Source organism: Parasteatoda tepidariorum, chromosome 6 (genome assembly GCF_982258835.1).
Source record: "Parasteatoda tepidariorum strain Cologne lab strain chromosome 6, Ptep-v5.0, whole genome shotgun sequence".
Lineage (NCBI taxonomy): Eukaryota > Metazoa > Arthropoda > Arachnida > Araneae > Theridiidae > Parasteatoda > Parasteatoda tepidariorum.
In genome coordinates, this window is record NC_141760.1 from 60,254,988 (window position 1) to 60,499,013 (window position 244,026).

At 29.0% G+C, this 244,026-nt stretch overlaps 3 protein-coding genes across 13 annotated transcripts; 1 reads left to right on the top strand and 2 right to left on the bottom strand.

Annotated features, from left to right (window-relative positions):
- Window positions 1–6,851: 6,851 nt before the first annotated feature.
- On the bottom strand, window positions 6,852–29,214 carry Adar (Adenosine deaminase acting on RNA). Of its 8 annotated transcripts, none has more exons than XM_087165934.1 (5): window positions 29,035–29,214; window positions 17,525–17,668; window positions 14,350–14,469; window positions 11,468–11,606; window positions 6,852–9,071 (listed from the first exon to the last, which is right to left on the bottom strand). In XM_087165934.1, exons 4-5 carry the CDS (start codon window positions 11,520–11,522, stop codon window positions 7,165–7,167), a joined length of 1,962 nt encoding a protein of 653 aa, XP_087022060.1. In that variant the 5' UTR covers window positions 11,523–11,606; window positions 14,350–14,469; window positions 17,525–17,668; window positions 29,035–29,214; the 3' UTR covers window positions 6,852–7,164. The 8 variants fall into 8 exon arrangements, with proteins under 8 accessions (XP_087022060.1, XP_087022061.1, XP_015909012.3 ...); XM_087165935.1 differs by having other exon boundaries at window positions 29,031–29,140; XM_016053526.5 differs by lacking the exon at window positions 29,035–29,214 and adding an exon at window positions 25,597–25,780.
- Window positions 29,215–30,824: 1,610 nt separating this feature from the next.
- Window positions 30,825–100,735, top strand: LOC107440564 (uncharacterized). Of its 2 annotated transcripts, XM_043050413.3 has the most exons (15): window positions 31,086–31,504; window positions 53,008–53,088; window positions 56,252–56,330; window positions 78,407–78,546; window positions 79,219–80,133; window positions 82,029–82,226; window positions 84,808–84,921; window positions 87,430–87,555; window positions 89,262–89,431; window positions 91,236–91,278; window positions 91,730–91,830; window positions 93,236–93,400; window positions 94,827–96,693; window positions 97,232–97,275; window positions 98,745–100,735. In XM_043050413.3, the coding sequence occupies exons 2-15, from the start codon at window positions 53,026–53,028 to the stop codon at window positions 98,848–98,850; spliced, it is 4,131 nt and encodes a 1,376-aa protein (XP_042906347.2). In that variant the 5' UTR covers window positions 31,086–31,504; window positions 53,008–53,025; the 3' UTR covers window positions 98,851–100,735. The 2 variants fall into 2 exon arrangements, with proteins under 2 accessions (XP_042906349.2, XP_042906347.2); XM_043050415.3 differs by lacking the exon at window positions 78,407–78,546 and having other exon boundaries at window positions 30,825–31,504.
- A 2,408-nt stretch (window positions 100,736–103,143) lies between these two features.
- Window positions 103,144–202,540, bottom strand: Wdr37 (WD repeat domain 37). Of its 3 annotated transcripts, none has more exons than XM_071178611.2 (13): window positions 202,213–202,540; window positions 200,440–200,526; window positions 192,059–192,219; window positions 157,064–157,134; window positions 119,402–119,533; window positions 118,788–118,976; window positions 116,990–117,168; window positions 115,583–115,637; window positions 113,494–113,676; window positions 112,344–112,482; window positions 105,119–105,253; window positions 104,455–104,566; window positions 103,144–103,515 (listed from the first exon to the last, which is right to left on the bottom strand). In XM_071178611.2, exons 3-13 carry the CDS (start codon window positions 192,199–192,201, stop codon window positions 103,363–103,365), a joined length of 1,491 nt encoding a protein of 496 aa, XP_071034712.1. In that variant the 5' UTR covers window positions 192,202–192,219; window positions 200,440–200,526; window positions 202,213–202,540; the 3' UTR covers window positions 103,144–103,362. The 3 variants fall into 3 exon arrangements, with proteins under 3 accessions (XP_071034712.1, XP_071034713.1, XP_071034714.1); XM_071178612.2 differs by having other exon boundaries at window positions 200,448–200,526; window positions 202,213–202,426; XM_071178613.2 differs by having other exon boundaries at window positions 200,444–200,526; window positions 202,213–202,351.
- Window positions 202,541–244,026: the final 41,486 nt, after the last annotated feature.

Here is a 244,026-nt window from a genome sequence, read left to right on the forward strand (position 1 = left end):
TCAGTTATCACACTCGATTTGCACTGATATTAAAATCCCTTTATCTTCATACTCAAAACTTTAATTTTCTTTTTGTGACAGGACGATTAGTTTCTTCAGATTATTTTTTTTCCACAATTCTTTCTGAATTCATGATTTTATCCTTATGTTACAACAGCACGAGAAATTTGAATTGTGCACAATTCACTTAATTTGTGCTGAATTCATGGCTTTTTCAGCAATTGTTGATTTTTTTAAGTCCTATATTTAGAAACGTGCATTTGATTAACCACTTTCTGATGTGTCTAACAATAAGCTTGATTTGTGTTCTGATCTTTTTTTTTGTAGTTATTACTGAGAGTTTCAGAATTTTGGAAAATAGTTTCTTTTAAGAAAATGATAATTGGAATACACATTATGTTTTCCTTCTTACATTCGGAAATATTGCTAGTGTTGATAGAATATATGTTCTTGTACAAGTTGCTGAGAAAAACATTTTTCAGATAAATATTTTTATTTTTTCCCTTTAAATTTTATTATATAAATGTTACTTAGATGTATGGAAATGTTAATCTATTTTTTGTCTTCTATATACAAAAAATGGTTATTAAAAAGAAACCAAATATTGAGAAAACATTTATGCATCTGAAAGTGAAATTATCTATTTATAAAGTTTCAAAAAAATTTTCAGATAATTTCTTCCAGCAATCACATGTCTGCAAAAAATTTAGGAATATCAGCAATTAACTATATTGTTTTTCATCAACATAAATAAATTTTTATTGTTTGTTAGTTGACTCGATGCATCATTTGTTTTTCTTTGTGTAACTTGTTAATTTTTAGGCAGCAAAATTTTTAAACCTAACCAAAAACAAAATTTTTATTTCTACACCACATTGCAAAACGAAGCCCTAGGACAGCGGTGGCGAACCTTTATACACCAACGTGCCATTTTTTTTCTAAAACATTGTTTAATGAGGTCATAGACGTGCCGTCAAATATTTTTGACTTCGTGATTATTGGAAAAATAATAATACTAAATACTATCAAATCAAAACTCTTTAATTACATTGAAAAAAAAAATACATTTTGCCATGTCTTAAAACAACTTAAAGTAACATCAGTGTGACTTCTGTTGTTGCAGATTAGATGACAAATAACTTATATTAGGTTGGAAGATGTTAGTTTAAGCAGGACTGTTAATTTTTGTTGCTAGATATTTATTGTTAGCTTGCTTTTTATGGTTATTAATTGTTTTTTCAGCATGAATTGTTAATTTTTTTATTAATAATTGTTTATTATTTTGTTTGTTTTTGTGAATTTTAATTTAATTGTTTCATATGCTTCATAGTGTAATAATATTTGTGATTGGTGGCGTGCCCAAAATAGTGTGTATCGTGCCATAAATGGCACGCGTGCCATTGGTTCGCCATCCCTCCTCTAGGATATTTGGTGCCGGTTATATTATACACCTATTTATTTCTATGATTATTTATCTTCAATGAATTAGATGAAATTAATTTTAATTTGAAAGGCTTGCATAAATTTTCTTTCTTATTATTTATTACACCTTTGACTAGTTTAGCATTTATCTTTAATTGTGCAACATTTATTTTAAATTAAATAGGTAGGAACCCTTTACCACCTCTCCTAACCCTTAAGAGATGACACAATATCTTGAAGAATCTACTATTAATAGATTTTTTTTTCCTTTATAGATGGAATGTAATTTTAGTGGTCGATAGGTTGCTTGGGACTTGAGGTTCTCAGATCTAACTTTAGTTAGAGAGTTTTACTGATAAACCAGTAATAATGTGGAAAGGACAACATTCGCTTTAAATTAAATCCATTCAACCGTGTTTTATAAAATAGATAATTCAATACTTATCATAAAGAATATAGCATGAATAAAAATATTTACTGATTAGTTTTTCAAATTGCATAGAATTCCTTGATCTGATCGATTCGAAACAAGTCGTGACACAAAAGATCACTGGTAAAGTTTAAAAAAACTCTGGAGCTTGTTTCCAGATGTAAAATTTACATTCAATGGAATTCCCAGCATCTGAGAGGTTGGGGGAAAAAACTGAAATATGTTAAAACGCATTTCATCACTTTAACGCATGCATATAAAACATATTTCATCACTTAACGGAGATGTAATTAATGCAGCAGACTTATTTTGGAGATGTGATTAAAAACTTGGATTCCTCAAAGTATAAATGATTTCTTGTTTAGAATGCCTCAGTTTTGTCCATCAATAAATGGAAAAGTTATAAATTCACATAATAATGGACAGACAAAGATGTAGAGAATGTTTGCGCAATTACACAGATCATTATTTTAGTATCTGCCACTCAAGATTGCTGAAATCACGTGGTTGTGTATGAACAAGATTGCATGTGTCAGGAAATTGCCAATAGGTTTGGGTCTAGACTAACAGAATCACCAATAACTTATTTAAAATTTTGATTTAGTGCAATTGGAAATAGACAATTAAAAAAATATATTTATTTATTAAACCACACTAATTACATCTAAAAACAGCTTACAATCTCATCAAAACAGACGCCAGTCTCATTCCGCTTTAAAAATTTCATCAAACTGAAAATAATTTATTAACCCACACTAGTTACAATTTCTTTAATAAAAAATTATACTTCATTAATAAAAGGGAGATAGAAATTTGGAGGAGATGAAGCATTGTGATTCATTACTGCTCTGGGGACCCACATGAAAGTTCATGGAATTATGGTACTGATCTATAAATATAAGAGCATGAGAAGGCCATTAGCTTGCCAGTGACAAAGATGATGGTTCACCAACGATTTGATTGATTAACCAACGATGAAATAAATTTTTCTCTTGTTTTTAGAGGGGGAAATTTGGCAATGTTTAGTTGGTCCCCATGATCAGCAAAATTTCACAATATTTTTGGGTTCGATTTCCTGAAATTGGGAATCTATTGCGAAATGCAGCAGAGTTGCATGCGAGAGTGCAATAATTCTTAGCCACCGAATCTAGCTCAGTATACGCACATGTGGACTAACAAATATTTCATCAAACATGTAAAATGGTCAGTAGTGCTTTCATAGCCGCCAACTTGTTAAAAACAAAAATAAGAATACAAAACATGATAAGCCCAATCAGGAAAAATTGTGACAGAAGAAAAACTCTGAACATCTTTTGAGCAAAAAATCGATAACAATTCATAAACCATACATGTTTCATATTCAACATAATTTTTTGAACTACACTGGTTATCATAAATTAAGGAAAATTCACAAAAATCGCGATAACTCAAGAAATTACACATGGAATTTTATGAAACTTACCTACAATATACAACACATAGAAAGGTATTAAACAACATAAAAAGAAATTATCAGACATTAATAGTAGTATAGAAATTAGCACATGTATAAAATAAACAAATTGGAAGTATCGGTTTGCAATAGAAAAAGTACCTTTAATATGGAATATGATTGCCTCTAGAAGCACTACAGCACAAACAGCGATGTGTGATGCTTTCAATTATGCGGTCTATCAGTTCAATAGGAAGTGAGAGCCATTGCTCTTGTAAAGCAGTTGCAAGCGTGGCAAGGGTCTGAGGGGGCGGATTGATGGCAGATACACGCCTCCCTAGAGCATCCCAAACGTGCTCGATAGGATTCAAGTCCGGGGATCGAGCTGGCCACTCCATGCGAGTAATTGTTTCCTGTTGAAGATAATCATCAACAATGCGAGCTCTGTGTGGTCTTGCATTATCGTCCTGTAACAGGAAGCAATCACCAATTGCCCCGGCATATGGGCGCACATAAGCATCAAGGATGTTGTCTCGATAAACCTGAGCATTCACGGTTCCCCTTGGAAAGACATGGAGGTATGTGCGCCCTCCTAAGGATATGCCTCCCCGAACACAGACACTGCCTCTTCCGTATGCATCTCTTTCACGGATGTTTGATGGATGATAACGGGTCCCAGGTTCTCTCCATATCAAATAACGTCTACTGTCACTTTCTAGACTAAACCTGGACTCATCCGTAAAGAGAACAGGCCTCCATTGATCTGACGTCCAGTGGACATGTTGTCGGGCCCACTGCAAACGGTCTCTCCTATGGCGTGATGTGAGCGGCACGCAAATGGCTGGTCGTCTCGCATACAGACCACCTTCGTGGAGCCTTCTGCGCACAGTTGACGTTGACACCAACCTTCCGGTGGCTGCAGCAAGAGAGGATCTAAGATGTGTCGGAGTAGCGGTTCTATTCCTGCGTGCACTTAATGTCAAATATCGGTCATCGGCACTGGTCGTAACAGTTGGCCGTCCTTGACTGAACCTCCTAGATGCCGAATCTGTGGTTTGAAATTGCCTCCAAAGTCTATGAACCACAGATGGACTCACATTTAGCCGTCTGGCCACTTCTGATTGACTCTGCCCTGCCTCTAGTCTCCCGATGGCTCTCCATCGTAGTTCTTCAGGCAAATGATGCCTAGAGGTCATTATTACGAATTGGCTATCTCAGATTTTCAATGTCGCAATCACAGTAAAATTTGTGTGCTTTCTCTCAAACTTGGACTTTTATGCTCCAGGCAGATGACGTAAGCCGAGTGCAGCGCCACTAATTTGCATATTGCAATTTTACTCAGCTACTCTTAGTGGACAACATATGCAAATTTTGCACGGTTTGGCTTACTTTTGAAAGAGTTATCGCTATTTTTGTGATTTTTCCTTAATTTATGATAACCAGTGTACATTAGTAATTTAATTAAAAATATAAGTATATCACACCTCTATAGTAACTGATTCAAGAAAAAACTTACTTCTTACAAGAATCACTATATTGGATTTTGAAATTACATGAATATGAATTGCAATATTGGATATTAAAAACATGAAAATACAAATTGCGATATTGAATTTTTAAATCGCCTAAATACGAATCATGATGCTTAATTCATGCGAATACCAGTCGCAATGTGTAGTTTTTAATTCATGCATAAACATAAAAATCGATGTTTGATATTACAACCACGTGAATACGAAATGCAATTTTGGATTTACAAATGGCGATATTTGATTTTAAATTGCTCGAATAGGAATTACAATATACAATTTTTATATCTAGTTGATACGAATCGCAATATGTAACTTTAAAATCATGTAAATACAAAAATTGATGATTAATAATAAAATGTCATGATTAAGAAACGATATATCAGCTGATTCAGTTCTAAATACTTAAAATGGCGAAAATCCGCTAAACCAAAAGAATTAAATTGGCGAAAGAATGATATGTATGTAAACGTCTCATTAACGGGATTTTACAAAAGTTCATTGGATTGTTAAATTTTGATTCGCGGAAATCTGCGATATTTCCGGAAAAAATCACATGCCCTGTTTGTAGACCCACCCTAGGTTGAAAGAAAATCTGTATAAGTGAAAAGGTGCTAGAATACCGAGAAAACAATATTTTGACCTAAAATCATATTTTCGGAACAATGCTGAAAAATCGGAACAAATGCGATTACTATGCGCTTTTATACACTACAGGCAGACGATGGATACACCGAAATGGATTGTGTAGAATGAATTGTGAAAACGTTAAATTGAATAATGTGAGACCAGGCCTTTTGCATAATTAGGGGTAAAAATCAACACAATAAAGAAAAAATATCTCATGTTGGAAAAGGGAAAATAACATTTTAAAAATGCAATAGGTATATTGGCCACTATTGGTGAAGAGGTTTGCTCAGTCTCTTCTAAAAATTTTCCTGAACATAAGTCTTAAGGGAAGATTCTGTGCCTGCCAAGAGGCCGCTACATAGAGGTAGTTAAGTCCTTCCTGGAGATTTCACTGTACTACAATTCAGCAATTAATCAAGTTCGACATTCTCGTGACAAGGCTTGTAGGTACTAAATTCCTTGTTTTTCATCTTGAGGAATTTTTCGCTCACTTTTATGTTTTAATTATTAAAACATCATTCAAAGAGAGAGTTTATTTCATTTTACACAGAATTTTGTGAATTCTGAAATTTTATAATGTTTTTCAGTTTTTATTAGTTTATCCATCATTAAGTAAATTTATTTAAAAAAGATTTTACTTTGAAAATTTATCTATTTTAAAAAGCTAAACACATTGAAATAAAGAATATTTTTAATGTTACAGATATAAATCAGATTTTAATATTTTTCAATTTGTTATTAAATGTTGTAAAAAAAAATCAAAGAAAATTTCTAATAAAATAACTTTTCTTTAAATATTGAAACAGCTGCTGAAATCAAAATTTTCATCACAAAATCAGTTGTAACTTACTAATAGTATAATGCATAAGAAATAAATCACAAATAAAATTTTTATTACATAAACATTTTCATACTTTAGTCATATGCGCTTGTTAGTTAGCAATTAAATAAAACTTGCATACCTTTATAGTTTTAATAAGAAAACAACCCTTTTATACTGTTTATCTAAAACTTCCTTTATATTATTTTCTAATTTTTAGAAGTGTTATTTTAAGTGATTAAATCAGAATTAGCATATATATATGAGTGTGTGTTCATAGATATGAAAAAGATTGTTTCTTAACCAACTTTGGAAAAGATCACAAAATTTAAAATTTTATAGTTTTTGAAATGTTAAGGTAATTTTAGTTTTAATTCTTTGGAAAATTATTATTACTAAATCAAAAATAAATTGATAACCGCATAAGTTTTTTTCTTTCCGAATCATAAAATATGTACTTTTACGTAAATATTTTGAAAAGTAATTCATATTGCATCAATTCATACCCAGTCAATGATGACAAGGAATGATGACTGAATATTCAAAACAATAAAAAGTAAACCTATAAAAAAGGATAATACAGTGATGTAAAATTTATTTATGTTTTATTATGTATACACTAAAGCTTTAATGTACCCAATATTAACATACATTTTTTTTTTACATTCAATGAGAATAAAATGTAAAAAGAAAAAAAAAAAGCTAATTCACTGCTTCCCAAATATGTATCAACTCATAACAATGATAATAAAGAATAAATACATAGTTATAACATAACTATTTACAAAAAAAATCAATGAGTTTATAACTGTGCTGGATGCATTGATCTGGTTTTATAATAAATTTTATTTAAAATTGTCTGATTTTTATATTACTTAGAATGAAAATTACACAAAATTTACTAAAATACGAGTTCAAAGTCATTCTGTTCAGGAGGTTTTTTCACCCACTGTCCCAAACCAGCTTCTAAGAAAGCTTTGGTCAAAGCAATTTTTGCTAATTGATAACTGTCAACAACACTTTTGAACGATGAGTATACAGCAATTTGAGGCGGCCGACAAGGATTCACGTGCGACAGTCGATCGTGTATATTCATGAAACGTTGGAAAAAGGCTCTTTTGGATATTCGAGATACGTGGCCATTCTCAGTTTTGCCTGTTATAGCATTAACAACTTCTGCTCTTCCAAGACCAGTTGTCCAGTTGACACTAAAATTCGGCGATTTCACCAAGTGCCTTTGTTCCGGACTGGTAATAGCACACATCCTAGGCTTGTTTAACCTGTAATTAGGTGGCAATTCTTTAAGTACTGGCTCTATGCGCCCAAACAGTGCACGGCTTAAATGGTTAGGATGAAATAAACCACCTAATATGACACTATCGAGATATATTGGTTCCACAAAATGACTCAATAAAGCTCCTTGTAATCCAAGAACATTCCAAGCACAGATTTTATCAGAACAAGACATAGTCAATAAGCGTTCTTGTCCCGGTAATATTCCATCCCACGTTTGAACACCTTGCCCAGATTTTATTGGTATAGTACCTTCCCCAGATTCAATTTTTGTGCGCAACACACCTCTGGAATTACGATTTGGGTGCCTATCGACAGCTTCGATCATTCCTTCTTCGTGCGGGCAAAAGATCCTAGCATCACCACAAGGTGCAGTGCTGATATACAAATGAAATTTAATAAAGGGCTTCAAACGAAATCCACCACCATCTCTCTTCATGAATATTGATTGGTCTCCTTCCCCTTCAAGATAGAGTTCTAGATTTGTGTACAAAAAGTCTTTCAAACACCTGCGAGAGATAATTTCTGCATGACAATCATTCAAATTGGCTCCAACCATGCTAATATGCTCACCATTTATACATTTAGTACCAGTCCCTAAACTGATGATCTGAATATCTTGCATATTTTCATCTCTAGTTAGAGCTATACCAGCAATAACTTTCCACTTAGCATACTCTGGGTTGCTAACCATTACATCGCTAAATGTTGAATTCATCATTTTTGCTATTTTATCAGCTATGGCTTGGGGGAAATTAAATAGCTTTGCTTCTGGAGAATCGGGTGGAACTGAAGCAGTGATTAAACTGTTATAACTTACATTATACATGTTTGATAGTACTGCGCGAGCCGCAGATGCTTTAGCTTGTTTTTTGTTTTGACCAGTGCCTTCATAGATTTCCCCATTAATTTCAACTGTCATGCGAAAACGCTGGCTTGGTTGGCCTGCATTTTCTTCAATAAGTTTATATGTCAAGCCTGGGTGTATCTCATTTAATAACATAACAGGATTTTTCTTATCAGCTTCAGATAAAAGTTTAAAATTTTTCTTTAGAGCTTGATTTCCCGAAGATATCATTATCTCACTTCCATTGCCATTATTCTTCACTTCAAACTTGTTAAAATTATAACCTTCATTCTCAACATTGTCCATAGTAAAATCTGATGTTGCAGGTGACTGACTTAATGCTAGCATTGCTTCTGGCATGTTTCGAAATTGAACAAATGATGAGAGAGCAGCTAATGCAGCAGAATGTTTAGCTGTCTGTTTTGAATTTCCCCGGCCTACATATTTTTGCATATCTACTTCAACTGAAACAACAAATTCTGGCATATGAGAAGGACCAGAAACAGATTCAACAACATATTTTAGCCCTGGTTTTAATTCATTTAGCTGCATCAAAGCATTCTTAGTTTGGAAAGTTGATAATTTCATTTTTTTCTTAGGAGAGTCAAGTGCTTTAGACTTCCTTTTCCTAGGTTTGGTTTCCTGAGGATCCTCATTTTCAATGGGTTCTAAATAAGTAAAGAAAGTCATGTGAATAGAATGCATTTTTTTTTCATTAAGGAAAGAAATATAAACTGACCTAGGCATTATGCATGGGCAAACAAATATTTAAGTGATTTTAAAATAGGTACAAAAACAGTGTGTGTATTAAATAAATAAACAGCATTTAGTAAAAAAATTAGTTTAACAGCTAAACTATCAAGATAGAATAATTTAAAATCTCTAGGTAACAGTATTAAGAAATTTTCCACAACTAAAATTGCTTAAAAAAAGGAAACAAAAACCATAATTAGACATGTGCCTACCTTTATAGTTCAAATGTCTAGGCAATAACATGAAGATAGCAAGTTATCTTTAAAAGAAAGTTTTAAAAAGAATTTTGCGTCTAGTGAACTAGCAAAGATAAAATAATAAGCTGTATATAGAAAAACAAATATTATCAGCAACATAAGTTAAATAACATTAACAATAACATTTACATTATAATAACATTAACATTTTAATAATAACACTAAATTTGCTGAACACTTTTGCAGAATGAAAACATCCTCATTAAAGTCCAGTTTTCAATTTCAAACCAATAGGTAACGGAGTTGGGAGTAGTCCCAGACTGAGATAGACTTTATTGATGAGGACTTTTACCTAGTTCTCAGCAAACTTGCTTTGGTTGAGGATAAACTGGAATACCCTAGCAAAGATAACAGAATAGACGGAGATTCTAATAGTTTGTCAAACAAAGGGCTATCCGGTAAAGAAAGGGGGTGAAAATGAAAATAAACCAGCAGTACGATAATTTCAGGTTACAAATTTTTTTTTAAAAATTTAACAACAATATGGTATTATTCAATTAATAGTGACACTATACCAAGTTAAGTACAAAGGAATATTTGATAACAAATCCCACAACTGTAAATGATTGCACCAACATTAATAACCTAAATAGAGCAAATCTTACACGCACTATTTTACCCAGAGGATAAGAAACAAAATTAGTTAAATTTTAAAAAGCCATTAAATTTTTCCAATTTCTTCAAATGTTAAAATTAATAAATTTGTTGGTACACTATATTATTAAATTTTAAAATAGTGTAGACAAACGAAGTAATCAATAGGCTTAAACCAGACTATGTTTAGTCATTTCCCTTACAAATATGCCAAAAAGCACAGACAGGTGCATACATAAATATATGATGCATCCTGTGGAACTTGTAATTTTCTACAACAAAAAAAATTAAGAAAGAATTAGGTCGACCATTTACCCTATTTCTAATGGTGGTTCCTCTTTATTATCAGCAGATGGCAGCACAATAAAAGGCATTTATAACTTCCATTGGATGGTACAAATGCATTGATTTTCACTAATTTAAGCTCTGAATTTATTTAAAGTTTTAAAAAAATTTCCAATAAATGATTTAAGATATGGATATGTTATAAAGGAAAAAAAATTGATCAAACAATGCGAATGAAGACAAGAATGAGAGTAATGCTAACTTAAACTGCTAGATTGTTGTTAAAGAAAACAAAAGTATTTCTTAATAAACTTCAGTAACATTTTTATCATTACATGAGCACGGATATGTCAGGGCAAATTTACTACTGTTCAACGATACATTCTCAAATTCAACTTAAGGAAAATGGTAGTTTCAAAATTTTTTTTAAAAAAAAAAAACAAGTTCAAAGATTCTTCCCCTTTTCGCTTCTTAGTTTTGTTGTTGTATCCCAGTAAAAACGATAAACCCCATTTTAACACGCATTTCGATTTGCAATGGAACTTTTCCCGTGGATTGCTATAATGATGTAGTAGAAAAATTTGCTCCCCCCACTAAAGTGCTTTTCCTCCCCATGCATGACTGAAAGCATACCGGGATCCCGAAATGCCATGGGAAAAAAGGAGTGTCAGCTACTCCATTCCTTAGTTGAAGTGGAAGAAAAGGTGCTAGTTCCATGCAAACCCCCTGACTATGAATATCTAATGAAACCGACAGGAATTGGGAAGGTGTAAGTAAAATGAAACATAAATTAAATGAACAACCATTAATAAAAACACAGAAATTTTCAAAATACCGTTGTCAAAGAAACTACTGCTAAGCATAAGCTAAGCTAATTCATTTTCAATGAATATCAGCCAGAGATAAAAGCTGTTGAAGAAATTCATGAACTACAGAGAGAGCAGAATATTTTTTCCTGAAAAATTAAAATGGAATGGGCTTGGATTTCTTTATCGTGGACAGCTGAATCTGAGGGAAATGAAATGCAAAAAATAAATTAATTAATTAAGCCTTACTTTTAATCAAAGAATTATTGGCATTTTTTATGAATTGTTACCAAATTATCAAAAACTTAATATGATTAAGATATAATTGTTACCTTGCAATTATCGGATATATCAAAATTAACATTATACCTTCATCTGCAAGTGTTTTATCCTCTCCGTCAAGATCAGTTAAGCTTTTCAACATCTTGAATATTTTCTTTCTATACTCTTTAATTGAAGTAATTTCGTTGTTTACCAGCAACAATGATTGTAAATTCTTGAGTTTATTCTAAAAAAATTAAAAAATAGACTATAATAAATTCAACAGTGTACATGGATTCAAGGTGATTCTTATGTCTCGAATATATTCCATTTTTCAAGCTATTTTGGGAAAGTTATTATTTTAAAAACAACATAAAGAGATTGATTTATCAACAACTTATTAGATATAATAGAAACATGATTTTAGAATATCGAGAAGAAAAAATCGAGAATCAAGGTCTTTTTATAAAAAAATATTAAGTAAATAGTTGAACACTTGACTCATTAAATTTTAAATAATCAAACAGACAAATAATAATCCAACTTTTGAATTCGTTTCTGCACAAAATCATACAAATCAGAAATTGTTCTTGCAGATACAAACAAGATTTGGCACTTAAAGGGCATAGGTGCACTCAAGTGCGTAATAGCATTATATATGAAAAATACCTGAATTTGAAAAATAATGTCTAAACAATTGAAAAAAATGAGTAATAACTTCAGAAAAAACTATGAATGAACCATGTGAAATTGGAAATTTAAAAAACTATGTTAAAGGAGCCGAAAAAAAATTATATAAAACTGCTGATAAACTATCAACTAACGACGTAATATCATGATGGAATCGTCACAAATCAAACACTTTGAAAACAGCCAGGGCTCAAATTCGACATTCTCATGTCGTAACACCCTACTAAATATATAGGAAGCAATTTAAAAAATTATACAGAAGCGGCTGAAAAACGATCAGAAAAACATTGTATAAGAATATCGTAGTGAAAATACAGAATTTACAAAATCAAGTACAAAATCATAGTAATAACTGCCTTTAATAAAACTAAAACAATTTATTTAGATTTATGATGAAATTGGCAAAAATGAAGCATGTCAAAAAGTAATAAATTAAATACATGATTTATAACTAACAAGTCTGAATATTGCATTAAATGTATTGGGATTTTAAAAACCACATGGAAATTGGTAGTTATAAATGCCAAAAAAAAAATAACTAGAAACATCACTTGGATTTATAATAAAATGGGCACAAACAATGCAGCCAAAAAGTTATTTCCCAAATTTAAAACTTGCGCATTGTAATACGGCATTAAAAATATCGTTCTTAAAAAAAAAAATTTAAAAAACATACAGAATTCCATAGCAATGAACATTGAAAAAGTGATTGAGGAACAATATAGATTTACAATAGAATCTGTGAAAATTGAAAGCATCAAAAAGTCATGACTTAAATTTGCGATAATAAAGTTATATTAAAAATAATAATAAATTTAAAAAAATAATAAATTGAATCAAAAAGCTCCTGCAGGATCCAGTTTGTGCACCCCTATGTAAAACATAATGTTGTACAATAAGGATTTTACAGAAGACAGCAATATAATAAAAAAATTTAACTTGAAATAATAATAAAAACAAAAAACATAAATACAGCAAGAATTACAGAAAAAAATATATCATATTTTAATTTAGGGATACAAAAATATTTAAGAGATTAGCTGTTGTTGTTGTTAATTTACGTCGCACTAGAGCTGCACAATGGGCTATTGGCGACGGTCTGGGAAACATCCCGGAGGTTGATCCGAAGACATGCCATCACAATTTTGATCCTCTGAGGAGGGGATGGTACCCCCGTTTCGGTAGCTCGACGACCTGCGCGCGAAGTCGAGCACTTTACGGTAGCACAGTTTAACGAGCACCAATACTGCACACCCTACGCTGACTGATCCAAGTGGTCACCCACCAGCAGACTGACCGCAGCCAGTGATGCTTGACTTCGGTGATCTGCTGGAAACCGTGTCTTAACGATCAGTCCACTGTGGGACATTAAGAGATTAGCAGTGTCATTATAACTTTTATGCTGATAATTACCGAAGAAATCTAGAAATTTATGCGGCAAAACTGGATCATAGCTTGTGATTCTCTTACTACTAAAAATGTGCTCACAACAATTGAAAACTGTTTTAATTCATAATGTTTTTATAGTATATTGAGAAATAAAAAAAATGAGTAAAAATTTGGGAGAAGGAAAATATTCACAGTAGAAAAGTATCATTTCCTACGTATATGCAAAAATTTTCTGAACTGTAGAAAAACTTTTAAAAACTCAAACTATTCTGTAGATATAAAGCTAAATATGCATAATATCTGATTTTCTAACATTCACATTAATGAACTAAAATCTTTGGTTATTTGCTTACAAGTGGTATGGAAACTTCCCTTTTTTAAAATAAAAAAAAATTTCTTGCGCTTAATTGTTATGCATCATATTTATTTAAATATTTTTTATGGGCATGTTGTATTAAGCCTAACTCTTACAAAAACAGCCTATGTTTTACAGTTTTGGAATTTCATTCAACTTTGAATTGATAAAGATTGTGCTGCAGATTAAAATCCATAACCAAGATTGAGGCTTGATCTCATGCTATGCTTCAACTAGATAATGAAATCAAAAAGTGTAAATTTCTAGATAAGAGCTTATTTCTGAATAAAAAGTTAGAAGCATTAAACTTTAAATAAGAATTTGTTTATATAATTTAAGTAAGGTCTATATAAATCAGAAACATTTAAAAAAATATTTTTGGAAAATTTTATTTTCAGATATTATTTAAATAAAATTAAGAATTGTGTATTGCGTATTTCTAAAATATTTATGCAGAATTATGTTAGTTTTAAATAACAAAATCCTTGTTCTAAAAATTTTGAATCTCTACATGTGACTATATATTTTAAACAGAATTTTTTAAATTTATACTTACTAAAGGTTTTAACACATACAAATCTTTTATCTTATTGTTGCTCAAATTCAAATGAGTTATATTGTAACATCCATGGAGAAGAAAGAATGTAGTTGCTATATTATTTGAACTCAATTCCAACTAAAAGTTTAAAAAAATAAAAAAAATTAAAAATAAATTTTAAAATTCGAATTATACAAGAGTGTAAACAACAATGTTTATGCTCTACTATTAGCTCATATTTAAGAAATTATTAGCTGACAAATATAAACCACTAAAGACAAATTCATAGAGCTATTATTATAAATTTTATGCATAATTATTTTTCATTGAAAATTAATATAATGTATCTTCTTCTCATTGGCACAACAGCCCAGGGTGGGCCTTGGCCTTCTAGACAAGCCTATGCCAAGACATTCTTCCCTTAGCCAAAGTTCTGCAGTTTATTATCTTACATAATAAACTTGAAAATATAATGTATGCAAAGATAAAAATAAAAAATTAGATTCAGTAACACATTTTAATTGACCTTGCTCAGAAATTTAGCAAAGGTTCAAATACTTTACGCAGATCAAAAGGGAGAAAAATAAGAATTAGAAAAGAATGATAAAACAAACACAAGTTACTCTTTCTTTATTTAAAATATAAATAAATAAAGCAGTTGATAACCTTAATATACTTCACATCACAACAAATATTACTTAATTTTCGTCAATTTTTAATATGCTTAGATGACAGAAATTTTTAGAGAAAGGCTGCAAGGCCAATTATTTAGATATTAATGAGACACATTTATGGTTATTTTATGAAGGCACTAAATCCTTTTTGACAGTAATATTAAATACTTTATAATGAAATTAAATACTTTTAAAACTGAAAGAACTTTTAAAACTGCAAAAAGCAAAACTGATATTTTTTTTTTAATACTTTTCAGTCTTAACACATACAGATTTATCAAAATAAATATAAATATTGGGGAAAAAATCATGTTTTTTTTTATCACACCATATAAAACAAAAATTATTTTTAAAAAAATTCTAACACTTTTAAATGTTCAATGAATAAAAAAATTTAAATATTAAATATTTTATTAAGAAATATAAATGCAAATTAAATACCATCTAATTAAAAAGAACTTACAGGGCTTAAAATGATTATGATTAAAATAAAAACAAAACCATTATGGCACAAAATAAGATTCAACATTTAATTGAGACTATACTTGAAGGGAGTTAAGAATATACAGTAGAGAACCGATTATCCGGAGCGATCGGGACCATCGCTATTCCGGATAACTGATTTTTCCGGTTTTCTGAATCGCTACAAAAAGCCGTTTTTTTATTGTTAAACCCAACTAAAAAAAATTTTTTTTTTTGGAAATAATCTTAAAAGGAAGAAAAAACGATGGAGTAATACACTAATGATTATTTCCAAAATGATGGTAAGGTAAACATCTTTCAAAAAAGAAAGAAAAATTCTAAAATCTTATGAGGAAAAAAAATTTTTTTTTTTTTTTCAAATGGGGGGAAAATTTATCGAATTTCGTTCCGGTTTTTTGGTTTTCCGGTTTTCTGATTTCCGGATAACGGGTTCTGTACTGTACTTTTTACCTCTAGTAAAATAGAAGAGGTTTTATGAATGATAAATATGAAAGTTTTTTTTTAAAGCACTTTTAATATTGTATCGTACTAATGTTGAATTTTAATAATGGAGACTTTAAATACAATTTGGAAAAGCAGTGCACTGTCCTCAAAACTTGAATTTTTGACGATACAAATAAAGTATATTAAAAGGGAATTATATAAAACGTATTTCAAAAACCACATGTCATAATTATATGGTATTAACACATTGTTGGCCAGTGAAGATTTAGCTTGTCTCTTCATGGCCAAATGTTGTTGACCTATGATGGCTTAACTTGGTAATGCACTTGCATTCTCTATTTCAATTTATGAAACACAGGATGATATAGGCTATTGCAAAAGCTTTAGACATTATGTCCTAAATAAGTTTAATTTTATTTAATTCAGCACAAATAAAATTTACCAAAATTTATTTAGAATGTTACTGCCATATTTAATTACATAAAGGACTAAAAAAAAAGCATGATATAGTTTCTGAGCAAAATTGCTGGTCAACAACACAGGTAATAAATAAAAGGGTAATCAAGTACTTCAGAAAGTATTTACTCATACTCTAAATTTGTGCATCATAATATTGTATCAAAAATATTAAAATTTTCAAACCATATAGACATTTGTATCAATAACTGTAAAAATAAAAAAAAAAGATATAAAATAAATAGAATTTGCTTAGTTAAGGAAATCAAAAAATGAAAACTAGATAGCGAAATTTAAAATTTTTATTATTTTTTTTTTAACATAATGTAATATTTCTGTAATATTCAGGCACTGCCATGGGCTTACGTCAACTGTTCGCGGGATGCAGGTTGTGCACTCCTAATAAAGTTTCATGGTAACTGATGTTACATTTTGATAGATTTTCTTATTGTTAAACTTTTTCATTGATAAATATGATTGATATCTGATAAATGATATATTGATGATTCAATAGCCTAATATTAAGCAAATAAGATTAAAATTATAGATGTTTTATTTAGAATGAAAACATAACATGTAACTGATGTTACATTAGACAGAACACTGGGTAAAATATATTTTTATTTCGAAATTCTTTTTTTAAAAGCAATAATGTGGTTGTTATTTTTAAAAAAAAAAAAACATTAAAAGTACACATGAAATGACAAATAGAGAAAAAGCGCTTGTGACTGATGTTACAAAAAACATTTTTATATAAATATCATTACAAAATACTCAAAAACTACATTTTCTAACTTAGTATATCTAAAATAGTTGAATAAAAAGACAGAAATTTATTAATGGAAGATAAATGTTTCCAAGACTATAAGCATTAACTTTTAATAAGGGGACAAAATTAGATTTTATTTATTTTCAATTGAAACTTTAGTACGTTTTCCCCAGAACACAAAGGTGTTAGAAGTTCGAGAAAAATTTACTCTACACAATGAAAGCCAATTCCTAATCTTTTATAATAAAACACTTTTGTTCAATATGAAATATTTTACAAGCAAATAAATAAAAAACCTATTGTTAAGAAGACATGAAATAGATTTTAGTTATTATAATATTGCATAAAATAAATGAGTTTTTTTTACTTTTTTCAATGATGGTAATTTTGGAAATCCCTTTAAGTTTGTAAGAGAACAATTATTTAAACTGAGAGATTCTAGATTAGAAAATTGCTGCACAAGTTGCAACTTTGGAGGACCTTCGCATCCATCGAGTTGCAATTCTGTTACCTACAACAAAAAAAAGTAAGTTCAACCAAAAACAAATAGATTTAAGAAATACATATAATATTAATTCACAGAGAAAAATAAAATGAATCTATTTAATGAACAAGTTTATACTTACTAAAATGATAAATAGTACTTTATGTTGCAATATTTTATGGAAAATAAATGACAATAAACATAAAGTGGGCAATATATGTAACAAAAAGTAATATATAACTATTATTCACTCCGCACAAAGTAACAACTGGTAAAAAGTCTATTCTCAGAGTGGAACGGTGCTAAAGGTTTAAACAAAATTAAAAAATGTCGAAATCAGACAAAAACCTAAGAATTTCTTTAGAAGTCAAGCTACATGACTATTTAAATCAAGCCCAATATTTGTACAGTACAGAACCAGATATCCGGAAATCAGAAAACCAAAAAACCGGAATGAAATTCGATAAATTTTCCCGCAATTTTTTAAAAAAAAATTTTTTTTTCCTTATAAGACTTTAGGATTTTTCTTTCTTTTTTGAAAGATGTTCACCTTACCATCATTTTGGAAATAATCATTAGTGTATTACTTCATCGTTTTTTCTTCTATTTAAGATTATTTCCGAATTTTTTTTTTTTTTTTTTTTGAGTTTAATAAAAAGACTGCTTTTTATAGCTATTCAGAAAACCGGAAAAAATCAGTTATCCCGAATAGTGATGGTCACGATCATTCCGAATAATCGGTTCTCTACTGTATTTGAATTATTATAATTATGATTCATATTATATAATCATGATAAAAAATTATAGCCAAAATAATTGAAACTATTAACTGCTTTTTTCAAAATATGTGGTTTAATTTATACTTAAAGATCAATAATATTTGATATTATAGAAAATAACTACAGATTGGTAATTTTTATTAATCTAAATATTGATTTTAATTAATTTATATCATGATTACTTCAGATTTTTAAGAATAAAATTATTTATAAATTTTCAGGCAATTATATCAGGATATAATTAATTTCTATCTTGTCTTACAACAACGATGGAAATAAATTTAATATTTCTGAGGGGAGATTTCTGTATCATGATCTGTGGCAGAACAATAGGCAACTTTTGGGCAGCCAGCGAGAAACTAAAAAAAATATCACACAATGGGATCAACTCGAAAGGTATAACTTCTAACCACCCCCAGGCAAACATCTGCTTGTTCTTTTTCTTTTAACAAAAATTTGCAAGTTTAAAATCTAATTTGGCACCTCAGCAATTGTAGTTGGCGTGACAGATCACAAAACGGAAATATAACCATTTCTGCTGTCTACTATGCTGGAATGTCCTGAACGTATACTAAAGATTGTTTGTGTATGTGATTGCAGGAAATTTTTTTTATATAATTACTTAAATTAAGAAAATTTCACAATATCATGCATATCCCTTGAAAATAGTTAATAACCCTAGTATTTCAGCACTGGTGAAGCCAAGGACAATCAAGGTTGGCAAGTTTCTGCTGAGGTGGTCAAAACCACTGGTAGGAACCGGTTAAAACTGGCATGGTAGAAACCCTTATCTGCGTCATTTGTGGCAGAAATTCAGATAATGACAAAAGTAAGAACTGAGATTGACATACAATGGATAATTCATAGAAAAAACAATTAAATGTTAAACAAAGTAAAATTTACTTACAAAATTATCACCATTCAAAATCAATAATTACATTGTTTGCACTCTGTAGTAATCTATAACAAAAGAGAAGTTTTGATGCAGTTTCTAAACCTAAACAATTTTTAAATTTGCTATACACGAACAAGAAATTTGAGAAGATTCTCTCAAGTCCAACAGAACTAGCAGGCATTGCCATCAAGGAACAAGCAAGATTTGTGAAACTTTCATCTATTGCATATTTTTTAAAACAGGACCATAATGTAGCAGCTGGGGTAGTTGTCAAAACTTGACTGGAAAAATAAGTTTCAGGAAATAGTGTCAATTAGTTTTGCAAAGCTATGACATAAGGTACAAAATCTGGGTTAAAATTGGAGAGTAAAATTCTGGCACTTTCTTCTTCAGCACGTGATAATTTCAATCCCAAATACGTTGGATGCAGCATATAAGCTAGCAAATGATAATCAGTAACTGCCTGTTTAAATCTGTATGTCACTATGTATCAGCAACTGTGTTTAAATCTGCATGCCATGCAAATTATGTCTTGAAAATAAAAAAATTATTTGAAAATAGCTCTATTCAGTTACGTTAAGTGTTACATGAAAATAATTACTGAATTTCGGAGTTTAATATAATAAACTAAAATCTAGTATTAATACTTATTATTACATTACTTTATTCTCTATTTTATATAAATATTTGATATGCTGCACTCTTTATATTTAATATAAACAAAATAATATATATTTACAAACAATGAATTAAAAAATTTGTTACAGTTACATGGAGTTAAATTTTTCAGTTCACTTAAACAAAATGTCATTAAGCAATTACTAGAACTAATATAGAAGTTTTTTTAGTTTCTGCCAGTTTTTACCGATTATTACCAGTTTCTGCCACTGGCATGGCAAAAATCAATTTCTGACGGCAAAAAGCCAACCCTGTGGGCAACAGCCAATTAATTTATAGATAATGTCCCTACAACATATAAGCATTAACAACAAAATCCAAAAGTATTTCACAAGTTATTATCAGACAATTATATATATTTTTTTAGCTTCTTGAGGGTTGTTGCAAGGAAGTTGCCAAGACATGGCAATTATTCTGCCACAGATCACAGTATGGAAATCTCCCCCAGCAGCCCCCCCCCTCCCAGAGAAAATAAAAACTAAAAAAAACATCACAGAAAAGGACCAACTCTAAAGGTGAAACTCGTAGCCACCCTTCAGTAAACATGTTTGTTTTGTTTTTTAAATTTGTGAGTTTAAAATCTATTTGGCACCTTGGCAACTGAAGTTCCCACAATCGATCCCCAAGAGGCGAATCCAATTGTAAATATTTACCATATTGATATAAGATGTAACTATTAAAATCAATATGACAATAATACATTATTACAGATAGGTTATTAAATGGGCAAGCAAAGCAATAGAATAAGGTAAAGTATAGAGTAACACGTTGTTTATAAATTAATAAAAAATCACTATACAATATATTAAATTTGAATAAGCCTAGCACTCGAATTATATAAATATATATGTATAGATATAATTATATCATGCGTAAATTACATGGAAAAAATACAAGAATTTGAGTTCAGTTTTTGAGGTTACTAGAAAATTACAGATAATTTTCCAACTCATACAATTGTTCCTTAGACTGATCATCCATCTTTTTGACAACAGGGTAAGAAAAGTGATCAATTAACAAAACCCTTCCAAAAAAATTTTATAACATGAATGGAGAACAGTTAAATTACTTATCCGAACGCATACAAAGTAGTTTCAGGCAATAACAAGAAATAAAACATTAACATTTTACAAACAGCTGATGAATTTAAAAGTTTCGGTAACACCAATGGACGCCATAATGAACAGTTAATAGCAGAAGATATTACTTAGGATGACAGAAATTAATTAAATCAAAACAATTGTAATAATAAATAGGAAAGTAACTGAATAAGAATTTTACATTTTCAGGGGTTTTTCCCGCGACGATTAATTTAATTTTTTCTTCCATAATCAGACCGGCATTTATAAACTTTCGCATAAACAGATCTGATATTTTAGCAGAAAGTAGAAGTTGCAGTGAATTTATCAATAAAAAATAACTAAAACAAACATCATCTTTGGTAGTATTCAACTCAAACAGTAAAGGGGCATTTCCGACTCGTTCAATGCGAAGTTCGCAGAGGCTCTTCTTTTCTTGATTGGTGCTATGACAGAATTTCCCTCGACCAATCCAGATCATGAACGATGAACAAATCGAGCTAGCACTAGGCTGCTCAATCGGTATAACATCTAAAGTCAGCTGAATAGTGCTGTCGTATAAAGCCGGGGCATAGGTCTGATATAACCACTGGTAACTATATTCCATGACACTTCAAATAAAAATTCTTGGGAGATTGGTTACAGTAACGGAGAAATATATTAAAAATTTTATTAGTAATTTATGCTCTTGAATCTGGTTCATTAACATAATTGGCGAAAAATTCCAAATATGTTCCTAATCGTCCTTGATTTTTTAAACTCCTGAAAGTTTATCAGAGCAATAAAGTCATATTTTTTATTTGTTTCTATGAAAATATTTCAGTAGGTTGTTGTCGTTGTAGTTCATTTACGTCGCACTAGAGCTTTACAATGGGCTATTGGCGACGGTCTGGGAAACATCTCTGAGGATGATCCGAAGATATGCCATCACAATTTTGATCCTCTGCAGAGGGGATGGCACCCCCGCTTCGGTAGCCCGGCGACTTGCTCGCGAAGTCGAGCACTTTACGGTAGAACAGTTTAACGAGGACCAATACCGCACACCCTCGGTACCTACGCAGATTGATCCAAGTGGTCACCCACCAGCACACTGACAGCAGCCACTGATGCTTGACTTCGGTGATCTGCTGGGAACCGTGTCTTATAGATCTGCGGGACATATTTCAGTAGGAAAAAAATGAATCTTTTTTCATCATTTCCATGCATTCCCAATTTTATTTCTATATATACACCCAGTTTTTGCATACTTCCATATAATAACAAATTTTTACTAAAAAAATAAAACTTTTTTTGTGTTTGCTATTGGTGTAGAGTTGGGAAACATTCCTGAGGATGATCCGAAGACATGTCAACACAATTTCGATCCTCTGCAGAGGGGATGGATCTTCTCTTCGGTAGCTTGACGACCTGCACGTGAAGTCGAGCATTTAATGGTTGAAAAGTTTAATTGGGATAGATACCGCACACCTTTGGTTCCTCTACAGGTTGATCAAAGTAATGACCCATCCACACACTGATCGTTGCCAGTGATGCTTGACTTCGGTGTTATACTGGGAACAATGTCTTTAAGTTCACTCTAGTGCGAGATAATCTAATGATCGGATATTTACGTTCTAGAACTCATTCTTAAGGGTTCGATGGACCTCTAATGTGTTAATGCAAACGATATTTTAAGTTATGAAATTAGAGAAATATTAAACGTACTTTCTGTGAAAAACATCCTTTTTCGACGGATGCACATTTCTGACCCACAAAATATAGGGGGTAGCCGCAATCTAGGAAATATGGTCTCAATAATAGTTTGGTCAAAAGAGCCGCCTAACGGGTATTCGCAATCTGAGATAAATCGTCCCAATAGTGTGGTCTGAGTTCAAAGCTTAGACCCTTTAAAGTTAATTTTACTTTTTGCGTATTTCACCATGTCTTGAGAGCTTTTTAACACTAGGTTGCCTACAGGAAGTCATTTTGACTGCTTTTCAACTGCTTTTTCATTTGCAAAAAATGTGCAAATAAAAATGCATAAATTAATATTTTCTTTCCAACTGAAGTAAATTTTTTTATTGTTAATATTTACTAATAACTTGTTATATAACTGTAAATAATATAAAAATATTAAACATTAATTAAACAAATTTGAAAAAAGTAGTCATTTTGACTGCTTTTGGGCAACATAGGTATATACTAAGTTTCAGTCTTTCTAGTGTTAAATGAATTAAAATAATTTTGCATACAAATATAAAATTTGTTTATCTAAAGATAATTCTTTGCAAAATATAACTTTCGACAAATATTTAATTTTTTATTTTATTTTATAATAGCTGAAAATTTTTTGAATGGTAAAGTATACAATTTTTTATAACATTTTAAAGAGGGAAATTTAAATGGCAAAATACAACAATTGAGTAAAATGGATCGAATAGTTCCTGAAAAATCGAATTTTGAAAAAGTCGCATTTTTAAGAGCTATTCGATTGATTTCGTTCAAATTTTGCGCTTTTCTATTTAAAATTGTTAACTTAAATTCAAAATTTTTTAGACTATCATTTACTAAAGTAATAAAAAATAATTATTTTGACTAAAAGTTATATTTTGCATGGAATTAGCTTTGGACAAACGAATTTTCTAATTCAGTGCAAAAAAATTTTCAATTCGCTTTAAGAAATTCTCAAGATGTGGTCTCATACCTAAAAGTAATACATAACATTAAGGGGTACAAACTATGAAACGCTCTTCTGACCATAAATATTTTTTTCCCAGATTGCTGCCACTCCTATAATTTGAGAGTCAAAAACCCAAGAAACACCATAAAAAAGGCATGTTTGTTCAGAGAAAATATGTTTTTCTGTCTGATTTCGTAACTTAAAATATGTGCACTAATTAATTAGCATGTATGTCATCCTTTCGAACCTTTAAGATGCGAAATATGGTATCAACAGTTTATGAAGAAGAGCGGTAGAAAGGTTAAATCTTAAATGTTAAAATTTCTTTCTGCGAATTTCGCCTTGTAAAACTTCTTATGCAAATCAAAAATTTAAAATTTGAATAAAATCAATCGAAGTGTTCTTCAGAAACCGAATTTTACATAAATAACTTTTTTTAGAATTGGACTACCTAAAAACTATTAGTCCGATTTCATTCAAATTTCTTATTTTGCCTTTAAAATTACTTTCTTAAAAATTATGTAAAAAAATTCTATATTTTGCAATGCAAAGTGTTTTCGACAATTAGTAAATAAAATAAAAAATAATTATTTCAAGTTTTTTTTGCATAGAATTATCTTTGGATAAACGAATCTTGTGCAAAAACTTCATGATTCGCTTAAAAAAGTTCAAAAGTTCTTCAAATGTAGCAAAATACTGTAAAAGCTTTATTAACATTAAGAGATCCAAACATTCATGTTCAAATAAGTTAAAATTTTTACACAAATTATAAAATTTATTTAACCAAAGATAATTCTGTCAAAAAAAAAAAAAAAAATTTCCACATTATTTCAATTAATAATGGTCAAAAAATTTCTGAATTTGTAGTTATACAATTCTAGTGCCCATTTAATAAGCGCAATTAATTTAAGGGATGGTGTATATGCACCCGATTAAGACGTTTATTCTGAAATCGCGCACACTAGCTAGTCGGGAAGGGGTTTACATTTAGATTTATGATAATTTCCTATTAGCCAATAATCTGGTAATAAATTCTGCTTATAGTGGACAGGAAGTGGTTAAAACATGTATTGGCATATAGCACAGACTTCCAATTTTAATTTGAACATTCCCAGCTACTAAGAAAAAAGTCAAATCTTCGATAGAAGATTATTCCTATAAGCTATCAATTCTACTTATGGTGATTAGAAAATGAATAAAACATGTATTATCCTGTCCCGAAATTAAAGTGCTAAAGCTTATCGTAAAGTTACCGAAATTTAAAGTACAATCTTCTAGCCATAAGATACACACGAAAGTGGGTTAAGAAAATATTATAAATGCTACGTTTGGCGAAACTTAGATTCAAATTATAGTAATACACAGTTTCTATTTTTAAATCCTGATAAGTAGTCTGGAGCCTCATAAAACTCCAATCTCCAATTCCTGAAATATTTTTATTTGTTGAGCTATATTTTGATATTAATCCAAATCTAATTAGCGTTAGAGCTAATTTCTATTTTTAATAATTATGTTAAATGTACTTTTTGCTTTTTTTTGACATGTCTCTGGAACTATTTACTTGAATCTATAGGCAACTCATACACCCAAAAGAAAAATTTAAGGTAAAATAGTAATAACAATAATAAATTAAAGTATTGATAATTAAATTTAAATTATAGTTTCAGTGTTTACTTGAAACTTATTGAAATTAAGAAGGGAGCATAATAAGCATTCAATGTCCTTTGGGTAAGGCCGTCCCAAGCATAAATTTAAGTTTTAAATTCTTAAGCTAATATTAATTGATAATCTTAAAAAAACAAATAGCAACGCGTAAATTAAATACTCAATAAGGTAAATGAAATGCAATCAAACCGAGTACCTACTTTTTGTATCCAAGAAAAGGAAATATCTTTAAGCTTGAAACAATAAAACAAAATATCATTAATAAACATCAATTTTAAACTTCAACCAAGCAAGTAAATTCCAAGAGTATAAATGATCACCAGCAGTAATATAAGTGCAAAGTTGCGCATGACGTGAGCAGCAGTTTTTAAGACAGTATTTTGAGAGGGAGGAGAATCAGGTTTACAATAATTTTCAAAAGATAAATTTAGCGAGATTCGCCGGTCAGGTGGTCGAGCGGGTAGCGCGCCTGACTGCGAAGCCAATGGCTGCGGGTTCGAATCCCGCTCTGGGCATGGATGTTTCTCTCTTTTGTGTTGTCCTCTGTTGTGTGTGATGTGTGAATGTGGCCCACCCTATAAACGGGTTTGTGGCCGTGTGGCGTGGATAATGTTGCTCGCCTCCGTGACCTTGGTTCACAGGTGCCCACTGGGTAACGTGAAATGAGTAACAATTTCGGCATCTTCTTAGGCGAAGAATAATGTTCAGTGCCTGCCATTTGAAGAAAAAAAAATTAGTGAGATTATTTATAATTTTTTTTTCTCTCCTTTTATTTTTATTATTATTTTTTAATTGAATGAGAATGTTGAAGTTTGAACATTAAGCATTGCCTCAATGTTTCAGTACAATTAATAAGGCTAATAGAAATTCTTCTAGTTTTTAAAAGAACTTCGTTTAAAATTTTATTTATTGCTTTTCTATTTTAATTTTATGTATTTTAGACATAGCTGTTAGATAATTCAAATAAGACGTCCAAAAAAAAGAGGGGGAACAGATTTAAAATACTATCTTCCGATTTTTTTTTGAACGACTTAAGGAAAATTTAACTAAGAAGATTTTTAGCCTTTAGAAAAGCTTGTTTTTCTTTATATTAGTTCCTTTTACATTTTTTTTTATTTTAAATTTTTATTTTCAACAGTGTTTTGTCGATAATGTATAGAAAAAATTCTTGACACGAAAAAACTGCTGCAAAATTCCAGGAATGGTTGAACGTTTACATACATGCTAACTCATAAACTTTTTCGAGAAAATCTTTTACAGCAGTGACAAATTGTTTAATTGTCAGTTTGACAAATTTATTTTAAAATTATTTTTATAACCTCTACGTATAAATATCATATCTAGAAGTCCTGATTGTAATTGAATAATACCAAAACTAAAGATACAAATAATTTTTACTAACATAAATTATATAAAATACAGTTCTTCATGACCGAGACCCTTTCAATTTTGATCCCAATCTAGGAAACAACGGAATGCGTGGGTCAAGTATCAAGACTATCTTGTTTTTATGAAAAATTGTTTGGATAAAATTTCACCAAATCTGCGTTCATGGAATCTCTCACTGTTAACCCGACGTCAAAGGGATCTCTCACACCATGATTAGTTGGCCGCTTGCGTGATTTTTTGTCGCGGCTGGTAGTCGGGGCAGACCATCAGTTATATACATATCAACAAGTCACCGTTTAGAATTAGGTGTTAATTACAATTGTTATTCATTCTAAATAATGATTAAACAAGAATAAATTACTAATAATCGTAAACGATTTAAAGCATTGATTACATCAGAAAAAGGATAATACAATTTAATTAGTATAATAGTAATCGAAGAAACTGCAACCCATATTACTGAAATTATATACAGTGAGCAAATAAATAAATGCACCACCTTGAAGAATTTTTGATCTAATGATCAGATTTTCACCTTCTAGGATTCAATTGTAATGTCCCGAGGGGGTAACCTCAAATATGCTAATTACTTAGTGCAGACGATATTTTAAGTCTCGAAATCAGACACAAAAACGTACTTTCTCTGAACAAACAAACTTTTTTTTCAACAGATTCGAATTTCTGACACCTAAAATATTGAGGGTAGCCGCAATCTGGGAAATGTAGTTTCAATAGTTTGTCCAGGAGAGCGGTCCAATGCTTAAAATCCCGTAATGGTAATTTTACTTTTTGTGCATGGCAACATATCTCAAGAAATTTTTAAGTGAATTGAGAAATATTTGCCCTCAATTACGAAATTCGTTTATCCAAAGATTACATCATACAAAAAATATATTTTAGTAAATATTTATAATTTTAAGTGATAGTCGAAAAAAATTTAAATTGCGAGGTATAAAATGTTTACATCCTTTTAAAATATGTAATTTCGCATAACAAAATGCAAAGTTAGAGCAAAATCGGTCGAATAGTTTCAGAGAAATTGAATTTTAAATATACGTAGGAACAATTCGATAGATTTAGCTCAATTTTGTATTTTGCCGTGTAAAATTACATACTACTAAATTGTATAAAAAGTTGTATGCCTTAAAATTCAGAAATTTTCCAGCTATTATTTAATAACGTAATTAGAAATAAAAAATATTCACTGAAGTTTATTTTATGCATGCAATTTTCTTTGAATAAACGAATTTTAAAATTATGTTCAAAATTTTTTTTAACTCGCTTAAAAAGGTCTCTATATATAGCGAAATATGCAAAATATAAAATTAAGATTAAGGCATCCAAACTTTGGATCGCTCTCCTGATCAAACTATAGGGACCATATTCCCCAGATTGTGGCTACCCCTATATTTTGGGAGAATTCGTCGGAAAAAAGGTATGTTTATTCAGAGAAAGCACATTTTTGTGTTTGATTTCGTAACTTAAAATACCGCCTGCACTAATTAATTAGCATATTTGAGATCAAACCTTCGAACCTTTAAGGTTGAGTTATAAAACGTGAAAATCCGATTATTAGATCAAAATTTATTCAGGGTGGTCTGTTTTTTTATTTTGCACACTGTACATCGAGTTCTGTGAACAAAATGTTTTTAAATTCACACCAAAGATATGATGAAAAAAAACTATGGATCTAGTCTAGGTTTTGAATCCATTCAGCTTTAGAGCGGGTACCAGCTTGTCAGGGAAATAAAGGCGGTAGGTGCGCAATGCTGATTTTATTTTCACCATCACTCCAAGATAGTCATAAATCGTAGAGTCTTAATATCGATGACGTAGAGTCTTAATATCAGAGTCTATTGCGAGCTAAATATATCGATGATCAAATTGAGCCCCGCATGTTGCTTCATAAACTTCACTAGCATTTAGGATTGTCTGTAATTTTCAATTCAGCGTCTAGCAACAATTTTTTATTTATGTGCAATGGGTTTAATTAACTTGTCATGACTGTTTCAAACAGGCTAATCTTTATCAAAGTCATTGCAAGCTTTAGAGAATTATCTTTGATATTGTGTTCGAACTTAAACTACGAATATAAACAATGACAAATAGGTGATAAACACATAACAAATATAAAGGAAATGAAATATTTGCTCAAATGATGCTTCTCAGATAAATTATTATAGTAAATTATTTATTAATCACATTAAACTTAAAAATTCTTGAACTTAGCAGTATAATAACTTACTTACGCATAAAAACACTGAAGTTTTTAGAACACCACAAATAATTGTTAACTACATTGCATTACACTACATTAAACATAGTTCTAAAAGAAAGCGTCATGGAAATTTAAAAAGAATATTTTTGACAACCAACGAGTAGATCACGATAAACTCGCAAAATCCAGTAGAGTTGCCAGCTATGCATCTAGTATTTTGTATTTATTTTATTGAAATTACATACATTTGCTGACTTGTGTGCTCAATATAGGCTTATAAGTCATTGTCAAGTAGAAAATACAGATAGAACAATTCAGAGAAGGACATCACAAAGAATACATCCAGGGTTATGGCGGGATTCGAGCCCGCTACCTCCACGCTTAACAGAGCGTTTGGACCGGCGATACCGCTCGGCCAGGGAGGCCCCTAGTATTTTGTAGCACAACTTTGGAAGTAACATGCTAACAGATATGATTAAAATAAATAAAGAAAAAAAGAATAGATATTACAATAAATATGTAGAAGAGTAATACCAGATCTTACAGTATATACATGATTTCACTGTGGCAGAATTTTTCGAGTTATTTGCGATAAATGCAAAAAATATTAAGATAGGGAAAAATATCGGAGGGGAAGGGTCAAAGGGATGGAACCAGTCTCCTCCTCAGATGGCGTATTAGAGCGTTGCGATCGCCTATTGGTGATTGTCTGAGAAACATACCTTCCTCAATTTAGACGTCGATCTGAAGGGGAAGAAAATTTTCTCCAGATCTCTCTACCCATGGTACTTTTTAACGACAGACTACAGATCTTTCGATTCACATGCATGTATGTCACATACTCTCAGGTCCTGCAGTGGACTGATCGTTAAGACACGGTTTCCAGCATATCACCGAAGTCAAGCATCACTGGTTGCGGTCAGTGTGCGGGTGGATGACCACTTGGATCAGTCTGCGTAGGGACCGAGGGTGTGCGGTATTGGCCCTCGTTTAACTGTGCTACCGTAAAGTGCTCGACTTCGCGCGCAGGTCGTCGGGCTACCGAAGCGGGGGTGTCATACCCTCCGCAGAGGATCAAAATTGTGATGGCAAGTCTTCGGATCATCCTCCGGGATGTTTCTCAGACCGTCGCCAATAGCCCATTGGGCAAGCTCTAGTGCGACGTAAATTAACAGCAATGGATGGTGTTTTCAATAGGAATGTAAACAATAACAATCTTGAGCTCGGCGCCTACTCTAGTTCCGGTTAAAAAGTTTGCAGCTGTTTACTACATGTTATTCTGATAGGCGATGTTTTCAGACGGATAATTTTGTTTTCAATAAAAGAAATAAATTAGATAATTTCTGGGCTCAAATCTGCCATATTTCATAAGATATTAATGTTATTATTTAATTCTGGTGAGTTTGGAGTGAAAATTTGTTTTAGTTATTTTGTTATTTATTATTAAAAAAGGTGACATGGTTGCTAGATTTTGAATATCTCGCTTTTTTGGCAGTCTTGATTTGGCCTCTTTCCATTTGTTTATTACTGTTTGTTCGTGTTGCAAGCTGTGCACCATCTTACGTTGGTGTTAACACTTTTAGTATTGCAAACACAAGTATTGTTAGCATTGTAAACATGAGTAATCAAATACATTGTTTGCAAGAATCTCAAAACACAATGATGCCAAATGCCTTTAAAATACAACTGAAACAGTAACCCGGAAATTTAGGCAGTCCCGAACTTGCAGCGTTTCCTAGTGTAGAAAACACCATCCATAACAATAACAACATGCTCTCAGTGGGTCTTGAGGAATCGAGGATCGAACCCCGGCTCCTCTTTAGCGGAGTTTGATTCTGTAATCACTGGAATAATGTTGTGTTGCAGTAACTTTTCAAACATTAAAAAATTAGATCTTAAATTTCTTTCATTTTCACAAAACTGTAGCTTTTTTCCATATTGACATTTTATGCTATTTTTATAAAAAGCGGTGAGAATAAAAATCGTTGCCATATTTTTTAAATAGTTCATTTCCCGTGTATATTTGTGTTCTCTTTCATGTCTTCTTCATATCGATACGAAAATATCGATTAATCATGCAATATACAATCGATTCGACAAGTTTATTGATTGAATTCAATTTCTCCATAAATTTTGTTGAAGCTGATCGTTTTGTTTTGTTGAAACGCTTTATGTGTTGATTTTCTGTATCGGATTAATTAGCCTAGTGTGTGTAAAAATTAACAAACGTTTGCAAACAAAACCGATTTCTTATTTTTGCTAACTTTTATAAAGTTGAGTGAAGACATAGCTATGGATAAATCGAAATTATAAAGTTTGACAGCCTGTCACAATTGTTTATTTCCACGTTGTAATGGGAATGCTTAGCATTCCAGCCGGTTAAACTGAATATTTTTTGTTTGTTACCGTTATGTTGTTTGTGATTCGATGGGAAACTTTTGCTTTGTGATTCAACTTGATACTTCTAAGACATGAGCGGACCTTATAAATGAAGTTAAAAGGTATGCAATTAACATTTTATCGCAGTTTATTTATTTTCGTTAATTACAATATCGTCATAGAACTTTTTTCAAGTTTTTTTTTTCTTTTTCTTTCTATTTTCTGCGAATTATTTTCTTATTTTGAGAAAATAACTTTCATGACCAGTTATCCGTTTTTAACTTTGTAATTAATGTACAAGACGTTAATGTTTGTTTTCAAGAATTCCTTTGCAAATAGAATTCCTTCTTCGTTAATAATATGGATGTTATTTGTCACTCAAATGTTTAAAAATACCCCATATTTTTGTTTATCTGTAAAATCAATATGATTAATATCTATTTAGAAATTTTCCCTTTTGTTGATTTTTATGCATTTAGAATATAAAATTTATATATTTATATTTCGCGTTTTAACAATTAAAATTTTTTAACTATTAAAATTTGTTCTTTCTTTATCTCTTTTTATTTTGCAGAAAAATACTGTTTTAGTCTAAGTAAACAAAATCAAAAACGTTTTTCTTAATTTTATCATAAGAAAATTAATTATTAAAAAATAATATTTAGAATTGTTACATTATTCTATAAGAATATACTTATTGAAGATAATATTTAATACCCTTAACTGTTTATATTCAAATTTTTTGTTACCTTTGAATTCATCAGGCTTATGAAGTTTTATGATGTAACTATGTTGTTTTTCAATTGTTAAGATATACTTAAAGAAAAACCTTTTAGTTCAAGGTTGTGCTCAGTAATTTTTTATTTCATTAGTTGGATATTAGTGTACTTAGATTGTTTTTTTCCCCCTCCTTCTCAAATGTATTGAATTTTAGAGACTTATTTATATTAGGTATGAAAGATATTTTGAGCTACTTTTTTATGCATATTATTCATGTTAATATCTAAAATATGAAATAAAACATTAAACTTCAGGTATTTTAAATATGTATCCATTCCCCCCCCCCCTTATTTCTATAGTCATTTGTGTTCTTTTTTGAAAAAAGTGTTTATATATTGCAATTTTGAGTTTCAATGTTTCCTAAATAGGTGAAGCTTATATGAGTAGGTTTTTGGACAGCTTTGAAGGCAATATTTTTTATGATTTGAAATTAACTAAGAGGAATACTACGACGAAAGTTTTTATTAAAAAAGATTACAAGGATAATGATGAATAATGGATAAAAATTGCTGGATTTTAGAATCTCTTATTTTTTTCTTTTTTCATAGCAACTAGTGATGTAACGAATAGTGATGGGGCCGAATACCGAATATTCGGCCAAATTTTAGGCCGAATACCGAATATTCGGTGGCCGAATACTTACTTTTTAAAAAAAATTTCTCTTTTGATTGTAATTAAAGTAATTTTCAAATTTTAAATTAAAAATTAAATAAATATTAACAAAATTGCTTTTTTAATCTTTGTATATTTAAAAGAATTTTAACAACTTGATTTATTTTTTGTAATAATTTAAATATCTTGATGCCATTAACAAGGCAATATGGCTTTTATAAATCTAAATACTTAATAATAGCATATTTTAGTTATAGTTATACTTGTAATTTATATGCTACTTTATTTAAGATAACTCATTACTTACTACTGTTAAATGTATTCTTAACTTTCTCTTTTGTCAGAAAAATTATTAAAACTCAGAAAATTAAGAACTTTTTAAAAAGTTTCGCTTTTGAAATTTTAATTTTGTAATTAAATAATTTTCAAATTTTAAATTAAAAATGAAATAAATATTAACAAATTTTCTTTTTTAAACTTTCTATATTTAAAAAAAAATTTAACAACTTGTTTTTTTTTTGTAATATTTTAATTATCTTGATGCCAACAATAAGGCTTTCACAAATCTAAATAATTAATAATAGCAGCATAATTAATAATAACATATACTTCATTATACGGCTAGGCCGAATATTTGGCAAAAGGGCCGAATACCTAATAGTGGCCGAATATTCGTTACATCCCTAATAGCAACATTGAAAAATTCCTCAAGCGTATTATAGTATTCAAATTCACAAATTATCTTGGAATTTAGGAATGTTAGTATAGTAACATAAAGCTTTATTTAAATAAGATTTAATTACTATGCAAAACTGTAACAACTAAAAGAGAGTTAGCAAAACCGACCACAGACAGCTCAGATTAATTGATGAAATTTATATTTTTTAAATATTGTATTATATATTATATTATTATGATTGATATTTATTTCCAACTTTAATAAAATTAATGAAGGATCTCTACCAATACTAATAGGCCACATAGAACATTTAAACTAGCCAGGCAGCCCTGTGGCAGAATTTTTTTGGGCTTTCTGCGGCAAACCTCTCTAGCACAAATATCTTTCTGCGAGATGCTTCTAATAATAATAAATATACATGCTACTAACTAAATTTAAATTATCAAAAACGTGTTTACAAAAATCCTATTTGTATAAAATAGAATTGTATATAATTTTTAAATGAATATGTAATATTTGTTTAATTCTAATATCATGGGCCAGATTCTCACATTTTACTAAACAAGAAAATACACTTATTATTTCCTTTTTCGTAAAACATCACATAAAAAAATCGTGGAATCCGTAGCAGTGTCTACTGAAAAATAGATTGACGGCAAAATCCTCGCGGATTAACAAGAATATCGGTGCAAAATGACTGTGTCAAATAATGATTTATTGAATCCGAATTTCGCTTGCTGTAATAATATTGGTATATTTCAAAAATTCATGAGAATATAAATAATAACTGAACAATGAAAGATGTCAGGATTTCGAAAAAAACAAAGCAAAAATTTGTAGCATTAACTGTTTTAAAGAACTATTGAAATACCTCATGAATTAATGAGAATATCTGCTCAAAATGAGCGTGTCAAAGAATGATTTTTTGAGGGAAAAAAAATCTTTCAACATTTCTGCAGAAAAGAAATTTTTACTTCATTATTCTATATTTTTCATTCTTCTCAAATAAGAATAAAAAAATCATGAACATTTCTTTCCCCTCTGATGTGCGAAAAAGGCATCTTTTAGTTATAATTTTAGAGATAAAAATTTCCGCAAAAAGCCGAAATTCTTTACAACTTCTGAAAATCCAAATTCTTTCTGCAAAATCTCTGCAATATTTTGCGACAATTTTGACGTGTCACCGCAATTCTGCTACAGAGCCAGGCAGTACTTGATCTCAATCTATAATGGGTAAATTAAGTTAATCAGAATAAAAATTGTTTAACTTCAGTTTAAGTAAGTATCTGCATCAGGGTTGACAAGTTTTTGACACATGATTTTTACCATGGTTTTTTTTCCCTTACTTTAAAAACCTTTTTAGTCAAAATAATTTGATGACCCGAACTTTGGTGACATTGTATTTTTATCTCAACTAATTAAAGTTTAAATAAAAAGTGTATCTTAAGACATTAAATTTTTAAAAAAAATGTGAAAGATATTGGACATAAAATGACTTAAGATTATTGATAAAAATTATGATAATGTATTTTTATGCCTGGTTAATAAAAAGTGTTCAAAACAAAGCACTACTATAGCATGCTTCGATACAATGATCTTATACTTATTTATGTGATTTTTTAAGTAAATAAAAGGTATAAAATTAGATAAAATAGCAATGGCTCTTCAATTAGTTTTTTTTTTAGTTTAAAATTTTGAATAAGAATATCAAGATTATATGCAGGTATTGTAAAAAATTAGATGCTTAATGGATATCAATAGCAAAATGAAATCTATATGTCCTACACTATTTTTAACATAGTCTTAATATTTTACGAAGTTCAAAATTTTGATACTTAGTTTCTTCACAAATTTAGAATTAAACATATGTGTACAATTTTAACAATTTATGTTAGAAAGTATTTTAAAAACAATTATGTATATATTTATTGACACAATATCAAAATAACTTAATAAAATTTTCAATAACTTAACAATAACTTAAAAAAATTTACAATAACTTAATAAAATTTTCAATAACACTTTTAAAGAAAATTTTATTAAGTTATTGTTTGCTGTACCAAAACAAAGAAAAAAGTAGGTTTTCGCCACTGAAACGTCAAAATCCAGTTTTTGACATCAAAACCAAATGCTAATTTCCCCATATAAGAAAACAAAAATTGCTTCCAATTTGTGAAACTAATTTGAGATTTGTTAATCTTAGCCTTCAGGGATTGTTCATAAATGCCATACTTTGCGAGAACAGGGGTTGTACCTTGACAGCAAACATTTTGGTTAAAATTAAAGTGTTTAAAATAACAGCCGATTTAATATTTATATATAATTAAATTTTTGAAATTGTTCATTAAAAGAAATACGCATCTAACATAAATTTCATTAAAACACATGATTAAAGATAGATTAAGATAAAAACAGCAAAAAATAAATCTTATGAATTCTTAAGAAATGAAAACACTCTTGTAGTTTCTCTTAATGTTTTACAGAAAGGAGTGTGGTGGAACATAATTTTATAATTATATTAAGAGCTTTTGAGATATTACCATAAAATATATTATGTAATACCACAAATCACATAATGTATTCATAATTTCAAATAGCACACTAGTAATTCTTTCAAGCAACTGCCGTTAAGCATGGATACAAAAAACAATTTCGTAAGTTTTCAATTATAAATGTTATAGAATAGTATTTTTTTGTCACATTTTGATAGCCACTGATAATATTATAAATTTAGGCAGAAAAGTTCTCTTTATTTCATTGGTAAGAAATTATTAAAAAAATTACAAAAAAAAAAAATAATTACCTAAACTTTGCTGAAAAATACAGTGACCTAAAAAATTCGTAATTCAAATTTATCTAGTTGATGAAAATTTTACGAAGAAATAATTTTTTAATTGATATTTTACTAACAAGAGAAATACACATCTCAAAAATTCATAGTAATACAAAGTTAAGCTTAAATTAAGGAGCATGTTTTAAGACCTGGTAGGATACATATTAGCCAACTTTCTGCCCCTAGGGTTAAATATGCACCATTGAAGTTTCTGTTCATTTACTTTTAACTAACAAAAATCTCCCAACATATGTGTATTTGTTTAACAGTTAGGCTGTCCACCTTTGGAGGTCAAATCCAAGCTGGCACAGTTGAATTTTATCTCTATTTTTTTTTCTAAAAAAGGTTAACTCTTTATCTTTAATTCAATTTATATCATTCATTCAATTTATAAATTATTATTTTTTAATTTAAATTAATTTTTTAAAAAAAAATAAAATTTTTAAATTCAAAAAAATTAGATTTTTAAAATAAATTAAATATGAATTATCAAAAAAAAAATTTTTAGTTTGAATTTTTTATTTAAAATTTGCATTTGTTTCATTTAAAATATTAGATATCTGTTAATTTGTTTTTAGAAATTTAAATTCTATAAAAAATTAATTTAAATTTAAAAATAATTTATGAACTGAATAAAAAATATTAAATAGTTATTAAACTTTGTTAGAAAAGAAAATTAGAAATAAAATTCAACCATCCCGGCTGGAATTTGATTTTGGTACCTCTTTGGTAGAAGGCCGACAGCCAAACTGTTGCACCACGATTACTCATAAGTTGTGCTGTTTTTTGTTAGTTTAAAAGTAAATTAATTGAATATTTAATGGGGCATATTTTAACCCAGGGGCAGATTAAGCAGCTAATATGTACCCTATCTAATATTTTCAAACATGCTCTTTAATATTAGCTTAACTTTGTTTTAATAGGAATTTTCAAGATGCTTACCTCCCTTGTAAGTAATAGTTGAGAATATTATAAGTACATATAAGTTTTACTAGTTATAAGTGTATATATTTATTTTGATATGAGTGAACTTATTTATTTAGAAAATTAAGGATAAAATAAATCAAAATTCTCTATAAAATCATAATAAATAGTATGAAAACAGTTATTTTTTAATAAAATTATAAATAAAAAAAACATTTTGACTTTTATTTTAACTCTATATTAAATTTTATCTGTATTAAATTTGAATTATTAATTTAATAGTTATTGTTTATCTTTTTGTTTTGACAGTAACCCCATTTTGTTTCGACACCAATTGTCAAAACAAAAAGGGGGATTGGATTTATTGTCAAAATCAAAATAATTAAAAAACGTAGTAGAATGATCACTTGTAATTTTATATATGTACATACTTTTATTTATATTTACTTCATATTTATAATAGTTATTAATTATTTTTGCTCTAAAGTCAAAAGTCATGTCAAAAAGGAGGTTCTGATATGACTGTTAAAACCGAATATAACTATCGTGTCAAAAACTTACTGACCATAGCACTGACCAGGTTTATTTGATATTCAGCCTAACTAAATTTATACAATAAGTTAAAAATTTATCAAAGCATCCAGGTTCATCCCTCCTACGAAAACCATTTATTTTTAGCTAAACTATCTTATGTAATATATTAAATTTTAATTTGAATTAAATTAATCGTAGTATAAAAACTATTTTTTTTCTCACACTACAGTTAGGAATTAAATTTTTTTTAAAATGACTAATTCTTCATGAGCTGTCAAAAATACATTTGAAGAATTGGTACATACAGCAATATAATACAAATTATATTGATTGTTATTCTCTTAATTAGGGTATTCTTACTTTGGTTTTTCAATTGATAAATGTACGTTCGCTGAGGTGCACTCTCTTCCAACTCTCCCAAATACATTTGAATTCTCGTTCATTTATCCTCTCTCTATATTAAAATTCAACAACTGCACCATTTTGCATTCCACATTACCACATTACTCCCTAAAATTAACTTAATACTAAAATTTTTAAGATTTGTTAAAATATATTGGTATGTCGAATAAAACTTGATATTACACATAACTTGATATTACACTTAATAACAACTTATTGATAAAATAAAATTGTAAAGCATCCTAAAGTTTAAACCGTGATCATGACGAAAAGACACTAATGTTGATAATGGTTTGCATCTCTTTGGAAAATTTGTGTAACTAAGGTTTGCATGTTTTAATTTAAAACATGATTTCAAGTTCTCGTCAAAAAGACGACTTCTCAATTTATTCTTGATAAGGTTCGTGCTTGAAAGTGATTGTTTGCATGGCTATGTAGACCAGAATAAGGAAAGAACAACAAATGCTAGTTTTTTCAGCTAAGTTAGGAATAAGTTAGGCATGTTCTTTCTTTTCCAGGTCTTATAAAGCTGACCACTTCTGCCGTAAGCAAAGCTCCCAATGTTTGTGGCCATATCAGAGCTAAGAAATTCTATTTTCGAGCCACAATAATTCTTTGTTTTTTAAATCCAGCAAGTAGGGTTCAAAGTTACCAATGTCAATATTAAAGAGAGAAAGATTTAATTCTGATACAGTAGTATTGAGAGGGTTTTTTCTTGATTTATTATTTAAGGGTTATTTATTAATTTCTGAAACTTGCTAAGAAAAACTTTTGTCATTCAAATCTGCTGTTTTGAAATAGCAAATGTCAATATCAGAATTATTTTCATCACAATGTTTCAACAGACTTGAAAAGTGAATCTAAGTTTCCCTTTCAGTATCTTTAGCTAAAAGAGAGAATTTGTTATCAAAGAAAATAAATTCTTCTAACTTTGAACACGGATATCAGTATTATTCTTGTCAGTGCAGTTGTACTGGAATCAGTACAATTGCCCATTGAAGTACATCAGTAAAATTTTTTTTAGAATTAGTAAAATGGCAATTTTGACTTGATACACTAACGAAAAATCAAAATTTCGTGTCAAAATGGTAGGGTTTCTTGTTTTTAGACATTTTGTATTTGCTATTTTGTGAGAGGGCCACACTTAGGAGCCAAAGAGCAGCTATATTTGGCTCTCGAGCCACGGTTTGCCCCTCACTGTCCAAGGCGAATTAATACCTTTTATGGATTAATTAAGCTTTTTAGAAAAAAGACTTTTTTTATTACAAATTGTACCTATTACCGAAATTAAAAAGGCATCATTGGCTTCAAAAATAGTATTAAAATTTTTCGCTGTTCTCATATCCGTATCTACGTAACTTATGTTCATTTTGATAGACAAAAGGATTTGTTATGACGGATGAGAATACCTTTTTCCATGTATTTAGCTTTTTAATACAAAATATTTTTTCTCTCCAATTTTTACCTTTTACAAAAATTAATAAAATTTTTTTCTTGAAAATAATTTGTAGCGACGCTTATATTTTTTCAATCATTTTTAGCGAACTAATATCCGTACTGATTTTGAAGGCTGTAAAAAATCTCTATTATTGACCTCCAGTAGTGCTTAATTGAAAGTGGTAGTTAAAACTACTGATAATGCCATGAGAACCTATTTTAGCCTATTTTATGATAGCCAATTTAAGCTCCTAATAATGATACTGTTGATTCGGTTTTTTTCTGTCTCCGAAACAGATTAAGTACCCTATTATAACCATACTACAAAGTCTTGGCACCTAATAAACAACCTTTCTTTCTTTTTTTAATTTCTTGTACAGTGCGCAAAATAAAAAACGGACCACCCCGAATAACTTTTTATCTAATTATCTCATCTTCATGTTCTAGATCTTGATGATTCGAGGGATGACTTCAAATATGCTATTTAATTAGTGCTGACGCCATTTCAAGTTACGAAATCAGACACAAAAACGTACTTTCTCTGACTAAACTTTTTTTCGACGGATTCTGATTTCTGACCCTCAAAATATAGGGGGTAGCCGCAATCTGGGAAATATGGTCCCAATAGTTTGATCAGGAGAGCGGTCCAATGTTTGGAGTTCTTAATGTTCATTTGACTTAATACATATTTCATTACATCTCATCTCGAGGACTTAGTAAGCGAGTTGAAACATTTTTGCACACAGGTATTGAATTTGTTTATCTGAAGATAATTCCATGCCAAATATACTTTTAGTAATTATTTAAATTATTTTTTTATTATTTTATTTAATAGTAATCGAAAAACTTTTGATTTGCGAGGTATGAAATTTTGAATCACTTTAACGATTAAAATTTTCCGTGGCAAAATAATTTTTTTTTGTTAAATAGTAACTGAGAAATCGAATTTTAAAAGTACGACTTGAAATTTAATTTCTCAGGAAATATTGACAGATTTTGTGCAAATTTTATATTTCGCAATGTAGAATTGCATTCCTTGAAATAATATGAAAAACTATAAGCTTTACAATTCAAAATTTTTTCGACTATTATTAAATAAAATGAGGAAAAGTAATAAAAAATTACTGAAAGCTATTTTTTGCATTGAATTAACTTAGAATAAATTAATTTTATAATTGTGTGCAAAATTCTTTTAAAAAGTTTTTGCGATATAGCATTATACGTAAAAAGTAAAATTAACATTATGGGTTCATGTTTCCTGAATTGCAGCGACCCCCTAAATTTTTGGGGTTAAAAATCCGAATCCGTTGAAAAAATGTATGTTTGTCCTTGAAAAATACGTTTTTGTATCGGATTTCGCAACTTAAATTACCGTTTGCACTAATTAATTAGCATATTTTAGGTTACCCTCTCGGACCATTGAGATAGTGTCCTAAAATGTGAAGATCCAATAATCAAAAGAGTGGTGCGTTTTTTATTTTGCTCACTGTATGGTCCAGTGTTATATAATTTACCATAATATAGATTAGAAAGCAAACTCACCAAAATCAAGATTAGCAATACATATAGTATCATTTAACTAGTGACAGTTATAATTTGCCTCAATCTTCGCACGGCTTAAAAGATCGTTTTTTTTTTTTTTTTTTTAAATTTGTTCTTTATCAATTACCCTTATTTGAATTTATAGAGGTCCGCTTCGAAAACGTAAGTTTAAACGTCAATTTAAAAAACACGTTATTCCATATACCTTTTAAAATACGAGTTCGATGACATCATCACCATATTTTGTGAAGTTATTAGCATTGATTTTATTATTGATAATCTAACATAAGAAACCAATTCTAAATAATTCATAAAAACATGAGATAAAGCTAATTTGTGATTAATTAGCAGGGGTCTGTTTAGAAGAAATTTGGGTCCGTTAACGGACCCTTCACAAAATATCTTTTCATAAAAACGGATTCTTCACAAAATATTTTAGCTTAAAAACGGACCCTTCACAAAATGATTTTTTTTTAATGGGACCCTTCCTAAATTTGTTTATCTTCATTATTGTTTTGTTAATTGAATAAACCCTTCCCAGGGCAAAAAACAAGAAATATGGATGTAAACGAATTAAGTTTTGTCTCCGGCAGACGATTTTTCCTTTATTCGTCCGAAATGAATATTCTGCGTTCAGCAGTATAGGCTAAATACCAAATGTTTGTATGTTGCATCTCGAATTTAAAAGCAGCAATTGCTGTTTATTTTTGAAAATTTAATTTTCTTTATTATAATTTTACAGTGCCGAGCATAATCTTGTATCTATTTACAATTTAAAAACTCCTTGAAAAACTTTTTTGCAATAACCGGACCCTATTTGCACAAATTCATAAAAGCGGACCCTGGTCGAAAGAATGTGAGTAATTTTTTCACAATTTCACGAAAACCGGACCTTTCACAAAATGTCTGGACAGACCCCTGATTAGAGTTGAGAACTAGCGAATCACTTATAAAATATTTAAACCTATGGGAAACTCTCTTTGGGATGTAGCTCGCACACTTATAAACATTCTGCATTATTTATAGATTGAAATTTTAACTTTCCTCTCCATAAAATAACTTTTAAATACATTGTTAATAATGAATTTAATGTTTTAAAATAGTATAATAGTCTAATAGTATAATAGTATTTTGTTTTAAACACTTCTAGTTAAAATTTTTAAATTTTTTTTTTATTTTATAAATTTTGCATACTTTGCGATATTTATAACTACTTTGCATACTTAATTTATTGCAAAACTTGCAAAACTTATAACTATTTTGCATGCTTTGCATAATTTAGACATGCGTAACATATAATATTTTACAGCCATTTCATTATCTACTAATTGGGGACACTGTGTATTTTATTTATTCATTTAATATTTTTTTCTTCAAGAAGAATTATTACTTAAATTTTTATTTCCTAGAACTCGAGCGAACCATGGTTGTTTTGGTCAAAACTTTATTTTAAGAATATCAGTAGATAAAGGCTTTATTTACTTTTCAGAAATCCTGCGTGGATCTCAATTAAAGTAATTGATTTGAATTTATTTGAAGATTTGAACGCACCACTCTCTAAAGTATAATTATGTATCAATTGGTGGTGAAAATAGCATCCTTAGGAAGAAAAAAATAAACAATTCTTGCATGTAATTTTAATGTTTACATTTGCTGCATATTTTTCTTGTACAGTGCTGCGAAAAACAAACAAAAAACTAATGCATAATTTTAAAATTGAGCCAGTAAAGCCTTATTAATTAGTATATGTATCTATTTTCAAATGCAGGAAATTCTACATTGCAGGGGGGAAAAAATGACTAATTGGCGAATAACTTATGATTTAATGATCGGATTTTCACGCAATCGGACGCTACCTTCATGGTTTGAGAAGGATCTTAAGTATGATAATAAAATAAGTTAGAAATATTTCAAGTTACGATTTAGTCGCCAGAAATACCAACTTTTTTTGAATGTACGTACCTTTTGTAATGGATTCTGATTCTTGATATGTTAGAACGTAATTACCTTACATTCTAACATATCAAGAATCAGAATCCATTACAAGGAACAGAAATTTTTGCTTAATGAATTTAAGCAAAGTAATTTTAAATTAAAAAATTTAAATTAAATAGTTTGAATAGTTTCTTGGTGGTAACATTTCTAATTCTTCTTTTTAATAAAATCTTCTTTAGTTCATCCTAGGCAATTTTTTTCTCAAAAAAATAGTTACGATAAATTATCTATTTCACTTTTAGTGAGTGTTTAATCAAGATTTTAAAAATTTTTGAATTTTCAAATAATATTAACTTATTTACTTTTATTAAATTTTAATACTTAAACCTTCAAACATTACCAACCAGGATTTATTTGTATCCTTTACAGTTTATCTATACCGCATACAAATAAAACATTTAAGTGACTGAATTTTTTGTGACATCGCCCCTCTGTCTGTCCACAGAATTTAATAAGAGTAATTTTTTAGGATAAGTTGATTATCTCCCCATGCTTTAGTTAATTATTTTATTTTTAAAGGAAAATGTATTCACAATTTAAGGCAATGACATTAAAACTTATAGTATAAGTTAATTTTTGAAGTTAAGTATAAACTTTAAAATTTCAAGTTTTACCTAAGATTAATATTTTTAAATAAAATAATTATTATTTATATAAATTCTCCAAAAATAACTGGCAAAATGTCTTGGGATGAGTTGTTTCCTAACTCCGACTTGAAGGGAAAGAAAACTAAATAATTAAGTATAATTAATTGGAACTCTTAAACATAATTTAGATTTATTATTCTACTAAGCACCAGATTCCCCGTTCAAGAAAAACGGTAACTATAAAAAAAAAATAAAGTTAAAAAATCTTATGCCATTTTTATGTAAATTAGAATAGGCTATTAATAATTCCTTATGGAATATGATATGGTTTTTCTTTTTCGTATTTATGGCATAAATTATTCCGGACAAAAAAAATAAAATGAAATTTTCATTTCGAAGATTACACAAATGGATTTCAAATGGATGTTGCGGAAAGAAAGACGGTTAAATCGGTTTTCTGTGTTGCAAGCCGCTATTCCTGTTGTGTATGGGCCCTCAAGGTAGACAAGTGCTAGTGGTATGCGAAGCACGTGGATTCGCGCGCCCTCTTGAATTCAGCTGTATTCCTTCCCCGTTTTGGAATTTTACTTTTCCCCGTTATTAAGGGAGGGGACAACTACAAATATTTTGCACTTTAGTTTATGTTTATGGGGATGAAATAAAGGTGGCAAGAATTAACGTCGTTATTATTGATCACAATGAAACGTAAAACATTGAAGCTCCCATTTAAGGAAGGAAAAAAAAAAGGTAATCTTTGAATAATATAAAAATAGGTAAATAGAGCTTTAACCGAATATTTTTTTTTGGACATCAGTTGAAAGATCCCCTCCCCCCTCCTTACTAAGAAGTTTGAACACTAATTGTTTTTACTAATTAAATTATAGATTCGTAAATATGCCGACTATACTATTCAGGGGTCTGTTTAGAAGAAATTTGGGTCCGTTAACGGACCCTTCACAAAATATTTTAACTTAAAAACGGACCCTTCACAAAATATTTTAACTTAAAAACGGACCCTTCACAAAATGATTTTTCTTTTAATCGGACCCTTCACAAATTTTTTTTATCTTCATTATTATTTTATTAATCAAATAAATCCTTTCCAGGGCAGAAAACAAGAAAGATGGATGTAAACGAATTTAGCTTTGTCTTCGGCAGACGATTCTTCCATTATTCGTTCGAAATGAATATTCTGCGTTCAGCAGTATAGGCTAAATACTAAATATTTGTATGTTGCATCTCTAATTTAGAGGCAGCAATTGTTGTTTATTTTTTAAAATTTAATTTTTTTAATTATAATTTTACAGTGATGAGCATAATCTTGTATGTCTTTACAATTTAAAAACTCCTTGAAAAAGTTTTTTTTTGCAATAACGGACTCTATTTGCACAAATTCATAAAAGCGGACCCTGGTTGAAAGAATGTGAGTAATTTTTTCACAATTTCACGAAAAACGGACCTTTCACAAAATGTCTAGACAGACCCCTGCTATTAATAAACTTATAATAGATATACTATTAATAAACTTATAGTTATTAATATACTGTTCATGAACTTATAATAATTTGTCTCTTAGACAAATCCATCCTATTGTTACATTTTGTATTTAAAATGTAGCAGGGCAAGAAACTTCGATATTTTACTAATTACTTAATTGTAATTATTACTTACTTTACTTTATTGTTAAAACTGAACGGATTCATGAGGTTTTTTTATTCATAATTTTAAAACTACCCCTCCTTGAAATACTTTCTTAAAAATTGTATTTATTTGGGAATACGGGGTTTTATTTTTCCCCATTTGCTAAATCATAGGAACCTGGCAAAAAAAAGAAAGAAAAAAAAAAAGAAATCCAATTCTACGATAATTTTAGATTTACGAAACTATAAAAAGATTTGTAACAATCTCTCAAAACAGAGCCGCGATGGCTTAGGGGATAGAGCGTTTGCCTTCCAATGAGGTGAATCGGGTTCGATCCCAGAGATGGCTGGTCGATACGGATTCCGCATCCGGCTTCCATCGTAAAATATCCTCAGTGGTTGACGGATCATGGGTTTGAGTCCGCTTGCCGGCAGGTTATTCCGTGGGAGGTTCTCGTGGTCTTTTTCTCCATGTAACGTAAATGCGGGTTAGTTCCATCTGAAAGTCCTCCACGAAGGCAAATTTCTCCCAATACTTGATTCAGGAGTTTCCTTGTTTTTTGGATTGGATTCAAAATTGCAAGACTGCGGAGTTGAACCTTAGTAGTCGTAAACCCAAAACGGCCGCTCAATCGACTGTTATAAAATAATATAAAATCTCTCAAAACAGGGTCTTTTACAATGAGACTGAAATAATCTTTCAGCTAATCGTTCATTTCACCTCGTTAATCCGCAGCGGATAATGGATGAGTGGCAAGAAATCAAGATATGAGAGAATGAATTGATAATTCAGTTCCTTACTTGCTGATTTAAATTAGTAAATTGAAAATCCTTGATTATTAAGCTGCTAACGTGAGTTGACATTTATGTATTAATTATTCTTATGTATATAATAGACCATAAAATTGGCCAGTAATTTGCTTTAAAATGTGAAGGAGGGATAAAAAAATATCTGAGTTAATTTTAGCCAATTTTGAACTCTCTCGTTTAGAAATGTGTATTTGCTAAAGACGCAAGGCCACATTGACTAGGAGCTTTTTGTGAAAACTGGGTGGACAAGGGTCTGTTTAGAAGAAATTTGGGTCCCTTAACGGACCCTTCACAAAATATATTTTCATAAAAACGTATCCTTCACAGAATATTTTAGCTTAAAAACGGACTCTTCACAAAATAATTTATCTTTTAATCGAACCCTTCACAAATTTGTTTATCCTCATTATTGTTTTGTTAATCGAATAAACCCTTCCCAGGAAGGTGGGGGAAAGAAAGACCAATATAAATGAACTAAGTTTTGTCTTCGGCAGATCCTTCTTCCTTTATTCGTCCGAAATGAGTATTCTGTGTACAGCAGTATAGGCTAAATACCAAATATTTGTATATTGCATCTCTAATTTAGTAGCAGCAATAGCTGTTTATTTTTTAAAATTTATTTTTTTTATTATAATTTTGCAGTGTTGAGCATAATCTTGTATCTATTTACAATTTAAAAACTCCTTGAAATTTTTTTTTTGCAATAACAGGACCCTGTTTGCACAAATTCACAAATGCCGGACCCTGGTTGAAAGAATGTGACTTAACGTTTATTTTAAATTCGCAAATCACGAGTAATTTTTTCACAATTTTACAAAAACGGACCTTTCACAAAATGTTTGGGCGGACCCTTGGTGGAGGAAAAGTTAAAAATCTTTATATTAATTTACATACACATTACTATCGACTCCTTTAATTAAGCAAAAAAATTTTTTTTGATGGAGAAAACCGTAAAATCACTCCCCCATCAAAAAAAAAAAAGAAAAACACCGAAAAGAAAATTTTTATTCGTTGTTAACCTTTCGAGATTATTGTAATAAAATCCATAAAAAAAATTGCTGACAAACAATATATCAACACATAAGTAATAATAACTAAACAATTTATGAACTTCAAATATAATTAGAAATTCTAATAAGAGGGGAAGTATTATATGTAAGAGGACGTTGCAGCCAAAAATCGCGATTCAACCAATTGGATAATTTTTGAGTTGTCAAATTTTAAAAATGTCGTATATTTAAAATTTGATTTCACGAGAACTATTCAACCAATTAAATCCAAATTTTGTATTCTGAAAAAAAAAATTACCTTCTTTAAAATAATTTCAAGTTTTTTTCGATAATCATTAAACTAAATGAAGAAAAATAATATAAATTATTTATTGCAAAATACGCAAAAAGTAAAATTATCATCAAGGGGTCTGACTGAACTTCAACCGCTTTTCTGACCAAACAATTAAGACCATATTTCCCAGATTGCCACTACCCTTCAATATTGAGAGTCAGGAATCCAGATCCGTCAAAAATTAGATATGTTTGTTTAGCGAAAAATCATTTTTGTTCCTGATTAAAATATCGTCTACACTAATTTAGAATTTTTAAGTTTAGTTTCTCGAACCATTAATACGTGAAGATCGGGTCATATCGCTGGTTCAAAACTAAATTAGTTTTGAACCAGCGATATGATCTAATATGATATTCAGTGTTCCTCCCCCTCTTCCTTTTGCTGTTGTTGTTGTTCATTTACGTCGCACTAGAGCTGCACAATGGGCTATTGGCGACGGTCTGGGAAACATCCCTGAGGATGATCCGAAGACATTCCATCACAATTATGATCCTCTGCGGAGGGGATGACTCTCCCGCTTCGGTAGCCCGACGGCCTGAGCACGAAGTCGAGCACTTTACGGTAGAACAGTTTAACGAGGACCAATACCGCACACCCTCGGTCCCTACGCAGACTGATCCAAGTGATCACCCACCCGCACACTGACAGCAGCCACCGATGCTTGACTTCGGTGATCTGCTGGATCGGTGATCTCTTCCTTTTGCATTGAATATAAAATAGTAATAGCAAGGGTGCATTTTTTACGAAAGAAATTTTATTTCTTATCATTAGATTCAAATTTAAATGATTAATGAATGTTTTTAGTTTGTTTGAATCATGAGTAATAGCATTGTTTTGTAATTTTAACTAAAAACTTAGTAATATATGTTATTTTATTTTATGTCCGTTGTTGAACAGCCGACCCAGTGTTGCGTTTACGACTACTAATTCCGTAGCCTTGTAATTTTAAACCAATCCAAAAGACAAGGAAACTCCTGGATCAGTACCCTCATAGGTATGATTTGTTATGGAAACATGGAGGACTTTGCGACTCGACAGATTTAACGTGCATCAGTCACCATTTACTACACGGAGAGTCTGCGGCCGGTGGGGTCCGAACCCACGAACTTTTGGACTTGTGCCTAGTGCTCTACCAACTAGGCTATCCCGGCCTCTTAGTTATATGTTATGGCCGGGATGCATAACCTTTTTTAATAGCGGCCCGCAAAAACTTTAAAAAAAAAAAAAAGACATGTTGGTGCCAACTGAGTAAAATAAAATTAATTTAAAGATATAATTACTTATGCAGTAACTTGTAAAATTAGTAAGAAATTATGTTTTCCTGCAAGTATTGTTTTCAGAATCACGAATGTAACTTGAATAAATAAAATGATTACAATTTAGTTTAGGATAAGTCAGACCAGTAAAAATAATAATATTAATTATCTAATACAGCGGTGTTTTTTTTCCACTTTTTATATTTTACATTAGTATTCCTCTTATGTACATATTTTTAATGATATTTAAAACTCTTCTAAGGGGATTTATCAAGTTTGGGGGCCAATATTGGCCAGTTGGCCATTAGACCCTTGTATAAAGGATGCCTCCTTTTGTATTCGCTCATTAATTTATTACATTTTGTTTATGCTTATTCTTTTGTAGTTTAAAATGATACATCCAATATAAATAAATTTCTTTCCTTTGTCTTGGCAATAGGACATAATTAAATATTACCTCTACCCTATAACAGTTAATATGCGATTATAAATATTCTTAATATTATAAATATTTATTTCTGGTGTTAATGCAAAAAAAAAAAAAAAGAATTCTTTAGCTGCTTATTCACATTTTTAAATAAATTCGTTTAATTCCTTATGATTATTTAGAAATATAATACCATTTTGGTGATATTCAACCAGCCCAATGTCTTAATTATCCAACAACATTGAAAACAGTTCGAAAATTTAATGTATTTCTAAACCAAATAATATTGTTTTGTGGGTATAAAAAATTAACCTGTGAGTATAATAATCATAAAAAATACACGAAAAATACCGAATAATAAATAATTTTAAATTCCATCCACAAAAAATTTAAATAATCGATTTTAATTTACATTCTTCTGTTCCTCCTTGATTTTTTAAGATGCGATAAATTTCAGATTCTAGGTAACAAATTAGCTTCTGTCCAACCTATAAAATATTAACACTATGATAATTAACTTAACGGTTACATAATCTTGTCACCTGAAATGGAATGGATCTATGATATTGCGCATTAATTTTTTCGACTGGTCCCTTGTGTCTCTCTATGGGGAGAGGCGCATGATGACACTTTGCTGGCTCAAGGATTTGAAATCGCAGTTGCTTTGTAGCTCGGGAATTTCGTGGAGGAGGGGACGATGCTATTCGTGCATAAAGCAATGCCCTGTTCCCCCCCATCTCTCCTCCTCTGTGTTTTGCCAATTCTATTCCCCCTCAACGTTTGCCGCGCTGCTCAAGAAAGTATGCGCTTTGATTATTGCTTTTTTTTCTCTTCTTAATATGTGTATGTATGCTACTTGCATACCGTGGAATGATGGCACGCGTTTTCTCGAAATTATTCTCCCAAGAGAAGTTGACCTTGAAAAGCTTTCTTGCATAATAGAGGCTACTCCCAATATTATGTTATGTCTATTTTCCTAGAACTCACTTGGATTTCCTTGTGTTGCACTCTTATTATTTTTTTAAGAGTTTATTTTGTTTCAAGAAATTTTTTTTTCAAATAAAAATAATTTAAGTGAATAATTTGGTTTGTAATCCGAAGTATAATGTTTTATTTTTATTTCGTGTTGATATGAGATAATCTGGATTTAAGCAACCTCTTTTTTTTTTTTTTTTTTTTGTTTTTGTTTGAATGTATTGGAATAAATCGTATGCCAGAATTTAATGTTCTTGCTTTTAAAAGTGTTTTAATAAATCCTATTTGAAAGTTACAAATTAAACTAGAATTAATCTTATGAATGCATACGATATAAATAAAAAAATTAATTTCAATGCTAATCGGTTTAGATTAGGAGTATGTCTTTCTATAAGAAGGGTCGCCGAAAAAAAAAATAAAACTATCATTCGGGGTCCGCTGTGAATGCAGTTTTTATTCCAATTAATTATTTCTTAGTGTAAAAAGAAAAATATTTGTTTTGAAAATTTATAGTCAAAGTATGACATTATCTTTCAAAGTAATGAAATAAAATGTTTAAAATAATATAATATTTTAAAGTGGATGTGTAGTATTTTCGAAGTATTAAAAAAAAGCAATTAAAAAAAAAGCGGAATTAAGCAAGTGTTTTTTTTTTTTTTTTTTAAATAAAACTAAAATATATTTCAGATTTTTAACTTTCCGTATGGGTGATTCTACAATATTTTTAGCATAAGTTGTAAAAAATAAATAAGAAAAATTTTAGAAAATCATTAAAATTCTTCAATTTGTTAGTAGATACAATAGTGTTTTGTCAGCAGGGCTTAAAAGTCTATTTTTTTTAAAACTCTTATTTGATAGCAAAAAGTTTATTAACTCGATTCTAAGCATAGTTTTAAAGCAAAAAAAATTTTTTTTAACACTCTTACTGTATCAATCTTCATATCTGGATATTTTTATAATACTGATAATAAAATTAACACCATTCCAATCTATATTCATTTGGCCCGTAAATTATAAACGAGTAAATACACGTAAGGGAAAAGGGCTGGTGGATGACAATTCAGAATTAGTGTTCTCAACAAGCAATATCACTAAATATATGTATAGCTTTGTTTGCTGTCGGGATTTGTTGGATTTGTAAGGGTTATCACTATGCTTAGTTAAATGCAATTATATTTTACATTCTTGTTTTTAAAAAACAATGTTGGTGACGAGTTAAGACTTTTAAGGAAGCAAATCTTACAAAGTAATCATTAAATCTTTCAAGAAAAGTAAAGTACAATTTCAATCAGAACAATAAGTTACTAAGCTTGTGTTGTAACAGTGTTGCCATTTTTGAAATTTTTTATCGATTTAAAAAAGCATATTGTACTTTTTAGCCATGTGGATGATATTATTCTATGTTCATGTGGCATTATTAGTATTGGTTAGTTTGTTTCAATATGCTGTAAACCGTGTGCATGATAATTTCAGAAAATATGTCTTTAAAAATTTAAATCTCAATTTTTTTTTCAATTAGAGAGAATTGTATAATTTATGCCCAAAAACTTTTCGCTTACATGTGTCCAATTAGATCTGATTTAATTCAGATGGCTAGGCATAATCACCTTTAGAGTTGCAAGTACCCAATTGTTAATCGCTTGAAAGTCGCTCAACGTCGAGTTCATGAGAGAGAACCAAGCAATTAGTCAGAGTTACGCTGCCGAAGACAATAATGTCAAAGTGGAGCCGCGAAACAGTGGGTTTCTGAAGGCCCGCCGAACATCCATTGAACCGAATGCAGCAACACAGCGAACCCGAAAACTAGTTCCATCTTTCCGTCTTGCAATATTTGTCATTGTTTAAGACCTTCCTTTGTGTTGTTTTATTTCAAATTAAGTACGTAATCCACTGTATGAGCTTAATTAATGAAACCACGAAGTGACGAGTCTGTGTATGAGAAGAAAACATTCATATAGCAATGCTGTTTATTGCAGCTAGATCAATGTGGTGCTTTGAATCAGTAAGTTCATGAGGGGGCGAGCTGGTTACCAAAGACGTCTAGTACCTATATGTAAACATTAGTTGAATATCGATTATACGAATTCCAATTATCAATTGACTTTCGAATATGAATACATAGATTAAAAATATCAAGGTTACGCGATTTTCCTAATCACCACACTTTTCCCCTTTCTGTTACCATAGTTACGAAAAACTTTGTTTTTCTTACTGCTGTGCATTTCAATTTGAAGTGGAAATATACTGGCGTGTGAAAAAAAGCATACCACGTGGATGTCACGGGAGCGGGAGGGAAAAGTTCGGAGAGTGGGGAAATCATGTAACCTTGAGACTCCTACTCTATGAACAAAGAGTATAGTACTGCATAATAACCATATTATTTTTATTTATTTTTTTAGTCACAGAGTTTTCAAGTCTAACGAGTATTTTTTTTTCTATCTTGCTAATTTGTGATTCTCTGTGTTAGGACAATCGAGATAAGCTGGCGGTGTTCTAGCTGTAAAATAAAATAGCAATTACTTGAATGAGCGTGGAAGTAAAGATGAAGTTGACGTCCTACAATTCAAATAAGGCCTTCTTGAAACACTGTTTCCGAAAATATCTCTTAACTGCGCACTGTGCTTCAGTAATAAAGAGTGTAACAAGAATCAAACCATTTTTTAATTTACACTAAACACCTTTGCTTTTGTCTTTAAGTTATCTTAAGATTTTGTCTTTAAGTTATTTTGTTTATCATAGGTTGTTTTTACAAAGTACATTGTAATACATAGTTCTAGCTCTGAATTTCTGTACATATTTTAATTGGAAGATAATATGGTATACATTTTTTGTTTTATTTTTATATTAGGTGCAGCTGAGTCGTGTCATGGCTCGTAATGAAAGGCTGGGAAATTGCTGGTCCCAGCCCCCTCGGCCATCAACAGTTAAGGTAAGAATAGAAATCAGATTATTATTATTATTATTATTTTTTTACCAATATTCTTCCTTTCTATTGAAACGTTAAGGTTGTTAAATAAAATGTTTTATTATTGTTAAAGAAATTTTTTTCTTTCATTTTTTAAAATATCTCTTATTCAAAATTAGAATTAGTAACATATCAGTAATAATTATTTCGTATCGTATAGTGTAAGCAGTTATTTCACTATTTTAAGTCCCCTAAATTATTTGACTTTTTTAATGGATGTGCTAGAAGATACACTTATAACATTTCTAACTTTCAAACGAATTTATTTATTAATACTGGAAATTTCTGCGTTAAAGTATCAGTGCAAAACGATCCTGATTGTGTTCTGGACAAATAATGTCTATGCATTGATTAGTGACAGTTCAATTATCTTGCCAAATGCTTAAAAAAAAAGAGCGGGCTTCATTCATAAATTTTGCTATATTTTCTTTTGGTGCATAATATTAAAGAATAAGTAAATGAATTACAATCAATAAAAAAAAATTGATTGCTTCCTGGAATAGATCGGCAGAAAATATGGGACAAAGTGAATGACCTAGTTCAGGAACGGCGAACTTTTTTCGATCTGTGTGCCTGTTGAATTATGGTTTATTATTTTCAAATGATGAACAGTGTTTTTTTTTTTTTGTTAAAAAAATGTTTGTAAGGCACTGCTTTTGTTTCAAAATACAGAATTACATTGTGTTATTATATTTGTTGTTTCGTTTTCAACTTGTTTTAAATTTGAAACAAGGCGATTTCTTGTAAAATTCATTGATGAGCACATCTGCTCACCACATAGTCAGGGGTCTGTCTAGGTTTTTCTGAAAGGTACCTATTTTGTGAAAATTTAGACGTAATTTGTGAAAATTAAAAATTATATTAAAAAATCAACGCAAAAATATGGATTTTTCATTTCTTATGGGATACAAAAATAAAATTTTAAGAAAAAGTATTTTGTGAAACTACCGTTTTTCCTAAATTTGAATTTGTGAAAGTACCGCTAAACGGTAGTAAATTTGGCCTGGACAGATCCCTGATAGTCCAAATTTACTAGATTGCAATTTTTTTCATAATTTTTAATTTATCACCGTACTGTTCATTGCAGTCATGTGCTTACTCAGAAGAAGCCTACGACGTAGACTTCCATAGCATGGTCTAGTAATCTTTGCGTTCTGGAAAATGTCATAATGGCGCCCTCAAACATGCTAGTTTCTGAATTCACCTTTGATAATAATCGCTTGTAATGAGGATTTTTTTACCACGTTTATATTAACTTGCCTTCGTGTATGTCTGTCCGGGTGGAATTTTGTAATCGATTTTAAACTTCCCGACTAGCTACAAACTTCAAATTTGGCACATAGTTCAGAACTGGATAACTAAGTATGAAAATGAAGAGAAAGAAGACAAAGTAAAATAAAATTAAAATTTAAAAAAAATTATTATTTTCGCGATTGTCTTTTGTATTCGATTCCATTATTTCAAATTAGTATTACATGTCAGGTGAAAAGATTTTTATTGTCGGAGTATTTTTATTGGCTGAAAAATCACGTGGTAGGATCCAGCTTTTCCTCATTCATTTCCAGATTGTTTTGGTTGTCATCATAAAACTAATGAAAGTCGTAAAGGTATTGTTTTTCTATAAAGATTTTTGTATCCCTAATTTAAAATTAAAGTTCTATTAATACATGAGAGTAATGTTATATTAATGTGTGTTTGTGTGCTCATGTGAATATGTGTATGTATATCTGTAATTGTAATTGTATCTGAATGTGTATGTGGCTGTGTATGAGTAAGAAAATGTGTACATGTATGTGTATATGAACTATTATGTTATGTATTTCATGCGCCCCACGTTTTTCGTTTAAATCTTACAAGTAAGACTTGAATAGCTTTGCAGCGATGTAGTTTCCTCTCGACTAATTTGCCGAATTGCTTTGTCTACACACCTTCGTTTACATTTGCTGGTCCCGTCTTTGAGGTATACTTTGTGACATAATGTACAATAGCTTCATTTCATTCGCATGATTATATGTCTATATTGGCATTCCAGAACTCAAGAATTTTCTGATTATAATTACAGACCTATTTTTCAAAGCTATTAAAAGTTCAGATTCACCAATTTTAATGACAATCTCTAAGATCATAGGAATATGTATGAAGTTGAAAAACATTATTTTATATTTTTTAGTCCTTTTTTTTTTAAATTATAATTTTTTTAATTTTTCATTTATTATTTTATATTTTTTTAAATTATAATTTTTAAATTTTTATTTTTCAATTATTATTCTTCACTACAAAAAACTTTTTAAAATTATATATTTTTTTATTTAGATTATTTTAAAATGTTGTCTTTGGGAAATGTAGTTGAATTAAAGTAATTTGATATACATTTCTTGCGTTAACTTTATTCATGTTGCGTAATTTAATATAAACCACCGAAAAATATATCACGTGTCACACAGTGGCACGTGTGCCATGGATTCGTCATCTCTGACCTAGTTCTTTTCTCTTAAATTTATGTTTACAGAATAAAGTTGATGCCGTAATTTAATAATGAATTTTTTTTTTAAAAATTTATTGACTATGAACAATGTGTTATTCCGAATAAGCATATGACATGGACTTCCATAGCATGACCACCCGGTCACAAGTTACCCTATCTTCCTAGAAAATGTCATAATATTGCCCGCAGTCGTGCTTCCATAAAGTTCTCCACGAAGGCAAAATTTCACTTGATCCTGGAGTTCCTTTGTCTTCTGGATTAAGTTCAAAATTACAAGGCTGCGGAGTTGAACATAAGTAGTCGTAATCCCAAAAATTGGGTCGGCTGTTCAATGACAGTTATAAAATGTGAAATAAAATAAAATAAAGTGCCTGTCTTCAGTGAATGTAGTTGAATAAAAGTGATTTAAAATTTCTTGCGTGTCACCAAAATATATATATCACGAGCCACAGGTTCGCCATCTCTGACCTAGTCCTCTTAAATTTCCATTTAAATTAGATCCAATCATTTAATTTAACAATGAATCTTTTTGAAAATTCACTGACTATGCGCTGATGTTTTTTTTAATAAATCTTATGTACTTGCATAAAAATTTGGATTAAGCAATTTCTGATATTTTGTTTCTTAAATTTTTCATTTTAGAATAGAACTAATTGCAGCAGGGGGCTGGGATCTACAGATCTGGATGAAGTGGGAGACATCGTTAATGCCTTTTCATCTCGTAAGTTGGACTCTGTTTTTACTTTTTATTCTACTAAAAAATGCACATATTCTAATAACAAATGGCACAAAGATTGTTTTTATAGAGGTATTATTTGTTTGCTGTAAATTAAGCGTTTTCTGACAGAGCGGCACAATTAGATGGGCTAGAGTTGATAGTGAAATATACTTTTTCAAGCAGTGTAGGTTAGTTCTAGTATTTTAATCACTGTATAAATTAAATTCAATTTTACTTCCCTGAAATTCTTTATGAAAATATCCTATCCGACAAAAGTAATGTGACGTTTTTCAAAACGTAACTGTGTGTTGTATTCGAAAATTGACTGACGATTTCAAAAATCAATCAAAGTAAAACGCAGGGATATAGAAATTTACGGTTTGTTGCATCTGCTGAGGAAACCAACGATTTTTCTCATTAATTTTAAATTTAATTATTAAGTTCGTCAATAGGTGGCCCTGCTAGCTGTTACCATTACCATTCTCTGCTGCATGTCTGACCAATTTGACTAAAATATTTACACGATCGGCTGTTAGCTTTGTTCTCTGTACCACGTTGTTGATGCATATAGTAGTCATTTTGGTAAAGTGTTTCGATAGTCAGCAGCGTCATTTTTGGTGAACTTAGAGATTAATTTTAAACCTTAATAATTTAGTTTCTTGAGCAGAACGTATCAAACCGTGCTCTTCCCCTTTTTGTTATTTGATTTTTCAAATCTCCTGTCATTTTTGGTACACCCATTATCACCACAAACTTAAATTCAATAGAATTAAAGAAGATCATATTTTTCTTTTCCTATGCAAGAAGAGTTAATTAATTTTAATAATTAATGAGTGCCAAAACAGAAAATAAAGAAATAAAAGTTTCTAAACATAAATTCATAAGAGGATGATGATGGTGGACATCACAACTAAATTCTTGAATATGGAATACATCAACATTGCAACAACTTGATGAAGTCTTTAAAAGATGTAATTAAGTTATGTATGTTTTAAATAATTCGGCCTTAGTACGCTGCCGCTTATATTTCGCACAAAACTCATTGTAGGGTGAGTATGCTTATAATTTAAGTTTACAGTATGCAGAAGAGTTTTTTCTGCTTTGTTAATACAGAAGTTATGTTAGTTATTAATATTAAATTGGAAATTAGTCATCATACCTTCTGAAACAAGTTAACATTTACAGAAGTATTGGAATTAGTGACAATCTAGCTTTTTATGACTTAATTATTTGTGTAACAGGTGTCCTATTTTCGAGGGGCATGAAATTAAAATTGACTGTCATAATATCGAGTTGTTTGATAATTAATGTCGTTTTTTTCATGTTTTTCAATGTGAATTTTTTTGTATTAACAACAAATATTAATCAATGATATATTGACCATTCTGTTGGATGACCTTTTGCCACCTTTCGGTAAGTTGAAAAATTCCACATTCGAGGAAGCTTTGGTTTTTAGAAACGAAGAACTGGTCCAACTCATTTTTAATAACCTGATCGGAATCGAAAATTTTAACTATTCAAATGGTTTTGAAGGGATCGAAACAAATGGTAATCCGATGGTTCTAAGTCAGGGCTATCGGGTGGATGTGGCATCAGTTCCCAATTCAGCTCCATTAATTTTTGACGGGTTATCCAAGATGTGTGGGGTTTAGCGTTATCATGATGAAATATAACTCTTTTGTGATTGGCCAGTGCAGGGCATTTTTTCTTGATTTCTTCGTTCAATTTCGATAGTTGACGACAGTAGACATTTGAATCAATAGTTTGATTCCTTGGACGACCAGTATGTGGTGCATCTTGCACATATTTCCAGCACGAAAGCGAGCAAACCAACGCTGACACTGGCGTTCAGTAAGGCAGTCCTCACCATAAACTTCACACAATTTCTTCCTAGCTTGCACCGCATTTTTGCCCTTTCGGAAGTAAAACAATAAAATATGACGATAATGCTCTTTTTGAGTGTCCATTTTCAACTAAATTTTTAGCCAACTTGTTGTTTACTAATGACGCTCTGGTTTTGACTAAAGAAAGTCTAAAGTCTAATCTTCAAAATAGTATACAATAATATAAGCCACGCAATCACTACTACATTAAATATGCAATTCAAGTCATCTATGAGAAAAAAACGACATAAATTATCGAACAACCCTATAATTTTCTAAATTTAACACATAAGAAAGAAAAAAATCCTTTCCTGCAAAAAGATTATTTTTTCTCTTGTTTTTAACTTTGAATTTAAACTAATGATAGTGTTGAAATTATTGTCTTGTCTTACGCTATTTTGAAAGGGATATGTACAGTCGGCAAAAAAAAAAAGATATCACCCTGAATAACTTTTGTTCTAATGATCGGATTTTCACGATTTAAGTGTCAATCTTAATGGTTCCTGGGGGTGACCTCAAATATGCTAATTAATTAGTGCTAACTATTAATTAAGTAACGAAATCAGACACAAAAACGTACTTTCTCTGAATAAACATGCATTTTTTTTTACATATTTGGAATCCTGACCCTTAAAATAGGGGGGGTAGACAAAATTTCGAAAAAAATGGGTTGTAAATTAGGTCGCAATAAGGATTTATATATCTGGCGATGGTTTAAAAATATGCCAAATTACCTCGCCATAGAAGGGGAAATAATTTATAACAACCATAAAGAAACTGAATGAATGACAAGATGGGAAAAGATAGTGCTTCTCGTTGCTAAGCAACCAAAAGAATTTTTCGCGTTGCTTTCTGGGCTTTTTTTTTTTTTTTAAATCTCCTTTAAAAAGGAAATTTAAATAAATTAATAAATTATTTTTGATTCTCCAAGATTATAGAATCTTTGACTTTTTATCTGACATTATTTATTTTTTTAAAGCTGTTTTAATGTAATTTGTAGGACAGTTTCGAATTAAAACCAATTTTCATAAGTTATCATAAATTTATGAAGAGTTGTAGGGTTAAATGCTTTTGCCCCTCACTTCGAGTTTCTTAGGAAAGGAAAAAAAAGTGATCAAGCAAAGGTGGACCTGAAAAAAGATAGCTATTCTGATGCATAATCGCAAAATTTTATAGAAATCACGGTATTTATTTTCGATAAAATTGTAAAACTTAATAAAGTTTATATGGCATTTTAAAAGCATTTTGATATATATATATATATATATATATATATATATATATATATATATATATATATATATATATATATATATATATATATATATATATATATATATATATATATATATATATATATATATATATATATATATATATATATATATATATATATATAATATATATATATATATATATATATATCAATATTATAATAAAAAAAACAAAAAAAAAACACGAAGAAAATTACGAGTTGATGTTATTTACACACTCCTTTCGTTAGTTCTTTAAAAAACATGATTAAAAGAAAATTAGGTTTATAATACCCTTAATTAAACAAGAGTAACAATTGTTACAGTTTTTACAATACTTTTTCAACTCTGACACTCTTTTCATGAGATAACTTCTTTTGCCAACGATTTTGTCCCTTTTTTTTGTTAATTGAAACCAGCTTACGCATTCTTGTAATTTTTACATTTTATCTTTGAAATTTCAATCTCGAAAGACATGCATGAAGTGACGCCTAGTCCAAAGAATCTAAGTTAAATAGTTGTAAGGCCGATTATTACGAAAACAATTAACTACTCTGGTTCAATGAAACAATTACAGTAAAACTTGTGTAAGTTGATCACTTCATGTGCATTGTTTTAGTGGCCAACGTAGACAAGTGGTCAACTTATAGAAGGGGTGGGACATTGTTTACTTTTTCGTTTCCTACATGTTGCTATACATTTAAATTTTTTTTTTACTTGACTTAAAAATTTGATTTAGCAAATGGCCAAATGAATATCTCAAGAAATGTGTTTAAACCTAAACGAACTTCAATTTGTTACACAGATATAATTTTAATATTAAACTAACTTTTTAAAAAAAATTATTTTGTTAGTTATGCATGTGAAGTGTTTAATAAAAATAATTTCTTAAAATATCAGAACACGAAAACATTGAAAACTTTAACAAAACAAAATTATTTTAACACTTCAAAATTTATTCTGTTATTACTACACATATAAGCCTATTTGCTCACTATTGCAACTGGAAGAGCAACTTTTCAACTAACACACCTGTTTTCAATGAATGGTCAAAAGCTGAGTCCCTACAGTTTCCCCAGATGGTCAACTCACAAAAGGGTTTAGATTAGCTTTTTACACTATTTCACCAAACAAGTGAAATATTAACATACATTGCAAAATGACAGAAACTTTGCTGAATTTTTTTTTCTGGTCAACTTATGAGGGTTTTAGAATAGAATTTCATAATACTCCTAGACAAAATTAACTTATTTCAGTGGTCAACATACAAGATAGACAGGTGGTCAAGTTACAAAGGTTTTGCTTCTTTATTATGTAGGAAAATTTCCGTTCTTGATAATTGAGGTCAACTTATTCAGATGTAAAACTTACAAGTGTGGTCAACTTGGCAGGTTTCACTGTATAAATAAATCATTAATATTCTTGTTTTTTTATTACGAAATATTAGGAATTTGTTTACATAATTTCTTCAAAACGTGTGTTAAAACTATGATTATAAGTTATTTAAGAAGAAGAAAGTCAAATGGAGTAAAAGAACAATTTGAGATGATGATTCTAAAAATAGCACGTTTTTCTAATCTTTTTACAATTTTTTATTTTAGTAGTTGTTTAACAAAACAAGGCATATCAAACATTTTCCTGATATAGCAATATTTTTTTGAACTGTGCAAAAGTTGAGAAATCATACAAACAACTTTTAAAGCAAATATTTTCAACTTTTTAAGACAAAAGGGTTAGCGCACAAGATTTTCTTTGAATGTTGAATTAAAATTGGATGCCCATAGTTTTTTTGTTCATTTAAAAAACAAAACAATCTGTTAAATTTTTCCCCTGTGCGCACATACGCATTTACTTTTCATTACTCGAATAAATAAGAAGCAATAAAAAAAATAAAATTAATAATTTATCTTCATTTTTCGTAAACAATAGTATTTTTAGTAAATAGTCAGCTGTTCTGCTTCGAATGATATTGTGTGTGATCAGTAGAATATTTTTAATTTCTTAACAAGATTTAATTCTCAGATAGCTGGCAATAATTCTAAGTTTTCTTTCAATAAGAACTTAGCAATAATTTAAAAAGTAATTTTATTTTAAAGAAAAACATAAATTAAAGTACTTAAACGATTGATTAATATATTATTGGACAAAAATATACATAATAGAATTTTAAAAAAATTGCATTAAAATTCAATAAAAAAGTTAGAAAAATAATTCTGCGAAACACGCACAGACAGGTAATTTACAAATTTATTTTAAGATTAAGGCGATATATAAGATGTAAAGAAGTTTTAAAAACCTCTACTCTAAACTCAGCTGCACGACAGCCCATGGAGGGCCAAGGCCTACTGTGCCCATCTCAGTTTTCTGGACCTAGGGCTCTGGGGTGCAGGAGCAGATGTTCCGTTCAGGTGGTCAGCCGAACGCGGAACCCCCAGTGTTTAGTTCCCAATCATGCTTGGTACTTATTTATCGACCCACTGAAGGGATGAAAGGCTGAGTCAGCCTTGCCCGGCCCGAGGAACGACAGCGCGAAGCGCTACCGCTCAGCCACCGGGCGAAGTTTTAAGATGATTAAAAATGTTGACTACGCATTCGTATTAATAATTATAAAATATATATTCAAGAAATTGATAAATATATTATTCCAAATCTATGCATACGTATGTATATTATTGAAATTGTATCAGTTATTGAAAAAGAAAATCAAAAATTAAAAAATAATCACATTAAGTAAGCACAATCTGGTGCATAATCATATTCTATCAGAAGCACGCCTTTATAAAACTAGACATTCGTTGAATAAAGTGTTTTTTATTCAAAATGCTTTATTTATAATTTCTTTACTAAATTACAAATAAATTATTAAATGACTAAAAAGAAACATCGTATTTTATAGTTTGAAAGAAATAAAAATAAAAGGATTAGCAAACGATTATTAGCGAAAAAAATATGAATGAAATTTTACACTACGCGCGAGAAGTCAAGTTCCTCGCAAGTTTATCACATTTTAATATTAATCGCCCCATTTAATCATTTTTTTATTGTCGCCAAATTATTTTTTCAAAAATAATTCATTTTAATTTTTTTCAGCTTGTAATAAATAAAAACAGTTGAAACTTTAGATTTTTGTATTGAAAAATATGTAGATTATTATGGTATAAAAAAAATCTTACCTTATAATTCAAAATTTTTTCATCCTCAATTTAATTAAATAATAAAAAATAATTAATAATTACTAAAAATTATTTTTTTCATGAAATTATCTTTGGGTAAATGAGTTTTATGAGTGGGCGCAATTTTCTTCAAATTGCTTCATTAGTTTTGAAAATATGACTAAAAACGTAAAAAGTGAAATTAACATTAACGGGTACGAACTTTGGATCGCTCTCCTGACCAAACTATGGGGACCATATTTCCCAGATTGCGGCTACCCCCTATATTTTGAAGCTTAGAAATCCAAATATGTTAAAAAAAATACATGTTTATTCAGAGAAAGTACGTTTTTGTGTCTAATTTCGTAACTTAATTAATAGTTAGCACTAATTAATTAGCATATTTGAGGTCACCCCCGGGAACCATTAAGATCGACGCTTAGATCGTGAAAATCCGATCATTAGAACAAAAGTTATTCAGGGTGATATCTTTTTTTTTTTGCGGACTGTACCGGAGAAATTTACTTGATTGCGGTAAATTTTGACTATGAGTTGGCCGCGAGCAATATTATCACGCCAAGTGATGCTAGCCACAATTCTGATGGGATCCGTGTTTTGAATCAACAAAATCCGTGTTTTGCTTAATATAACAACGTAAAGCTACCGGGAAGAAAAACTAATTATAAATAAATAAAAACGAATTGATTTTAGTGACATTTTCAGAGAGACTATAATCAGGGTAAGAGGGAAAAAAAGAAAAAAAAAGGTGGTCTACGGACTATTTTATTGCCGATTTATTAGAAGGCGGAATTAATAGTTATTCATCTTATTTTATTTACTACTACTTAATTTGTAAATAAAAATAATGCTTATGATGCAAAATAATGCAAGTGAAAGCAAAAACAATTTTGTTACATAAAATATACATATATTGATGCCACCACTGCATGCTATTTTTACTGATTCATAAATACCCTTAAAATGTCTCTTACTTGGTTCTTCCAGTAAACTCTACAATTATGTCGTTATATGCCGGCCAGTTTTGTTCTTGATTTCGTAATTTTGTTCAGTACTGATTATTTTTTTTATCACCCCATGCGAAGAACGGGTATTCAGCTAGTATATTCATAATTTTAATTATCTGGAAGGCGGGTAGAAGGGACTTTGATGATATTAATACTAATGATGTTAATCTTTGCACATATTCTTAAAACATGGTTAGTTATAAAGGATTTCTAAAAAAAAAAAAAAGAATTATGAAGTTTGACATCTAGTGACAAACTAACTTTTTATAAGTAATGGACTTCTTAAAATTCTTGTCCATCTCCTTCTAAAATATATATAATTTGAATTGCGGTACCTCTAGCCTTTATTAAACGGATTGTACTTTGCACATTACTAGATCAAGTGCGAACTTTTTTAACTTTCAGATAATACGTCATAAAGGGAATAAGCTAACGTGAGAAAAATTAAAATTAGACTTTTAGCTCAAAATTTTCTAAATATTTGAAGAACTTTCTTAGGCGTCAATCTTTCTTTCTCAGTTCTCTTCTAACCATAGGTGTCTGATAATTGGTGCTTTACTGTAAAGCGATGTTATTGATAGTGGCCTGCCTGCTTATGCACATATCAGAATCGAATCAGGAATTCCTTCAAAGGTTTAAAATTTGCTTGCGCAAGTTCTACCAAAAACTGTTTCCAAAATTATGCATTACTTTTTGCCGGTTGTTAGTATTTGAAAGTTATTCGATTACCTGCAGATTGACCTTAGTTGGAATTCAAAAGAAAATTTATTTTAGTTCATCTTGGTGAAAAATGGAATTGGTGCTATTCAACCTGTTGTGCAAGAGTTGTAACTTCAGCAAATAAGAGATATAAAAAAAAAAAATAACCCGACTTGAATTGCAGGTAAAGGAAGGTGTCTTGCAAATAACGTGAGCATCTTCAAACGTGACGTTCAAATGCTTGGCTCTGCTCACGATCTCACCTGAACTTCTCTTATTATCCTCCTCATTATCTGATAATGGCATTGCGTTTTCTACTTGCATTTTTCACATTTTCCGCCGATATCGTGTTTTATCTGTAGGCCTCAAAATTTGCCGTTGTATTCGTCGGGCATTATCTCTGGAATGTATCTAATCCACATATATCATTTTGTTCCGCAAAAGTAAGACTTTTTTCCCCTTTGTGTGGAGTGTCATTATACGTTACAGTTAAAAAATTACTTGCGTTATTTATTTAGTAATTTTTTTATCCTTAAATATTTCGCTGTGTAAAGCCAGTCTTTTGCATACCATGGTCCAATTTCTTGAACGAGTTCAGAAATTGGCATACACCATATAACTCAAACAATTTCAATTTTTATGTAAGCTTTTTGAATATAGGTTTAGGAGATTTTCAAAGCGTCATGCTTAAGTTACGGTTGCCTCTAACTCCTACGTTTACGTTATTTGAGCTTCACATTAGATGCGTAAGAATCAGGGCCGGATTTACGTATAAGCTAAATAAGCTATAGCTTGGGGCCCCGAGATGTCAAGGGCCCCCAGAACTAACTTTTTCCTTCTTTTTTTAAAGTTTTATTCGGAGCTGGAGCCCTCTGAAGCCTAAAATAATATTTTTTTCTTTACATTGGCGAACGCTTTTTAAAATCTAATAGAAGTGTTTACAAACATAAAATAATTGTTACTCTTCACTTTTTTAACCAAAAGAGCAATAAAAAGGCCTTTTGACTGATGAAACAATCCTGTAGCTTTCGTAGCTACCAGTGATGGGAGTAGTCCATGAATCCTAAAAAGCGGTACTCCATGGAGTAGTCAAATAGCCACCTCAATTTACACTGTGGGAAATGTTTTCAGCTTCTTTAAATTGCTGTGGGCTCATTTGTCCACAGAAACACCCTTTTGTCTGATTTCTGGGCAAAAAATTTCTAGGGCTGTGGGAGAATCTTGTTTAGGGTCACTCTGTTTCGGGATTTCTGTTGTGTCTCATTGTCGTTAAAGAGCTTCTCGTTTAATTTTAACTTTTCTTTTTTGCAAAAATATATTTTTTCCAATTTATTACAAAAGCTTTTTTTCCTTTTAATTATCCTAAATGTTTTAACTAGCTTAATTGTTTAATTTACTTAATTATTGTAATTGATTTTAATTTGTTATTTTCCAAATTAATCGTACATGAATCCGTGAACTCCTTTCTTTATTTATTTAAATGGTGGGCCACTATTCAATTCCCTCTTTGACAGGCCTACCCGCCAAAATTCCTGATTTGGTTTATTTTGGATGAAATTGAGATAACAGATGTGGTTTTACTTTAATTTTACTTACTGCTAATAGACAGAAGCAACATGTGATATTGCTTGATAGAGCATTGAAATCAAGTGATCATCAGCTAAACAAATGTTTAAATATATATGTAAAAAATATTGTTCGAACCTCCTGTCTGACCAAATTTTCCATGTATCCCCGAAATATGAATTATGTTTAATTTGTAAAATATGATACTTCGTACACAAAATTCATTTATTTAGATAGCTTATGATTTTATTGTTTATTGATCATACTTGTTTCTATTTTTAACTCCCTGATTTTTGTTGTTATTATGTGTTTAAAGTTAATATGGCATCTAAATTTTTTAATTTATAAGAATTTCAAATTTTTAAAGCAAAGTACAAATAACTTCTTAAAATTGTAAATTGAAACTATTTATTAAATTTTGGCAGATTTGTTTTTATTTTAAATCTGGTGCATTTAATTTAATAAAATAAAAACAAATAAAAAATAAGTTTAAAAAATATAAATAAATGACTAGATAAAATATAAAACTGTGTTGTCAATGAAAAGGAACATATCTTTTAAACAATTTCAGCATTAATAAATTATTTAAAAATAAACAAGGTAAATTTTGTCCCATCATTTGATCAAGAGACTATTTAATATCTGTTTCTAAAAAACAGTAGGTCGCGTGTGGTTGTGTGGATGATGTAAGTAAAAGAGGCATACAAAAAAAGCCAATTTAACTTCAGTTAATGCCGTCGATATTATAATTTTAATTTCCTCGCAAAAATGTAGTAAAAAAGTTATACAAATTAATTGTCGCAAACAAATTAATATCAGGTAAGAACGAATCAAAAATGATATCGAAATATGCTGAATCACTAATGAGACAGGCGGGATGAAAGACATCGAAACCAATTTGATTAAATAGTAAAACTAGAAAGTGTTTCAAAAATCCGGACATGTATCAGGCTTCAATTTTTTTCACTGCCACAAAATTTATCAGGGACAATTCGTTAGATTTCAATACGGGTTATGTTTTTTCTTTAATTAAATATTATTAAACATTAACTAATATTTGTCTTTCAAAGCTTTTCATTCTGTAATAACGAATGTCAAGCATTTAAAGTAAGCAGTTCAAGAATGTCAAGTATCCAAATAACTTCATTTATTAAATTTAAAAAAAATAATAATAATAAATAAATATCCGCAAGGCAGGTGTGTATATTTGGGGCTGATGATTATGAAATCTAACACAAAACTGTGAGATCGCGGGTTCTATTCCAGCTGATGACAGTTTTTAATTATTATTTCTTAATGCTGAAAAATGTATTTCTTATTTTTTTTAAAGTATGCATGTTAAAAACTAATAATTTAGCAAGTATTTAAAAAACTAGAAAGCTACACCCCCTGTTCATTTTGCACACTAACTCTCATGGTTGCTTCTGATTAATCATTGCAGATTAAGAGGAAAAACGGTTTATTTCCATCTTTTTATTCTACAAAAATTACGATTGAATTTCTATTTACATTTTGAAGATGACTAAAATTTGGCAAATCAATAAAATTGGTACCTCCTGAAGACTTATTACCCAGTGAAGATGGACTCAAGGGCACTGAGTTCGAATCCCAGTGTTGACTGGTCGATACGAATTCTACACCCGGCTTACACCAGCCGCTGTGCCGAAGTAAAATATCCTCAGTGGTAGACGGATCATAGGTTAGAGTCCCCTTGTTGTCAGACTGACAGTGGAAAGCTTTTGTGGTTTTCCTCATCATGTAACTTAAATGCTGGTCAGTTCTATCATAACGTCCCCCTCCAAGACAAAAATTTCTTCCAATACTTGATCCTGGAGTTCCCTTGTGTTCTGAATTGAGTTAAAAATTAGAAGTCTAATAAGTTGAACATTAGTAGTCGTAAACTCGAAATTGGGTTGGCTGTTCAATGACTATTATAAAATAAACTAATAATTTGGCCGGGCTAGCCTGGTTGGTAGGGCGTTGAACTCGTGTGTGAGAATGGGATTTCGAATCCAGCCGGCCGAAGAATACCCATGTATTAAACGGTGACTGGTGCATGTTAAATCTGCCGTGGTCACAAAGTCTCTTCTTCTCACAAAAAATCAATACCTCTGGGTACTGATCCAATTCTCTTGTCTTCTGGATTGAGTTCAAAATTATAAGGTGATTATTCAATATTATACGGAGTTAAACATTTGTAGTCGTAAACTCAAAATTAAGTTGGTTGTTCAACGGCGGTTATAAAAAAAATAAAACTAATAATCAAATTGTATTTTCTTATGTTCTTTCTAACACCTTGCTCATTTTTGACACACCTTCATAATTTCATGTTTCTAAGTCATAGAGCAGCAAAGCGAAATGTAGCGCTAAAAAAAAAAAAAAAAAAAAAAAAAAAAAATTTAGAAAAAAAAAATTCGCAAAAAAAATATATCATTTAAAATTTCAAATAACATATATTCAGAATTTCAAGAAAAAAAACTCTGTTAAACATATAATGGTTCCTCTAACATGCCAAATCTTTACTCTGTGCTTATGATGTTCTTAAAAAGAGTTTCTGTTTTTTTCCTCGTTCAAAAAATATGTGCAATAATAGGAAGGCTTTACATTATAGTCCCATCACATTCAATATATTTAACAATCAAGCAATATTATCAAATTTTTAATAATATAATGTTAATATTCAGCAATAAAAAATACGACAGTTTACTTTAGGTGTACAGAAATAGAATTGAACTTAAAAGGGCCCCATCATTTTCAGTAGCTTAGGGCCCCGCCAAGCTTAAATCCGGCCCTGGTAAGAATTTCGCAGCAAATTACAGTATCGCTAAGTGGTAGAAAATATTGTTATCGTTGTGGTTAACATAAGATAAACTTAATGCGAAATCTCTCTTAATTATGAAAGAGCAGTTGCTACCCTTAATATCGGAACAAACTGAAGCGCCTTCTGTTATCAACCGAAGCTCCACGGTTACCTAAATAATTGTCATTAGTTAAATGCAAGTTGACCAGCCGTTCTTAAATCTGGAGAACAGTTCTCGAATTTCTGTCCTCAATAACTTTCAAACTCATTGTGGGCTGAAAATGTTTTCCAAATTTTATATATCTCTACAAATGTTCTCGAATTGTCAGAAAACATCTCGTCGTTTTTTATATGCAGTAATATATATATATATATATATATATATATATATATATATATATAAAATCAGAATCGCACGTGTTTTATTAAACAAAATTATTTTATCATACGGAGAATACGATCGAAAAACAAAAAAGTGCCATGATAAAGCTAACTTGCGCAAATACCCCGATCTAAGTAGTCCCACAGATTCTCGATTGGATTTAAATTCGAGGAATCTGGTGGCCAGGTAAGTACGATAAATGATTTTTGGTGCTCTTCGAACCACGCACGTACACTGCAAGTAGTTACACTGCGAGTAGTTTTACACGTCACATTGTCCTGCATCATCCTGAAGAAAAACAATTCGCGTGTAGGGGTAGACATGGTTCGTAAGGACAGATACGTGCATGTGTCGATCCATCGTGCATTTCACAATGATGAGTGCACTCAGAAAATGTCATGAAAACATTCCCCAGACCATAATGCTACCTATTCCAGCTTAGATCCTCCCGGCAATTAAGACATTTCACTTCGTATAGGCCAACGTCCATTTGTCCAATGAAGCATATAGTTTTGGAAGTCAAATTCCAACAATTGTCACCGATGATCAACATTCAGCATCTGTGCATTAACCAAGTGTCTGCTGCGGATGCCTACCAGCAACGTTTGCTGAACCATCATTAAGGAGACACAGTTGGTAGCTCAACGGTTGCACGTCTATTTGCTCGAATGCATCTCCGCTGTCGTCGTTCACCTCGGTCTTCTAGGACTCGTGGTGCATCACACTTGATTTTGAATAATGCCACTTTAATAATGTCATTCTCGGTATACTTTTGCCCCGGCGTTTCTCAAACGATTTCCAAAATTAGCCTTTATGGAAATAGTGCCCTTGGTTCCAAAGCCAATGATCGTTCCCTTTCGGACGTCGATAAATCGCTTTGCTGGATAAATTTCAGATACCTGTAATATTCTGAAGAGGCTTTAATTAATTTATGTATTCTCTCACGCAGTTTAAGAAAATGCAAATATATGTTTACGTTAAAAAAATAATTAAACACGTTACAACTCAGCAAAAATTCCTGACTATGATTTTGCTACCTTTCTTATATTGTTCATGCCTACATTTGTTGGAGGGATAGAATGGTTTACTTAAAAACAAAGTGATTTTGTTACTAGTTTTCATCGTAGTGCGACTAGTTTTGATCACAAAATCGTATATCTGGTATGGTTTATGTATTAGGTGATACTGAGATAGATTTTTGTAATCGGAACATTAGATTGAAAGTTATTAAGAGAAGGATAGCGCGCACTTTTTTTCATGCAGGCTTTATGATTTTGCAATTTATTTTTTCCTTTAAATAATTTATTAAAGTTCGTGTCTAATGCTCAAATTGAGTGCTTTTTTTTTAAAATTTTAAATTAAAAAACAGCAGCACATGTTTTTGCACTCCATGGTGAAATCATGGCATCGTTCAAATTTTCAATGGTATTACCATAATATGGTGCCAAGTTGAATCATGTTATAGTGTCAATTAAACCATTTTTAACTTTATATCAAATGCCATATGAATTGCCCATGTGCAACGTTATTGTGGCTCACCATTGAACTGATTTTTTTGAAAGTGTGCGTTCAGGGTGGCCACTCTGTTTGTAAAAAGGAACTTTCTTTGTTCTCAGGAAAATTCAGTTTATTCTAAAAAGTTTTGGGAGTGTGTGCAATTATAATTAAAAACAATTTAACTCCTAGTGTGTTTCAATGTTCATTAGAATTTTCAGAACATTAAGATAATTATTTTTTATAATCAATTCATATCTTTCGAATTTTCAATAAAATTAATACCGAATTTATTAAAAGGAAATTTGAATTTGTAATTTTGTTTCTTTTTTAATATTATGAAATTTTTGTGTTTTACCAGCAATATATTTAATTGAATATTTTTCTTCATTTAGGTCAATTTGTAATTAATATGTGCTTATTTTTCTTAAAACTACAATTAAGATCACTCTAACTTATACAGATTGCAAACATCAGTAATATAATTAGAAATGTTATTCTAGAAATATCATGGAATTTGATTTTGTCTAAAGAGTGACTTTCCTTCCTTATTGCACGTTCTTTGCATTTAAATTCATTTAAGTATTAAATGTATGGCGTTAGGTAATATTGTCTTTAAATTGCTAAATTTTTTTTATAACATTTAAATAACCTTTTTCGCAAATTTTTATATGTTTGCTATTGTTGTTAAGAGCCTATGAACATCATTTATCAGCAATCTCTTTTAACTTGCCGACATCGTGCATGTCTTTTATGTTTCGCAATTTATGAAACATGAATGATTCTTAATAACATATGGCATTTGATAAAAGTTTCCTATTTTATAGATAAATTTAGACGTAACAAGGCTGAAAGCAGATTCACTAGTTCTCCTTGCCTCTAAAATACCTAAATAATAATGTTGAACAGGCCGAACGTATTCTAATTGCTGCCCACGTGCCCTTCGCATTCCTTTGTTTGAGACCCAGACCATATCGTACATTCTGCGGGTGAAAGTTCAGCTATACATATTCCTAGAAGTGATCGGAGACTTCGTGTATTCTTAATGGTGTGTTTTGAGTGTTGCATTTACTACTTCTCGAGTGTTGCCACCTTTCAATTGTATGTTATAAAATCTTACTCTTTCGGTGGAATAGAACATAATTCTTTCTAAGAGCCGTTGAAAATGTTCATCTCTGATAAATATGTTTTATCAGTCAAGTAAGTTCTATGCACGTTTTTGTGCCATTTTTTCTGAGGGCATGAAGCTTATGGTTTTCTTTTAATCTATTAACTTCATATCGAAAAATATTGATTACAAGGGGAAAAGAAGTCTAGGTTTGCTTAGAATTGTATATTTTTCAGACAACATATAGCAATATAATTGTCGCCTTTGTGAAATTATTTTTGAAAATTTCTCTTAAAACTCATGTCATTACTTATATTTCAATTTCGGTGATGAAAGAATTCTATGTGGGAAATAAAGTTAATGAAAACATTCAAAGGAGTTTCACTTACTACGAAATTTTTAGAATTTCTTAGGATTTCAATTCCGACTACGAAATTATGAAAAGCTTTTAAAAATCATAGTTCTGGTTATTTGTTGGTTAAATTAAATCATTTAAATAAGTGTTTCAATCGGTAAACTGTCCAAATTTTAGTAACCGTATTAAAATTGGTAGTCAGAAATTAATTTTTCAAATACTACACAAGCTTAAACAATTTTTGAATCTTATTTCATTGTTTTGCAAAAAATGTAACGTTTTGATTTTCATTAAGATAAATGTTTGTTCTGTAAGAATGGAGGAAAACCTACTTCTCTGAATGTATTGTGCTGATCATGTAGTGAAATTATTGATTATAGTTAAGTAATAATTCGTGTTATTTCTGTTTAATTTGTCTTTAAATTGGCTTTAAATATACTGGGTGATTAAGATTATGGGTTGTAATGCATTTTTTAAAAGATCGTCATGGTTACCCTGATATGCAGATTTATTACATAATTGAACAGCAATTAAAGGCAGAGTGTTAAATTCAATCCGCAAATATTCAATCTTTAGGATTACTTAAAATATACTGATTAACTTGAAAACTTTTCTTAATTTATAGCTTGTGATGATTAAAAATAACTTTTAAAAGATGTGATTTATTTGTTTATCTGTATACGTGTTAGGTGAAAGTGACCAGCTATTTCGGACGACTGTTCGGATTGGCTATTTCGGAATGACCATATTGGTAAAGTAGCCGCTTTATATTTTTCATTTTAAACTAACGCAACCAGTTTAAAATGAAGTGTGTAGAAAGAAAACATTTACAATACTAATTTGTTAACTTTAATAGTCCTTACTTATTTTATCGGTCTATGACAGGGTCTAGAAATTTCTACTCGGCAACCTAATATTTAAGGCTGGCAAGTAAGTAGGAATTAGACTGCCAGACTTAGAGTGACAGAAATTGATTCTAGTGTAACAGAATTAAAAAATTTGTCACGAAGGATTTCAATTGACAGGTGGTATTAATTGCCGAAAAACAAAGACAGCGGTATAGAAACATGGGGAACATTTCTGATATTTTAATTGTGATATTTTTCTTATTTTAATAAATTTTAATGATATGTGGATAATAGTAAAATCATTGAAACTTATAACAACCCTATTTTAAGTTATTATTATTATTACTTAAGAAAATATGTTTCAGTCAATGGTTTTAGGTTATGGTTCAATTGTTATGGTCTTGGTCACCAAAAAGTTCTTCTTACTACATCTGTTAACATTTTGAAAATTATTCATATTGTTCTTACAAATAGTGGCGAACAGAAAGTTTTGTCAGGCTAGTTACTTAAGAATTGAAATGTCGTGCCTTGTCCTGTGATATTAAAATAAATAATAAACAAAATATGATAATTAGTATGATTTCAATAGCCAATCTGAATTTTGATTGAAAAGAATTGATTTGTTGGTAGAAGCTCAACCATAACTTTGAGTGGTCTCTTTGGCCAGCCTGCTTTGATATAATTACTCCATATACAATTATTTTCTAACAGTGGTTGTGCATGAGATTTGAAAACTAAACGATTTTTACATTTTATTTAGTTAACTATCAATTACTGATTTAAAATTTTCGTTAAAATATCAAGATATTATTTATCGATTCCAGCCATCTCTTAAGCAAGTCCTTATTATTAAGATATCTGTTTTTCGCCATCATTTTGCGAGAGGATGACGAGAACTATAAATCCTGCCGTCGAACATTAATGTCAGCTTTTGTATCGACACAATTTTAACTTAAGTCTTATCATTTCAATTGTCACACAAGTTTTTACAATTTTCCAATCATATCGCGAATAGGTTGACTTTCTGTGGACGAAAGGTCTTCTGGATTTGATCTAGCTAAGGACACTAGATCATGTGTAATTAAAAACATGATTTTTAAATCAGTCAGTTCATGCAATAGCTTAAAAAAGTTCTCCAGTAGAATTGTTGAGTTTTGAATAATTTCGCTTACGTGTTTAATCTTCTTCCGAGAAAAGAAAAGGCCTCAGCACGGGTTACCATAAATAAGAAATTTGATGCCTTAGTTGGCCAAACGTATCAACATCTTTCTTATTTTACATCCACTGCTCAGTTTATGTTCCTTATATTGGACTACTAAATTGATCAGTGCTGAGGCCTTTCATCTAGGAGGTGTTGGTTTAATACTAACTACGCTTACACGTCTGCGGTGCGTATAATACGTTAAAGATATAGACTAGTGTTCGCCAAACCGTCGATAATGTAGCTTGGGGGTTTATTTTTGGTAGATCAGCAAACCAACCTTGATTGGTTTCACGGTTGGTTTGCTAACAAAAAGATAAAAATTAATGAATATTTCTTTTAAAAAAAAGTTAATAGCTCTTTTGGTTGGCATTCATTTTAGGATTTAAAAACGGTACAGTTGCTCAGAATTTTCTGGCGGCCAATGTCGTAAACGGACGGGGGAAGCAGAATTAGCATATTTGGTTGGTGCAGGTGTTTAATTAGTTGTAATTAAAAGCTTTGATTGATTTTTCATTTTGGAGACTTGAAACTTCTCTTTTCCGATGTCTGTTTTATTTTAATTTTACATTTTAATTTTTAAAACATCTTTTAAACATGTGAGTTCATTTTCTGGCGAAGAATTTTAAATTATAAAAATTTAGAATGCTTTAATCTTAATTTAGTTTTTCGGCTTACCCACTAATTCATTAAATTTTTAAAAATTTATTTTATTTTCCCTTCATTTTAAAAAGCAAAATGGGAATCAAAAATATTTTTTATGTAATTTATTAATTCTTTCATTTTTATTATTATTTCTCTTTTGTTTTGTGTTAGATTTTTTTCTGAGCAATATTTTTTCATAAATAAATTTTATTCGATTCTATATACATTATGCTGACTTAAAAGTTAATGAAGGTAAAAAATGAAAGAAATTTTCTATTAAAATTATTGATGTTATGAAAATTTTCACTTAAAATGTGACTGATGAAACAATTACTACAATCATGATTTTAATTTTCATTACAAAATCTGTTGCAACTTACTGGTATTATTTTTTTTATCTATACATCTTATACATAATAATAAAAGCGGCTGTGTGTGTGTGTGTGTGTGTGTGTGTGTGTCTGTAATCACAATATATCGCCCCAGAAGCCTCGCCCAGGCACGAAACTCGGCACATAATTGTGTTTTGACATAATGAAGAAGTATTTTTTTTCTTTTTTAAAAATTTGGATTAGTTATTTAGTTATCAGTCATTTTGTAAGTCTATGCTTTTCGTCTTCAAAGAGCCATATTCAAAAAACTATTAAAAAATGCATATACTTTTCCCCACTCTTATAAATGTATGCTAATGCGAACCTTACAATTGAAATATTAATTTTCGACAACTTAAACCAATGATATACGAAGGAATTAATAATTTAATTGTAAAGTTCGCATTAGTTTACATTTATTAAAGTGGAGAAAAGTTTAACTTTTGTATTAAAAATGTGGCAACATATTCGATACGTAAATAGAACGCTTCGCTTTGATATATTTGTCGCTGTTCATAATTGTTATAATAAGTTTTTCTTCTTCTTTCCACGCTCTATTTTTTTTCTTAAGCGAAGACGATAATTTTTGTAGCGATATTGTAGTACTTTGTACAACTAAAAATTCTTTTCACAACACTTTAAAAATATTTACTTTATTTTCTTTATATATACAGAGAACAGTCGGCAAAGAATTCGATTAGGTTGAAAAACATTTTGCTAAAAAGGAACGAATTCCAAAAGAAAAAATAAGCAACTTAAAGAATAAAAATGCTGATGCCAGCCAATTTTTTGAAAGTTAACTTAGAAATAACAAACCAAACGATGTTAAATAACAAACCAAACGATGTTAACAAAATGACGTAGAAAGCGCAACTAGATCAAAATTATACAAGCACAACTAGATCAAATTATAATACCTGAGTGCTTGACGTAACAGATATAGAAATAGAATTTGATACCATAAAAAATTATATAGAAATAGAAATTGATACCATAAAACATTTATTCGTTTTCGTGTTCTTTTCATGTATTTAGCATTTTAGTTTTTTTTTTCTTAAGCGTTGTAGCTATATAATTTCAAACATCCTCAAGAGCTATAACACATCTGCAGCAGAACTGGATATGAAGACAAAATTGCAGGACAGGAACACTTTAATTGTCCACTAATCTTCAGATTTCCTGCTACGTTTTAAAAAACTTTATTTGTGAAAACTTTCAGCGTGGCGGACAGCTGGCCGCCTTAGGCGGCTAGTAAGAAATAAATCATAACTAGAATCTTGTGTAAAAATTTCTTATTTTAGTGATATGTGCTTGTTAGCAATGAATTAAAATTCTGCTTAAACTTCATAATGTTATTTGCTCATTTTTTTAAACTGCTTCACTTACTACAAGTAACATAATACTATTCAGTGTTCAATGATAATTATTTTATTCTACCCTTAGCTAAGCCTTATTTTTAAATGAACAAATTAGCATTGCATGTATTTTCATATGAAAATTAATGTAGTGTCTCATTATGAAATAATCTCCCTTGAAGCAAGGTATTCATATTAAATTACAAAAAGGGGCCAACCCTTTTTTTAATTCATATGTTAGAGTTTTAGTTCAGTCATGCTTTTTCACCTGACTGGTTCAATTTCATTCAACTGTTTAACTTGACAGTTGTAGTGGTGAACTAAGCAATTCTATAGTGCATAAAAAGCATGTGCAATATTTTTCAGAAATACATTTTCTCATTGATAAAGAATTGAAAATCATCAGTTTCTTCACACCAGTCCAAAGTGAAAATAAATTTTTGGTACTTTTCAGCTTGCCAGGCTCAAGGAAATTCAACAATTTTCTAATTCTTTTTTTTTTTAATTTTAAATAATTTTTTGTGAATGTTAATTTTGCTTAGTGTTTAAAGAAAATGAATACAATAATAAAATAAAAAAGTTGTCAGAAGTCTACATTTTTTGTTTGGCGACTTTTCGCTTGGCTTGCCAAATACAATTTTTTTTTATTATTTACTTTGAAAGTATAAATTTTTCATTCTGTGGCATAATTTTTTCGGCCTTTTTGCGACAAACTTCCCTAGTACTAATATTTTGATTTAAGATACTTTAAATTATAGCAATTACTAATTTAAAGTTACAGAAACGTTGTATTTACAGAAGAAAGCATAGAATAAAAATGCATAAATTTTTTTTATTGTAAAAGTAATATTTTGATAATTCTTGTATTATATGCGATTTTCTCACATTTTGTAGGCGGAAAAATGCTCTAATTAGAATTTTGTGAATCAGTACACAAATTAAAAATCTTAAAATCATAATTTGGCAGCAACTGCCAAAATAAAGATCTTGAATCACGTGAATAGGACTCTTTATAAAAGAGATTCTCAAATAAGTGTATGTAAAATATGAAGTTCTTTAAAGGGAAAAAAATGAAAGAAAGAACATCATTTCTAGAGAGAACGATCTTTTAAACCCTGGCGATTTCTGAATTTTTTATTTTCGATTATTATTTTGAATTTCTAGCAGAAGCCAGTCATTAGATTTTTTTTTTAAAAAATCTCAAATAAGCATAGAAAAATCATGATTATTTCTTTCCTCTCTGATGCTCAAGCAAGACATCTTTAAAAAAAATTTTGCAGAAAAAAAACTTTTTTCAAGAAATTATGCAGAATTGAGGAAAAATTTTGGGGAAAACCAAAAATTTTCCCTTCCCTAACAAAAAATCTTTCTGCAAAAACTCTAATGTTCTGCGACAATGTCGCCGTAATTCTGCCTCGGGGATTTTTCAAAGGGTGAAATTTAAGCTCGCCTTATAAGTATCAAGTATAAAATTTGATAATTTAAAATTAGTTTATGTTACAATGGTATATCTAAAGGGTGACGAAACTAGGAAAAATTTTGGGGATCCCTGTTGTACCCTGAATTGAGATTCACTTATTCACATTGCCTCAAAATATATAAATACTAATGGTTTGGATTTACGAAGATTAAGAAATTGGATTAATGGTTTGATTTAGATTAAGAAATTGGATTTAAGAAGTAAGAAAAAAAAGCCTTAACAGCCTTTAACTGCTTAAACAGCTTCTTAACCAGGTAAATTATTCGTACTGCTGTAATTATAACCTCTTTGTTAAATCAGTAGACTCTGAAATGGCGGAAGCCTCTTTTACTGCCCTTATATGAATGTTAATTGCTTTAGGTGGTTAATTAGTGAAAATATTCAAAACTTGTATTTCTATAAGTTATTTTGATGTCATAAAAACGTTTCTAAGTTCTTTTCTTTGTTATTTTTATTTTGAAGGTGAAAGAGGAGTACACAAATATGATAATTGGAAAAAGAATCGCAGCAATCTGAGTTGTGGAAATTTCCCCCCTTCTGATTGTTGTTTGAAAAATGGTCTAGTTAGATGTCAATGCTTATGGCCTCAAAATAATTTTCCTGTAAGTAGTGCATATTACATGCATATGACTTATATAAAACTTTAGCATAAAGTTAGCTTATTAGAAGTATCAATTTTTATATTAATGCTGATTATGACTTTTTTTTGTATACCAATTGAATAATACGCAGGGATGATTGTGCTCTGGAAAAAATCTGGATTTCCGGATTTTCCGCTATCCTAAAATCCAAGGTCCAGAAGTTTCAAGAAATCATCGATTTCATTTATGTATAAAAATTCTGGTACATTTTATTTAAAAATAATAGAACTAGAGTAAGTAATGCGATTCGAAATAACAGTAAACTTATACATAATTATTAATTTAAATTATGCTGCATATAATTTATTTAGAAATTCATATGAAAATATCAATGATTTAAATCATTGATCATTATAATGATTTAATTCAAGTAATTTTCAGGAATTTTGAGTTGGGCTCAGAATCATTAAAGTAATGAATAAATAAATTAGTTATGTAAGTAAATATTTTTGTGGAAACCTTGCTCTTAATTTCTAATTACTTGTTGTTTTTCTTTTAACTAATTAAAATTTCATAGAATATTATTAACATTTCTTGAAACATTAACTTTATGATCTTCCTGGCATTTTTAATAAATTATTACTCTATATGAATAACTCCTTTTATTGTCTAAATACTCATTTTGTTTTTTAGGATCGTCATCAAAGGAACATTGGCATATCTAAGCCATTTAACTGTGGAACTTTACCCTATGATAAAAAGAAATCATCTGCTCCAGAAAGTGTTCCAAAAAATTGTCCACAAAGTAGCAAACTTCCGGAAGAATTTATATTAGATGACAATGAACTGTGTCTTTTAAATTATTATGATATTCCCATTAATCTTTCTAAAAGACGTCCGGTACGTAGCACTGGCAAAGTAAAAACTGTTTCAATAATCGACACACTTAGTGAACTAGCTTCTGGAGCTACTGATAGAGAAGATGAAGGAGGATTTTCATCTGCTGTTAGTGAATCAGCTGTTTTAGATCATTATCTTCACAAACCTAAAGCTAGACACGCTCGTCCAGTTGCAGCCAAACAAAACTATGGTGTTAGATCTTCATATGCTCCTATTGTAAAGCCCTCTGCATTTTCATCAGCGAAGAATGTTAGCACTGTTAGGAAGCCTCTAGTAAATCAAGCTAGATATCAAAGTGACTCCTTTAATAGTTTACTCACTCAAAACCTTGATGATAATAATTTCTCTTGTAATTCTTTAAAAAGAACTTTAAAGTATTTAAGGAAGGCTGTTGTAAATAATGTTCCTCATGAAGAGAATCAAATCCGAAGGAATGTTCCTGAAAAATTTGAGGCTGAAGATGCTTTCCGCCTTTGTTTTTCAGATAGTGAAGTTAAAGATACTCCACAGCAATGGACTCATGTGCGGCACAAAAGTACTGATATTGATCCTCTTTCAAAATCAAAAAGTTTATTAACTGTTGCTGATCCCTTTTTTAAACGTCATGCCAAACCAATGTCATTATACAATAGCAAAACAAAATCATCTACCCCAGAATGGATTCAAGAAGTTTTTTCTGCTGCCAGAAAAGGTGACATTGATAAAATGGTAAGTCAGATAAATTAAAGGGTTGAAATTAAGAATTGTGAGTAGGAAGTATCTTATGAAGAAATCAATTCAAAACTTGTAAGACCAATTCTGGTAAAGAAATTGCAATTAGTGATAACTATTATAAACTGACCAATTATCATAGCACTTACAACTTTATTTTGCTTACGATGTATAAACTAACTATTTACAGAAAAAAATAGCACTTGCAGTCTCTTTTAATTCCTCTCTTATTTTCTGATTGATAAAATTGTAATTAAATGAATAGTTTAATTACAATTACATAGTTAAGTAAGTAGAGTAAAATCGAAAAGTGCTGAACACAGTTTTCAAGGTAACAATTCAGTAAGTGTAGTTAAAATAATAACTATGAAAAACTAGAGACTTGAAAATAATTGTACATCAAACAATTTTTATGCCTTGTGTTAAAAAAGACTTCACAGTATACTCCGAATTATGCATGCCATAGATCAGAATTCATATTTGGATTAAAAAATTAAAAAAAAAAATTCATCTGATTTATTTGTTTTAAATTAGATTTTTTTAATCCAATTTTTTTTAAATCAAATTTTTTTAATTTACTTTATTGAAATATATTTCAAGAACTTAAGTTAACATTACAATTACTTACATTTTATAAATATGATTATAATGGAAATATTTTTAAAAATAAATCATACTATATTTGAAACTATATTACTGCTTAAAAATTTGTTTTATAGTTCAAATATATTTAAAATGGAATAGAGTGTATTACCACAAAGAAATGAGTCCAAAATAAACAAATCACAAAATTAGTCCCACACTTATCTTCTTTCTATTTATTTGTTTTAAAAAAACTTTTTAAATCGCAAAAGAATTGTGCTTCATAGTACATTACCTTAACTGCAAATCAATAAGCATTTCTATTTTAAAAGACTAAATTTATCAAAAAACAAAAACAAAAATTGCTTTAAAAAACTTATACAAAAGAAAAAAAAAAAATTCTGAATTTATCTTAAAGTAGCTTTTTTATGCCATATAATGATAAATTTTTTATTTGATACCCATTGTAGGTACTTTCAGATTCCTGATAAATTTGAAATAATCAAATAGGTTACTGAAAAAATTTTTTTTAAAATCAGGAATTGGTTGGAATTTTACTACCTTCATGCTTTTTTTTTTTGTCCTCAAAATTGATACTTGATAACGAATTTTTATTGCTGTATCAGTAAATTATGAAGTACATTAAATAAAAAAACTCAAGAAATTAGTAAAGTTTTGGATTTTGTTTTAGTGTTGGTTGTTATGCACGAGAAAGAGGGAGTTGAAAATTAGAACAACTTTTTTCTCTACTTCGTGTAGCATTACATGTGTTAACAAATTTAGCAACTATATTTTTGATATTTTAAAACTTATAAGATAATTTCAAACTTCTTTAATTTTATGTTTTGATAAAACTTATAAAGAGTAATAGAAACCTAGTCCTGAATTTAAAAATCTAGAATTTTCACAATAATCAAATTGAGAAAGTACAATTCTAAGAATATAAATATTGGCACAAATAAATAGAAGAAACTGAAGTATTTATTTATTGTATCAATAGTATTGAAAAGTTTTTATTTATTTATTTTTAATGTTGCAATTTTATAATCATTTCCAGTTGCACATTGTTAAATTTTTAAAACTTATCATTATAGTTATAGTAGCCATACAAATATCTGTACGAAATTCATTAAATACACTACAACTTTTAAGTCAAGTATTTTCATGTCATATTATAATGTCTTAATAAATTATTTTAGTGAAATTGTTTAACTTATTTTTATCTGAAATAGTTTGCTTGTTTATGTATTACATATTTTAAATTGTTTGTTTTCCATTTCCATTCCTTTAATAATTTATTGATTTTTTAGAAAAATAATTTGAAAGGCATTGATCCTGCATTGGTTCGAAATTTATCAGATGACCATGGAAATAATTTATGGCATATTTGTGCTGTACACAATAATTTTGAATGTTTAAACTGGCTATGTACTCATAATCAACATCATGCTGAAGCTCTGAAAGATGAAAACAAAAACGGATTTTCTCCAGTTGCTCTAGCAGTTAAAGTAGGTTTTATTTGTGTTATAATTGATTATTTTTCAAATTTCTTGTATGCTTGAAAAAGAAATGAAATTTAGGCTATTGTATTTCTAAGAATAGAGTTTCCTTTGGACACTTTTTAATATACAAATGCAGCTTCATATATGCAAGGTCTCTATATATCTTTTAGTCATAAAATCTCTTGATGATTAAACTTTAAAAGCACAGCACATTTTGATTAAACATTTTAGTCAAGCTGCACATTATCAACGGAGACTATATATTTTGCATTTTAAGTAAAGTAATAAGATACACTTGAGTTTTACGTTGTTTAAAAAATAGTGGTTGCTAAACAAGGGTCGATGTTTAGGAAGACATTTTCCATTTTTAGTGCTTTGTAATATTTTTTTGAATTAATCTAACCAGACTAAATATTTTGCACAGGAATATGTTTTAAATGTGGAGGAACATAATTTTAAATGTGGGATGGCCAAAAATTATTAAAAGAAGTAAAATTGGTGGCACTTGATCCTGGAGTTCCCTTGTCATCTGGATTGGATTCAAATTACAAGGCTACGGAAGTGAACATAAGTAGTCGTAAACCCAAATTGGGTCGGCTGTTATGAATTAAAATAAAATCATTCAAACTAGAGCTGTGGTGGCTGGGGGGATAGATCGCTTGCTTTCCAATAAGGTGAACCAAGTTTGAATCCCATCAATAGCTGAGTTATTCGAATTCCACACCGGGCTCGCCCCAACCACAGTGTTGACGTAAAATGTCTTCTGTGGTAGACGGATCATGGGTTAGAGTCCCCTTACCGCCAGGCTAACCGTGAAAGGTTTTCGTGGTTTTCCTTTTCATGTAATGCAAATGCGGGTTAGATTCATCAAAAAGTCCTCCATGAAGACAAATTTCTCCATGAAGATTCATCAAAAAGTCCTCCATGAAGACAAATTTCTCCCAATACTTGAAACAGGAGTTTCCTTGTCTTATGGTTTGGGTTCAAAATTACGAGGATACTTATCCTTGAATTTTGAATATTGGTAGTCGTAAACTGAAAATTCGGTGGGCTGTTCAACATGGTTATAAAATAAAATAAAATCATTCAAACTAAAAATGCAATCTTTTATATGTATTAGTGCATATTAAACCTTAAAATGTTTTATACCTTGTGTTTATATGATTGTTTATTTGAGTGTTTTAGGCAGGGTTGGCAGGTTTTTGACATGTGACAGTTTTTGACAGTTTAAACCATGGTTTAAACCGTCACGTCAAAAACCTCACTGTCAAAAATGTCGAAAATGTCAAAAACCTATATTCATATGTGAAATTTAATTAATACATAAAATTTATATATTTTTTAAAGGATAGTGTTTCTAAATATGTTCTAGAAAAAGTAAATTTAAAATTTTGAAGAAACACTTATATTTTGAATAGTAACCAAAATCTTGTACTTTTGAAAACTCACATCTTTTGTAATATTATGTATTCATTTTCATGTGTTATTGAAAATCTGCAGTGATATTATTAAGAAATTTATTTATAACCAAATTTAGTGTATAGTATAGATTATACTAAAAATTTGACATTTTTAAAGATAAACATTAGCAGTTTTGTACATTAGACATCTTCTTTTAAAGAAATTTTTTTTTAATATTCTTTTAAATCTTCTTAATAATCTTTTTAACATAAGACAATACAAATTTAAGTGCTTTCTGTTAAATACACAGAGTAGTTAGTGTCGATTTACAGTATATTCAGCCTATTCCTTTACTATGCTGAAAATTTAGTTTATCCAAATACTTGTGAATTTCATTTTGCTGAATACGATATAGTTTTGTTGAATATCTAAATATTCAGCTGTTGAATAATTACTTCTTGCTTTCAAGATATGCATTATTTGTATTCTTAATACAAGTGGAGAAAAAAAAATTAAGAGATAAAAATTGTTTTAAAATGATAAGTGTAATAATTATAAATAAATATAATAAACAATATGAATTATATTTATCATTATTCATAAATATAACTACTTTTAAATTCAAATTAACATATTGGATAATAAAGATACTCGGTATAACATTAAAAAATTTTTTTTTATACACTTGTATCTTGTATCAAGTTCGTATTTATACAACATAACTTGTAAGTTCCTTATAAATATTAGTTATATGTCAAAAATGCATAGTAATATACTTTTAATTTTCTTAAGTATCAAAAAGAAAAAAAAAATTTTTAAATATAAATATTTAAACAATTTTTGTGCAAAATTTTTCTGCACATGCATTTGAATATAAATTTCTGAGATTTTAAATCTGTTATTTTACCTTAATTTTAATTAAAAAATATTTTAAAACCTGCTGATTACCTATAGTATAATTAAATTTCAATATAATGCATGGCAACTGTTGGTAGTTTTGAAGTTTATATATTTTCTTGGCAAACTTCAGTTTTTGACATTTTTGACGGTTTAAACCAGTATTATACTCTTGTCATGTCAAAAACCACTTTTTGATGTCAAAAACCACTTTTTGACGTCAAAAACCCAACCCTGGTTTTAGGTATATATATAATATAATAATTTATTTTTATTTTTAATTTTTTAGCATGGTAGTCTATTGGCTGTTCAATGGCTGATCCACAACACTGCAAGCAAGTCTCAGTTGTTGCCACAAGCAAATTCCAGATCACTTTTGCATATTGCTGCTAGATATGGTCAGGTAAGTAAAGCATATATAAAATTAATTCTATTATTTATAATTATATATAAATGTTAGTAAGTTTTTAATGACTTGCGTTGCTTTTAATTATTTGAAAAGTGCTAAATTATTTTAATAAACCAGAATTTCATGAAATTTATTTCCTTTTATATGGTTCTGACTCAGAATTAAATAGTTTATGAGAAATAAAAATTCTTTTTAGTTTTAAGCTGGTAAAAAGGAAAGTTTTAGTACAGTACAGAACCCGTTATCCGGAAATCAGAAAACCGGAAAACCAAAAAACCGGAACGAAATTCGATAAATTTTCCCGCTATTTTTTAAAAAAAATTTTTTTTTTCCTCGTAAGATTTTAGGATTTTTCTTTCTTTTTTGAAAGATGTTTACCCTAGCATCATTTTGTAAATAATTATTAGTGTATTACTTCGTTTTTTCAAGATTATTTCCAAATATTTTTTTTTTTAAGTTGGGTTTAACTATAAAAAAAACGACTTTTTGTAGCGATTCAGAAAACCGGAAAAATCAGTTATCCGGAATAGCGATGGTCCCGATCGTTCCGGATAATCGGTTTCCTACTGTACATAGTCATATTTTCTAAATTTTAATTCAACTCAATTGCTGCAATTTCTTTCAAATTCTCCTTTTGTTGTTCAAAATCATTACATTATTTAAAAATATATTGAAGTTTATTTTTTTAGACATTTTTTAAATATTATTGAATGAAATATAAATAAATAACAAATATTTATTGGAAATTATCTTAGGTATCATTAAAAGTCAATGGATGTGTAAGTTTTCCAAAATACACGAAAACAGAAAAATATCTTGAAGTACAGTAAAGCGCCGATTATCTGAACCCTTATTATCCGAATGTCCAATTATCCAAACAATGTCTAAATTCTTTTTTTTTTTTTTTTTTTTTTTTTTTTTTTAAAGTTTAGAATACTTTTTAACCTCTTGATAATTTTTCTAAATTAAGAAGAATAAATAATATCCCCTACATCCGAAGACCATATTTAATTTACAACCTTTTTAGCAGTTTTTTTTATAGCAGCCATACATACATGTATGGTGATACAACTGAAAATTATCTTCCGAGAATGCGAGCTTCATTTTGATAGTCTACAATGGTTGGAATGCAGAAGGAGTTTATGAATAGATAAGTGCTGAAGTTTTATAATTGGGGAATGGGTAGTTGTCACTTATGTTTAATGATTAGTGATTACAGTGCTTGGAATAATAAATCTTGGATCAAAATTCGTAACAGAAAAACTGAAGTTTCTGAACCAGTAGATCTTTCGGATGAAAATGATGAAATTGTTGCTGAAATTTTGAATGAAAATTGGAACTCCACAGACGAAGAGGAAGAAGTAAGTGATCAAGTTCAAGATAGTGGAGCTTCTCATATAGAAGCATGCAATTCATTAGATATTGCAATGAATTGGCTAGAACTTCAAAATGATGTTGATCCAGTTCAGTTGATTTATTTAAAAAGAATAAGGATATATGGCTGCTGAAAAAACGCTTCTTCTTTGAAACGAAATCTTTGCTGGATTTCTTTTGCAATGGAAAATAACGAAACATGTGGTAAAATCAGTAATTGACAAAAAAAATTATAAAAAACTGAAATATGATAAAAATAATTCAAAATGAAAAAAAGTTAATTAAAAATATTTAAAAATTGAAGAAAAAAAAACTTTTAAGCACTCCAAAGCTATTTTAGATAGTACTACCAGTCCTAAGCCTTCAAAAGGTGCAAAGGGAAGTTAGTGCATAAATAATAATCATGTACACTAGATTTTAAACAGCTTTCCTATTATCCGAACTTCTCATTATCTGAACCATGTTCGGTCCTGAGCAGTTCGGATAATCGGCTCTCTTCTGTATAAACAAATCAGATTGAAAATCTGAAAATACTGGTATGAATTATTCATTATGAAATATGCATTCAGTGACAAAACTTGGCCCATGGAGCTGGGATAACTCCTGGAGTTGGTGCCTTGTTTGGGGAGAGGGTTGAGTTTCGTGTCATTAAGATATTAAACAAGTCTCCTTTTTATTTTTTTCCAAGCTGACATGTATTTTTTCTAGGTTCTATTTTAAATAATTTTCATACTTATATTCATTTTGTAATTACACAGAGTCACCTTTGAACTAAAAATACTTAAACTTTTTTTTCAAATTAGGATACTTTTTTCTGGAAAATGTAAAGCTGTGATAAAAAAATGGACTTCTATTTAAGATTTTGAAGTTGTCAGCCTCTCTCAAAGGGGTGTGGTGAGGTTTGGCGTTGTCAAGTTTGGTATCATTGAATGTATCTTTTGAAAATATTTCATACCTGCATTTTTAGAATTAAATTATAGTTTTGTTATATTAATTAGTTTTGATTTACTGCAATACTTAATACTTAATGGAGCAGGGATGTTTAGAATTAAATTATAGTTTTATTACATTAATAAGTTTGGATTTACTGCAATACTTTATACTTAATGGAGCAAATTTTTTTTTTAGTATGCTATTGTTGAGTGGCTTCTCAATTATATGACTTCACAAGATCTTGATGCTAGCATTGTTGACTCGGAAGGAAATACAGCTTTACATTTAGCTTCAAAATATGGACACATAAATTGTGCTAAGGTAAAAACTGTGCTTTGAGAATTTGTAGTAGTGTTAAATTGGTGGTATGGTTTATGGTTAAGTTTTGAAGTAAAAAAGATAAGAATTTTTAATACTTCATTTAATTAAAAAATTTATGTTGTTGTTTCTTATAATTTCAGCCCTTACCAGAAACCTAATAATTCATGATTTTAAAATACTTGTCTTTACTTCATGAATTAAAATATAGTATTTGTTATTTAATAATAACACTAATTGTAAATTTTGATTGGAATGACTTAAGTAGTAATTTCTAAATTAACTAGTTTTATGTGTAAATTTATCATGAAATCATTTTTCATTATCATTTTAGTTTTTGAAAACACATTTTTAGTAATTTTCTTTTTCAGTATTTTATTTCCCAAAACCTTATTTTCTTTTGCATAATTTGGATTAACACTTGATAAATATTTTAAACGTTGGGAATTTATTATTTTTTTTTAGTAAATTCATGGTTTTAAATACATTTTTATTGTGTTTACATTGGACCAACATAAGGAACTATATAGAGTTTTATTAATTTGTTATTGTAAAAGTAACATATTTGTTACATTATTTTAAAACTGAATTTCAATGTAGAAATTTTGTCAATTTTTATCTTTCAAATTATGTCTTGCACTTTAACTGTCCAGAATTTGTATTAAGATTCAACCATTGCAAAACAGTGTTAAGTTGCTGTCAATCCATTTTCATTCAAGAGTATGATACTTACATTTAACATGACAAGTTGTTTGTGGCTTCACAAATGATTTTAAATTTTAGATGAGAGAGTTTTTGTCCTTAGTAATCAAATTATTATTCTCACTGTAACATTTGAGCACTTTTCTATGCACTTTGTCAATACAATCGCTATAATGCGTTCTCAAAGTGACACCCAACTAATAAGAATAAATGGTGGTTCGATCGCTAATATGTGATTCAGACCACTATAAAATTTAAATCTTACCCCCCGGTTGAAAATTTCTTTCTTTTTTTCATATTTCAAGTAATATAAGAATAAATTATTAAAATAAATAAATAAATAAAAAGTCAATATTAAGTTAATAGTATACATATAAAATTAAAATTTATCATTCATGATTTTATATTTAAAGTACTATGCAATAAATATGAAAAACCTCTATTATTGTACTTGGTTTGTAACTAAATATTGTTACAAACCATGAAATTCATCCAATACTTTGTACGAAAACCGCTAAACATGAAAAACATTTTATTTAATACCTGACTGATATGAAAATTACATTTGATTTAAAGTGATTTTCAAAGCACTGACTTTGCTTTCTTGTTGATAAATATATTAAGCAAATTTAAAAAAAGAATTACACATTATTTGTACTACATTTTGATTCAACAATCTTTAATATTGAGTTTGACTTAGACTTTTACACGCTAGTGTATGTAACTTAGGTTTGATGTTAAATGATTTTTTAAAATTCAATTGTTAGCAAAAACCAATCATTTACACATCATACCTAATTTACTAATTATACCAACTAAAGTTTTTTATTTAATTTCTTCTACCTTCTAATCTCACTTTCACATTAAGACTTTCAGTTACTGAATTCAATCTCTAAATCTTTTATTTTATTTCATTAAGTAATGTAAATATCTTTAATTTATAATTTTTAATTATTTATCTTTTTGATTCTTGAATTTTTTAAAATACAATATGTTTTACTTTGTAGTCATTGATACTGCAAGTTGGTGGCCTGAAGACTAAAAATGAATGTGGATTGAAACCTTTAGATTTAGCAGTGAAACACTGTAGAATTGAGTGTGCCGATTTTCTGACTGCAATGGAGTCTTCTTTTAACTTAGCCTCCTTAAATATACGTCAAAATATTGACATTCAGCAGTAAGTCTATTCAATACTTCATTGTAATTTTAGTGACAGATAAACCATTGTTCATAAAAGAAATGTTTTGTTTTTTTAATTACAAGTGCTATAAGATTAACCAAAAGATCTTTCATTTAAAGGATTATTCTGGATTTATTTTAGGGAAGAGCTAAGAACTCAAAAACTTGTAACTGACAAAAAGAAAAATAAATAATTGTATCTTATTTTGTCCATGCCTATTTTTTCACTTGTTAATAAATAAGGAAATAAAAAAGTACATAACTTGTATGTTTTTACACTTTTAAAGAATAATATTTTTTATTCTAGAAATAGATCTGTCATTTTGTCAAGATAATTGCATATCGTAATTTAACCCAATTTTGTGCAGTGTTTTCAAATGTATTAATTTTCAAAGTTACTGTAGTTGTGAGTGCCACCCTACTAGTTATTACTCTTTTACTCAGTGTTCATTTTATAAGCTATCTTCAGACAAAAATATCTGTTAAGAATTCAGAAAAAAAATATCTATTATAGAAAGTTTAAGTCAATTAAGTTTTGATCCAATGGGTTTTTATTTTTGCTAGTCTTAATAGTCTATTTAGCATAAAAATAAATATTTCAAATAAAAAAAATAAATTTTTAAAGCAAAATTAAAAGGTAAAAAAACATTTTTTTTTGTTACTGCACTTGAAACATTAGGCAATTTTTGGATGCTGTTGAATAACTGATACCCTACTTGTCTCATGTAAATACAATATTTTATAAAGTTATCAGGACATTTAGGTTAGCCAAGCACAAGCAAAAAGTAACCAAGTATTTAAAATTTGTGCTAAAATAAAATTACCAAAATTCACTTATCATTTAATTATTGTATATATATATATATATATATATATATATATATATATATATATATATATATATATATATATATATATATATATATATATATATATATATATATATATATTATGTTGATGAATGTTATTTTATATTCTCCATGTTTAGTGACAGCTAGAAATGTCTCTTGAGACTAGTAAAAAGTCCAGAATCATTAAAGGATATCTTTTTAAGTCATTATGGATGAGTTGCAAGCAGTCCAAAATATGGTCTGTGGAAACATCTTCAGATGTTTATTTACTGCAAACAGGGAAAACCTTGTGTCCCTTGCAAAAGAAAATATACATTGATGAATGTTTTTGTTTTGGGTGATGGCTATCTTGTTTTGGTGACTTACGTTGCCAAAAAAAAAAAAAAAAAGTAAATAAATAAAAGGTTTTTGATAATTGTGCTTGGCAATCAAAAAGTATCAAACGGCCTAACATTGCAATTGCAACAACTTTTTATGTTGAAAATGAAAATAAAAAAAAATTCCAAGAAGATTCTCACTTTTGATTTTATTCTAAAATTGGATGATTGATTAAGCTGTATGAAATTATATTTTAAACTTCATAGCTTAGATATACTAAAATTTGCTGTTTAGCTTGATCATATTTATTAAAAATACTAGAAAAATTGCACTCAATTTTGCTAAATTAACTTCAGAAAAAAATAACTAAATTTTAATAATGAATAAATAAGTAAATAAAAAAATGAGAATTTCGCCTATGTTGCAGTACTTTATTTTCTACATTTGTTGCAGCTAAATTGTATAACTTTTAATAATGTGCTGTATTTTTTATTTGCTAAATGTGGTATATTTTTCCGAATTTAAATCTATTTTTTTGCTGCAGTAGTTATCAAAAGTTAGTTTTGTTAGATTTTTTTCCTTTTTTCTGTTACTTAGTTTATTTGTATTAATTATTTTCAAATATTTTTTCAGCCTTCAAAAAGAAAATGCTGAAATAAAGAACTACTTCAAAGAGGTGATTATATTACAATATTTCATTACCTATACTGACTTTTATGTATGGTATTTTTAAAAGAGGGAGTTATTTTTTCTTCTTAATACTTCCTGGTTCCTTCTTAGTACTATTTGTTCTTTAGTGTTGCTATATTTGGCAATTTATGCATTGTCAAATCAAGAATGTCAAAACAAGAATTTCTATGCAAATGATGCATTCAAAATTTATTGATCATTACAAATTAAAGTTAATACACTTTGATAAAATAAAAATAAATATTAAACTAACGGTGACTTTCAAACAGAAATTCACTTGAATGAGTTTCCAATATTTCTTTGTGCTTACTTTTATATTGAAAACACTATTCTTAATGAAATGTTTATTTTTACTTTGTTTTTTATTACCTTACTTTATTTTTTACTTTCTTCTATATTGTTCTTTCAGCTTTAAAATTTCTATCTTTAACTTTCAGCTCCTTACTTTTACAAAGCATTTGCAACATAGGCAAAAGGAACTGGTACAGTTATTTAAGAATGTTGGCAATTCTCAGATTGATCCTGGGAGTAATGAGAGGTAAAAAGAAATTTTTTTAATTAATTTTTTTAGTAATTACTGGTTTTAGGACCCAGAAAAATGCCCCAATTATCTTGCCTCATTTCTTCTTTTTATGGTAGCAGTTTGTATCAGTGTACAATTCATTTTCTGGAGTATATAATGTACCATGGCTCTCAAAATTTTAAGTAAATTACACTAAAAAAGAATTTTGAAAGGCAGTTAATCTTCCCAGGTTTGAGTCAAATTTTTTTTAAAGACTTGAAATAGACCACAACCATCATGGTTGTCAGTTCACATTAGATAAACAAATTTTACAATGACTGGTATGATTCATTATACTAAAAATTTTAGAATATTATAAAATTTCAGAAATTTATAAAATTTCGAAATATATAGAATTTCAGATATATAGAATTTCAGAATTTATAATGACTGGAATTAACTGTAATTATGTGAAAACGTTACTAAATTTCTGAATTGACATTTTTAAATTGTCAAAGCAGGGAAATATGAAATATAATACTAAAATGATAATGAACATCATTAACAAATTTTTTTATCACCCTAAACAATGTATTAATTAGGAAAATAGGAAAAATTTAAAAAGTTTTAGATGGATTTACTTATGTAAGAATTGCATTAGTGTGCTAAACGCAAAATTCAATTCACACTTATATTTGACGTCATGTTTGAAAGGTTAGACAAGTTGTAAAAATCAGCATAAGTTGTTTTGTAGTTTTATAAGTTGTTAAAAAGATAAAGATAGATTGTAGAATTATTTTGGATTTCGATAATCGTGTTACTAAACTAGTAGAAGATAACCAAAACTTGGTAAATACTTAATTAAACATAAAATAAAATCGGTATTTTTTTAAAAAAAGAAAAAGAATTTATTTATTCCAGTGAATGAAAAAGTTATTTTCCAAGCATTTAACACATTGATAGTGTTGCCCTCTATCTAGCAAGAATCAGACTCATCTTCACAACTGTAAAAAAAAAAAAATTAAATTCTTGAAAGACATATTCTAAAAGGAGCTAAAGTACAAAACACTACTTTAAAAAATAAATAAATAAATAAAAGTTAACATACGATACAGGTAAAAAGAACTGAACAATAAAATGTAAAACAAAATTTGATTTATCAAGTAAAAAATAAAAACGCAACACAATAAATTTTGATTTATAACTGAAATGAGGTTTGCAATTTTTCAGTACAGCCACTTCTAGCTAATAAATAGATAGAATTAATAAATAGATAGAAGATAATGTTATTACAGGCTGAGTTATTAACTAATCTTGATCATGTTATTTCTTTAGTTTATTCACTTGTATTTTATTTTCAAAGAGCAAAATAACATGAAAATTTTTTCTGTATTCTTTTTTTTTCTTTATGATCCAAACTTTAAATACTATTGTTTTGAAGGTTGAATAATGCTGGGGTAAAATACCTAGAAGATTACTCTCAGTTATTAATATCAGTTATGGCAAATGAAGAAAATAGATTACTGATGGTTGAGAAGAGTTGGAAGAAAACAAGGAAGCAGATAAAATTATCTGATGGTAGAAAGAAACCTTTAGATATATTAAGGTAAGGTTAATTTTTTCTATTTGTTTATGTTTTCTTTGATTGTTTTGCAACTTATGCTCTAAATGTTTTTTAAAATTTTAGTAAACTATATGTGAAGCATTCACATTTATTTAAAAAGGAGATTATGTTTATGTATCTTAACATGACTTAAAATCCCTACAGCTTTATTAGATTCTTTCTTTGCTTTTAATTTGTACGAAATCATTAATTTCTTTGATGATATTTGGCCATTTGCTGTAATTTGGTGAAGTCATGGCAAAGATCTAGATGATTTATAAATTGTGGCTGAGCTGCCTTTTTTTAACATGTTAAATATATATCTATACACACACGGCAAAACCTCTTGGAAGAGACCACTCTCTGTTTCACAGTAAAATGGTCGTTGATGGAGGTTGATCGGGTCATTCTTAGGGGTTACCTCCATTGACTTCAAAATCTTATGAAAGGTGCTTGATTTTTTGCAAACAATTTAAATTTTAGTCAGTGTTGTTAAAAATGGTTTGACAATCAGTCAGATCTTCTTGTCTTAAGCATTTTCCTCACTCACCATTATGTAGAATTTAAGTTCAAGGTTGTTACTTTTCTATAGGAGTAAAAATAAAAATACAAGCAAAATGAAAACTAAAGATACGCATGTCAGCAAAATCGACATTTTGTCAGAAGACACACCGCCCTGCCAACATGCTGGAGCCTTTCTGCTGTCGGTGGTAAAATCAAAAACTGACAGTGCCCCGAGGCTCATAATGGAAAGTAGAATAAGACAATACTGCAATACCACAAAAATTGAAATAAAAAATGAAAACCTTCTGAAACTCATAACTACACTAAGACCAACAGGTCTACATATGAGAAACACAAAGAGGAAGTTACAGTTAGAAAAACCAAAATAATGTAAATTGTCAGATTCTCAAAACATTAAATTGAAATTAAATAATAACAGTGAACTGTTTACAAAATTAGCCATTTTGGAAATGCGTCCACCTATAGCTTGAAAGCTAACAATTATGCCCTTTTGTACATCAGGTAAATCACACTGTTTCTGCATTATGTCAGCATTGCAATGTTTCCAATTCCACCAGACACTCTTTATTAACGATCCATTGCGATGTGCTGCCACTTGCCTTTTGTGATTGGTTATCTCATGTTGACATTAAAAGTAGGTCATGGTCACATAGTTAGGTGGTGACTGGACTGTGTATGATCATTATATATTAGGTTTTTTTTATTTCCAAAAAATAATTGTCTTTTTAGCTATGTATTATACAATTTGACAGAAATTTTAGTATTCCTTCATGCATCTAAGGTAAATTTAAATTATTAACTTTATTTGTCGATAATATGCCATAAAATTGTTCGCAAAGCTCATGAAAAATATTAAAGGCTTTATCATTCTATTCTTATTTGATTTTATTTCTGTTTCAACTAGATCACAATTTAGTCATGTGTTGGATAAATCAAACTGTCACAGTCCTCCAATTCCATCCACACCAGAAACTTCTGAAGATAGCTCAAACAGTGATAATGATGAAGATGCACAGAATCCATTATCTGATTTTTCTGCTCCCGATGTTGTGAATTCACTTTTTTCCCAACAAGAACCTGTACCTTTTTTAGATTCTAGACAGAACTGTCTAAGGAGTTCTGATCTAAAAAATTCCTCTGCCAAAGGCAAAGAATCAGCTGATGATTTTAAATCCCAGTCTCAGGTTAATGCAATGAAAATCAGCAGTTTATCCGGTGCTTCTAAATCCGTAATGAGTAACAGGGATGTTAATTTACGCATGTTTTTCAAGCAAAATCCCAATTTAAGGCAAAGTGGAGAAACATGTTCTGTTTTAGAAGTACTTGAACCTTCAAGCAGTGACAGTGAAGAATGCATTAGTCCTAATTTACCAGCAACTTATGCTTCAGATAAGGAAATAGAACAGAGTTCATCAAGCTCAGCAGTTGACACACTTAGTCCAGCAGGTCCTTCTTCCTCTGATTCAAAAGCTGGGAGTCGAAGTAGTAGTAATGGAAGTAGGAAGAATTCCTTTTTTCACCTTTCTGAAAATGTACAAAGTGATTCAAAATGTAATTCATCTGAAAAAAGTAAGCCAGATAAAGATTCTAGAAATGATTCTAATTCTGTTAATAATAAAACCTCCACACAAATGTGCAAAATCAACCTAATTTCTAATGAGCCTGATCTAATAAAAGGCACCCAAAAAAAGAAAATGCAATCACCTTTTCAAACTATGGATAGAGACAAGAAGTTTTCCAAAGATAATCCGTCAGATTTTTCTGCTGAAACTCCTAACATAAGCACAGACAGTGAAAGTCTAGAAGCTGATAGAAGCTTTTCTAGTATGGTAGAAACACCAGATTTAAATTCTTCGCCTCCCGATATATCAACCCCAAATACAGCCATTAAGAAGAAAAGTTTTCTCTTTAAATTTGCTTTGAGGGGTAAATGGCAATCAAAACCTTCTCCTCGTTCTCCAAAAAACGAAATTTCAGCAGAAGAATTTCGGGAAACTTACTCTAGATCTGTTTCTGTAGATAATATTCCTCCTACTAGTCAGGTTGTAGAAACTTCTGATTGTTCTCCCATAAAGAACTCTCCTTCAAAAAATGACTCTGATACTTTCCTCACTGATTTATTTAGTAAAGAAATACCCAGTGAGAGACCTAATGATTTTTCTATGTCACCATTATCTGATTTAACTCAAAGTAATCTAAATAGAAAGGGTTTGTTGCCACCCCGTAGAGATCCACCACCTGCTCCACCCATTGGCATTAGAGATGATGAACAATCTCAAGACCACTCTGATGATGATGTAAGCATACACATACAAAAATCGTCGGTATCTTCATGCATTGAGGGCTGCATCACACCATCTGAATCTCCACGAAATTCTTACATGGCTTCGAGAGCTTCAGATATCTGGAATTCTTCAGATTCAAAGACTCATTTCCGACCAGCTTCATCTGCATCACGTATAGACTCTCCTTCCAGAGGAGTAGAAAGCTATTCTCTTAACAAATCCTGTTCTGCATCTACTGAAATGCTCTCAGTATTAGATTCCTCAACAGCTGGTAGGCAGTCGCCAGCACCCAGTGAAGTTTCTAAGACAGAGAGTGCTTTATCACCTCCTAGTGATGTGTCTAAGACTGAAAGTGCTCGTTACCTCAGTCAACTGTGCAAAATTGAAGAGACTGGGCATTTAGCTGCAATGAAAGGGGCAAGTCTTCAGCGAAGTGATGAGCAAAATATCAAAGAAAATGCTGAAAGTGAGAGTGTTGATTTAAAGGTAATTATGACTATATTTTTAATTGTTATTAAGAGTGAAAGGTGCTTTCTTATTAATTCTTTCAAAATAATATTAATCATTTCATTATAACAGTTTTTTTAATTCCTTAAAAATTTATAGAAAATATTTAATATCAGCTAGCTCTACTGGATTAGTGCAAAAATGTAATACAAAATATTCCTTAAATTTTATTTTCTCGATATTGTCATTATTTGTTGTCAATGCTTTTGTTTTATAATATAAGTAGTCAAAATGAAAAGTGAATCAGCGTGGTAGTGTCTGAAATACAGCAGCAACACCATTTAGGGTTTGAAGCTGTATCAAGAAATTAACAATTTTCAAATAATGAATGATGTTGCGTAAAATAATCTTTGAACAAATGGTCAATCCCGCTTAATTAATTTCTCATTAAAAATGTATCTACGTTTTGTATTTGAGAAACAAAAAGATATCTTTCTTGAGACAGAATTAATCTCCTTTAGTGAAGAAAATGTTGAATTGATATATTTTATTATTACTAATTAATCTTTTCTTTCAGCCTAAAAAGAAATCTTCAAAGAGAATGAATTCCTCTAAGCCATGGTAAGTAGTTAATAATCAATAATTTCAAAAATTATTAATGAAAGATTATTAATAATAGATAATGAAATAACTGTAATTAAAAATATTTTCAAAATCTCATTTAATATTAGTGGATTTTTTGCTGAGGGAAAAATGAATAGATTTTTGTATTTAATTTACATGTTATTGCATTTGAATAGAGTCTGTAAAGTTCTGGAGTACTTTTGATGGTTGACTTGTCAAAAGTGCCCCATGACTTCCAAACACACTGTATTTTGTCTTAAATAATTATTCTAAGCTTTTAAATTACGATTACAGTGTTAAAGTTGTTTTGCTATAATTTAATTTAGTTTGCCTTTCTGTTATTTGAAATAGACTTAAACTTGTTACTTTGAAATTCTCATATGTTACAAACAGAATTTATTATTTCAAAAATAAAATAAAATAAATAAATAAATTTAAAAAAATAAATAATTAAAAAAAAAGGGAAGTGTAACTAAGTAATAAACTTTTTAATTGTCTTTACTAATCTAAAGGAAACTATTAGAATTGTGCTCAGAATTAAACTTACCATAATAACTATAATCTGTCAAGTCTATCTCTAGCCTTCTGTTAATTATATTTATATATTATTTATTTTATCTAACACCAATATTAATGTAGTTGTTGACATTTTCTGGAGTTTTCCTAAAATTTGAACACAGAATATTATGCATTACAAATGTTAATATTTTATAAAAGTATAAGATTGAGATAGTTTTCAGTTTCTAAAACTACATATTAATCAAAAATAGATAATTTTTTTACTCGTTTGTATTCAGAGGGTAATATTAGCTTCACATTAGAAGTTCTTCCTGATTAAATGTAAATTATTGTTTTTAACAAATATTCTATTTTCCTAATAACTGATAATGTTTGTATTATTAACTTTATTAAATAAAACTTTTTTAACTTATTGATCTTAATTTAATGGTAATTCAGTGAAATGAAGTAATTGCTTTCTGTTTAAGTATTAAAAGGATAGAAAAAATATTAGTCTCCATGGGTTGTTAGAAATATGAATTTTTGAAAGAATCTTATTGTTGTTCTAAGTATGTACTTTCTCTTTATTTGTTTAAAATTAAAATAATAACGAGATGCCTTTTTTGTACCAACCAGTTGATTGCTCTAAAGTATAATGTGTCAGACTTAAATATCTATCACTTACCTTATCGCCCTATCACTTACTTTATCATCTACCTTATTATTCATTACTAAACAAAATTTATTGTTTTTGTTTTGTTACCTTAAAATGGCCACATATTTTTGATGTGCTTGAAACATGTTGACTGTCCTTTCAATTTTTGAAGCGTATGAAGTTTTCTATCAGTTGATAATATCTTACCGCTTTAGTTTCTTGGGATTATTTATTTAATTATATCTATCACATAGTTATACATATTAATAGCTACGTTGCTTTTCAATACAAAAAAATTCTTTACTCTTTGTAGGTATGAATTTTCTGATGAAGAAGATGTAATTGTTCCTCAGCGTTATCAAGCAGTATCTGTTATTATGCGCAGTAGTTCTGAAGATGAAGAAGCTGTGACGGGATAATGTATGTTGAAATTGGGACAATCGATGGGAAAATTGATGAATCTTATAACTGAAAGTGAAGTAGTTGAACAAGCTTTTTCTGAAAACTACATTGTAAGCTAAATAAGTTATATTGTATTTTAATATTAATGAAACTATTATTTAGTTTTAAAAATTTTTTTCTATTAGAAATTCTTTAGATGCTTCTCCTCTAAAAATTTTTTACTCAATTTTCTTTTGGGCAGATTTATTTCATTATCAGTTTCTTCTTATAGTAATCAATAAGAAATAGAAAGTGATGAATTCTATGATTGAAAGTGATTTATAAAATTGGGAGGATTGATAAGAAAATTTGTTAGGATTAATTCAGTTATAGTGAAGAATTGTGATTCGATCCCCAAAGGTGGCTTGAAACCCACCTAGCTTCAGATTGATGGGGATCAGCTTGTTTAGGAGGTAAGGGTGGTAGCCTGTGCACAATGCTGATCACATTGCTATGATCATGACAATTGTCAAGGAATTATGGAGCCTTATCTGCCATGACCCTTAAGCAAACAGTGAGCTGTTGTGGTAATGCTTTTTTAGAGATCAACAAGTTTGTAAAATATCTCATGAGTTTGCTTTTTTTTTATTATTAAAGAAATTAATTTTAAACAGTCATTAAATTATTTGTATGAAGCATTGCAATTTAATATTGTTGAAAAACATGTTATGATTTTTTGAAAACTATATCAGAACATCAGCAAGCTGTTTCCTAAAAGTTTTCCTATGGAAAACTGCCTTTGTTTAAAGATTTGGTAGAATGAATTATTTTTTATTTTTCCATACTTACAGCTGGCCAAAACTGTGGTATGTTCTTTTAAAGTACAATTTCAAATGATATGTTTTATATAAACCTAAAAATTTAAGTTTTTAAAAATGATTCATGACTAAAAGAAAAAAACAGGTTCGTAGTTAGTTATTTTTTAGAAAAATGAGAATGAGGTTTATGATTTTTGTTCAGTTGAGTGCTTGTCAACTATTTTACTTAAGTTACTCAGGGAATATTCAATTGCTGTTGAATTTACTGCATTATTGTTATCCAGCAAATTTTTTCTACAGTTTGATGAAAAAAAAAGTTGCATTTAAGGTTTTAAATATTGTTGTAAAAGTACTTTATTTATCCCACCTAATCTGAAGACGGGTATTTTTTTACTGATCAATAACCTTTTGTAAATTATTTTATGTACAACATTTGTGTTTCTGTATAAATAAGTCATTTATGTATTTGATTTTATTGAAAAACAATGTTTTTCTTCAGTGCTTGAAACAAGAAATTTTATGTGTTTAATTTTTTTCCTCTTAAATATCGCAGAATTTCTTCACGATAGTTATTTCTTTAAAAAAAAATCATGAAAAACTTTCTTTATCAATAATTACCTATAACATGTATTAATTTAGCTTAGGTTCTATTTAAAACTTAATCTAAAAAGTTTACATTGTTATGTTAAAGTTTACATTACATATGGACATGCATATTTATAAATATCTGCACTTGGCATTCTTTTTTATAGTTACTTTTGCATTAGAATCCTGAAAAATTAATTACTTATGACTTGTTACCTTTTATTTAAAATAAGGATTTTTGTACAATTAAAAATTTTTATTTTTGAGATACATTAAATTAAAGATTCTTTTAACAGTGATTTTGCTGGATTTAGGAAAGTACAGGAAAATGTGACATGCTTTAGTGTGATCACTGTTTTAACTTCGTCAATAAATAAATGCTGTTTTAAATTTTTTCACATAAAGCTTTGCAGTAAATATCTAAAATATTTTGCTGCAAAATTTTTTTCTTCAAAGAAAGAGCATTTCATGTAATTGTAACATTTATTTATTATGAAGTTCACTATTTATAAATTTTGTTGATAAAATATTTAAACCAAATTTCATATATTTGTCATATACATCTTAATTTTTTGGAATTGATTCTACATTTACTTATATTGCTATATAAGTAAACTTTTACATGTGCATGAATGTCGTCAAAGTTCACATTATTTTTTGAAAAAGTTCTTACTTCCAAATGATTAAATAATTTCTTAAGTTTTTCTGAAGCTAAAAGATAGAATAAAATCAGTGCCAAAAATGAACATTTATATAGTTTTAGCTTGTTATAGAAATCCTAACTTATTCTCTGTTCACCAAAATTTGAGAGCAAAGCAACCTAACATTTGGCTGCTTTATACCAAGGTACAAACAGTACTAATTTGACTTGTGGTCAAAAAAAGAAAAAAAGGCTGAATTTGTAAGGAACCAGAAAAAATAGAAATAAGTAATGTTGTTGTTAAACCTCATACCTTTAAAGCATTTATGTGTACTTTTGCTCTGCTACAAGCTTAGTGTTGACATAGCTTAGTGTTTTGTTTATTTTCATACCCCTATTCATTTTTGATTTACACATATATCAGATGTTGAAATTATTATGTATGGGAAAAAAAGGTAACCAAATCAATAATATTGGAAAAAATCCATACACTGCAAAATCACAACTGTGTGAACAGCAGTTACATAATTTTTTTTATAATACATTTCTATTTAATAAAAAAAAACTCTAAAAATTATAATGGTTTGTCAGAAGTGCCTTTTATAAAATAACAATAACAAATAGAAATATTATATAAAACATTTTGGATTATTCATCTAACAAATGTACTTTGTTTTAACAACTTTCTCTGTTTTGAATACTGTTACAATATGTATTTATAATGTAAAATATTTTCTTATACTTCAAAAATTTATTTTTTAAAACATGTAAGCCTGTTTATTAAAAATTGGTATTATGTGTTGTAAGAAATGGGGTTTGTGCATTTATATATTGGTATGCAATTTTATATATATGGCAAAATTGTATTTTTTTTAAAAAGAGTAAGCTACGGAAAAAAATGCAATGATACAATCAAAAATTTGTTTCTGTGAATAAAAAATATTTTTTAACATTGACAATGAGCAGAATATTTTCTTATTTATGTTGTATATATTTGCGTTAATATTATTATACATCGCTTATATTTCTTTTAATGTTTTACTATTACATCTTTGTGAAATGTATAGCTTGACAATCTATGTAATTCTGAAAAAAAAACATGACATTAAATTATTAATTTCTTCGTTATTATCTTCAATTATTTTCGCAGTCTGTTCTACCTGTAAATCATTTATATTTCTTATATCATTTTAATCACTTTGCAATATTTATGTGTCTTTCAAAATTTTTTCCCTCGCGAAACAATTATGCAGGGTATCCGCACATCTAGAAAGTCATGGATTTAGGTTGCTGAAAAATCAAATTTTTAAAATGGAATTTAAAAATACCTCCATCCCATTTCATGGTGTTCTGAATATCTGAATTTGTAACAAAACCCCCACTCACAGTTATATTTTATTAAAATATAAAATGTTTTTTAAAAGTTATGGTGTTCTTTCAAAAAATGAAAGAAAAAACATCATTTCTAGAGCAAATTATCTTTTAAACTTCTGTGATTTCAGAATTTTTGTTATTTATTATCAATTTAAAATTCTAGCTGAAGCAAGCCAGTCTAGTTTTTTTAAATTCCGAAATGAGAACAGAAAAATCGGGAGTATTTCTTTTCTTTTGGATGAACAAGAAAAGTATCTTTAGAATATAATTCTGCAGAAAAAATTATTTGCTTTTGTATTTTTTCAGCTTTTCTATTGTTTAACTCTTTTTTTATTAAATTAAAAATCTTTAAATATGACGATGCAGAGTATAACAGTTTTGGTTATACCTATCATTTCAATTTATGTTATTATAATGCTTTTTTAAATTTCTTGTTGTGTTTTTGTCGGAGAAAATAGTAACTTCAATAAGTCATGAAAAATTCTTGGAATTAGTCATGAAATTGAAAATCTAAAATGTAGGAGATACCCTGGTTATATTTTTTCCCAATCTGGTATAGTGGTATACCATTATTTTAGAGCAGTGCGAATACAGACCTATTCATTTTCTATTATTTTCTTCATAAATTAAAAAGAAATCTATAATTAGACTGAGAGGCTTAATTTTTCTTTATGATAAAGGAGCAATAATCACATTCACAATAATATTTTGATGTGATTGTCAAGTGAAGTTATAATTGAAAAAATTTTAGTGAAATCTTTTCTTTGTTAAAAGCAAGCTTTATTTAACAGGAGTACACAGAAAAATTAATATACAATGGAGAAGAGTTTCTGTTATCTATTGAAATAAGTAATTTGAGGTACTTACAATATGAATCTAATCCCCCAAGTCTAAGAAAATTAAAAAGAAAAGAATTATTTCAAAAAACACTTTATTGCATAATATTTACAACTAATAATCTTACCATGTACATATTACAACAATCTCTAGAAGAAATGCATATCTATTAACAATAAATCTCCTAAAGAAATCAAATATAATGCTGATCAATGTTATGGACAAAACCTTTTAATTTAACAATTATTTCAAAACTGAGAATCACAGCGAAAACGCATAATAAATATAATTTAATTTCACTCTTTACTTGTCTTGGTAACGCTTAGTTTTGTATCATCTTTGGTTGGGACTATTATTCGCCAGCCGAAAACAAGTCTGTCGAATCCACAAGTAAATAAGTTACGACCATCATCAGACCAGGCAACAGAACATACCATACGACGATGGCCCTAAAATATAAAATTATTTTGAAGCAATAATAAGAAAAATGTCTGAGAAAGAGCAATTGCGGGTAAGAAAATGAGTGTTTTGATTTTGTAAATTCTGCCAGCATTGATTTTTGAATTGTTTTTTTAAACAGACCTTTTAAATTGCTCAAAGAGCTAAAAAACATGCAATATTTCTAGATGGTGGATTTTGAGAGACATGGTAAAAAACTGAGTACTTTTGGAGATCATCTCAAAATATAATGTACAAGACTAGCTAGCTCTATTTATGAATCAAGTTTAATTTATAAATAAAAATAAGTCCCAATAATTCTTTTGTAAGAAATGGAAAAATAATGCATTTATATTGCAGATTGATAGCACTAGGTTACAATGAAATAGCTCAATATGGATAGCATGCTGAGAAAAATTGCGTTGCCTCGTTGCCGAGGTAATGTTTTATGAATTATTAACATGCTCTAATATAATGTTAATATAGTATATATATAGTAAAAGAGTGAAAGTCTGATTGGAGGCTCACTAATAACTCAAAAACGGGAGCACCAATTTGGAATTTTTTTTATTACAGTTAGTATATTTTAAGGGGTGATTTCTAAATAATCACCACTTTCCGACCGTGTATTTCAGGGGCAATACCCTAAACATGAAATTCCATTGTTGAAAACCATTGTAATAGATTAATCTTTTTTTAATATCTTTTTAATGGCTTCACCACGGCATAGTGTTTTTTTGTTAAAGGTTGCTAATAATTTCTTATATTATTTTGCGTATTTCCCTCTATAGTGAATATGCAAAATAATCTATTTTATTGAATGCGAAGTGCATTTGCCTCTTAGAAAAATCTGTTAAGAATAATTATAACATGGATGAATAAATAAAAACCCAAAAGTACTGATCAATTAGATTGATTAAAACATAGAGCACTTAATTTAAAATAATTACCTGTCTATTACTTCTGGGTAATCTTGCAAGACGCACTCCATTCAGATCAAAGAAACGAACATGTCTGTTATCATGTGGAATAGCAATTATGTGCTGATTAGACACATCTAATCTGTGAAAATAAATAATATTTAAAATGGTGGCCAAGAGAAATAAGTAATTATGAATGAAATACTAAAACCATGCTATCAAACAGTTTAAATTTAAAGCTTTAAATATTTTATAAAAAATTTCATTAAATCTTATTTTGATCACAGGCTTAACAACCATACGAAGATATTAACCTTCATCCAGTCAGATGGCTTGATGACTCAGAAAAGATTTAAATTGAACTATTTGGAAAAACCAAGCATATGACAGACTGTTGGAAGAAACTAGTTGGGACAACCCAGGCCTGCTGTGGGTTGTGGTGCCAAGAAGAAGGATTCATTGCATCATCAAATAGGATTTATGAGTATTTAACATTAGTCAGTGAAGAAGAAAAAAAAAATAGAAAGAAAACGTATGTTTAGTTAAGTTTTTTTTTAAAAATTCTTTAAGCATTGAACCTTTGGAGAAAATTGCTCTGTTACACACTACTTTCTCATTATGGTCAAAGGTCTAACAAGTCAACTAAAACCTTAAATATTACTTAACTAAATCTACTTAAAATGTATAAAATTACCTGTTAACCGGCGAGTCTAGCCTAATAGTTGTGAGAGGTGACCTCATATTTTTAAGATCCCAAACTTTAACTGTTCTGTCATCACTACCAGAAACAACCTTGTCACCACTAGCAAATGTAGCTGAAGTTACAGGGCTAAAGAATGGAATAGAAACATACATGATTTACATTGTTGGTTTGACCAATACTGTCTTTAATGAAAATTGCTTATTTAATTACAGGGATGAGAGTAGTCAGAAAGTAAAAAAGAGGAAATCCAAGAATGAATATATATATATATATAACGTCGTTGCCGAGTGGAAGGATTAAAACAGGTCATAGGTCGGGAAGGAGGGTACAAAATTTATTTATTAATTATTAGACAAGAGCAGTCATGAGAATGAGTAAAAGTGCACACGAAAAGTTGCGCTCCTTGGTTATATGTTAGGGAAAATCTTGCAAAGTAAAATGCAATGTCTTAATTTAGGGAAAGAGGGAAATCTTAGTAGTTGCTATTGGTTTATGAGATAGATCGAACGTTTCCCACACAAGAGCAAAGGGAAAAATGTCCTGCTCTTAATTAAATGCATACTTGAGCCAAAAATAGATTTAAGAACAGGATGTGGCTTTTAAAAGTGTGAGAAAGTATTTCAAATAGAATAATTAATTAGGAAGAAGTTTTATAGCAGAGAAACTAACATAAAAAGATTAATTGAAGCTTTTTATGTTACATCCCCCCTCGCCAAAATTGTTTAGTTAGAATCACAAAATTTTGAAATTATCCATTTGCAAAATCTTCCCTATGGTAGAAGTACAAATAAAATAACCAAATTTGTAATGGTAACAATATATAAATTATAAAACATTTACATATGTTATCATTGTAAAAATTTTAACACAATCAAAAATCTGTAGTAGCATTATCAGCAAATTTAAAATTTTCAACAGGTTTTTTTTTTTTTTGACTTAGCAGTTTTTTTAATTTCAAAAGTATTTTGTTTAAAGATCACATTACAGTTTTTTCACTATAAAAAGTATTCTTCATAATAACACAATCTAAGTTAACTCTTCAATCATGATAAAAATTTATAAACATTTGTTAGAAATGTATAATTTAAAATGTAAAACACAAAATACAAAAAACATTTTTCCTGGAAAAATTTCAATCTGAAATTAGATTTGAGTATTGTTTACCTTGTTTGAAAACAAAATAAATAAAAAAAATGACAGTGGTTGTTACTCTGAAGTCCAAGACTTCAGTATTTACTTCATTTCACTTTATTTATTATTTACCTTACATTTTTTGTCACTTTAATAGCTAATTATCCGAAAAAAATTTCTTTTTTTTTTTTCTTTATGTCCAAAATATGCCTTCTGTAAAATTTTTTCTTTTCTTTTTCTTTCTTATTTTCCTTTCTACTTTCTTTATATTTATTTATTTATACTTTTCTTTCTTGGTATTTTTATTGCAATTATTAACCCGGATTTCAGGAAATATGTAAAGACAAATTGCTTTTATAATCAGAAAAGGTGATCAGTCTTCTCAGATTTTGCATTACAACCTGTTTAACACAATTTATCGCTAATTGAAATCCAAAACAAAGCTTTCAAATTTAATATGGTATTAAGGTAAATCAGTTTTCAATTTTTGACTGATCTAGCTATTTTCCTTATTTTAATCTGAAGTGCAAGTTTGGTTTATTTACAAATTACCTTTTTTTTTTTTTTCATTTATACCTTTCTTTTTGGACATAATTTTTTTTTTCAAGAATTTTAGTTCGGATATTTTCTTAAAGTAATTTTTGTGCAGAGATCTTAATTGATAATTTAATTTGTCACAATTGTTAGGGAATTCAAATATTTTCATTTCTATTTTAAACGTGTTTTTGAAGTTCATTTGGTTACTAAATTTTTCAATTTGTGTTAGATCATTTTTCTATCTGTATAATAAAGAAACGATTTGTTTATTTATGGAAATATCTGAGCTAGAACTGAGCTATGAACTAATTACCAACGTTGGACTAAAGCATTAATGTCTGGTTGTACTTCAATTTAAATTCTAACAACAAGTATTTTATTCATTTTTCCAAACTATTTGTATTAGTTTCAACATTTCTTGATTTAATTTTTGCAACACCGTAATTGCATTCACATATCTAAATTGAATCTCAATAATTATTGCAGTTGCATTACGAAGAGAAAAAAAAATTTAAATGGCATTTTCATTTAAATCCTAATCACTGTAAAACAAAAATATAACTTCTACTACTCAAAAAATCATAGAAGCTGTAACACATAAAACAATATGAAAATAATTTCTCGAAACACTTTTCAATCAAATAAATCAATTAACTGAAAATAAAAATTTAAAGAAATAAAAATTTCAACAGTAAATACTATCAATATATAAAAAGTAGTTTCACTTTGAAACATCAAATATGGGAGAAAATTAAAATCATAATCATTTAAGAAATTGATTTATGAGAAATGTAAAAAACTTTAATTCAAAGGATACCTGAAAAAGTTCGAATTAGTCCGAGATATTTTGAAAACCACAACAGACATGGGAATGCGTTGAAATTCCGTAAACACAATTCCAAAACCAAAGACGTGAGCTGCTAGGGAAAAAATTTGTTTCTTCGTTAAGATGAATCGTAAATTAACACCAATAGTGACGGAGAAATTGAAGCTTATTTTTCTTTTGAATGTCGAATATTTAAGTAGACCATCGTGGGTGTGAGAACAATTATTCATCGACGATAAGATCCAGCTCAGCACTTAAGAGTGGCAAAATCAACGCTTTCTCAAAGGGATAGTTTCAATAAAACATTTTAATTAACAGGAATTCGATGCAGTTTTTCTTTTTAGTCCAAGGAAGGAATTGAAGCTCAGCTTTCTAGTATTCTCAGGAACGTAGACAAAATATGCAGCATAGACATGGAAAACGGATGATCGTTTAGTTCCACTGTGCGTAGGTATAATTTATAATAAACTAAACGTTTGATGATTGAAGAGATTATTTTTTTTGATGAAGATACAGGATGAATTAATTATTGTCATAAGTTGAAGAAAAATTTGACTGCTTATTTACCAAATGTCCATTTGAATAAATGATTTGAAGTTATTCCATATTTTTGAAGTACCCTCTTCCGAAGTTGATTTATTTAATTTTAAATGAGAGATATTCCATATCGTTGATGTACCGTACCCCGTTCCCGACCGTTTAATCCTGTCGACTTATAACGTCGTTGCCGAGTGGAAGGATTAAAACAGGTCATAGGTCGGGAAGGAGGGTACAAAATTTATTTATTAATTATTAGACAAGAGCAGTCATGAGAATGAGTAAAAGTGCACACGAAAAGTTGCGCTCCTTGGTTATATGTTAGGGAAAATCTTGCAAAGTAAAATGCAATGTCTTAATTTAGGGAAAGAGGGAAATCTTAGTAGTTGCTATTGGTTTATGAGATAGATCGAACGTTTCCCACACAAGAGCAAAGGGAAAAATGTCCTGCTCTTAATTAAATGCATACTTGAGCCAAAAATAGATTTAAGAACAGGATGTGGCTTTTAAAAGTGTGAGAAAGTATTTCAAATAGAATAATTAATTAGGAAGAAGTTTTATAGCAGAGAAACTAACATAAAAAGATTAATTGAAGCTTTTTATGTTACATATATATATATATATATACAAAAAATTGACAAAAAGAGTGAGATCCTTAAACTTGTAAACCATGTGATTATAAATCCTGATGATTAATTTTAAAATTGCATGAATATATAAATATTAATCACATGCTTTATTTTTAAATTGAGACAATATGAATCCCGATATGAGGCTTTTAAATCACGTGAATATGAAACTCTATATAGAATTTTAAAGTATGCAGAAATACAAATCATGATGCGTAATTTTTAGAGCACGTCACGATGCATAATTTTCAAACCGCATAAACACAAATCACAATGTCCAATTTTTAAGGCACGTTTAAGTACGAAAATCGATGTTTGATTTTACAAACGCAAAAACGTATCACGACATAGAATTTTAAGCTCGCATGAATACCAATCGCTACATAGGGTTTTAAAAAGCGTAAATACAAATTACTTTATTGGATTGGATTTCGTATAAATACGAAAATCGATGTTTGATATTACAACCGCAAAAACGAGTCACGACATAGGATTTTAAGCTCGCGTGAATACATACATAGGGTTTTAAAAGCGCGTAAATACAAATCGCTATATTGGATTTTTAAATCTCGTAAATAAGAATCGCAATGTACGATATTTAAATCGCCTGAATAAGACTCGCAACGTTCAACTTTTAAATCAGGCAAATACGAAAATCGATGTTTGATAATATAATAGCGATTTTAAAAATGCATAAATGCAAAACGCGATATTGGATTTTTAAATCTCGTAACTAAGAATCCTAATGTGCGATGTTTGAATAGCGTAAATAAGAATCGCATAGCGCAACTTTTAAATCAGGTAAATACGAAATCGATGATAGATAGACTGGATAGATCGAGAGACTGGACTTGTGATTTCTAAAAGGCTTGTTTGTATTGTTTTTGTTTAGACATAATAAATAAAAATTTACAAGATTAAGTGCATGAGCAAATAAATATTTTCACCCCAAATCCACCTCTATTATTTTATTTATTCATTTTTTTTCTCGTTTGCTTTCACGCCAGACAACAGGGTCATGACGTCTGAATTGCAAAAATACGAGCTATCTGGCGGACGAATAAAAATACGGAAAATCTTATTTTCTGTGAAGAGAAAATAGCTAAAATAAGTAAAAATACGGAAGGGTTAGCAGCTAGGATGCAGTTTGAATTTTTTGTTTATCTTTGAAAATCGTAAATAAATATGATTATTTTATTTCAACGATTGAATTTTTTTTAAAAAAAAAAAAAAAAAAAGCGGGATATTTATTTAAAGAAAAAACGAAACTTTTAGAGAATCCGAGTTTTTGATAAAAAGGCTGAAATTCGAAAGGCAAAAGCGAAAAAATCTCATCTCTGTATCATCTCTGTGTAAGGTCAACCAGTTTTATCCCAAGGAAATGATTTTTTGAGAAACTTCAGAGGGAGGAATGTGGACTTCAATGCTTTCGCTCCGCGGAAAATTAAAATCCTCATAAAATATTTTAACTTGTTCAAAAAAATTTCCGCGGAAATTAGCGGGAAAAATGGAAAAATCTAAAAAAAACGCGGAAATCCGCGGAAGAATCTCATCCCTGTAATTATAACCTGTGGCCTGTGGGCTAAAAGTGGTTCCCAAACTGTCTAAAATATTTTTCTTTAAAAAACAAGTTACAGAAATATGCTAGAGAATGTCGTGCTAGAAGATGTCTGTCCCGCATGCCTTATAATGGTGACTAGACAACTAACACATATCTCTCTCATTCCTAAACAGGGAATACTATACAACATCTTCGCTATAACACCAACAACAAATATTTTGTGTCTCGATCATTGTCAAGTTTCTAACTATACTGAAATGACAACTTAACTCATCACCATAAGCAGATTCTCAGTAACGTGATTGAGGAGTAAGATTTGCTTCCAGGAGGGGGTTATGGTGGAAACTAAAATTTTATAAGTCCTCCTAGAAAAAGGTGTACATCCTTATTAGGAACAAGATTGATGACACAATACTTTGATGATTGAAACCACACATTGACCTTTATAAAGATATAGTTTTTCTGTTAGCTGCATCATCTGTTGATAAACTTTGTAACTAATTTTAAAAGTGGGTAAGAATTAATTTTGTTCCTTAAGCAGAATACTGCAAACTATACGTTTTGATCATGACACATTTTTGTTAAATCAATTTTTGAAATTGCTGTAAATTTTTTTGGACACGCACATGTATGGCTTAAATAAAAATAGTAAAAAATGACTAGCATTTAGAGAAATTTAAACATATATAGGGGTCCATAATATTGTTGAAAACTAGGGATATAACGAATATTTGACCACTATTCGGTATTGGGCCCTTTTGCCAAATATTCGGAAAATTATTTTTCGACAAAGTTTTTTTTGGGGGGAAATTTTAATAGAATTTGATAAAGAATAATCAAAAAGCATACTTTTTACTATACATTATTAGAAATAGTTTCTACGCAGATTTGTTAAGTTCTAAAACTTGTTAATTTATATTCAAAAAGACACATGGAAAAGTGAAATTTGAAGAATTGAAACCAGACTACATCCCTAAACCATCAGTTTGGTAATGCTGATTTTCGCTTTTTTAAATTATATTCAGGCAAGTCAATTCATCATTTTATATTTTAAAAAGTGAGAAATTTTTTGTGTTTCATTTTTGCTTGTGTTTCTGTTTTAACTAATGCAAAGCATGTTAACAGAGTGTTCCTAATAGACTTTATTCTTTTATTGTCACTTTTTTTGAAGGGTAAGACAGATAACATAGAATACTATAATTCTAAACGTTAAAGTTGCATTTCAGAACCAAGAACAATATTTTTTCCTGTTTCTCTTTTGAATTTTTAACTAACTTTTCTTTTTATCAGCATTTTTATTATCACAGCAATCTTAAAGAGCATTTTTAATGAACATTATTCTTTTATGGTCACTTTTTCCTAAAAATTACGAACGATTTTCATTTTGGTTTCTGTTTAGCTTTTTTTTATTCAAAAAACTTTATCGACGTTTTTATTATGACACGTCAATTAAAAGAGTTTCTATTAGTCTTCACTTTTTTCATGAAAATACAGTAATTAGAAAACTGAAATGTTTATCTTTAAAATTTTTCTTTCAAGAATTTAAATCTATTTTTATTTTTTCTGTTTTGCTTTTGTATATAATATTTGTCAGCGTTTCTGATAGGCATTATTTCTTTTAATGTCTTATGGATATTTTTTTTTTTGGAAAATATTTATTTTTAGCATTAAAGTTTTGTTCTAATAATTAAGAGGATATTTTGTTCTATTTCTTTTTTTTCTTCCAACTTTATAACTTCAGTTTTTATTTTTTTAAACTAGCTGTTAATCAGTTTTCCTTTATCTATAATTATCTTAATAACTAATGTCTCTTAAACATTCATATTTCAGTTTTTTAAACTTATTTCTATATAAAAAATAATAATTATTAATTAATTTTTTTTAAATGTTGCTTATCGGCCAAATTCTATTCGACACATCCTTACCAGAAACAGAAGATAAATATTTTTCTCAAAGCTTTAAGAAGACTTAAATTATAGAAGCTAGAGTAATTACTTGGTATGTCCTTGAAATACACTGACAGAATGAATCGCATCTCGAAAATCCCACAGACGGAATGTAGTATCTTTTGAGGATGTCACAACAAGTCGTTGGGTTGGATGTGTACAAGTGTTGGTGAGCTCTTGATCATGACCTATTAAATAAAATAGTAAGAAAATTTTAATATGATAAAAATAGAATTAAAAATGTGAAGTCATAAAGATGAAAGAATTTAAATAAAAACTTTATTTTAAAGAAATTCTTTGATATTTTTTACGTATTTAGTTTAAGAAAAAGTAGACATACTATTGAAGTATAATTTATAAATCAACAGAAAGATGACAAATATTTTTTAACATATTCCTAAGTTAACGTTTCTGAATTCAGATATAAATGCAGTAATCCAGTTATGCTAGTTGACTCAGTTTTAGAAAAAATTAGCCGTCTTTGGCGACCGGTTTGGTCGCCTCTTAAAATTATCTAGTACAACACATCAACTTTAACAGTAAACAAGCCAAAGGCACAGCACAGCTGTATTTAAATATACAGTTCAGATTTAATATTGATTACAGGGGGTTGGCTTTATTTTTGGCCATGTTATCTTTCGCTAAATCGTCAACAATGGATCTCTTTCCATGATCCTAACAGTCCTTTGGGAACAATTCTTTTTACTTTAACATCGAATTATTGGTGATCAGTCTGGGGGCTTCGCCCTGTCTTTTCCAACTGATGAATTGATATCTTCACAGAAATTCTTGATGAGAGAACAAGAATGATTCTCTTGATGAGACTTTCTTTTCTTTATTTTTTAATTTTGGATTGTGGTCATGTTCATTATAAGATTTATATAATAAATCAGAAAATATTACAAATAAATACTTGTAAAGGTATAACTAACTATTCAACACTACCTAAATTATTACTAAAGACAATCTAACAAAATGAATCTAAATAAATATTTAATACATAACTATTTTTTTACACTATTAACAAAACAACATTAAAAATCTCTTTGCTATGAATTATTTCTTTTTTAAAAAAAGAAATAATTCCTTCCTTGTAAAAGGGAGAGAAAAATTAATTAATGGACATAAAAATTGTTATTGAAAATTCATTTTCAGATTAAAAAAATAGAATAAAATAGAAAGGGAAAAAAGTGATTTACCAACTAATTGTGTGACAAGTTCCCCAGTTTGAACATCATATACATTTGCTGTACGATCCCAAGAAGCTGTTATGACTTGATCACCACCAGCTAACCAATCAGCAGCTATTACGACTCCTATATGACCTTGTAGTTCAATTTTTGAATTCTTTAAGACTGTCATATTATGTGATGATTCGACATCTATGAAAAGTTTGTAGAAAATTAGAAGTTCATGGTAAAATAATTTAAATTTAAAAAAAATAAATGCCAAGGGAATACCAATTAGTAAACCTTAGCTAACAGTATTACTTAACACATTTAATTTATCAGAATACTTTTTGTCAGAAAACTACAACCTATTAATTGCTTTAAAATAATTATAGATTACTGATTTCCTTATTGCCATTTTACTTAGGGATTGTATTTCATTATCTTACACCTAAGTGGAAGAACATGTTGTAAGCCATTTAATTTTTAAATTACTATTCCATGTTTTAAAATTAATAAATAAATTTACAAAAATATATTTTGGCAATATTTTTAAATTAGCTACATGTTTCTACACATTTTAAAGTCAAATTAGCTTACATCACAATTATAAATTTAAATTAATAAGGTAAAGCATTCACGTAACAGAATGTTGTGGGTCAGGAAGTTTGTGGAGGTTAAGGCTCCACAATTTCGTGACCAATAACATCATTGAGGCTACGTGGTCATCACTGCACACAGACACCATTGCGCATTTACTTCCCAGACAAGCCGGTACTCGGTGATCTGAAGTTGGGTCGGCTTCAAGCCGACACTGGGGATCGAACCCCAGTTCATCACAATGGCAGTTCAGTGTCTTAATCACTGCGCTATTGCAGTTCTAATTTTATTATTGCAATTTCTAAAACAATATACTTTTAGCATCAGAACTAATGTAATTTAATTATTATTTTTAATCTTTGTTTAGTTTTCATGTAAATTCAGAAATTTTTAGATGCCAAGAAGAGTTATACATAATTGATTCTACAAATGTTTGCAACAATAAGATGTAATTATGAAAATTTTGAAAGGAGGTGTCTCTTGAAAATCAAAAAATTTAATTTCATAATGCATACCATTTTATACGTATTATTAAGCACTTGTTGTGTTGTGTCCAATCCTTCAGGATCTAGCGACAGCTAGATCAAATCCGTGAACTTTACCAATGAGACCGTGAACTTTAGCAAAATCAAGCACCAGAAGCACATAAATTCGAAAATTAAGCAGAAAATTAAGCACTTAAATTCGGCATTCAAATAAAACAAATATTAGTAATTTTTGACGCTATTTTGATATATTATATTGAATAATCTAATGAAAGTGATTAAATTTTATTTTATTTTATAAAAACAATTATTTTGATTATTAACTTTTGCAGTAAAATTATTCAAAAAGAAATGCCTCAGAATATATAAATTTGTTACATTAATTGATAGCATAACTTATATCTTAGATTGTGAGGCATAAACTTTTCCCTCACTAAAACATATTTGATTAAATGCCACAGTAAAAAATTATACAATTGCATTTCCTACAACTAAACAGAACAAACATTTATTGATTTAAAAATTTTGTTTAACTTGTATTTAAAATAAAAAAAACGTCTTATAATAAATTTTTGAAAGGAAAAATTAAGTTTTTTTAAAAGGTTTTTAATTATAAAATTTTAATAGCAGTAAAATTTACTATGAACTAATTTAGGCTGTTTAGTTTAATAGGTTTCTTTAAACTTCATAGTCAGCAAAAGTCAGTACCAGAAATTCCTTAATAACTGGTCATAATTTTTACTAAATAAGATAGTATGACTCATTTAATATTTTAAACACTAAAATGTTGATTTAAAATAAATCAACCTTATTTAACACTACTACTCACTCACTCTAAAAATATAACAATATTATCCTCTAGTAAATTAACGTTTAAAAAATGTCAAAACATAAATAACTTACTCTTCGTTAAAAAAGAATTAAACTTATTTTTTTCATTTTAATAAAAACATAACTACAAAGCATAATTTCACTATGAAACATTAAAAATCCTAGAATATTTTTTTTTAAATGAATAAGTAAAGAATAGATACCATCAGCGTGGTCTTCTTCTGATAATTCAACTTCCTCTTCTGATGAATGGTATTTCTATTTAAACAGAAATAATGAAATTTCATGATTAAACATTAGGAAATTTATGAAATGTGGTTGATATGATATACAAATCAATATGATAACATGACAATGACATTTAGGTTAAGTGACAATATGAAAAATTTATTATATTTAATGAACTCAGAAAAATATACATTTGCACAAAAAGGGGTTTCTAGCACATATATTTATGTTATATTCTAAAAATAGCAGAACCAGTTTGAATTCTTTACAAATTATTAAACTTATTATTATTTTGTGCAATATGATGGTATAATATTTCATGATGGTATAATACTTTGAAGATACTGGAAAAATTCAATTTTTTTTAAACTTTTTTCAGCTACTAAAATTTTTCAATTAAAATGTGTAATGAAAGTTACAAACTATATGAAAAATAAAATTAAAATTTGAATTGAATGCCTCAAAACTTGATAAGTTTAAATTTAACTATATTTACCAATTCCTAACTATGCATTTTAATAAATAAAAAAATTACAATTCTTGGATGATCATCAAAGAAAGCTAGTTGAAAATACAGTTGAACCTCCTTAACGTCAACTCAAAGGGGCACAGAAAATTAATGCGTACAATCAGTTCAAAGAGTTTTTTTTTTTTTATATAAAAAGGGTTCAATACATTGTAAAATAACAATGTATAACAAACATTTTTCTAAAAATAAATTCACATTTTAGATATGGAGAAAAATATATATTTTTACTAAGGCGCTGGCTAAATATTACAAGGCACCGAAAGTGGGATTTTAACTAAATTATTTTGCTATTCTGATTTGCAAAGGCTTCAATTTGTCCTTTTTATGTTGACAAACATCCTCAATAAATGTAAATATAATTAAATTAAAAATCTTACATTAAACATACGAGAATTTGTCTACTATTTGAAAACCATAGAGAGAGGGGGTATAAATTTACTCAAAGTATGTTAATCTAATATTTAAATCGTTTCTAAGTAGAGATTACGAATATTCAAAAACTTATAGAATGAATATTAAAGTTTAGGGACTGAAACAAAATTTACAGTTAAATTGTAAAAAAATTTTAAGAGTGTGTACTAATAAAAAAGTAGCCATTAAAAAGAATAATTTAAATTCAATCAATCAATTCTAAAATAAATGACCTACAATGCATTTCATAGGGAGGAACTCTTCACGAATTTATTAATTTAATAAAGATTGTTAATCTATAACCATATTCAAAGAAGGCATTTTTATGATACTTGTTAAAAATCTTCCTTTTGTAATTGTACATGTATTAAGAATTTTTGACAAAAACTTCAACAAACTCTTTGGAAATCAAGATCTTATGAGAAAGTAAATGACCACAAACCATATCAGTGTTTCCAGAAGATGAAGAAACTGACCAAACATGAGCAGTTTGATCCCCCGAGGCAGAAACCACCAAATCTTGGTTAGGGTGAAATCTGACAGAATTTACAGATCCTTTGTGCCCCCAATATTGCACAATACATTTTCCATTGTGAATGTCCCATATTCTAGCAGTGTGATCTGAAAGAAAAACAAATTTTTTCATTGAGCAAGGAAAAACACTGTCCCTTTATATTATTTCCTATTTGGTTAATGTTAAGACAACAGCATATTCACTATAATGTTATCATTTGATTAGTAACTTTAGTTAAAAATAATCACCTCTTTTGTTAATTACTTTTCTCTCTCTTCTTTAACGTAATTTTTAGGATAAAATTTGCATTTTCTATAGTCAATCAGTTGTCCTTTCATCAAACAACTTTTGATCTAATATCAGCCTTTCTCAATTAAAATTATTCTTCTCTTTTATTCTTTACACTTTTTATAAATGCAATATTCAATATATATAGCTATTTAAAATTGAAATAATCAAAAGTACAAATACAATAATTTTATTTTCTTCTTCAGAATTCAGCTACTATGGAAAGTTATGACATACATTTGCTTGAACATTTCATGGTTCTTTATTTTACATAGAAAATGTTTTCAATCTCACACTCAGAATAACTTATGGTACGAAAGTTGTAATTTTCTTCTCCAACATTCGAAATAGCTAATCTCATTAATTTTTCATGAGAAATATGCCCACCGCCAGACACCTGCATGAGGCATTATATAAAAGTAGGGGGTATCTATTCAAATGACTACATTTTGTAATATTATTTTCATAAATTGCAAAGAGAAATTCGATTTTGGTTAGTAATAAAATTCTTTTTACCAATTTTTTTTAATTTCAGTATCTCCTACAGATGCCATAAAGCAATTAAAGACATAAAAAGACAATTGTTGGGGAAAATTTAAATATGAAATATAAAACTATATCAAAAACCAAATATTAAGATTGAAACATCAGCATTATAAAAACTAGAAGGAAATGGCCGATAACACGATAAATAACTGCCAAAAATGATCGGAAAAAGCTGGAAACGACACGGAAAAGTGTGATTACTTAAGTTGAAAATTTATGTGATTAATAACATAGTACAAAAAATATCTAAATTTAAAAAACTGCATAAAAATGCCTGAAAAAAATGAAAAAAGCTCCTGAAGAAAGATCGGTAAACGATGATGATATACGACGAAATCCTCATGAATCGAGTTCGTTTAAAAGTGATTATACTCAAATCCGAAATAACATCGTAAAATCGGACGCGCCAAAAAGCGATTACTCATATTCAAAATACGCGGGTCAAAATAAGATCGAATTAAAAAAAATATTTGAATTCGAAAAATCACTTGAAAATGGCTGGGAAAACGATCGGAAAATGACTTAGGAATCGATTCTTTAGTCATGGTCCAAGTTATTCGATGGAATCGTCGCGTCAAAAAGTGATGATTTTAATACGTAAATTGTGTGGCGCATTAAGTATACTGAAATTTTAAAAATCTATGGCCTAAAAAAGATAAGTAACTACCAATAAACGGTCAAAAAACGACGTAGAATCGGGCGCGTCAAAAATCTGGGGGGATGGCCGAAAAAAATGATTAACAACCAACGAGAGAAAAAAATCGGTTTATTCTGTTGTAATTAGAGTCAGTATAAACACATCCATTTTTGTTATCTTTTTCTTTCGCAAGATTCAATCTATAGATTTGGTTAAAAAAAAAAGCTTTGAGTAGAAATTAGTTTGAGGACATACCTGCTGAAGCTGTTGCAATTTGTGGAGGTCCGCATCTAGAATAACTGACTTCCCACACTCCATCTCGATGTCCAATGTATTCTTTGGAAAGTCTGCATGTTAATGAAGGAGCTTTGAATTGAGAGACAATTCGACTAGTAGAAGCTTTCAATTTATAGGTGCTTTTGATTTTTTGTGAAAGTTGGCTTGCTAGAATAATATCAGCAAAATATTATTTTGTTATCTTCACAGTCACAGTTCATATTGTAAATTTCACGGACACTACACAGTTTAAATTGTAGGTAAAAAAATTTTTAATAATCTATGTAGAACAAAGATTGGCATAATAAATAAAGGATAACTAACGAAATAGAAAGACACAAAATTTTGAAGCTTATTTCTTTCAACTCGAGTTTTTCTTTTATTATTATTTTTTTTTTGCACACCTAATAAATATATATATTTTTTAAAGTAGTAAGCTTTCTTTCTCTTAAAGAATATTTTGTGGTTCAGTATTATTTTTAAAAGTATTTATACATTAAAAAAAGTACAATAGGAAAATTTTTTGTTATTTTTTTTTCGAGTTGAGTTAATTTATACCAAACAAGTTTGAATAACAAAGAATGAAAGCTCACCAGTAATAGACTCTCTTTTTGTTTTGCTTTTTCCTGATGGAGGCTCTGTTCCATCAAAGGTATCAGTTCTTTCAGTTGTTGCAGCTGGTTCCCTTTCTAGTTGCTCATTCAAAGCTTCGATCTTTTCTTTCACTGCAAACATTCACAAATTAGAAACAAAATGCAATTTTCTTTTTTTTATAAATTTTTGAATTTTAACGCACATATTAAAATTTTGAGAGCAGTTTGGCATTTAAAAAAATTATCATTATTTATTTATAAAAGCAATAAATGACAGCGAAATATAATTTTAAACAATTGCAAAATAGTCTTTAAATTTACAGGTAAATTTTTAAAAAGATTTATGTGAAAAAGTTTCCATTTTTTTTCTATATTTATTTAATTTCTAATATCAGAAAAATAGGGATTCAATAAAAATAGATGCACACTAAAAAAAAAAAAATATATATATATATAAAAAGGAAAAACTTTCAAAAAATTGAAATAAATTATAAGGAAAAAAAATATACAGTTGCAAATTGAGACAGAAAAACAAAACAAATACTTCAAAATAGCTAAAAAAATAACAAAAAAATATCTTAGCGTTTAAAATAAAAATTGTAAGAAGAAAAAGCAAGATCAATTGGAAAACAAGTAAGAACTTTATTCTACCAGAAACTTATTTAATTGTATTAATGTATTTTGTTATTACATATGATGGTTTATTTAAATTTGAACAAAGTGACGCTGTAGTTAATTTTAAAAATATTAAAAGTGTCATAATATTTCCAAAATGTTTAAATTATCGGCGAATCCTTATACGGAACACATTTTTTTTTCTTTTCCGCTTTTAATCATTAAGATTTATTTGTGTTGATTATGTAAAAATCTCGTCATTGGAAAAAAAGATATTTAGGGTAATATCTTTTTTGCTCCATTGTACTGAAAAATAAGAATACACAACACTGTAAAATAGTGTTTCATCACAAACGCGTTTTGATACATTAATAACTTCATTTTTATTCGGTTTACCCGAAAAATTAACAGTAAGTATATTTACATCAGTGCTACGAGGGTTGCTATTTATATTTCTGGCCTAATAATGAAAAAACAAATATGTAGGATCGAAATTGGTTTTATTGTTTTTCAAAATATTCTCCATGATGATCAATACACTTTTGCATGCGCTTGAACCAATTTTCACAGCACTTTTTCCAGTCCGATTAAGGTAACTCCAAAGCATGCGTTTTGAATGCATCAACCGCTTCTTCGGGGGTCGAAAATCGTTGTCCACGTAATTTATTTTTGATGTGTGGGAATAATAAGAAGTCATTGGGTGCCAAATCAGGGCTGTACGCTGGATGACCCATCAGTTCGATCTTTCGCTCCGTCAGAAATGCCTTTGTGTGAGTCGATGTGTGAGAGCTCGCATTGTCATGATGGAGAATGATTCGCCTGTTCTTCTGCTTTTTTCGAATTTCTCCGATGACTTCTGGCAAACAAATGGTCGTGTACCATTCAGAATTGACCGTCCTGCGTTGCTCTAACGCCACTGTTGCCACATGACCGTTAATGCCGAAGAAACAGGCAATCATTTGTTTCGATGTGCTTCTTCCTCGAACAACTTTTGTTGGTTTTGCCTCGTCTTGGAAGACCCATACAGTTGATTGCTGTTTTGTTTCCGGCTCATATGCATAGATCCGTGATTCGTCACCTGTGTAGATATTATATACAGCCTTTGATGTACCTTGAACGTATTTTTCTAACATTTCCTTGCACCAATCGACACGAGCCTTTTTTTGAGCATTTGTCAGATTATGCGGGATCCAACGCGAACAAATTTTTTTTACGCTCAAATGTTCATGCAATATTTTATTAATGCTAGTCATACTAATGTCCAAAGACGCCTCTATCTCATGATATGTCACATGACGATCTTGCTTTATCAGTTCACGCACAGCATCGATCTTTTCTGGCACAACAACGGATTTTGGACGACCTGCACGGGATTCATCCTGGATCGAACATCGACCACGATAAAATTCGTCATACCAATTTTTTACAGTGCTGTAGGATGGCGCTTTATGGCTGAATAAAGAATTAAGTTCATCGAAGCACTCTTGTCTTGACAATCCACGTCGAAAGTTATGAAAAATAATGGCACGAAAATGTTCACGATTCAATTCCATTTTTTGAAAGAGAAGAACTTTTCAATTTACTGTCAACAACACAAATGAAGCTATAATGGTAAATCGTCTGCTGAATTTATGTTTAAAAATATCAAACTTTCGATTAAAATCGTCTGCGGTCGCCTAGCAACACTTACTGTTGCCAAGGCCAGAAATATAAATAGCAACCCTCGTATAGATTCCGTTGCACATGACGGAGTTATTTATTGAGTTAAGGCCTGTTAACACGGTCCAATTTCTTTAATCCGAGAAGTTGGAGAATTTTCTCTGTCCAAGAAATTGGATGATTCGTCGACACTATCCACCAAGTTCTTGAATGTCACAGATTGGTCGAAAGTCAACATTATAAAATAATTCTTACATAAGTTTAAAATTACTAAATAAATTAAAATAAAATCATAATAACACATATAAACAGTAACAGATCAATTTATTTGGACTCAAATATAAGAAAACAGACAACAAAATGACATAATCTGATGCCTGCTTGTTGACGTCACAAAACCTAAGACGCTGATTGGTTAAGGGAGGAAAAACTAGTATGGAAAGTAGAACATGCTCTACTATCGTCCAAGAACTTGGACCAAGTATTTGGATGATCGTTTACACAATCCAAGCTCAAAGCAAAACAAGTTTCCATCACTATCAATTAATCTTCGTCCTAGAACTTGAACCGTGTAAACAGGCCTTTAATGGCTTTAAGTTGATTAAGTGACACAAACTGAAGTTTAAGACATACATATTTATACGCAGGGCGCAAAATTTCTGATATATTGTAAGAAAATCAAAGACGTTACTGTGCCAGTTGTACCACGGATTAAACATACGGTTATTTACACAGGTTCATTATAGTATATATATATATATATATATATATATATATATATATATATATATATATATATATATATATATATATATATATATATATATATAAATCGGCAAAAACTCCATAGTTTTGTAATGTTGAACCCAACCCAGGATTCAAGGGGACTCTTGGATTAGCATTGTCACAATTTAGCCTTCGTGAGTGAAATTAACCAGCACTTGTATTACATGAAGAGCTCTTCCGCCAACATAAACCTACTAAAATATCCGTGATTTATTTATTATTATTGCTAATAATTTCAAACATCGATTGCAATATGTAGAACAATTTTTCTGTTTCTTCTTTCTGTTTCTGTTTTGTTGAGATTTTAAAGTGGCTTACAGAAAATAAGTATAGTTCAGCAGAGGCAGCGCGATAGAAAGAATCAGGGGTCGACATTCTTTACGAAAGGACAGATTGAATATCATGTCACCTCTGATAGTGATAAAATGAGCTTTGCAAATGTAAATATATTTATTTCTATAGATTTTTTTTTCTATAGTGAAAGAACTTTATTTTTTATGAGATTAAAGGAGTTAATAAGTTAATACAAGATATTTCTCAGTTAAAGTGTGAGCATTCATCATCATCTAATGCGATCATTCATCTAATACGAATGAAAAAATAATTTCTCATTTTTAAACTATGATTTTTACTTTGCAAGCAAAACATTTATTGATTAACAGACGACTAGGAATACACCAACAAACCAACGGAAAATTGATTATTACATCACTGAAATTCATAGTTCAGAGCAAAACATTTTTATTTTTTAACTAGCCGCTTAAGGCGGCCAGCTTTCCGCCACGCTAAAGGTTTTCACAAATAAAGTTTTTTAAAACATAGCAGGAAATCTGAAGATTAGTGGACAATTAAAGTGTTCCTGTCCTGCAATTTTGTCTTCATATCCAGATGAACAGCGACAAATATATCAAAGCGAAGCTTTCTATTTACGTATCGAATATGTTGCCACATTTTTAATACACTTTTCTCCACTTTGATAAATGTAAACTAATGCGAACCTTACAATTAAATTATCAATTCCTTTTCGTATATTATTGGTTTAAGTTGTCGAAAATTAATATTTCAATTGTAAGGTTCGCATTAGCATACATTTATAAGAGTAGAGAAAAGTATATGCATTTTTTAATAGTTTTTTGAATATGGCTCTTTGAAGACGAAAAAGCATAGATTTTCGTACAAAATAACTGATAACTAAAAAACTGATTCAAATTTTTGAAAAAGAAAAAAAATACTTCTTCATTATGTCAAAACACAATTATGTGCCGAGTTTCGTGCCTGGGCGAGGCTTCTGGGGCGATATATTGTGATTACAGACAGACAGACACACAGCCGCGTTTATTATTATGCATAGATGATTTAATAATAAATATCTAAATAATTAAATACAAATCATTTATAATAAGAGTTTTAGCAATATAAATGTAATTAATTATTAATATTTTTCGCAATGGTTCAAATAATATTTCAAACTACTAGATATCATTCCAATTTTCTATCAAATGCAGCTATCGATTCTTCTTTAAAGTTCGAACTTTGAGAGTAATGTGTTTTGACTATTTTAGAGATATGCTTTTTCATATATTTTCTCGAACTAAAAGCAGTAATCAAGAGAGGTAAGAAAGACAATCATTTCCAAGCAATAATATTCGGCCGTTCTCCAAAATACTCTTATTTTACAAAATGTATTCAAACTTCATGTGTACTTATAAAGCATTCTGTATTCAAATTAAAACATAGTTTATCACAAAAAAAATTTAAAAACTCTAACGTTAACTATAAAGTCAATTTCTTAAGAAAATTCAAAATTGGAAGTTAAAAGACAAAACAAAACTAGTTTTATAATAAATTTATGCATAAATAAATAATAAAAAAAATACAGCTTTAGTGGAAATATGAGAAAAGATGAATTGTTTTATTCATATGCAGATATACATTCATATACATAATAATAACAATAATAAAAAATCGATGTTTTTTTTTCCTCCGTAAATAATCGTAAAGTTGTTTCACAATCAAATTTGAAACTATGGCAACAAACACGAATAAATGAATACAATTTCATTATAAGGGAAAAATGTTTAGAAATCATATTGGGATATTTTAGGACTTGCCATTTCTTTTTATGCGGAATATATTTCACTCTACGAAAGTGTGGTATATAATAAACTAGCGAAATACTTGTTTTTTCCAAGGAAAAAAGGCAATAACTAAACCTTTGCAATTGAGGGTCTTTCTACAATAAAAGAAAAAAAAATACACAACCATTTAAAATTTACAAATCAAAACCCTCAGTTTACACTTAACTGAGTTCGCACTAGCAACGAAAATTTAGTGGTCCAATAGGACTATCTGGGTATTTATTCAGTGGTCCAAAATCTTAGTATGGTAGACAAATATGGGGGAGATTTCCGTACCGTGATTTGAGACAGAATAATCGACAAGTCTTGGAAACTTTCGGGCAGTGGCCCGCAAGAAAGTAAAGAAAAAATAAATAAATAAAAAATAAAAATCACAGAAAGGGACTAACTCGAAAGGCATAACTCTTAGCCACCCCTGGAAAAATAGCTACATGTTTTTTTTTTCTTTTTCTTTTTTAAATTTTCAAGTTTAAAATTTATTTGGCACCTTGACGATTGTAGTTGGAGCGACAGCTCAAGATACGGAATATCCCCCAAATTTGGGTAAAAAGATAAGTATTTATTGAAATTTAGTGAAAAAAAAAAAGAGTTTAAATAATATTAGTAAAAATATTCAACATACAGATTAAAATGCTGAAACCAAATAAATAAATAAATGAGGAAAACAGAGAAAGTAAGAACTAACAAAATATTATATTAAAAACTAATCATCTAAAAATTATATTATTCTAAAAGCGCAAAAAATAATGCTTTATCGATGAACAGTTATACTATTAATACAAAGCACAGCACACATGTCAATTTGAAAAGTTTTAAAATTAAAACCTAACCAATGCGAAGAACGAAAAAAATTAGTACAATATTTTTTTTAAATGCATGGGATACGACGCAAAAAACTATTTTTCGTTACTGTTTTGTACAACGGGGCAAGTTTGTCGCACATGCGTATGATTTTAGCAACATTTGTAGAACATTTGGTGATAATTGTCGCTCAGAGCGCATAGAGATTATTAAATGAAGTGGTTTCTAAACATTCGAGAGTAAAAATTTTAACATACAGAGTGGTAGGAAATTTATGGTGTCGAAGAAGCACCCGAGTGTAAAGGGTTTAATTGATTTAAAAAATAGATTTAACCACCTTGTTTTGCTTTAATTAATTATTACAGTACTGTTTAAAGAAGCTATAGTTTTCCTCAACTTTATTAACTCAACTCACTTTGCGTCTTTTAAAAGGCAAAATACTTATATTTTTCAACAAGTGTAACAGCATAATAGTTTAATAATTTTTTTAATAAAAATAATATAAATAATAATTAAAATGAACACTAGAGAAGTTAATTAAACTTAATAATAACGATGGCTTATTATAAATAAGGAAATAATGTAAGCTAAAATTAAAGAAGCTATAATTTTTCTCAGCAACATTTACTCAAAATATTGCGTCTCGTAAGAGGCAAAATGCTTATATTTTTCAATTTATATTAGTAATACGCCCCATAATAGTTTCATAATTTGTAAAAAAAATATTAATAATAATTTAAATAAATACAAGAAAAGTTAATTTAGCTTAAATAAGAAGAATATGTAAGATAAGTAAGAAGAATAAGTAAGGCTTATTATAAGTAAGGAAATAGTATAAGCTACAGTTAAAGAAGCTACGGTTTAAAGATGTAACAATTTTTCTCAGCTACATTTACTCTTAACATTGCAGCTACATTTAATTTAAACTTTTAAAAGGCAAATGTGCATAATAGTTTCATAACTTTTTGTAATAAAAATAATATTAATGATAATTAAAACGAATACTAGAGCAGTTAATTTAACTTAATAATAACAATGGCTTATAAGTAAGGAAATAGTATAGAAAATAATATGAAAAATAATGTATAAAAAAAAATCTGTTTTGGTTAAACATGCTGAAATTGTAAGCATTACTGTCCAATGTTCTGTCCTTGAAAGACTCATTCAACAATGGGATACCTGCAAGTGACGTAGTGAGGGTATTTCGATCCCGATTTTGGTTGTCGAAACGTGGCATTTGTTTACGTTAGCAACTGTTCTTTCCATTCTATTTCGAGTAAGCCGAGCCCGTTATTATCAATTCTCTTAAGTGATGCATTCTATATTCTTTCACAAAGATTTAAATTCTCTCTCGCTATACTTAACAGAGAAACAAGCACGCAGCCATGTAGAACATAAACAAATTGTGCATCAAAGTTGCAAAGTACAAAAAAAAAAAAAAAAAAAAAAAAAAAAAAAAAAAAAAATTCATAAACAAATAATAAATCTAAGTTAAGTGAAAGACATAGACGAGAAAGAATTATATCTTAGATGCGCAATACGGCGTTGTGTTTAATTAACTTCATGCTAATTAACGTTCTAACTTATGTGGATAAACTTAACTAGATTTTAACTTGACATGCTGTTTATACACGATGAGCTGACGCTGAGATCATAAGTCACGTGTCTGGGTAACAGTGATTGTCTTCGTCTCGAGTTGCAAGTACTCAATCTTAAGAGGCAAAAATTATCTTTATTAGCATCGTAATCGTTAAACGATAACACTAAGGACAGAAGATGAAATCCTAACACTCATCACAATGTCAATAACGGTGCATTTTTAACATAAACAAGCATCTTTTGCATATATACTGTTAAATTAAATCTGATTTATAATAAATTATAATAAAGTTGCCGTTATCTTTCACTTTAAGCAATCATTGCATGTACCAACATTTTGTAAATTTGAAAAAATGAGTTGTTTCTAACAATTAAAAAAAAAAAAACTTAATTATTGAAGTTAAATTGCAAGTAAAATGCTTTCCTTTTGCAATAATATTTTTTAATTTCTTTTAAAAGATGATTTTTGAGGCTGAGGTAAATAACTTTTATTTAAATCAAAAAAATTTAATTTTACACAATTAATTATTATTAATAATTAATTGAATCATGAATGTTAATCATTCATTCAGGTGTCCTGCAATAAGTAAATAGTTTAAGACCTTTACTATTTTGCATGTTCCTATATAATGAAAACGGTAAGACATACAATTAAAATATTAAATGTTTATACGTTTTCGGAGTCAATGCAATGTCTAGGCCGTCGGAATATTTTCCAGTTTATATTTATCTTGTAACAGAATGGTTAAAAGTCTTCCTTACCTTTGCTACATATATAGCTGTCAAACACTTTGAAACCACAAAACAAGTTTTTTTTTTCTTTTGGAGAATTGCGCAGATTAGTTTTCAAAAACCTCCCTCTCACTCACAAAAAAATTAGAAAAAAAAATATTTATATATATACATAAATTATTCTATTTCTTTTTTCTAAATTGACTAAACAATGAATATAGCTTAGCGTTTTTCCGGATATTAAAGGAAAAAGAATGCCAATTGTTTCAATAAGAGTTTTTTTCATTAAAAAAAGAAAAAAAAGTAAGAAAAATTTTAATTTAAAAACAATAATTTTTTTTTTATTACAGTTAATATAAGTATGATCTAAAACGACATAGGGGACGAGTAGTTTCTTGGATATATTTGCAGTGGAAACAAAAATGTTGTCAATAAATAATAATAATAAAAAATGTTTAAATAAAAAAACACGTTAAACAACAAAATCGTGTTTAAATAATAAATAAAACTGAAAGCTTTTGAGACGTAAATAATTTCATCCTGAGCTCGAAAATTATTCTAAACAAATAGAGATCTCACATTTCTAAATGTCTTCCTCTTTCTCTCTCTATATATCTTTTAAATAGGATAAATTAAATATGATATGTTATAAAACGATTTGATACTTTTATTGCCAGCATAGTGAATTCTTGATAGATCATACGTCATAAACATTTAACTCCACAAAAGGGGGGAAAAAAACTGCAGACATTGTTAAAACTTTTACAGTTTACAGCCGCCCACATATGGGGGCGCTTTTAGTGGGCGTTGCGCTAGCTATATAAATTCTGAAGATCGATTTTAGTTTTACAAATGTAACGAATAAAATTGAATGTCTTATTAAATTAACTTAGGCATCCCAAACTTCGTTTCTACGTTTTTGTTGTTGTAGTTATTTGAGAAATGAATAAAAACTCCTTTAGATTAAAATGTTAAGTGATAAAATGGAATAACGATAAGTCAAAGGTAATCATCGCCGAATAATTAATTACATTTAAAATTACTGTAATTTTCAAATTATCTCTGTCATGAACGATAGACAACAACTAAAATTTGTTCAGTGAATAAAAATAGTTTTATTACGCATTCGCTTTAGATGAAAGAGGTAAAATTGTCATTATAATCAATAGATACAATGATTTTTCCGTTGACATTAATGGAAATATTCTGTGAAGATGCACACTTTTTGCATAAGTTAAAAAATTTAAAAAGTGTCGATTGTCTCATTAACCTAATCCTCGCTTTTCACTTTTTTTTTCTATTATAATTATTGTGCGCAAAATAAAATTAAATTTTTTATTTTTAGTAAGGTAATTTTATCAGTTTTGTGAAATAAAAGGGGCAATATCTTTCTCCTTTAAAATTTCTTTATTTATTTCACTTTCATTTTGCACGAAGAACAAAATAAAACAGTTTTTAAAAAAAATCGTCTGTGCTGATTTTTCGCTCAGGTTTTTAAGTCTATCTTGTACTAAGGAATGAAAAGGTTGTTCTTTAACAATTTATTAAGAAATCATATAAAAACAATAATTTTTTTTTAATAAAAAAACAAAACAGCTGGAATCCTTTCAACAAAAATTATGTAGGAAGTTAGAATATTCATCTAATGAGTTCCTGCTATTAAATTACATTGTAAGTATATTTACTAAAATAATAATAATTTGATCTTTAACATTTTATCATAAAATCACTTAAAAAATACAAAAAGCTTATAAAATAAAAAAACAGCTGGAATCTTTCCAACAAAAATTATGACGTAAAATATTCACCTAATGAGTTCCTATTATTAAATTACAGCAATGTAAGCACACTAAAATAATAATAATGTGTTCTTTAACGATTTATCATAAAATCATTTAAAAACTATAAAAATTTTTATAAAATAAAAAATAGCTCGAATTTTTTCAACAGAAATTATGTAAGAATGGCTGTTTCTTACATTATTTTTGTTTACAAAATTTAAAAATTATGTAAGAATATTCACTAAAATGATAATAATTTGTTCCTTAGCAATTAATCATAAAATAGTATAAAAACTACAAAACGCTTATAAAATAAAAAACAGCTGGAATCTTTTCAACAAAAATTATGTAGGAACATAGTAATTCACCTAATGAGTTCCTATTATTAAATTACAGTAATGTAAGAATATTTACTAAAATAATGATAATTTTTTCTTTTACAATTTATCAGCAAATTATATGTAAACTATAAAAAATAATTAAAATGAATAACAGCTGAAATCCTTTCTACAAAAATTATATAAGAATGGCTATTTTTCAGAAATTACATTTATTTTTTCGGGAAAAGAAGACGTTTTCCTAAAAACAAATCAGAAAGAAAAAAAACCTCAAGGTAAGGACAATGGAATAAAGAACTATAAATTATTTCAACATTGTTACAAAGAAAACTTGCATCAACAAAAGGTAAAAAGATTCTCAATACTTTTGGTGAAAAAGTTTGAAGGAAAAGCTAAACAAAGCCGCCGTCAAGCAAATGCTAAAAAGGAAAATCGATCATTAGCCCGAAGAAAACAGACGGAATTTCCATTTCAGATTACGCAACGAAAAACGCATAAAGGAAGAATAACTTAAAACTTCAATGCTGGGAAGATGGGCAATGCATTCTTTGTAACTCATACAACGACTAATGAAGTAAGAGAAATGTATAATGCCTTTTTCTTCTTATTATTTTGTGTAAATCATATCGTCAAAGATATCTTCTCTTCACAATATTAAAATGATTTAGACATATTCGTAAAAAGCCTGCAGCAATAATAATATAATTTTCTCATTCTCTTTGAGTTTATACACACATCTATGGTGTCATATTTATTGACCAGCAGGTGTAGAAAAGTTAATACGGAATAATCCAGAGGTTAAAGAACGCGAAAGAGTGGATGTTGTTGTTTTATTCAACAATAGGTTTGCAATGCAGACAAATGAAGTGGGAAAAAAAATTCTAAATAACATTCTTATTAGAATAAATGCTCTAAGTGACATTTTTGAATAAAATTTCCTGAGAAAAGCTATTACTTTAGTTATATTTGATTCATTTATGAATTTTTGACAAGTCATTAAATTTCGGAAATCTCAGTGGATGAACGTACCAAGTGATAGACTTAAAATGTTTTTGGAAGGAAAGAATGCTCTGTAGCAGTGGTTCGAGTTAACACTTTTTATAACCAGTGATAAGTTTTGAAATCTCCGATTATATTTAGATCCAACCTATAATTCATAATACGTCTGCCTTTATGAAATTATTTCAAGTAAAATGCCCAAAAAATGGCAATTTTTTGAAGAAAAACATAATATTTCTAATAACAATATATTGAAAAAAAAAATAAGCATTTATAAAACATTCTATTAGTTTTTCCTATCGCGCTATTCGAACCAAAATAAACCGAATTCTTTAATAAAGATCATAATAACCATTTTCAACGTTTATAGCAACTACCAATTTTCAAGTATACCATAATTGGGCTTATTTTAATCATTTTCAGTTTATGCATATATAACAGAAGCATATTCATAACAAAACTAGATATAACACAAGGAATGCAAATTTAATTGTCGGACATAAAACCAAATTTAAGATTATTAATGATAAAACGATGAAAAATCTCCATTCCTCTAATTGCATATATTAAATATATAGTCTTTCATAAGTTAGAACGTTTACAATTACCTTAAACTTCATTTATAAAATTGGGGTTCCTCTGAGCGAAGGTTGATTATTTAGGGTAAATTGGGAACCAATGTTCTGTGGGTGCATTTAGTAACTAACAATCAATGAGCAGGGGTCTGTCTAGGTTTTTCTGAGAGGTACCTATTTCGTGAAAATTTAGACATAATTTGTGAAAATTTAGGCATAATTTGTGAAAATTAAAAATTGTATTAAAAAATAAACACACAAATATGGTAAAAATATGGATTTATCCTTTTTTTCGGGATACAAAAAAAAAAAAAAAAAAATTTTAAGAAAAAGTATTTTGTGAAATTACCGTTTTTCCTAAAGTTGAATTTGTGAAGGTACCGCTAAACGGTAGTAAATTTATCCTAGACAGAACCCTGATGAGTAACCATAGAAAGAATCTCTTTTGGCAATAAAGTAAACCACCAAAGGCACGAACATTATGATCTGAACAGTTTAATTGAACATAAGGATTTATGGATTTAAGCAATGGGAAGCATGCGGATAAGAAACACAAAGGCAAATGTCACTTAAAGTCTTCTTTTACAAACCTATTCAATAAAGGGTGGAAATTTTGTTCCAAGAAACACCATAGTTAGTCTATGGTAAGAACTCCCCCCACCATAAAGTCTGAGGCTGTGTCTGCTGCTATAGAAACAAGAATAGCGCATTTCAGGGAGGGTAGCTTCTCTTCACTCTAGAGCTAACATGATAGACCGAAGAAAAATATTCCCTTTCTCTCGTCGACCCGAACCAAAACCTGTCTTAAACGTTGAACCCACACCCCTACTTGAAATAGTTATACCTCGTTACCATCGTCACCGCCACGGGTCCAGACGAATGGCTAGAGGAGTTCTTACTTTAGACAAACTATATACCCTCTTCCAAAATTCTCTAAAAAGTCCAAAAATAAATACTAAATTCTCAAAATCTCATGAACAGTAAAACCTAAGCATTTGAGAATAAAGTTGGGGAAGGCCTGATAAGCCTTGCACCAATGTCCCTCCGGAAAGAGTCCCTCCCCTCCCTGTTGAAAGAGGTGGAATTTTTCAGGTGGAACACCATAGTCATCAACAGAATATAGTTCATCCATATTAAAATTTTTTATTTTATTCACTGGTGGCAGAGTTTCAATCCAAGATTAAGAGACGGGGAAGCCGTTCTGGTTTGAAATCATCAAGTAAAATCGGAAATAAACAAGTATACTATGAGTAAAATGTACTGTGGTTTCAAATATTTGTTATTTCAATACCTATCCTTCATAAAAGAACAGTAAAAAAAAATATCGAAAATAGAACGAATGATTTTTACATCACTGCCCTTGTAAGTAATCGATTTCAACTGATTGTCGTCAAACGAAATACAAAAATTTGATTTTTACTTTAAAGTAAAAATAGAATAATTTATTTTGTATCATGTTTTCTGTTTATCTAGTAAAAGAATGGTGTACACAAATATACAACAGTAATGCAAAATTACAATATCAAAATAATTCAAACGCACATTGGACGGCATTAAACTCTATTTAATACAAAGAAAAAAGTCAGAAAAGATTGATATAAGCACAGTATTATGCTGTGTGTTGGAAATTTCAAATTTCATCTGTTGCGCTTACATGGGCCCCTGATGGTAAGAGAACAAGAGGAAGACCCAGACTTACCATCCAGCGCATGTTTTTGGGCGAATTAAAAGAATGTGGAATATCTGGCTGGGAGGAAGCAAGATCTATTGCTAAAGACAGGAGGCGTTGGAGGGATATGCTGGAGGCCTTAAGTGCCCAAGGCACGTAGAGGATAAGTAAGTAAGTAAGTATGCTGTGTGTTAAAGAGAAAAGTTCCAAAAACTTAAAAGACAAGTTTCAGCACTCATTATTTTGGGGGAAAAAAAAAGAAAGATCTTTCTTTAACCGCTCAAAATTTTAATTGGGTGCAGGGATTAAAATCTCTGTTATACTGCATTATATCCATTGGTTTATATTATCAAGCTTATGTACTTAACTAAAGTTTTAAACTGCTATGAAGAAAGTTGAGATAAAACTAAAACAAACATTTTCCCTGTGTAAAAATGAGGAGAAATTCTCCAACCCAAAATTTTAAAAAAATTCAAAGAAATAATTTTAAAACGAAAATCATTTTTGCATATTTTTTAATTCTTAATATTCTGTAGTAAAGGACAAATTTGAAGATCTCGATAAACATAGCGCTATAAAGGACGCTGGTCAATAAAAGCGCATCCTCAAGTAATTGAAGGACGGCTTTTATGGCCTCCAAATATGCATACCTCTCTCGCCGACAAAGGCACACTTAAGCATTTTCCTTTTTATGAGTTTGTACTATCCAGGAAAACAGCATTTAAAATTGTCAATAAATAAAAGAAACCGAACAACAAACTAAAATGAATTATGATAGGTAAGCGACTTACTGCGAAGGATATCGAGGTCGAGTATTATTCACGATTTGATAAGATCTAATAAAAATTTATGACTAATCAAAATTAAATCTATTTCAAACAAATGAGAATTACAAACCTAAGGGTATTGTAAAGGGTTCTCTCTCCTAATATTAAGGTCTGATTATAGCATAGGGGAGTGGGGTACTTTTCCAAGGCCTTAATATAATATGATTAACAGTCAAAGATTCAGGAGGAATCGATTACTTAATTCATTATTTTTAGGTAATCTTGGAAATGATTTGTAGATTGATAAGCACACGATTGTATTATTATATTTATTTTAATATTAATAACATTTTATTTAATTTAAAATATATATAAATATGGAAAGTACTTCATTTCTTATATAGTTATCGAAATAATATATTATCTTTTCTTTAAGTCGTCTTAATACTAACTGTAGTGAAGCAATGATAGAGTGGGATGTTTTCATAAATATTTTCTTTTTAATTTAAATTATTTAATTGGATAAGAAAAACAATTGAAAATTCCAATCGCATAAATGTGAGTACTTGTTAAATAAATCTTTGTTAATAAAAAAATTAATATGTTTTTCAAAAATGAAAATTTTAGATCAAAATAATTTTGTTTTCAGGAAAAAACTGTAATCTTTGCCAAGAATTCCCACCCGTAACCATACGCGATTGCTTTAAATCATTCCCGGAATTTTTTAAAATCCATTCTAATCTAAGTGCATCTTCAGTTTTAAGGAATTACATGTATTTTGTACGAATTAAATCACGTTCTATAACCGAGATTTTCATAAAAGAAATTAACAGATTTAATTAGACATGCCAGTTTGAAAGTTAGACTTCCTGCATAAAACTGGTTGAATTAGAAGTGAATTAATTGACTGAGTTAATTAATTCACCCGCATGGTGATAACTCGTCATTTCACAGTCAATCGCAATAGCCAAATGACGGAAATTTGACATCTGTACATTGCAGTAAATAATAATATAGCCAAGAATGCCAGCATCTAATCATTGTAAATAATATCGGACGGATATACAACATTGCTCTTTTTAACTTAGTTGTAATTAACAGCCAGAGAAAAAGATTCACTGGCTTTAAAAGTAGCTACGTTTTCGATAAACTGAGGGAACAACAATTTATTTAATGCAATACGAGTAAGGAATTGTAAGTTGTGGTAATAGTAGAAGTTCATTTACGTCGCACTAAAGCTTTACAACGGGCTATTGGCGACGGTTGGAAAACATCCCTGAGGATGATCCGAAGACATGCCACCACAATTTTGATCCTCTGCAGAGGGTATGGCACCCCCGCTTCGGTAGCTCGACGACCTGCAAGCGAAGCCGAGCACTTTACGGTAGAACAGTTTAACGAGGACCTATACCACACACCTTCGGTCCCTACGCAGACTGATCCAAGTGGTCACCCATCTGTATACTGACCGCAGTCAGTGATGCTGGACTTCGGTGATCTGCTGGGAACCGTGTCTTAACGATCAGTCCACTGCGGGACGAATTGTAAGTTGAGCAAAACTTGAAAGCAATTATAAAATATTTCTTACAGAAAACAAGCATTTATAGAGTTTCCCTATAAAGAGACAGGAAAAGGAGGCACCGTTCAAATTTTGAGTAAGCACCTGTTAATACGATTTACTCAATTCTGTTGATAAGAGGAAGTATGAAACCACCAGAAACTGCAATAATAGGCAATACAGGCACACTGATTGATAATCGCTTGCTCAGATAATCCAAGGCATTCAACTAACTTCACTATATTAATCTATACATAAATTAAATTGAAAAAAAACATCAGTTTTTTTTTATGTATCTTTTTTACCAATTTAAGCACTGATGCGAGAAGAGAAAACAACTCCGATTCAAAGCGATCATGAAGCGTGGTGTGAATAATAATAAAAAACCTAGCGGAAACAAATCACTTCATGTGGTCAGATAAGTGATTTCTTCAATTCGAACTTGTATATTATTTAAGTTGGGGTAATTTGGCTTGGTTTACTGACTGAGCATTTAAGATAATTTATTCTTGATGAGAATGCCAGCAGAACAACATTCCGACAATTTACAAATAATTTTATTTTATTTTTGCTTTATTCTAGAAGTCAATAACACCGAATTGAGAATAAATTAAAAACAATAACAAAATAAATTTTGATTTTGTAACTTTTCATACATTCGCCGGGAAAATAGCGGTGAGCATAATAATTTATCACAGCTGCCAATATAAAAGTACATTTCACGAATAACATAAATTCTATGCTAAATATCGCGTGATATTTAAAATATTAAAAACGCAGAGAATTTTAGGGATACTTTAAGTCAATACATACAAAACCAACAGTATACAAATTAAAAAAAAAAAAAAATTATTGACATAATATGGAGTTGAATATAAAATGTTTCTTAATACGTTCATAATATTTTTGAATTCATAGTTTTGATTATTTATAGAAACGCTCCCGTGGTCGCAAAGGATCACATCGCTGTTTTTATATTTAGGACCCTCTAAAATATCGAAAAACACATTAAAAAAATAATGTAATGTAAAATAAACAAAAGAAAAAAAAATTTAAAATTGATCACCGCCGGGATTTGAACCCGCGCCAGCCGGCGCTGAACGAATAACACACGAGCGCAGCCCTAACAACTGGACCACTCATGCACGGTGTTCGTGCGGCCTATTCAGCTTCAAGTACCCTCTCACGGTCAGTCAAACCAAAGGGTTTCGGGCCCATAGTGCCCCCCCCCCCTAATTGCTCTATAAAAATTTGCTTTGGTACGATTGTTCGGCCTATAGGGCTCTACTTTCGGCCCGAGTTTCAACATTATAGTTTAATATGAAAGGGAGTTACGTGGTCGTGAATTTTGAGTGTCGGACCCGCCAACACAGGTGCATATACAGCAAGATGCAAGTTAAATCTGTCATAGCTGAAAGTTTTCTTCGTGGAAGTTCGGAGAGAGGGGTACCAGGTCAGGTGTTATCTACGCAGTCTGACCATGGTCAAAATTGCGAAGAATTCTCACTATGGCCGTTAAAAGATAGTCCCAAAAATGGGAATAGGTGCCATGGTCCAGTGATGATTATTTGTTGATATTTAATTCATTTAGAAAATTAAATCACATTTTTGAATTAATTATAGAGAGCACCAAATGAAAAAACATTAAGAAATAAAAAATTTAAGTCAGTTCCGGAAAAACTTTTGATTTTCACAGACCACCACCTCATTGTTTTTCCTTTTTTTGGGGCGGGGGTGAGTTTGCCGACTGATTAAAATAAATTTTAAATACCTCCTTCCAAAAGAAAATTAGCATGTTTCATTATTTTTTTTTAAAAAATTGCACTAATTAAAATGTTTGTAGCAAGTTTTCAAATGAACACACTGTATACTTTTGATGATTTTTAATTTTATTTCAATGATGACCAAGGATGAGAAAGAAAAGTAAAATGTTGAGATAATGATTAATTAAAAATTTACTTATTAATTTCAATAAAAGTAATAATATTTAATCAGTGTGGCTTCATATCAGTAAAAAGGCGGTGCTATTAAAATATTCTTTCACCCACGGTTTTGCGACAGCTGCTTTACACTTTTTAAAAAAGAAACGCTTACAAAAGATAGCAATAAATTAGTCTCAGTAGTAATGCTGAATGTATCTTGCTTTTCCTGGACCTCTATACAAAACCATCGGGGTACTGAGGGAGATTTTTTAAGCATTTGCTTCTCCCTCAAATAGAAATGGTTTTGTTTTTAATGGCTACCGAGGTCGGTACCCCCTGAAGACGTCGGCTTCGGTGGTCATATTTTTATTTTTATTTCATTCGTTTCTTGTATCTCAGTAGTAATATTTACTTAGATGTTAAAGCCAGAAATAAACATATTGCCAAATCTTTTCTTACTGGTCTTTTCAAAAACTTCTCTAATTATAGAAAATTTTCTTTTAAAAAAAAAACAAAAAAAAAAAAAAAACAGAATTTTTGATTAAATTAGATCAGGACAAACTGGTAAAACACAGTACAGTGGCAGCAACGATTTTAATATCAGACCTTGAACAAAAGTTCTGAAATCGTAACAATTACTCTAATAATGAATTAAATTTTATGAAAAATTTAATTAATTATAACTTTATATTTATGCTCATTGATTAATCAGTTTCAAAGTAGAAATTATACAAATTCAAACAGCAGATAGATTATTTGCATTCACAAAATCGTGGACCGAAGGGCAAAAGCTAGTTATAATATGAGTATAAAATGATTGAATATGTAATTATAGGATTTATAGTCTAAGATGTCAAAACATGAAAACGTTAACGAATAGCTAATATCTCTGGAAACATTAAGTTCATCGAAATTTATTGAAAAATCCTGAAAGGACCATTGTACAACGTAGAGTCACGATAAACGTTAACTAACGCATCTCCTGTTTTTCGCAGGAGATTTTCTTTTATTTAATGAATATAAATGACTAGTACCATCATAAATGTATTTGGCTATCTTCTGAAATTTTTCGGGAAGAAAATGTGTATTTTACCGGTGAGAGCCCAAGAATATAATTTGTAAAATTTGATATTTCATACATAAACTGAAATTTATTTCTTCCTTTTAAATTTAAACGGAACGATACAAGATAATTCACGAATTATGAAATGACGAGTTATAAACGAATAATAACAGGAAAAGCAACAGCTGAAAAAAAAATCTTATTAAGGAAATCAAGTTTGGATTTTTTACAATGTCACGCATACCACTAAAAGGCTACTAATGTATTTCCTTTTATTAATGTATTTCACTTTATGTGGCGGATAATGTATTTCCTTCTATTTTAGTTTTAGCCTGAATATATATAGTTCGGCTTTGAGACTGAATTTCTCCAGACTGAAAGTCTGGGGCTGTCTGTTGCTATGCTAACAAGCGAGATCTCATTTCTAATGGGGAAAGAAGGTGTCGATTGGTTTACTCACGACGACCTACGCTAAGATTAAGATAAAAACCATTCATCCTACACCCCTATTCGAAGTGACCTTTCCTCGTAACCATAGTACCCGCCACGACGCAAGACGGGTGTCTGGAGTAGTTCTCCTGAAAGCCGCACTACAGTTAAACTATATTGTTTAACAAATAATTAAAAAAAAAAAAAACGAAACAGACAAACTGGAATGAAATACACAATCAATGATCTAATAATTAATCACTAGACATTTAGCCATGACACATGAACCATTTACAGTTAAAAACATTTATCATCAGGTGCAACAGTTAATTATTTAATTTGTGGTCTTCAAGAAAATATTAAAAACCAGTTAAACAAAATTCATTTAAACACAGGATCCTATTAGCAATATAGAAATTTTGCAATAAGTCTCTTACCTTAAATATTTACTTTAATAGCCCCACGATTTTTAAGATTGATCTACTACTTGAAGCTTTCAAAACCAAAACACGTCTAAAAATTTATAAAAATACTGAAGATCCACGATTAAGAACTTGTTTAATTTTGCACAGATTTATTGACTTGCTACAGAAATTGCGTATTGATAAATATTGGAAAAAAAAAAAAAAAAAAAAAAAAAAAAAAACAAAAAAAAAAAAAAAAAAAAAAACAAGCAAACATTAAATATTGTGCTATTTTTGGCTTTTTGTTTAAAAATAGTTATTAGACATTCCTTTCTTCTTTTTAAGAGTATACACAGCTACGTTTACAATACACCTTTTATTTTGATTTCATTACACCTATCAGGCTTTGTGTAATTTGTGTTTCTGCAAAACCCTTTTTATTATGATATTTTTTTGTCTGTTTTCGAAAGAGTATTATTATAGATTATACAGAATTTATTTTAACATTCGCTTCAAAAATTTAACAGATGTGACGAAATATGCAAAAAGTAAAATTAACAAAGAGAAATAAAATTTTGACCAAATTCATGATTAAACTATTTGAACAATATTTATTCAGAGAAAATGCACTTTTTTATGAATTTGTAGTTAAAACTTAAGTGTCATATATTTAAGGTCAACCACTCAAGTCATTAAGATTAAATATTTGAACGTGAAATTAATAATTAGAGCGATATCACCATTATGATTATTACTTAGAGCGAAATCAATATTTAGTGTCGCACTGCACATTGGCGCATTCGTAATTTTTTATTTACTTATTTTTATAATTTTTATCACAGTTTGTATATTCTAAATTCAAGTTGTGAAATCAACAGGAAAATTACCAAAATAAATCTTGTCTGAATACTTTATGTTACAACTGAGGTCTAAAAAATCCGCAAAATCTTCATTGGTGCGAGATTTAAAAGAAAAACACATTTTTTCAAATGTATTCATTTGAGGTTAAGATGCATCTTTAGAAGGTCACTAAACAAAGGACTCGACATTTTATGGAATTTTTATGTTTACTTAAGGGGACAGTGAAGTAAAATTCTTTCAAAAATTTGATTTTTTGAATTTGACATCATCTATTAGCCTATACTTTTCTGATTAAGAAAATATATAGGTTTGCTAATTTTCATAAATTTAAAGTGCTTTAAAAGCAATAAAACAAAAGTGCCACGCCCACATTTCAAGGTTTCGTTTTCTGTTTACTTTAGAATTCTACTGTTTTTTATGTTTTTTTACATTCTGCCTTGCGCCTAACGAAATAAAGAAAGAAGCTCTTTTTTTGTGGATCGTTAGTGACGGAATCTAACTTATTTATTGATTTATTGAAATTACATGCATTTGCTGACTTGTGTGCTCAATATAGGCTTATAAGTCATTGTCAAGTAGAAAATACAGATAGAACAATTCAGAGAAAGACATCACAAAGAATACATCCAGGGTTACGGTGGGATTCGAACCGCTACCTCGAGATAAAACAAGTTATGGTGCTGGAGAGCTTTAAATTTATGAATTATTTTTAACTATATGTTTTTTTACCTTTAAATCTGTTTTTCTCAAAACATTATTTTTTGTTACTTAGGTACATATATCTCTTGTTCTATGCAATTTAAAAAGATAAAACTTGGTAGGCTTATACATCATTGATGGTTTTATACAGTAAACCTCAAATTTAATTAAAAATTTAAACATTTTGAAATCTGGAGTAAAATTTAATTGCCGAAAATCAGCAAAAATTGGTATTTTGAAACAGTCAATTTTTATTCTGCAAAAAATTGTGCATTTTAGTTTAATTTTAGGTATACTGTATACTCTAGGCTATATATTGTGTGTATAATTTTTTTCAGACAATTATATTGAGTAGTTGTAGTTTTATATGTACCTTACTGATGACATAATTTGAAAATTTAACAAAAAATTTGCCTATAAATTGTATGAATAAAAATTATTGTCTAACTTAATTTGTATATTTTACTGCAGAAATACATTAAAAAAAACCTAACAAATAAATATTAAAAAATTTAGAAACCTATCATTAAAATTAAATTTTTTGTAGCAGTTATTGCAAAAGTCACTTCACGCCGCATTTTCGTTCAGCGAGATGTTCAATGTCCCCTTAAGCAAAATGAAAATTTATGTCATCTTTATACTGGGTGTGTCAACAATAACCGATAATTTGAAAAAAAAAAAAAGAAAGGATAAAATCAATTTTTTTTTTTTAAATGTACGGTTCGCTACGTTCTACTTTGGAAACTAGAATTTTCCGCTTACTAAGTTACAAAATTTGTAACTAAGTTCGCCAACAAGACACGCCACAGTGAGAATAACTGTAAAACAATGTTTACAAAACAAATACCTTTAGTAGCAGTAACGAGGTGCACATTCTCAAGACAAAATTAATAGTATGTAATGGGAAACTTTGAAATCAATTTTAAAATTTGGCGAAAATAAATCTCTGGTTTCCTAAGCAGAACACTGCAAACCGTACATTTCTATATCTTTCCCCTTTACTTTTTAAAATAGTAGATTATTTTTGGAAATATAGGTATAGATTATCCCTGTGATATGTTAAATCAAGAAAAGCACGTTCAACACAGAAATATATATATATATATATATATATATATATATATATATATATATATATATATATATATATATATATATATATATATATATATATATATATATATATATATATATATATATATATATATATATATAAGTTCCAAATGAAGAATAAAAACAAAGAAAAATTATAGACATATGAAAAAAAGGGGGTGGGAAATAATAAGTGAAAAAATAAACATTTTATTTAAAAAAAAAAAAAAAATGAAATGTTAGTTAAAAAACCGGAAAAAAAAAGATATAATCTTTTCTTCAGCCCACACGATTATATCCGCAAAACAGAGTGCTTTCTGATATTGTATCAATAAAGCCAGAGCAAAATATATTAATACAATAGTGTGAGGAGCACTCAAAAATTTTTTTTAATAAAATAACTATATAAAAATAGATCATAAAAAGTAAAAATAACATGTAAAAACAGATAATAAAATAAAATAAAAAGAAAAAACATTAAAAAGGGGGGACTATAAAGCGAGTAGCAAAATCATAACAACTTACACGGACGGATATTTTCAAGAATGATTTAAAAATGTTTTCGCAGAAAGATTGCCAGATTACAAAATATGAAAACAAAAGATGAAAACAAAAGCGCAAATTGAGTGTAACAAGAGGGTTTTAAAGTGTCGTTCTTACTGCACTGCTGAAGTGATTTGTTAGTGATTGAAGTGATCTTATTGTTTTTCTTAACTTTCTTAGTGTTTTCTTGTATTTATTTATTATATATATATATATATATATATATATATATATATATATATATATATATATATATATAAAACAAAAACAAGGGAATATAAATAGTTAATATTATTTTTCACACATATATATATACATTTTTAAAGTTTATCTTACTATCAATCTGCATTAAATCTGCTGAATCCAAAGTAACCCTCAGTATATCAAATAATAAAATTGATTTCTGATATTACAATTCTTAGAGCTATTATATGCGTCAATTTTTTGAACACATATTTGTCTCACATTACAGGTTGTTAACGATTATCTTCAACGTCTGAAGTGTTGATATGACAGATTTTGAGATGCACCGTCTAAGATTCTTAAATTGATTTTAGAGATGATAATTTCATAGACACTGATAAATAATAATCAAGCATCAATATCTTAGCGATGTATTTCGATGAACTCGTAGAAATATTTTTAAACGCTAGTTAAAAAAAAAAAAAAAAATCCCCGTTTTTAAACATTAAGTAAGAGGAAAAAAACTGATAAGAGTTATCGTTAAGTTTATCGATCTCGGGATGGGGATTCTAATGATTGAAGCAAAAACCAATATTCATCTGATTACTTAGTTGCTACTCTTGAAATTTTTTTTTAAAATATAAATATCTTTTCATTTAATAACTAAATTTATATTTTATTTTCTAAATAGAATTTATTTGCAATATTTGTATTTTTAATCTAGAGTACTCAATTTAAGCAATCGCTTTCATAGTATGGATTGTTGTTTTATTTGAAAATAGTGAGCATTTAATTTAAAAAAAAAAAGGAATATCTATTAACGAAGAAAAATTATAGGATATCATATTATATTCTAAAATAACGGCAAAATAATGGGCATCAGTTTGCCCGTCCAATTAACCGTAAAGTTTACGGTAGGGAATATTTCTTTACCTTCACTGTTTGCAACCAGCATTGTTAAAAACAGAGAATACATAACTATATGGTTTGGTAACCAACTATAACTAGTATGATTTTAAAACCGAAATTTAACTGGACATTGGAGTTAGGTTGTGGTTGAATTGTGTTTTGGCAAATGAGACGTGGAATGTGGATTAATCAATGCAATCTAGCGTGATACATGGGAAATACTTGACATTTCTTAGTTAAGCAGCTCTGTGGTGCTGCCATCTACGTGTGAATGAGTTTCTTATTCTAATAGTACAGGGTCACCAAATAGAGTGTGTAGGACACTGGAAAACTCTTCATGTGTAGAAGGATTAGAAGAAATATAGTGAACCTCAGTTCAGACGGTCACTCAAAACTTTTTGCTCACAATTTTTAAAAATTTGTTTATCCAAAAATTATTGTAAAAAAATAATTTTTTATTATTTAATAAGCTTACGATCGAAAAATTTTGAATTGTTAAGGGTTCAATTTTTTTACACCAATTTAATCCAATATTTGAGTTGAATTGGCCGAATACTTCTTGAGAAATAAACATTTAGAAAAACGATTTATGTCGAAATACGAAACTGGGACAGAAAAAGTCAGATAACCCTATATTTTGAGGGTAAAAAAAAAAGAAAAAAAATTTTTTATTTAGAGGAAGGATACTTTTGTGTCTTTTCGTAACCTAAAATATTGTATGGACTAATTAATTATGTCACAACTGATATTACGATCCCGAGATATGAGTCCCAACATGAGCAAATACGATCATAACACCAAAAGTCATTAACATGATTGTTTTCCCTTTGCTCTGAACAATGCGAAAATTAACTAGGAAACTTGTTAAGCGAATCCAAAGCGAAAACCTGTTTTGCAATAATATTAAACGCTTTAAATCGTAAGGTATACGGATTTTGAGATAACTTTAAACTATGCAATTTTAAATAGCACAGTTCAAAATGTGAATGAAATCGATCAAATAGTCTTTGAGAACTTAAATTTTTTTTTAATACGACTATATGTAATTTTACATCTCAGAAACTAGTAGACTAATTTCGTTCAAATTTTAGTTTTCTTTACTTAAATTATACTGTTTTTAGCGACCATTATTAAGCAAAATAATAGGTAATTATTGAAAATTATTTTTTACAAGAAGTTATCTTTGCATAAACGATTTTTATAACTGAGTGCAAAAAGAAAAAGAATAAGCTTAAAACTTTTTTTGAGGTATGGCCATAGTCTATGGGTGCGTATGGCGAAAAACGCAAAACGTGAAATTAACATGAAATTAACTTTCGACTGCTTCCATTACTTAACTATTGCGACCATATTTTTCTATGGACATATAAATATTTTTTAGACTACTGATATTTCCATATTTTGATGGTCAAAAATGCAAATCTGTAGGAGAAAGGTAAGTTTTTTCATGGAAAATACGTTTGAGTGTCTGATTTCGTAACTTAAATCAATTATTTAGCACTAAGTTAATGACCATATTTAAGTCAGCTCTTTGAACTATAAGATTGCATGTTGGAATGCGATAATCCGATCATCAGATCTAAGTTATAAAGGTTACCCGGCTCGCACCGACCACAGTGCTGACGTAAAATATCCTCAGTGGTTAGAATCCCCATGCCGCCTAACTAACCATGGGAGGTTTTCACGGTTTTTACTCTCCATGTAACGCAAATGTTTTGATGGTTTAGTTCCATCAAAAAGTCCTTCACGAAGGCTAGTTTGTACAATGTTTGCTCCTGGAGTTCTACTCTGGGTAGGGTTCAAAATTACAAAGCTACCGAGTTAAATATTGAGAGTCATAAACTTTGAATAGGGTCGGTGGCACAACAGCCGTTATAAAATAAAATACTTTGAAAAATTTCATTCAAATATACTTTGCAAATAAAATGTAAAAGAAAATTATCATTAAGAATAAGTCAAATTTTGTATTTAAATGTATCAAAATTGATAATTTTTATGTTAAAAATTAACAGTCCAGTCATATACAAATCGGATTATTTTTTACAATAGAGCTGCTTCAATGATTAAATGGTGAAAATTTTTTAAAAGATTGACAAAACTATAACTATTTACAATTCTTTTTAAAGAAAGCGATAATTGATCATTTCTATTCCTTTCTTTTTCTTTTTTTTGAAAAATACAATTTCTAACCAGAAATTCTTATTTTTTTGTTTTTATTTTTAGAAAAAAAATGTTCTTACAGAAGACCACTTCAATATTAAAATCAAATTTTTTCCTTACAAAGGTTTTTTTATTTTTTAAAATATCAGTTATATGCGAAGGGAGAGAGATGACCCTATTTGAGACTTCCCTTATGGACAAAATACCCGGTATTTTCGAAGGTTATATCAAACTCACTATATAAATTTGTAATTATACATAATAAATATTATTACAATAGAACGAATTAGTATAAAACCCCAGACAATAAAAAAGAAATAATTTTTTCATAGAACTGAAACAATTTAATCTGCTATTGTATTTAAAGAACCACTCTGCTCGACTTCTTAAGATCAATAATTATACAAATATAGATATTCCGAATAGAGAAGCAAATCAATAATTTAGAAGAAAATCAATAAAAAAAAAATATTTGAAATATTTTTAGCGATGAGTTAACTGAGCACTCAATACCAGTTAAAAAAAAAAAGGTCACAATTCCATTAGGGATCTGTCATTCAAAGAGCGAAATTCGCTTCTGGCTGTATTGTTTTGTGTCATAAATTGAAATTGTTAGGAATACCAACTCCGAATGAAAGAATTTTCTCATCTAAAGAATGTATTTAGAACTACTTTTCTTGAGAAATTTGGCAAATTAAGCAATTAGCGACAACAAAACATTCTTGGTTATTTTTACGTTTAACACTTTGGAACATAGCATGATTAATGGAAATAACTCATGCCACTAAATTTTTTTACGTCATTACATATATACTATACGATAAATTTGCAGAATTATTTCTAAAATATCAGAACTGATTTTAGTGATTTATTTAATATAGCATTTTATTTAATATAGCAAACTTATATCGTAATACGCTGTTTAATTATTAATTTTAATAGCATAGACAGAGTTCTGAATAGGAATAAAAAAGCTCTGAGGAATAAAAAAGGGTACTCATTTAACAAATGGGTTTTAAATGGACACTCACTTAACAATGTAAAAATCTAATCAAAATGCGGAATATTATGTAATAAATGAATTTTATCCACAAAAAGTTTTAAATTATCCTCTTATGATATTCTAAGTGTACATTTCAAAAAATAATTTGTTCTCAAAATCAAAATAAGCGAAACATTTTTAGATTATAAAAATAATGCTAAAAAGCAATCTTTGTGTATATTTTTTCCCGAAAAAAGTAAGCTAATAAAAATGATTAATTGATAAAGAGCTTGAAAGCTTTTTTCTATAATTTAAGCTGAAAATTGTGACAAAAAAAAAAAAACATTTATAAAGGGCATTTGTTAGAAAAATAGTTTTAAAATTTAAAATCACTTAAAAAAAATAATTAATATTCCCCCGAAAAAAGATAGTTATAAAAATTTAACCAGTTGAGAATAACAAAGTAAATATTAATAGTAATCAGAATTAAACAGATATACAACCTCCCATTACAGATAATTTTGAAAGCGTGTAATTATTGTGAATTGTGTTAATATTGTGAAACAGTGAATTATTTTTTTCGAAATGGAATATGAATAAAAAGGCAGTGTTTTTAAGGGATGGTGGTTTATTTTTACAAAAAGGGAAAAGAGGACGCATTTACTGGAATCATACGCATAGGGAGAACGCTGACAGAATAACTCGCATCAAGGCGATCGTTGTCGATTCCAAAACTGCCAGTACTTAATCCATCTTCGGCCGACGTTGCACAAAAGCACCATTTCCACAAATATTTTTTTATTAACACTGTCTGTGGGACGTATATTTTTCTATTATTGTAAAAGGTTTTGAAGATATCGATAAAATATTAGTATTTCAATTGACTGCTCTAGTTTTTTTTAATTTTTTTATATTTAAAACTTGAAACGGTTAATTAACAAATTCGACTTTTGAAAATATATAACTATTCCATTTGAGATTAATCATAGGTTTTTATGATAGATTAAAGTAGCAAGCTCTGTAAAGAAAATAATAATAAAACAAATTTCATAAAAAAAAATAGTGCTCAAAAAATAATTTGTCTACTGATTTGGCTAATGGTGCGTATACGGCACGCATCATTTTATATCTTAAATAAAATATTTTTCATGCACGGAACATTTTTTCTGTCTTAAATGTAATTTAACCATATTTGAAAGAAAATAATACCACATTTTATGAAAATTTCTATGCTTGGCTTAGAATGGGTTAAAATATATCAACAGAAGAAGACGGATCAGGGATAAGAATTCCCTATTTTCGTGGGAGCAGGGGCATGCTTAGGGTTTTAGCGGCCCTGGGTGAAACATTAGGGCATTATATCATGATTAGTAAAAATCATGTTTTGCTTAACAAAGTTTCCATTAAATGTTGGACTTTTTAAAAAATTCCAATTAGATTTTTTTCAACATTATTATCGCGTTTAACGATCTGACAAAATGTATAAATAATGCTTGATATTATTTAACAATAATACTGCAACTAAAATTCTTAATACCACAAATAATAAAAAGGTTGATATTATTATTTACTTATTTCAAACTAATAACTGAATAAATGTCAGCTATAATTATTTTTTTTATCAAACTAAAAACACTGCCAAATCAGAGAACCAACTATTGTTGAATAAAAATAAAATAATTTAGAACAGAAAACCTTTTCAAAAATAAATTATTCTTGGCCGAACAAGTCTTTATTCCGTATTTACAAGTATATATTTAATAAGTTTTAAAATTACTTCTATCGAAATAAATGTGTATAAAATTAAACGCATATAACTGAAATATATTTACTGATAATAAAACTGCAAATTATATAACATACTACAATGAGCGAGCACATTTAAAGAAGAAAATGATATGAAATGAATAATGAAAAATTATAATTTAAAAGTTTCATTCTTACCTACATTTAAGCTCTTAAAAAATAAATATTTCGTTTCTTTATTTATTAAATATTTCTTGATTCTATGAATAAAACATTTATTATCAATGAAATTTGATACTTCGAATAAATCTATTAATCAGTCTGCAATTTTTGGCGGCCCTGTGCGGTCGCCCACCCCTAAGTACGGCCATGCGTGGGAGAATTTCGTGATTTACACCTTCATGTCAAGCAAATGCGGATAAGTTTCGCTCAATAAGTTCTCCATGAAAGCGAGTTCGACCCAATACCTGTATTTGATAACATTATGAATTTAAAATATATTTCTATTACAAGTAATAGAATATGATATTACTATTACCTCTATTTAAACTTCTATTTTCATATTTTGTAATCCGGCAAACTTGCTACGAAAACATCTTTAAATCATTTTTGAAAAATGCCTGTAAGTGTAAGTACATTTAAATTCGTTACTCGCTTTATATATTACGTTTTGAGTTTTATTCTGTATTTTCTTGAATACATACTATTCTATTTTTGCTTGATTGCTTTATTTTGCTTTTTTTTTTATTTATTTTTGTTTTAAATTTTTCGCTCAATAAGTTCTATTTTCGTTTCAATTTTTTTGGGGGGGGGGGGATTCTCCTCATATTCTTCTATCGATGTGTTTTGCTTTGGCTATATTAATACTATATAAGAAAACAAAATTTTTTCCAGATATAATCTCGTGAGCTGATGATGAGATTATATCTTTTCTTTATTTTATTTTCCATTTTTTTTATTTTTTAAATTTAAAAATTTTTTAAATTTGAGAATATTTTTTTAAAACAAATATTTTTTTTAATATTTTTCATTTTTTAAATGTAAAAATTTAAAAATTTGAGAATATTTTTTTAAAACAAATATTTATTTAAATAATTTTCTTCACCTTTAAAATTTTTTTAATATCTTTTTCCGTGTTTTCTCTATATTTTTAACTTAGTACTTCAGCTCATGCGCAGTAAATAAAACTTATCATTATTTTCTTCGTTATTTATTATTAATTTTCTTCGTTAATCTCTTTTTTCTTTTTATATGTTTACATTGTTATATTCTCAAAACTATGTACATTGAATTGAAAAATTATTCACAAATTAGCATTTGATCCAAACATCAGCAAGTTTGGAATAATTGGCGTAGAGCCTGTAAATTATTTTGACGAAAATTACAATAATTCTAATGAAACGGAAAAGATCAAAACGAAATGAAACACGATCTTAATTTATTCATGGCTAATTATGATAGTATACCTGAAAGAAGGGATCTTAGGCTTATTCAAAGTTTCTTATTCAATAAATAAAATAAAAATTTTCTTTAATGAAAAACAAACAACACAATTTTTAAGAGGGCTTTGAAAAAAAAAGTTAAGGAATTAAAATGCTGTAACATCAATGCATTTAATATACACTCGCAATATATATGTTTTTTTTTACAACATGCCTCTATGTTAGATAATGATAAATTAAACCAAAGGCTAAGTCAAAAATTCTTTATTGGTAAAACCAATCAAATCGCAGGCATCCGCAATGTAATGTTAAAATGGCACACAATCTTTAATATATATTGCATCAGTGTTACAATTTGTTCCGCATGGCAAAATTATTGATCTGTTTTGCTCCTGAGAATTCATTTCAAGAGGGTCATTAATTACATGAACGCAGATTATTTAAAGAAATTAATTTAGGTGATACATTGTTTCAATTCCAGACCAATGTATACGGAGAGAAAGAGACTTTTATTGTGTTCATTCAAGCGTGTTATTTTTATTCCAACCATATTATTTTTATTATTTTTTGAACTTTATTACTTTACTTCTTAAAATTTGTTTTTATAAGAAAGTAAAGAGCAAAAAAATTAAATTTACAAGGTTGGATTTTAAATTTAAGAATAAAGGTAGCTATTTAAATTTATGTAAGGAGAAAATATTATGTGTTTTTTCGTGAAAACCAGAACATGGCGTGCGTGGGTCCACTAAAAACTGAGGTAAAATAGACCATCAAGATAATTCATAGAATCTTTCTTACGAGAATTATTCCAGTTATTTTATCGAGTTATACGATTATATATTGTTAATGATGATTACCTCTTTAAATTTATTTATATTTTTTTTCAGAAATAAAAAAGTCATCCCAATACATTTTTTAAAAAAAAACATGCGATTTACACATGTCTGAAATGAAGAATAACAAAATTTCAAGAAACAAAGGCTCACGAATATTTCATAAAAATTATTTTAAATTTAACTTGTCTACAAATAAGCATTTTATTAATTACATTTACAAAAATTATGCTACACTAGCTTTATTCACCTTTAAATTTGTCAAAAATGCTACTTTTCAATTTTTGTAAACTGGAACAAAATTTAGAATATTACCTTTAAAGGTAACTGGGAAAAAATGACGTTTTAAACATAATCTTTAAACAGAATATTTTGTATCTACACTTCTAAAAATTAAAAAAAAAAAAAACTTTACGCGTATTTTTTATTAAAAAAAAGATTATATTTAATCAAATATTTAAATTATACTTTTTAAGAAATTGTGATTATAATCAAAATTTTTACAGGCATTGAGATTTTTAATGTTGTGTTTATAATGAATTAAATTTGTGTGCTGAAATGCCAATGGTGATAAAATTATTTTTTTATGTCCAACAAATATTGATAAATAATAGTGCATGGAGGTGTTATATTTCTAATTTTTCTTGGGCCTAGTTCAGGAAATATCAGGCTTTGACAAGGTACTGTTTGATATGCCTTTTGATTAGTTTAATTTATTATAAGATGTTTTAAATTACACTGGTGGACAAAACTAAGAGATGGAAGATATTTTCCTAAATATCTAAAAAATACTGAATATAAATAAATGAAATTTGGTATGGATATAGCTTATTCATGATAATAAAGTATGCAAAACAAAAATGAAAGTGCCACTTACTGGCAAGACCTATTGCCAATAAATCCAATGGTGTCTGAACTTAAGGATAAAAGATGACAATAAAAGTGAGGCTTGTACAGTGTGTGTTGCCTTTAGTATGGTGTATGGTTACCCCTGACAGACAGACAGCTTGCACAACGAGTATGCATGCTGTTAATAAGGGAGTTAAGGAGGACTTGTGAAAGAAACTCTCATTCTTCCACCAGAGCAATTTTTAACTCCATAATGCTTCTGGGGGAGCATCGCATCGCAATAGCTCTCCCAAGAGCATCCCAAGCATATTCAATAGCATTCAGGCGCGCATTGTCGTCCATAAAAATGAACTCAGGGCCAACAGCGCCCCTGAAAAGACGCACATAGGGCTCTAGGACCTCCTGCCTGTACCTCTCGGCATTCACGGTACTATTGTCAAACACATGGAGCGGTGTGCGGGTATCTTGCATGATCCCTGCCCAAACCATGAGTCCTCCACCAGCATAATGGTCCCTTTCGATAATGTTGCTGGGATGGTATCGGGTTCCAGGTTCCCTCCATATCAATAACCGTCCAGTATCAGGTTGTAGACTGAATCTGGACTCATCGGTGAAGAGAACATTAGCCCATTGAAACTGTGTCCAATTCTGATGTTGTCTTAATTTTGTCCACCAGTGTATTATGTCATGTTTCATCACGCAAATCAACTTGTCAAAAATATGTTTTTAAATCTATAAATAATTATGTGAGGTAAGAATGATCTTTAAATTCTTTTACAATTTAAAACTTACTTAATTAATCTATAAATCTATAAAAATGCAATTTTCATTTAAGTGCTGAAGAAAAAAAACAAAAAATAAATTACTGTATTGGATAATATTTATCCATCAATTTTGTTTCTAAATACATTTTCATTACATGAACCAACGTAACCAATGAGATATACACTCTGAGGGTGCGTTAGTCCACTGTTCAGTTTTTATTTCTTTTTTAATAAAAAATGGTGAGAAATAAGTAAGTTATCTTGTAGGGAAAAAAATCACACTAAGCAGATAAGAGATAATTCCCCTATTTGACTGTTTATTGTTGAGTTGTTTATTCTTTGTTGTTGAGATAATTCCCTTATTTAAGGAGATAATTCTCCTATTTGACTGTTATAGCAGCAAATTTTTTGTGAGGGAACGCTAAACATTCCAACATTTTGTGTGCATACATACACTTCTAGAACATAACATTCAAAAGTACACTATAAACTTTTGTATTAACTGCATATGGTTTAAAAACTACTTTAAAGTTAGTTTTTCCACATTTATTTAAATTCAGAGAATAATTTAATGCTAAAAAAAGAAAAACAAAACAAAACAATTATGGCAAAATAAAAACATTATACAAATTCATTTAATTGCAAAACCAGTGAGGGAGACAACATTCCAGAGCGCACTCTCATCTCTACACCTTTACGTTTTTTTTAAAAGGGAAATATCAACACACTTAATTTAGAGAGCCGTGGTGGCTCAGGGGATAGATCGTTCGCCTTCTAATGAGGTGAACTGGGTTCGAATCTCAGCGATGGCTGTTCGATACGATTTCAGCGCCCGGCTTGTACCGACACAGTGCTGACGTAAAATATCCTCAGTGGTAGACGGATCATGGGTTAGAGTCCTCTTGCCGTTGGGCTAACCGTGAGAGGTTTTCCTCTCCATGTAACGCAAATGCGGGTTAGCTCCAACAAAAAAGTTCATCATGAAGGCTAGTTTGATCCTGGAGTTCTCGCGTCTTCTGGATTGGGTTCGAGATTACAAGGCTATCGAGTTGAACATTGGTAGTCGTAAAAGCAAAATTGGGTCGACTGTTCAACGATGGTTATAAATATAAAATATAATTTATAATAGAACAGTATCAGCAAGTTTAATTTAGAAATTATATTATCATTTGAATTTCTTCAATGTGTCATTATTTTAAATTTTTATTAAAAAAAATAAAATAAAAAAATAAACCCGAATCAAAGTTCTCGAATTGGGTTGAGAGATTTGCCTTTTTTATAAAAATATAAGATTAATCAAATCTAAAGTTTAGTCACCGAATATAAAAGAAAATGAAAATTCTTTTAAACTGATGCTTGCTTAATGTGTGCTTAAAATGACTTAATCCAAATTTTAAGTTAAAAATCTATTTAACTAGTTATTATCTTAAATATGTTAGTATCTAGTCTAATTGACTGAAAATTTGTGACGTTTGATTCCCAGTGAATTTTTGAAGGAAAAAAAAAAAAAATCGACTTTTTAAAGGCATTTCAGTTTGACATTAGACATTTCTTAGTCAGGCTTTCATTATATGTGTTTTATAATAGTGTTAAAACTAGATTTTCACACTATTTGAGAATTGAATTTTTATTCCTTTTTTTCTTTGTATTTTTAGCAAAATTTTAGAGTATATATTTCTGCGAAAAATGACAATTTCCTATCAGAATTGCCCAATTTTCTTAACTTAATAGCAAAAAAAAAAAAAAAAAAAAAAAAAAAAGACAAATTTATAATAAAGTATATGGTATTTTATAATCGTTCGTCGAACAGTTGACCCAATTTTGGGTTTACGACTACAAATGTTCAATTTTGTAGCCTTGTAATTTTGAACCCAAACCAGAAGACAAGGGAACTCCTGAATTAAGTATTGGGAGAAATTTTGCCTTAATGGAGGACATTTTGATGTAACTAACCTGCATTTGCGTTACATGGAGAGGAAGATCACGAGTACCTCCCACGGTTAGCCTGGCGGCAAGGGGACTAACCCACGACTCGCCTACCACTGAGCATATTTTTACATCAGCACTGGTCAAAAATCAACAAATATCCAACATTACCTTACAAGTTATTTAGAATCATTTTTAACTTAGGTTGTGAGTAAAAAAAAAAATCAGCCAAATGAACAAAATTACTATACAGCAAGTTGGTGATTCTACAAAAATCTAACAATGTCATGTTCAAACAATATATCGCAAGATTAGCATCAGATATAAAGTTTGTAACTTTTTTTTCACTATTTAAGACAAAATTTTTCAATGCATATAAAAAAGATTATTCATTTATAATAACCTAAAAAAATTTAAAATTATCTAAATGTGATTCTCCTGGCCTGTCAGAAACTTAAGTAATTTATTTAAAATTTTTACATTAACATTTCTATATGTAAACTGTGCATGTTTGAAGGTGTAAAACAATAATTTTTGAAACGGTTTAATCATTTAAATCACCAAGTTGTACAATTTAAAAGTTTGTCCTAAGGTTTTCATGTCACTTTCCGGGCGCAAGAGAGAGAATTTTTAGTCTTGTCAACCCTGTTTATTCCCCCCCCCCCCTATTCTGTTGGATTGATAAAGCGCTTTGAAGAACAGATTCACCTGACGTTCTTATCATAGATTTGAAGTTCTAAACTTAGATATATAACAGTTTCTATTGTCACTCAATTGTACATTTCCATTATACGGGAAAATAATCTTTTTAAAAAATAATGTATGTTATTATGTAAAATAATGTTATCATTAGAGTAAAAGAACTTTCTTAAACCTAAATCATTTTCTCTTTAGAACTTTGCAGGAAAAATGATTAAAAAAAAAAAATAAAATAAAAATTCACATTTTTGGTATACGAAAAAAATCACCTTCTTGGCATTTTCAGAACCAGAAGATGGTTAACCGTTTTACTTTTCTCGCATTAAGTGCCTTATGAAAGAAATAATTTTTCAGATCTTTTTTTAAAGCGCTTTTAATTTTTAAGAATTTGTGATTTGGAAATTTCAAGTTTTTTATGAATCATACAAATATTATTATATTTAAGAAACATTTTGAAGCAAAAAATTGTTGTAAGGACGTTTTTAAAAAATTTACATTTTTGATTAAAAATTAAAAAAAAAAAAAAAAAACAGTTGCATTTATATTTAGAAATCTTATATTTAGAAGTACAAAAGATGTGAAATTTATTTTGAATCTCATTGGCTGTTGATTGTTACAGCGATTATTAAGCTAATCTATTTTTTCTTCTTCTAATGTTTGTAGCAAGATTTGGAAGAAAATTTAATATTACCTGACTTTTTCTGTCTAAATTTAGTTATTTGACAATTCAAGGTTTTCTCTGACCAATGGAAACCACGTGAAAAAGATTTTCATACATATTTCGATTTTCTGTAGCAGCTTTCTCAAAACTGCTGTTTTTACCCTTTGATTTCGGTATTTCAATTTTCTTAAACATTCTAAAATATTAATTATCACTTGTCTCATTAGTTCATTTTTCTGTTCATTGGAAAGGTCAACTGGTTTCATATTATAATTCATTTTGTTTATTTATAATGGAATTCTCAGCATTTTTTTAAAAAATTCATTCAAAAACATTTCTTTTATAGTGAGGAAGTTCAATAGGGCTTGGGGACAATTGACCATGTCCTTTTTTCTATGAGTCTGGCCTTGCCTGTGAGTAGCAATTTCATTCTTGAGTGCGTTACTGACAAAATTACTACATTTCTCATCTATTAAAGTTCCAACTTATACTTTTATTACTATATTCCAACTTAAACATTTATGACTATATTCCAACTTATACATTTATAATTATATTCTTATTTGAGCCCTGATGGCTCAGGGGATAGAGCGTTCGAATTCCAATGAAGTGAACTGGGTTCGAATCCCAGCGATGGTTGGTGGATATGAATTCTGCATCCGGCTCGCACAGCTCACAGTGCTGATGTAAAATATCCTCAGTGGTAGACGGATCATGAGTTAGAGTCCCCCTTCCGTCAGGCTAACCGCGAGGTTTTCCTTTCCATGTAACGCAAATGCGGGTTAGTTTAATCAAAAAGTCCTCCGAAGGCGAATTTCTCCCAATACTTGGTCCAAGAGTCCCTTTGTCTTCTGGATTGGGTTCAAAATTACAAGGCTACTGAGTTGAAGATTAGTAGCCGTAAACTCAAAATTACGTAAGTTACAACGATGGTTAAAAAATAAAATATATTCTTAATTGACCATAATCTGTCGAATGATGAATTAATATTAAATACCAACTTAATATTATGGTATTTCTTTAAAAAAATAAATAAATTTATTTATTTAACGACACCAAAGCTAAGCAATATTATTTTAAAATAAAATATTGTACATAGATTGTTTAAAAAAAAACTAAGAAGACGGAAATAATGCACAGGGATTTCAATAAATATTGAGAAAAGAAAAAAAAAAGTTACACTGTTTCAATATTAAAATAAATGCTTTACAACATTTCCTTTCCTTAATTAAATATAGATCGTGATAAACGTTTATTTTAATACGAAACACACATAAATTTTAATGAAATAAATGCCAGAAGAGACGGGAAAAAAGACATAAAAATAGATAAAGCCCGGACATCCGGGAAATGAAATAAAAATACCATCAATAAACACGAAACAGGAGACCTACTCGATCTCCTGATCGAGTCGTGCAGCACACATTTTGAAAATAAACAAAAATAAATAAAAACAAAACACGTGCGAAACTACTTACATGAGATATTTTCACTGTATAGCACTTCGAATTCCTTTTCTATTTGACTAAAGAGATCATACAATCGTCCCCTGCAATGCAAAGATTCAAGGAGAATTGAGAGTCTATCCGACATGAGGCACTAAATTATTATCTATACACAAACAATATTATTTCAGCTTTCAACGATGGAATAAAAAAAAATAACATGCAAGCTTGGCCGCGGCAGGGTCGTCAATGTGAAGCGCGCGGCCAACAGGTATCTAGAGAAGTGAGTTTGAATGGAGTAAGCATGCGCAGGGTAGATGGAGTGCACAACAACGTGGTCGGGGTTTGTTTTGAAACTGAAGATTAATTGGAACAGGTTCTCGCTCCCTCTGATTTTCGCTTTCACTCATTATGAGAGGCCAAAATGGCATAGGAAAATAGTCTCTCAATTGTTTTCATGTTAGGAAGTTGCCATTTCGAAAAATAATGTTCGCATATTCGTTTATAATTATTCTTATAATGACAAAAAAAGTTATCGTTTTCACTTCTCGTATTAAAATTTTCGCAATATTATTATTTAGAGTTTTATATATAATAATAATAATAAAAAAATATCGTTTTCATGTCACCTAGTATATTTTTTTCAACATCTTTAATCATAACTTCATAATTAAAAAAATGTTTTTAGTGTATCGTTTTCAACTTGTTTTATGCATGGAAAAATTATGAAATTTTATGGTTGAAAAAACAAATAGATCTTATACTTGTTTATTTGCTTATCCGTTTTATTTCTCATATCGTTTTGGGTGTTTTTATTTACAATCACATGAATACTGAAAAAAAAATTATTGTTTTCTTCTATCACTTTTTAATTTTTTTAAGATACTTAGTTATAATTTTATACATAATGAAAAATATTTATCGTTTTTATTTTTCATACTCTAATTATTTCAGTATTTTAATAAGTAATTATTCCAGCATTTCTTTCTTCTTATTAATAAAATAGAAAATGGAGGAAAGTTGTTTATTTTTGGATTTCAAGTTATAATTTTTCTAACATTTATTTTTGGAAAAAATATAACGAGCTTACATGGTAGGGGAAACATTTTAGCGTTCTTATCTGTCCTGTTACCGTTTTTAAGTATTCTCAATATTAATTTGTAATTAAACATTACTACCAAAAACGAAGAGTGTAAAATATAATAAACAAAATATTCCAGAATTTCCATTTATAATTATTTGCAGAGTGGGAGAAAATTAGTCGTATTAATTTTCATAATTTTTCAAATTTCTTTTACAAAAAATAATTTATAATACTAAAAAAATGACAACAAATTCCTTTTAACTTCTTATATCATAAGTATCAATAAAAGTTGGAAAAACTCTTCAATTAAACATGCTAATTAAAAATGAAATAAATAAATAAACTTAATAACAATGTTAAGATAAAATGTAACATAAGTCAGAATTCAAAATAATAGTGCTTTTATAATAATAATAATAATTATTATTTTCGTCGATAATAATAATAAATAACTTTTTCTTCTAAATAATTCATAAAAAAAAGTTTTTAAAGTTAAATAATAACTAAAATCGATTCTGAAGCTACCCCTTTTTTCTTGAATAAATGGTAAGTCTAAAATTCTATGCTTAATTTAGAGGGAAGTAGCTTGATATACCCAAGAGGGAATACTAAAGTATATTGATATACCCTAGTGGGAGTACAAGTTGTGCATTTTAAATTATTAATTTAAAAAGCTGTTTTAACAAAATAAATAAATGAAATTCATAAGAAACTTACAAGCAGATGAGTATAAAATTTACAAATTCTAAAAAGGTTTCGAAAGATGATACTTAACAATCAAACAAAACAAATTAATGGCAGGTTTTTGTGCATATATTTAGGATATTAAAATTATTTTCGTTGAAAACCTGTTAACTTTTGAATACTTAACTTTTTTTAAAATTAAGATTGTAGTATTCTAATAATATAGGATAGGAATTCTACATTGATATTTTTTTTTATTTTTCATAAGAAATGCGGTAAAATTACTTTTCAAATTTGGCACAACTTAAAAACTATTGCTGTAAAATAATTGTTTTTCTGAAATGTGTTTTTATTTTATTCCAGAACAAAAGTTTAAATCAGTAAATAGAAAAACGATTATAAAAATTCGCTATTTATCTAATAATTTGCTTAAAAAAATGTGCAGTCTTTGATGTTAAATTTTAAAGGAAAAAAAAAGTTTAGGTAACAAATTATTATAGATTGCTGATATGATTATTGTAGATATGAAAAATATATTAAAAGTATGAAAGCTACTTTTATTATATGGCGCAAATTTGGCACAACTTAAAAACTATTGCTGTAAAAGAATTTTTTCCCAGAGTTTGCTTTTATTTTATTCCAGAACAAAAATTTAAATCAGTAAATAAAAAAACGATTATAAAGATTCGTTGTTTATCTAATCATTTGCTTAAAAAAATGTGCTGTCTTTGAAGTTAAATTTTAAAGGAAAAAAAAAGTTTAGGTAACAAATTATTATAAATTGCTGATATGATGATATGAAAAATATATTAAAAGTATGAAAGCTACCTTTAATATATTTTTCATAGAAAAAAAGAAAACAGAATTTTACCATATTTCTCATAAAATATATGAAAACTGAATTTTCATACAATTAATATTAAGAAGACCACAATTTCAACAGCGATATGGCAAGAATGCATTGGCAATTTATAATCAAAGTAGAGTGGAATTCGAGATTCGCCTAACATTAGGAAATCGCTCAACATGCTTTTAAATGCAATACCTTTATTTGTGCCGTGTTAATTAGCAAGGTACATACCTTGCGAAACCGAAACAACGGGGAAATATAATTGAGAACTGGTTAGACGATATGCGTTGACGCAACAGTCAGATATGATGCCCATGACATCCTAGAACTGTTCGATTAAAGATCAATGCATTTTAATTACAACATCATGGCGAAAAAAAATTATTTCACTGAATGTTTTAGATTTTGTTTAGAATATTATTTGTTATCCTTTGTTTCAAAGTTAAAACAACGTTAAGCATAAATAGTTAAGTTAATTTAACTGATAATTTTGGAATAAAATAAGTAGGAGAGACTGTTATATCTAGGATCAATTTTAACTTTTTATGCTTATAATTTAAAAATACCAATACATTTTGTACGTAATACTTTTTGAGGACAAATTCTGACATGCACTTAAGAATTTTTTTTTAAGTAAGAAAAATTGGTTTAAAGTACAATACTTTGTACCTTAGTCGGTGTACTTTGGACCAATAGATGGTAATTCCTTGAAAAACAAACATTTAGAGCTTTTTTCATGCAAACTTGTTAATTCATTGAATTCGGATATTTACGCAATTAAAACTTAGTTTTCAACCAAGCTAAAATAAATCAGATTAATACTAAGAAATATTTTATTTAAATATTTCAAACATTTATACATACCTTAGACCGGTTCAAGGTACTATACTGAAATTGATTCAATTTACAAAAACATTACTTTTTTTTTTCATTAGGCCTAACAAAAATAATTATTTTAATAAAAAAATAATTTTCAAGAAAAATTTTTTTTTTGTTCTTAATTTTAAAGAGAATGACGATTTGGTACTTAATATACCTTTATGGGGTTAGTTTTATAGGGTTTTAATTTTAAACCGACCTGGTTAAAAAAAGAGATACTCAGCAGTTATAGAGAGAAAAAAACATTATCTAGCACATGCCTGAAAAACCAGATATTAATTCCTGTTGTTAAGAGTACCAACTATATATACTATATTGAATGCGAGCAGTGATGACTGAGGGGGATAAAGTGTTCGCCTTCCAACGAGGTGACCGGGTTCGAATCCCAGCGATGGCTGGTTGATGTCGCAGTGCTAACTACAGTGCTGACGTAAAATATTCTCAGTGCTAGACGGATCATGGGTTAGAGTTCCCTTGCCGTCAGGTTAACCGTGGGAGGTCTTCCCTTCCATTTAACACAAATGCGGGTTAGTTCCACCAAAAAAAGTCCTCAACAAAGGCAAATTTCTCCCTGGTCCAGGAGTTCCCTCGTCTTCTGGATTGGGTTCAAAATTACAAGACTACGGAGTTCAACATTAGCAATCGTAAACCCAAAAATTGGGTCGGCTGTTCAACGACGGTCATAAATATAAATATATTGATATATATTCAGGGGTGCAAATGCTGATACTGGTCTAAGGTATATGCGGTCTAAGATAAGAACACTCTTCCCCATCGTAGAAATAAAATTATTCCTAACCAAAAGTTTAGGCTTTGCTCTTTTTACAGGAAGAAACATTTTTTTCCCCCAATGCCCACCTGGATAATGACCTAGGTCATACAGGCACCTGAAGGGCAGATTTGTTGGACACTCTTTCAGTGGCACCATATTAGGTGGGCCAACGTTTCTCCCACAGTAAGGACAGATTGTACAGAGAAGGAAAGAACATCAATGCCTTGCTCGGGATTCGAACTCAGAACCTTTCTGATGCAAGGGCAGTTCCCTAATCCCTACACAGGCCGGTCAGCACAGGAACAAACATATAACGGAATAAAGGGACTGTGATGGGCGCAAAGCGATCTTTGTAAGAGTTTTTTAGACAAGTTTGATATTTGCATTAGGAAATAGGTTTCCTTTACAAACCACAAATGAAAAAAATGCGTATGATGTTAAAAAATATTATGATTAAAAAGTTACTTAACAAATTTAACCACTAAAACTGGCATGAAAAAACGGGCATATATGTGCTTTTTCACATAATTGGGTTTAACGTTATTAAAAAAGTTTTTTGAGTAATGAAAGAAAAAATACGTGGAAAATCTTTAAAAAATACTATTAAGAAACATTTTTTTATTCTTAAATATAAAATATAGCTCCCACAAGCAGCAGAGCAAAATATTTTGTCATTTGACAATCTTTGGCAACTTGATGCGAAAAATGCTTATTTAGGTGAGAACTGTTTTTCAATGTCAAGAACAAAATTAGGATGCTGGAAAGAGAAGATAATAATAAGTAGGGGAAGAAAAAACCTAAATGTTACTTTTCGGGCTATTTATTTGTGTAAGGGGCTAAAATTGAAATTTTTTTTCTTTTTTTTTTGTGCACAACATCTTTAAAGGTTGCATTTATGCCTTTCATTAGCAGGGCAAGCATGCAACCCCTCAAAAAAATGGCAGTTTTTAACCTGTTCGTCCTGAGAAAAAAGGACGAATATATTTTTAGTATTAGAATATATTTTATATTAATACCGGTACAAGTCCGCGGATCAAATAGTACTGGACTGCTCTAGGTACATTAAATTATTTCCATTTTGCTTACCGTGGTGTATTTCTCTCGGGTTTGTGCGAACTTCTATGGGCGAGAGGTTAACTGAGAGCTGAGATAAACTTAGAACTAAGATCCGTACCGACCGCACATGTAACTGTATTTTGCTTTGAAGGCATGCTTATTTTTAAAATTATTAAATCAAAGCCGTCCAAAATATAAAAAAATCAACGTCCACCCATCTTCCGCAGTAAAATTTTCATACGTTGACTGGTCCGCAGCGATGAAAAGACTGGGGAGTACTAGCACCTTTCTGTTTTCGTACGTTATTAAATTATCACTGAATACTGTTCGATTGTGGAAATTTGAATTAGCTTATTAAGTTTTCCGTATTTTCCTGTAATACGTTTTTAAATAGAATCTTTTTATAATATTATCTATAGTTTTGTAGAATATAAGAATATATTTTTTACGGAATTTTACAGAATGTATTCGGCATATTCATTTTCCTATACTTTATTGGGTCGAGGGTTAAAAAAAAAATTTAAAAAAAAAATAATTCTAGGTTTGTTTGAAGACCAAATGAAAACGATAGATGATTAAAAATTAATTTTAATCGAATTCTTCAATGCAGATTTAAACTATGACGTTACAGACGTAGAAAATCAATTTTTTAAAAATTTAGTTGGTTATTTGTATTTGATCTTTAATATGGTTTTACAGCTTTTGCGTATTAGCTATCACCATATCATGGTCAGATGTACAGATAACTAAGTCTTCATAAAAAAAAAGACAGCCATTTTGTTTTAGCCTACTGGTTTGTAAACTATATAAATTAAGTATGGAAGATATTAAAATGAGCGCCAGTTTCGTAACGTTGGTCTTATGTGCAGAAGTGAATTATAATCTTACTGTGAATTCAGTACGCAAATGTTGCAAGATGTAATTCTTGTCGAACTTATTTTTTATTTTGTCTTAAATAATGACTATGACCAAAACAATTTTTTAATGAGTAATGAATTCATAAAATTTAAATTTTTGCATGCAGACTGAGTCAGCGATCTAAACATTAAAAAAAAAAAAATCTTTCGAACAAAAGGAATTTCAACAAGACCGAATGTTTTCCTATTAACATTTGTCATCATTATTTTCCTCTTTCGAAAGAGGTTATTAGTGGAAAAATTGCGGGAAACTCTGTGTTCCAAGGTATATTAACGAAATAATTATTCGAAATCAAGACCATAATGGAGTAGAAGTTAATAAAGTTAAATTCACTGAGTCACTTTTTTCTCGTCTTATTAAAAGAATGATGTCTTCAATTTCAGCTTTAGTTAATGATAGGAACACGTTTCAAAAGAAATAAAATGCAGCTAATAATATTTAATTCGTGTAAAGACGATTAATTCAACAATTAAGCGAAATAGTTAAGTTAGCTAACAACAAACGAAGTTTTGTTACAATAATTGCAGTTTTAAGAAATTTTATGAAATGAAAGTAACACATTAAAATTTTAAGTGGGCGATTAAGAGAGCCCCATATAAACAATCAGGCAAAAAATACAAACAATTTCTTTTCATAGATATAGTTTTAAGTAGTAGAGGTGTGCTGTAAATTATATTTAAAACCAAAGTCACTAAAATGAGTGCAAATTTTACTTTAGAATTCAACTAAATTGTTAATAAATTTTTAAATTAATTAATTATAAGTTGTTTTGTTACTTCTTGTTTTTGCATGTTGATCTTCTTAAGAGGAAAATTAGTAATTAAATTAAAAACCAAACCAAAAATTAAATTTAAAAACAAAGAAGCCACCAAAATGAATGCAAATTTTATTTTAGAATTCCAATAAATTGTTAATGAATTCTTAAATTAATTAATTACAAGTTGCTTTGTTACTTCTTGTTTTTACATGTTGATCTTCTTAAGAGGAAAATTAGTAATTAAATTAAAAACCAAGCCAAAAATTTAAATTTAAAAACAAAGAAATCACCAAAATGAGTGTGATTTTATGTTAGAATTCCACTAAATTGTAACTGAATTCTTAAATTAATTAATCATAAGTTGTTTTAGTATTTCTTGTTTTTGAAGGTGTTCCTCATAAGAGTAAAATTTGTACATGGAGATTTTACATGCTCTTAGCAATACATTTTAATTTTAACAATTGGGAATAAAGTGGTTTTGTATGAATAAATATATTAATTATTAAAAACTTGAAAAATTACTGTAAGTATGATTATTTATTATAATGGAGACAGTCAGAAGTCGATAAATATGAATATATATTGAATTTTTAATTTCTGGAACATGCAATATTTGAAGGATTAGTATGAAATTTAATAGAAGTAAAATAAAATTAAATCCGATACGAGAATGCAATAGTTTTTCCATTACCAGATTAAAAAAACAAGAAAAAAAAACATAATCATTTAATTTAAATATAAAAGTGGACAGCAATTTATAATCATTAGTATTTTCAATCTAATCATTTGGGTTTAAAAATAAAAAAAAAGGTAAGGGTCGATAAATAAAATAAATATATTTAGTATAAGCGTTTTTAAGTAATTTCAATCAAATCAGTTAATAAAATCTGAAAACTGCGATATTGATTAAGCAATTTTTTCTTTTGTTGAAAGGATAAAAGGAGCGAAATTGGTTTTATAATTTATATTTATTACCATAGCAACAAAAAGAAACAATGTTAATTTAAAAAGAAACACTTAGATAGTTAATCCAAATTAAAAATTATCTCCTGTGTAAAAGAGATTTAATAAAGTTACTATTCCCCTAAGGCAGTTACAAGGTCCGTTTTCACGAATTTAGCATTTAGCGGCTCTGCAATGTAAGTTGTTTTCTAACAATTGTAAAAAAGAATAACGCCAATTTAATTGAAATTTTCAACAAAATTAGAAGATAAAACAGCATAAAAATTAAAAATAAGGATAATGTTTGAATGGAAAGCGCGATTGTAGATTGTAAATTCCTATATGTTGCATAGTTATGTAGTGCATATAGGTAGCTGTAAACATAAAATACATATATAGACATACGTATAATACGTATAATAGACATAAAAATAACCAAGCAAGTCAACTTTTAAAAAAAAAAAAAAAAAAAGAAGAAAGAAAGAAAAAACGGTGGCTTAAACAAGCAACCATTTCCCTTGTTTTATGATAGAAGTACATCAGAATACAAGAGACTTCGGGAAAGCGTATTTTCATTAAAATGTCCGATGAGTACATTCAAAATTTTGCACTTCAGAGTCCATCAATTTGCGGTGGTAAGATTCATATGGAGAGAGATCTTTAACAATTCACGTATTTCAAAGTTATAATGTATACATTAAATGTATTTTGCCTCCCCAAATATTTTTAAATAAATTCCTTTAAAGTCAGTATGTTTAACTAAATTTTGTCACATATTCATATCATTTTTATCGTCGAATTAACTTTTTACAGCAGTAGATTATTTCTAATATGATTTTTTTAAAAAATATAATTGAATTCATGCAAAAAAAAGAAAGAAAAAAAAAAGAGCGACTATTGAATGAAAAGCTCCTATCAATATCAGTCACCGTCTTGTTTAAGAAAAAAGTGGCTACTAAGTTATACTACCGGCCATTTAAATTTTCTGGGCTATTGTTGTTACTTATGCCACTTGCCAATACCAGTAAACCTGCCTGTAATCAAACTAATTTTTTAAGGTAGAGGGTGCGTTTTTTTCAGTGGCGCCATCTATGACCAAGAATACAACTTCAGCCAATGCATGTCACCCAATCATACTCCATTCATTCATCCACAAATCGTAATTTTTGACCTGAAACCAGAGAACGATCAATCTCCAATTCAGTACCTCTAGAGGTATTAATTTGTATTGGGAACTTGGAGGACTTTGTGACTCTGATAGATTTAACGTGCATCAATCATCATTTAATACACTGGGATTCGATCTCATGTTCACACGAACACGAGCTCAACGTCCTACCGCCTAGGTTATCCCGGCCCTTCTTTTCAGGTCTACTTCATAAGGCCGAATTTCACAAAATAAATTTTTATTTTACTCCCTACAGACATACAAAATATGCAAAAAAGAAAATTCAATTTTTCGAAAACTTCAGGGTGGTATCGGGCTTTAAACTTACTCATGCATGGAGACAGGAATAGACTAGCGAAGAATAAAGCAAACTCTGGCTTCTCTACCAAAAAATAAATAATTATCAGTAAAAATAAAAATAGAAATAAACATAAATTTTTGGAAATACTCAGATATATAATATTTTCTGCAATTTTCGTAAATTTTCCTTGTGAGATATCCATCTTACAAATTTAAGATACTCCATAGTAGTTCGATTCACAGCTATTATGTTCATATTTAAATAAATAAATAGGTCAAGAAAATATATTTTATAAGCATATTTACATTCAACCACAGAAAATAGAGCTCTATGTGGTCAAACATTACTCGATTTCAGTAACATTGAAAATTGCATAGATTATTTATTACAAGCAAAGAGAACATAAACTTTTCAGAAATAAATTGCTTTCAGTCAGAAATGTGACCAATATAATTTGTTCAAAAATCGATTTCAAGAAACAGTTTCTACGTTAGATATTAAAAAGCTGAGGTACTAGGCTTAAAAAGGATTGAAAATATTGGTAGGGATTTTTACGGGGCTCTTATTTTACATGATTAGCTTTACTGATTAACGTATTAAAGACATGCCAATTAACTGCAATTATTCAACTTCTTAAATTTATAACTTCTTCGAGCTAATTTGATTTGAAAATAAAAAAATAATAATAAAAAAATAATAATAAAAAAATAAATAATGCTTATAAAAAACTTTGCCAAAAAATTAGACAGCAAACTTTCCGAAACAAAAAATTTGTAGGCAGAATTAATTCTACTTTTTATAAGAACTATCTGATTTACCAAAATGCTATGAAATGAAAACAAACCCGTGTTGAGCGTTTAACTCATTAATACAGATGGGACACTGGTGTCCCTTTTAAAAAGTTCTTTTTGACACCTTAATTTTTTTTCAAAGCTTTGGTATTTTTAACTATAAAAAACAGTCTAATAGTTACAAAAAAGAAATTGTTACATTATTGGAATTATATTTGTACAAAAATATAAAATCCAAAAAAAAAAAAAAAAAAAAAAAAAAAAAAAAAAAGTTGAGAAAATTTTTTTTCTCATTAATTTTCAAAAATTTATCAATAATTGGTTTTGCAAATTAAAGAAATTTCAATGATAAATAACAGTTTCTCTTAGATTTAAATAATTGCAAATTTGAAAAACTAAATATTTTGTTTGGAAGTGAGCCGTGTCTGAAAGATTTTACCTCAAACGCATAATTAAAACACCGGTGATTCATGCCGCATTAAATAGCCATAAATTATTAAAATCCTAAATATAATATTTTTCACTTATTTTGACGTAAATTAATACAAAATAATGAGAAAAGTATGTTTATTAAAAATTCTGCGTCAAAGGGTTAATAAACCATCGCTTTTACAAACTTGGCCTGAAAACAATGAGGGGTTTAGGGTTTCTTGGTGGGTGAGTGTTTTTTACAGTATTTGCGAAGAAAAAGAGTTACACTTTTTCAACATTTAAAGTGTTTCAATGCACATTGAAGATTTCTGCGTCAAGGAGGCTGTTGCTTCGACGAGATAAATATTACATAAGCGGAAAAAAAAATTCTAAATAAACGTTGCCTGTAAGTTTCTGCTGATAACAGTTCGACTCTATATCGTGTTTCGATCATAAATGAGGTGAGATAATAAAACACTTAAGTTGGCAGATTTGCATAAAATAAATCGATAGGACAAAATGACCCTAAACGTCCTTTGAAAAATTTGATTCTGTAATAAACCATTTGACATTTTATTAAATGCGTACTACATGTATAGAGGAAAATGAAACCACTTAAAACAGTTAATTGCTTTCAGATAGTACAGATAAAAATGTAACGCATAAACAAAATTTTAAACCCTATTCCGCTTCGTCAAGGACATGTAAAAGAATTTTAAGGATATTATGAAGAAGGTTATTGAAAAGTCATATTATAGAAATATATTAAAGAGTTCTTCATATGAAAAGAAATTATCGAGAAAAGGTATGAGGAATCGTTTTATTTTACAAAAACCATATAGCATTAAAAGAAAAAAATTTAATTTAGTAATTCTTTTTAAAACTTTCATTTAAGTGATTTAGTAATTTCTATGTAAAAATATATTGTAATAGAGTCATTAATTTCCCCGTTAGAAGGTCTCGGTATCAAACATTTCCCCAATACCTTTTATTTGCAATGTAATGATTTCTAGATATCAATAAATACAATACTCACTTATAACTAATTTAAAAGCTATTACTATAATTTTTCGAAATTTAAAATCTATTTGATATATGTTTGTGTACGATATTATTATTTCGTTTTGTTAAAAAAATAAATAAATAAAGCAATAATTATGCTACGAAAAGGCGAGAAAGTGTAGCGGAGCAATTGCCCATTAATTTTATTTTTTACAATACAATTATTTCAAGCAGCCAAAAAGCGGCGAATTTTAATCTGATTTTCATTTCTACGATTCACACTTAAAATACTAATGCCATTATTTCAACATGTAGTAAGATAAGAAGTTGTTGTTGGTCAACGCAGCCGGCTAGTTGGGCAAAGTGTTCATCAAAAACTTTATGAAAATCATAATTTTGAAAATATTATTTATTATGAATTAAAGTTAAGACAGAGTTTTTTAACCAAGTAAAATCATTTGAATACAAAATACAATATTCTGAAAATTAAATTTAACTATCCCTTAAAGATTATGGGACATATTATAAAATATTTCAGGTGCTTTTGTGGTTTTTTCTTTAATACAGCGGTTCTTAACTTTTTTTGGTCAAGGAACACTAAATAATCAAACTTTTTTCGGCGGAACCGCGACTTTATTAATGAAGTTAATGAAAGTAATTGTGAACGTTAACCTAGAAAAAACTATTTTTAAAATATTAGTTAGAGGGATAAAGGTTTTTCATCGCTTTATCATTAATAAGTTTTATGCCCAACACTTAAATTTGTAGCCCTTGTACTACATCTTACATCTAGTCTAGTTATGATATATATATTTTTTTTCCTTTGGCAAAAGCTGAAAATGATTAAAATAAGCCGAACTATGACTTACTTCGAAATGAAACTTAAAAAATTGCTATAAACGTTGAAAATGATTATTTAGAAAACATTTTTCTTTATTAAAGGATTTAATTATTTTATTTCGATTTGAAAAACGCGATATTAAATACTAATGCAATATTTTATAAATGCTTGTTCTTTCTATAATTTGTTTAATATGTCGTTATTAGATATATATTTTCTTTTAAAAAATGCCATTTTTATTTCATTTGCGTTTTACTTGAAATAATCTGTTAAAGGCAACCGAAACATTCAATAAGTTATTAAGTACAGGTCTAAATATAGTCAGAGATTATAAAAAGTACTAATTGATTAGAGGTTAAAAAATACTATATAAGTACCCATCATTGGTTATAAAAAGTACTAACTCACGGAAACCTAGGCTTCCGCAAAACACCATTTGGAAACCGCTGGTTTAATATATATATGAATCCATTATTGATAACTGCTTCATGATTTGTATTAAGGGGACACTTCAGGTTCAAAATGATTTTTTTTAAATATCAACCAATTTTAATGAAAATTTCATAGATTGTGAATAAAGCATTTAAAAAGATATTCCCAAAATTTGAAGCAAAAATATTAATTTGTTGAAAAGTTATAATTTTTTTAATAATTTATCCGCAAGTTAAATTACTAAATGCTCCAATATTTCAAAATGTTTCTTGCGCATGAGTTTTTATCGTAGCTGTATGAAACTCATTTATATTACAGTTTGAATAAGTATAAATAAAATTGGATATGTTTGAACAACTTAGCACTTAATTTTAAACAAATAAAAAATCAAAATATCATAGTCTTTGTATAATTTTTAAAAATTGAAATTTAAATAACAATTTAATGTAGTTTAAAAAATATTCAGTGAGTATTCAGCTCTTATTTATATCACATTGGTTATGGAACATTAGACTAATCATGTATATGAAGAAAAAATAAAGATTTATTCAAAACTCATGCGCAAGGAACTTTTCGAAGCTTGAATTTTATCGTAAAAAACAACATTGAGAAAAACAGTTTAACTTTAAAAACAGACAGTTAACATAACCTTGTTTACAAATCTTGAAATGCTTATAACTTTGCAAAAAATGACTGAAATTGAAAAATTTTTCTTTTAAATTGTAGCTAGATATAACTATTATTTTTTGAAACAAAATTGAAAAAAGTACAATTTGGTCGATTTTTGGGTTTTTCATCGTGAAGTGTCCCCTTAAGGAATACAGAAGACAATAGATTCATTCTATGTGTAACACTTTTTACAAACAGCCAGACAAGAGATTTGCGAAAAAATCTTAAAATTAAATATTGATGCAGCTGTGTAGAATATCACGAAAACGCAAACTATGAAAAGATCGAAGGTCTTAATTTGTAAAGAAATAACTGCAAAGAACCAAGTTCACCTGACAGAAATTTTGATACATAAAACCGTGCATCTCGATCGGCGGTAAGTTAAGGCATCTATATAGCACCTGTAATAAGTGGCATGACTCAAAACAGTGATTAAGAACGTGATGGCATATTTGAAATGAAAACGATTTTATTTAAAGCAAGGGGCATCACCTTAGATTCTACTAAAACTAGAATTTTTACTTTTGCATTATTTGAAAGCTGTGTAAAAAGATGAGTTATGTAAAATGGTTTTTCGTAAAAATTTACAATGATTAAAACAGAGTGGTACCATAAGTAGCTTTTAATTAAATTGAGTGTTCTATGCAAACGTATTTTTCAGCTTGTTTGTACGTAATCCCAGAAACTACTTTTCGTATTATACTTCTGTTTTGAACAAGATAATATACAATCAGATCATAGGACTTATTTATTAATTTTACTTTTAAAGTGGGTTTCCGATTCCTGCTCGCAAACCCACGAAACTGCAGGTCGTTTCAGATCTCACTTCTTTTTAATCTTTTAAGTCTTGCTTAATATCCCAGATTTTATACTTTAATATTTTTAATACTTTGTTTCAATTATATTAGATGTTAGGCGTTTAATAACTTTCGCATTATAAAGAGTGAGAAGTACGTACAACGAAAAAGTGTGATTTTTTCATTATGTAATTTTTTACGTTTTAAAAATTTATTTTTACAAATTATGTCTTTTTTGAGGCTCGTTAAAGGGTTAGTTTTCTTCATTCTATGAAATGTTGATAAAAGATTGATATTAAATTAAGAGATATGTAATTTATTAAACTAAAAAGTAATTTTTATGATTTTTATTCGTGATTACTTTATTACCCCTAATATTTCTATTTTGTTTCAAGTAAAAAAATAATCTATCGATTTAAATACTTTACAAACATTTACATTTTTCTGACTTTTAAAAGAGTATAATTTTGAAATTTAAGATTTTATTTTTATTTTAAATATTTATAGAAAGTTTAAAGTTAAAAAAAAAAAAAAAAAAAAAATATATATATATATATATATATATATATATATATATATATATATATATATATATATATATATATATATATATATGTATATATATATATATATATTTCTATATATATATATATTTAACTGCTTTACACGCATTCTTTAAACTGTTTTACACGCATTTTTGTTTCAGATTCTTAAAAGAGTATAATTTTAAAATTTAAATTTTTATTTTAAAATGCAGAATGTGCAAGGCAATGAGAAAAGTAAACATGCTATTTTTTTTACGTCAGCTCTAAAAAGTTGTGCATATCGTGATTATTTAGTTTTTTTAGTTCTAATAAATGCTGTAAAAAGTTTGATATTGAATAAGAGACATGTAGTTTAATTAACGAATAAGTAATTTTTATCTATGATTACTTTACTATTTCTAATATTCCTATTTTGAAAATAAAAAGTAAAAAAAAAATAAAACAAATAAATAATAATCTATTTAAATGCTTTACACACACTTACGCGTAATTTTTAAATTTACCTTTTATTTTAAAATAGTTCTTATCTGCTTAAACTATTGAACTAATAGTTGAAACAGCAAACACAGCAACAAATAAGCTGATGGAAAAAACCCAATTATTTAAACATTCAGTTAATCAGCTTTAAAAAAAAGAAAGAAATATTATATGTTTTTATTTATATGATATGTTTTTATTTTTATTTATATGATATGTTTTTATTTTTATTTATATGATTTATGCTTATCTCTCGCATTGTTTAGCTTTATTCTACAAAGAAAGTGTTTCAACCAAAAGCAGTTGAAATGCTTGAGTAAGTAAACAGGTTTGCTACAAAGCAGAAGCTACCAGGAAAAGAACAATTTACTAGCACTTTAAATAATCTTTAATTAAGAATCTTTAATGCATCGAAGATAGTGCAGTAAAATTTTACTTGAAGGCCGAGACAACAAGCGAATAAATCACATCACATCTATAGCTTCCTTTAAGTGAAGGATCATTACGTTAGGTCCTCGTAAATTAAAATCACGCAAATAAACCCAAGTATCATTGTTTCGAAGCCCTATAAGGTTTGTTTTTCACTTAAAATTTACTGTACTTTAAGCTTGAAGAAACACTATGACGCCATGAAGTAAAATGGCTGAGTCACGTGTGAACACGTAGTAACTATTGTTTTCTAATTAGATGGAGGAAAACATTTAAACAAGATACTTACCCTTCATATTTAATTTTCAAAGACAAACACATTAATCAGCATTTCATTAAAAAAAAAAGCTATTGAAGATAGCGCAAAACATGAAGCTTTAACCACAATTTTAACAGCTTAAAATGGCTTTATAGCACACTTTTTCAAAATAAATTTTACAGTTTAGTTACATTTCTATTATATTACATTTAAAAAATTATATTAGTACATAAATAAAAGGGGAAAATTACTAAAGGAAGTTAATTACTACAGTGACATGAGAAAAAAAATTAAGTTCAGTTGAATGTTTAGTTTAGTTACTGTTAAGGCTTGGATACTAATAAAACCACGTTAGTAAACATTAAAATTTACAAATATGAAAAGTAAGTTTCGGCGATCTATGCGTTAAAAAAAAAAAGTAAAAGTGAAATAGCGGGCCACTTTTTGTAATTTTTCCAGCAACATTATTTATTCTAATGCCACTCAATGTGACCAATAGAACTCAGTTTTGGTTTATTTATTTACATTTACATGGATTGAATGTTGAGTTCATGGCACAAAAGCGGATATAGGCTATACCGCGCCAAACTTGAATGATATTACACAATTCATATATCTATATAGTGTACCAAAAAAAACCATAAATGTACTCAATTTCCATGCTGATCACGTTGGTTATCCACTCACTAACCGACCATTGCCAGTATCGCCGGAGGTACTGGGAACAGTGCCTTACGATGACTAAGTCAATTGTGAGACAACGTAAATAGAGAAAAGATAACGGAAATACATCGTGGTCATGGAACCCTTTATCTATAAGCGTTAAAAAGTATTCTCAATTAACTGAAGTTTAGGGAGGAAAGTTGCCAACTTAACAGGATTTCCAAAGTCCTGCTATTTCGCTGGAAGAAAATTACAGATGCGTATGACGGAGTGTTTAAGGTTTTATAATGTAATGAGCTACATACTGCTACGAATCTATAAATATATGTACATAATTTCGTGAATATTCTTTTGTTATGAGACTAAATATCCGTAACCTAAATATCTCAGACGGACTCTAAATAAACAGTATAATTAGAAAAATTGCTAGAATGTCGCGTAATACTAACGAAATTAAAAGAGAAAATAACGCCTAATGCATTTCTTATGGAAGATTCGGTTGGCAATATTTTTGTAGACTTGGCGATAACTTTAGCTACTTGGCAACAGAATGATAGATCTTGCAAATCCGAGTTTCCATGCGATAGGGCTAATATTTACGTAATATGTGGTAGTTATACGAGAATTGTTGAGAATCGTATCGAAAGTTCTGGTTTTGTCTCCAGTTTGTCTACGGTAAGAACTCCCCCCGTCACAAAGTCTGAGGCCGTCAGCTGTAATGGAAACAAGAATAGCGCATTTCAGGGAGGGTAGCTTCTATTCACTCCAGGGCTAACACAAGAGACCAAAGAAAAAGATTCCCTTTCTCCAGACGACCGAGCCAAAACCTGTCCTAAACAATGACCCCACACCCCTACTTGAAATAGTCATACCCCGTTATCATAGTCACCGCCACGGGTCCAGACGAATGGTTAGGGGAGTTCTTACTTTAGACAAACTATATATAAATAGGAGTGTGCCTTGCAAAGAGAGTAATAGAGAGTATGTCTGTTAATGACTGCAATTCTGATTTGAGAGTCACTGAACCGTCTAAGATTTAACAGCCTGCTTACTAAGCTGTAATTGATGGCTAGAAATAGCTATATTTTCAAGAAGTTTCTGCTAATAAAATGTTGGAGTCTATAAGGAAAGTTTTATTTATCTCCAATCGAAAAGAACCCTGGGGCTCGGTACAATATAGTTCAAACTTTTAGGCAAACTGTGATTTTTTTAATATAATTAATTACGAATTGTTTGAGTGCAAAAAGATTTTGACTGGAGCAATAAGTTCTTAGATATCCTCTAAAAATGGAAAAATTTCGACCTTCCGCATTTTTAAAATTTTTACTATCTCTTTCACCCATATTCCGAAAATTCCAAATCTGAATTTATCCAGAAAAAGTTTCCGTGCCTGAACTTGTAGTATAATAATTAGTTAGCACTAATTAATTAGCATATATAGGGCGTGCCCCTCTAACCATGAAGTTAGCAACATTAGTACGTGACGATTCGATCATTAGATCTTGCAAGGAAATTCGATTATTTTCGAAAACGGAATAAAAAATTACGTAACTCATTACAAATGAAACGACGTTATTAATAGTAACTTTATTTTGAAAAGAAAGTATCGTTACATATCATCTAACCCTGACCCGAATTGGTTTCTATTCAATAATATCGAATCAGGGTTCTTTCATTTGACAAAAACATTAACCGCATAATCACTTACAAGTTAATGAACTTGTGGGACATTTAATAGGAGACAAAGAAGAAATATTGATTCGAATGAAGTCTTATTTAAACAAAATGTAATGAGGAGGAAATGTAATTAGATTTTTGGGTGGGACTAATTTAGTAAAATCAACTACAAAAATCAGTTTCGTGAATTACTAAATTCATTTTGAATCTTAAAATTATGTTTGTTTTCAAATTTAATTACAACTAGGATGACTACAGTCCGCAAACTAATTAACAAATGAAATTAGAATCATGAGAAATAAAATTTCCAAAAAAGTAATATGGTTTTAATTATGATGCCGACGAAAAATATATCATAGCTATTTCCAGAAAGCATTCATCGTAATGAAATATCATGGGTCAATGCTTTAATTTTTCTTTCAGTACAGTTTAAATATTTCATAACGGGTAACTGTGTGACGGTATATGCTTTTCGGTTTTTGAGTATGATTTCATAGAAATAATTAACATTGTTGTAATGATTAGTATTATTAATTTTTTTAAATCTTTTTTTTTACCTGGTACGGAAGATAGACAATTAACAATAAATTATTGTTAATTAGCTAATTTACAATAATTTTTGACTGCATTGCTTACGCAACAATCGAGTGCATGCATTCAAGGAATTTGAAAACTATTGAAAAATAGGTTTCCGAATGTAATAAAAGAGAGAACATTAAAAAAGTTATCCGCAAAATAATTTTAGTACCACTAAAACTTTATATTCATATCTCCGCCATACGGCAATATTTTGCCTTCACTAACATCTTTAAACAAATAAATAAAACAATCTATTGAAGATCGCTTTCATGGTCATCCTATTTTTAGCAAAGATGATAAAAGCAATAAAAAAGATAAATATTGACTCGGCATGTTTCGAATAAAACATCCTAAAGCTATCTTCTTGTTGAATTTCGATTCAAAACTATGAATAAGATCGCTTTTCCTCGGCATCTTTTGTTTGAGTAAGGACCGATGTTTTAACAAAGATACTCCCTACAATAACAATTCAAACAAAGATATCGTTTCCTTCTAACTTAATATTCTTCCTCTTAGATAATGCTATCTTAAAAATTCAAGGTAATTGACAGATTGGTAAGGATGTAAAATGTCCCCTGCTCGCTTCGCTTACCAATCCCTCTGATTGCTTGAAAATTAATTTTGTTTATTGACAAGCAGATTATCATATTAAAAATTGTCCAATTAAAAGGTCCTAAATATTTTTTAGTTTATACTTAAATTTAATTCCACTAATTTAATTTCAGAATTTATAGGGACAAACTTTAAACACAAATAGTTTTCTTGGTTAACAACTTCAAGCTTGTCTCTCTATATATTAAAAAATCGTAAGCGAGGATGTTGCTGTTTTGGGTGTAACATTAGGTTTGGTTGCGCAAAAACTATGACTTACAAATTGGATAAAAAAAAAAATCAACATTCAACATTAATTCGCGAGTTAAACGCGTAGTAAACAAATACCACGCACGCCGTGCTGCAGCTCGAAATGAAACTACAGAATTGAAATCTAACGCGCTGAAAGGTCATTTTTATTTATGACCTTAACACGATTTTTTTTTTGAAACTCCAATTTATTGAAAGTTATATTGCAATTTTATGTGCTTTTTTGAGAATATTTTCGCTCACTCTCTCTTTATTTATTATTATTTTTTTCTTTTACTTTACATAAATTTAAGTTGCATTTTGTTGCACTTGAAATTATGAAGGGGTCTAGAAAAAAGGACAGGAAGTACGATGGAATGATAAAATAAGCTCATCTTTCGATTATTAGCAAGAGAATTATAAACTGTTAAACTTATAGTTAAACACTACTACTACGACCGCTTTACAGTAAGTAAGATGGAATGATAAAATAAGTTCAACATTCGATTATTAGCAAGAAAATTATTAACTGTTAAACTTATAGTAAAAAATACTACTAAGGCTGCTTTACAGCCTACAGAATTGCAACTATAGAGTTGAAATTTGACGTGCTGAAAGGGTCATTTTTATGTGTAAACTTAACGTGAATTTTTTCCGCCGAAATTTCAGATAGTTGGGAAGTTATTGCTATTATAAAAGCATTTTTCTCACATTTTTTTTTTGGTTGAAATAATGACTATTTAATTATCGTTGTAAGAAAATTTATTTAATTCCCTCGAAATCTTAATTTAAAAAGTTCATTTGATTCTTTATAAATTATTTTGCTTGAGTCAGATATTATCAGGTAAAATTTTTTAATTTAATTTATGAAAGTAGCATTTAGTTACTTTTAGTCGACGATAGGAATCAACAGTGGATACATGGGAGTTACAGCCCCCTTTGCGTGCCAAAATTTACGGAACACCGTGATAACACCGTTTTAATCAATTATTTCTAACGTAGATTTTAAGTCTTTCGATTTTGATTTCTTCCCATTTTTTTGATAATGTGTTAAGTAATTCAAGTTATCAATTTATTCATAGGATGCTTTTTAATCAGTCTCTATATATTTGAGGAAGTTCTTTGTAGTATTACTAAGAAAAAAATAGTTGCTTTATTATAATTAATGACGATTAAAAAAGAGAAAATGCGGTTCTTCCTCAATATTATGGAAAAATAATATGTATTATTATAAATAGGAAAACGTGCTTCGATAAAAAAGAGAATATTAGCTGCATGACAAGTTGGGTTACGGAAAAGAAAATGTTTTACGATCATTTTAATTTTCTAAGGAGGAAAAAGTCCTAGTGTCATGCGAAGAGTCAGAAAGTTCAAGAAATTTAGTAATTATTATTCAAATATGCACAAAAAAGTCAATAATTAATTTAATGCCGTAATAAGCTACAATCTTAATATTTTATAAATTTTGTTAGTCAGAGCAAATTTTATTTCAAAAAAGTATTTTCATATAAAATATTACATTATACGCAAGTAAAGTATTAAACACTATCTACTAGAGCATGGGTGGCCAAACTCCTTAATAGTCGAGCCATTTTTCAAAATTTGAAATTTTTCGTGAGCCGCAATTAAATACGTATTTAAAAAGTATGCAAGAAAGGTATAATTTTTTTTTTTTTTTTACAGAAATGATATTTATCTAAAACATATAAATAAAAGTACAAAATACGTGTATTGAATTTAAATATTAAAAATTAAACACATTTATTTTACTTCTCTTGATAATTCCTTAAAATTTGGTTAATAATTGCTGACAGCACTTCTCAGTAATTCTTTGAGATGCTGGTTAGTTAATACTGATCGGTGTTTGGATTTCACGAATTTTAAAGTGGAATAAAATGATTCACACAATTACGTTGTTCCCAATATTGAAATAATTCGACAAGCAGCCTTTTTTAATTCAGGATAATAATTTTTTAAAATATAATAGCACAAAAATGAAAAGGGAACTCGGGTACATTTACCGAGAGCCACAAATGGGTCATTCTCACAAAAAGGTGATTGTTTAAGTCCCTGAGTAATAAATATTAGAAAATACAGCAGATTTCTTAATATTTTTCTTCATCATTTTTCGTGAAGTTCTTAACTAACAAATCATATGCATTTCTGCTAAATGTATTTAATATTTCATTCTTATTTTTTAATAAACATGACTTCAAAATCCCCTCCGTGGACGTCCCTACGTCTGTGGCACAAAATAATTTTTAATGGCTGTTAAACAATTTAAATGTTATTTTAATGATTTTTGTAGTTTAACCTAGTTAAATGTTTATAGTAACTTTTTATTTAATATTTTTAAAAAAAAATTATTTTTGTAAAATAAATGACTAGTAAACTTTGTCCATCAAAAATGAAATCTCCCTCCATGGACAATTAATATAGTTCTGTAAATATGCAATAAAGGACAGCATATGCGAAATCCCTACAAGACAGCTGCTGGGAGGGGTAACCATTCCATTTTCTAATGTTAACTATCAGTTGTTTTCGTTTTCTTTGGTGTCAGTTTTGGATTGTTGTGTTCAACTGGGGTTTGGCAAAGTTCTCACCGTATACTCCGTGGACATCATAAACAAGGCAAGAGAAAATTATTTTATTTTTGATAGATGAATTTTAGATTGCAAAAATAGTATATTTAATAAAAAAGAACTGCCCCATTTTTGTAACTTTAAAATTAAAAATCAGAAAAATTCAAGAACTAGTTTTTGTCTCCTCCGTGGACGTCCTCTTAGTGGACATAACAAGTCCACGGAGGAGAAGACACGGTCAATGGAAGAGACAATGTGTTAGATAACCATAATACACTTTTAATAATTAAAAAACTATTTTCTTTTAATTGATATTTTTCAAAATGGAACAAATTTGTTAATTTGTTTGTATTTTTAAAGAAAATCAATTAAGTTTAACTTTTTCTTGTCGGAGAAGTAAATATTGGCAATTTTTCTAAATAATTTCTGCGATGTTTTTTCTCTTCAAATTTTAGGAAAAAAATGTCAAAACCAAAATTTAAGAAAAGAAAGCAACGAAATGTTCAAATGCAAAAGAGAAGGGAACAGAAAAAACTTAATATGAGACAAGCTAGACAAAAATTAAAAGAAAACCCTATATTGTTTGAAGAAAGTAAAAAAAAAAAAAAAAAAAAAGAGCAAGAAACTTTAAAATCTGTATCAGAAAAAGATTTAACAGAAAAATCGTGGTTAAATGTACTTAAATTTCTAGAAATTGATAGAGCAAGCCGTTTGTGCCCAGGGAAAAAAGAAACAATAACAAGAAGAAAAGAGAAAAAACAAAAACGTTATTTGGATGACAGTATGTTTAACTTGCATAAAATGTTCATAAAAGAGTACCCTCAACACTCAACTTTCATGTGGAGTCTGAATTTTTATTTCAATAGTCTTTACATTTTAATTTATTAATATTCAGTAAGAGTTACTTAAAAAATTGTACACCTAGGTTAAAAATGGATGTTTCTTTTCATAGCAGCATGATTCATCGGAAGTAGCTCTATCTCTAATAATGAAATATTTTATTATTTACTTATTAATGTTAAACTCATATCAGTTGTACCCAATAATTAATGAATTAGTTTTCATTGACATTTTATATTTTATAACATGAAATGTCTCCTCCGTTGACTATTACATCTCCTCCGTGGACAAGGCAGAATTTAAAATATTTTAAATCTTGTAAAAAATAAAATAGAAAACTTGACCATTATTATAAGGACATATAACAAAAATAAATAAAGGCATTTATGTAATTTTTACCACTTTTTTAATTAATTTAATTTAAGAAATTTTTTAGTCTATTTATACCTTTTCAGTGAGAATGACCCAAATAATTCTTCAAAGATCCGCATGTGGCTCGTGAGCCGCAGGTTGGCCCCCCTGCACTAGAGGATTCTACGCCCTACTCGCTAAAGCTCATTACCCTCATAAATGTTGCTAATCGATATCCTCAAAAGTTTGCTGCGCAAACATTACTCGCTTCGCTCAAGGGAACTAGAAGAGCTGCAAACTCGAACAGTTCTGACTGATAGACAATAATTAATACGGAATAAAAGTTTTTTTTTTTTTTTTGATCTTGAAAATGGTTTGATTTATATAACGTAGAAATCGCGAAAAAAAGCACTTATACAGGCTTACGGTTGATAATGTAATCTCAGTTTTTGATTCATTCATTCTCAAGCCCAACTGGAGAGTCCTTTGAAGTGTCTCAAATGTTTTTTAGAATCCATATCTTCCAATCTCAAATGAATTTAGACTATTTCAAAAATCAAATAAGTAGAAGGAGATTGAGGTAGAACTTTTTAGAAATTATCTGGGTGAGTTTCACAACATTTAATATCAATCCATATAGTTCTTTTACAAAATTGCGATTTGGGCATTAAAGAGTTAAGCTCTTTTCAAATCCTCTCACAAACGTAATCCTCGTAATATCCGGAACGGCTATTGCCGTTCGCTACTAATGCCAGATGTTTCGGTCTTTTTAGGAGCATATTGCTGGAAAAAGAATACTAGAGCAAAAAGGTAGGTATCAGAAATTAATGTTTGAAACAATATGTTAAATAAACATCTTTATATTTATTAATATATAAATAAGACTCAAAACATCTGGCTACTAATGCCAGACGTTTATAATCTTTGTAGGAGCATATAGCTTGAATAAGAATACTACAGGATAGCTACTAAATACTGTAACACTAAAAAAATAGGAATTAATTTTAATCGCTTGGTAAAAGAATGTCTCTCTCATTATTCCTGTAATTGGTGCTTTCTTTAAGTGCAGACGATTTTTGCTTAAAGCAAAACATTTAGAATAAATTTAAAGATAGAATTTAATAGGTTGATGGTTAAACAGATTTTCTGCAGGTAGAATCTTTAAGCAATAAAAATCTCTTGGGTTTAATCGAACATTTACATATAGAACTAAAAATCGATTATTGGATACTAATAGCTGTAAAGATAGACCCAGGTCAGGTCAGTCACACTCTCAGTTCGTACAGAAAAGCTCATTTAAAAATATTCGTAAAAAGAGACAAAGAAATCCACTGCTCTCTGCTAATAAAATGGCTACAGAAGAGAACGTGAGTCGCAGAACTAAGCAAGTTATATTAAATGAAGATTTTTGTTTGCTCCTTATCGCAAAAGAAGAGTTCAAGGTTCGACAACTGCACGAAAATTAAAAAGATAACAAAGATGCAAGGTAACAAAAGTATTGACAGATTAATCTTTTCTGATGAGAAAATATTTTGCATTGAACAAAGTTATAATGCTAAGAAATAATGTTGTATATTCAGCAACCATAGATGATATATATACTTTAAAGTGTAAGAACTGTGCAACACTTTCAGAACAAGAATTCTGTAATGGTTTGGGCTGCAGTGTCAAATAATGGAAAAAATTTTCTGCAATTCATCAATAAATGGGTAATATTAATGCTGAAAATTACAAAAAGGAAGGATTGGCTACACATTTATTGCCACATGCTGAGAGATTGTATCCCAAGAAGGATGTGATATTTTAGTAAGATTCTGCACTGTCACACTGAGCCAAAACAACACAGGTGTGGTTCCATGTCAGTTGCCTGAAATTTATTAAGAAAGAAGATTGGTCCCCTTCTTCACCAGATCTAAATCTTTTGGACTATTGTGTTTTCAATATTCTAGAGTCTAAAGTTAATGATAAGAAGCACAGAATTGAACTCCCTCAGAGTTTTCTTATTGTGTGAATGGGACAAATTATCTCTAAAAATGATTCCTGGAGCCATCGGATAAGGGCATAAGTGATTATCTTTAGTAATCGATAAAGATGGTGGTCAATTTCAAAAATTTTTTTTAAGGTCAACTTCCATTTGTAATGTTCATTATATTTGTGCATTTATCATTTTCTATTTAATATCTATACAACAAAATGATTCGATATTTGTAACAGTATTCTGTAGCCACCCTGTAGATCAACAGAGTAGGTATCATAATTTAATATTTAGCACATCGTGTTACACAATCTGCCTTCGATCTATCCCCATGGGGGTATATGGTAAAATCAACTCGCCGTTACAATAGGTCCCTCAGGAGAGGTGGCTAGCACACATTATGTTAAATAAACACCTTTATGTTAGTCAATAAATAAAAACTAGCATTTTGATACTGTGATTGTCACTTGCTTACGTAATTTATTTTTTTGTAAGCGCTATTCTTTGAAATTTCACATTTCGAAATTAAGGGTACTTATTTTCCGCTATAGTAGTTTAAAAATTAAAAAAAAGAAAAAAAAATTCAAATATGCATTACATGAGTTTTGAAATGAATATTGCAAATTTAAAGAAACGTGCTATGTTTATTATTTTTGTTAAGTAAACATATTTCAATCTTTAGTACTTTATCCGTTCTTTGAATGAAAGAAAAAAGATTGCAATGTTACACATATTTAAGTTAAAAATATATCCAAATATTGAGGAAAAATGATAAAATCTGAATTATTCAATCACGTTAATTTCAGTTACTTCAATTCGTTAACTTCAGTCATGAGGCAATTGCTGTGCAACATACTACTTACATTATATGAGTTACTTAAATTTCTGTATTTCAATACAATTGATGCATTGTTGCTGCCAATGGCAAGAAACAAATTCAACCCTTTTTTTCCAAAATTACATTAGCTTTTATATAGGGAGATTATTACTTTTTTGGCTACGGCCAAGAACAAATACTCGGTTATAGAAGATTGATTTTTGTTTAATAAAGAAATATTGCAGGCATGCTTTGCATAATTCTATCGTACTTGGCAATTAAAATACATAATTGTTTCCAAAATAAAAATATATAATTCCTTTTGGAAGAATTAGATAAAACTAAAATGTATTTGTACTGCAAAAACAAAGTAAATTTTCCCTGATCATATTTTCATAATCAGTATTTTGGATGTAAGATCTTAAGTAGTTATTAAATTCCTTATAAAAAAACGCTTTTAAGACGATTTAGAAAAGAAATAATTATTTTGCGAAGACATTTTTAAGCATTCAAACACTGTATTATTACTTTTTATTTAGTGTTTGCGGTTTGCTAAATTTTAACACAGTATCAAATTTTTTTAAAAGTATTGAACCAAAGTTTAGATTGAGGAGACAATAAATTGAGCAGTATTTAATTCATGCTCTTTGAAAAACAGGTTTTTTGATATAACAATAAATGTAATTATGTTATTAAGTTGATTTTGTAAATAAATATCTTCATAAAATTTTAAAATAATGAACACTTTAATAATTCTAGAGTTTTGTACTCTCTTTCATTATTTTAAACAATTAAAAATATCAATAATTTTATTTAAATGATAAAAACAAACTATATTATAACATATATCTATATTTCTTACACGTCATTTATAATAATTTTTTTTCGGGTTTCGAAGCCAGTGCAAGAAATTATTTTAGAATAATAAGATAGGCTTTGAATATATTTTGCTCATTCTAGAACGACTTTTTTGTTGTTGGTTTAATATAACTTAATTTATTTTCAAGAGAATGGGCTAAGTTACTGCAAGCAATTTTAGTACATTTTGTTCTACATAAAAACATGTTTAATACTTTATTTCTTTTTCAGGGTACAAAATATAGAAATAACTATTTGTTAAAAAATTTCAGCAAAATTTGAATATACATAATTTCTATATATTCATGCATTTTTTGCAAAAGAATTCGTCAAGGTAGAATTTGTATTCGCTTGGAGCAAAATAATTGTTGTCTCTCTAAAAAGTTTCCTTTACTTGGGAGGTTCTTTTTATTGAGTTAAATATAGCATTCACATCTTTCCTTATTATTTTTTTTCTCAGACGTTGCAGTTTATTTAAGAGCTGAAGAGCTTAAAAAAAAAAAAAAAAAAGAAAAAAAAAAGAATCTCTCTGTCCAGCTTTCAAGACGCAACCCAGATAACTGTTCAGTCCTCAGAAGCGAATTAATTGCTATAGACGAAGGATTAAAGGCCATTCTCCATAGTACAGACTCTAGTGCTGTATGGATCTTTACTGATAGCCGAAGCTTCATTCAACACTTGCAGGATTGGAGTCGTGTGGGTGACCTTGTGAGCATTCAAACTATCAATAACCTTAAAATTTATAGCAAAGTATAGGGATGTCCATTTTCAATGGATCCCCTCCCATGTTAATGTCCCTGGAAATGAAGTTGCAGATAACTTAGCTAAAAGAGGCTGCTCTGTGTTGGCGACCACTGATTATGCTCTGACCTATCAAGAGATTTTCTCTTTGATAAAATTTAAAAATAAGCAAGTCTGGCTGGCCCCTTCCGGGATTAGTAGAAAATGCCCAGAGGGCACTAAGGAGTTAGAGGGAGACAGAAAACATCAAACGGCTGTCTTGAGACTTATAAGTGGGCACCTGAAATGCATGACTTTTGTATCCGGCTAAAAGGTCTACCAGACTTGCATGAAGTGTTATCTGTTACCGGCTTCCCCTGGACAGATCCTCGATTGTTTGAGGTTAGCTCAGGAAGATGTACATGCAAGTCCCCTTCTGGTGCTGGACTTAGTTAGGGTAAATGGTCCCATGGATCTGATCTAGCTGTTGCTAGATCCTGAAGGATTGGACACAACAACAACAGACCTCAAAAAACATTAAGTGCGAATTTTTGTCTTTAGCTATAGATATTTTTTTCAACCTAATGGATAATAATTGAATTTCACCTTAAATATTTCTCTCAAGAGGTCTTACAGAAGATGGGCAAATAATGTTGTTTATTAATAATCTGCCATTTTAAATATTTTCAAATTTTTTTTTTTATTTTTATATCAACGTTTGTAAAAATACATAATTTTTCAATTGAAAAATTAATGTTCGAGTCATTTATGAGTCATAAATATATTCTACATTAGCATGTGCATTTTCTTTTAAATAAGAAGATTCACAATAAAGAAAGTTGACAATGTTACTTAGTGTGAGATAAACATATAGGGGAGAGTGGGATAAGAACGGGTCAAAAAGTGAGACAAGGTATCTATCTATTAGTTGTGTTTTCAAGTGAAAAACTCTGAATTGCACTTTACTAGTCAAGATGGATTTACCATATTGGCATGTTGTTGATTAATTTAGGGGGTATGTGTAAATAAGTTCGTTTTATTATGTCAACTCTCAAATGTTTTTTTCTTTTCAACTAGCCTTATTTATTGATCATTACAGTTACAAAAATAAATTTTAGCCCAGTTTATTACAGGTTTGTGGCCCGTGGTTGAGGTGGTAGCACTTTGGGCTTTGTGTCACAGGTTTGGAGTTCTATCCTAGAACAGGGGAAGGTTGACCCAGCCTTTCATCCATTAAGTGGGTTGATAAAATGAGCACAAAGCATGCTTTGGGACTAAACACTGGGGGCTCCAAGTTTGTCAGACTACGCAACCCGAACATCTGCTCCTGCATTCCATAGTCCAAGGCGAAAAACACAGGAATGGGAACAGCAAGTCTTGGCTCTCCATGAGCTGTCAGACCACTGAGTTCAATATTTTTAGATTTTATTATACACTTACTAAAGATTTATCACCTTGACAAACAATAAGGATTTAGTCTTATAATAACACGATTATGTTATATTTTGATAACCTCTGCTCACAGTGTCAGGCTGGGTACTGCCTCATCAATGTGAGTCTATGCTGAGCCTACAAAAACTGAAGTGTAGCAGAGGAAGAAGATAAACATATCTAAGGCTGTACAAAAGTTTTACAGGCCTCAGGACAAAATTTACTGTGTAGCCTCTTCCTTAAAGCACAAAAAGCCTTATTGTATAATTTTTGAAGTCTTTTTTTATACAAAATTGAAGCTTTTATATAGATATAAATAAATTTGCATCACTTTTCTCTAAAAAAAAACTAACTAATTAATACTATGTTTTTTGTAAATTTAGTCAGACCTTCAGTGATTTTGGGGTCTGATTATTTCTGAAATTAATAAATTTGATAACAAAATCAGGTTTTAGTAATAAAATAATAATTATGAAATCCTTTTGACTTTTTATTTTAAACTGCTACTATTCTTTGCATTAAGAATCACCTTGCTTAAGTTCCCTTTTTTGTTTCAACAATAGTAAAATCAAATTTTCTTTAATTCTTATCACGAAAAAAAAAATGTTTTATTTTATTTCAACTAGAGATAGAACAAGATAGCATAATATAATTAAAATGTGAGAGGAAAAAAATATAAGAGTCACATAAATTTGAAATTAATTGCACGAAAAACATCAGAACTTCCTTTTTTAAAATTTAAAAACATTTGAAGAATTTATGTCTCCAACATTCCTATTTTTTTCTTTATTGGTGACGGTGCCCTCTTTTCGTTACTCCATACAATAAAGGAATTATTTTTTACACAATTGTATCAGTTTTCTTCTAAACTATTGGTTTAAATTTAAAAATATGTAAACAACTATATCTTGGTAAACATCTGTTCTAAATTAAAAATTCTATCACACAATAAAAGATGAAACATTTGCTATCTTTCTAAATACAAAAAAAAAAAAAAAAGAAAGAAAAAGGAATGTTTTAGATTGAATTTACGAAACATGAGTTAGATACATGAGTTGGATACAACAAACTAAACACTGAGCGTTGATAAAAACAATTGCTTTTCTTATTTTTAAAAAAATTGTTTTTCAATAGATAAAATTTGGTTACACCAAGAATGTTGAGTAAGTCAACATTCAAATGTAATTTAGGGACATAGAAATCAAATTAAGGATTTTTATAGATATTTGTGGAAGCGTTTAAAAAAATGTTTTTCTTTAACGCCTCCAGAACTATAAATTAAAGGGCTTATGGGGACTTAATAAGGCAGCGGAAATTCTGATATAGTCAAACTTCCCTATTACAAGATAGAAGAGACAGAAGGAACTTTCCTTAAATCAAGGTATTTATTAGCTTCAAGTCAGATATATTTGTTAAAAGGAAAAAATATAGAATACACAAAAAAGTGCTATCATATGTTTAAGCAGTTAACCTTTTAATGACTTTTATTATTCTCTGGCAATAGTTTGGCAAAATGCACTTAAACCACAATATACAACATCATTAACACATATTGGATTTCAGAAAAACTTACAATATTCCAGAAAACTTTATGCCCTCAAATCCTGATGGATGCATTATAATTGTTAATTTTACATTAGTGTTAAATGTTGAATTTTACAAGTATTTGGTCAAAAACTAACATATGAGCAGTAGAAGATCAATCTACAATACCATAACCTTAGTTGGTTGTGTGACTCATGCAGGGGTTGGAAAAACTGCATTATTTTTGTAGTTTATTGCAACTACTTTATTACAAATGTAGTTAACAACAACAACATTCTTTTTAAAGAAGTGATTACAAATTACTTTGGAATTGCAGTTACTACTTCACTATTTTAAGTAGACAAACTTACATTAAATGTAAGGGAATAATTAAGAAATATTTATTCATGTTTACATGAGCCAGTTTGTTACTACAAAACATTTTTTTCGAATGTGCTAAATCAACCTTCAACTTTTTATGACTTTCTCAACAGCGAATATTTAATTTAAGAAACGTGAAATTATCAAATACATGAAATCTCTTAAGTGTTTAATGCTATTTTATTTCCTCTAGGAAATTAAGCACATCGAAAATATGTTCCCTTCCTTTGAAATAACATCAACATTTCACGAATGTGCATCTCGCATGTGAAAGCGTGATCAAACTGAATAATTATCTATTTATCGTGATGGCAAGTTTAAATATTAGTTACATGTGATTCTAAATATGTAATTTCTGTTAACGCTTAACAGCAGTCACAGGGTCCTTTTCATTGCATCCATTGATGGATCCGTGAAGATTTGTATCCATGAAATTTTAAAAATTAGTCGCATTGGAACCACATTTCTTTACTGAACTAAAGTTGAAAATAGTTGCCAGGAATCACTATAAGTTACTGTTTTTTTTTGTTTCTTTGTATCACACTACACTACATGCTACGAAAAAAAGTAGTGACCACAATAGTTTCACTACTTGTAGTGTGCTACTTCCGACCACCAGACTCGTGGCAAGACTGATAGAGAAAGTCATAGTATTTGCAGTAATTGAGTTTTGGAGTTATTGATGAATCATTTTAAAGGAAAAGAAATTTCTGTAATTGGTCGCATATTTTTTTTTAGCAGCCTCAATAAAATATTTTTCAAGAAATCTCAGAAAAAATTCTTGCTAAGTCTGAAGAGAAGGTCTATATATATAGAACATGGATACTTTTTAACAATAGACCAACCATTTATTAAACAATTCATTTTTATAAAAGGGATATTGATAATTCCGGGCTAGCAATAAACAAGTTTGACTGTATATGCTTGCAGATGAACTTGTTTATAGTAAGAATATAAAGACATAAGCAATTCACTCGTTAAGTTACAGACGGTCAAAATTATCAAAAATAAAAGCAATAAAATGAGCAATAAAGTAACTAAACATGGGTTATTATTGTTTTTTTTATTAATACTGAAAGGAAAATAGCGGTATCTTTGTTTGGGGTTTGATTTTTTGCCTTTATTTTAGCAATTGTTTAATGCAAAACATTGATGGCACTAATTACAGTCTATACTCTTTAGTATAAGTCCACCATTTTTGCGACCATTTCTAGGATAAAAAAGTTAGTAGAATACAAATTACTTCACTTTGATGATCAAGTACGAACATTTGCATGAAGTGCCATACGTTTTCATTAGTTTAAAAGGATACATTTACATTTTGTCAAAACTTCAAAGTTACAACAAAGTTACAAATTTTTTCATGTTTGAAAATGCATTCAATATTTTTCATAATACATTAGTCTCTGTGTGGTTTAAATTTGAAACCCTAACCAGTGTATTGTTTTTAATGCATTTTCCACCAAAAAAGTACATATAGACAGACCCATGAACATTAAAAAAATTTAGTCATTATCAATTATTCCATTAATTACTTAATTCTGATTAAAGTAAAGCATTGCTTTATTATAATAAATTAAGTGTTTTTTTAGTTATGAGTACATATTTATTGTATTATTGTGCACTTACGATATAACCACTTCACATTATAATACCCTCTTTTGTCTAGACCAGGGGTTTCCAACTTACATGAGGCCGGGGGCCACAATTAAAAACACAAATCAAGTGGGGGGCCTCAACTTTGTCAAAATTTTATGTAGAAGCTTGAAGGAACATTATATATTACTGTCAGATTTTTACCAAGTTGTACAAAATAAAAGTATTGAATTACAAATTAAAATAAGAAGTAGATTTTTAAAAATATTTAATTGCATATTAAAAGATTTGGGCTACAATAACTTTAATGTGCACGCATGCATTAAACAATTAATGTGCAACAGATATCTAATTGTCAAGATATAAAACTTTAAAAAGGTTGGTATTAAAACTTACATAGTAGCACACAAAATGTTCAATCACCAAATTGAGGTTTGTCTGCTGCAACCACCAGAGAATAGATATTTACATTTTAAATTTAAAATTTACAAATGTGTGTGCAAATATTTTCCTCCAAAATGAGTGGTTTCAAAAAGTTAAATCAGAGAATTTTTTCGAGAAAATTTCTGATACATACATGCTAAATTATATTCATAAAATACAAAAAAAAATGAAATAAAAAAGAGCAACATACACGATTATTTTTGAATTTGAATAAATATTTTCCTGGATGCAAAACCTGAGAAATTTTTTTTTTGCACCGTTGGTATGATAAGTTTCACAGAAACGAAGAAATTAGGTTTTTATTAACGAGAAAAGTATTTAAAACCCATATAGATTCTTTAAAAAAATTTTCTGTAAAAAAATGACAACTAATATATTTTAGTCCGCGAGCCACAAAAAAAAAAAGGCTTCGCAGGCCGGATGCGGCCTCCAGGTTGCCAGTTTATAATAAATTGAGCTACAATGACAATAACTAATGAGATCCATCATAAAACACGCCTCTTGTTTAAAATGTTATTAAAAGAAATTTATAGTGAAACATAATCATTTTTGTTATTGTTGTATTTAGGCAATTCATGACATCAATATCTTACATTAATAGTTTGTTTAAGGTGTAGATTCTGGGGTTCCCTGGTTTGGCAATAATTTTCGATCAGTTTTGCAGTAACACAGTTTCTGGCTATCATGATATTCTTTGCTTTCAGTGGTGTTATTCGGGTTATCACAATGTTTGTTTTCTGTAATGTGATTGGTTCTTAGTTTATTTTTTATAGATATTGGTTTATTTTCACATAGCTATGTATAAGAGGAGCCACTGATTGTAAACTATTACCAATAATTTACACATGACACCAATATCTAAACAAAAAATTTTCTAAAGCATCCAAACATATAAAAAGAACTGAGAAATAATGGTATGCATTATCAACGAATTTCAATATAGTTTATATTTTTTCTCATAAAATAAAATTAACAACTTTTGTTCAGCCAAGACTTTTGTTACACAATCAGTTTAAATTGGTCTAGTTTGAAAAATAAGAGATAAATGTAAAAACATACTAAGTAACAAGTTTTAAACTTGATAAGGAATATTTTAATTTTGTTTAGATTTCTTTATAAACAATCTAATTTTAATTAATAAAGGTTAGTAGTATTAAAAATAATATCCTGCTTATGCCAGTGTTATTAAAATGTTAATACAACCACCAGTTACAAATTTGATGAATTTTAAGCATGAATATGGAAAATTTTAAGCATGGCTCACTATTAACAACAATAAGTCACACCATAAACATCAGTATGACTTACAAAAAAGTGAAATACTCATGCAATAGCTTGTAAATATATTATTTATTACAATTGATATACCAATTAAACTAATTTCTACTTAAATATATCTCTAAAGTTTCAAGTTATTGATAATTCAATAAAACTTATAGGAAAATACTTGTTAACTTCATTAAAAAATTACTATTATTATAGCCATTAGGAAAAATTGATATACTTGACAATTTTTAACAAAAAAATTCTAATACTGCAAATCTAAAAAACTTCCTTTTGCTACCATGAAAAGTTAGTGGATATATAAATATGCTTAGTTTAAAGCAAGTAAAAAGTCAATGTTATCACAGTTAAAGCACAAAAACAAATAACTATAGGCTAGTAAAGTAGTATATGTTTCAGTACCTGAATGCAATTGGCAAAACTACATCTCCATCATCAATTTTTGTGTAGGGTAACTGGAAGTCTGGGTCAGCTGTGCTTGAAACTCTTCCAAAACTTTTTATCCTTTTTCCTTTAGAAAGCTTACTTTGAGAATCAAGAGGCATTTTCAATCAAATTTAATTCTGTGGAAAAAAATTAAAAAAATTATACACAGGAGGAAACAAAATAAATGAAAAGCAATTAAAAACTCCCTTTTATTGAAGGAAAAAATAATTTTGAACAACAGCACAAAGTTTTTTGAAGAAATAAAAATGCAGAATTGATTTAAAAAAGGGTCTTTAATTTACAAAGAATTTATGAGCAAGTTTACTAATAATTTTCTATGAGTTTTGAATAGTCTACTATGAGTTTTGACTATTCATATTCAAGTTCCTTGCTATGAAAAATATTTCACCTATCATATTAATTGTTTTGAAAATCAATTTTTTCCAATATAGTCAAAGGACCATACGATTTCTCAGGAACTTTCCCTGTTGAATGCAAAATTTTTATTATTGGAAGTGCAAAAGCGCTTAACACTTTTTGTGGAATGGCTTTTTTAATGATTTTTAAAAAAACAAACAAACAAAGAGAAAACTTGAATTCGGTCACTTTATACGAATAAACAGGAGAATTCTGACATTCTAATAGGTCAGGGATGCTACTCGCAAAATATCAAATTGTCTCACCAGAAATTGCATTCCGTCTCAGTTAAAATCTCTTTTTGGCTCAGTTTGTCTCAGCTAAAATTATTTTTTTCACTCAGTTTATCTCAGCTAAAATGATTATTAATCAGTTTGATAACAATATAAAGATTATTTTCAGGATCCATAAAACCATTAATAGCATACTAGGAGTACTACAATTATACATACATTCACTATTGCTAGGATTTTAAAAAACCTGCATATGATTGATTAAAAGAGTCCACAAAATTGTTTTATGGACTCTGTTGTTTTCATATATATTGCATTTATCATTTATGCCAATGAATAGTATCTGTTCCAGAATTTTACAAAGTAAATTTTAACTTTCTTATTTTTTAAAATATAATGGTGTTAACTTTCTAAAAAGAAATATCTATTTGGTTTCAGTAATTCAAAAGGGAAAATACCCATTTCATTTTGAGCTCAAATTTCATCTCAAAATATATAACTATTCAGTTACAATGAAAGGTTTACAGATTTCAATAATTAAAAGAGAAATTCAGTAATTAAATAATGAGAGTTTAAGAAAATGCAAATAACACAAAAAAAACACTGTTTGATAGAATTCAGGAGGTGCAAAGAAATTTTGAAATATTTTAGGTAGGAATTTTTCAAGAAAATTTTAGAGAGCACTTAATAGCCAAAAATTAGCATATATACATTTTTATGTCAAAACAGAAATATTTAAAAACTATTATAAACAATTTAAAAAGACACATATAAATATAATTTTCTTTCTAAAATGACTTGCATCCTTTATTAAGTATAAAAGTAAACTTTTTAGTTAATTGGCATTGACTAGTAGATTGTACTTTCTTGCATTCACAAGATTAGTTAGTTGACTATGTTCTTTTAATTTATATAGCTAAATATACAATCATAAAATGTGATTATGAATGCACTTAGTAATTGTTTAAATGCAACAACTGTAGAAAAATATATCACATCTTTACAGTAACTAATTCAAGAAAAAACTTAATTCTACTTCTTTCTAGAATCGTGACACTGGATTTTAAAATTGCGTGAATATGAATTGCGATTTTGGGTTTTAAAATCGCGTGAATATGAATCGCGATATTGAATTACAAAATCGTGTGAATATGAATCACGATATTGGATTTTAAAATAGCGTGAATATGAATCGCGATTTTGGATTTTAAAATCGCGTGAATATGAATCGCGATATTGGATTTCAAAATCGCGTGAATATGAATCACGATATTGGAGTTTAAAATCGAGTGAACATGAATCGCGATTTTTGATTTTAAAATCAAGTGAATATGAATCACGATATCGGATTTTAAAATCACGTGAATATGAATCGTGCGGTTGGATTTTAAAATCGCGTGAATATGAATCGCGATTTTGGATTATAAAATCATGTGAATATGAATCACGCTGTTGGATTTTAAAAAGACGAAAATACAAATCACGATATTGGATTTTAAAATCGCGTGAATATGAATCGCGCAGCTGGATTTAGAAAACACAAATCACGAGATTGGATTTTAAAATCGCGTGAATATGAATCACTATTTCGGATTTTAAAATCGCGTGAATATGAATCACGATTTTGAATTTTAAAATCGTGAATAAGAATAGCGCTGTTGGATTTTAAAAACACGAAAATACAAATAGCGATATTGAATTTTTAAATCGCGTAAATAAGAATCACGATGAATAATTTTTAGATCACGTGAATACGAATCGCAATGAGTAATTTTTAAATAGCGTACAAATACGAAAAACGAGATCTGATATTACAACTGCGTGATAACGAATCGCAATATTGGATTTAAAAATGCGTGAATACGAATCGCGACGTTGGATTTTAAACTCGCGAGAATACAGATCGCAATATTGAATTTTTAAATTGAGTGAATAGGAATTGCTAGTACGATTTTTAAACAGCGTAAAAAAAGTCGCAACACATAAGTTTTAAATAAGTTAAATACGAAAATCGATTATTGATATTAAAATCGTCTGATTAAAAATCGCGATTTTAGCATATTCCAGCGCAATTCCTAATATTTAAAATTCCGAAAATCAGCCAAACGAAAAAAAAAAATCATATATCGGTGGTCGAAACGAAACACTTAGACTCCTTTCCACTCTACAGCGGAAGTCGCGGGAATCCGACTATCGTTCCGGCGGCTTGGGTTTCTCTAATTGGACTCCCTAAAAATTTTAGTTTTTGGAACATGGTCGAAAATTTTAAAAATTGGGAGAAAAAAGTGGATTTCCGCTTTTTCGTGGAAGTCTTTCATCCCTTGGAGACGTGAACGGCAAAATGATCTCCAATGACTCACGGCAATGCGGATTAATATTTGAAACTGAATTCAGGTTTGCCAAATTTTGGACGTTTTGTCTCAGAATGGCGCAGTTTTGGCAGAAACTGAGCTGAATGTCGCAAAATGGCGCAGTTATGCCGTTTTGTCTCAGTTTGTCGCAAATGGCGCAGGCGTAGCATCCCTGATAGGTATTTCAATCATATAGTATCTATGGAATATCAAATCAAGCATTTAGAATAGGTTGTGATGATTATATCCCTTATTTGACAAAATTAATTAAAGTTCATAATATGAAAGCTTTTGAAAAATAAAAAAGGTGATTTTTATTGAATAATTTCAATGATCACATTTATTTGTCACAAATATCAACAGATTTTGTTTAGATATAACAGCATTGAAAAGTATGTTTTATATATAAAGCACATATAGGCTTATTTTTTATATTTGACAACAGAACTATGCTCATTTTTTAATATTATTAAAAAGAAAAAGATTTGTAAATGAACTCATAGGCACATTTAAAAATGGATTTCTAAACTAATAGAAAAGATCTATTTTATCTGCGGACATAGTTCATAACAAGTTTGCTGTTGAATCTGTAAACATAACAAATATAATTCTGAGCAAAACAGAGTTAAAAAGTTTCATATGGTGCAGTTGATTTTAATACAAAGATACATACATAGAAATGTATTTTAGTATGAAATTCTATTAAATGTACATATGACATTGTTTAAAATGCTTTTAAATCATTAAAAAATTATTGAATCTAATCTATTTTCAATAGGTTAAAGTGAAAATTTTTCTATAATTCTCTAAAAACTTCTTGGACAAGAGGAATGCATCATATTTTTAACTTTCTAATGTAAAATATCTTTCATACAGTCAAAAACCATTATAGCATTATTCTCCAGAAGGATTAAAGGTTTTCAATAAAGCTAATCATTAATAATCTAAGCATGTAAACAGTAAGTTTAATCGGGGAAAGAAAATAAATAAATTTAGTCATTGGTTCAAAGGACCAATATAACCAAAGGTATTAATAGTCCACATTTTCACTGGTACTTTCACTTTTATCTATACATTTTTTAAAAATATAATATCACCAATTAAGGCATTTATTTTTGCTATGATCTGGTAGTAACAGAAAAGTTGGTATTTAATAATAATATGAAATAATTATTCATCTTTTATTTTTTGATAATTATCTGCATGTTTATTGTTGATAATCTTGATCAACGAGAATGAAATTAGTCGAATTTTGCTGTCAGTTTAACATATTTAAATAAATAAAAAAGAAATATTAAACCTATAACGATTAATTGAAATATAATTATAAAAGAAATTTTTTAATAATGCCTATTACTAGCACATTTTTCCGAGTAGAAAATAAAACTAATTACACTATTTTCAAAAGATTCAAAGCTAGCTAAAAAGCTAAAACAATCTACATTTTATTAATAATTATGTGAACATCTAGTTGTTCACATAATTATTAATAAAATATAACACGTAACTTTATTTCTTAACAACTTTCAAATTAAATTAATAATATTATTAATTATTGAATTGTTTTTGCCAGCAAGAGTTTAATCCAAATACACACAAACTTTTCAATTAAATAAAAATTTATACTATGTTTTATTATAAGGTACAATTGAACTTAACTTAATACACAATTATTTTATGTAACAATAATTGAACAAAGAATATTCATTTATTGTTAACAGTTGGCATAGGCTGAATTACAGCTCATTATTCAGCCAGACCAAAGCTTTGGTGATGTAGCTAAAGTTACAGCTTTTCAGAAGCTTTGTTCCATCTCTATTAATAACTCAAAATAATTGAAACAGTAAAATTTATAATCCATTCAAAGTTCTCTCTATAGACATACAAAATTCTCTCTCCAGGCAAGTGTTTCATTTAACAAAATGTTAGATAAGTTCATATGATGTAATAAGTACGGCCTAACTAATAAGTACTAATAAGTTCAGTGAGGTGCATGTCTTCTTTTTCTACTTGGCACAACAGCTCAGGATGGGCCTTGGTCTTCTCAACAAGCCAATGCCAAGACATTCTTCCCTTAGCCAAGGTTCTCCAGTTTATTATCTTTAAAACTTGTAGATCTTTTTCAAGGCAGTCTAAAAATCTCAGGCTTGGCCGTCCTCTTTTTCTTGTACCTGTTGGCCTGGCAATGAAAACTTTTTTTGGTCCTGCTATCCTCCATTCTTATAATGTGGCCTGCCCATTTAATCCCTTGAATTTTGATAAATTTAATGACATCAGGTTCTTTATATGCCTTGTAAAGTTCCGTGTTTGATCTTCTAAACCAGGTACCATTTTTATTTATTCCAGCAAAAATGCTTCGCAGGTGCATGTACTGATTCATTAATCTAAAGGAATAATTTCATTTCGTTATTTGTCAGTTCCAATTAGGTTTTTCTTTACAATAACAATAAATGCTCTTTGTAAATACTGCAAAATCTTTGTCCACAACTGCCTCAAATAGCAGCAAAGAATGACTCTATGTTTATGTTACTAAACGTCTTCCGTAGGACTTACATTACAGGAACCTTTAACCCACTGACGGTTCAGCATGAAAAAATTCATATTTTAACCTGCAGTCTTCACCACATAGCAAAACTGTTTTTTATATGTCATCAGCCAAAGAAGCCACGAGTGACTGCAACATCTCAATTGAAGTCCCCAGTTCTAATGCCCAAATTAAAACTGTGGTCAAATCACACAATATGAGTCGCTGGAAGCGGGAGTGGCAGAGTTCTGGGAAGGGCAGGCAAACTTTTAAATTCTTCAAGGATCCAAAACTAAACAGACTGCAGGCAAATTTTTATTTTAACCAATTTTTAACGGGTCATAGAGTGTTCGGAGAACATCAAAATAGACTTTTTAATAAAAACATTCAATGCAATTAGTGTGGGGAACAACAGACAATCGATCATTTAATTTTTAGTTGTTCCCAATTCCGGACACTCCGTGACAATAACTTTACCAATTTTAATCAACACCAATGTTTTGCCAATTTGGCCTGCAGAAAAATTATCATCTCTATTATTAAACAAACTCGGAAGATGTACTCGGAGACAGGCAATAAGACCCGGAACCTGTGCTCCCTACTTCTTGGGTGTCTCAGGCAGTTCATCGGTTTTTAACTTAATGTTTTTTCTTTAATGGTTTTATGTTACTCATTATTTGTCATTCATCTCTTCTACTGGGGCTTGATTTTACGCTTTCATGTTTTTTTTTTATCACTGTCAACTGTTTACAATTTCTTTATATCTGTTTTACCTGCATTTTTCCATTACGATGGTGTTTAACTTCGCAGTAATTTTAACTTTTTTGTGTTCGACTTTATTACATTGTGATTTTATTGTGTTTGATTTTATTACTATTGTCTTTTGAGTATCTGTTTGTCACTTTGGGTACTTCTGTAACTTTTATTTCTATTTATTGTACATTTTCTGCTTGATTTAAACCCTACACAAATAGGGTGGGTCGTGTCACTATACAAAAAAAAAAAAAAAAAAATGTTATCAGATAGGGTAATAGTGTATCGGGGAGGGGGAGAAACATTCTCCCGATCTTGACCTTTTTGCTAAACTGCTAGTGGCTTCACTTGTTAGCATAAATTATATAACAAGGTGTATCTTAGTCCAATTCCAATTTTTTATCTCATGTCTCCGATAGTTTTAACTGATTACTAAACATATTTTCTCATATCGGTTATCGCATCCAAGGCATTGCTAATAATTTTTACATACTCATACAACTGTCAGTCATTGGTTTGACAAGTTCAACTGTGTCTACCATAGATAAGCTGCATCTTTCAAGGGTGGTTGGCACTATTCAGAGGAATTCTGTTATATTGAAATTGAGCATTCATACAAAAATCAATCACAGTGTTGATAGTTAGATTCTGCCTCCTACAGATAAGGTACAACTTTCATGGATGATCTGCAGGAATGTTTTTCTAACATACACAATGAATGGTAATTCTTCATGCATCTTCAGTTTATCATAGAAATTGCCAATGAAATAATGTGTACATGTGCCTGATAAGTATTTGTTTAACTATTAAATTCTTTTTAGTTACTGGAAAAGTGGTTATCTGAATAAGAAATTTATTAATAAAATAAAAGAAATTTGAGTGATTATTTCTAATCGCAAACAAAAATTCTCAAGATAAAATTAAAGTTATTGAGGATAGTAAAAACATGTACAAATTAGCTTCGCTATATGGCTGTTGAAAACGCAAATCAATGATATCTTTAGAAAAAAAAAGATCACTATAATAAATAGTTATAGTAATAAAGTAAATTTTTTTATTTTTTCCGGCTTTATTACAATTGCCTTATCAGAAATTTATAAATTTTCACTTCAGAAATAAAATTACATCATAGGGATTCTTTTAAAAACATTTAAGGTGAGTAATGCTTGTACAGTTTTGCGTAAACAATGAAATGCCAGGCAAGTTACAATAATTGTTTGTTTTAGAGAGCACACACTTATTTCAGTCATTTTGTAAATTTTATTTTTTGAACAACCAATTTGTTTATAACTTGGAATAGCGGCGGCTACCCATTCACAACGATGACAGACCATTGTTTGGAGTTGTTATTGTATGTATTATTAACAAGTAATGACATGATAAAGTTTAATCAGGTTCCCAATATTTTTATTTGTACAACCAGCTTATCAAATAATAAATGGTAGAAAAACTAAAATTGGTTTTGCTAAAATTATGAGAATTTATTCATTTTTTTTAAAAAACTGTTACAAGTTATTTGTTAGATGAAACCTACAATTAATATCTTCTGTAACCTACACCTGATAAACAAATTAGGATAACATTATTAAAATTCCTCAATTCTTTTAAAAAGAACAATTAGTTTTAGAAAGTGAAATTTTAATAACAGTTTGATAAAATAAGTTTGATAAAATAAAATACAATTTCTTATACAATTATTGGCAATAATAGATTATAAGCACATGTAGAAAATGACAAAGTGCTAATATAAATATTAATATAAAGGCAATGTTAAATACATAAATAACATTCCCTACATAGTTTAGATGCAAATAAATCTGCTAATATAACTAGGGATTGTAAGACAGGAAAAGAAAGAACATTAAGAGAAAACACAAACAGCATATAAAACATACGTGTTACAAACAGCTTAATGCACTTTGTTTTAAAAAAATTACAAAAACTGAAGTAATATAGCTTTAAACATTTTATTAAAAAAAATTAAAATATAAAACTAAGATTTTCTAATATTTTAATATAAGAATGTCATCTTTTAAGTTTATAATATTTTTTAAAAAATTAATAAACAAAAACACATACCTACTCACAACATTAAATGAGAATGATGAGAAATAGCCTTTTTCAATACAAGTTCTATTTTCATTTCTAAAGAGCTGTATATTATAGCTGTAAGAGAATGGTAATTTATAAATAAAGCATGTATATATTTAATTATTTAAAACATGGTGAAATGTATATATATTTAATATCTTAGACGATAATAATAATAAATGAAAATAGATAAAATGAATAAATAAAATTCAATAAAATAGATACTATATTTCCATATTCTTTATCCAATTTTTTAAGGACAGATTTAATAAAATCATTTATTACTGCATAATAAAAAAATAAAGAATTAAAGACCAATAGTTATTAAAAAGATGATTATATTTCATGCAATATTTTTAGTTTGAGTTATTAATATCTTTTTTCTAATAAAATCACTTATTTTAAAATTGTCTTAAATATGAATATAGTTAGCATATTTTAAAGCAGTATGCAATTATAATATGAAAATTAATGCCAACTTTTTCTTAAAAAATTGAAAATGGAGCTATTTTTAAATAAATTTAATTTTTATATTTTAATTTATAATACACATGACATAGTTCATAATGACATGTGACCCACATTTCCACTTCAAAATATAGCCACCTCAGTTACATTCTTGACGAGTAAGTAAGTATAAAAGTAACTTATGAATTGCTTAAGGTTTAAAAAATTTAATAGACACAGAGAAAGCTCAATAATGTGGTTAAAAAGATGCTCAAAGATTTTAAATTCAAGTAAAAAAAATTTCAATTAATAAAATTTTAAGATAGGAAATTAATTATTTTTTATTGTGAATAAAAGGTTATTATATAGGTACTTATTAGCCTTAAAATAGAGACAGATAAATAAAATATAAGAGGATCATCATAGAATAAAGAAAAAATTTCAAAAAGCCGATGAAACAAAAACTATTTTTGGAAAAAAAAAACATTTTTCGAAATAAGTACCTTATCATACAAAAATGCCAAACATAAAAAAATCTCAATTTTGAATTTTTTGTCTAATTTTTCTATTGCATGGCAGAATAGGTTAAAACAGTTTCTGTTTTCTAGTGTCAGTTAACCCACCTCAGAGGAAAGGAGATTAAAATTTTTTCTCATATTTATGCCTGCTATAAAAAGTTATATTCATGCCGGAAGAATGCTATCATAGAAACAGAACAGAGGATGACAATAATAAGTTAAATTTCTATTCCACAACATCAAGTTTTTAAGTAATATGTCTTTAAGGCAACAAGGATCATATACGAATTACTTGGGGATATTTCCGTATGGTGATCTTGTTGCGCCAACTTCAATCGCCAAATGGATTTTAAACCCACAAAGTTTTTAAAAAAAAACTTGTAGAGGTTTGCTCTGAGGTGATAGCAGGTAATTCTTTTCCAGTTGGTCCCCGACGAAGTCTTTTTTTAATTTTTTTTATAGTTTCTTGCGGACTGCTACTCAGAAATTGTCAAGACTCAGCGATTATTCTGCTATATTGGCGATTACCAATTATTTTCTCCACATAATAATTTTATGGAAGAACCAAACAAAAATAAAAAGCATGAAACTAGACAAAAAAAAAAAAAAAAAATTAGAAAATATAAATGCACTATTCATGCACAGGTTGAAAGGAACTTTTATAGTAATTTGTCTTGAGAATATTAACTCTAAGAAAATTGATTAAGAATGAAAAGTTAGTGATAAAACGAATAAAAAAAATATTACTAATAAATTCAAAAAAATTCCGGGACTGTGGAAAAATAAATTTATTTACATGATTCAATGATATGCACATATTTTTACCAAGGGAGCGATGTATATATTTAGTAGAGTAAACTAATTTTTTTAGGGTTTTTGTTTATTATTAGTTTTAATGATTATTCGGAAACGTTTCTGGCTGCTCAGTTCTGGTAGATTAATTTCTGGCATAAAAAATAAAAACACCATAAAGAACATTCTCTCTGCTTGCTCTCTTCACAAATGCCAGCGAAAGTCTGATTATCTGATTAGCACAAATCTGTAAATTTTTACGAAAAGCGAGAATGGTCCTCTAAAGTGAAAATTCAGTTTTCATTGTATCAGACGCACATTCAATGCACCAATCAGGTTTCTGATGTTTTATTTTGGTTACTGACTGATGTTTTATTTTGGTTAGAGCATCTAGTAAGGAATATCAAATGTTTCTCCCAGTTTTCGCACCATGCTTCCCAATCATTCTACCTCTGAAGCCGATGGGCTATATCAAACGCAAGTACGTTTGTTCATGAGGAGCATCATCGCCTGCATGTGCACATTTACAAGCGCGCAAAGAGGTATTGGCGATCAAAATGGGCTGCAGGTGGCGTAAAGCAGAACTCTCTACCATCTCTACCTATGGCAACACTTCACATGCTTTCATCAATAGTGAGTGGAAAGTCATAGAGGAAGGTTGTTGTTGTTAATTTACGTCGCACTAGAGCTGCACAATGGGCTATTGGCGACGGTCTGGGAAACATCCCGGAGGAAGATCCGAAGACATGCCATCACAATTTTGATCCTCAGCGGAGGGGATGGCACCCCCGCTTCGGTAGCCCGACGACCTGCGCGCGAAGTCGAGCACTTTACGGTAGCACAGTTTAACGAGGACCAATACCGCACACCCTCGGTCCCTACGCAGACTGATCCCATAGAGGAAGGAAGTACGATAGTTTCTCTCTTGATTTTCATATACACTCATGTCCGTAAATTAAGGATAATTCAGAATCACACGGATATCAAACTCTAAAATTAAAATTTCCCCTGTAGAATTATCACACACATCCTGAAGAAGAATAAGCAAATTACAGGAAACCACTAGATGACGCTGGTAGTACGTCGTAATGACGAGAGTGTAAGAAAGGGGTATATAAGGAATGGTGGCAAAGAAGTAAAATTGTTCACAAGCGCTTTAAAAGCCTTTCAGTGCAATAACAGCATAGTTATGGCACAAAGGAAGCATTTGGATGATTTTTTACGTGGCAGAATCATCGGACGACTGGAATGCGGGCGTACCCAGCAGGAAGTATCCGAGGAACTTGGGATCACCTAGACTCTAGGTGATCCCAAGTTCCTCGGATACTAGAGTGTCATCTCCAGGCTTTGGCAACGATTCCAAGATGATGGTAATGTGAGTCGACGTAACAGCACAGGTCGCCCTCGAGTTACAACGCCGAAGGAAGACCTGTATTTGGCAGTTACTGCCAAAAGAAATAGACGGAGCACAGCATCAGACCTGTCTCTTCAGCTACCAGTACGAATTGTTTCAAGGCAGACCGTGTACAGACGCTTAGAGCACATTGGTCTATATGCTCGTAGGCCTGTCAGATGTGTTCCACTTACCACAATTCACTGTCGCCTGCGATTAGCCTAGAGTAGAGAGCATGCATTGTGAACACCGCAACAGTGGTCTTGTGTGATATTTTCCGACCAGTCCAGGTTTAGTTTGCAGTCTGATTCTCGCCGGACTTTCATATGGAGATCGCCAGGTACCCGTTACCACCAAGACAACACCATTGAACGACACCGTTACGGTGGTGCAGGATGGCTCGTTTGAGGAGGGATTATTCTTGGTTCCAGAACTGACCTGCATGCTCAGAGTGTAACGATGATAGGACACATCTATAGGGATGTCATTCTGGAACAACATGTACGTTTGTTTCGGGGCGGCATGGGTGCTGAATTTCTGTTTATGGACGACAACGCCCGTCCTCACCGTGCAAACATTGTAGACGAATGCCTTCAATCAGAAGATATCACCCGTATGGATTGGCCAGCATACTCACCGGACTTGAATCCAATAGAGCATGTGCGGGATATGCTTGGCCGACGAATTGCAGCCCGTCAACCACCTCCCACCTGTCTACCGGACTTTCGGAGGGCATTGCTTCATGAGTGGTGTAATATTCCCCAAGATCAGATTGATAATTTGATACTCAGCATGTCTAGGCGTTGTACGGCTTGAACTGCATCGTCCGGGAGACATGCTCCGTATTAACCATCATACTAACCATGTTATACTGCTTTTTGTAAATAGGTTCCTTTTTAAAATTTGCTCCAGGGAGTAAAAATCGTAATTTTTATTAATTATGTCGAACATATAGCATCTTTTTTCCTTTTGTTTAATAGATAGACTTTACAAATAAGTCAAATTTGTTTGGCTTCTGTCTCTTTCTGTGCCTGAACTTCATTATCTTTAATTTATGGACATGAGTGTAGATTAAAATCTTTCAAGTTGGAAAACTATATGGAACTGAAAACTACATTAAACATAGTTCTAAAGAAAAGTATCACGGAAATTTAAAAAAATATTTTTATTAAATAAAAAGGAAAAATATTAAGAAAAGGGAAAATAGCGTAGTACATTTCTATACAACTGAAAGAGGAGGAGAGGGAAGGGAGAATGGCTAAAGACAAAAAAACTGGTCTCTCCCCAGATGGCGTAATCGAGTGTTGCGATTGCCAATCGGATAGACTGAGAATGCCTTCTTTAAAGTGGATCCCGCTTACTAAGGGAGTACCTCAGGACAGTATCCTTGACCCCCTTTTATACACCATATACACCGCTGACTTTCCTCATAATTATGAAAATAAAATCATTGCTTTTTATGCTGATGACAGAGCACTACTTACCAGATCAATCAGAATATCACACACCATCAACTTCTTACAACGCAGAATTAAGGACATTGAGGACTGGTGCCGCAAATGGCTCACTAAAATTCACCCTTATAAATCTAACCTCCTAATTATTGTCTACGGATGGTTGACTGAATGTTAACAATAACAAGCTTCCTAAAGCCGAAAGAAATTTAGAAAACTTCCATGTATCTTTCCGCTTATGTTATGCTTACGAGACGATATTTACAGGCTATTCTAAGAAGTTTAATTATTGTGATTTGTGTTTAAATTTACGCGTAATTTTACCATTCATGGGAGTTTTCTGTAATTTATAAATTCTAACAGGCCTTGTGCCGGAAACATATTTAATAAAATAACTACTATCAAATCATAAGTAAAGTGTAAGGTTAGCTATGATTTGAGTGTCATCCCTTACTTAGCTATGCTTGTATAAAATAGCACCATCAGTTATTTTATGGGTAGCATCATACAAGATTGTGGAGTCTTCTAAATTCATTCGTTGCCTGTTTCGCTAAAAGTTGGATTGAAGGAATGCGTTAGATTGCAAAACTATAAGTATAATAATATTGGATGGTGCGTTTTCTTTCTTCGAGATTAGGCGTAAAAATCAGTCGAAAGTAGTAATCCGGAGGTCTTACGATGAATTTTAACCCCTTGCGCCATCTGCGTTCAGTTTTACACGGTCAACCATCCATACCCAAGTAGCACCTTATATTGGACAGCATCAGAAAATCAGTAAAATCTAACGTTATCTTGCACAACTTCTACTATTAGAAAGATACAAAAGGTCGCTGTTTGCTGTGCATTATACAATATTAGATTCTATGCAAACTGCTTTCTATGCCTATCTACTATCTAGCGATTGCCGCAATATTATTTTGTATTAGTTTTGATGCTATATAATATTAGATTTTGTATTTTCTGATGTTGTCTTGCGTTGCTTTTAATTTTTGAATTAAGCAAGAGGAAGGTTTCGATGGTAGTAGAATAATTCGGCGATATAATTTTACTTAATTTTCTGTATAGCTGTGAAGCAGTAAAACATAGAATATTGTTTATTGTTACAACATACATTTTCAGGCTTGTGTGCTCAATTAAGGCTTATAAACCTTTGTCAAGTAGAAGAACGGATAGCACAATACAAAAAAGGATATCACAAAGAATACATCGAACCCGCCACCTCCACGCTTAACAGAGCGTTTGGCGGACGATACCGCTCAGCCAGGTAGGCCCCATCTCAGAATAATAGTTTTATAATGCTATTCCATGCATTATTTACTTAGCAATACCGAAATACTAAATAAAATTACATTAGCGAATTATGCTACCATCCATTTTCCTCCCTCTTACTCCAAAGTATATTTTATGTTAAGCAGATTTTTTTGAATACTTCTAATTTAATTAAGAAATAATACTATATTGCAACTTTTATTGATATTTTCTTCGTTTCTTCATACAATGGGTTTTCTGACGAATTTAAGACCATTAATAATTTTCAAGTCTTTAATTTTAAAATGTATTCTTAATTTTTTTTAGAAATGAGCCTATTTTATCAAAATTTCAATTGAATTTGTCAGTTTGTAAAACATGCTTTTTAAAATTCGTAACTTAAGCCATTTGTAATTTCACAATTATAATTCATTATTTATATTCTGAAATTATATAATAAAAACCACACTACATAATTTGAAAGTTAAACTTACATTTGAATTGAGTTGAAATTTTACCTTTAAAAAAAGTTTTTTTCTACTATATGTCATTCAACTTCAAAAAGATTAAAATAATATCATACTTCAAATTTTTAAATTGTTATTTTTTGTAATAATTGAGACAATAATGAAAAATTCAAAAATATTCAAATTGCTTACTTGCAAGTTTTCTTTCACTTCTTTTTTCTCTGATATTAAATGGAAAAATACTTACGTAACTTTATTCTCTTAAAATCTGAAATTTTACTTTACGAAGCACTTAAAACAAAACCCAAAGGCACCCGTCGAAATACTTTCATTGAGAGAAACCAGGAAAGCCTTTATGAATTCTAATTAAAAAATTTGTCAACAATTTTTTGTAACGTGAAAATAATTTTCCATTGGCACATCAGAAATTTTTAACGATTCGATAATTAGATAAAGGTACTGTGTACTAATCAAAAATTTTAGCAGAAAAATTTAGGTAGCATTTAACTTTAAAAAAAAGAAATAAAAAGAAGTAAATATTGCATTTTATCCAAGTTAAATTTCCACAAATATTTAATTGCATATAAGAATGAGACGAAAAAACTTCTTTTTTTACTATAAGTTGCCTTTAGTATTAAAGATCCAAATTTGACTACCATCAGTAACTTTTTTGAGAACGCTGCTATGTATCACAAAATTTTTGTTCCAAATCAATCAAACAAACATAACATTACATGTAAACATCTTAAACAGGAAAAAGAAGTTGCAATTGCACAACATGTTTTGACAAAAAATATACAAGGCCTTTAAGATGAAATTTTAAGCAATATTCTTTTCTGCATTGATTGGGAATTTTTATCATAATGTAAATGTTATTCAGCTTAAAGTCAAAGAAATTTTTACGATTATAATTATTTTGCAATTATATTATTTTAAACAAGATAAAAATAAAAAAGCATAAACTTGTTGTCTTAAATTTCAAGCGAATAATCACGTGAAAATTTCTAAAATTAAAGTAATATACATTTTGCTGGTAATAAAAATACTCACAAATTTGAGATAGACTTTAAATTCAGCGTTAGAAGAAAATTTCTTCCGACATCATACCGAAAGATTAAAAATAACCAAAATTTTAAATATATTCAACTGTTTTCATGATAACTATCTACTATAAAAATTTTCTAGCGTTATATTTTATAAAATTTTATAAATGCAAATATCATACCTGACATATCAATTTTTTTTAAAAGTTTGAAGATTTATTAAAGTTGTAGAAGAAATTACACACTACAGTAATTAAGAAGAAAAAACCCCATGATAAACATTACAATTATTTCACAGCATAATGATTTTATTTGGAAGCAAAACACACTATAAAATAAACTTCATCAATTGTAAATGCAATATATTTCCTTCATTGTTCGAAATAAACATCAATAATCTTTTGGTAAAATAAAAGTTTAAAATACATAATTGTTATTAAATAAAATAATTTTTTTTCATGACTTTAGAACTATTTGATACACAGTTACTATACTATTGCATATACTATTTGAGTTTATTCCTCCAATTGCAAGTCTTTGTTTACTTGAAATTATATTTCCAAGCAGTTATTAATTAAAAGTGTAAATTGGTTGATAATTGGGAGTATGAGTTTGGTATCATTGAATGGATATTTTCATAGGTTGCATATTAAAGTATTGGAGTCTTATTTTCCTTAATTACCTAAGTATTTCTGAAAATATTAAGAGAGCATTATTTAAATATTTTTTTCAAAACATAGTAATCGAGTCAATAATTTTCCTAATGATCGCCCGTAATCGTAATAAATTATATAAAGAGAAAAATGGAAAAATAATATTGCCGTCTTTCTTTCCAAGTTAAAGTAGGAAATATATAGTTATTTCCCTGTAGAGTTAGTTTGAACATGCTATTGAAGTTTGATTAATTTATAGCACACATAGCCTATAATTTAAAAATATTTTCTTCTGCATACCTGGATTTATTTGAAACCACTTTTGATGAAAGTATTTTACATATTTTCCAAAAATACACACACATATCTAAAAATATTAAAAAAAAAAAAAAAATTCGAGGGAAAAAAAAAAGACTTTGTTCAAAACACGCGAGGTTAAGAGAATAGGTGGTGCTAACATCGGAGTTTATAAAATTTATTTTGAGTTCGGTAGAATATACACCGAAGAGCCATTACATTATGACAACCCTCGATCTATAACAATGGGCTCGCCCAGGTTTTCATGGTTTCTCGCCCAGGAACAATGCTTTCATGGGGCACATTAGGACCTATAATCCTCATAGAACAATCCCTAACGTCTGTAAGCTACTTGAACATAGTTGCAGACCAGGTTCACCCATTCATGGCAACAGTTTTTCCTGCGGGGAATGGTGTTTACCAACAGGATAATGCACCATGTCATAAGGGTCGAATCGTCATGGATTGGTTCGAGGAACATTCCAGTGACTTTCAAGTCATGTCTTGGCCCCCAAATTCACCTGACCTTAATCCAATAGAGCATTTGTAGTCCTACTTGGAAAACCAAATTCGTGCTGCCACGTTACCCCCTCGCAATGTGAGGGAATAGCAGGACCAGTTGGTGAGCGCTTGGTACCAGATACTTCAGACTACCTATCAGCACCTTGTGGAATCAATGTTACGGCCGGTGCTAGCAGTTTTGAGGGCTAAAGGTGGTCCTACATGTTATTAGCAGGGTGGTCATAATGTAAGGGCTCTTCGGTGTATGTTTCTTAGTGTTACAATACGGTATTTTTTAAAGTTTATCAAGTATCTTTGTCAAGTTTGTGAAATTTTATGAGTCGGATTATTTTATATCATCCCACACATAGTTTAAATTTTTTTGAAACATCTGCTGTTTCAAAGGTTTCAAACTACATTTAAATATTATGGGCATTCTTTCCAATAAATCGTAAATTATTAGATTTTTGGTCTCCTTTCTCCTTTGACTCATTTTGAATATGTATGAACTCACAAAATTTCAGTTAATACTAATAACCTCTTAAAATGTTTGTGTCACCAAATATGTAACATTAGGTTAAAAAAAATTTTTTTTTTTTTTGCTTTTTTAGAAAAAAAGAAGAAGAAGAAAAAAAAAAAAAAAGGTAAGATTTATACAAAGAGCGAATTATCCTGCATTTAAACTTTGTGCACCACCATTCTCGTTCGAGTTAAATAACATTATTATAATAAATTTCTACATTTTTTTTCTTCAGAAGTAGTGGTAAGAATGCAATAACCTTAGCAAAACAGTCGCTATTCTTTTAATGAAATATATCTAGAAAATAAAGCGGGAAACTATCAACACGGGAAACTATCAACACAATAGTTATATATCACTACAGACGCCATCTGGTGGCGTTAATCAGAGTTTACTTGTATATTAGGGTCGATAAAAAATTTAAATGATTAATATCATTAAAATTTAAGCCTTTTAAGAATACAAATAAAACAATGTTTCACGCAGCAAAAATTTCTTAAAAGTGGCACTTACATTGTCAATAAACACAAAATTTCAATACATGAGCTATCTGGTGGTGTTAAATAGAATTTGCAGGGTAATTAGGGACGGACATTAGTTTTCTTTCGCGTGATTTGTTTTGGTGGCTCAAAATGTTGGTATTGCGTAAATTTCAAAGCGTGATCAGCTACGAGTAGTTATGGGCAGACTAAGTAATAAGCATTTTGATAGTACTCCTTTTTAGTTTTCATTCAATAAAATAATGACAACACTGGGGGGGAAAAAATCAATTGTAAATGCTGGTTTAGTATACAGTTTATTTTTTCTTTCTTTTGTTCTTTCTTTTAAACAACACAGTAATTTTTTAAGCATTTTCTGTCATATTAATATTTATTTTTCTCAGAAGCTATGCAACAGTAATTGATTTTTATGAAAGTCTATATGGCCTTCTCTTTCAAATTGTTCCATTAACATAATTCTTAATAAATATTTCAAGAAGTTTAACGAAAAATACGTTAAAAAACAATTAGGGAGTTGTAGAATGTAAGAAAAACAGATACGATATCAAAATACAATGAATAACTATTAAAGAAGGCGAGACAAAGAATATCGAAACCTGTTTATGCCGGTAAAACCGAGAGGATTTAGACACTATTATTCAAAGAAACCTCAGAATTTCATTTTAACTGGTTTTGGTGTTTTTCATTCTGTATTCCTCACTACTTGTGATTCGACAGATTTCCGTAGCGTTTTTGTTTCTCCCCATTCAAACATTAATTAGCTATCCCTAAAGTTTATTATTTTCTGCACTTCAATTTTGACAAGGATTTGAAATTTATATATTAAGCAACTTGTGTATTTCTAATTTAATTTTTTTGACTTCAGTTTAGACAAGGATTAATAAATTATACATTAAACGTCTAGTGTTAAGCTAATTTTACTTTTTGACTTTAGTTCGGACAAGGTTAAAAAATTTATGTTATAAACGCCTTGTGTATTGTTAATTTTACATTAATATCAGTTTTTATTAGGATTTAAAAAAACATTGAATACTTTGTGTTACGGCGGAACATCATGTTTATTACTAATTATCCTGTAAAAATACTTGTACCTCTTAGGTAATAATCGAATAAGGAATATCTGTGTTATTTAGCATTACAAATTGTTTAAAAGCTTTCAAGCGAATTAAAAAATGTTTAAATTATTAGTTTTTAAAATTGCATTTTACAGGATGGAAAAAATAAATAAATACAATGTTACGCATTTAATGTAAGCTTTTAGGGAAATCATGCTATAAATCAAAAGAAATGCTTTTTTTAATTTTCTGAAGGTACATTTAAAAGAACATTTGGTGTTTAGTTTTTTTAATCTAATCTAGTTTGCATTGAGTTAATTTTTTATCTTCTTAGAAAAAAAAATTCTGTTTGTAATTTGTTGCAAAAAGGTGATTTTTTTTGCTAAATAAATTTACTTATTGCATCGTTTATTTAAGTGTGATATAAATAGATATTTAAACGAAAATTTGCATTAGCTAATTTTAACATTTATTTAAACATTTGACATAATGCATCTAACATTTACTTTAATTAGAAATGTTTACAGTTAGTTTTAAATATTTTCTTTTTGTAAAAGATTTAATACTATTTTTATTTATTTTGTTTTAGTTTGCAAATGCTAATAAGAAAAAAAAAATATTCTGCAATTCACAAGAAGTCGAACTTAAGAAAAAATCTTTTGAAAAATGGGCGAAGGAAAAAAGTACATCTTTTCCCGTTGTATGTTAAAAATATTTTACAGTTTTTTTTCAAAGTTTTAAATTCTGTTTGATCTCCGCATGGTAGGTTTAAGCAGGGATTTTTTTCTTCAAAATCTTAAACTAAATTTTAATCTAATATGAAATTTTTAATATTTTATCTTTTTTTTTTAAAAATAGTAAAACGTATAAATTTTTTATCTGCTTTTTAAATATGCCAACTCTTGCTCATTCTTTCTCTCTCACGGAAAAAAAGAAGGAAGAAACTATGTAAATATATGGATATAAAATGAATTTCTTAAAAAAGTGTAAGAAATGGCATATTTATAAAGCCTCGTTCATATTAGTTCATAACATTAAATCGAATAACAGACAAGATTTTTCTTACTAATCACTAATTCCAATTTTTTTACAAGACTGGACACTAATTTTTGAAATCATATCATCACTCTCAGATTCTACCTTTATATGATGTTTTAGTAGTCACATTTAAGGAGAGATTCCTCAGGTAGTTATACAGGTTTTGATGTTTTTAATCTCTCTTTTTTATTAGTGATTCATCAGATTTCGACAGCGTTTCTCTTTTATCTCCACTCTAATATGAATTTGCGCACCTTAACGATTGCTATTTCTTTTATTTCATATTTGGCAATAATTTTAAAATTATATTAAGGGAAGTATTTACGGAACGCTGTATATCAGGATCGATAAATTTGAAGCATATTCAAGTTTGGTGCTATTTCATATAACGACTCATTAAAGGAAAAAAAAAATAGCTCCATTGTTTCTTGCAGAATCTATGACCATATTTCCTTAGTTATTCCTTCAATCATGTATTTTAGTTGCAATTTTTTATTGCTAATTTTCAACGAAAAAAAAAATAGCTCCATTGTTTCTTGTAGAATCTATGACTATATTTCCTTAGTTATTCCTTCAATCATGTATTTTAGTTACAATTTTTTATTGCCAATTTTCAACGACATTTTTTTTTAATATTTAATTTCCAGTAAGCAAGTGGCATTCTCCAGTTTTGAACTTTATATGTCATATGGAATTCTAGGATTATATGTCCATATAGAATATGTCGCTACATTCATAGGCATATAATTCATCACATAGAATTACAATGTCCATTTAGTCAAAATTATTCAGATAATTATGTATAGACATAGTGACATATAGTGATATATAATTCATTATAAATGTTATTTTGTCTATATGGAATTATCTTTAAAATTTTGGGTTGCTGACAGCTTAGGGAAAGCGTGATTCCAAACTGCGTCAAAAACTATTTCGTGTCGAATACGTTGATCTCTCCTCTATTGAGAATTCGCGAAATCTACAATATCTTGAAAATCTATAATTATATAAGAAAAAGATTGTGTGTATGCATCTCTCACTTTTAGCTCCAAAAATACTACAATAACTACCGCGAGATCCTCCTTTTGAATCGTTCATTACCCTTTCCTATAGGCTCGCCTAAGTAGTTTTTTTTTCTCGTGCGTGTGGCCTGCTATTGTTTTTTATCTAAGTTGTTTATTTCATTACGCATGTTTCTAAAGCATTCGTCAGAATAAACCTTCCGCCATTTTTTAACATTAAAATTTCTTTCAATTGCTGTTTTTCGTTTTATTTCATCAACATAGATGAATTACCAAATTTACATAATCAATTTGAGGCAATAATATCTATCTATCTATCTATCTATCTATCTATCTATCTATAGATGAATGTCAACAATCACATAGACGCTTTGGTGAATGTCTGAAATATTTTTGCTATATCCGATTTGATATTAACTTATTCTTTGATATTATTATATTTATTCGATATTTTAATATCTGCTGGGGATAGATACTGAGAAACATCAGTGTTCGAAGTACCGGTTAAATCCATCCAGGGCCGTGGCTGTTGACCTTAAGAAACATTGATGTAGGACATACCGGTCAATGGCACTTAACTAGACCTATTATATATTTTGGAAATTTACCAAAGCGACTAAGTGATTCTCAACATTCACCGGTGGAAGAAAGAACCACCAATTTTGGTCATTCACAGTAACATATATATAAAAACTAAGTCAGATGGTAAAATGTTTAAATGTAATGTTACGTCTCCCAGAAGCTTAATTTTTTGGAGTCAAGGAAATAAATTTTAAAATTTTTATAACATAAAAAGTAAAAAAGTTTCTGTTATTAATTTAAAATAATTTTAGATAAATAAATATGAAATTCATATTAGTAAATATTAATATGAAGTGTAGATAAATAAATACAAATATGAAGTGTAGATAAAGTAATACAATATTTTAAACTTAAAAAATAAATTTTATGGGATCAACATGAAAATCTTAAACTAACTCGGAATGCATGTCCATAAATTATCTAAGCCATATTTTAAGTTGAGAATTGAATACAAAATGAAAATTAAGAAAAAATAATTATAAGTTTTATTTCCTGCGTATAAGTTGTAAGTACATAGAACCTATAAATTAAGTTAAAATTATAAAAAAGAGAAGAAAAAATATATAATTTTAAAGAGAAGAAAAAAAATTATAACCAAATTAAATGTTTTTATTTAAAAAAATATATATTTTTATCTATTTTCTATTTTTTGCTTGATATGTGTCATTTCGTATTTTCGCTTAACATTTTTCTAGATTCAAAAATTTTTTGATGCTCCTTACACTGTTGCATTGATTTATTTTGCTTTGGCTATATTGATACAATATTAGAAGGAAATCTTTCCTGCTGATATAATCGTGTGAGCTGAAGACGAGGTTTTCCTATCGAACATACTTAATTTTAAAAGTTGATATATCTTTGCCTACATTTGTTTTCAGGGTTTTTAATTTTTTAAAAATGTTTTAATAACAATTTTTTCTGCTCTTTAAAATTACATATTTTTGCTTGTTTTCTTTGTAATATATATATATATATATATATATATATATATATATATATATATATATATATATATATATATATATATATATATATATATATATATATATATATATATATATATATATATATATATAACAATTTTTTTAAATAAATTACTTCGTTCCATTATATTATCATAATTTTTAAGTAAATAATTTATTTCATTTTGTCTTTTCCGGAGTTAATTTGCCAACACTATATTTGTTCACATTAAGATTTTCCTTCATACGTTTCGACATCAGTTGGCATGATTATATTTTACTTAGATTTTTAACATATAGATGTTATTCATAATATTTGATTCGGTCACATATATTTTGCTTAATTTGTAAATATCATTTTAATGTGAAATATGCATAGGATTTACTACGTTTTGGACCTTCAGTATGATAAAGAAACATTAATAAATTACTCATCTTTTTTCTTGTTTCATTACTGAATATTTATCTTTCGAAATAGAAAAAAAAAGTTGTCGAAAAATAAATTAATTCCTAAGACATTAAAAACATCAGGATCATTATAAAATTTTCTTTCATTCTGAATTTTTTATAAGAAATAAAAAGACAACTTAAGCATCTAGGATTCTAAACGGCATATTGCATTAAGCAAATAAGAATAATTTAGTTCCAAAGAGAATAACGCGTCCCCTGCGGCAATAGATACGCAATTAAGATGTAATTATTGCTTAAATTTTTCTTTGCTGTTGTTATCTTGAAATATAAGGAAATCAATAGTAATATAAACATGATATTTTTTCAATCTTTAAATATTTTAATTAATACTTATTTATTTACTTATCCGGAAACTTTAATGTTTCTAGTTTAATGTTTTAATTGTATAAAAATATTTTTTATTCAATAAAAAATAGGCAATAAATTCTAAATAAATGTTTAGTGGATCACATAACCAATCGTGGGCCATTTTATTTAAAAGTGTTTTTCGATCTTAAAACCAATATATCAAATACAAATTTAAATATTTAAATTAAATCTTAAATTTCAAAATTTCTTTATTTTTTAATAAATTTTATTTATTTTTTTAAAGCGTTTTCTTTTATTTTCCCATCAAGATGTTTTGATTTTCTAGGTCAATCAGCTTTTGTTCAAAAAAAAAAAATCTTTCTACAGCCTATTTAAAAGCAAATGGTGATTTTTAATGATGAACTTTAATGTATAGGGGAGAGTGGGGTCAATTGTAAAATTTTTTACTTAACTATTTTTAAGTAACAAAAAATCCAATATATTATTAGTATTAATTGACAGACGAGTAAAGTAGACTATCCTCTACTAGAAAAAAAATACCTTATTTTAAATGTTATTATATTAGTTATTAACGATTTTTGACAGTCGTGCACTTGTTACAATTGCCCCCAGTTCATAAATTCAACTAAAACATAGTTAATTATACATATTATCATAGTTGTGATATATTTTTTTATTGATCAAAATAGTAGTGATATTTTAGGAGTAAAAATAATAGTGAGCAGAGACCTAAAGGGTTAAACTTTTAACTTTAAGGGGTTAAAAGTTTTACTTTATGCTGCAAAAGGTGACAAATAAAATAATGCGCATGCAATATAATATAAATGATATAGGAAACTATTGGTGGTTCTCAAAGAGTTAAGTAATGGTTTATAAACTTAAGATTATTTATTATCAGCTGTTACAATCGTCCCTTTATTTATTGTTACAATCGTCCCCAAGACGCCATTTCAGTTTCATTTCTTAAAAACAATGCTAGTTAATTAACAAAACTAATATTTGTTTTTTTGAAATGTTAATTAAGGTGTCCACTTACATATTCGGTTAATAATTTTTATTTGTTTAAACAAGATTACTTTGTCACAATATAATATTCTAATACCAAAAAAAGTACTTACGTAGCGTGAAAATATCTTTTGCGATGTAACTCTTTCAAAATTTCATAAAAATGGTTGCCAGCAGGGGTGTACATGTAGATTTATTAAATACACCTTGTGCGCCACCTAGGAACCAAATCTAGAACCCGACACTCGAAATTTTTGCTCTTTTACAATCGTAGCCTGTTACAATTGACACCATCCTCCCCTACTTTTAAAATCCTAAAAAATGAAGTTAAAAGAGTAAAAATCCTGAAAAAATACAAAAGTATATGTTCTCAAATAATCATTCAATCCAGGAAAAAGCAATATCATTCTCAAAATTCAACTAATCACTACTGAGTTAGGCATGACTATAAGAGCGAAATTTGTTTGATTGCCGGAAGAAGCAGAAAGGAGTTTAAACATGTTTAAAATTATCAGATGATCAAACTGGTTTCAAGATTTTAAATCCCACCTTCTTTCCTAAATATTTGACTGATTTCTATTTTCTTTTTGACTTCTCTCGTTTAAATATCAACTATCGGCATCTTATTGTGCATATGCACGTGTTTAGCTTAAGAAATAACAATTATTTTCAAAATTGTAATAAATCTTGTGAATGTTCCAAATTTAACTTCATTTCAAGTTAAAGCATTTGCATTAAAATTGCTTTATTAAGATTAAGGACATACGAAATTTTCAGTTTTAATTAAATGATTTATTATTATATCTGCCATTAAAATATTTACAAAGTTAGAATTTCAATATTTTAAAAGTTGTTTAAAAATTAAACGAGTGTATTATTGACTAGTTTACACAAAACAACCACTTTTTTAGGAACTAAAGAACTGTTTTACATTTGTTGTTGTTCGTTTTTTATTCTGATACTTGAACAAGTCAATCACGCTAGCTATTGGCCTTTGCGAATTAAAACAAGAAGGTGCGCCTTTCGTTCGACATGAGAGCACCACAAGGATGAACGTATGACTTAGCTCAGAAGTCGTCTCAGATAGATGGCAGCACCACTCATTCGTGATGACACTTCCACAATTTTTACATAAATCTTAAAGGAAAAGAAATTTTCTCCAGATCCCTGTACCCAAAGTACTCAGCGACAGATCACAGCACTTTCGATTTGATAGATTTTACTAGCGTGTGCATCGTATGTATTCAGGGGATCTTAGCCCAGTCTAGAATCGAACCCCGGTTCCACCAAACTGGAGTCCGATTCTCTAACCATTTGGTTACCTCGGCCCGTGTTTTACATTTACAATATTGTAGTAAGCATTGTAAATGCCCTAATTTGAATTGCATTTCAAATTAAAACAATTAATATAAAGTTGTCTTTTTAAGATATGCTACATATACTAAAGTTCTAGTTGATATTAAAAGGTTAAAAAGGAAGAGTGAAAAATTTATCATAGGGAGTACGTATAAAAAAAATTGTATATTTTAAAAACTGCTTATATTGCAGTAAAGGCAACTCAAAATCTGAAAATCTCGCAAGCTTTTTAAAATCTCATCTAGTGGCAAAGTGTTAAACACCCTTCTTTTTGTAAAAAAAGTTTAATGATATTGCGTGCCGGATTTTGTCAGAAGAAGGAGATTCGGGGGTAAGAGGGGGAGAAGTTCAAATATTTCTTTCCGGACAAATAAGACATTATTTCCGACAGATTTTTTTTACGCTTAATCGAATACCAAGTATTCGAATATACTAATAACTAAGATATTTTAGTGGTTTTATGTACAAAAAGTACAATGTTAGAGTTATACCTATTTACGCATCTGACTTTGTTATCTAGATAAAATAAGTAAAGTTTCTCAAGTATTTTTTTTACGTTCAATTGAATGAGACTAAACATGAATTGCGTAGTAATAAATGATAATCAATATTTCATGCATTGTGAAGATTTTTATAGACAAAAAGTATTATTTTCGAGTTCTACTTATTTATATTTTCATTTTAAGCTAACTATCCTATTTATTTGAATTTGGTTCCATTCGATTGAATTGGAAAAATTGCATAGGAAACAATACTTAACGTCTCTAGAAAGCAAAGCAGGTGGCTGGGTGGCGCAGTTGGTTTGTCGTCGGCCTTCTGAGCCCAAGTCTGCGGGTTCGATCCCCGGCCCAGACACCGGATTTTCGGGATGGAGAAAATCCTCAGCGGCCATGTCGTATGATTATGCGGCATGTAAAAGATCCTTGGAGTGCCTTATTGGCTCTTGGCATTTCCGTCAAAATTAAATTCCTAGTGCACTTTAGCATCCAAATAGAGTCTCGGTGCTGCCATCTTGTGTGGCAGAAACTAGACGTCCAAATTAACATGACCAATGGTATCTCACCCATTGTGGTGGTCCTGAAAGAGTGGATACCACCTCTGGAGAAAGTACTAGGTCTGATCATCGGCAAGACCGATTGTGCAGCTCATTATAAATTTAAAAAAAAAAAAAGAAAACGAAGTCAGCAGTGTAAGGTCAAAAATTTTATTTTTTTTAAATATAAAACTACTATAATTTTTTTTAACTATGTGTTCCATTGTCTTGAACTTGGTCTTATTTAATTTGGAGTAAAAAATACAATAGAAAATTACTTCATGTGTTTAGTTAGCAATATTTAATTTTTATCTCCCTTTTCGGCAAAACTCACCGGATAAAGCAATTTTTTACTTACAATTGAGAGACAAATACTTAACAGTTTTCTAAAAGGTATATATTTTTTTAAATTTTTGATGTCAAATTCTTACACTGTGTTTTCTTCACCATTAGAAGTCGAACACATTGTTAGTGACTTGTCTGCGTAGAACAACCCTTAGTAAAATTTGAATAAATATTCTAAATGCCTTAATTTGATCTGTATTTCAAATTAAATGCGCATGTGTAATTAGATCTGCATTGCAAGTAATTTGATCGGAATATTAAATAATTTGATCTGTATTTCAAGTAATTTCCTCGACATTACAAATAATAATTTGATCTGCATTTCAAATAATTTGATCTGCAATTCAGTTAATTTGATTTAAATTTTAAATAATAATTTGATCCGTATTTCAAATTCCAAATAATAATTTGATCTTCATTTTAAATTTCAAACAACAACTTGATCTGCATTTCAAATTACTTCAAACTAGACATTAATTTGATCTTTTTTTTCTAATTCGCATGATCTAATAAGACAACTTTTAAGTAAAAATCACTAATTTGATCAGCATTTCAAATTAGAGATTCGATTTAAAAGTCGTCGTATTAGATTTAACATAAATTTAATTTTCAGTTTTAAATCAGAGAATTATAATCGAATAAGCAATCTAAACAATTTAAATTTCGATTTTTTAAAAAGTTACTTTGAAGTTAATGGAGTATATATTTCGCAGTTACAACAGCTCTTATTATATACCAAAGAAAAAACAAAAGTGTTTTCCTTCTGTTTAAAATCGACAAAATAAAATGTAATTGAAGAAAGTATGTAAAAACAAAACATGTTTTGGAATACCTAAAAGGAACGTGACACATATACGCTAAGGATTTATTCTTTTCAATATGCGGGTGCAGTTATGGGAGAAGCAAAAAATGTTACAATAGCAAACAGAAAAGGGAAGTATTTTCCAATAGTTATGCTACTTTATGACAAAATTCGCGATCGCAACGAACTATAGGGGGCGTTGTTGTATGAGACGCTTACCTGCGATTTCCATATGAACCGTCATTCAGTTACTCTGGAGACGTCGTTAATGTAGCGTGTAGCATTGCAACGTTCCTTCTTTAATGTGGCTTATTAAATTTAAAAAAGAAAAATGCTTGATCTTCTTTCTTGTACAACCGAAAACAAAATGGTATCTCTTTTTATTAGAGAAGGAATATCCAAAACACATCGGAAAAATATTTGTACATTAACAGAAAAAAATATGTATATTCTTATAGAGTTAAAACCTAATGCCCGAGAAATAGTATTACTAAATTTAATGATATAACATGAAAGTACCATTTAAACTTTACATTCTATAGTTTTAAGAATCATATTAGTTCAAAAATTAAAATGAACAAAAAGTATACATAAGCCTCATAATTTTATGAAATTTAATTTTGTAAACAACGTTTTTTGACAACAATTTTTATCAAAAAATTTCAAGTTTCAATAAAAATCATTATTTAGAAACTAAGAAACGTAAAATAAAGAATGCTGACGAAACAAAAACAAAAAAAAAAAACAATTCTTTTTTGTCGCCATTTTTAGTGCTATGAATATTCGTCTTTGGGATTTGCCAAAAACAAAACAAGATGCAATTTTATTTTTTCAGGAGGGAAATATTTTACCGAAAAAACAAAAATGTACCAATTCCCACAACATAAAACTTTATCTTGGCAAACGTACGTTTTGGAAATGTTATTTCATTTGGAATCTTATTCATCAGAGTTCATAAGGCGATATGATTGTTTTGAATCTATGCTAAACTCTATATCGGCTCATTTTCCACCGAAATCCAACTAACTATTTTGATTTTAAATAAAGTGTTTTATTTTATGAACTGTCGCAAAAATTTTAAGTGTAGATTGGCGGCACTTAAAAACCGCCAAATCTGTAGCGGTGGTGGCGTTAATACGTCGTAAGTACCGAATTTTTATTCCATACTTTTCTGAATCATATTATTTCAAACATTGGAATATACAAGAAGTATACATAAACACATAATGTTATACCATTTAATTTTTCAAAAGTATTTTGAGAACAATTTTTATCAAAAAATTATAAACTAAAAAACGGAAAATAAAGAATTCTTAGGATAAAAAAAAACGATTTTAAGAATTATTAACATTGAAATAAAAACTTTCATATTGTTTCTTTTTTTATTATTCTTATAGTTCTTAATCAGACGTAAAAAACCATTCTGTAGAGAACCATCATCAAATGAAAAAAAAATATCTACAAGCAAATTTTTTATTGTAAAAATCATTGCACTTACCTGATTTATGATTCCCGGAGAATTCCAAAATGATAAGTTCCTTGTTTGAAAACTTTATTCTCAAATAATAGATACATAGTTTATACCTTCATTACTTTTAGATAACATACTACACAGCAAAATTTTATAATTGATATGAATTTGAATATGTAGCTAAAAACAGAATAGCTGAATTCTAGTTGAACTTATTCTTTCAAAATTAAAAAAAACTTACCAAGAAAACGATTTAAATTAATTAAGAATCAGCACAAATGGCACTATTTCAAGTAACTTGGATAATTTTTTATTGTTGTTTTCCGAATTATATGGATACAGAAATATATACTATTCTATAACGAAGAAGAATATGCTATAACTATTACAATTCTGTATGTTCTGAATTCATATTTATTCACTGAAATGACGAAAGCAATGTTGACTTCACTTTAATTCGTAATGAATTGAAGACAGAAGAAATGCATTTTACCTTAATACACACATCTGTAACAGTATCCGAAATCGGAAGTCATCAGTTGCAAGTTTGTTGATAATAGAAATTAAAAATTATTGAGGAATTTTTCTTCAAATGTTTGGCGTGTTCTGTTCCTGAAAGATTTACTAATATTCTGGAGATTTTTTTCAAGTTCTTCGGCCTTTTCCTTAGGGAAATTTTGTTTCTTATTTGCTGCTAAAAAATGTCGTCTGATTCAGTCAATGACTTTGATGGAACTAAATGAAGACGTGATAAATTAATGTCCGATATTTACAGGCTCCCGCTAGACGGCGTACTCGAGCGTTGCGATCGCGAATAGAACGATTCACCGACACCAAACTATTTTATTCTGTTTATATGAAATAACTGAATTTATATTTTCTCTATATCGATGTTTTATAAAATAACGCTGAAGATATTTGGGATAATAATGAACTTGGAAGGCTGAAATTTTGAGTATATGAGAAATCATTATTCAAAAATACTTCTTAAAAACTTTAATTATTTTTTTTTGTCTAATAAATGACTAAAATATGTCTTATGTTAAATTTTTTATTTATGGAAAATGCAGGTTAAAAATATTATCGATTCCTAACTAAATGGTAATGAATTAGATTTTCAAATTCTGTATAAAGTATGTGTTGCAATCAATTATTGCACATTTTTTACAGTGTAGGAGAATTAATTGTGATGTAATACTTATCCGATTTCGGTGTTGCAAAACTCTAAAAATTGAGCTTTATTTCAAGCTAATACTGATTTAAGTGTTCATGCTCATTGTTGGCGTAGTTAAATCTTAACTACAATAAATGAGAAAGCTTACATTAAGATCACATGCATTTATTCTAATCATGAATTATTTTCAACAATTTTGGCGAACGGTTGGAAATTGTTAGATGGCATCAGTAATTTTGTTTACAGTTCGAATTAAAGTTTGTCTTAGCCTCGTGCGATGTTGAATATTCCGAAAAATGTAGTGAACTCTTATTAGAGATATGTATGTTTTTAGTTGTATAATAAAGATAATTATATTATGATAAGAAGATATATGTAATTCGTAAATTGTATTAAGTAATTTTATAATATTTCACTTCCAAATACTTTGTTTTTGTTAAGCCTAGTTCGAAATCAGATTAATATTCTCTCTGCACTGTTTGATTAACTAATTTTATTTATAGAAATATTGTATATATGCAGAGCCGGATTATACCTTTCGTAGGCCCTAGGCACAGCCGTTTATGGGCCTTTCCCTCCTTCCCCCACTCCTCCCCTCTTTTCAAAATATATGCTAAAATTTTCTTCGTGTGGAAACGTATTACGCCATTTTAGATGTATTAATTTCAGAAATGACTAAAAGGCATAAAGCTTACAGTGATTTGTACGATAATTTCGGTTTTCTTGTTCACAAAAATTTGAAAAGCGCAAAATTTGAAGAAAATTTACTCATCCGATTTAGAGAAAAACTTTGTAGATGAATTTTTACTATTTTCAAATTTGTATGAACAAAAATCTGCACAAGAAATGCTGAAGGCTCAAATTAAAGATAAACTTGTGAATACTTTTCCTAACGTTCACATTGCATTAAGAATATATTTGTCGATTCTTGGATCAAATGCAGAAGGAGAAAGATCTTTCTCCAGATTAAAATTGATAAAAAATTATTTGCTTTCAACAATGAATCAAGATCGTTTGGCATCGCTCGCACTTACGTCTATTCAATCCGACATTTTGCGTAGTTTGGAATTCGACAGCATAATACAAGATTTCGTTGAATCCAAAAATCGCAAAAAAGTAATATATTAGATCATAAGATTCTGCAAAATAATTTATTACCGTAAAATATTATATTATTATTTGTATCTTCATAATTTTGTGCAAAATACACTTGTTGTTTTTAAAGCTAAACTATTTTTGTCAACAAATTTTTTTCTCCCAAGTTTTTCGTAGGCCCTAGGCACGTGCCTAGTGTGCCTATAGGTTAATCCGGCCCTGTATATATGCATCCTAAATAAATAATTCTACCCTTATATAGTATCGTAAAAATAACTTTATTGACTCGTTTATGATTTTATAACTTTATATAACTTTATTGATTCCTTTATTTTTAAAGTTACTGAATAACAAAAATGGTGTAACTACTTTACTACTAGTGGCTTCTCTTTAGACCAAGTAGTGTAAAAAAAGCATCCCTAGTGCTTGCGGAGACAGAACGGTTGAGTGGCGGCTTTTCTTTTGGCTACTGGACAAAGAATTACTGCCTTTACAACTCAAGATTGATTTTTTAAGCTCGATATTAAAATGAATAAAAAAAAGGAAAAATAATTACCAATAAATATTTTTATATTAGATTTCATATCATATGTTACCATAATTGTTTTCGTTCACTTTTTCACATCATTCTATATTCCATTGTTTTTCTTCTTTTATATCATTCAATGTTTCTTTCCTTGTTTTCCGTTTTCATTCAATATTTTAATCCATGTTTTGTTAGAGGGCTCTTCTTCTTCTACTACTGCTACTACTACTATTTTGTTCATTAAAGTAGTTTTTCTTTATAAAGCAACACTAATAATGTCAAATCTTTTTGAAACGTTAAAAACACCAAAGTTGTTGTAAATCTGCTTTATTTATTAAAAAATTTACCACTGCTAATTAAAAAATTCTCCGACAATTGTAGCAAGATTTTACCTTCCCTCACTTTAAAATGTTGCACTTAACAACCTATTGATTTAAATTTCTGTTAAAAAATAATTCATTTTTTTGTTAAATGTTAAACTTAAAATCTTTTTCCTAAATGTTAAAAGTCAAATTTTAACGATGACAAACGACAAGTTTTGAAGACATAGTTCAGTTTGGAAGTGATATAAATACCAAAAAATTAAGTTCTAAAAGCGTTCTGAAAAAAAAACTATGAAAATTTAAATTAGTTTTTGCTTACCAGAACTATCACGTAATTAATTAGTCTTTATTATTGACCGAAGTTCAGATTTCTTCAGTTTAATAAAATAAAATGAGTGAAACAGAGAGTAATCAAGCAAGCTACAGCGTTTTCTAGAAACAACGGATAAATACACTTGAGTATAATTAAAAAGCAATTAAATTTTTATAATATCAATTAGTTTCAGTTTATTCCAATTTTTTACTGAGAATTAATTCTTCTTTCCAAACCCTTTTGCATAATTTAGAAAAAAACTTATTAAGAAAACACATTTCACGTTCTTTATTTCATATATTATTATTACTTTTAATATATATATATATATATATACATATATATATATAAATATATATATATATATATATATATATATATATATATATATATATATATATATATATATATATATATATATATAACAATAAAGTTTCCGGATAAGTAAATAAATAAGTATTAAATAAAATATTTAAAGATTGAAAAAATATCATGTTTATATTACTATTGATTTCCTTATATTTCAAGATAACAACAGCAAAGAAAAATTTAAGCAATAATTACATCTTAATTGCGTATCTATTGCCGCAGGGGACGCGTTATTCTCTTTGGAACTAAATTATTCTTATTTGCTTAATGCAATATGCCGTTTAGAATCCTAGATGCTTAAGTTGTCTTTTTATTTCTTATAAAAAATTCAGAATGAAAGAAAATTTTATAATGATCCTGATGTTTTTAATGTCTTAGGAATTAATTTATTTTTCGACAACTTTTTTTTTCTATTTCGAAAGATAAATATTCAGTAATGAAACAAGAAAAAAGATGAGTAATTTATTAATGTTTCTTTATCATACTGAAGGTCCAAAACGTAGTAAATCCTATGCATATTTCACATTAAAATGATATTTACAAATTAAGCAAAATATATGTGACCGAATCAAATATTATGAATAACATCTATATGTTAAAAATCTAAGTAAAATATAATCATGCCAACTGATGTCGAAACGTATGAAGGAAAATCTTAATGTGAACAAATATAGTGTTGGCAAATTAACTCCGGAAAAGACAAAATGAAATAAATTATTTACTTAAAAATTATGATAATATAATGGAACGAAGTAATTTATTTAAAAAAATTGTTATATATATAATATATATATATATATATATATATATATATATATATATATATATATATATATATATATATATATATATATATATATATATATATATATATATATATATAATAACAACAAATAAAATAGATCACAAAAAGTAAAAATAAGTAAAAATAACATGTAAAAACAGATAATAAAATAAAATAAAAAGAAAAAAACATTAAAAAAGGGGGACTGTAAAGCGGTAGCAAAATCAGAACAACTTACATGGACAGATATTTTTCAAGAATGATTCTTCAAAATTTTAAAACAAAAGATATAATCTCTTCATCAGCTCACACGATTATATCCGCAAAAAGGAGTGCTTTCTAATATTGTATCAATGTAGCCAAAGCAAAATATATCAATACAATAGTGTGAGGAGCACCCAAAGCATTTTGGAAAAATATTAAAACAAATAAAATAGAACACAATAAGTAAAAATATCACGCAAAAACAGAGAATAAAATATAAATAAAAAGCAGAATAAAGCATGAAATGAAATCAGAAAAAGGAGTAGCGAAATCAAATAAACTTTCATGTACGGGACATTTTTCAAAAATGATTTAAAATATTTTCGTAACACGATTGCCAGATTTCAGAAAATGAAAATAAAAGCACATATTGAGATAAAAGCGTAACTAGAGGATTTTTGTATTAATGTGCGTTCTTACTGCATTCCTGAAACATTACTGAAACATTAAAATATTTTGCTATATAACTCTGCATTCCACCCTATTGCACACATATTCAATAAATTTTTCGTAAGAACACACATCATATTGTATTTGAGTTTTTAGTCTTCTTTATTGGTAAGAAATTGTATTTTATAATTTAGGTGGCTTTTTTTTGTTTGCCATCGTAGCACGTCAGAATGCAAAGCTAAAAATATACATAGTTTGTTAAAGAGCTAAAACAGTCTTGAGTAAATTGTGAAATATATCATTTATAAAATGCTTTTTTTATATTATTAATTTCTATTGATAGTTTTCATATAAATAGATATTAGCACAAATGACATCATATATTGAAATTATGCCTTAAACTCACCAAAATGTTTTTTTCCCAAATCGAGTGAGTAGTTTAAAAAAAATAAATTTTAATGCGTCCAATAAATTTTTTCATGCCTTATCTGGAAAAATTTAGAGCATTTTGATAAAGCAGCTCCCTCCCTTATTAGTTACTACCCCGATAGCAGAAATCCCTCAGAACGACAGCGAGTTCTGCAGATTATCAGAGCATTTTCAGATTATTTTTCATCTCTGATTTGAAAAAAAAAAATATCCAGCACCTGAAGTTAATTTTTCATTTTAGATTTTTTTAACAAGCCTAATCTATTACTAAGAGGTTGAAGTTTATTTACTTCGCACTAGAGCTACACAGTGGGCTATTGGCGACGGTCTGAGGAACATCCCTGGGGATGTTCCGAAGACATGCCATCACAATTTTGATCCTCTGCAGAAGGATGGCACCTTCGCTTCGCTAGCCCGACGACCTGTGCGTGAATTCGAGCACTTTACGGTAAAACAGATTAGCAAGGACCATTACCGCGCACCCTCGACTCCTTCCTAGACTGATCCAAGTGATCACCCACCTGCACACTAACCGCTACCAGTGATGCTTGACTTCGGTGTTCCACTGGGAACCGCGTCTTAGCGATCAGTTTACTGCGGGACATTACTAAGAGGAAAAGTGGAGAAAGCATTTTTAATTCCTAAATTTACTCAATTTATTATTAGTTTCAGGTTCTAAACAAAATGAATTTTACCAATATGCAGATATATTAATAAAAGAAAAGTAGCGACTTTTAAAGATTCTGAATAATGTTCTGTAATTAATCGGAATTTTAAGAATAAAGAATTTAATAAGCAAGACAAAATTACTAAATGAATTCTTAATTTCTGAAAGCTCCAAGTTGCTTGTAAATATATATAATAGTTATAGACTATACAGAGATTTGACCCTTTTTGTTTTAAATTTAGGTCATTCAAAGTGTACAAAAATTAAAATTGCAAATATTTTAATTAAAATAACACATTTTAAAAAACAGTCAGTTTTTGTCTTGTTGTACACATGTTAGATTAAGCCTAATATTTTACTTAACAGGCTTTGTCTGGCTGTGTTACGGTTGCAGATAAATTCGAACTTATAAGAATTGTGCTGCAAATTGACTTTGCAAATTGTGCTGTCGGAGTTGCTACTACAGTTTTAAATATTATTGAAACTGGCTCAAGATTTTTAATTTATAAAGAGGTTTGCTTTTAAAAGATATTAATTTTATAAAAATTATTTACATTTTGATTTTGAAATATCGATGTCAGTATTGTTTAACAAACGATAGCAATATTTTTTTTTAAAAACTTTTTTTGTTGGCTTTTTGTTGACACAAATACTTCTAATTAAAAACATGCATCATCAATAAATAATAAAAATTAATCTAGACACTTTAAGGTGTTCGAATATTGACTGTTACTATGTCTTCATGAATATACTTTGTGCAAAAACATTTTAAAACAATTGTTGAATTCTTACTACAAATCAGAAAACGGAAGGGCTATCCTGATATGAGAGCCAGAAATAGCAATTTTAGTGCAGAGAAAAAAACTGATCTGTATAGGATCGGAAGTGATCAAATAATTCCGCTAGCTCTGTATGAGATTGAAAAAAAGAAGAATTTTGGATGAAAAAATTACTGCCGAAAAACATGATATCTCGCGATGTATGAAAGTCGTACCACTGTAATCTGCAGTGATTTTTAGTGGAATTGTTGGATCTGAACTAGACAGAGGTAGTAAGCAGAGAATGTAATTGTAATTTTTCAATTACATTCTTTTTTTTCAATGCTGAAAGAATAATTTTAGTAGGAAAGAAACTGTGGTCTGTACGGCAAAACTATCCGCAAAAATGTAAATATTGCATGTAATCTTCGATTTTTTATTCTATATTTTTCATTTCTATACGTATTTCAGCATCAATAAATGTCTCAAAATTCTGTTCCGTTATTATTTCGTAAAATGTGAGGAAATATCTATTTTCAGTCATGCAGTTACAAATATTTAATGCCCTATTTACATTTCATGAACGACAGTGAAATGATGTGTTACAAAATACGAATGTATACATACAAGTCTTCAAAGTTTTAGACATTTTTGAAAACAAGCTCAGAAATGTAGGAATCCAAAGAATGTAAAAAAAAAATTAAAATATTTAAAACTTTGTAAGTTGTAGTAACAAAATACAAAATTTTAACAAAAGCAGTACAAACAAAATTTCAATTTTTTTTTTTAATTTCTTTCTTAACTAGGGAATTCCATCCCCTAATCGATATCGCTCTCCAACACCCGAATTCACTAAAATAATTCCATTCAGATTGTTTTGCGATTTGAACTCGATTTGCTCACATTTTTCCATAGTCTTCCTTAATATCCAAGCCTTCATACCTTCATATCTTTTTCAATTTATTTTGATTATATTATTTATCAATTATTTATTGTTCCTTAATTATTCCTAAATTCTAATTAATTATTTAATTAATTAGAAGCCCTCTGCTCATTTTTTTCAATAATCTAGCTAAAAAATTTGTGGAATTGTATGCGCAGCTCTTTTCAGATCGCTTCTTCACCTGTTCAGCCTGGTAAGGGACCGTTTACCTATAAAGCAGCAAACAAATCGAGATATTTTGATTGGACTTATATTCACTCTTCAGAAAACATAACAAATAAATCAAAGAAAATAAAAAGTTTCAAACAAAATTAGTAGTAAGACGAGGTAATAGGATTCGCTAAACTGAAATATGCGGTGAAATTAAAAAATCTTCAATTTCAAAATAAAAGAAATAAAAACTAATATTCTCTTGGATAAATTATATTAAGGGATACGTTACTTGCTCATTTTGACTTGTAAAAACTTCGAAACTGCACTCTAAGTTCTTGTCAGATTGCTTCATAATCTGAGCTTATTGAGCTCGCTCATATTACAAGCCCTAAATTTAAAATATTATAAATGTGTTAGTATTTTAAGTTTAGGTATGATAACATGGTTCAACTTAGAAGCATATTATTTTTTACAACTAAACATAGTGAAAAAAATTATTCTACTTTAAACATAATGCATATAGTCATAATGGTATGCAAATTTGCTGCAACCTAAGAAATTCGTTGAATTGAATCATGTTTCCATTCAAGTTGAACCATACCATTGTGTTATCAATTTAAAGAATTATGATAATGTGCTTCAACTTAGGATATTATCTTTCATAACAAAACATTCTCAAAATCTGTTCAATTTAAGCATGTTTCCCTTCAAGTTCAACCATCTTATTGTGTAATCAAGTTTAAAAAATATGATAATATGGTTCAAGTTGTCAACATCTTAAGATTTTAGCAAAATTTAATTTACATTACGGTTGAAAACTCTTCAAAATTTCTAGCATAGAATATCAAAATTAAAAGATTTCATTAGTGTCAAATTTAATGTTTATTTTCTTATTGCTATAACTTACTTTGTTTCGCTCCTGGTTTAAATTAGACATAAACCTAAGCTGTTATATATCAAAAAGTCCTTATTTTTCTTAGCATTATTGTATATCTGCCTTTATATTTACTGAAAACCTTGCAAAAGTTTTATATTGTTCACGATGAACCTTAGATAAAGAACTTCAGGCATGCAATTGTGTAGTGTGTATACCCTGTGATAGAACAAAAATTATCAGTGTAAAAAATGAATCTTGTTTTTTTCAAGAGTAACCTTTAAATTTTCTGAAAAAATTACAATGTAAAGAGAAGAGATTAACTATTACGTACATTTTATAGTATATAAAGTAAACTTTAATTATCTTCTGATTTTTATTATTTTTTAAAATTTTTATTAAAATAATTCAAAAAGTTTCATTACAAATAAATAAAGAACAGCTCATTTTTATTACTTATATTATTTATCAGAAAATTATTCCACAAACATTTCACTCTGAGCAGCATTTATTATATAAGTAATTTATAAGATAAGAGAGAGAGAGAGAGAGAAAGAGAGAGAGAGAGAGAGAAGGAGAGAGAGAGGGAGAGAGAGAAGGAGAGAGAGGGAGAGAGAGAAGGAGAGAGAGAGGGAGAGAGAGAAGGAGAGAGAGAGGGAGAGAGAGAAAATGTTTATATTCAAATTAATTAATTACAACAAAAAAAAAACTAAAGTTGGTTTATTTTTCTTTATTAAAAACTATTTATTGAAAAATTATTTTATAAATATGCTATACTAAAATATATTCATTATAAAATTAAGTGAGAACAAAGAAAAATGTAATTTTGTAGTGAATTGCGAAAAAATTAAAATTAGATTTATTTCAATTAATTTAAAAGCTTTTATTGGTAAATTAATTCTTAAACTTTTTTGCTTAACTAAACTACACTCAACTAAACTTAAACTAAACTACACTCAATATTAAATTAGTTTTAAAGAAAATGAAATATTTTGCAATGCATACAATTTTACAAAAACTAAATTATTTCCAATAACTGACATATTATACGGATAATTATTTCATAAGCATTCTATATATTCATCATGAAATAGATTGAGAAAAAAATTTTTTTTAAAACTTTTTATTTTGCTACGTATTACAAATAAATTAAAATTAGTTTATTTCAATTGATTAAAAATCTTATTTATGGAAAAATATTTTTTAAACATTTTACTCTGAACTTAATTACTTATTAAATTAGTTTTAAAGAAAAGTCAAATTTATTTTGCTAATGAGCTCTAAATAATTTAAAATTAGTAATTTAAAATTAATAAAAATTTATTTCAGAAAATTATTTTATAAACATTCTAGCCAATTCTAAACCATATTCATCATGAAGTAAATTGAGAGGAAAGAAAACTTTTATTTTGCTGTGTATTACAAATAAGAGCTAGTTTATTCCAATGAATTAAAAATCTTTTAATGAAAAATTATTTCTTAAGCATTTTACTCTAAATTACACTTCTTAAATTAGTTTTAAAGGAAAAAAAATATTTAGAAATGAAGTATAAAAAATTATTAGTTAATTTCTAGTATTTAAAAGTAATTTTTGAAAAATTATTTTATAAACGTTCTTGTTTAGAATATATTTATCGTGAAGTTAATGGAGAGGAAAGGAAAATTTTATTTTGCATTGAACTATAAATAAGTTAAAGCTAATTCATATATATCACTTGAAAAACTATTTATCGGGAAATTATTTCAAAAGTATTTTATTCTTAAGTACATTCATTATTACACGAATTTTAAATAAGTTTCATTTTACAAAAAATATCTCTTTCCCAGCAAAAAGAAGTAATTTTTTAGTATGAAGTAGTTCGAAGCATAATTAAGTTCAAGATAGCTTGAAAATTATTCCAATGAATTTATATGTGAAAGAACAATAAATTTGTTCAAATGAATACAAATTTTATTTATTCTATTTAATTTTTTATTCGTGTAGTTTAAGTTACTTTAATTAACTAAATTTCAAAAAGAAGTACTTCAAAAAATAATCTCGCATTTTACATGTTTACTGATTTTTACATCACTGTACTATTGAAACATCATAGATTGTTATCATTTTTTATTATATTCAACAAAATCTACCCATTCAAAAATACTCCCCTTTTACAAAATACTCCTCTTTTACATAAGATTTCCATTAAGATGTTGAATATATTGAAAGAAAAACAAGATATTCGTAGGAGAAATATTTTAATAAAAAAAACCTCTTTATATCGCTTTCTTTTTTATATAGATTAAAAGAAAATAATTTTTTGACTTGAACTTGGATACGCATTACAGATAAATTCTCGAAAAGCTTTTATTTGATCAAGGATCATCTGGAGCGTGGGACGAGATTCTTTTATAAATAGCAAATTTAAAATGTTTTTAGGAAACTAAAAATTAAAACATGAAAGAGAAATTTTTTACTAACTCATGATTATTAATTCGTTTTATTTTAATGAAGGAAACTATTTCGAATAGATACATGAATTTTTATTTTCACATCAATGCGAAAGTTTTTCCTATTAAATATTTAAGTAACGTAAGCATAACTTATAATATATATATATATATATATATATATATATATATATATATATATATATATATATATATGAACATAGTTGCAGACCAGGTTCACCCATTCATGGCTACAGTTTTTCCTGCGGGGGATGGTGTTTACCAACAGGATAATGCACCATGTCCTAAGGGTCGAATCGTCGAGGAACATTACAGTGACTTTCAAGTCATGTCTTGGCCCCCAAATTCACCTGACCTTAATCGAATAGAGCATTTGTGGTCCTACTTGGAAAACCAAATTCGTGCTGCCACGCTTCCCCCTCGCAATGTGAGGGAATTGCAGGACCAGTTGGTGAGCGCTTGGTACCAGATACTTCAGACTACCTATCAGCACCTTGTGGAATCAATATGTCACGTCGGGTGCTAGCAGTTTTGAGGGCTATATATATATATATATATATATATATATATATATATATATATATATATATATATATATATATATATATATATATATATATATATATATATATATATATATATATATATATATATATATATATATATATATATATATATATATATATATATATATATATATATATATATACATATATTACAAATATCAAATGTAACGAAACGACATTACTTTCCTGTTAACATAATATATATTTTATGCGTTATTTCATTTCTTTTAACTTTAACGCACCGTGGATCTCTAAAATAAAAAAAAGTTACTGCCGACTTCAACGCGGGTTTTATCAAATTTTCGTCATGTTGGTATCTTACTATCGTAACTCAAAAACTATTTTATGAAACCATATGGAATTTGACGTGAGCATTAATTCCGGAAATTACTCTGTTAAATTAGTAGTTCCAGGCAGAAACTACTGTGCTTAACTTGAAAAGAAGGTTTTAGGAAAGTTTTGCTATGTGGAGTTTTTACAGCGAAGCTTTTATGCGTTTAAACATGTATAACACGTTTCACTTAGTTTAAACTTTCGAATTAGTCTTTGTTAAATTGAATAGTTTTTAATGATTTTCAGATTAAGTTTTTCAAATTATTCGATGTAAAGAAAAAACTAATTATTGTAAAATTATAATTATCTGCTTCTACGTAATCTTATGGCTGAAAATTAAAAGCATTTTTTTAACACCTTCTTTAAAATTTTCAATATCTTTATTTTTTGCCACTACATAGATAGCCCAACCCAGATGGTGACATAATCTGAAAAAAAACCCTGCTAAATTTGTTTCGAAGATTGATGATTGATAGCGAGTACAGGGGTGTAGCCTCTGAAATATTTAATACAGCTAAACCCCGCTATAGTGAACCTTCAAGGGACCGAAATTTCTGTTCACTATAACCGGGAGTTCACTATATCCGTTACGCAGGCAATTTAACTAATGGTTCCCACACTCCTCCCTTTTATTACACATTGTTCAAATAAATGACTGAAAATTATTGTGTAGTAGCAAAAAACGTGTTATTTTACATTACTCTTTGTCTTGCGTGCAAAAAAAAATTAGTACATACAAAATTAGTTCTGACATAAAATGCATATTGCTCTGACTGACACCTTACAGGGGCATCGTCTGCCTGGGTTGGAAACATCTGCTTTGTTTGTTTAGGGATGGGAAAGTGAGATAAGAGAAGCAAACAAGAAAAAATGCTTGTCGCTACATTCCCCTCTACAGATGGTTTTGAAAATCGGTATATGTATTTTTTTTTAAGTAGAAATTTCAAAATTATTACAAAAAAAAAATCAGTTGAAGACAGAAAAAAGTTCATTATATCCAACTTCTTAACTTTTTTGGTTCACTATATCCACAAAAAATAACATTATCCGCTTATAGCAAGGCACGGGACCGAACATTTCGTTCACTATATCCGGGAGTTCACTAAAAACAGTGTTCACTATAACGGGGTTTGACTGTATAAAGTTCAAAAGATTTTTAAAAATAAAGTCTTAGATATTAAGCAAGACACAGGGGAAAATAGAGAGCGAAGTTAACTGAAATGTACTGCACAAGCAACTCGTGAGATGCAGAGCTGAGCATTGAAGCCTCTTGGTTCATAAGAGAATAAATCCATAATTTATCTTCAATTTATAAAAGTTAATTGTTTCAAATAATATTTTTAGAAAGTATAATATTAACTGTTAACTAATACCTATATTATTTTTCTATTTTTTCATTGTTAAATTATATTTTCATTAATTTCTATATATTGCAAAATTAATTTAAAGTTGTTTTATTCACGTAACTGCTTAGAAAAAAATAGAGAAATCTGAATTACATTGTCTTGGGGGGAAGCACATTTTTCCTAGCATTAATCACAAACATATTTCTGCGTGAAAAAGTAATGAAATTCAACTAACGTGAGTTATAAATACAATGTAAAAAGTAAGAATGGATGATATTAGTGAATCATTTTTAATCCTTTTCCTTTCCAATATTTAATTTTTTTATAATAAGCTTTTTTCTGAATGAAACATTTATTAGCAGTAAAAATTAAAACTTCGTGTGCTTAACAGTAAATTGTTTTTGTTTAAGTGACATACATTGTTTTTATCTAATTTTATTCCTTAAAGATCAATGACTTTTCTGCTTCTTCGAACTCAAGTCTTTTTTAAATCCATCATACTTAAAACAAAAATATTTAAAAGGTTGACTAATTTAGAATCTAATTATATGTACGTAGAAAAAACAATTGTTTTAAAAAAAATAATGATAGCTTTTTAATATGATCGATAAAATTTTTTATCGTTAAATTATTAATTAACATTTCCATCTGCGAAATAGATTTCCAGACATTCAATTCTTCAAAGAAGTTTGAAAGAAAACGATCTAAAGTTAACCTGGACTCAGAAGGAAAACATCGAAATAAATATGCAAAACGCTAATTTCAATTAAGTAACTAATCATAAAAGTAATTGAAAACTTTCAGAGAAATGGAACACATTTCACTGAAATGAAACTATGATAATTGATTTGTTTCCTTATAAGACAGTGTTAAGTGCCTTCACTAACCGAGTTTTTAATTTGAATCTATTGTGATTAAAGCAGCCTGAGACTTAATAGTTTTTAATTAAAGGTAACTAAATCTATAGTATGTAATTCTATTGCCTTCTTTTCTTTGATGTTTTGAATTCATTAATTTTCAAATTACAACTCAGGCTAAGAAGCGAATGATACAGATTGTGTTTGCTTGTGTCTGTAATAACCTTATATTTAATTGGTATAGAAAAATACTAGTCTAAGATTTCGTTCTTCAGTTTAAGAAAGAATTCTCGCCCACGCTCTAAATTTTTTGCTTTATTAAGTATTTTTTTAATTTATGTTTTTGATAGGTAAAAAACATGTTTAATGATCGGTTGCAAATTCTTTGGTCTTTGCACTAAAATTTATATTAAACTTCACGCATGGCTGGATATATTTTTAAAGCTTTAAACAAGATATATTTTTAAAGCTTTAAACTTGATTTTTTAAAATTTTTTCCATGGTTATAGCTAGTTTGTAGTTTTTTGCGCATAACACAGTGATGGCCAAAACTCAAGAAAAGGTTGGGGGCAAAAAACAAAAATATTTCTTACATTTAATATCAAGTAATTTTTATTTTTTTAGACCAGATTTTGTTAAGTATCCTTAATCCTTTTAAAGTAAAAGGAAGCATATGTGCATCCACCAACGTAAGCTCACCGCATTTGCGTTCTTTGAGTTCTTCAATTATTTTGAGCATGGGAAGAACACACAAAGAGTCTTTCACATTACACCGTAGATTGAAATTGCAGGGTGTCAAATCCGGAGATCTTGGTGGGCAAGAGCAGAAGACACAGTCGGCATCACCACTTCGACCGATCCAATGGTTTGGAAGATTCGGATTTAAAAATGTGCGAATCATCGTATCTCAGTGTGAGGATGCTCCATCCTGCTGCAAGATGTAATCCATAGAGTCAGTATCTAGCAGTGGCATCACATCAAAACTTCGAAAAAGTTTTCTGATATATTAATATTTGCTCTATTTTATCACACTTTTATTGCATTAGCGCGTTTAAGTTCTTTGAACAATCCATTATTTCTTCCGTTTGCACAGTTCCAGCTTGCGGTTTCTGGTTACGCAGTTATTGGTTCAACTTTAAACCATAATATTGGTGTCGTAAAACATAGTACTGTATACCATTTGCAGAAACTTTGTGAAAGTGTTAAATTGATTAATGATTTTGTATAAGAAGAACTATAGTGTTTTGTGATGTATAATAATAAAGTTCATCTTAGTACCATATTATCAAGTTTATGAAGTACAATAATATAGTTAAACTTAGTACAATATTAATTAATTTTATGAAGTATTTTAATATGATTCCACTTAGTACCATTTTAATCAAGTTTACGATGTATAGTAATATGGTTCAATTCAGTACCATATTGAGCAAGCTTATGAAGTACAATAATACAGTTCAACTGAGTAAAATATTAATCAAGCCTCTGAAGTACAGTAATATGGTTCCACTTAGTACCATTTTAATATGGTTCAATTCAGTACCATATTGAGGAAGCTTATGAAGTACAATAATACATTTCAACTGAGTAAAATATTAATCAAGCCTCTGAAGTACAGTAATATGGTTCCACTTAGTACCATTTTAATCAAGTTCACGATGTACAGTAATATGGTTCAATTCAGTACCATATTGAGGAAGCTTATGAAGTACAATAATACGGTTTAATTTAGTAAAATATTAATCAAGCCTCTGAAGTACAGTAATATGGTTCCACTTAGTACCATTTTAATCAAGTTTACGATGTATAGTAGATTGGTTCAATTCAGTACCATATTGAGCAAGCTTATGAAGTACAATAATACAGTTCAACTGAGTAAAATATTAATCAAGCCTCTGAAGTACAGTAATATGGTTCCACTTAGTACCATTTTAATCAAGTTTACGATGTACAGTAATATGATTCAATTCAGTACCATATTGAGGAAGCTTATGAAGTACAATAATACGGTTCAACTTAGTAAAATATTAATCAAGCCTCTGAAGTTCAGTAATATGGTTCCACTTAGTACCATTTTACTCAAGTTTACGATGTACAGTAATATGGTTCAATTCAGTACCATATTGAGGAAGCTTATGAAGTACAATAATACAGTTCAACTGAGTAAAATATTAATCAAGCCTCTGAAGTACAGTAATATGGTTCCACTTAGTACCATTTTAATCAGGTTTACGATGTACAGTAATATGGTTCAATTCAGTACCATATTGAGGAAGCTTATGAAGTACAATAATACGGTTCAACTTAGTAAAATATTAATCAAGCCTCTGAAGTACAGTAATATGGTTCCACTTAGTACCATTTTAATCAAGTTTACGATGCACAGTAATATGGTTCAATTCAGTACCATATTGAGGAAGCTTATGAAGTACAATAATACGGTTTAACTTAGTAAAATATTAATCAAGCCTCTGAAGTACAGTAATATGGATGAAGTACAGTTCACACCATAGTTTTGCAATTAGATTTCATCAAATTTGAGCGATGTAATGGTTCAGCACTTTCTAAAATTTATAACAATAAAATTTAACATAGTGATATGTTAAAATTATATTTAAAATTAGAATTTTTTTTGTGTTTCATGATGGATGGATGTATTTATATAATTCCAAAGGCATTTTAATTTGATTAATTCATATTTTCAAACCTGATACTCAGTTCAACGAAAATAAAAATTACTTATATTTTCTGATGCAGAGCATTTAAATTGCTTCTAATGACAATTATAATCATAACAGCACCATATTATTATGTTTTGAACAAGCTCAAGGTTTGTTTAAGTGCTTCGATACTTAAATGCTTAGTTGAGCTCGATTGTCATGGAACTTGGAGTGCTAACACACCTTAGAGTTTCTTCGAAAATCTAGTTAACGATTTGTGGAGCAAGTATGGAAACTTGAGTAAAGTTAGTTTATTTCACAACAAAATTTCTGGTAATGAATGCTAAGTTTACTTAATATGTCCAGTGTAAAATTGGTATTATTATAATTTTAGAATAGGTGTGGAATATATTTCCAAAGATGGGGTTCTTGTGTTAGTTAAAAAATGAAAATAAAAACACAAAAAATGTAAACATCATAATTTTATACAGTATTTGCGGATATACTTTAAATCGCTTAAACTTTCAAACAACTTTTTAATAATAAATTTCTTAAATTCATTGAATTTCAATTAATTGAATTATTTAAAAATATTTACATATGTTTATCTCTCTCTCTCTCTCTCTCTCTCTCTCTCTATATATATATATATATATATATATATATATATATATATATATATATATATATATATATATATATATATATATATATATATATATATATATATATATATATATATATATATATATATATATATATATATATATATATATATAAGAAAAAATTCGAGATCATATTATGGTAGAAAGTACTGGCAGTTTAGGTGCAACTTCTGTAAAATCCCTTTTGTCGTAAATCCATTTTTACTGTAAAGTAATAATTTTCGCAGTAATATTTCAAAAATTACGATATATGAAACTTTTTGCTCCGTAACATGTTCTGGAAAAAATTCCGTAACATGTTCCGGAAGGTAAAAACTACCGGCACCCTGAGTGCTAGTAGTATACCGTAATTATTTATACCGTAATTTGATACTCAATATTTTACAGTGTGTGTAAGGACGGGGTCTTTTCTTCTGCGGTGATTTATGGCAGTACTCTACTTGACACCCAGTAAGAAAAGTTTTATTTTTTCTTAAGTTTTTTAAATAAAAATTTTGCTTTAATTACAATTTAAACATATATTGGCAAATTTAAATATTACATACAACCAATCAATATACAACCGATTTTAAATATTCATGATTACACATATATTTAAAATGTATAAGAATATTTCCTACGTCATCTTTGAGAGCATATAAAAGTCTTAATTTGTTTTAAGAGATGAGAAATACTTTTAGTACATCAAATAGAAATTTCTTTCTTTATCATCATTAATTTTTAAATTTTTTCTACCTAATTCAATTTGAAGGAAAACAGAAAGATTTCGAACGGAAAAATATTATGCTATACATTTAAACTGGACTAAAATATCCCTGATTTGTAAAGAGCTTTCTACTGACATTTTACACAGGTTGTTGATTGATAGCATGACAACGAATTTGATTGATGTAATATCTTATGGTCAAACATCCTTTCGAGAGAGTTTAACAAAAACTGATTTTACTTTAAGAATCAGTTTAAGTTTCAGTACAAGTTACAGCTTTAGCACTAGATTTGTTGCTTTAAGCGATGAAATAAACTTTTTAAAATTTATGTTCTTTCAAAATAACAACATATTTCATGAATAACACTTTTCAAATTTCAGCATTATAATTTTCGTAAAAAGCATTCTTGGTTATAGTTGAAAATTCCAACATAGTCTAATATTTTGAAGGTGATTTAACAGAAAGCAAATTTTTATTGAAGACTTATTTAGTCAGAAGCTTAATCGATTTGACCGATTAAATTTAAAAATCCTCATATATTTTAATCACAAATCTAATTTATTTGACCAAAGCAAATTAATCAAACATTTTTTGAAGTATCCATATTTTCTGTATTTTATAATATACTTTTATTGCAACAGTAAGATTAAATTTGAGGGACCATCACTTTTGTCTTTTTTGTTACAACCATAATAATGTGATAAACCGAACCTCGAAAACTATTGAACTCATAAACTGAACCGTGATAAACTGAATAATGTGATAATGTGAACCATAATATTGTAAAATAAAGTTCAAAAGTTCGATAATATAGTTCCATCTAGCATTTTATTAAGTTAGCAGTAAATTTGAGTGATATTATTGTTCAAAATGGTCATTGACAGTGCTGAAATTGTTATAAAAATTAAAAAATATTATAATCATTAAATGATTTTCAAAATGAGTATGCCGTTTATTCTTTTATATTTAATAACATGCAAATGTATCACATAAATTGTACAAAAATAGGAGTGTTTTTGTTAGAGGAATTCAATTTTACATAACTTAAAATTCAATTCATTAAAAACAAAAATTACTTACAATGCTACGTACAAATACATTCTCATTACATGTAACGGTATGCAGCATTTAATAACAATGAAAGGTCACACGGAGAAAATAATATTATAAGATAAACTATTTATTTTTAAGGACACTAAAATTATATGTAACAGTAAAAATAAAAGTTTATAAGAGATAAAAATTTAAAAAAAAGTTGATCATTCACTGAGAAAAAAGTATGGCCAAAATACCAGAATATGGTAAAATGTATCGTGGTTCTACCTCTATGGGAACACCTAAAAGTTCGATAATTTATACCGAAACGCTTTGGTAAGAACTTTTGTGAAATTGGCAATAAAATATAGTTTTATAATACAAGGTAAAATTTTGTAAATTCGGTAATTTTATCAAGATACCTCAAAGCACGACATAAAAGCTATTTATTCGGCTAAATTTACTTTTCATTCATTCATTTTGTTTTTTTGTTCTAAAATGTGTAGTAACAAGAACGATAATCTAAAAAACCAGAATTTCCAACCAATATGAACGGAATATCTACCAAATAAATTATTTAAAAAATTGTATATTTTGGCTTTATTAACCAGAATTATTTTGATTAGAAATTTCATTCTTATAACAGTATGATTATTGAACCAGAATTATTTTTCCGTGTTCATACAACGTTCGTTTTTGTAACAATAACAATCATAATTAGTAACAATATTCTTTTATCATTGCTGAATTTTATCTAAAACTGGAAAATGTTGGCGCAATCCTTGTGTTAATAGTATCGTATAATTGTAGTAACAAGTAAAGGAAATAAAAACACTCTGAAAAATTCCGAATCAAAAAACGGTAATAGGTAACGGCACTCAGGGTTGTTAACACCGCTTACCGTAAAGTCCATTGTTACCGGAACATGTTACGGAACAAAAAATCACATATACCGTAAATTTAACAGTATTAATTGCTGTAAAATTACTGAATCACTCTAATTAAAAAAATACTGTAAATATCACGGTAAAATATTTTACAGTGAAAATGGATTTTAAGTTAAAATGGACTTGGACCAATTAATGATGGCCGGTACTTTATCCCGTATTTTGATCCGGAATTTTTTACAGTGCTGATATAACACACATACATTCATAACATGTAACGTAACACATGTTAGTATAATCATTTATAAAAATAAAATGACATCAATAAAAAATAAATTTCAAATTAACTCCTAAAACCAACTGCTTCTTTCTTTAACATAAATGAAATTAGAAAAAAGAAAAGAAAACCTCTGATAAGAAAATTGTGATTGCTTGGTGAAATAAATATGCTCAAATTTTTGTCCCGCTTCTTAAATCAGGTTCCGCTGTTAATATTTAAAAATGATTGAAGTTCTCTACTAGATGTCTTGCACAAAAAGTAATTTTTTTAAAAAATTTATTTATTTAATATTCATAACTGGACGCATCAATCGTAAGGTTGTACTGTAAAAATGACAGTTTATCAGAATTTTTGCTTCATAAAATGCTCCAGTAAAAATGGTTCCTGCATTTTTTAAAGTTTGGGTGAGCTTAAAGCTTCCATTGAGGATCAGATCCAGTGTTAGTAGATAGTTCAGTGCTTTTAACCACTGTGCAATCGCGTCTCCTCATTTCTAAAAACGAATGCAAATATCTATCTATATTATATAAAACGCTAATACGTACGTATGTATCAATAAAACCGATGATATTTCTTTTCTCGCGCTGGCAACAGTTTTCATTTTTAATCGATTGGATTCGGCGCGCAAGAGCACGTAGTGAGCATCATATGGCTAATCCATGTTATATAAAACGCTAATACGTTTTAATTGATAGGCTTTGGCGTGCAAGAGCACGCAATGAGCAGTAATATGTCTAATCGGGTGAATTCTCACCGAATTATCAAAAAAAAAATTTCTCACAAAATTATCTTCGTCGAAGCAGATGCTTTACATTCAGCGTTCAGTACTATTTCATATTGTTTTACAACACATGGTTTTAGCCCTCTGGTGGGAAAGACTTTAAAACAAAACTTACAGCAATTACTTTTCTCAACAACTGAAATTTAAAATAGTGTGAAAAGTTCTGTGAGTCCCTGAAGTATTAAGAAAAATATGCGAACTGTTTGCAATTTCAAATTAATATTGAAATGCACAGATTTAGAATTTTCTACAGTGAAAAGTATTCGGAACTTCAGTGTTCAAAAAAGTATACAAAAGCAAGACGTTAAGAACGTATCCAATGAGCAAGCAAAGCGAGCATCGGATTGCGAAGCAATCCGAAATGAACTGCGAAAGCAGTTCCGGGGGTTGGCGAGCGCCAGCGACCAGGGGACGAAGCCTCCTAGTTTTTAAATAAATGTATGTCTGTAAATACAGTCAAACCCAGCTATAGTGAACCTTCAAGGGACCGAAATTTCGGTTCACTATAACCGGGAGTTCACTATATCCGTTACGCAGGCAATTTCACTAATGGTTCCCAAACTCCTTCCTTTTATTACATTATATTCATATAAATGACTGAAAAATATTATGTAGTAGCAAAAAATGTGTTATTTTTCATCACTCTTCGTCTTGCGTACAA

Excerpts from the sequence above, each read along its gene's own strand:
- Wdr37 (XM_071178611.2), bottom strand. The coding sequence starts at position 192,201 with ATGCCTCTTGATTCTCAAAGTAAGCTTTCTAAAGGAAAAAGGATAAAA. Across the intron at positions 119,534-157,063 it reads ATACAGTGAAAATATCTCAT|TGAAAGAAAAGATCGAAGCT; the intron begins GTAAGTAGTTTC and ends GAATGTTTGCAG. Across the intron at positions 113,677-115,582 it reads AGAAGAAGACCACGCTGATG|ATGTCGAATCATCACATAAT; the intron begins GTATCTATTCTT and ends AACTTTTCATAG.
- Adar (XM_043050412.2), bottom strand. The coding sequence starts at position 21,679 with ATGGAATATAGTTACCAGTGGTTATATCAGACCTATGCCCCGGCTTTA. Across the intron at positions 17,669-21,274 it reads CGGGAAAAACCCCTGAAAAT|GTAACAGAATTGCAACTCGA; the intron begins GTAAAATTCTTA and ends TTTTTGTTGTAG. Across the intron at positions 9,072-11,467 it reads TAAAACACTTGCAGATGAAG|AACCCATTGAAAATGAGGAT; the intron begins GTATAATGTTAA and ends TTACTTATTTAG.
- LOC107440564 (XM_043050413.3), top strand. The coding sequence starts at position 53,026 with ATGGCTCGTAATGAAAGGCTGGGAAATTGCTGGTCCCAGCCCCCTCGG. Across the intron at positions 56,331-78,406 it reads CGTTAATGCCTTTTCATCTC|GTGAAAGAGGAGTACACAAA; the intron begins GTAAGTTGGACT and ends TTTATTTTGAAG. Across the intron at positions 91,279-91,729 it reads TAAAGAACTACTTCAAAGAG|CTCCTTACTTTTACAAAGCA; the intron begins GTGATTATATTA and ends TTTAACTTTCAG.